Source organism: Nelusetta ayraudi, unplaced genomic scaffold, assembly GCF_046127955.1.
Source record: "Nelusetta ayraudi isolate G7.1 ecotype Tasmania unplaced genomic scaffold, CSIRO-AGI_Nayr_v1 ptg000134l, whole genome shotgun sequence".
Classification (NCBI taxonomy): Eukaryota; Metazoa; Chordata; class Actinopteri; order Tetraodontiformes; family Monacanthidae; genus Nelusetta; species Nelusetta ayraudi.
The window spans coordinates 370,001-580,000 of NW_027466184.1; the positions used below are offsets into that span (position 1 = coordinate 370,001).

At 47.9% G+C, this 210,000-nt stretch overlaps 24 protein-coding genes and 3 long non-coding RNA genes across 47 annotated transcripts in view; 12 read left to right on the forward strand and 15 right to left on the reverse strand.

The window, feature by feature from the left end:
• Positions 1 to 4,487: 4,487 nt before the first annotated feature.
• LOC142904938 (uncharacterized) lies at positions 4,488 to 18,025 on the forward strand. 8 transcript variants are annotated; one of them, XM_076051355.1, is made up of 24 exons: positions 4,488 to 4,624; positions 6,626 to 8,354; positions 9,731 to 9,792; positions 9,938 to 9,967; positions 10,071 to 10,261; positions 10,543 to 10,748; positions 10,901 to 11,119; positions 11,220 to 11,318; positions 11,413 to 11,447; positions 11,602 to 11,627; positions 11,777 to 11,805; positions 11,887 to 12,006; positions 12,667 to 12,798; positions 13,084 to 13,125; positions 13,542 to 13,679; positions 13,787 to 13,951; positions 14,632 to 15,072; positions 15,145 to 15,477; positions 16,123 to 16,310; positions 16,394 to 16,530; positions 16,609 to 17,181; positions 17,281 to 17,367; positions 17,458 to 17,579; positions 17,831 to 18,025. In XM_076051355.1, the coding sequence occupies exons 2-24, from the start codon at positions 6,993 to 6,995 to the stop codon at positions 17,864 to 17,866; spliced, it is 4,773 nt and encodes a 1,590-aa protein (XP_075907470.1). In that variant the 5' UTR covers positions 4,488 to 4,624; positions 6,626 to 6,992; the 3' UTR covers positions 17,867 to 18,025. The 8 variants fall into 8 exon arrangements, with proteins under 8 accessions (XP_075907470.1, XP_075907475.1, XP_075907472.1 ...); XM_076051360.1 differs by having other exon boundaries at positions 16,123 to 16,299; positions 16,389 to 16,530; XM_076051357.1 differs by having other exon boundaries at positions 16,126 to 16,310.
• A 791-nt stretch (positions 18,026 to 18,816) lies between these two features.
• On the forward strand, positions 18,817 to 27,793 carry LOC142904946 (E3 ubiquitin-protein ligase TRIM39-like). 5 transcript variants are annotated; one of them, XM_076051379.1, is made up of 12 exons: positions 18,817 to 18,987; positions 20,999 to 21,510; positions 22,087 to 22,276; positions 22,715 to 22,810; positions 23,588 to 23,677; positions 23,767 to 23,910; positions 24,495 to 24,642; positions 24,719 to 24,763; positions 24,843 to 24,869; positions 24,994 to 25,169; positions 25,540 to 25,916; positions 27,158 to 27,793. In XM_076051379.1, exons 2-11 carry the CDS (start codon positions 21,002 to 21,004, stop codon positions 25,906 to 25,908), a joined length of 1,794 nt encoding a protein of 597 aa, XP_075907494.1. In that variant the 5' UTR covers positions 18,817 to 18,987; positions 20,999 to 21,001; the 3' UTR covers positions 25,909 to 25,916; positions 27,158 to 27,793. The 5 variants fall into 5 exon arrangements, with proteins under 5 accessions (XP_075907494.1, XP_075907490.1, XP_075907493.1 ...); XM_076051375.1 differs by having other exon boundaries at positions 24,843 to 25,169; XM_076051378.1 differs by lacking the exon at positions 27,158 to 27,793 and having other exon boundaries at positions 25,540 to 26,324.
• LOC142904954 (adipose-secreted signaling protein-like) lies at positions 26,742 to 29,000 on the reverse strand. Of its 2 annotated transcripts, XM_076051392.1 has the most exons (6): positions 28,848 to 29,000; positions 28,159 to 28,224; positions 27,871 to 28,010; positions 27,392 to 27,545; positions 27,167 to 27,292; positions 26,742 to 26,881 (listed from the first exon to the last, which is right to left on the reverse strand). In XM_076051392.1, exons 2-6 carry the CDS (start codon positions 28,175 to 28,177, stop codon positions 26,778 to 26,780), a joined length of 543 nt encoding a protein of 180 aa, XP_075907507.1. In that variant the 5' UTR covers positions 28,178 to 28,224; positions 28,848 to 29,000; the 3' UTR covers positions 26,742 to 26,777. The 2 variants fall into 2 exon arrangements, with proteins under 2 accessions (XP_075907507.1, XP_075907506.1); XM_076051391.1 differs by lacking the exons at positions 28,159 to 28,224; positions 28,848 to 29,000 and having other exon boundaries at positions 27,871 to 28,098.
• A 2,315-nt stretch (positions 29,001 to 31,315) lies between these two features.
• On the reverse strand, positions 31,316 to 33,130 carry LOC142904951 (GTPase IMAP family member 4-like). The gene is made up of 2 exons (XM_076051387.1): positions 32,974 to 33,130; positions 31,316 to 32,654 (listed from the first exon to the last, which is right to left on the reverse strand). Exons 1-2 carry the CDS (start codon positions 33,014 to 33,016, stop codon positions 31,546 to 31,548), a joined length of 1,152 nt encoding a protein of 383 aa, XP_075907502.1. The 5' UTR covers positions 33,017 to 33,130; the 3' UTR covers positions 31,316 to 31,545.
• Positions 33,131 to 33,503: 373 nt separating this feature from the next.
• On the reverse strand, positions 33,504 to 35,294 carry LOC142904909 (GTPase IMAP family member 6-like). Its single transcript, XM_076051306.1, has 3 exons — positions 35,285 to 35,294; positions 34,272 to 34,749; positions 33,504 to 33,660 (listed from the first exon to the last, which is right to left on the reverse strand). Exons 1-3 carry the CDS (start codon positions 35,292 to 35,294, stop codon positions 33,513 to 33,515), a joined length of 636 nt encoding a protein of 211 aa, XP_075907421.1. The 3' UTR covers positions 33,504 to 33,512.
• Positions 35,295 to 36,255: 961 nt separating this feature from the next.
• LOC142904952 (GTPase IMAP family member 9-like) lies at positions 36,256 to 38,070 on the reverse strand. The gene is made up of 2 exons (XM_076051388.1): positions 37,933 to 38,070; positions 36,256 to 37,411 (listed from the first exon to the last, which is right to left on the reverse strand). Exons 1-2 carry the CDS (start codon positions 37,952 to 37,954, stop codon positions 36,396 to 36,398), a joined length of 1,038 nt encoding a protein of 345 aa, XP_075907503.1. The 5' UTR covers positions 37,955 to 38,070; the 3' UTR covers positions 36,256 to 36,395.
• Positions 38,071 to 42,036: 3,966 nt separating this feature from the next.
• Positions 42,037 to 50,843, reverse strand: tesk1a (testis associated actin remodelling kinase 1a). Its single transcript, XM_076051374.1, has 11 exons — positions 50,655 to 50,843; positions 48,718 to 49,938; positions 47,067 to 47,188; positions 45,678 to 45,726; positions 45,397 to 45,543; positions 44,954 to 45,036; positions 44,345 to 44,435; positions 44,099 to 44,182; positions 43,889 to 43,975; positions 43,687 to 43,792; positions 42,037 to 43,295 (listed from the first exon to the last, which is right to left on the reverse strand). The coding sequence occupies exons 2-11, from the start codon at positions 48,913 to 48,915 to the stop codon at positions 42,154 to 42,156; spliced, it is 2,109 nt and encodes a 702-aa protein (XP_075907489.1). The 5' UTR covers positions 48,916 to 49,938; positions 50,655 to 50,843; the 3' UTR covers positions 42,037 to 42,153.
• Positions 50,844 to 51,169: 326 nt separating this feature from the next.
• LOC142904962 (uncharacterized) lies at positions 51,170 to 53,641 on the reverse strand. The gene is made up of 4 exons (XR_012929480.1): positions 53,349 to 53,641; positions 52,467 to 52,574; positions 51,755 to 51,885; positions 51,170 to 51,470 (listed from the first exon to the last, which is right to left on the reverse strand). It is a non-coding gene; the product is annotated as an uncharacterized LOC142904962 (long non-coding RNA).
• Positions 53,642 to 56,588: 2,947 nt separating this feature from the next.
• LOC142904961 (uncharacterized) lies at positions 56,589 to 59,086 on the reverse strand. The gene is made up of 4 exons (XR_012929479.1): positions 58,822 to 59,086; positions 57,940 to 58,047; positions 57,228 to 57,358; positions 56,589 to 56,943 (listed from the first exon to the last, which is right to left on the reverse strand). It is a non-coding gene; the product is annotated as an uncharacterized LOC142904961 (long non-coding RNA).
• Positions 59,087 to 64,355: 5,269 nt separating this feature from the next.
• Positions 64,356 to 70,062, forward strand: tmx2b (thioredoxin-related transmembrane protein 2b). Its single transcript, XM_076051389.1, has 8 exons — positions 64,356 to 64,690; positions 65,524 to 65,584; positions 65,728 to 65,841; positions 65,938 to 66,014; positions 66,172 to 66,278; positions 66,730 to 66,795; positions 66,889 to 67,018; positions 69,319 to 70,062. Exons 1-8 carry the CDS (start codon positions 64,502 to 64,504, stop codon positions 69,493 to 69,495), a joined length of 921 nt encoding a protein of 306 aa, XP_075907504.1. The 5' UTR covers positions 64,356 to 64,501; the 3' UTR covers positions 69,496 to 70,062.
• Positions 70,063 to 71,053: 991 nt separating this feature from the next.
• Positions 71,054 to 85,448, reverse strand: zdhhc5a (zDHHC palmitoyltransferase 5a). The gene is made up of 12 exons (XM_076051372.1): positions 85,130 to 85,448; positions 81,482 to 82,455; positions 80,377 to 80,498; positions 80,024 to 80,181; positions 79,694 to 79,866; positions 79,309 to 79,411; positions 79,103 to 79,194; positions 77,424 to 77,550; positions 77,223 to 77,331; positions 76,743 to 76,852; positions 73,642 to 74,675; positions 71,054 to 72,358 (listed from the first exon to the last, which is right to left on the reverse strand). Exons 2-12 carry the CDS (start codon positions 81,643 to 81,645, stop codon positions 72,133 to 72,135), a joined length of 2,418 nt encoding a protein of 805 aa, XP_075907487.1. The 5' UTR covers positions 81,646 to 82,455; positions 85,130 to 85,448; the 3' UTR covers positions 71,054 to 72,132.
• A 1,209-nt stretch (positions 85,449 to 86,657) lies between these two features.
• Positions 86,658 to 98,402, reverse strand: slc43a1b (solute carrier family 43 member 1b). Of its 2 annotated transcripts, XR_012929478.1 has the most exons (16): positions 98,190 to 98,402; positions 96,593 to 96,753; positions 95,882 to 96,071; positions 95,737 to 95,792; positions 95,536 to 95,612; positions 91,763 to 91,855; positions 91,226 to 91,359; positions 90,818 to 90,957; positions 90,499 to 90,645; positions 90,357 to 90,392; positions 89,924 to 90,056; positions 89,667 to 89,796; positions 89,457 to 89,530; positions 88,681 to 88,804; positions 88,069 to 88,585; positions 86,658 to 86,857 (listed from the first exon to the last, which is right to left on the reverse strand). XR_012929478.1 is itself a non-coding variant. In XM_076051380.1 (15 exons), the coding sequence occupies exons 1-15, from the start codon at positions 98,378 to 98,380 to the stop codon at positions 88,379 to 88,381; spliced, it is 1,893 nt and encodes a 630-aa protein (XP_075907495.1). In that variant the 5' UTR covers positions 98,381 to 98,402; the 3' UTR covers positions 87,791 to 88,378. The 2 variants fall into 2 exon arrangements, 1 of the variants encoding a protein (XP_075907495.1); XM_076051380.1 differs by lacking the exon at positions 86,658 to 86,857 and having other exon boundaries at positions 87,791 to 88,585.
• Positions 98,403 to 100,190: 1,788 nt separating this feature from the next.
• Positions 100,191 to 101,975, reverse strand: LOC142904910 (B-cell receptor CD22-like; the record flags this gene model as incomplete). The annotated part of the gene is made up of 3 exons (XM_076051307.1): positions 100,191 to 100,462; positions 101,272 to 101,493; positions 101,621 to 101,975. Coding segments are annotated over 3 exons (849 nt in total), but the record flags the coding sequence as incomplete, so codon positions are not given.
• A 6,047-nt stretch (positions 101,976 to 108,022) lies between these two features.
• On the reverse strand, positions 108,023 to 124,765 carry LOC142904940 (sarcoplasmic/endoplasmic reticulum calcium ATPase 2). Of its 2 annotated transcripts, none has more exons than XM_076051363.1 (24): positions 124,083 to 124,765; positions 122,260 to 122,379; positions 122,140 to 122,157; positions 121,961 to 122,043; positions 121,658 to 121,762; positions 121,175 to 121,313; positions 119,066 to 119,232; positions 118,125 to 118,280; positions 117,872 to 118,013; positions 116,693 to 116,859; positions 116,322 to 116,410; positions 116,101 to 116,203; positions 115,857 to 115,988; positions 114,688 to 114,813; positions 114,381 to 114,602; positions 114,172 to 114,283; positions 113,040 to 113,278; positions 111,899 to 112,119; positions 110,921 to 111,123; positions 110,719 to 110,804; positions 110,483 to 110,616; positions 109,970 to 110,087; positions 109,079 to 109,213; positions 108,023 to 108,973 (listed from the first exon to the last, which is right to left on the reverse strand). In XM_076051363.1, the coding sequence occupies exons 2-24, from the start codon at positions 122,375 to 122,377 to the stop codon at positions 108,821 to 108,823; spliced, it is 3,168 nt and encodes a 1,055-aa protein (XP_075907478.1). In that variant the 5' UTR covers positions 122,378 to 122,379; positions 124,083 to 124,765; the 3' UTR covers positions 108,023 to 108,820. The 2 variants fall into 2 exon arrangements, with proteins under 2 accessions (XP_075907478.1, XP_075907480.1); XM_076051365.1 differs by having other exon boundaries at positions 122,260 to 122,425.
• Positions 124,766 to 125,002: 237 nt separating this feature from the next.
• pold4 (DNA polymerase delta 4, accessory subunit) lies at positions 125,003 to 127,573 on the reverse strand. Of its 2 annotated transcripts, none has more exons than XM_076051397.1 (5): positions 127,479 to 127,573; positions 126,539 to 126,666; positions 126,325 to 126,402; positions 126,075 to 126,186; positions 125,003 to 125,678 (listed from the first exon to the last, which is right to left on the reverse strand). In XM_076051397.1, the coding sequence occupies exons 2-5, from the start codon at positions 126,654 to 126,656 to the stop codon at positions 125,654 to 125,656; spliced, it is 333 nt and encodes a 110-aa protein (XP_075907512.1). In that variant the 5' UTR covers positions 126,657 to 126,666; positions 127,479 to 127,573; the 3' UTR covers positions 125,003 to 125,653. The 2 variants fall into 2 exon arrangements, with proteins under 2 accessions (XP_075907512.1, XP_075907511.1); XM_076051396.1 differs by having other exon boundaries at positions 127,475 to 127,563.
• Positions 127,574 to 129,996: 2,423 nt separating this feature from the next.
• On the forward strand, positions 129,997 to 134,767 carry p2rx3b (purinergic receptor P2X, ligand-gated ion channel, 3b). Its single transcript, XM_076051384.1, has 11 exons — positions 129,997 to 130,375; positions 131,321 to 131,456; positions 131,569 to 131,640; positions 132,108 to 132,174; positions 132,274 to 132,367; positions 132,844 to 132,921; positions 133,009 to 133,150; positions 133,561 to 133,697; positions 134,006 to 134,099; positions 134,203 to 134,268; positions 134,364 to 134,767. Exons 1-11 carry the CDS (start codon positions 130,254 to 130,256, stop codon positions 134,553 to 134,555), a joined length of 1,200 nt encoding a protein of 399 aa, XP_075907499.1. The 5' UTR covers positions 129,997 to 130,253; the 3' UTR covers positions 134,556 to 134,767.
• Positions 134,768 to 137,730: 2,963 nt separating this feature from the next.
• LOC142904911 (snaclec coagulation factor IX-binding protein subunit A-like) lies at positions 137,731 to 138,998 on the forward strand. Its single transcript, XM_076051310.1, has 7 exons — positions 137,731 to 137,791; positions 137,987 to 138,091; positions 138,195 to 138,245; positions 138,342 to 138,433; positions 138,506 to 138,631; positions 138,704 to 138,806; positions 138,882 to 138,998. The coding sequence occupies exons 1-7, from the start codon at positions 137,731 to 137,733 to the stop codon at positions 138,953 to 138,955; spliced, it is 612 nt and encodes a 203-aa protein (XP_075907425.1). The 3' UTR covers positions 138,956 to 138,998.
• A 4,062-nt stretch (positions 138,999 to 143,060) lies between these two features.
• On the forward strand, positions 143,061 to 144,521 carry LOC142904955 (snaclec coagulation factor IX-binding protein subunit A-like). Its single transcript, XM_076051393.1, has 7 exons — positions 143,061 to 143,242; positions 143,336 to 143,407; positions 143,512 to 143,562; positions 143,659 to 143,750; positions 143,824 to 143,949; positions 144,023 to 144,125; positions 144,217 to 144,521. The coding sequence occupies exons 1-7, from the start codon at positions 143,194 to 143,196 to the stop codon at positions 144,285 to 144,287; spliced, it is 564 nt and encodes a 187-aa protein (XP_075907508.1). The 5' UTR covers positions 143,061 to 143,193; the 3' UTR covers positions 144,288 to 144,521.
• Positions 144,522 to 146,826: 2,305 nt separating this feature from the next.
• On the forward strand, positions 146,827 to 148,346 carry LOC142904958 (snaclec agglucetin subunit alpha-1-like). The gene is made up of 7 exons (XM_076051395.1): positions 146,827 to 147,067; positions 147,161 to 147,232; positions 147,337 to 147,387; positions 147,484 to 147,575; positions 147,649 to 147,774; positions 147,848 to 147,950; positions 148,042 to 148,346. The coding sequence occupies exons 1-7, from the start codon at positions 147,019 to 147,021 to the stop codon at positions 148,110 to 148,112; spliced, it is 564 nt and encodes a 187-aa protein (XP_075907510.1). The 5' UTR covers positions 146,827 to 147,018; the 3' UTR covers positions 148,113 to 148,346.
• Positions 148,347 to 151,537: 3,191 nt separating this feature from the next.
• LOC142904956 (snaclec coagulation factor IX-binding protein subunit A-like) lies at positions 151,538 to 153,056 on the forward strand. The gene is made up of 7 exons (XM_076051394.1): positions 151,538 to 151,778; positions 151,872 to 151,943; positions 152,048 to 152,098; positions 152,195 to 152,286; positions 152,360 to 152,485; positions 152,558 to 152,660; positions 152,752 to 153,056. The coding sequence occupies exons 1-7, from the start codon at positions 151,730 to 151,732 to the stop codon at positions 152,820 to 152,822; spliced, it is 564 nt and encodes a 187-aa protein (XP_075907509.1). The 5' UTR covers positions 151,538 to 151,729; the 3' UTR covers positions 152,823 to 153,056.
• Positions 153,057 to 155,413: 2,357 nt separating this feature from the next.
• Positions 155,414 to 163,612, forward strand: LOC142904912 (C-type mannose receptor 2-like). Its single transcript, XM_076051311.1, has 14 exons — positions 155,414 to 155,600; positions 155,694 to 155,765; positions 155,870 to 155,920; positions 156,017 to 156,108; positions 156,182 to 156,307; positions 156,380 to 156,479; positions 156,571 to 156,636; positions 161,162 to 161,177; positions 162,006 to 162,151; positions 162,380 to 162,484; positions 162,561 to 162,652; positions 162,897 to 163,022; positions 163,204 to 163,303; positions 163,376 to 163,612. The coding sequence occupies exons 1-14, from the start codon at positions 155,552 to 155,554 to the stop codon at positions 163,447 to 163,449; spliced, it is 1,215 nt and encodes a 404-aa protein (XP_075907426.1). The 5' UTR covers positions 155,414 to 155,551; the 3' UTR covers positions 163,450 to 163,612.
• Positions 163,613 to 164,195: 583 nt separating this feature from the next.
• Positions 164,196 to 168,979, reverse strand: LOC142904950 (creatine kinase B-type). 2 transcript variants are annotated; one of them, XM_076051385.1, is made up of 9 exons: positions 168,916 to 168,979; positions 166,995 to 167,041; positions 166,621 to 166,819; positions 166,198 to 166,364; positions 165,954 to 166,086; positions 165,574 to 165,733; positions 165,311 to 165,434; positions 164,647 to 164,836; positions 164,196 to 164,545 (listed from the first exon to the last, which is right to left on the reverse strand). In XM_076051385.1, exons 1-9 carry the CDS (start codon positions 168,929 to 168,931, stop codon positions 164,385 to 164,387), a joined length of 1,197 nt encoding a protein of 398 aa, XP_075907500.1. In that variant the 5' UTR covers positions 168,932 to 168,979; the 3' UTR covers positions 164,196 to 164,384. The 2 variants fall into 2 exon arrangements, with proteins under 2 accessions (XP_075907500.1, XP_075907501.1); XM_076051386.1 differs by having other exon boundaries at positions 167,014 to 167,041; positions 168,916 to 168,973.
• A 588-nt stretch (positions 168,980 to 169,567) lies between these two features.
• On the forward strand, positions 169,568 to 175,075 carry LOC142904942 (protein NLRC3-like). 3 transcript variants are annotated; one of them, XM_076051368.1, is made up of 7 exons: positions 169,571 to 169,885; positions 170,838 to 171,100; positions 171,211 to 173,044; positions 173,137 to 173,310; positions 173,396 to 173,563; positions 173,918 to 173,964; positions 174,314 to 175,075. In XM_076051368.1, the coding sequence occupies exons 2-7, from the start codon at positions 170,839 to 170,841 to the stop codon at positions 174,832 to 174,834; spliced, it is 3,006 nt and encodes a 1,001-aa protein (XP_075907483.1). In that variant the 5' UTR covers positions 169,571 to 169,885; position 170,838; the 3' UTR covers positions 174,835 to 175,075. The 3 variants fall into 3 exon arrangements, with proteins under 3 accessions (XP_075907485.1, XP_075907483.1, XP_075907484.1); XM_076051370.1 differs by lacking the exon at positions 173,918 to 173,964 and having other exon boundaries at positions 169,568 to 169,885; positions 174,314 to 174,563; XM_076051369.1 differs by lacking the exon at positions 169,571 to 169,885 and having other exon boundaries at positions 170,481 to 171,100.
• Positions 175,076 to 176,229: 1,154 nt separating this feature from the next.
• Positions 176,230 to 182,411, reverse strand: rcor3 (REST corepressor 3). Of its 2 annotated transcripts, XM_076051383.1 has the most exons (13): positions 182,269 to 182,411; positions 181,666 to 182,170; positions 181,516 to 181,572; positions 180,606 to 180,683; positions 180,455 to 180,507; positions 180,197 to 180,358; positions 179,947 to 180,071; positions 179,665 to 179,743; positions 179,193 to 179,414; positions 178,904 to 178,981; positions 178,724 to 178,781; positions 177,880 to 178,124; positions 176,230 to 177,270 (listed from the first exon to the last, which is right to left on the reverse strand). In XM_076051383.1, the coding sequence occupies exons 2-13, from the start codon at positions 181,787 to 181,789 to the stop codon at positions 176,842 to 176,844; spliced, it is 1,710 nt and encodes a 569-aa protein (XP_075907498.1). In that variant the 5' UTR covers positions 181,790 to 182,170; positions 182,269 to 182,411; the 3' UTR covers positions 176,230 to 176,841. The 2 variants fall into 2 exon arrangements, with proteins under 2 accessions (XP_075907498.1, XP_075907496.1); XM_076051381.1 differs by having other exon boundaries at positions 181,666 to 182,334.
• A 2,266-nt stretch (positions 182,412 to 184,677) lies between these two features.
• Positions 184,678 to 200,498, forward strand: LOC142904943 (voltage-gated delayed rectifier potassium channel KCNH1-like). The gene is made up of 11 exons (XM_076051371.1): positions 184,678 to 184,832; positions 185,882 to 186,005; positions 186,084 to 186,190; positions 186,318 to 186,446; positions 186,970 to 187,088; positions 188,955 to 189,347; positions 193,635 to 194,064; positions 194,836 to 195,035; positions 195,600 to 195,852; positions 197,581 to 197,777; positions 199,207 to 200,498. Exons 1-11 carry the CDS (start codon positions 184,760 to 184,762, stop codon positions 200,104 to 200,106), a joined length of 2,925 nt encoding a protein of 974 aa, XP_075907486.1. The 5' UTR covers positions 184,678 to 184,759; the 3' UTR covers positions 200,107 to 200,498.
• A 1,849-nt stretch (positions 200,499 to 202,347) lies between these two features.
• LOC142904963 (uncharacterized) lies at positions 202,348 to 205,614 on the forward strand. Its single transcript, XR_012929481.1, has 3 exons — positions 202,348 to 202,487; positions 203,789 to 203,936; positions 204,456 to 205,614. It is a non-coding gene; the product is annotated as an uncharacterized LOC142904963 (long non-coding RNA).
• Positions 205,615 to 206,428: 814 nt separating this feature from the next.
• The window catches only part of pex6 (peroxisomal biogenesis factor 6), a 7,702-nt gene continuing 4,130 nt past the window's right edge, over positions 206,429 to 210,000 (reverse strand). For both annotated transcript variants that reach the window (XM_076051367.1, XM_076051366.1), the window contains exons 12-18: positions 209,754 to 209,959; positions 209,439 to 209,500; positions 209,019 to 209,127; positions 208,821 to 208,946; positions 207,447 to 207,524; positions 207,192 to 207,331; positions 206,429 to 206,725 (exon numbers count right to left, since the gene is read on the reverse strand). In XM_076051367.1, coding sequence (XP_075907482.1) covers positions 206,589 to 206,725; positions 207,192 to 207,331; positions 207,447 to 207,524; positions 208,821 to 208,946; positions 209,019 to 209,127; positions 209,439 to 209,500; positions 209,754 to 209,959 — 858 coding nt within the window. In that variant the 3' untranslated portion in view covers positions 206,429 to 206,588. The remainder of the gene's footprint in view (positions 206,726 to 207,191; positions 207,332 to 207,446; positions 207,525 to 208,820; positions 208,947 to 209,018; positions 209,128 to 209,438; positions 209,501 to 209,753; positions 209,960 to 210,000) is intronic.

Consider the following 210,000-nt stretch of genomic DNA (forward strand, 5'->3'; position numbering starts at 1 on the left):
TATATATATATATATATACATATATATATATATATATATATATATATATATATAATTTTTAATTTTCAACTTTTCTAAATACTTTTTCATACACATGTTCCTAAACTTGAATTGTGTTGTATGAACGTATATTTTCCCAATTTTTCCCAACTACTTTTTTTTTTCTTTTTTTTTTTTAAGCATATTTACATCTTTCACAGTCTTTCTATCAAGACACTTCCATATGTTGCTTATTAGTGGGAATGATATAGTGGACAGAGGGTTCATTGGAGGACACTCCAGCTCTCTCTGGAGCTGTGATTGGCCAAGGCAGACAGACTCCCACAACAGCCCATAATGCACGATGGGGATGTTTGTCGTTGCGGTCTGACACATAAAGGTGAAGGTTCGCTGTGGCAACTCCCCCCATCCTCTCTCTCTCTCTCTCTCTCTCTCTCTCTCTCTCTCTCTCTCTCTCTCCTTCTCCCTCTCTCTTCCTCTCTCTCTCTCTCTCTCTCTCTCTCTCTCTCTCTCTCTCTCTCTCTCTTTCTCCCTCTCTCTTCCTCTCTCTCTCTCTCGCCCCCTCCTCCAGGAAGCACACTGTTGTCAACATGATCTTATCAGCTGCCTTCGCGGCGTGCCAGTCACAAGGTGGGTCAGGGATACTCTGAGCTCCATCAGATCTTGTCTAGCCTCAGAAGTGTTAACGTTTATCGTCGATCAGCTGAGAAAACACACACACACACACACACACACACATACACACACACACACACACACACACACACCTTCAGCTTCCAATTCCATAAATGCTGATGCTGCCGAGGATGGTGGCAGTGTCCAGTCCCAGTGTGAGTGTAGGCGAAGCAGCAGGGAGTAAAATGTTGATGATTGTTCAGTGAAGGTTCAAATCAGGCCAGTGAATGTCTGTGAGACATGGTCTGTGCGTGTCTGTGCGTGTGCGTGTGTGTGTGTGTGTGTGTAAATGACGCAGCAGATGGCAGTAGTAGTACCAGCATCCGAAGTGAATATTGTTGAAAAAAAAAATTTGCTTTACATCTTCATTTTTTATTTATTTTTTAAATCCTGGTGATTGTCTTGTTTTGATCAACCCCCGATGATGTGAAAGTGAAAATCAGGTGCCCAATCAGACACGACGACCGCACACTAAACAAGCCTCGGCTTTACAGCCAGGAAATGCGACTGCGTCGTGGTGGCATTGACAGCGCTGGCCCGCCGTCCGATGGTGGAAACGTCCTCAGGACCATCCAAGATGTCTCTCAGGGAACAGTTTGTCTTCTGCGCTGGTCGCCCTCTAATCTCTGTTGACAGCAGGTTAAAGCTCTTGAGAGAAAACAAACACGCACACGCCAACCCGATGAATTTATTGCATCTTTTTCTAGTCTTGAACCCGAATTTGACTCAACACAACACAACACACGGGGAGGGAGACGTGGGAAGGCGGGGGGGGGGGGGGGGGGTCAGAAACCTACACCTCCACCCTGTGGTCCATTAATCTGAAAGACGTGCTGATAACTTTGTCCAAAGACCTTTGACCTGCTCCGATCTTCCAGTATCCAGAGTATTTTAAAGGTCATCATTTTTGGCGTTGCTGTTGCGTTCAAGAGTTCCCTTTAAGTCGTAGTAGAGTCTTAAAATAGTTGCCGGAGGCTGACACGGCGCACCAGCTGTTCCAATAAAGTTCCAGCTAATGCTGCTTCTTGGACGAGAAACAAACCAGTGATAAACCAGGCCGCCCGACGTGAGCTATTCAGGCCAGTCGGGGTAATAAACCCATCACATCAGGCACTTATTTGGACGCCTGTGGATTTCAGAAGGTGCAGCTGTGTGGGGCCGTAGTTGGTTGTGTTCTTGGCAGCGCTGGAGTTTGGCATTGACAGGCACAATCGGCCGCAGGGTGAAAGTTTGGAAAGGTGCAAGACGGGAGAGGGAAGACAGAGCTCAGCTCCCTGCATCGAGCAACATCCACACTGCAGAGCTGTTTTCCCACAATTTTGATTTCACTAATATTGACTCATATACTATTATGTCTCCACTAAAGTTCAATGAACACCTGCAAAAACGTTCACTTCAATACAAAACTGACCACCTTCAGGCGTTGAAATCCTCAGACTTCCTGCTCCGATGGCCAACTTCACCCTCAAAATGCTGCATGAACACTTTGACCTTTTTGGTCTAACCTGCTTCCTCTCTGTCTCTCGTCCACGAGAGGAGAGAGAGGGAGAGAGACACCTGACCGTGGAGGGAATGCCGAGGTACCGTCCAGAAGAACACCTGATCTAGATGATCTAATTGAGACTGGGTGCTGGAATGCCGTCTGGGTGCAGAAAGCCATATCGAGTGAAGTGGAAATATGAGAGGCTGTCCGCTGGCAGTGCAGACGCTGGATGGGATGCGGGATGTCTTTGCATTAAAAGACACGCTGGAGTCTCTGGTGTGAATAACGTCCAGAATTAGTAAGTAAAGAGAGACTCGGCTGAGTGGTGCTGAGGGACACGGGCTCATACAGGCAACAATATCAATTCTGAGAGTTTTTTTTTATGAGAAAGTTTTGCATGGTTGTCGACTGATGTCACATTTGAACGATCCAAGTCACTGTCACTTTATGTAAAGACTCGGCTTAAATGATTTGGGCCAAAACTGGACTGGCTGAGGTGCCGTTCGACAAGTGTGCAGCTGTCAGCAGAAAATCATAACAATCCTAAATTAATTTCTCAACACTATGGGCACACTTTACAAAGATAAAACAGATGCAATAAAACAACAGATAAAAGCTACACACAGTAAAATAATAAGTAATAATATTCAAATAGCGTACAAATCAATAAATCAATAAATAAATAAAATGGAACAAAGCAGTTTGGAGAAAGTAGGCCTATCTTGAACTAATGAGTTTTGAGTCTGGATTTGAACATAGGGAGAGAGTCGATATTACGGATGTCTGAGTTCCAGGGTTGGTGCTGAGAAGGAGGAAGACCTGAGGTTGCAAGAGGGGCTGGCAATGCAGAGGAGATCAGAGAGATGGGGGTTGTGGAGAGGACAGGGGTGATGTGGTGAAAGGAGGGGGTTCTGGAAATGATACGGGCTGCAGAGTTCTTGACCTGTTGGAGCTTGTCGGGGAATTTGTGAGGTGAGAAGGTGACAAGACTGAGATTTTTTTTTTATGTTTTCACAGATATTTTGCCAAATGAGACATTTCCCCACTTTTTTGCAAGGCTGAAATGTTGCATGACACAAATGTAAGAAGACTCATCAAATAGAATTTATCCACTTGACCATCTGATTGTCTAAAATAAGACACTGATGGCGTTCAAAGTTGTAAAATCAGTGTCAAATACAAGAAAAAGATAATGGTGATCAATGATGACTAAGTCAATTACTCAATAATCATTTCTCCTATTTTCTGTGCTGCTTGCAGCCTGCAAAGCCTCTGAAATAATACACGTTGTGCAGCAGTTTTTGCCGCTCCCTTCTGGCTGTTGGCTTGAAATATCAGCGGCAGGAACAGGAACACACATCATTTCTGCACCCGCCTGCCTCATTTTGTCACCTTGTTGCCTCTTCAGCTTCACAGCCAGTTAATCAGTCTATCCTTGCTGGCTTATGTTGGCACTGACAGGCTCACACACACACACATCCATGCTGCTGATATGTAAGACTGCAATAATCACCGGTTCACCACCTGCGGTGATGATGTTATTTGTCAGAACAGAAGGTAATTCAGACCTTTGGCTCCATTCGGGACTCGACTTGGCAACTCTCACACTCAGTTGCACCGACAACTTTATTACACACTCTGTGGTGTGAGTCTGTTAGAGGTGTGAATCCTGTGTGGGCGAAGGATCAACTCCGCTCCGCCATGTAAAAAAAAAGACAAACCCCCCTCCCACATACACACACACACATTAGTGTCCTGTTGACAGAGTTGATCGCCGTCTCAAACAACAAACAGTGGTGGAACATTAGAAGATTGCTCTAAAAATCATTTTAAGATTAACGGGGTCTAACGCCGACAACAACTTGGCTGCTATTTTAATATGATCTTGACCCGGCACCAGGCACATGTATCGTGTTTCTGGACACTGCCTGCTCAGCATATTCTCTGGCTCCTTGATAATATTTAAAGAGGGCCGGCAAATCATTTCAGCAAGCACAACAGCAACAGTGTTGCATCTGCGTACATGACATTTAAGGAAACAATGGAAACGTTTGTATTTTCTTTGAAAACATGGAAAGCGATCCAAGCTTATATTTGTGGCCTTCTTTGAGATGCAACTACAGTGCAACGAGGCCCTAAAAAAAAATCCGTCTAGCCGAACTATTCCTTTAAATGTTACAGCCGAGATAGCAGGTCGTCGACGTTGTTCATGCAAACTGCCTACGTTAGTTTTCAAAACGGTAAGATTGAGGTCTAAATCGTCGGAGTGCGTGTTTGAGGACGACAGGAGGCAGCATTCCGTGCTGTGCTCTCCGGTGCCACTGAGCGGAAGCACAGAAGAAGAAGGAGTAGGCGGACGGTCCTGATTCAATGGCGTACACCTTTTCTTCGCCGTATCTCAAAGCGTAAAGACTTCAGGCCGAGAGGGGAAACGACAGTACACTCCCGGTCAGCTCTCTGACACAGGTATTCATTTGCTTGCAGCACGGACTCGGAAATGTTCCGCGAATGTGACGCGGCGAAAGTGTTTCCTACATTCACGTAGCTAAAAAGCTAACGTTAGCCCCGGGGTTTGTGAAGGCAGCGAGAAATCGCCAGTTTTTGAGTGCGTTTCCCATCGCGGGAGCAAACTTTTAAGCCTTCCACTCTTTTACTCTGCCTTTTCTTTTTTGAACGGTTATGTTTGCATGTTAGTCGTCAGCTAACGCGATTGCTACGTGGTTCCGCCCGACGTGATGCTGTTCTGGCCTGGATTTCACCAGCATCCTTTCCATACGTAGCGATTCACATCACCAAAGATGCTTTTTTCTTCTCCCCAAGGCATACAGTACATTTAATACTGTGTGTGTGTGTGTGTGTGTGAGTGTGTGTGTGTGTGTGTGAGAGAGAGAGAGAGAGAGAGAGAGAGAGAGAGAGAGAGAGAGAGAGAGAGAGAGAATTTACAGGTCATACACTAATTGAATATACACATTTCCATGGATCACAAGAGCACAGAAACAACCCTTTTCGAGTTCGGGCTTATAATACATATCTTTATGTCACTCACACTTACTACAACTATATGGAATGCCACGCAAACGGGATGTGCAGAAGCTGCAGCGAATCCCAAAGTGCTGCTGTTCAGATGTGTTACGAGACTCAAATACTACATTTGCAAAGGTTGTTTTCCCTAAATGCATCATCAGTAACTTGCTCTGCCGCCCTGCACTACTGTCTATTGACTCAGATGTCATGGTTGGCTCTCAATATTGCTCATTTTGTTTTTGTTTTCCCAAAATCACAAACCACGTTGGTACATTTTTATGCAGATAAATACATGCAAGTCTGGGTTTTTATCGAATTTCAACTGTTGAGATCGATTGATTTTTTTTAATTTTTTATTAAAATTTTAATTTTAATAGTTATACTTTCACTCTGTTTGCATGCTCTGGTTCTTCATAGAGACTTGTGTCTTTTATTGCTTTGAAAGAAAAGAGAACATTTTTGACATCCTACATATGTTTTGGCAAGGCTGTGCGAAAACTAAAAGGATCAACAGGGATCTTTGTCTGAGTTGCTTAGGTGGCTAATTCATACTTGATGCTAGTGGCTGGAAACATTAAGAACAGTTGCACATTTGTATATTTCAACAAAGGTTTGTTACATGACGGCCTTGAGCGTAGAGTGCTATCACATTTAAGACGCATCTGTGTTGATTCTCTCAATTGAACCAATTGAATTCAATTGTCTGGCTGCCTACAACTCTGCACTGTCTGTGTTCCAGTGACAGTCAAATGTCCCCAAGCTGTAAGATTAGTTGCATAAATTAAACTTTGAAAAGCTGCCGTCGCTGGCTTCCTTCCACCTCGTGGAGAAGTCATTGACACTGGAGACCACGGTCGCTTTGTTGGTGGTGTTTGCTGTGTCAGCCTCAGCACTGACAATTCCACAAGTCCAGCTTGACTACAGCGTGTGAGGTTGTCTTTCGTTGCTCGACTTGGATGCGGATGAAAGAGGGTTCTCATCGGGGTTCTCATACTTTGCTCCTTTGTTTTTTCAAGGTCACTGTTGACTGAAGATGGCTTAAAATGAAACAATTTCCTCTTCTGTATTAATGCACAAGGTGTTTACAAAGGGCTTAGTAGCAAAGTGTGTTCAGAAGTCTCCTCTAGAGGAAGTTTAGGGGCGACATTTTAACAAGAAGTACTTACTGAATGTCCAGGTTACATTTTTCCAGATTAAATGTCCCGCTGCTTTTCATTAGTGTTAGTGTTAATGATTAGTGTTGCTTGTTTGTTTGTCGTAAAGGAAACATTCCTAAGCCCTGAGCACTATCATTGTTGCTTTAAGAACCTCGAGCGCAACAAGTGGTTTGCCAGGTTTTGGACCAGGTTTCATCTCAGGGCTGCGTGTGACCCAAGAATTATAAAAGCAAAAAGAAAGCGGTTGTAAATCTGTAACAGTATATTTCTGCTCTCCACCTCACAGCTTTGCTGTGCACAGAGACAGTATTTCACACCTCGCTCCTGCCCTTGTTCTGGAGCCGAGTGCATCGTTCTCTGTCGCAAACGGAACCAGAGGGACCCATTTCGCATTTGGATCCGTGGCTGGTGCTGCCGCTGCCGTCACAGCCCTTCGACTGGCTCAGATTGAGACTCAGGCTCAGATTGCCCTCCAGCAGCTTGTGACTCTTGCAACCATCGCAGCTGGCAACCAGTGTCACAACACAGCAACGCTTTTTCCTCCTCACCTGGCGCTCCTGGCTCTCAACAGACAGCGGCTGTCAGCTGTTGCATTTAATGTAGAAGCGCACTGCAAAACTTACAGAAATACCGAAGCGTGTCTCTCGGGTACCATGTACCATCATCGCCCCCAGCAGCAGGGGTCACAGCCCTTCGCTAATGGACCCAGACCACCTCACCACCAACATCAGAATCTCCCTGGTTCTGCTGTAATGTCACAGGGAATGGATTTTCCATTCCATCGTCCCACACAGCTCCCGGATGAACTGGAGTCTGCACTGGCCATCCGTGGTACTCGGGACATGGACCACCGCCTCGTGGAACAAATGAACCGGCCGACCCAACACCAGAACCAATGCTCGGTCTCTGGGAATGGTCAGCGTGGGAGCTTTGGCTCTGACCTGGTACTGCTCACCTCTGATAATCAGCCTGGTTTCCAGCAAGAAGTTGACTGGTCAAGTTACCAAAATGCAACAGAGCCATTTTCAAGTTCTCACCCCGGCACTGGCCACCAACCCCAGCGACTCCACGGGCCTCCACAGCAGTCCAAGGGTAGCCACGCTGGAACTCGCATCCCAAACTGGTCTGGCCCCGTCTCTGACTCGCCAGCCAGACATCTGCATGGTGGTGGAGGAGATGGGCAGGGTTCGTACACAGCAGAGAGCGCAGGGAGCATCTTGGCTAGTTTTGGACTCTCAAACGAGGACCTGGAAGTACTGAGTCACTACCCCGATGATCAGCTAACCCCCGATACTTTACCGTTCATTCTCCGTGACATTCAGATCAACAAGACAAACATCCAGAAGGTACCACCTAACGCACCTGCTCCTTCCTCTTCTTCTTCGTTCTCGCGCAATATTCCGGATTTGCAACTGCCTCCTTCCCGCTCATCACCCATGCCAAGTTCTCGGCCTCCAGAAATGGCAAGTTTTCTCACCGTCACGCAGACTGCAGGTAAAGTCATCGACTATGGTCACGCCAGCCGTGCGAAGGAGGAAAATAACACCAGAGAGACTTTCAAAAGAGAATCGCTCTCAGGCGAAAGGACGGTTAAAATGTACGCAAGTTCAACACCGCCCCCTCAGAACGTTCCAAGAGTGGACAAGGTTGAGCGGCACCAGCTTCCCTTGGCCCGCACCGAAGCAAGCAGGCATGGGGACCGGGACTATCGCAGAGCAAACGATGACCATCGCAAGACCCATCGCTCGCCGCCAAGAGAATTTTCGCCGTTGTCAAAACATCGCAATATTGACCGAGACTACAGGCGCGAAGGACCAAAACCGCGAATCTCGCCTGACACCGAGAGCGAGACCTCTTCAAGACGGTCTCTGTCCTCCTCATCTGGTTCAAAACAACTGCGCAGCTCCAGCAAGAAGTTGCCTACCGCCACCATGATAAGTGATTTCTCAGCTGCGGTTCCAAAGGTGTATCCCCATACCTGCTCCTTGTGCCACATAGAGTGTAATCAGGAAAAGGTGAGTGCCAACATGCCCCGGTATCGCTGTTTACAGGGAATACCTTTCCCGTGCTCAACTTAGACCATTTGTAAACCTTTTTCACCATCCAGTTGTCCAAGGTAGTGACCTAAATTCTAATAGTGTTGGCACATTCAAGCTGTAAACGGTTCACCCGTCCTGCTTTCGACAAAAACAAGTACGAAAACTAGTACTGTGCATTTCATTTAAATGTGGCATTAAGAGCAATATTCAATGAAGCATGTTTAAAAATAAAAAACAAACAAAAAAGTAGTATCTGCTTAATAGGCATCATGAAATGACAACTGTGGTAAAGAGAGATTGGACCAGTGATTTAAAAAAAAAAAAAAAAAAAAAAAGTCCCTGCTTTGCGAGAATTAAAAGGCCTCTGACTTATTTTTCCCACTTCATTACTGTGTGACTATATTGTCACTTTAACTTTTTATTTTGGTTTGTCTGATGCTGACTCATTGTGCTGGTGTCTGATCTAAGCCACCTGCCCAGTGCATCAGTGTCTGACTATCCAAAAACAATCCATTTGATGCTATTACACCCAGAGGTTTTGTGTGGGTTCCTAGTAATCAAGTTAAGTGGCAAATCTTTGGAGAATTGGCTGATAAAAGTAAACATAATATTTAAGGCAGTGTAAAATAAGCAGACATTCAACAATAAAAGTGTGTTGGATCATAAATGATTATACAGGGTGATTTTCAGAGAAGACCACTTCTTTGACCTTGTGAACAGGAAGTGATGTTGGTGTTGGTTTCTTTACAAAGTCAATGTAGGAATCTTGTGTATTTTCCTAAGGGTCACTATAATGGTGTTAAATTCTACTTAAAGGAGGTCGTGAGGAGCTAGTAACCAGTATGCCCTGCAACTGCAAGCTTCTACAAGGTTTATGGGTTCTTCCACCAGTGAACCTCTGTGATTTATGAAGATTAAGAACAGCCAAAATGGTAGTTGGATCAATTTAATTTTGATGAGGATAACAAGAAAGTCTTGGACTACAGGGTGTGAGAAGCGACTTGACCCTTGTGGTACATGTCTGAGAACTGAGCTGCATTTGTGACTGCAGCTGTACTGGCTACATATCTCATATTGGTAGATGCAGGTGATCTTATTCTTCAGATTTCTGACCATATGGTTTGAATGTAAATAAACTACGGTTAAATACACACTGTGTAGGAAGCAAAAAAATATATGTACTCCCTGTTGACTGTGCAGCCAAATGAGCTTCTCTCAGGGTACCTACTACTACATCCTTTCCTGGAGATAAAAGCTCCACTGTTGGAACTCTTCTTCCGTTACCATTTAGATGCGTCTGGCCTAATCTCATACCCTTTCTCTCCCATTTGTTTTTTTTTGTTTTTCTTCAGGACTGGGTTGACCACATTAACACCGTCAACCACACTGCCGCCTGCCGAGACTTGCGCAACAAGTAAGGAACCTCAATTCCCCCTCTAGATGTAACCAATTCCTTGCTTTCCATTCTTTAGACAGAAATAAAATAATGTAAGAATCCAATCTTTAACACAAAAGTTAAAGGGGAGGTGACGATCAAACGCTGCCGTGTGCTTCTGCAGGTACCCCGACTGGAAACCTGATCTGTCGAGGTCAGTTGGATAGTCTTTGAACACAGCTTTTCAGATGAATGCGGTGGTCCCTGGCTGCCGTTTCTCAGCCTGATTCTTCTTCTGTTTACCGACCTTGATCCAGTCGGAGTGGGCGATATGACACCCGGAGCCACTGGGACCCCAAGGATGGTTCTCCGTCCAAGCCTGCGTCTCGGCCCGTCTCCAGATCCCAGTCCCCGAGTCCTCCTCACGGCAGCCGCAGGCCAGAGCCCCACCCACGAGGGAGGCCTTATTCTCCACCACACCACCACCATTACTACCACCATCACAAAGGTGGGGATCACCCTCTCGCTCTCAATCCCACTACCAGCTCAGCGCTCTAGTGGTGGATTGTCCACCGTTGTGACTTGGAGGTTGTGTATTCGATTCCCAGCCGGGTCATACCCAAGACTACCATTGCCTTGGTACCCAATCGTACCCAATGGACAAATCTCAAATCTATAAATTTATCGACAAATCCAGGGATGCCCCCGACTCGGAAACGATAGGACGACCAGACCTGGTTTTAGTTAAACTAATTCATATCTGTGTTGCTCCGGTTTCTCGCCAAACAGGAAGTTCCTCTCGCGACACCGCCAAGCGTTCTTACGACCATTCGTCCAAGTCCTCTTCTGATGCGAGCCGACATCCGTCAAAGGCAAGTCATGGGTCCAAACCGGCGGCAGAGGCGCCTTCACAGACCCCCGCCAAACCGCCCAAGAGTGGGACGAAGCCTGGAGCCAAGGTGGCCAAGACTGGCAGCGCCAAAACTACAGAAGCAGTGGGTGACCTTTCAAACGCAGTTCAAACTGTAAAGATGGTTTAAAGATCAAAATCAATTCCGATCCGTTTAAGGGATTCAAATGTGTCGACACACATCGACAGTTGACCAGCTTGACTGTGAACTAACCCCACCGGCTGCCGGTTTTCCAGTCTGCCAAGCCTCCACCGGCCAAGAAGAAGAAGAAAGTCGTGCCCGTGGCCACACAGGACTCGTCGGCGTTTGCAGACCGCCTCGTGTATCTGACGGGAATCCCTACGGATGCGACGGAGCAGGAGGTCACAGCGCTGGCCGGGTCCTTCGGCAAAATCAACAACGTGATCCTCATCCCCTGCTCGGAGGCGGAGGACGGCAAGCAGGAGGGCCAGCAGGTGCGCGTTTCACAAGACTCTTGCGTTATTCTTATTGGTTTGACTGGTTGCAGGATACCGTGGCACAAACCACCGTCACAAACCAAGACTCTGTTTCCAGGCCTCTGTGTGCATGATGAGGACCGAAGACGCTCAGGCCCTGGCCAACTCCACCAGCCTGTCCATCAGAGAGTTGCCAATCACTGCCTCCGTAGCCAAGGTATGAAACCTTGGCTCTCACTTCCCATTCAAACCATTTGATAGACAAAAAACCTTTCAAAAGCCCAACAGTATTTTGTTTTTGTTTTTTTTAGCAGGAGGCGGGACCTTCGGCAGAGAATAACAGCAGGTGTGTGTCAATTTCTTCTCTTTTTAAAAAAAATAAATAAATGAAAGTAAAAGTGCTATTGGCTAACCAACCTGAATGTCCCAGTAACTGGACCACTGCCCCACCTGCTCTGACTGAATTCCCCATGTTGTCTTTCTCATTCTGCCCCCTGCAGCAAACCTGCAGCTGAAGAAGACACCGGTAGGACAACACGACAATATTACACTCTTCATTCTGTTTCCCCCCGCAGGTTAAATGTGTGTTTAATGTCTGGTCAGGCTGGAGCGTCCATGTTGTGCAAGTCTTCTAACTGTTCTGTCTTCTCTGTACTTTGTGTTCCTCTTCACCAGGGGCCACTGTACCTAAGACGCCTTCTAAGGTGCGTTCAGATTTTTCGATCCGGTTCAGTTAGTTTTTGTTGTTGTTACATCCAGTTTAATTCCTGAGTCTCTCCCTGCAGGAAGGCCTTGTGCTGGTCTCTGGGCTCCCTGAAAGCGGCTGGTCAGAGAGTGACATCGTCACTCTGGTGCAGCCCTTCGGGACGGCGTCTGCCGTCACCATGACAGCACAACTGGGAAAGGTAAGACCGTCCGGAAAACTAATGATGTCCATTCGAGATAAATGCTGTTGATGTTTTTTTTTATCTAGAAAAGAACATGTCATGATGGGACATCATATTTGCTCTCTAATAATAATTGTATGTTTTTGCTGTTTACAATAGGGATGGAAATTGTTGATTAATTCATTAATCGTTAGTTGATTGACCTTATTGATCGATTAACGATTAATTGACAAGTGGCAATTTTTCCCTGAGAACCTAAATTTCACAATGAAAAATGTGTAAGGAACACATTATTTAACCCATAAATAATGTTGAGGGTCCAATGTGACAAATTTTTACATTGGAGAACAGTAAACACACCCTAAACATTTATCCTCTGACTTTAAATTGACTTGTAATGGGTCACAGTTCAACTTTTTTTCTTTCTTTTTTTTAAGTTATTTAAAAGTAACTTGTTTGAGATTTACAGGTAATACACCACACCATTTAACAAAAAAAAACAAAAAACAGTGTAAAATCTTTTCAGTTAATTGCGACTAATTTAATTTGATCGATTAAATTCTTAGTTGACAATCAATCGATAATTGATTCGTTGTGAACATCCCTTGTTTATGCTGCATCTCGCACCTTGTCGTTCCTTCTGTTCACCTGTGTGTGGTGCCGTTTCCTGCCTCTCAGGTCCTGGTGACGGTGCCGGGCGTGGACATTGCTGAGGAGATGGTGAAGGTCAATAACTTCATGCCGTTGAAGATGGGAGACAAAGAGCTGTTGATGACGCAGGTCAAGCAGCCCGTCGGCCTCGGCACTCCGGTACGAGTCCACATCGTCCTCACCGCTCGAGTCCTTTACTGGGTTTCACTCTAGAGGGGAAACCGAGCTGAGTAAACTGCATTTAGAAACCTCATGACGCTGACATCATGAGCTGTAACTAAAAGCCACCAACCTGACTGTCTCATGTTACAAAGTTCAAGAAAATTCCAATTTTTCATTCACACAGCATTGGCAGCCTTGAGGCCGGACAAGTTTTTATTTCCGTTTTGTTGAATTGACGTCTTTGTTAATCCACGGATTAAAAGCGACAAACTCTCAACACAGGTGGCGCTCTACAACCTCCTGATGGGATCAGCCAATCTTCCAGTGAGTATTTATCTCTCTTGATGTGCTGTTTTGCACGCTTCTGACATTACGTTATAATGATGTTATACAGCTTGAGATGCTTATCCAGGAAATCAATTTCTGCTTCTTTTAATGAATTAATTTAATTGATTAATTTTTTTTTTTTATTTCTTTCATTTAGTTAAAACGAAACAATTCGACTCTCACACAAACATTCCAAACTCCTGAATGAAGGGGACCAGAAAGAAGAATAATCTTATATCATCTGCCCCCCCCTTTACTCAGAGAAATAAATTCTTTTAATGTCTTTTATGTCATCTGACATGTGATGGTTGGACTCTGTGGCGCCAGTTTACAGTTCTATCACTAAAATGTAAATTGTCTTCCAAGTGACCAAAGGCGTGTCTTCTTTCTCTCTTGAATTGCGCCCCCCACAGGAGAACTTCTCCCCGGTCAGCTGGAACACCCTGCTGGTCATCCAAAACGTTCCCGACACGCCGACCGGCTCCTCCGAGGTCCAGAAGCTGGTGGGCCGGTTTGGCACCGTCATCAAGACTTTGGTGCTCAGCGGCATGGTGAGACCCGCTCCTCTGATGCTCCGCGCCCCCCCCCCACCGGTGACCAACCTCCTGTCACTTCCTGTCCCTCGCCTTGACTGCCGCCGCCTTCACTTCCTGCGCAGGTCATCTGCGAGATGGCGACGGCGGCCATGGCTCTGTCCGTCCACAAGCGCTTCCAGACGTTTCCGTGCATCATCCACAACAACCCTCTGATCTTCTCGCGCAAGCCGGATCCCAAACCCAGCGCCCAGAGCAGAGTTGGGGCCGAGCACCAGGAGCCACCGGAGGTCGGTAGTGGACGCCTCTGAAAATGGCAGCATGATATACAGTAGTTAATTTGTTTTGGGCTGTGGGGGACAAAAGAGGCTTTCCTGACCAGTCTAGTCATGTGACTGTGCATAGAGCCAGTCTGAACAAGCTGCAAAAAAAAAAAAAATGAATGTAGAACAGCAGCATTTTGGGTAACCACTGCAAGACTAGCTCTTATTTTAACCTCAAAGTTCCACAATGACAAACTATTGCCTTAGCTATAAATGAACATTGAAGGGGCCAATTGTGCCGCTGGTTCTATTTTTAGCCAGCTGGAGTTCTTTTTTTTTTTAACATGTCATGTTGCATTGCTGGACCAGACAATGATGCCGTATCCTCAGTGGGTGAGAACAAGAGCCTGATTCCAGACTGGTCTTACATATTGAGCACATTTTCTGGTCATGGCAATACCTTGCCACATTCTTCCAGCAACACAATCAATATGGTCAGACCATGACAATTGCTCATCTTTTATAAAGCCAAGTAATCTAATTTTCCTGACCTTCTCTATGTGGATTCCAGCCTTAGATTTAAGCAAGAGTCCCTAGCGATCCTTCACCTGGTGCCAATAGCCATGCACTCAGTCTTGGTGATGTTCAACACTTATTTGTCGCTAACTTCTTGCTGCTCGATGTGTGTTGGCGTGCCGGGCTTCTAGGACCTCAACGCCACCAAGAGCAAAAGGTCGCCGGTCGCGGACAAAGACAAGATGACACAGGAGAGCATCTCCGAAGCTCCAGCTCAACATCTGGAACAAGACGGAGCAGGACAGGCGGAGGTCGCGTCCGACTCTGCAGCAGCTGCTGCTGCTGTTGCTGTGGTGGATGATCCAGCAGAGGAGGAAAACAAGGAGAGCGACTCCCAAAAACCAGCCGTTCTGCAAACCATGGAGAAGGAGGAGGAGGCGAAGGAGCAGGAGGAGGAGGAGGCGAAGGAGCAGGAGGAGGAGAAGGAGAAGGAGAAGGAGCAGGAGCAGGAGGAGCAACAGCAGCAGGAAGAGGAGGACCGCAAATCCAAAGAGGAGCCTGATGAGTCGTCGGCTGCTGGAGAGTTGAAGGTGTCAGACTCTGTCGAAGCGGCTGCATCTGATCCCCCACAGGTAAAACATCCGGAGGAATGTTGTCTGCAGCGCCCTCCGCAGGTCAGCTGAGGTGTGTGTCCTTTCCTTCAGCAGGGAAACAAGGAGGAAGTGAAAGAGGAGGAGACCAGCACACCGCCTGATCAGTGCCAGGCAGCCGAGGCGGAGCAGAGCAGCAGGACGGGTGAGAAGAACGCAGAGCTGACGGAGGAGCATCTCCAGAAGAAGGAGGGACAGGAGGAGAGAGAGAGGGACAGGAGGAGCAAGGAGCGGAGGGAGAAGGAGGAGAGAGCCAGGAGGGAGCGAGAGAGGAGGGAGCAGGAGAGGAAGGAGCGGGCCAGGAGGGAGAGGAAGAGGCCGTACGAGGAGGAGAGCCGCTCCGCCCGCAAGAAGAGCTCCAGGAGGGAGGAGCTCCAGAGCAGGAAGGTGAGTGGAGGACAGCTGGAGGAGGAGATGGTGGCAGTTCGGGCATTGAGTCGCTTTTAACAGTCGCTGGAAGCTGAGAGGGAGAGAAAAAAAATCTGCTGGAACCAGTGTGAATCCCAATTGGTTGAACTGATTAAAGGTTTAGTGTGTAGCAATATTTGGAGATTTTAAGAGGAAACGGCAACATCAAGTGGTTACAATTTAGATGGCAGCACTCATTTGCTCACTCTCCCTCTCCTGAGCTTACCAGTGAACTACGGTGGCCTGCACACACATACCTGGATACCTTGTCAACCTTTTTTTTTTTTTTTTATTAATTGAGGCGTGTGCATTCACCCTAAATACGAAACTCACTGTCAGGCAGCTGGATTGTCCACACCAGGCTTCCTTAGAAATGTGGCGGTTGCAAGATAGCAGCTAACTGGGGGCAAAACCCTTGATCTTTGCATGTTCTTGTATATCGTTCTATGGGTGTCGAAACCAAATGACTTTTATTGTACTGCAAGTATACACCTTTATTAATGTATTTATGGGCCGTATATTAAGCGTTTACCTATATAAAGTCATTATTCAGGCCATTTTTGACACCATTTTTGGACCTTTAATTGGTTATTGGTCACCTCATCTTTTTTTCTCCAAAAGAAGGAGGAGGAGGAGGAGGAGGAGCAGGAGGAGGAGGAGTTCCCCTTCAACATGAGTGACTTTGTGACAGTGGATGAGGTGGGAGATGTGACCGACCTCCCCGGCTCTCCTGGGCCTGCTGCCTCTCCGGTGCCACTGCAGGAGGCCACGCCCTCTCCTGACCTCAGCCACACCAGCAAGGTAGACGCCGACTTCCCCGTCTGGGTTCTTCTTCCACAAATTTTCCCAGCCATGGGCTGAGAGCACATCTTCCTGCTTCCTGCTTCTAGGACACTGGAGTGGGAGGGGCAGTGACTCCCTCTGAGTCTGGAGGCGGGGCGGCGCCACCCGCTGACACCCTGGAGGAGCTGCCGCCTGCAGATGCGATGGCCGCCGAGTCCAGCCACCCCCAGGAGGAAGCGCCGGAGACAGGTACTTCCTGTTGCCTGAACCTCCGTCTCCTCCGGTTTGGCTTCAAGTCTCATTGTTGTTTATGATTGTCATCCGCAGCTGCTCTGGAATCCAGAACGTCAGAGACCCAGCAGGCTCCTGATCCGGCTCCTGATCCAGCTCTTGTTTCAGTTCTTGATCCAGCTCTTGATTCAGTTCTTGGTCCAGCAGCTCATCCAGCAACAGATTCAGCTTTTGATTCGGTTCCTGAGCCGGCTCCTGATTCGGTCCGTGATCCAGCTCCTGTTCCGGCCCCTGGCCTGTCGCCCCCTAGTGAGGCCACTCGTGCAGCTCCAGAACAATCTGATGCAGCTTCTGGTGAAGTTCCCTGTGGAGCCCCTACTGCAGCTGCTGGACTTCCTGCTCGAGCCTCTGAAGGAGCTCCCGGTGCAGTTCCTGCCGGAGCCTCTAGTAGAGCTTCAGTCACAGCTCCATGCGGAGCCCCAGATGGACCTTGTCGGAAAGAACCATCCAGAGTTCCTAGTGAAGTCCCTGCCAGGGGTCCAGATGGAGCTACTGGTCAAGCTGCCAGTGAAGCTCCTGGTGCCACCTACTCTCACAGCGGTTCGTCATCAGAGCTGGAGAAGCCCTCTAGGGGGCGCCACCCGGCGGTAGCTCCCGCTCCAGAGACGGGTACGAATGGCTGCTAAAGGTCTGATGGTCGACACTTCCGGTTCGAGCTGATGGAGGTTTCTCTCTCTCTCTCTCTCTCTCTCTCTCTCTCTCTCTCAGTGAGGAAGGCGTCTGAGAAGGAGAAGGAGACCCCGGCAGAGACTCCCACCTGCTCCCTGCCCCCCTACGACCCTCGCAAACCCGTCGGTAAGACAGCCGACGTCTTCATCCAGTACCAGTCGACCACTGGTGTGACCGGTCCGCTGGCAAATAGCCTGAACTCTTTCCTTCACACAGGTTTGGACTTGTTGGTGCCAAAGACGGGTTTCTTCTGCAAGGCCTGCAACAGGTTCTTCTGTGGAGCCAAACAGGCTGAGATCAACCACTGCAAGACCCTCAAGCACTACGAAAGCCTCCAGGTACACACACACACACACACACACACACACACACACACACACACACAGTAGGGAACAAACCTCCTCAAATGGCGGCAATGGTCGTGGTTATGACAGCTTTAGGACGAGGATGAGGAGATTGAGAAAAATGTGACCTTTGACCTTGGCGCACTCGGTTGCAAACCACCGTGTTTGTCTCTACGTGTTTTTTATTTTTATCGTTTCCATCGAATCGGGGTCGATCCTAATCTAAGCTCCTCCCTCTCTTGCAGAAATACCTGCAGACGAGTACGGCGGAAGGCAGCTGAACGTGGCTCCGCCTCCTCCGGCGCCGCCTCATCCCTTTCGTGACAAAAAAGGTCCATATTTTCAAGATGATGTCCACCACTGTTCAACTTGTGTGTGTCGTGGATAATGTTGTAAGAAAAGTATTGCTGACAAGAAGTCAATAAAAACGTTTTTACTTAGTCATCCGTGTCATTCACACTTTTGTTCATGGCCAGCAGTCTGGGTCACATGACCTCAACTCCTCTAAATATTGAGAATATTGAGGACTTCAGATTTGTTTTAGATCAACGTGTTTCAGGGTTCTTGCACAAGAGGCGCTGCTTCAGAATCCTTATCACCTGTAATCTGCATAACTACCAGTAGGTGGCGACTTGGCACATTTTTTGTTTTTGTTTTTAAATGAACTTTTAAAATTGGTTTGAAGTTGGTTTGTCTAAAAGAAGCCAAATCACACAGTGTATTAATAAATTAAACAAATGAAAATAACCAAAAAAACAACTGGTAAAAAAAACATTTTGTGCGTTTTTGTTTTTTTGGTCTCCGCAAAGACACTGTGACTGGCTGTTAATGGTTCTGCTGGTTCATCTGGTCTGCTATCTGATGCTGTCGCTGTGGAAAACAACTGGAGGCCCCTCCCACTTGGTTCCCCTCCAGATGTTTATCAGCTCTGTGGCTAAATGGCGACACCTCATTCTCATCCGTTGCCAGAAATGAAAAAAAAAAAAAAAACAGACTGAGGTGAAGACCTTGTCCACGCTGACCAGACACTGGTCCTGAGCTTCGGACCTGCAGACCACTGACGTGCAAGAAGGTGTGTGTGTGTGTGTGTGTGTGTGTGTGTGTGTGTGTGTGTGTGTGTGTGTGTGTGTGTGTGTGTTTTTTTCCCTCCCCTGGAGGCAAACATGCGCAGCCTCACCTGTCGGGCAGGTTGGGCTGGATGGAGAGCAGAGCAGGAGGAGGAGGAGGGGGGTGAGGGTGGGATCAGAGGAGAGGAGAGGAAGGGAGGAAAAGCTGCCGGGTGGTGCAACCGGACGAGAGACGGCAGCGGCGGCGGTGGACGGACGGACGGAGGAGGTACACACACACACACACACACACACACACACACACTCAGGACCAGTCTATTCTCTGGAGTGACGAGGTGAGAATCTGCGCTGTGGCTGCATGCAGTTGGAAGAGTGTGAAGGGTGAGACTGACGGACAGACAGCAGGGCGGCTGCTGCTCCATCAGGAAGGAGAAAGTTTCCCTTTGTTTCTCTTACTTTTTTCAAGCTGCCAGGTTTTTAGGGGGTCGCGCGGTGGGGGAAGGGGGAGGGGCACAGCTGGTGTCAGGTGCCGTAAATCCTTGCAGACACGGTGGGGATTGTGTGTCACGGTGGCAGAGTCACAACACGTTGTCGTGCTTTATTACACACACGCACAAGTTAATCACCTCATGATGAGGAAGTGTGAAGGAGCCGCTGCTGACAGACGGAATGTGAACGCACCGCCCCGACCTGAACTACCTGATTGTGTAACAGACGCAGGCTGTGTGTGTGTGTGTGTGTGTGTGTGTGTGTGTGTGTGTGTGTGTGTGTGTGTGTGTGTGTGTGTGTGTGTGTGTGTGTGTGTTCTATTATACATGGCCCTGTGACGACATGGTGGCCAGATTCTCAACTTCCTGTCTGTCTTTATGAGCTGCATACAGAATGTAAAAATCAATGGAAGCCAATGTCGGTCCTCACAAAGACAGAGAGACAAGTGTGCGTGTGCGTGTGTGTGTGTGTGTGTGTGTGTGTGTGTGTGTGTGTGTGTGTGTGTGTGTGCATGTGTACACAGTCGCACATGTTCCTCCCGAGTGTTGTGTGATGTTTTAGGTTAATCAGGTTAATTTCACTCTTTTTTTTCTTATCTTTCTTTCTTTCTTTTTTTTTTATTAGTGTGAGTGATTTTTGAGGAGGACAGTTTGCCAAGTTGCCTCTGATGTGTTTGTCTCTCCAGCTGGAGAAGCAGTTTTATTTGACGTTGGCGTCTTATTGTTTTTTTTTTTATTGTTGAGACTTTGTAAACATTATTGTTTTTGACACAAGGTGGCTGCGGTTGGGAAAAGCACATATTGGGGAATAGGTGAGAGAAAGGGGAGGAGCACAGGAAGTGGGAGAGCACATAGTTTTCACCAGACCTGAAGCAGGAAGCTGGATTTTTGGACAAAGAGTTGGTTTTATTTTGCAGTCATCGGCTTGAGTCCCACAAAACAACAAGGGAGTGCGCCTCGTAAAATTTGACCCTGTCCGACAACAAGTCGGTGTAGGAATGTTTGTCGTAGCGGCGTATAGACCTGGCTTTAAAAGGTCGATTGTCCCAGTCAGATCAATAAACTGCTGTTTGGAATTTCTTAACCATCTGTCTATTGCGTCCCTGATGCTAACTGGCTAACCGGCCTTTTACGTGACCACATGCGGTCTAGTCTACTACTGACCATTGTCAAAACTGGTGCCCGAACAGGGACCAGTGACTTGATGTCACAGTTGAGTCCATTTTACAGATAAGACTGGAGGTGAACAGCATAAACATAAAGCACAAGTGTAACACAGTACAAAATAAGAAGGCGCCACCCTATGGCGCAATTTGGTAACGTGTTACTACATTGGCTGTTACAATATGGTGGGTGAGGGCTGCAAACACAGAAATTATGCAAATTCATGATGTGTGCGGTGCAGTGCAGTGGTTAGCGCTGCCGCCTCACAGCAAGAAGGTTGTGGGTTCGATTCCAGGCCTGCCTCTGTGTGGAGTTTGCATGTTCTCCCTGTGGCTACCTGGCTTCTCTCAGGGTTTTCCAGCTTCCTCCCACAGTCCAAAAACAAGCATGTGAGGTTTTAAAGTCCCAGTGATTGCAAAGTATGTCCTCCACATTTGACCCATCATCACAGTGGTGGGCAGCAGCGAATCATTGGGTGATTTAACCCCCCAATTCCAACCCCCAGTACTGAGTGCAAAGTGCATCTTGAAAATGGATGGATGGATGCTTTTACCAATAGAATAAAAACCTAAATGTAGCAATTTTGTACATTTGGTAATGTGTTACTATAGCCTGGCTGTAATGAAGGGTCTGTGTGCATGTGTGCGTTGACACTGACAAAGAGTCAACGTGTTGTCGTGGTGTCGTCCCCCAGAAGATGGCGCTAGCGGCCGCCTTCCTGTCCGAGGACCAGTTCACCTGCTCCATCTGCCTGGACGTGTTCAACAACCCGGTGTCGACGCCATGCGGCCACAGCTTTTGCCAGGGCTGCATCTCGTCCTACTGGGACAGCGGTGGGCCGCGGGGCGCCCACCGCGCCTTCCAGTGTCCCCTCTGCAAGGAGTCGTACCGCAAGCGGCCCGAGCTCCAGATCAACCGCACGCTGAAGGAAATCACCGAGCAGTTCAAGCAGATGGCCAAAGCTGCTCCGCCGGAGGTGGGAGGCGGAGGGGGAGGTGGTGGAGGAGGAGGAGGAGGAGGGGGAGGGGGAGGGGAGGAGGAGTACCCTTCCCAGTTCTTCCCTTCCACCGGCCCCCAGAGAACCGGGGACATGCCGGAGAGCGTCTTCGCCGAGATGATGACCCGCTTTCAGCAGCAGCAGCAGCCCGGCGACGCACAATCCAAGGTGCACGACGAGCCGCCTCCACCGTACTCACCTCACCGCAGGTACAATATGAGAGTGTTTGAGTGCTTGAACCACCTGGTGGTTCAAAGTTCAAACACCAGGTGGTGTTATATATAGACACACCCTATGAATTTAATGTCTTTTCTTTCATTGTCATGATTATTGACAATCCAGTTTCTCACTGAAGGCATCAAAACTACATATGAACACAAATGGAATTATGTAGGAAACAGTAAAAGTGTAAAATAAAACACGTTTTATATTTTAATTTTTCAAAATAGCCACCTTTCATTAAAAAAAAAAGCCTATTTAGAGATATTTAATGTTTTTTTTGTTGTTGTTTTTTTTTGCTGCATAATTACATATATCTTGCTCATATGTTTGATGTCTTCAGTATCTATCAGTGTAGAAAGTTGTCAAGATAAAAATCCATGAGGTGTGTCCAAACTTTTGAATGGTATAATTTTAACGGAATTGCATTTTTTTGGGGGGTGAGTGTTAAAGGAGTCGGGATTGTGGGAACCAAATTGTGGTTTAACACCACTGGAGCAGCAGCCAGAAAAAGCTGCAATACGACCAACCGGCTGAAGCATGTGAGTGATGTGTCTGATGAGCAGATACACTCTGAGTGGCCCCGGCGGGACCAGTAGCCCCGCCTCCAACCTGCCCCTGTGTCCCATCCACCTGAGGGGCCTGGAGGTGTTCTGTCGCACCGACAACACCTGCATCTGCAGCACCTGTGTGGAGATGGCAGAGCACCGCGGCCACAGCGTTACTCCCGCCCGCAGGGAGTGGCACATCAAGAAGGTGTGTGTGTGTGTGTGTGTGTGTGTGTGTGTGTGTGTGTGTGTGTGTGTGTGTGTGAAATGTTAGGACACCAGCAGATCGTTGATATAACATAATGAAGGACGGTCATCATCGTCACAACTCCCCCTGGTGGTGGTTAACAGCAGTACGGCTCATAAGCCCCTCCTACACCATGCACGTTGATTGGCAAAATATAATAAAACGAATCATCCTTCGGTTCAGTTCCATTACTCTGACGTTTGTCACAGTGTTTTTAAAGTTGGTTTCACCTGCAATCCATGAAAAAGAGGACTCATGCTTGACAGCTGACCACTCACGCACGGTCTGTGATTGGCCGGTTTGGTCTCTTGTTTGCTGAGCACAGACTCTAGTTCCAGACATGGAGCTGGGCCACAGTAGTCGGCTGCCGACAAATGTGTCTGTCCTGTTCACCCGCAGTCCCAGCTCAGTATCTCGGAGGTGGAACTCAAAGATCTCATCTGTGGGAAGGAGAGAAAAGTGGAGGAAATACAAAATTCCCTGAGGGAGATACAGGTGAGTCCGGGAGGGTTGCGGGTGGCGCTGTTACCACTGATCTAACCTTGAAATAAGACTAATTAATGCCCATCGATCAGTCGTATTACTGGGGGTCTACAAGAGTCTCACACCTTTTCCGTCAAAAGCAGCAACAGAAAGACACATTGGTGAACACACTTCCTGTTGTTTAAAAAAAGATCCTGTTTATTTGATAGGCGCACCGCCAGGAGTCGGGAGCGTCAGTAAATGCCACCTCAAGTTACTGCTGGCACTTTAATAAGGCACCAACGTGTTTCAAATTAAACTTGACAACCGTACAACCCAAGGCGACATAATCCAGTGTGACTGGAGGCTCTAGAAATAATTATTTGGTATTTTGCCTCCAGTGTGACTCAGAAGTTTTAGTCTCAGACAGAAAATTGCCAAGCATTTAATTGTGCTTGTCAGCAATGTAGCATCAGAGGCTTCAGGTACATCACAGGTCTAATCAAACTCCTGGGAACTCTCCTTGTCCTGGGACAAAAATGTCAACCTTGCAAGTTGAAGGTTCCTGGTTGTCGGTGAAGTTTCCTGGTTGTAGGTGAAGTTTCCTGGTTGTAGATGAACCTCTTGTGGTGGGAAAGAACCTGAGTGTGTTTCTTTTTGACCTTGACAAGAGAAGTCTCAGCTAGTTTGATTAGATTGGGGAGAAGACACCTGGCCGTTCAGGCCTTGCTGAGCTTCCTGTCACCTGTCCAGGTAGGAATGTCCTGCTTCAAAAGCCCTGACTCTGCCAACTGACCGTCTTACGTCCAGGTTGCAGCGGAGAAAGAAACAGAGGGAGCCGTCTGTGCCTTCACCAAGCTCATCTCCAGTGTGGAGCGCTGCCAAGCTGACATCCTGGAGGTAAAATCCACCCACTTCTGTCTGCCTCCGTGTGTGTCCCCATACTGGGTGATGTTGTTTACACGCAGTCCACACCGTTCTCATCCGAGGTGATCGAGATGAACCGGCGAGCAGCCGAGCACCAGGCCCAGAGTCTCCTGAAGGAGCTGGAGGAGGAGATCAGGGAGCTGAGGCGGAGGAGCGCCACTCTCACCCAGCTGGTCCTGTCCGAGGACTACCTTCACTTCCTGAAGGTACCGACCGAGGTGGTCCTGCCCCTTCGTCAACACACACACACACACACACACACACACACACACACACACACACACACACACACACACACACACACACACACACGTAACCACAGTTATAAGCTCCTGAAACCAGAGTTTTTTCTAACGGGAGTCCAGGTTGAGCTTTTTCGAGAAGTCCGGTTACAGCAATCGACTCGTGTGGACAGCAAACCGAGGAAAACTGCAATAATCTCTTGTCGGCATTGCCTAATGTCACAGTAAGTGAAGGTAAACAGTTACGGTGTCTTCACTGAGACCAGTGGACGTGACCAGCTGATGGAGTTGCCATCTTGGAGAGGTTAGCCTAAACACTGGCGCTATTTAGCAAATTATCAGCTTGCATGTCTCCGTACTTTGACTGACATCACTCTCAATCCACATTTTGTTGATTTTGTACTTGTGTTACAGTGAGCAGTAACTCCACTTCGCTGTAATCTGCCCTGCTTCAGTTCGCCAATTGTGATCAGAGGCCAAAAAAGTTTGGTTTCAAAAATACCCACGTTGGTATGGAACGGGCCTGAGATGTTTCTTACCTCCTACAGGTGTTTCCCACCATGTCTACCAACCCTCAGACCAAAGACTGGTCTGGCGTGTCCCTGGAGTCGGACCTGACCTCTGGTGGAATCCTCAGGACCGTCAGTCAGACGCTGGACCGCCTGCAGGAGGAGTTGCGCGTGCTGCCAGAAGCCTGTGAGTCTGGGTGAAAGACCTGAACGTTCAACAAGGGGTTAAATCATTTACAGCCCTGTTCTTTCTCTGTTGACAGGCCAGAGACCGTCTGTGGACAAACCTGTCACCCGACCAAACCCAAGTAAGAATCCTCTGCGTCATCTCTGTACCCAGTTTTGCAATTTCTGGTGAAAGCCTGAACGGTGTTGCTGTCCTTGCAGAGATCCGGAGGGTTCAGGAATATGCAGGTAAAGGTTTGTGCTCCCCTGAGTCCAGTCACTGTTCAACACTCTGGCCACCAGGCAACTCTCCCTCTCTCTCTCTCTCTCTCTCTCTCTCTTCCCCCACCATCTGTGTGTCCAACTGCTTCAGCCGACCTCACCCTGGACCCTCACACCGCCCACCCACGCCTCGTCATCTCCTTGGATGGGAAGCAGGTGCACTGTGGGGACCGACACCAGTCGGTGGCCGACAACCCGGAGCGTTTCGACCGAGTCGTCTGCGTTCTGGCCCGCGAGGGCTTCAGCTCCGGCCGCCATTACTGGGAGGTAGGCGGAGCCCCAGACCTCCAATCATGAGCTGATTTCCCCCACTGGCCATGTAGGTCACCCCAAGCTTAGGACTGACTGTGTGCGACTACCAGCTGTCCGACCGTCTTCTCCTTCGTGACTTTTCTGATGCATATTTTTTCCTGTCATTTCATCATAACCTTCAAGTCTCAGAACTGCTGGGTTGCCGGTTTGAGTCCCACTCCAGCTTTGTTGAAAACCCAAGCAAAAACCATTGTTTATCTCGTTTGTCTCGAAAGACACGTAAAACTTCCATCGTTTTATTAGCGTTAGAGGAGCAAAGCAAATTTCTGGCAAATCAATGAACAGTAACGAATGCCAGTTAACTGCGCATTGCTGCCCTCTACAGGTGGAGGTAGGAGAGAAGACAGACTGGGACCTGGGCGTGGCCAGCAGGTCGGTCAATCGCAAGGGGAAGATCACTGTCAGCCCCGCCCACGGCTACTGGTTCCTCAGCCTGCGCGACCAGAGCGACTACGCCTTCCGGACGGAGCCCTCCACCATCCTGACGGTCAGCGCCAAGCCATCCCGCATCGGCATCTACGTGGACTGCGACAAGGGAATTTTGTCCTTCTACAACGTGGACGGCAGGGTTCTCATCTACACCTTTACCAACGCCTTCCCCGACACCATCCATCCTTTCTTCAGCCCCTGCACCAACAAATCAGGGAGGAACGAGGGACCGTTGGTCATCTGCCCACTTGCGACCACAGAATGACCCCAGTCGTTTAGTCTTTTTTTTTTTTTTTCTAAAGAAACACTTGATCTGACCATTTTTTTCTGAGTGAACTAGAATTGTGATTTGAGTTTGAACTAGAATCTCAGACTGGCCAGACTGGACTGAAATCAAACTTCTACAACACGTCCTGCCGTTTTTCTGAACCAGTTGGACGTGAATGATGTCAAACTGTGTGGCATCAGGTGGGAAATCACTTCAGACAAAGCTCATCAGTGAAGATCTGCAATGTTTTGGCAGGGAAAAATCAATTCCTACAGTCCAAAGTTTTTTTTGTTTTTTTTTTTAGCTTTGATTTACCTGCTGGCCATGAGTACCAATTGCACTCTGAGATTTTCTGAGATTTAAATACAATTTTAGAATGTTTAAATGGAAATAAATGGAAATCATTATTATTATTATTATTATTATTATTATTATTATTACTACCAAAAGCTCTTTCACCAGACTTTCAGAAAGGAAAAGCATAAAAAGCAAAGGAAAATCAGGTTCAGTTACTGGATTATTTTAGTCTTTCTACTGTTGTGTCATCAAGCTGAGAGCGAAAGAGTGTGTGTGTGTGTGTGTGTGTGTGTGTGTGTGTGTGTGTGTGTGTGTGTGGACTGGTATATACCGTTATGTTATTCATCACTACGACGCACTGGAGCTCCGGACGGACTCCGGCGTAGTTTCCAAAGTTTGGAAAAATCTGTTTCGCAATGGGACACGCCAAGAATGACAACAACTCGTGATTTAGATACATGGTAGCATGTAATGGTCACATGGGTTTACATACATGAGTTTTAACAACGCCACAGTGCATGCACGCAACCACACGCACACACACACGCACACACATACACACACTCTATTCAGGCGTGTGTCTTCTTTCGATCGCCACCCTGCTTGGCTGCGTGTCCTCGGGCCCCAAGGCACCTCACGCCCTCCAGCAACACGGGGGTCCCATGACGGGGGTCTGGTCACAGGGAGGAGGAAACACATCATACGTTGTACCCTGAACGCAGAGGCTGTCGCATGATCTTCCGTCTGAATGAGCAAATCCTTTATTTTGCTTTGTGCTTAGTGAATGTGGTCCTTGACAGTTGAGAGTCGTAGGCAACTGGACTTGGCTCTTTGTTGTGTTCCCCCGACCTCAGCAGGACTGAAGAGGCCTGGAGTGTCTTCAAGGTGACAAGGACAAAGTCCAGTTACCTGCGAGTCAGCACACTAAAGCCCCTCTGGTGTGTTGCAGGAGACCCACCGATGACCTTGGCCTGGAGTCGGACCTTCAGACGGCTCTCCCTCCTGCCCCTGGTCACCAGAGTGATGTGTTCCTGCAGCAGCCCTTCGTGCTGGGTCCTGTACTCGCACGTGACCTTCACTCCTCCTGGGCAGCGGGGGCGACAGGATTGAGCAGTTTTTCAGGTGGAACATTGCAGACATTCTTTTGCGGCGCCTTCGCAAAATTCGTAGAGCTGGTACCAACCGTCCACCGTGGAGTTGATGCAACTGACCCGGACGCTGGTGGACTTGCGAGTTGGAGAGGAGGAAGGAAGAGTAGAGAGATCTTTGCCCAGAGTCGGGACATCGGGAAGGGTGAAGACGATCTCATAGCAGTGGTGGCTCTTGAGGAAGCCGGCCTGGGGAGAGACGATGAGCAGTCACACATCCTTTGGTGAACCAAGTGACGCTGATGTCGGATGCTGGATTTTCAGGAGGAATCATCCTTGGCGTCACTTCTTGTTGTGGGGTGAATCAGTTTCAATGACAAGTGTATTTGCTATAAGGTGAAGTTCGTCCATGTTTTTTTTTTCTTAACAAATCAACGTATTTTATTCCAGAGTTACATTGGGAACCCTCACTTATAAAATTGCTTGTGAAGGAAAAAGTGGCAACTGGTTCAGGTGCGTAAGGGTGAAAGCAGGCAAGGTTTCAGGGTTGTAGTGCGAGGCCACACGCACACACCTTGACGACGTAGCAGCCCTCTTTCTCCAGCACGGCGATGAGGCTGGACAAGTTGGACTGGTCGTCTCTGCGTGTAGGGGAGCCGGGAGGTCCCTCGTCGTCGTCAGGGAAATGAACCCCACCGGCCCTGGAGGTGGAGCCTGGTGATGGAGAGGAAACACGGGGGGGGGGTTCCCCCGAAAAACCAGGCAAGCAGACGAGGAAGACAAGGGACACCCGAGGTGTCATTGTCCCACCCGAAAAGACGAGGAGGGAAACCAGTGTGGTAATTGTTCAAACCAGACTCACCTTTTCTTCCTGTTGCCATCTCAGTGTGGTGGGGAGCAGGGCCGGTGTGATGTCATCACTGACCACCTGGGAACAGGTGACAGGTTACACGTTGTTGTTGTCTGCCAGCCTCAGCGTCTGCCAGCTTTCTATTGTATCATAATAAAATTATGCTCGAGGTAAAATGATGGGTTAAGTAAAAAAGATGGCAGGTTGAGTCGATAAAAAAGGCGAAAACAAAGCAAAGTTTTGCAAAAATAAAAAAAATAAAAAAAAGGTTACATAAGGCTAACTGGAAGATCAGTGCCGGCTAAATATAGCCAAGCACTCAGTGAGACTTAGAAAAACATATGTTGCACAATAAAATGCAATTCCTGAGTTCAACACAACTACACACAATTATTCGAAACTGTATCCTAAAACGGCGCCAGGCCATTTCTAAACTTATGCACGGCTTTAAAACGTTCTCCCAAATGCGCTGCATCACGTTGGGAGATAAACAACGACACGTTCCTCCTGCTCATCTCGGGTGTAAGAAACATTTTAGCAGGTATGTCCTTCCGTCCGGACCTTCCTGGGGGTTCTGGAACGCAGAACCTTCCCAGCATCACCGCAGCATCCCCCTGTCATCAGCCCAGTCGGCATCGTCCATCTTCCGTCACGCCCAGCGCCGCAGCGCCCGGGGAGGCCCGCAAACACGAATCACATACCGCAGAGCGACGATGTCCCGATTCCGGACCCGGACCGGTCCTGGACGATCCGGCTGGCCGTCGGCAGAGTCACCGTGCCGGGACACAGGGAGCAGGGAGAGAGAGAGAGAGAGAGAGAGAGAGAGAGAGAGAGAGAGAGAGAGAGAGAGAGAGAGAGAGAAATGGAGCGCGTGACAGATGAAAGAGAACGGCACGAGAGGCTCACGCACGCTGCACGCAAACAGCGAGGGCGTGTGTCTTGCGGCGGACTCGCGCAAGCTGTTCGCGCGGGCGGCGCAAATGGTTCGACGCGTCTCACGAAGCGGCGCATCAAAAAAATCTACTAAATATATAATGTGTGCCTTTCCTCTCAGTGACGTCACGGTCATGTCTTCTTTCTTTCTTTATAAAAAAAAAAAACGTATTTATGTAAATATAGCAATACGTATCTTTCATTGCATTATTATTATTATTATTATTATTATTATTATTATTATTATTATTATTATCATTATTATTATTATTATTATTATTATTATTATTACTACGTGTGTAGTGATGGGAACTCCGGCTCGTTTCAGAGAACCGGTTCTTTTGGCTCAGCACACTAAAAAGAGAGGCTCTTTTGGCTCCTTGGCGGCTACTTAGATTTTTTTGTTGCTTATATTATTTTACGGACAAATGATGTGCTAAAATTCAAGACAAATGTTTATGATATCAACTATATTAAATAGTATATTCAGTTTATGTATATGTATATATATATATACAGTTTGACCAGAAACCAATCTGTTTCTTAAGGGGTTTGACCATAAGGATTAGGTGAAACCAATGATAAATAAAGCTGTAAGTAGCATTCAAGGAACTGAGCCTACTGTGGCCTGTCGATGCCACAAAACCTCTGAATAAGTTTTCTGTGGCGTGTGACTGTATGAACTTTCAGTCCCACTGAGACGGACAAGTGACTTGTCTTTGCGCTGTAGAGCCTTATGTATTCATTCCTCGTGTTTGTGAAATGTTTCACCAGTCAGTTTATGCTCTGTTTCTAAACATAACACAAAAAAGAAAGGAAATTTGTCTTTGGTAGATTATTTCTTTGTTGTAACAATACTTCTTGGAAAAAAATCTTATATAGCTGAAAAGCCTGTTTATTCCCCTTTTGAATGGTGCCACACTTGTAAGGAACATGCATTTGTGGGGGTGAGTAGCAGAGCTAAGTATCTGGGTTGCGCCCATGAAAACGTGACAAATCTTCAGAGCCGAGTCAAACAGCTTATTCAGTCATTGACTCTTGTTTGGTGGATTGGATGATTGAAATTTGAAGAAACAAAACATATTGGCAAGTTAACAATTTATTCATTTAACAAACAGGAGCCTCAGTAGCGTGTGGAAGAACCATACACAGCCACAACAGCCTGGCATCTCCTCCTCATGACGGCCACCAGCCTGGTCACACACTGCTGTGGGATGGCATCCCAAATTTTCGGCCAGCAATCGTCGCAAGTCAGCCATCGTGGTTGTGTCAGCCACACTTCAAAAAAGAAGTAAAATCAGTCTCATTATATTAAAGGTAAACAGTGGCTGATGAGTTTAAAGGGGAAACTGCCCTTCTTTGCCCCACAGTATTTTACAGCATTGTTTAATATTTGAATCCTTGTGTTTTCACATAAGATTTACATTAAAAAACGTCCCTTACCTCAAACAGCAGGTGTATTTCTCTGCCCTCCTGCTTCTCCTGCTTCTCCACCCAACCCTCCTCCACCTCCTCCTGGCTTTGCTCTTCCTGCCCTGTCTCTCTTTCTGTGTGGAATGCTGCCACTGCCACCTGGAGTCCAAGTGGAATTACTATTTGAACATCAGTCTTAAAGTGAGTGATTATATCTGTTGTCTTGTTTTTCTCCATGTTGTCTAATCTACAAGACATCACAATTACAGGGGGTCTTTTATTGCGAACACTAAGAATTCTGTTTGTACTTGTACATATTTAATCTACTTTGTCCTTGCAAGGTTTTAATTCTTCTTACTTTTGTTTGTGATTATGATTTATCAACGTTGACATCCAGCAGTTTATGCTCCATTTCCAGTTTGCTAATATTTGCGCCCCCTCTGAACTCCACCATTGGCCAGTGCTGGACTCACTCAAGAGTGTAGTTTATGGACACCTTGTGTTGGGTTTAAAATTGGACAGAGGACAACCAGCAGAGTTCATGGGAGGGGCTGGGCTCTGGGAGGGCATGGAGCTGCGGTGGATAAGCTTTGGTTGTGGGCTCTACTATGTGTGCTCGAGACATTTTTTGAATAACATTGAAAGAATAGAGCCATAACATGGCCTGGTTTAATAAGTTCATATACTCCTTCATAGAATATGATTTTTTTTTCATGTTCTATGAAAATGACAGAAAACATCACATCACATGAAAGTAAATGTAGGCAGTTGAAATTGCAATAGAACCAAACTTCAACCAAAAACAGTCGAGGAGACCTCAAAATGTTGTCAATGGAAAATCTTTATTTCAAATATTGTTTACACACACTGGACACAATGCCTTTGTCTGAGCATAACAAAGAAAAAAGAATAACAAAGGAACTCGAGATGGCAGCATGACACTTTGGAACAGGTGATGTCTCACAAGAAAATGATATTGAATAGAGTAAATTTTAATGTTGCTCCACTGTATACTGGGAGGATCAGTGGCTTTTAAACTGGCCAACTTAACAATTACTTAAAAAATGATACGATTCCCTTTCCCACTGAAAATAGTCCCTTTCCCACTGATGTCACTGCCCCGACTAGTTGTCCTCCAGCATTAAGAAGGTGATTTAATGGATTAGACTCTTCAGCCTCCTGTCGGGCCTTTTCCTCTTGTCTGGCGTTGAACCTCTCCCTTTCATCGCTCAGCTTTCTCTCAAAATCTTCATTCATTTTATTCATTGTTTCTTTCATTTCTCTTTCTTTGTACTCTCTCTCCTTCCTTCTCTCTTCATTTCTTTCCACCATCTCTCTCTTTCTCTCCTCATTCATCTCCTCTCTCTCCCTCTTCCTTTCCTCCGCTCTCTCTTTCCTCTCCCTCTCTCTCTCAGCTTGAAGTTTCCTCTGTATTTCCTCCATGTCTTTCTGATATTTATTCTGAAGCTCCATCTCAATTTTCTCTCTTTCTCTTCGTATTTTTTCCTCCTTCTCCTTCAGAATGAGTTGTTTCTTCTCCTCTAGTGCCCTTTCGGCCTCCTGGAACATATCGCTAGTATAGTGGCCTCCACCGTTTTTCTGGCCAATATATCTGATCTTCTGGAGAAGCTCCTTGACCTGAGTGCGATCCTTGGACTTATTGTTGAATACATGGAACTGGCCATTACATCTGGTCACGAGCTCTTGAAGTTCCGGACTACCTCTCAAGAACTCCTCCATGGTGCATTCAAGCAGGTCACCACCAGTGAAGAGGACCATGCTGTATCTGTCTGCTGCCTGGCCAAAGATTTGTTGGATCTTCTGGACTGTCTGCTTCTCCTCATCAGTGAATCTTCCCAGCCTGATGACCACCAGGAATATGTGTGGTCCAGGGGAGGCGTAGGAGATGCACTGGGTGATATCTTTAGAGGTTTTGTCCATGCCAAACCTGGTGTCAAACAGACCTGGAGTGTCGATCACAACAACCTTTTGTCCGTCCACTGCAGCTCCGCCCTTGGCACAGTCGACAGTCATGGACTCGGCGGCAAACTTGGATTCAAAGCAGTGTCGTCCCAGAATGGTGTTCCCGGTGGCACTCTTCCCGATCCCAGTCTTCCCCACCATCACGATCCTCATCTCCTTGTTGTTTGTAATTGTGGATCCTGCAGAGAGGAATAGAAGATAGTGCATCAGTGGAAAATACTGGCTTGGGTCTGCTGTGAGTTTTGCCCTCTTCACAACTATAAAATACTCAGGAACTCAGTAGTTTCTGGATCTAAGACCACCTGGCTGTCCTATGTATTTTTCTCTCCTTGACTTTCTATTAAGGGCCTCCTACATAGTCTTTACAGAGATGCCCAGCTACTTGTCGCCCACTGCACCTGTCACTCTAAAATACGTCTTTGAAATAGAGCCATGGTTTTTATTCCACAAACTTAAATTTATTGTCCTTTAGAACAACTGTGAAGGTTTCAGACTTACCAAAGCTGTCAGCCATGTTCGGGATGTTAAAATTTGCCTCCATATTGATGTTGAAAGAGAGAGGGATCACGCAGACTGGAGCGCAAGTCAAAACAAGGATCCAGAGACACTCCTTCTCTTTTATGTGTTCTTGCAGCAAACCCCGCCTACTGGTGCAGCTGCAGCTTTTCCATAAATGGTAATCAACCATTGTACACTCAAACAGAAACTGCTTTCCTTTCTCTTTCTTTTTCCTTTAACTGCTGTGTGCTTACAGAATTTGTTCCCATTTCCAGGAAACCAGAATTCCCGGAATCGAAAATTCAACCACTGTACACTCAAACATTAACTGCCACACACACACACACACACACACACACACACACACACACACACACACGTGTGTTAAGTTTGGTTTTCCTAATATTTGCACCCCTCACCTCACCGATGAGCAGTGGCCGATTAACTCAAAAGTCTAGTTTATGGACAACTTGTGTTGAGTTTAAAATTAGACAGCGGACCACCAGCAGAGTTCATGGGATGGGATGGGCTCTGGGAGCTCATGACATTTCCTCCTTCTCCTTCAGAATGAGTTGTTTCTTCAACTCTCTTGCCCTCTCGGCCTCCTGGAACATGTTGTTGGTTCCACTGTTCTTCTGGGCAGTGGTTGAGTCTTCAAGCAGGTCACTTACATTCCCAGTTTGCAGTGTTTATGTGGCACTATGTTTTCCATTTAAAATGAAAACTTTGATGTATCAGATCAGCTGGAAACAAATCAAATTAAATTAAATTATATTAAATTAAAAACAAGGTTTAGAGAATGTGTCCACATTTACAGGAAACCACATGGACCTTACCTAACAGCATTAAATACTTTCAGTTTTCCTTTCATTATGAGTGGCTGTGGTCTCTTCCACATCTCATCATATCCAAGTGTGCTCACCTTGAATTAGCTGTTGAGCAGCTAATCCAACATTATTGTGCCAGATTGGTCTGTAATGTTACTAGTGCCATGATCAGTAGAAGTATATTTGAGTCGGTGAACGATGCATTTTGGTCAGTGTGCCCTCCTCACCCACCCAGTTTTCAGGGTTTTTTGTTTTGTTTTGTTTTTTAGCTAAGGCTAGTAAGAAAAAAAGACAGAAAGTGTTGTTTTGACATATTGGGTTTAACTTTATTTTTACTGCACAAACAAAGTTAAAGAGGAAGGAAGCAGCAGCAGCGCCGCATTTCTGAGTTGTAGCCCCCCAACCAAACAGGGAGCCGGTGGGAAGCAGTTTAACAGCCTGTGGTCCAACCTGGTTGGGAATCGAACTCACAACCTCAAAGTCCCAGGGCAGAGTGACACTCTAAAATAAAAAGAAAGATAATCATGCAGGAGCTCTTGAAGTTTCAGACTACCTTCCAAATACTCCTCCATAGTGCCATCAAGTTTGTCAACTGTCGTGAAGAGAACCATGCTGTATATGTCTGCTGTCTGGCCAAAGATTTCTTGGATCATCTGCACCGTCTGCTTCTCCTCATCAGTGAATCTTCCCAGTCTGATGACCTCCAGGAATACATGGGGTCCAGGAGAGGCAAAGGCAATGCACTGTTTCATATCATCAGAGGTTTTGTCCATACCAAATCTGGTGTCAATAACAGACATGTTTTGCCCATCGACCACAGCTCTGCCCTTGACACATTCTATTGTCATTGATTTTGTGCTGAACTTGGATTCAAAGCATTTCCCTCTCAGAATGCTGTTTCCGGTGGCACTCTTCCCGACCCCAGTCTTCCCACCATCACTACCCTCACCTCCTCATTGTTTGTTGAGGTGCATCCTGCAGAGAGGAGGGAAGAACAATTTAATCATATCAATTTTGAACAGAACAGAGTAACATAAGAATGCTCTTCTCCCTCATTAGTTCTATGATTGGCTCTTCACTGACTTCCGGGAGTTGGACATGGACTTCACTTCAAGGCTGATTTAGCCAAGATTACAGAAAGAAGTCATTTTTAAAAAAAATCAATGAAGACTTAATGAACTTTAAATAAAAGCTTTATTGACACTTTATTTTTAAATGGAGATGTTCGGACGGGTTTGTAGCATTTCTTGCACTTGGTTGGTTTCCCTCCTCTCAGATTCTGGATCATACGTGCATCAGTGTGTAAGAAGCTATTGCCAGAGAATTGTGGAAAAGTAACTCAGCAATGGTTCCAGAGCTAGCTGTTGTCACAGCGTGGTGACGTTTGTCTTGTCTTGTTGTTTTTTTTTACTCCTGTCATTTCCTCATTTCACTTATTTCACTTTGAAAAGAAACTAACTTTCCTCTCCTTTGAGAGCACTTGCCCTTCCTCATGTGTCACCTGTGTGTCTGCCCTGATTAAAAATTGTCTTCACCTGTTCCCCATTGCCCACCGTGTGCTTAAATAGTCTGCGTCATCCTTGTCTTGTGCCAGAATGTCTTTGTCTGTTGGTCAGTTCACCAGAGCCTGTGCTCAGCCCCTGACCACAGTCACAGTGATTGCTGCATGTAAGCCTTTGTTCTTCGAGACAATTTTTTTGGTTGGTAACTTGTGTAGCTTAGTTTATATTCCTTGCCTTAGTTTCTGTTCATAGCGGTTTTGTTTTCCTCTTCAAGAGTGATTTTGATTTTGCAATGACCTCTAAAATCTTTTTAGAGGTCATTGGTGAATATCATTTTTCCACACGAGGAAACAAAGTAAACAGACTGACATGCGTGCCGCCGCCCACAGCCTTGCAACACACACAGCACAGGGACGCACGTACACACTCACACGCTAGTACTGTTGTGCCTTCCCTGTCAACTGCGCGGTCCTAATGTCCTTTGCTTACAGCAGACAAACACCAAGGCAAGCAGACAGACGCACACTGCGTGGCGAACCAAACAAAAAAATATATGCATGTTCCCTTTACCCGGGAGGCCGAGACAAACAACGTCCCGTACGGGATGCCTCTTTTGCCTCAAATACGGGGCGTCCCGGCCAATACGGGACGGATGGCAACCCTAGTGCTGCATTCTCCAGTGAGACCGAAGGTGAAGTTGTATCTATCTTTTTTATGTCTGTGCGGTGGTGTTTTGAGCAAGTGATGATGTGGAAGTGGTTGAGGTTTGGATCGCCACCTCGCCTGCTCACAGAGGAAAAAGGCCCTGTTTAAGCATGAGAGGATGCATATATAGAAGGTTTGCTCATCTCCTGGAAATCTCCCTAAGAGTGCAGTTGTCACAGATCACATGGTTCAGTAATATTTTTTACCACCACAGAACCCAGAATTTTTCAATCAGAATTTCTGGAAGCTAAAGAAATTATTGAACAAAACAGCCAACAAAAAAATGACGGCCAGCAGAGGGCAGTTTGGAGCAAGAGAATGCTTTAATGGTTCAGTCTTGATCTGTGTTTAATGTTATACAACAATGAGACATGGAATTGAAAGGGACTCAGAGGATGGTACAGTCATCATTACTCTCTGCCTGCTGCTGCTCTTGACGTCTCTGCCGTTCTCTTTCCTCTTGGCGTTCTCTTTCTGCTTCACGTTCTCTCCTCTCTTCCTCCAAACGTCTCCTCATGTTTTCAAGGGCTTCAGCTCTCTCCTTCTCTTCTCTCCTCCTCTCCACATCTCTCCTCTCTTGCTCTCTCCTCCTCTCCGCCTCCCATATCATCCTTTCCTTCTCTCTTCTCCTGCTTTCCCTCCTCCTCTCCTCCTCCTCCTCTCTTCTCTCCCTCTCTCTCTCGGCCTCGAGATGTTCGGCGTGTTTCCTCAGCCTCTCCTTGTACGCCCTTTCCATTCTATCTCTCTCCCTCTGCATCTTTTCCTCCTTCTCCCTCTGGATTCGCTTTTGCTCTTCCTGTGTCGCCCTCTCTGCCTCCCAGAGCATCTTGTTGGTGTAGTGGTTTCCTCCGTTCTTCATGACAATATTTCTGATCTTCTGGAGAAGCTCTTTGACCTGAGTGCGATCCTTGGACTTATTGTTGAAGACGTGGAACTGGCCGTTGCATCTGGCCACGAGATCTTGAAGTTCCTGACTTTCTTCCAAGAACTCCTCCATGGTGCCTTCAAGCAGGTCACCACCTGTGAACAGGACCATGCTGTATCTGTCTGCTGCCTGGCCAAAGATTTCTTGGATCTTCTGCACCGTCCGCTTCTCCTCATCAGTGAATCTTCCCAGCCTGATGACCACCAGGAATATGTGTGGTCCAGGGGAGGCGAAGGAGATGCACTTGGTCATATCTTGGGAAGTTTTGTCCATGCCAAACCTGGTGTCAAACAGACCCGGGGTGTCGATAACAGACACCTTCTGTCCATCCACCACAGCTCTGCCCTTGGCACAGTCGACAGTCATGGACTTGGCAGCCAACTTGGATTCAAAGCAGTGTCGTTCCAGAATGGTGTTCCCAGTGGCACTCTTCCCGTTCCCAGTCCTCCCCAGCATCACGATCCTCAGCTCGAGTTTTCCTGTACAGAAGAAGAAAAATGAATGTAAAAGAATTAAATCCAACTGATTAACACTCCTCACTGGCTACCAGAGGATTTGTGTTTTGATGAATAACTTCCATCCATCCATCCATCCATCTTCAACCCCTTTACTCCTGCACTCAGGGTGGCGGGGGTCTGCTGGAGCCTCATCACAGGGCCACATAGAAAAACAAGCAAACATACACCCATCCACACTCACACACACTACGGACAATCTAGAGTTCCTACGTCTCACATGCATGTTTTTGGTGTGAGAGGAAGCCAGAACAACCAGAGAGAACCCACACAGACACAGGGAGAACATGCAAACTCCACACAGAAAGGCTCCAGGTGACCCCGCAACACACAGTACTTGCTGTGATGTGACAGCACTGACCACCGTTGCACTTGTTGAATAACTTCAATAATTTAATGTTGACGAGACAAATAATATTATCATAACATGATTCAAAGCACATTTTACCTCAATATTCTTTCTTTTTTTGACAGTTTTGTCTTACCGTAAATGTTGTCGCTGGTCATGTTTGGTCCCGGTCAAGGATTCTTCTGCCTCAACCTTTTGCTCACCTGCTTCAGTGCAACACTGGCATCAGAATGAAACTGAATTTCTAATTCTATGCCCTGTCATCCCCGCAGCTGCTCCTCCCTCTCTTCACTATTTACAAGAAATGGAAACTGGAACTCGTTGCCCCCTACTGGCGGCTGAAAAGTCCTGCAGTGGTGGCACACACACACACGAACACACACACACACACACACACACACACACACACACACACACACACACTAAATCCTCATGGATGAATCTTCCACTCACCTCATCTGACCTGCTCATGTAACTGAGAAGGAATTTGTCTTTTTGTATATATACGAACATGCACTTAATCATGGCATCTGTCAATATGTATATATATATATATTGACAGATGCCATGATTAAGTGCATGTTTGTGTATATATATATATATATATATATATATATATATATATATATATACAGTTGTGTTCATAATAATAGCAGTATGTTTAAAAAGGTGTTTAAAATGGTTTAAAAAGGTGAGTAAACTTCAAAATTCCTCAAATAAATTGTATTTAAAGAACACAAATGCATTGAGGACACTGCACATTCTATTTCAAAGCAAGAAAATTGGAAAAAGTCATTGAGTTTGATAATATTTTACAGAAAGTCAAGAAATATACTGTTCAAAAAAATAGCATTCTTTGATTAAGAAATGAATAAAAGAGGGGAAAACCTATAAAGAAGTGTAGAAAATCATAGGCTGTTCAGCTAAAATGATATCAAATGCTTTAAAATGGCAGCCAAAACCAGAAAGATGAGGAAGAAAAATAAAAAGGACTGTTCGAATGGATCGGAGAATAACCAAAATGGCAAAGGCTCAGCCAATGATCAGCTCCAGGAGAATCAAAGAAGATCCAAGATTGCCTGTGAGTACTGTGACAATCAGACAACGTCTATGTGAAGCCAAGCTACCAGCAAGAAGCCCCTACAAAGTCCCATTGTTAAAAAAAAAGACATGTGCTGAAGCGGTTACAATTCGTGAAAGAACGCATTGACTGGCCCAAAAAGAAATGGCGTAATATTTTGTGGACTGATGAGAGTAAGATGGTTCTTTTTGGATCCAAGGGCCACAGACAGTTTGTCAGACGTCCTGCAAACACTGAATTCAAGCCACAGTACACAGTGAAGACAGTGAAGCATGGTGGTGCAAGCATCATGGTATGGGGATGTTTCTCATACTATGGTGTTGGTCCTATTCATTGCATACCAGGGATCATGGATCAGTTTGAGTACATCAGAATACTGCAAGAAGTCATGTTGCAGTATGCTGGAGAGGAAATGCCCTTGAAATGGATGTTTCAACAAGACAACGACCCCAAACACACCAGCAAGCAAAATCCTGGTTCCAGACAAAGAGAACTGAAGTAATGGAGTGGCCAGCACAATCCCTGGACCTTAATCCCATCGAAGATTTATGTGGGCTGACATAAAAAATGCTGTTCATGAGGCATAACCAAGAAATGCAGAAGAATTGTGGAACGTGGTACAATTGTCCTGGGTTGCAATACCTATTGACCGGTGCCAGAAGTTGGTCGACTCTGTGTACCACAGATGTGAAGCAGTCATCAGAAACCGTGGTTATGCCACTAAATATTAGTTTGTTATTCTCAGGAAAGTTGAATCTTCAAGCATTTCTTAGTTTATACAGCACTCCTTGAGTTTGTAAAGAAAGATGTCAACACTGCTATTTTTTTGAACATTATATTTCTTGACTTTCTGTAAAATATTAGCAAATTCAATGACTTTTTCCAATGTTCTTGCTTTGAAATAGAATGTGCAGTGTCCTCAATGCATTTGTGTTCATTAAATACAATTTATTTGAGGAATTTTGAGGTTTACTCACCTTTTTAAACCTTTTTAAACACCTTTTTAAACATACTGCTATTATTATGAACACAACTGTATATATATACATATACGAACATGCACTTAATCATGCCATCTGTCAATGGGTTACTCCCAGACACAGAGAGCAACAATGTAAACTTAAAGGCAGAGGTTACTCCATGTCCTGTACACTACGCAATATGTTAAACATTTCTCATGCATGTTCTGTAAACCATCCCATCCTCCCTGGGACGGCCACTTGTACTCCCTTAAAAGGATATATGTGTATACATTAACATTCATGTGCATAAAACTGTGATGCTGGAGCTGTATCTTTGGACTTGTTCACATCCGACCACACGACCTCCCTCAGGCAGACCTGGGTGCCCGATCTGGTGATGACATTTTTACCTGGTATGCCATATATGAGGGATAAGTTAGGAAGATTCTAAGGGCCCGAGCCTGATAGGGGCCCCAAAACAATAGATGCAGGGGCCCCAAATGGTAGGTGACTGACTGTCCACCCCCGTATCTGCATGGAGTGGTTCAGTCCCATCAACAGCACAGCGCATGTGTCGCACTATGGGAGGGACGGTTTAAGATAGCTGCCACGAACGTCAGTTGCGTAACGCGGGGCCTGCTGCCTCGGCAACTGGCCCTATTGGTTCCCAGAGGCCCCTCAGCCGAGTGAGAGGTAATCTAAACGATAACACGTGACTGTGACTTCACTCTGAAAGTCTTAAGTCTCGCCAGCAAATGAAGACCAAATGAAGACAACGACCACAACATTTTTGCACAACCAAGATTTTATTTATTTCTTTTTTTAAATCGTCGTATTATTGCACTCACTCTCTACTTGTATCGAAGAAGAGGACAAAAAAAAAAAAAAACGACAACGAAGCGACAACATTGGCTCAGCATCGGAGACGATGGGATGAGAGTTTTCCTTCACGCTGCCGTAACGTTCACACACAGTGTGGAATGAGCTGCACAGTAAATGTCCACACCCTTCAACAGTGTCACATCACACCGCATATGTTAATACATAAAATACATGTGTCATAAAAGAAAATAACAGTTTCACATATTAAAAAAAAAAAAAAAAAAAAAAAACACCTGCAAAGTGCTCCAAACTGCAGTGCAAATAAATAAATAAATAGATAAAATAAATTAGACAGTAGGACACATCTCTCTCTCTCTCTCTGTCTCTCTCTGTCTCTCTCTCTCTCTCTCTCTCTCTCTCTCTCTCTCTCTCTGTCACACACACACACACACACACACACACACACACACACACACACACACACACACACACACACACAACCTACGGGTCAAGTGCTATAAAAATTGTAGAAATAAGTGAAATAAGTTTGCTTTATTTCATATCATTAGATCAGGTCTGTTAAGTTGTGGATCAATCTAAAACCCTGCAAGCTCTCTGTGTTTGCTCCCAGTAAACATGCCCCGTGTGTGTGTGTGTGTGTGTGTGTGTGTGTGTGTGTGTGTGTGTGTGTGTGTGTGTGTTGACACTTCCTCTCAAACAAATCAATTATTGCGATCATGGACTTTTTAACCTACGACCACAAAAGCCCGGGACATTAAACACTGCAATCAGTTAGTCAGTCCCCTGTGATCCTTTTACTGCTCAGCGCTGCAACATTGAGAGCCTTCTGCAGGAAAAAGAAAAACACCAAGTTTAGGTCAAAGATTAAAACCACAACTGTAGATGCGCTAAATTGGCCACACACACACACACACACACACACACACACACACTTGTTAATCCTCATGGATGAAATGTCCACCCCCGAAACCAGAGACCAGTTTATTTTTTCATCCATCCTTGTCAGTCAGACCAGCTGCTCTGTTTGGATGAATTATTTCACAGGGTTCACACCTGGTCATACCTGATCAGATTTGGTCACACCTGGTCACACCTAGTCTTCCCTGGTCTTGACCTGGTCACAATTGGTGTCGCCTGGCCACAACTGGTCTAACCTGATCTGACCTGGACACACTTGGTGTCACCATATCTGACCTGGTCACACCTGGTCTCTCACCAGGTCCCACCTGGTCTCACCTGATGTAATCTGATGTGATCTGACCTGGTCACTCCTGGTCACACCTGGTCTCACCTGATGTGATGTGATGTGATGTGATCTGGTCACACCTGATGTGATCTGACCGGGTCGCACCTGGTCTCACCCTCACTACGTTCAACCCCCTGCACAGAACCAACGGTGCTTTACACTGGAGCCCTTACTATTAGTCGGCAGAGCATTTTTCACTCGGTGCTGGTCGTGCGGGGTTCGGGGTTATGTCTGGGCCTCCGGCAGGGAGCGTCCAGGCTCGCACAGTACAGTGGGCGGAGCCAAGGCTAGGCCGTTTGCACTGCAACTCAGGAGAGCTTTGCCCGCTGCGGCGCTTGCCGCCGTTGTTGAGGTGGCGGAGGAGGAGGAGGAAGAGGAGGAGGAGGCACTGCCGCCGAATATGGGGCCGTTGAGGTTGCGGTAGGGCCGCTGCCTCGGCAGCGAAGGCCTGCGACACTGCGCAGGCATGGCCGAGGAACCGCGGAGGCACATTGAAGGGAGACTCAGACCTAGCAAACAGCAGCCTGGGCAGGAAATGACCTCATCCTGCTCAGAAGAGCCACCCTGGTCGGTGGAACGGACTCGGGCTTCGCCGTAGCCGTTAGCGAGTCCGCCCCCTCCACCCCACTGCTGGCCAATCACAAGGCCTGAGCCGTTGTTATTGTCCACGCGGGGCAGAGGGGGCAAGACGGGCGGCCCGTTGGAGACGGGTGGCCGCCATCCGTTGGTTCTCACGGGACAGGAGGGCGTCGGAGTGAGCATGGGCCTCCTCTCGGCCGCCTCTGGAGACTTACTGCAGTCCATGGGTTCGGTGCAGCCGACCCTGTCCTCTCCTTCCTCCTCCAGCCGCTCCAGGGACACTGCCTCCAGCTCCACAGAGCGACCGGGCTTGTCTTGCACCGCCACGGTGGCAGCGTCCGCCGAGTCCGCTTGTCGCTCCGCAGCGTCGGCCGTTCCCACCCGAAGCACCTTCTCACCGACCTCCTCGTCTTCCCTCGGCTCTGCGCCGGTCGACGCAGAGCCAGTCCGGCTCAGCTCAGGAGTACAGGGGAGGGACTGGCACCTCCTGGGGAGGGTCTGCGCCCCGGGACCCGTGTGCCTCCGGAGCGCCGGCAGGGTGAAGGTCAGGGAGATGACCGACTTGCTGGGCGTGTCGAGCAGCTTGCACCGCCCACCATTCAGGTCCTGCCGCAGGGTGAAGGGGTTGACCCGGGCAGGGGTCCCAAAGAGGGGCGGAGTCAGGGTGGCCGGGGCCAACATGTCTGACTGGCTCCTGGCCAGGCCCTGCCGCTGATGGCTGTGGTCGCAGAGGTGGCCGGGAGAGCTGCGGCGCCGGTGCGGGCTGACCTCCACCGCCGCCTTGGGCTCTGCGGAGGGACAGGAAATGGAGAGTCAGACGGGCGCAGACGCAGCGCAGTGACAGCGACGCGTAAAATATGACCTTCGTGCCGCCACCTTTTTTCTTTTTCTAAAAATAGAGACCAAAGTCTTGCAGAATTCAGTCGCAGCCAGTGCGCCAACATTGCAGCAAAGATTATTTACTGAATTCTATATTTCTTATATTTTTTTACAGATGTGGCCTTCTTCACGACGGTTTGTCAATTTGCTGAGACAAAAGTCAAAAGGTCAAAAGTTATTTTGTGGACCGTTTTTTTTTTTTTTTTGATGTGCCCAACTTCAAGTCACTGAACTCATCGGCAAGCAAACGGAGAGTCTGCAAAATGTAACGTGGTTGGTTCCCATGTTTTGTTTGCTCACCAAGTGCAATGTGCTCCTCTTCCTTCTCCTCCTCCCCCTCCTCCCTCTCCAGGCCCTCCAATGAGAGCACAATCTCGGCGAACGAAGGCCGCCTCTCGGCATTCATCTGAGAAACAAGACAAAATGGTAAAGCTGTGTGTGTGTGTGTGTGTGTGTGTGTCTGTGTGTGTGTGTGTGTGTGTGTGCGTGCGTGCGATCTTACATTGCAGCAGGTGACCGCCAGGCTGAAGAATGCAGGTGGACAATCGCCAACCATACTGTCAAACGCATCCACATCCAAACCGAAGTCCTGAACACACACGTGCAAACAAACAAACAAACAAACACACACACACACACACACAGTTATTTCCACAGAGGAAAAACTTGGCCTCTGCACTTGCTGGAGCTGGAACCAGGAGCTCAGTCGTACTTCAGTCCGGGGCAGGATGTCCGGGTCGGCTTCAATGCGGGCGATGATCTCACACAAAATGATGCCGTACGCAAACACGTCCACCTGAGGAGCATCGACACACACACACACACACACACACACGCACAAACACACCCACACACACTTTAGAAGTCTTTCGTTCACGCTCTGCCGGACGCAGTTTGAATCCATTTGAGAAATAAACCTTTCCGCTGCTCTTCTTCCCAGCAGTTTGTTTTCGTTTACCTTCTCATTGTAAAACTCTCCTCTGAGCACTTCGGGCGCCATCCAGTAGGGGGAGCCAACGATGGCCAGAGGCTGCTTCCCCACGCAGTCGCTGCAAAACAGAAAAACGTTCAATTAATCTTAAGGGCTCTGCAAGACAGCTGGCAGAATACCTCAGAAGACGGCTGGAAGGTTAATTGCGCCCTCATCTGGCATAACCACAACGGTACAGCTAAAACCAGGAAGAACGGGTCTTGTAGTGGCCATTTGTCCTCTTTGTTGATCAATACCTTAATATCAAAACGAAACAAACAAAATAAAATGAGTCCAAATCAAATCAAACGGCCACTGAGGCACCGAGGGATTGAATTTAGAGTCCAATGTCATGGTAAATAATTATGTTTTTGTTGATTTATTCCTCCATTGGCAAGTAAAGAAGGTAATCAAACTAAACTAAACTAAATTATAATTAAATGTAACAAAAATGACAAATAGCTCTAACTTGTCTCACTCCCCCTGATTCAACCAGCCCATCCATAACAACAAGGTGAGCAGCCGTCTTCTTCTTCTTCTTCTGTAGAAAATAGTGTTGCCCTGGTCTGAAGTGCAGCGCAGAGCGACTCCACTGACCTGTAATCTGGGATCTTCTCCGCCAGGCCAAAGTCTCCCACCACCGCTGTGAAAGTGCCGTTGTCGCAGCGCACCAGGCAGTTCTGCAAACACAAAGGCGGGTGGGGGGGGGTCATATGCTTTATCTTATGGCATCAACCTTTTAAGTGATGAGCTGCCACGTCCCAAAAAGGTCACTTATATATATAGATGCGAAGATTTATGAGCCATACTGTAATCGGCCAACAGGGGGCAGCCAACTGTTTTAACATGCAACCCTCACATCGGAGGTCTAGACTGACTGTGGTTGCATTAGAAGAACTAGATGCCAGACTGCCAAAATAGCGATTTTTTTTTCTTCCCCAGAGGCCACACGAGGTACTGCAGCAAAAAATCCCATCTGCCCTCAAAAGCACCCCCCCCCCCCCCCACAGACGACAATACAAAAAGCGCCCCAGCCTCACCTTGGAGGTGAGGTCTCGGTGGAAGATGCCTTTGCTGTGCAGGTACTGCAGCCCGCGGGCAATATCAAGAGACAGACGGACCCTGGCGCCCCACGACAGGTAGAGGTCGCTGTCCAGCAGCTGCTCCAGATTCCCTCCGTTGATGTACTGCAGACAGACGGAGAAACAAGCTCTTTAGTTGGTGGTGTTAAGAACTTTAACACGTATTGATGACATTGTGTGCTGACAAGACGAATGGATGGAGGGTTGGGGGCCGGAGGTGGGCTGTGATTGGGACTGACCTCTGTCAGAGCGTGGAGTTGACCTTCGTGCACGCACACTCCCAGAAACCTGTGAAGAAACCAGGAGGCGGAGTTCACTCTGTCGCTCTGCGGTTGTGGATCAGTTTGTAAACTTTGAAAATCAAATTTTATCAACGTTTCCTCCGTCCATCATGCGCACCCTCACAGGCGTTCCTCACTCTTGCTACTCGCTTAACAACGCGTTGGGTTGTTAAGCTAATTAAGTTGTCGCCAACACTCTCACTGTCTGCACTTTGTTCTCTTCTCCTCTGCGCCCCTTGTAACTTTCTCGGGGAAAAAAGGGCAGTGAGCCCAAATTTTTATTTCATGCAATTTCATTTACGTAGCAACGTTATTTATTGCACAGCCTGAGCTTGAGTAAATGCTACCTTTTGTCTTAGGTTTAGCAGCAGTAGTTTTGTTTCTATCATTGGAATGAGCTGACATAGCTTTCAAATTTAAAAGCCACATGCTGTACAAACTGTAAATTTTTTTGATGATGCCATAATTTGCCTAATTATTGATACACTGTGTGCATTGCATCAACTTTTGAATCGTGACTCATTAGAATCGAGAATCGTTTGAATTAAGAATTGTATCCTCAAGAATCGGAATCGAATCGTGAGACACGCAAAGATTCACATCACTAACTTCCACATTCCCATGATGCCAACTGTGCTTCCAACCCACCCCTCCCTCCAACCCCCCAATCAAATCAGCATTCCTCTCCAAAAAAAAAAAAAAAAGGAAGGCCGAAGTGAGACATTTTAACAAAAACTAAAGTGGCTCGTGGCTGTTGCACCCACCAGTTGTCCCCCAGAGTTCACCTTGAAGTCAATGGAACCGTACACACCGGCAGCGAATGTTCGCGGAACGAAAAAGCAACGGTTATTTTTTCGCTCTTGTGTCGAATTTCTTCGGAGGCGAAAAAAGGCGAAAGCTGGACCTCTGACCAATCAAAACGATGTTGGCTGGTCGATGATCGGTGGTGTTCTCCCCCTCTGCAAACGTGGAGCTAGTTGACGGAGCAGTCCTCCAAATTGTCCGAAGGACATTCTATTACTATACGAAAGCCATTCATTAAACGGCTGCATCACCACAAGGACAATATTGGGTGAACCCAAAAACTTCAACTTGTTTTTCTTTTTTTAATGCAACCATCACCAGAACATCATCAGTTGAGGATGTAGTCGATACCATTGTTTCTCCTTCGGTGCCTCAGAAAGAGCCCCAAACTTCATTATCTTAGCGGATTTTATATGCATATTCACGTCGCGCTTGGTGTGTACAGAAAAGAAATCGCTGGCGAAAAATTTTGCCTTTTGCCCTGTGTGCAAGGACCTTCAAACCTCCAGAGTTCACCCCCTGAGTTCACCTCCGTCGGCCTACCTGAGTATGTTGGGGTGGCACAGCCGGTTCATGAGCTGCACCTCGCGCAGCATGTTGGCTTTATTGCTGGCCAGCGTGTTCATCTTCAGCGCCATCACCTGGCCGGTGATGCGGTGTTGCACCTGGAACGAGAGGCACGCATTTCAAGTCTTTCTAAAACAAGAAGTCAAAGGTTCTGTGACAGGAGTTACTTTTACTTCCTGCACAGAAAAAGGATACAGTACATCAGAGGTAAATGAGTGAATAGTCCCAGCAGGTATATTCCGTTTGGTGCATTACGTTTTGGCTGAGATATGAGTAACTTGACCTTTATCCACCGGGAGAACAAAATAGTAAAAGTACAATTACTTTGTCACTGTACATAAGTACATTTTTTCAGGTATGTGTACTTAAGGGTTTTTTTTTTATGACTTTTAACTTTTAATCCCTACATTTGTACATAAATATCAGTCCTTTATAGTCCTTACATTGAAAAAATATGCATGTTACATTTGTGTGTGAAAGTGTTTAAAAGATAAAAATTCTGGTAAAAGTAATTCACTTATTGTTTTTCTTATAGTTGTAGTGGCTTGAAGTGGAGTTATTTGAACAATGCTTGATGTGTAGTTATTTGAACAATGCTTGATGTGTAGTTATTAAATAGACAGATGCATTACATTTTAGATTGAGTTCACTGTTCAGTACGTTCACAGTACAAAGAAGCGTAAACATCCAATAACGACTCATTTCCTCCTGAGCTCATGGTTGCAGTTGCAGGGGTCTACTGGAGCTTTTCCCAGCTGTCATAGGGCGAAGGCAGGGTGACACCCTGGACAAGTCGCCAGTGCATCACAGAAAGGCAAACAAACATTCGCACACACATACACACCTGTGCGCAATTGAGAGTTTCCAATTCCACGTGCATGTTTTTGGACCGTGTGAGGAAGCCAGAGAACCCACGCAGACACAGGTAGACAACAAGCAAACCCCAAAGGCCACTGTGAGGTGGCAGCGCTAACCACTGCACCACCATGTCGCAACTTTTTCATTTTTGCAAAATTATTAACAAAAATATTGTTCTATTAATGGCAAAAAAATACATGTAAAAACATTTTAGTTTTTACTTTATCATATTTCAGACCATGTGCTTTCTTACTTTGGCTTGAGTAAACGAGTTATATCAGTACTTTTACTTTTACCAGAGCATCCATACTTTTACTCAAGTACAGAACGTAAATACTTCTGCCACCTCTGCCAAGTCCTCATCTCGTTCACAACCTGATGTGACGTTTTTTTCAGGGGGCAGGCCAAAGTGGCTCTGGGCAGCTCGTGAAAACAGCTGGACACAGGTGCAGTCGGCCCGTGATTGGCTGCCACGTGTGTCTGCAGAGTTCAACCTGTGTCTCTGGACCCTTTGTGTGTCTGTGTCGGTCGAGTATTAATAGCCTAATAGCCTAATAGGCTTTTCTGGATTTTCCCATCACTCGTCCGATCGAAACAAATCCACCTCAGCAGCAACTGTACCGGTCAAAATCACCTGGTCATGATGCACCGTCACCACGGGGGGTGGGGGGGGGTGGGGGCGTTGTTGCAAATCACTTATTGCAATAATTAGGCCGAGTATTGAAACGGGTGGCAGACTGAAGCTTGATCTCCAGGCGCACTAACGTACCTTGAAGACCTCGGAGAAGAAGCCCGAGCCGATTTTCTCGCAGAAGAAGTCGTCGATGCGCGCCAGGCTGGACACGGCGCTCCTCAGCGCCCTGTACGAGGACGGCCGCATGCGGTTGGCGGCGTGGACGCCGTGCATGGGCAGCTCGTCCGGACCCTCCTCGGGGTCGCAGAAATAGCACTCCGCGTGGTAGTCCATGGTGCCCCACACGGTCCAGATGTTGGGTCCCGTTGCCCGCAGGAAGAGGCCTCCACTAGCGTGTCCTGGCGCACAAGGTGAGAGAGACTCCCACCATCATGCTGTGATGGAGGTCCGAGCGCCAACTACTCAAGTGATGGTGTGATGTGTTTCCCGTCCAGGTTCAGGGTTGCCGATCTCAGTAGGTAAATAGAAATTCACTCCTCCATTAGAAAAACCCTCCGAACCGCACCACCGAAGAACATGGGTCTTTTTCAAATCTAAGAGCAGCTGTTAATAAAAATAAATAATAAATTACAGATTACAAAATCCTGCAGTCCGTGAACGCGTCCCCGGCGTGAGCAACAGAGAGGGCTTGTGGCTCTCCGTCATGCCGTCATCCAGGGCAGAAATGACGGATGCTGCGCTGAAGGCCTGGCAGTTAGCGGTGTGTGTGGAAGAGACACGGCAAAAAAAAGTAAAAGAAAAGAAAAGCAAACTAAAAAATCAACCAAACGACACAACACTACCAGTAGCAGCCAGCGGAGTGACACCAGAAAATATCCCCGCTGAGATACGCATCCTCGGCGCACCAAGCCGTCGGAGAGAGTCCTCCTCCTCCGGGGCCCCGGAGCTGGACGGCAGCCTGACCACAACCAACCAACACCGCCCTCCCGCAGGGTTTAGAAGCACCAGCACCAGCAGGTCCGTTCGGCCGTAGATGCAATTTTAACACACAGTCTTTTTCACCGACGCGGAATTCAACATCCCCCCTGTCGCCGAGCTGCTGTCATTGAAGAGGGATCAGCCGGGCCACTGGAGGCGGTCCGCAGAGTTCCGAGCCCGCTCTCCGGTTTCCGGTCTTCGGGGGAACCGTCGACCTGCACCGAGCGTCGAACCGAGCGGCCAGAAATATCGCTCGACGGCCCGGCGGAGTCTACGGTTGATAATCCCGTCTGGAGACCTGCTTCATAAGCCGCTATCATACCGAGGAGGCTCCGGGGTAAAGCGAGCCGAAGGAATACGTCGAGTTTCCGGTGGGACCTGTCAAAATAAAGGCACGCGGGTTGACGCAGCCGTTTAACTGAAGTTCTTTCGTATACTTTTAAATTCACCTTTTATTGTTCTTAATCACAACGGCCTTGTGGGTTTGATTTTTTTTGTTTGTTTTTTTTGTTTTTTTTGTTTGTCTCTTCTCTCTTTGTCTGCCTGTGTTCTTACTAAGAGTTCTGGATCCAGAGTGCTGGACAGGCTGTAACCGAGTTTAGAATTGTGACTTTGTATTTCATCACCCCAAACACCCTCCCACCCGACAAGGAAAACTGGATCACTACTTGTCAAACTCTCGTCCACTCTGATCATAGCAAACCTTTGTTATTGTTTTTGTTTTGTTTTTTGTTTTTTATGTATATACATGTATTTCATAATCATTTTTTGTGTAGATGAGGGTTTTTTTTGTAGCAGAAACATACATAAACGATAAAGACATACAATACAACTTAAAGAGAGAGCGATCATTTGTAAATGTGTGTGTGTGTGTGTGTGTGTGTGTGTGTGTGTGTGTGTGTGTGTGTGTGTGTGTGTGTGCATTGAACTCAAAGATATACGATGTAAAGCGTATATCCACAGAAAATGTTTTAAAACAAAAACAAGTGTCACACTTAAATCAACTGTGGTACAGTAATGTGATGATTCCGATAATTTACCGTCATATTTTATTTATTTTTTTCTTACTGTGCTGAACCAAAACAGGCTCTTACTTTGTTGACAACCGTTTCCTCTCCGTTTTCCCGCTTAGCTTGTCTAGCTTTACTCGTTTTCTCCGTCCTGTGCACCTGACCCGCTGTCACCAGCAGCTGTTCTGGGATCCGTTTTCTCCACTTAGCAGCACAGGACCGGAAACAAAAGCCGGCTCCAGAGCAGCAGCTCCACCGGAAGTACAGCGTCGACACTGACCTACATTTTGATCTCGATCAGTTAGACGTGTTGTTTTTTTGTTTGTTTTTTGCACGTTAATTCAGGCAAATTGCATATAAAAATCTAGACAACGAGACCCAGTTTGGTTAAAGATGTTTAATAAAAACGTATTTAAAAAGACTTCCGGTGACACCCCCATTTGGGTTCCTCTGACGGTTTTCCTGCTGACGTTGGAGCAAGTGATGAGGGAAGTCGCTCCATCACTGCACTTCATGCGGTTTAAACAGTTCATACCCAATACATTTTTTTTTTTTTTTTTACCAATTGAAGCTGAACAACTGAATAAATTGCATATATATATATATATATATATATATATATATATATATATATATATATATATATATATATATATATATATATATATACATTTTCTTTCTCTCCTAAAGATAGCGAACTGGTGCTCCTAAAACACTATTAACACGCTTTGCAATGGCGAATTTCAAACGTGGAAAACTCCAACATTAACCCCAACCCTTTGCACATTTTTATTTCATGTTATCAATTTATTTATTTTTTCATCTTCCTTGATCAGAATTTGCCGATGTCAAAGCGGAGTTTCCTCAATGATGTCTGGAACCAGGAGGAGGCGCCATTTCCTGTGAGGTCGAGACAGATTTGATCAGGTTTTTTCTCCTCGCTGCAGTTTTTAGCGACTGAATGTTTGAAGATTAAGATTGATAATGATTGATGAAATACCGCCAGGTTGTATAGATTTTTTACTAATTGATATATTAATTTAGCAAATCTTTCATGTTTCTATGCCGCTCTAAATCTTCTGTGAAAAGTCTAAATGCAAGTGACAACTAGAAGCACAAAAAAATAAAAAATAATTAAATTTAAGAAAGCAGAAGGCAGCAGGGAAGTGAAGAATGACACTCACTGCCGGCCTGTTTTTGAGCCCCAGCCTCTGATTTACGGCTCAGAGTTTTTCCATGACTCTGAGGAGCAGCACAGGACAGCGGGAAGGAAGGTTCTGGTGACAGATCAGAGGTGGGTCCCAGGAGACCAAGCCTGTAGGAAGTGTCAGAGAGGAAGAAATTTTAGTGACACTGCGGTTGCGGCCAAAAAAATTAGAAATCACAGATCAGCTCGCAACATGCGCGGAAGATTTTTCTACGATAGTTTGGTGTGAAAAAAGGAGCGATAGAACACAAAATCTCAACATGTCCAAAAATTGGAAAGAAAAAGAAGCATGTACAAATAGAGTTACTTCTAAACCTTCTAAGCTCAAAAAAGGTCATACTATACGGTTTCTTTTCATTTTTTCGGGTGCCAAAATATTAAAAAAAAATTTACACATGAGCCCCAAATGTATAGGAAGTCACCTGAGGCAAGAATCAAACCTGGTTCAGCCACATGGCAGTAAGTGGTTCAACCCCCTAAGGCAATCCACTCCTCTTGTCAGATGACTGCAGAGGTATAGAAGTACCTGCACCTGTTGATGTAAGGCCTTCCATTTTATTTCAACTGAATATTTGTTCTTTTCTTAGATGTTGGCTGACTGCCCACTGCCCATCATAAGGTGACCACTTTAATATGTAGTCCTTAAAAAGGGTGGCGAATCTGTGTTTCTGTTCCAGACCAATGTTTACCCGTCCTTCTCGAAGTTCAGGCCAATCCCCTTCGACGAAGTTTTCCACTGTGGTCGCGACTTTTGGCTGCCGCGTCTTCTTACACTGGCCACCTGGTGGCGCGGCATCCTGGAAAGACAAAGGACATAGGTCAAAGTTCACTCGGGGTACACAGGCCCCTACCACAACTGTGGCCGGAGGCTCCACTGAACCGACCATAGCGACCAATCAGGTGGCACCAGAGTGTGAGCACACCCGTCACATCGGTATTGCTAAAGAGCCAATCAATCAATCAGTCAATCAATCAATCAATTTTTTTTTTTACTCTTATTGGTAACACAATGACATAAAGTTTTCCCGCCCAAAGCTCAAATCAAACTTTTATTGAGGAATAATTCTAGAAGAGTCCAGACTCAGAGATTCCCTCCAAAAAGAAACAGAAGCTGATCTGGTCTTGTGGCAGTGGAGCCAACCACTTCTGCTCCAGAGGGACTGAATGATAAAGGGGAAGAAAGTCAGTCTACAGAGACTTTTAGTGACAAACAAAATGTTTAGCGTGATTTCCCCCCAGTACCGCCCCCGCCCCCGCCCCCGTAACTTCCCGACACGATTCAGATTTGTCATGTGGCACTTTGCAAAAGATAATTGTCCACCCCTGCTTTACACACACACACACACACACACACACACACACACACACACACAGCAGGATTTAAAATTCCTGGATGAAAACAGTTTTTTTGTTTGTTTTTTTAGATTTTTAAGATAATTTAACTCAAGAATAAAACAATTTGTTTGACCTTCAAATGTCACACTAGAAAATTGATGATATTGTTTGCTTTTTCTTAAACTGATCAATAAATCCCATAAACAAGACAGTTGTCCAAATACCAAACGTCCCACCTGGTGTCTCTGCTGGCTTCTTGTCCAACTGCTGACTCTCCGCCGCTCGTCTTCGTTCTGCAGGAGGAAGTGACATCGGCAACAGTCTTGGCCGAACTGTTGACCTCAACCGACTTCCAATTGGACAGTCGGTGCTGGTGGGAGGAGCCCTACTGGTCACCTGAAGTTTTGCCTGTTCTGTTCAGGAGAGGTTCCAGGACCAGAACCAGAACCCCTAGATCCTGGTTCCAGCTGCCGGAAAACTACCTGGCAACAACCAGAGTGGCGGCCAGACCACTGGTCAGTCTGGCAGCCACTCAAGCAGCCTGAGAAGACGCAAACAAGAAGGAGGAAGCAGCAGAGACACACAGCTTCCTCCTCCTCCTTCTCCTTCTTCCCCTGAATGTTGCTGGTTTGTTGGACAGAAGTTGCACAAAGCAGAAGACAAAGATTCTGAAGTCACGGCACCAAAAGAACTGTTTTGTTTCTTATTGTAAAAACGGGAAAATGGGACGTAACCTATATGGAAGAAAAGTGCTCTTTACAAAATGTTAGTTATAAGACTTCTTTTTTAATTATTACAGATTTCGTTACAGGTAAATGTGTGAAAAGGAACCTCAAACGGAATAATTGAGGTAACGGAAAGAGCCACATTGACTCAGCAACAAACAAAATGCAGAAGGAAAGGGAACCAAATCTGATGCTAACAAGTAAAACCCCACTTCCCCTGCAGGAGAAATCCACCCAATTCAGCTGCTACTGATGTCATGTGATTAGCTGATTGCATACAGCTGAATAAGTGACTGTATGTCTGGACTGATGAATTCCAGGCAGCAGAAACATGGCACGTTGAATTTGTGAGTCTTGGTGGAAACGTTGAGATTCGACGGTGGCTTGAAAGAACTTCCTCACGCTTGAAAGTGTCATGCGAAAGAAACAGACATGTGGTCTCCAAATGTCACAAGTGTTTCATTGATAATCCAAGATTATCAAGGTTTTGCTGATGGTGGCGGTGGGGAGCACCTTCGATGCTTCATTTCTTCCATATTTTCAGGAGCTCCGTCGTCCAAGATCAGCATCCGATGACATCAATGTGTCATCTATGTGCTGGGAGGGGGCGCCACAACCTGTGCAGTCAAGTTGGATCGATCAGGTTTTTTCTCTTCACGCTTCAGCGGCAACCTGTCTGCACTATTTCCTTTTCGTTTTTCACTTTTACTTTGGTTGTTGAATATTAACTATTCATGACTGAAGTATGATTGGCTGCTGTAAACTGGGTGCAAAACACAATTTTTAACTAACTGAATGGGGTTCATTGTGTCTTCATGTTTTTCTTTTATAACAGACACATGGCTAACCACATTAGCCATGTGTATAAAAGAAAAACGCTGGTAATAATATATACTATTTGAAACCGTTCAATAAAATGCTTTCCATCCGTCCATCTTCTGTACCCGCTTCCTCCTACACCCAGGGTTGTGAGGGTCTGCTGGAGCCTCTCCCAGCTGTCATGGGTCAAAGGCAGGGTGACACCCAGGACAAGTCGCTTAGCTTATCACGGAGCCACGTAGACAGACAAAGACAAACAACATTTCACACACATACATACCGACAGAAAAATTAGAGTTCCCAATTCACCCATTGAATTGATGAGCTCCAGGAGGCTATAATCTTCTGCTGGCCAATAATAGTTGACTACTTTGATGTTGTAGATCCCATTGTAAGCATCTCTCAGTAGTCTGCAGAGAGAACGAGACAGGTTCACTGACAGCAGGAGATAGGGGGAAAGTTTAGCGACAGTTCAGTTGCAAGGAGGAAAGTTCACCTGGATCTGTTCTTGAAGTTCATTCCGGGAGCCATAGAATGGGCTGTGGTTTTGAATGAACTTAGAGTATCATTTCTTGTTCAAGCAGACACAGAGAAATGCCTGTGAAACACGTATTCTAGCTCAGTTGTACTTGCATTGTTTTTTAAGCAGTTAAACTGAGTCACAAACTCTGCAAAGAGACAAGCAACAGTAGCAACAAGGTCAAAGTTCATGCAGGATTGAGTCGACATCACAGAAATCTGGACATAAACATCCACTTCTTACACTCATCTACAGATCATTTCCATTTCATTCCAAACACTCGACCTTAGACAATGAGATCAGCAACAACCTTCCCAGCTGTTGGCTGCACCCAGACCGAATCACAGACACCGACACCGACTCCTGGGCTGTGCTTGGTCAAAAGCCCCCTGACACACAAACAGAGGAACTGCTCAACCTTCGACCCCAGGAAAAACGATCATCTTGAAAATAAACATAAACATGTTTTTGCTACAACAATGTCTTGTAAAAATTGGCTGTTGTTTTTTCCAGGAAACTGAGCTGATTCATTAAAAGGGCTAAATAAAAGCAAAGCCAACTGTTGGACCGTCCCTGAACTGGCACCACAACCAGAACCACATCCAGAATCTGTGGCACTGGAGTGCAGCTGGTGGAAGGAACTATTGCAGATTCCTGGAAGCACCTCTGCTGGTCCCGGTGACAGCAGGCAGCATGGAAGAAATACATCAGTTACTTTCACTTTGTCCCCATTGAAAACAAGGGAAGCAGCAGAAACTGAACCAGTGGGTTTCATTATTTATTTATTTTCTAGTGATTATTTTCATGACAGATTCCATAGAGTAGCTGCTGATTTATGGGTGAAATGTGTGAAGCAAATCCAGCAAGGTAAGATTTTGAGGTAACAGAAAGTATCAGAGACACAATGATCCAGCGCATACAATGTAAAAGGGACAAAAACCAAATCTGTTCCAAAATCAAGACGGACTTCTTCTCATTCAAACACAGAACCAGGGATTTTTCACGGATTTATGGACATCCTGATGCTTAGCAGTGTCTTGCATGACAATGGAAAAAAATGAGGCATAAAAAAATATGAAGTGTCTTGCATGACAATGGAATAAAATGAGGCATAAAAAAATATGAAACGGCAGTACATATCTATTATTTTTTTTAGACGAGATTTCATTGAAAAATTGGGCTGATGGTGGCGGTAGTGAGCTCCTTCATCAAGGCACCATCAGTCTCTTGATTGTGTCAAGGTGGGATTTTTCACAGCTACAACTTTTTCCTGACGAGGGCGCCGTAACCTGAGGGGTCAAGTGAGATTTGATCAGGGTTTTTCTCTTCACACTGCAACGAACAACCTGTTCACACTATTTGCTCTGTTTATCACTTTTACTTTATGTGGCAAGGTGCAGAGGGCCCGGGCGGGCTTCGAACCCCAGACTCCCGGGTAATAGCCATGCGCGCTTAACCATTCGGCCAAAGGGATATCCCTTTGGTCAAGTAGCCAGGGCGCATGATCAATTGGAGGCATAGTGACAGGACCGCCACTGTCACATTTAGTCACTGACTATTAATCATCTATGACTAAAGCATGATTGGCTGCTGTTTCAAAAAGATAATCGAATAAGACTAAGGACTCATTAAATCAAAATGTTGCACATGTTTAATCTGATCTTGTGCATCAATTTATTTATTTTTTCATCTTCCTTGATCAGAATTTGCCGATGTCAAAGCGGAGTTTCCTCAATGATGTCTGGAACCAGGAGGAGGCGCCATTTCCTGTGAGGTCGAGACAGATTTGATCAGGTTTTTTCTCCTCGCTGCAGTTTTTAGCGACTGAATGTTTGAAGATTAAGATTGATAATGATTGATGAAATACCGCCAGGTTGTATAGATTTTTTACTAATTGATATATTAATTTAGCAAATCTTTCATGTTTCTATGCCGCTCTAAATCTTCTGTGAAAAGTCTAAATGCAAGTGACAACTAGAAGCACAAAAAAATAAAAAATAATTAAATTTAAGAAAGCAGAAGGCAGCAGGGAAGTGAAGAATGACACTCACTGCCGGCCTGTTTTTGAGCCCCAGCCTCTGATTTACGGCTCAGAGTTTTTCCATGACTCTGAGGAGCAGCACAGGACAGCGGGAAGGAAGGTTCTGGTGACAGATCAGAGGCGGGTCCCAGGAGACCAAGCCTGTAGGAAGTGTCAGAGAGGAAGAAATTTTAGTGACACTGCGGTTGCGGCCAAAAAAATTAGAAATCACAGATCAGCTCGCAACATGCGCGGAAGATTTTTCTACGATAGTTTGGTGTGAAAAAAGGAGCGATAGAACACAAAATCTCAACATGTCCAAAAATTGGAAAGAAAAAGAAGCATGTACAAATAGAGTTACTTCTAAACCTTCTAAGCTCAAAAAAGGTCATACTATACGGTTTCTTTTCATTTTTTCGGGTGCCAAAATATTAAAAAAAAATTTACACATGAGCCCCAAATGTATAGGAAGTCACCTGAGGCAAGAATCAAACCTGGTTCAGCCACATGGCAGTAAGTGGTTCAACCCCCTAAGGCAATCCACTCCTCTTGTCAGATGACTGCAGAGGTATAGAAGTACCTGCACCTGTTGATGTAAGGCCTTCCATTTTATTTCAACTGAATATTTGTTCTTTTCTTAGATGTTGGCTGACTGCCCACTGCCCATCATAAGGTGACCACTTTAATATGTAGTCCTTAAAAAGGGTGGCGAATCTGTGTTTCTGTTCCAGACCAATGTTTACCCGTCCTTCTCGAAGTTCAGGCCAATCCCCTTCGACGAAGTTTTCCACTGTGGTCGCGACTTTTGGCTGCCGCGTCTTCTTACACTGGCCACCTGGTGGCGCGGCATCCTGGAAAGACAAAGGACATAGGTCAAAGTTCACTCGGGGTACACAGGCCCCTACCACAACTGTGGCCGGAGGCTCCACTGAACCGACCATAGCGACCAATCAGGTGGCACCAGAGTGTGAGCACACCCGTCACATCGGTATTGCTAAAGAGCCAATCAATCAATCAGTCAATCAATCAATCAATTTTTTTTTTTACTCTTATTGGTAACACAATGACATAAAGTTTTCCCGCCCAAAGCTCAAATCAAACTTTTATTGAGGAATAATTCTAGAAGAGTCCAGACTCAGAGATTCCCTCCAAAAAGAAACAGAAGCTGATCTGGTCTTGTGGCAGTGGAGCCAACCACTTCTGCTCCAGAGGGACTGAATGATAAAGGGGAAGAAAGTCAGTCTACAGAGACTTTTAGTGACAAACAAAATGTTTAGCGTGATTTCCCCCCAGTACCGCCCCCGCCCCCGCCCCCGTAACTTCCCGACACGATTCAGATTTGTCATGTGGCACTTTGCAAAAGATAATTGTCCACCCCTGCTTTACACACACACACACACACACACACACACACACACACACACACAGCAGGATTTAAAATTCCTGGATGAAAACAGTTTTTTTGTTTGTTTTTTTAGATTTTTAAGATAATTTAACTCAAGAATAAAACAATTTGTTTGACCTTCAAATGTCACACTAGAAAATTGATGATATTGTTTGCTTTTTCTTAAACTGATCAATAAATCCCATAAACAAGACAGTTGTCCAAATACCAAACGTCCCACCTGGTGTCTCTGCTGGCTTCTTGTCCAACTGCTGACTCTCCGCTGCTCGTCTTCGTTCTGCAGGAGGAAGTGACATCGGCAACAGTCTTGGCCGAACTGTTGACCTCAACCGACTTCCAATTGGACAGTCGGTGCTGGTGGGAGGAGCCCTACTGGTCACCTGAAGTTTTGCCTGTTCTGTTCAGGAGAGGTTCCAGGACCAGAACCAGAACCCCTAGATCCTGGTTCCAGCTGCCGGAAAACTACCTGGCAACAACCAGAGTGGCGGCCAGACCACTGGTCAGTCTGGCAGCCACTCAAGCAGCCTGAGAAGACGCAAACAAGAAGGAGGAAGCAGCAGAGACACACAGCTTCCTCCTCCTCCTTCTCCTTCTTCCCCTGAATGTTGCTGGTTTGTTGGACAGAAGTTGCACAAAGCAGAAGACAAAGATTCTGAAGTCACGGCACCAAAAGAACTGTTTTGTTTCTTATTGTAAAAACGGGAAAATGGGACGTAACCTATATGGAAGAAAAGTGCTCTTTACAAAATGTTAGTTATAAGACTTCTTTTTTAATTATTACAGATTTCGTTACAGGTAAATGTGTGAAAAGGAACCTCAAACGGAATAATTGAGGTAACGGAAAGAGCCACATTGACTCAGCAACAAACAAAATGCAGAAGGAAAGGGAACCAAATCTGATGCTAACAAGTAAAACCCCACTTCCCCTGCAGGAGAAATCCACCCAATTCAGCTGCTACTGATGTCATGTGATTAGCTGATTGCATACAGCTGAATAAGTGACTGTATGTCTGGACTGATGAATTCCAGGCAGCAGAAACATGGCACGTTGAATTTGTGAGTCTTGGTGGAAACGTTGAGATTCGACGGTGGCTTGAAAGAACTTCCTCACGCTTGAAAGTGTCATGCGAAAGAAACAGACATGTGGTCTCCAAATGTCACAAGTGTTTCATTGATAATCCAAGATTATCAAGGTTTTGCTGATGGTGGCGGTGGGGAGCACCTTCGATGCTTCATTTCTTCCATATTTTCAGGAGCTCCGTCGTCCAAGATCAGCATCCGATGACATCAATGTGTCATCTATGTGCTGGGAGGGGGCGCCACAACCTGTGCAGTCAAGTTGGATCGATCAGGTTTTTTCTCTTCACGCTTCAGCGGCAACCTGTCTGCACTATTTCCTTTTCGTTTTTCACTTTTACTTTGGTTGTTGAATATTAACTATTCATGACTGAAGTATGATTGGCTGCTGTAAACTGGGTGCAAAACACAATTTTTAACTAACTGAATGGGGTTCATTGTGTCTTCATGTTTTTCTTTTATAACAGACACATGGCTAACCACATTAGCCATGTGTATAAAAGAAAAACGCTGGTAATAATATATACTATTTGAAACCGTTCAATAAAATGCTTTCCATCCGTCCATCTTCTGTACCCGCTTCCTCCTACACCCAGGGTTGTGAGGGTCTGCTGGAGCCTCTCCCAGCTGTCATGGGTCAAAGGCAGGGTGACACCCAGGACAAGTCGCTTAGCTTATCACGGAGCCACGTAGACAGACAAAGACAAACAACATTTCACACACATACATACCGACAGAAAAATTAGAGTTCCCAATTCACCCATTGAATTGATGAGCTCCAGGAGGCTATAATCTTCTGCTGGCCAATAATAGTTGACTACTTTGATGTTGTAGATCCCATTGTAAGCATCTCTCAGTAGTCTGCAGAGAGAACGAGACAGGTTCACTGACAGCAGGAGATAGGGGGAAAGTTTAGCGACAGTTCAGTTGCAAGGAGGAAAGTTCACCTGGATCTGTTCTTGAAGTTCATTCCGGGAGCCATAGAATGGGCTGTGGTTTTGAATGAACTTAGAGTATCATTTCTTGTTCAAGCAGACACAGAGAAATGCCTGTGAAACACGTATTCTAGCTCAGTTGTACTTGCATTGTTTTTTAAGCAGTTAAACTGAGTCACAAACTCTGCAAAGAGACAAGCAACAGTAGCAACAAGGTCAAAGTTCATGCAGGATTGAGTCGACATCACAGAAATCTGGACATAAACATCCACTTCTTACACTCATCTACAGATCATTTCCATTTCATTCCAAACACTCGACCTTAGACAATGAGATCAGCAACAACCTTCCCAGCTGTTGGCTGCACCCAGACCGAATCACAGACACCGACACCGACTCCTGGGCTGTGCTTGGTCAAAAGCCCCCTGACACACAAACAGAGGAACTGCTCAACCTTCGACCCCAGGAAAAACGATCATCTTGAAAATAAACATAAACATGTTTTTGCTACAACAATGTCTTGTAAAAATTGGCTGTTGTTTTTTCCAGGAAACTGAGCTGATTCATTAAAAGGGCTAAATAAAAGCAAAGCCAACTGTTGGACCGTCCCTGAACTGGCACCACAACCAGAACCACATCCAGAATCTGTGGCACTGGAGTGCAGCTGGTGGAAGGAACTATTGCAGATTCCTGGAAGCACCTCTGCTGGTCCCGGTGACAGCAGGCAGCATGGAAGAAATACATCAGTTACTTTCACTTTGTCCCCATTGAAAACAAGGGAAGCAGCAGAAACTGAACCAGTGGGTTTCATTATTTATTTATTTTCTAGTGATTATTTTCATGACAGATTCCATAGAGTAGCTGCTGATTTATGGGTGAAATGTGTGAAGCAAATCCTGCAAGGTAAGATTTTGAGGTAACAGAAAGTATCAGAGACACAATGATCCAGCGCATACAATGTAAAAGGGACAAAAACCAAATCTGTTCCAAAATCAAGACGGACTTCTTCTCATTCAAACACAGAACCAGGGATTTTTCACGGATTTATGGACATCCTGATGCTTAGCAGTGTCTTGCATGACAATGGAAAAAAATGAGGCATAAAAAAATATGAAGTGTCTTGCATGACAATGGAATAAAATGAGGCATAAAAAAATATGAAACGGCAGTACATATCTATTATTTTTTTTAGACGAGATTTCATTGAAAAATTGGGCTGATGGTGGCGGTAGTGAGCTCCTTCATCAAGGCACCATCAGTCTCTTGATTGTGTCAAGGTGGGATTTTTCACAGCTAGAACTTTTTCCTGACGAGGGCGCCGTAACCTGAGGGGTCAAGTGAGATTTGATCAGGGTTTTTCTCTTCACACTGCAACGAACAACCTGTTCACACTATTTGCTCTGTTTATCACTTTTACTTTATGTGGCAAGGTGCAGAGGGCCCGGGCGGGCTTCGAACCCCAGACTCCCGGGTAATAGCCATGCGCGCTTAACCATTCGGCCAAAGGGATATCCCTTTGGCCAAGTAACCAGGGCGCATGATCAATTGGAGGCATAGTGACAGGACCGCCACTGTCACATTTAGTCACTGACTATTAATCATCTATGACTAAAGCATGATTGGCTGCTGTTTCAAAAAGATAATCGAATAAGACTAAGGACTCATTAAATCAAAATGTTGCACATGTTTAATCTGATCTTGTGCATCTGTGCACAGGTTAGTTGGGGGGGGGGAGGTGACTTTCAGATTGCAGTGGTTGTTTTTCATGTCAAACGTTATGACTCTAGACTGCAACTTTTTGCTTTTGTACAACTTCTCCCTTCTTTCCATGTCTGTACAAAAACCTTTTTACAGTGGGTTAAGTCTTCAGTCCTTCACGTAATATCGGTCAAATCCATAAAGTTGCATGCCATAAAAGAGGAATGACATTTTGTGTTTTCATTGCTACGAATCATAAAAGAGAATCAATAACATCTCGTGGTCAAAGTCCTTCCTGCCTCGGTTACCTTTCATCTCCTGCCCCGGTTTCTCAGCCACATTCAGAGCTTTGAATTGTGGGCCAGGGGTAGGAGCCCATGGGATCCGAATTTCTATGGGCTGATCAGAGGTGGATCCTTCGGTGTAGTAGATCCCATTAGAGGAGCTGTTTGGACTGCACCCACAGAAAGAGAGAGGGGGGTGGGGGGGTGGAAGGAGGGAGTGCTTCACTGACTGCAGCAGACCAGGTCGAGGGCAGCAACAGTGTGGTTGCAGAGAGGGAGGATCACCTGTTGTTCTTGAATTCCGTGGCGGAATCCATTGATGAGCCTCTCCACGCTAGTGGTGTCTGTGGACCCTCAGGAGGTTCTCTGGTACCAGCTATTGTGTGACGCCGCCTCTCCATCCTAAACAGAGACAACCAGGTACACACACACACACACACACACACCCACGGTGGAAAACCGACCAGCAAAGTGTGCATAGACCCATCACATCAACAAACCTTACTAAGTAAAATGATAGAGGTACACACACACTCACACTCACACTCACACACACACGCACGCACGCACACAGAATCAACTCACCATGGATCCATGTTGGCCATCCAGCTTCCAAAACAATTGACTACAGTGACAGCAACAGCCTTCCTCAACAGTCGGCTGCACCCAGATTAAACAACACGGACCTCTGATAAAATAATCAGGTCGAGGGGGCGGCTCGTTGCTGGCTGCAGCCTTCCAATTGGTTGAACCTTCTACTGTGTCAAAAAAAAAAACCTCCCAGTCTCTAGCCCCGCCCTCTGGTGGACAGACAGAGGAGCCACTCCACCTTCAACCCAGGAAACACGATCAGCTTGAGAATCTTTAACATTAAGAAGTTTTCTTTTATGATTCCCAACTCCAAAAACACAGATGCACAAATTTCACTACAATGATGTGTCATAAAAATAGTCAATTGTTTCCCCCTCCCTCCAGAATTCATTAAAAGCCTGATTGAAAGCAAAATAAACCACAGACACTCAGAACCACTGCCACAACAGGATATGTGTGTTACCGGGATCCAGCCGGTGGGAAACTAATGCAGATGAGGCACTAGAAGCGCCTAGAAGAGATGGATCATTGACTTTGACTTTTGTCGTCTTTGAAAACAATGGAAACGGCGGAGAGACAGGAGTGACTGAGCGGTGAGAAACTCAATGGGTTTCCAGGCAGGTAAAACATGTTAACTGCGTGTGTGTATAAAGATGAGCAATGAATGGACCGTGGGTGCAGCGTGTGCGCCGCACATGAGTTGATAAAAAATAAAGAAATTTGACAGCCTTTTCAATCAACCTCCTCATGTAAATCCAGCTGACAAATGAACCAACCGCCGGGGGTTTCCGGCCGCTCTCCTCCACAGGGACCAATCAGCGCTTGTCGTCCTCACTGTCCTCCGGCCGCCCCTTTAAATCGCGACTCCATCAATGTTGCCCCACTGCAAACCGCAGGAGTTCGCCAAGCACCCAGTGCTTAGACATTTTCACACCGGAAATAGAATCTTACACAGCACATCCAAAGCAGGCACGCGCTGAAATTGACCCCAGATAAATGCCAATATTTCTGAAAAACAAATCACAGACATACAAAGATACCTTTTGAAATCTTTAATCTTGATGAAAGAGCCCTAACACGCGTTTAAATTCAGAAAAAAACGATGGTCGTGCTTTTATTTTATACGTCCAGACAGGAAATTGTGTCCCTTGCGTCCATAGCGACGACCAACAAGCTCCAGTCGGTCCCGGAGTGAAGCAGCTAACGGCTCCATCACTGCTCCGCCTCGAACACTTGGGGCTGGTTTTATGCCATATCTGCAGTCGCGGCTCAGCTGAAAATAACAAAGTAAAATAGTAATAATAATAAACCAACCATGGCCCTACTGACGCCTTTATTCGCCTTCCTCTACCACCTGCCGCAGGTGTACAAATGGCTACTTAAGCCTTACTACGTCGCCTCGCTCTTCATGTCCATCGCCTTCCTGGCCGTCCGCAAGACGCCCGGCATCTGCGACCATCTATCCACACAGCGAGAGGACGGGAACTCCTGCGACTTCGACTGGGTCTGTGGGCATTATCATCAACAACAACTACAGCTACTCAACAACTGTCAGCTAGCACCGGCTAAAACTGCGGCGTCGGCTAGCGCGATGACTGGCCGGTTAACGGCTTGTGCAGCTGGTGGTGCTGCTAGCTAGCTAGAGAGCTGTTGCGGTCGACCATACTGCGGTCATCGAAAACGAAATGCATCATTTTCACCCCTAGGTCGAGCTGGTCGAGCCTGTAAACGCCTCGAATGAATTACGATGGTTAAATTAAGCGGGTATTTTTTTTTTTTTTTTTTTTTTTATTGTGTTCGGCCAAGAAGATGCCAAAAATAATCGTACAGAAAAGCGTATAACGGTACGTTTAGGACCCTGCTCTTCTTTACCCGTAACTACTTGCGAAGTACGGTCCAAATAGACGTAATTTCAGACAATTAAGACTTTATTTTCGACATATACTTTCCAAGTTATTCTATAAATAATACAATTTGCTTTTATTGCATACGGCTCATTCATTCTGAAGAAACTCAATACATTTTAACACCAAAATAATATAATATAAAATAAACTGTATGTCGAGTAAGCTAGGAAGCTAATTGGTAGTCACCTTTAAAAAAATCAAAAAAAAAAATCAAATGAAGTATGTAACGTAATTACACGTAATTCTGGAGAACTGTCAATATGTATCTATCGAAGTAAATAAATTACTATACCCCTGATGGATATTCTTTCGTCCGGGAGGCGGCGCTGCTGCGCTCTTGACCCTAAAGTCACTGCAGTGTAGAGGAAAACTTCTATTCTAGAATGTCGTCGTACCTGGATGAACAACGGTGTCGATTGTGTGTCCACAGAGGGAGGTGGAGATCCTCATGTTCCTCAGTGCCATCGTCATGATGAAGAACCGACGAGCCAGTGAGTCGCAGTTCACCCATAAGAACCTGGTTTTAAAAATGAATTTAAAAAAAAGTTGAAGTGATGCATTTAACTCTTAAATTGCGTCTGAATTCCCCCCCCCCCCCCTCTCTCTCCCTCCTTCTCTGTGTTTGTCTCTGCAGTCACTGTGGAGCAACACGTGGGGAACATCATCCTGTTCAGCAAGGTGGCCAACGTCATCCTGTTCTTCAGACTGGACATCCGGATGGGACTGCTTTACCTGACGCTCTGCATTGGTCAGAACACACACACACACACACACACACACACACGCTGATCCGGGCCTAGACCCTGGTTCCTGATGTTCTCCTGCTTCGTCTGTCTTCCTCCAGTGTTCCTGATGACCTGTAAGCCTCCGATGTACATGGGACCCGAGTACATCAAGTACTTCAGCGACAAAACCATAGACGTGAGTGAGCTCGCCTACAGCCGTGTGTGTGTGTGTGTGTGTGTGTGTGTGTGTGTGTGTGTGTGTGTGTGTGTGTGTGTGTGTGTGTGTGTGTGTGTGTGTGAGTGCGTGTCGCCTCCGCAGGTCCTCAGCCGTTGCTGTGTGTTTGTGTCTCCAGGATGAGTTGGAGCGGGACGGCCGCGTCACCTGGATCGTTGAGTTCTTCGCCAACTGGTCTCCAGAGTGTCAGTCCTTTGCCTCCGTCTACGCCGACCTCTCGCTGAAGTAAGACTCACCCCCCTCATTCCCCCACCCAGTGCGATACCTGCGGTGTAGCACAGGGGTGGGCAAACTTTTTGACCCGCGGGCCACAGTTGATTCTAAAATTTGAACGGATGGAGCAGATGGATGGAGTGTTTTGGTGGCCCACCTCTTTGGTGAAAAATATATATCATGGGATATGTAGAAAACATGTGATTTAATGTCACAACAGAATATGTGTCTTTGAAGCCTCACGGTATTTAGCTCTATCTTGAAATGACTCCTAAAACACTGAAGAAAATGGATGAAATACAGCTACTTTTTATTTACTAACTATTAATATAATTTCCTCAAGTTTGGCGGACCGGAATAAGAAGCTCAACAGGTCGCACATGGCCCCCGGGCCGTAGTTTGTCCATGCCTGGTATAGCGCTCTCAGCAATGCCTCCCAACTGAGCACCTCTCTGTGTTGCAGGTACAACTGCGCCGGCCTCAAGTTTGGCAAAGTGGACATCGGCCGCTACGGGGAGGTCTCCAAGAAGTGAGAGCCGGAGCTCCTCCTCCGTCCTGCGACCGTTGCCAACGTCGGCTTTTTCCGGTGGAAAGATGCTAAAGTGTTTTGTGTCCCTCGCAGGTACAAGGTGTCGGCGTCGCCGCTGTCCAAGCAGATGCCGTCCCTGGTCTTGTTCCAGGGAGGGAAGGAGGTGATGCGGCGCCCCCAGGTGGACAAGAAGGGCCGAGCCGTGTCCTGGACCTTCACGGAGGTCAGACCTGGGACTCTTTCAGGATGTGTCGTTGATTAGCGACTTCAAAGGTCCAGCATGTGCAGATTTTGAGATTTTGAGGAAGAAACGGCGACATCAAGTGGTTGCGTTGTAGATTGCGGCGCTCAACCTGTCACCCTCCCACCTTCCGGAGCTTGTCAGTGAACTTGTTGACTTGCTTAAGGTAGTCCGTCGTGATCGACGAGGACTTCTGCTGCTTTTTGTGGGTGCTTTGATGACTATATAGTCCAGTAACAAGAATAAATCTGACCCAGTGGCACACGGGCAGTCTTGGCCAATGATTGTGCACTTCTTCAGGGTGGCTTTCAGGCGCTCCTTGAGCTTCTTCCTCTGCCTGGTCTCTAGGTGGTCTCTAGGTGCTCTCTAGGTGCCCTCGAGGTGCTCTCTTGGTGGTCTCTAGGTGCTCTCTAGGTGCTCTCTAGGTGCTCTCTTGGTGGTCTCTAGGTGCTCTCTAGGTGCTCTCTAGGTGCTCTCGAGGTGCTCTCGAGGTGCTCTCTAGGTGCTCTCGAGGTGCTCTCTTGGTGGTCTCTAGGCGCTCTCTAGGTGCTCTCGAGGTGCTCTCTAGGTGCTCTCTAGGTGCTCTCTTGGTGGTCTCTAGGTGCTCTCTAGGTGCTCTCGAGGTGCTCTCGAGGTGCTCTCTAGGTGCTCTCTAGGTGCTCTCTTGGTGGTCTCTAGGTGCTCTCTAGGTGCTCTCTTGGTGGTCTCTAGGTGCTCTCTAGGTGCTCTCGAGGTGCTCTCGAGGTGCTCTCTAGGTGCTCTCTAGGTGGTCTCTAGGTGGTCTCTAGGTGCTCTCGAGGTGCTCTCGAGGTGCTCTCTTGGTGGTCTCTAGGTGCTCTCTAGGTGCTCTCTAGGTGCTCTCGAGGTGCTCTCTAGGTGCTCTCTAGGTGCCCTCGAGGTGCTCTCTTGGTGGTCTCTAGGTGCTCTCTAGGTGCTCTCTAGGTGCTCTCGAGGTGCTCTCTAGGTGCTCTCGAGGTGCTCTCTAGGTGGTCTCTAGGTGCTCTCTAGGTGCTCTCTAGGTGCTCTCTAGGTGCTCTCGAGGTGCTCTCTAGGTGCTCTCTAGGTGCTCTCGAGGTGCTCTCGAGGTGCTCTCGAGGTGCTCTCGAGGCTGCTGCATCCGGCTCTCAGGATGACAGAGTGCCGCACGCAGTCTCGCCAAGTTACTTTGAGGATGCATTGAAGGCATTAGACGTGGAATGCCTCAAGCGTCTTCAGATGGAGGGCATAAGTGGTCCATGTCTCACAGCCATAGAGAAGGGTGGAAAAAGGCATATTGGCCTGTGCACTGCAGTTTTTGTGTGTAGAAGGAGGCCATTGCCTGAATACCCTTTTTCTTAGCCGGCCGAAGGAGGCTGAGGCTTCATCATATGTTGTATGTCTTTATCAATGCAGCAGCCTTCTGATAGGATGCTTCTGGAGGTGTAACGGTATGAAAGTTTCACATCACGGTTATTGTCACCAAAATTATCACGATGATCATTATTATCACGGCATTGTTGAAATGTGCTCAAAATGCTTAAAAGAAGAAAAAAAAAAGTACTCATGCGCACACTGAAAACATTTAAGCAAGTTTTATTTTGAAAACACAAATAAAAGAAGAAGCAATTCCTCCAGGTCGGCAATAAATAAGTAGCAGCGACCGCACCGGGGCACAAGATGCTGTTTTGCTGCTAAATGAGACCTGCAGACGCGACCTGCTAATTGCACCAATAATATGTTGTAATTTTACAGGTGTAACGTTAGGTAATATGTAAAAAAAAACATACGTTTTTACTTTATTGACAAGCAGTTCCCCCTCAGCGTCCTCGTAATAGCCAAAATACGCCCAGACTTCGGACTTTGCCTTTTTTGACGGTGAAAAAAACTTTGAAACCTCTCCACCTTCTTCTTCTTCTTCTTCGTTGGTTTATTCGAGGACGCCAGCGTTCACCCTAATTATGAAACTTGCTGTCAGGCAGCTGGATTGACCACACCAGGCTTCCTTAGAAATATGGCGCTAAGATGGCAAGATGGCAGCTAACTGGGACCAAGACCTTTGGCTTCATGTATTTTCTCATATATATATATAAATAAGATGCATTTATGGGCAGAACATTAAGCTTTTATCAATTTAAAAAAAAAGATAAATCAGGCCAAATATTACACACTGGACCTTTAAAGTCATTACGTCATTCTGCGGAAGAAGACCGTATTTTCACTGGTGTGTGTGTGTGTGCGTGCGTGCGTGCGTGCGTGCGTGCGTGCGTGCGTGCGTGCGTGCGTGTTCTGCCTCTCGCCACCAGGAGAACATCATCCGGGAGTTCAACCTGAACGAGCTCTACCAGAAGTCCAAGAAGCTCACCAAGACCAAAGGAGACAACAAGCTGGGCCTGTCCCAGTTCCCCCCGGTGCCCGAGGAGGAGGAGCCCGAGCAGGTGGGAGGAGAGGGGGAGGAGCCAGAATCCAAGAAGGACAAATAAGAGATGTTTGGGGACCCCCGCCGTGGTTGGAGCTGGATGCTCCTCCGCCTCCCTCCCTCCTTCCCTCCCCCCGACGCTGACCTCCTGACCTGCTGCTGGAAGACGTCACAGTCGCCCCCCTCTTCCCCCCCACACCATGCTAGCGCCCAGTTTTAGTCTTCGTTCTGTTGTTGTGGTGCGGATGTTGCTTCGGTCTCGAAACATCATCCACTGAACAGTTGTTTTTTTTTAAGGTGGGTGGGGGTCTCTGGGGTCCGAGTTGGATTACTAACGAGCAGCGAATGTAGATTTCTAAACACGGCAAGTGGCCTCGTCCTGTATATCGGTGTGAACTAAATAAGATAGAAACTGTGAATTAATCTGCTGTGACGAGCAGGAAGCAGCCTGGGAGCGCTCCTTTTTCTCCACCTGTGCATGAGGCGGGCCGGGCGGGCGGAGCCTCAACTCCTGTTGCCAGTCGCTGAACAAGTGTTCCTCCTCCCTGCTGGTTTTCTCTTCCCCGCCACTTTCAGTGTTACGCTGGATTCTGTTACCTGTCCATGAATGTCATGAATGGCGTTGCTCACCGGTGGGGAAGGAGGAGGAGGGGGGCGGGGGGAGAGGGTCAAGCTGTGGCAGCCATCTTTGTTTGGGTCAGTCTTTTTTTACCCTCCACCCGCTTGAATGCTGTTGTCCTCCAGCGCCACCATCAGGTCAAACCATCTTCCCGTCAGCTTCCGCCTGAAAACAGACGCACTCTGCGAACAAATGTCTGCTTCCCGTTTTACCTCTTCATCCTCTTACTGTCCGGCACTGTGTTGTTGTTGTTTTTCTCCCTCTTTTTTCTATATTTAACATTCCTAATTTTATTATATTTCCTTTTTCATTATTTTGTTACTAAAAAAAAAATGTGTTAACATATTGTACACTTATTTTGAAGTGGATGTGACGTCTGACTTCATGTGGCCAGTCTGTATATTAGCTGTGCATAAATGGTGAAGCCAATAAACACGTTGACATCCTTTTGGACTTTTAATGCTCTGCATGTTTTTGTCGTCTCGTTTTGGTTTGTTTTCATTTTGTCCTTGTTGCTAAACCTGCAGAACAACTGGACATACTACTGTATAACAATCCAGTTAATGGACGACTGCGTTCCACTGTTTGCACTGGAAAACAGCTGTTGGTTTGAATTAATTCTTCTTCTTCTTCTGACAACAATAAAATATTAGTTTTTTAAAAATAAATTTGTTATAGGTATTTCAATAACCTAAAAAAGAAAAGAAAACTTCAACCCTAAATTTACATTTAGCAGTGGCTGCTCCAGTGAGGAAACGGGAGCGGTAGAACGTTTCAGTGGGATTGATGAGTCACTCACTCCGTGGCACTAGCACCTCCGTGTGGTCAGATCAGAAAGTGCACAGCGGGTCACCGAGTCACTCACCTGCCGGCTGAGCTGCGTCACTGTCAAGATGCCTGGATTGAAATGATCGACAGCAGACAAGTCCGGAGCATATGGGGTGGTCATGTGACCGTCATGTGACCAACACACACAGGTACGGAAGAAACTGGGAGGGTCATGTGACATCACAACATGTTTGTTTATTTTTCTCTTCCATCTATCGAGTCACACCACAAGAGGGAAACGCCTGCTCACAACTTCACTCATTTTGAGGCCAGATTCAAAAATTCTAATTCGTTCTTGTTCATTTCCATTTCGAAAAACAAACAAAAACTAAATCAACAGCGGAACAAACACTGTTTGAAGTCTCACAACCAGGATAGTGTTTCCCCGTTTCATCCTTGACGCCGTCCAATCGGATCCCAGCAGCAGGTTCACATCTAAAAACAACAGCTGTAATTCCATAGAAATTCATATAAAACAACGTTAAAAATTAAATAGGTAATATTTAAAAAAAACAAAAAAACAACAAAACAAAAAAAAACATTTTTTCAAGGCAATTCATTTTTTATATATATGAATATATATATATATAAAATGTCTCCTTGTTTGCGTTCATCACTGCCCGTTTGTCGGATGGCTTGTTTCTGGAAGGGTTGTGCATGCGGTGCATTAAACAATCACATCATCCAGCACAAACACGGAATCAGACTCACATCCAGGAACGAATCAACAACCAACCGACCGACCGACGGTTCCGTTCAGTTCGGTTTTGTGTGCGAGCGTCACTTTTTGCTCGACAAAGTAAAAAGGGGCAACATCAGTTTCTGTTTCCTGCCCTGGGTGGGTGTTGGGATGGGAAGGGGGGGTCACATGACCAGCAGAGATCGTCTGTCCACAGGGGGGGCTTCCGTCATCGGGAGCACGGAAGGTCGGAGCGACGGCGGAGAATTCCAACTGGACCACAAGTGAGCCGGGACTGAGGAACGGTTCGGTTCCGTCAGGTGGAGTCCAGTACATCAGACTGTACAAGTCAAAGAGATCGTCGGATCGCCGAAATCCACGACCGCACCATGTAAAAAAAATACAAATAAAATAAAACGATTGTTTGATGAGGACAGGCCTCCAGCTGAAGGTGCCGTGACGAGAGCTGGAGGTCCAGGTCGGAGGACCAGGACCCAGTTCCAGGTCGGAGGTCCAGGTCCCGGTTCCAGTCAGTCAGTCAGTCAGCGGTCAGCTGATCCAGCCGGTCCATCCGCTCACACAGAGATCTCGTAGGTGGTGCCGCCGACGCCCGTCACCTTCTTCACCCCGCCGCCGCCGCCGTGGGGCTTGTGGGCGGGGCTCTGCGCCAGTGCCGAGCTGGGATAGGCCACTCTGGAACGGCCGGGCGCACCGAGCAGGTGGGAGGGGGAGGAAGGGGCGGAGCAGGAGGAGGCGGAGGAGAAGGGCTGGCACAGGGGCTTCATCTGGACCATTTCATCCCTGTGGGCCGAGACACACACACACACACACACACACAGTGAGCGGCAGTGGGACAGGAAGTGACAGGAAGTGGATCGACCGGGCAGCATGCAGCAGGACTGAAAACACCCAGATGGAGCTCAAGCAGTCGATGGGTTGGGAAGTTGAGAATTATAAAAATCAACGTCCCTTTGTTGGAAGACATTGTTCGAGGAGAAGAGTCGGGACGTGGCTCAAACCTCCACCTGCTCACTGCTTTAAAGGTCCAGTGTGTAATATTTAGCTTGATTTATGATTTTTATATTGGTAAAGCTTAATATACTGTCCATATATACACATACGCATATATTTATTTTAGGGCTGTCAGTCGATTCAAATTTTAATCGCGATTAATTGCATGAGCGTCCTGAGTTAACGCACGATTAATTGCAAATCAATTGCAAATTTTTTTTACCCTGCTCTATATGTAACTTAACAAGATATATATAAATATATACACATATTTACACACACGGGTCAAGGGTTTTGCTTCCGGGTAGCTGCCATCTTGCACCACCATATTTCTAAGGAAGCCTGGTGTGGACAATCCGGCTGCCTGAGAGCGAGCTTCGTATTTCGGGTGACGACGAGGTATCCGGGTTTGGGTGCACAGGCCACCGTAGTTCACTGGCAAGCTGAGTGAACTTCTTCAAAATCTCCAAATATTACACACTGGACCTTCAAGGAGGAGGAGGAGGAGGAGCCCTGTTTCTGTGTCTGACCACATTCTTCTGCAGCAGTTCAGAGGAGAAACCTGGAACTGCAGCCCTGGTTGAGTTGGTTTTTCTCTGATTGTACAAAGTGCTTTGAGACGCCTTTGGACATGATTGCGCGCTGTGCAAATAAAAGTTGATTGATTGATTGATTGAAACGTACAATGGACACACACAGACATGCATGCACACACACAAACGGGTCGGCAAGCAGGAGGAGAGAAAAAAGGAGGAACTCACAGGAAATCTGTCAGGAGGAGCAGGAGGAGGAGATGGGGTTGAGAGGAGGAGGAAGAGGAGTCAGGAGAAGAGGAGGAGGAGACGAGGGAAAAGAGGAGGAGTCAGGGGAGGAGTAGGAGGAGTCACGAAAGGAGGAGACGGGGAGAGGGGGAGGAGTCAGGGGAGAAGGAGAAGAGGGAAGAGGGGAGGAGGGGGGAGGAGTAGGAGGAGTCAGGGAAGGAGGAGACGGGGAAGAGGGGGAGGAGTCAGTCTGATTGGCAGGTGTAGGGTAAGCAGCAAACCCGGTGCACTGAAACAGGAAGTCATACTCACTTTGGTGCCTGGGCTCCTCCCCCTCCCCCCCCTCCTCCACCCCCTCCTCCACCGACTCCTGCTGCGTTGGCTCCGGCCGACGCAGAGGCCTTGCGCACCAGCTGGTACTGCAGCTCGGCGGCGGCGGCGCTGGAGTAGGACAGCGACTTGCCCAGCGGCGGCGGGTGTGGCGAGCGGGGCGGGTGGGTGGTGGAGGGGGCGGAGCCTAGCGGGGCATCGGTGGAGCGCGTGCGGTAGGGGTAGGCGTGGCTGACGGCGAAGCGGGGAGGGCGGGAGGAGGAGGAGGAGGAGGAGGTGGAGGAGGTGGCAGAGGGGTGGTGGTGGGAGGAGTGGTGGTGGTGGTGGTGATGATGGTGGTGGTGGTGATGCGGGGGGGGCGGGGCAGAGGAAAGGGGCGGGGCTTGGGGCTCGCCCAGCAGGCGCTCCCTCTCCAGGAGGGGAGGGGGGGAGGAGGAGGAGGTGGCGGAGGAGGAGCGGTGGAGGAAGGGCTGCTGCTGCTGCTGCTGCTGGTGGTGGTGGTGGTGGTGGTGGTGGAGGGGCGACTGGGAGGACTGGGCCGACAGGAAGGGGGGGGGTCTCCCAGAGGAACCATCGGGGGGCGCCACGCCCTGCTCCGAGTCCCCGCCCCCCGCCAGCAGGCTGTCGTAGGACAGGCTGCCGTTGCGGGACGGTTGTTGGTGGTGGTGGTGGTGGTGGTGGTGAGGCGGCGGCTGCGGCTGCGGCGTCTGATTGGCTGAGGTCTCGGCCGCGTGGGCGGAGCCGGAGCAGCGGGATGACAGCGCAGTGGCGTCGGAGAAGGAGGGGTAGGAGCGGCCGCCTAGCGTGTAGCCAGGGATGCCCCCTCCCCCTCCCCCACTTCCTCCACCTCCCTCCCTCCTGTCCCCGCCCCCAGCCCCGCCCACCCGCTCGGCGACGCCGTCCCTGCGGTCCAGGCTGGGCTGAGAGCGAAAGCCCGGCTGCTGGCTGGACTGGAGGAGCGAGGAGGTGGAGGAGGAGGAGTCCCGGGCGCTGCCCACACTCTCCCCTCGGCTCAACTGGAGGAGAAGGGGGAGAGGAAGGAGGAGGAGGAGGAGGAGGAGGAGGAGGTAAAAGAGTAGTAAGAAGAGGAGAAGGGAGAAGAAGAGGGGGGTGGAGGGGTGGACGGGAGGAGTCGGGAAATGTCGGTGGCGTAGTGGTTAGGGAGGGTGGCGGAGGAGGAGGAAGAGGAGGAAAGAAGGAAGAAGAGGAAGAGGAGGAGGAGGAAGAGGAAGAAAGAAGGAAGAAGAGGAGGAGGAGGATGAGGAAGAAAGAAGAGGAAGAAAGAAGGAAGAAGAGGAGGAGGAAGACCGAAGGAAGAAGAGGAAGAGGAAGAGGAGGAGGAAGAGGAAGAAAGAAGGAAGAAGAGCAAGAGGAGGAGGAGGAAAGAAGGAAGAAGAGGAGAAAGACCGAAGGAAGAAGAGGAGGAGGAGGAAGAGGAGGAGGAAGGCAGAAGAAAAAGGAAGTGAGTTTGCGGCCAAAGTCTCAGGAGCCGTTTACACAAATACGGTTTTCTCTGAAAACGCGCAAATATTTATGCAGTTCAGTCTTGCGTGTACACGAAGTCGGCGTGTTCACCGAAACCGCATTTCTCCTCGCGGTGGATTGTTTTTGAAAACGCCGCCTGCCCGGATGCGTGTAAACGCTGAAACCAATCGTTTTTGGAAACTGTCACAGCTCTAAACCCCGGCCCCCCCGCCCTGCAACCTGAGCGGCCGTGAGGTGCAGACGACCACTCATAACTCCTACAACCACGTCGGGCAGCGGACTTGTTACCGCAAACAATAGTGAACAATAACGCACGGTGCTCATGGATCCATCTTGGATTGTGTGCAAAGTGAAAATAAACTTTTTCTTGATTTTTCTTGAGACCTAAACGATAAAAATGTCATCAAACTTTTATCTGGCACGACTCCCAGTCAACCTTAACATGAACTTTTTAAGGCTTTGTGTTCTAAAGGAACTCGAAGCAGAAGTTCCACTCTGTTGTTTATCCCCACCGTCTTTTCACGAGCGATCTTTCTTTCTGTTGTGCTAATGTTGTTAGCGAGCTCCTGCTTCTTTAAACTCGGCGTGCTCCAGGTGTTCTTCTTCTTCTTCTCCCGCCTTCTGGGAGTAAACTTACGGCGCCACACCAGGCCGGGCATAGGTATTACATTGTTGTTGTTTTTTTAGCCGTTCCCAGCTTAGCCGTGTAAACGTAATTATATTGAATACGGCTTTGTGTAAACGCGTTTTTTTTTCGAGTGCGGTTTCAAAAACATCTGACTCAAGCGGGACCAGGAGAAGATCTTAGGGAGGCCAGAGAGCAGCTGCCCACATGACCAATCACATGACTGCTCTCACACCAAAACAAGGTCCACGCGGCAAATATCAACACCCTCTGGCTTCAACACTTTGGTTTCCAACACACAGACCAACCACCAGTGAACCAGTGAGTAACCAGTGAATAATCAGCCAGTGGTGGTGACATACAGTATAATCAGCTGGTTTGATTGGCTGGCAGCTCATTCTGCTCTGGGTTTCTGTCGACGGGCAAAAAAAAAAAAAAAAAATGACATTTCATCTTTCAGTCAATTCAAACGTCACAGTAAGTGTAGAGAAGATATCACTACCAACTACTGGAATGAATGTTCAGACTGAGGGAACAACGAGGAAGTAGTCGACATCCACACACACACTCTCACACACTCTCTCTCACACACACACACACACACACACACACACACACACACACTCACACACTCACACACTCACACACACACACACACACACACACACACACACACACACACACACACACACACACACACACACACACACACAACCAGGTAGTGTCCGAGTTGGAAACTAGGGGAAAAAAACCAAAACTAACAACTACTGTGTGAGGGCAGAGTGGAGGGACGGACGGGAAGGGAGGAGGGACAAAAAGGCTTTGGTAGCTTCACTTACTGATACGGATCAACAGAAAGCCACTGAAAACACAGAGCAAGATGGCCGACAGGAAGTCAGAAAAACAAGAGAGGTGATTGAGCGGATTCACAGCCCGCCTGTGTGTGTGTGTGTGTGTGTGCCTTGTGTGTTACCTGGTTGGCGTACGCGTGTGTGAGCGCGGTGTGGTTCTTGCCGGGGCTGTAGGTGGGCCGGTACTTGTACATGGTGGGGGTGGGCGGGGTCTTGTTTAGCAGGCTGCACTCTGTGGGCGGGGCAGAGAGGGAGAGAGAGAGAGAGAGAGAGAGGGAGAGGGAGAGAGAGAGAGAGGGAGAGAGGGGGAGAGAGAGTGAGAGAGGGAGAGAGACAGAGGGGGAGAGAGAGGGAGAGAGAGAGAGTGTGAGGGGGAGAGAGAGTGAGAGAGGGAGAGAGGGAGAGGGAGAGAGAGGGAGGACGAGAGAGAGAGAGAGAGGGAGAGAGAGTGGGAGTGTGAGAGGGAGAGAGAGAGGGAGGGAGAGAGAGAGAGAGAGAGAGAGAGAGAGAGAGAGAGGGAGAGAGAGAGAGAGAGGGAGAGAGTCGTCAGGCAGGAGGTTTCCCAGCAGCAGGTGGCGCTGGCGAGGCCGAGCTGTGCTCACCCTCCACGGTGCCCCTGCTGATGCCGGGGTAGCGCAGCTCCGGCTTGGGGGGCGGCGGCGGCTCGGCATCACATGACTGCGACTCCATCATCTCCAGGCTGGACTTGGACTGGGCGGGGAGACAGACAGACAGACGGGGTTCAGGCGGGGGTCCAGAAGGGCAGGTTCCGGGCGGGGCAGGGGTCCGGCGCCGCTGCTCACCCGGTGCAGGTCCCCCTGGATGCCGTTGTCCAGGATCTTGGCGGCCAGCTGGGCCTCCGTCAGCTGCGGCCGCAGGAAGGGCGGCTGCACACACACACTCTGCACACACTTCTTCCTGCCCAGGTACCTGCAATCACACACACACACACACACACACACACACACACACACACACACACACACACACACACACACACACACACACACACACACACACACACACACACACACACACAGGTCACTCTAGTTCATAGGTGTCAAACTCCGGCCTGTGGGGTCAAATCACTACTATATATGTGTATATATAGGAGGAGGAGGAGTAGGCAAAAGAGTGGGCATGCAGATATATATACTGTATACATATACATACATAAATATAACCTGTAGCGCCAATACTATAAATCCCAGAATGATGCACTGCTGGTATTTTGGCGTTGTCAATCAGGACAGGACGTTCATTGAAGGACATTAATGTGACTTCATTTGTTCATTGTTGTTTCTATTCTATTTTCAAATGTATTATCAGCACGTGGAAAAAGGTCACCGTTGAAATTTAACTCAAAAGGCTGCAAATAAAAAAAAAAAAAAAAAGAGTTGTACGATTTGTATTTACATTTGATTTATTTTCATGAGAAGATTTTTTAATTTCAAATTCGATTTTGCATTGTGCAATATGAAGTTTATTCTATAGTATTAAGCTTTGTTGTTCCATATTCAGGTTGAAGCAAAACTTGTTTGGAGTCCATAATCAAAAAGGTTCACTGTTCTATCTGGAGGATTTTTTTTTCCTTAAATAATTATCAATGTTGGTGACTTTGACCAAATTTTACATGTTGGCCCAACTGTGTATTAGAGTTTGACACCCGCTGTTCTAGTTCCACCTCAGGAACCCTCATCAAGGAACCGATAGTTCCAGCGTAGCACCGCCTCCTTACCCCCACCAGGGGGAGGTAGGGTTGGTTGAGAATATTGCAACCAGAACCAACCAGTCTGAACCAGTTCACTGTTGATACGAGGCGAGCCGCTGAAAGGGAATACAGACTGAACCCACACTGAAACCCATCTCATGATGGGTCTGGTGCGAGCTAGGCTAGGCTAAGACGCTAGCAGCCCTGTCTTCAAGCCTGTCTTCAAGGCAACATAAGCAGATCTGAGGATTAAACTGACAGACTGCGGGGCAGAGCTGCGCTTTCATAACCGAGACCAAACGCCAGCGACAGGCTAAATTTTTAAAGGAAGCCCGGCCTGGCAGCACGTTTGGTGTTCAGGGGTTCTAGGACAAGACCCTTATTGATCGATGTATATTTGTCTATATATGGGAACTAGGGATGTTAACAATTAATAAATTATAGATTAATTAAAACGATTGCATTAAATTAGTCGCATACAAATTAATCGATCAATAAGGTCAATCAACTAACGAATAACGACTTAATCAATAATTTGCATCCCTGAGAACCCTTCCGATTGTTAGCTACATGTATACACTTCTATTAATGAGTTTATGGGCTATATGTTAAGCTTTTACCAATATAAAATCAGCAATAAAAGTCAACTTCTTCTATTTTTTTTCTTTTTTTAAATCGTTGACAGTGATGCTCTGTGCTCATCCACAGGGCTGCTGCTGTATAACATCACACTGGACGGAGCGACAGAAACAGGAAGGGGCGGAGCTGCACCTGGGCGCCTGCGAGCTGCACAGGACGTGGGAGACGTTCTTCCAGCAGCCGTTGGTGAACGGGTTGACGCCTCCTCTGAACTTCCCCGTGACCTGGAGGGGAGACGAGCATAGACCACAGTGAGCGCTCCCAGTGGGCGGGGCTTACAGGACGGACACGCGTGACTCAATCACTTTCTGTAAGCTGGAAGCGGTTCAGTTTCTCACCTGCTCGTTGGTGGTTCTGCCTCTGGCCACCAGAACAATGTGGAAACCAGTGAGTCCAGCCACTGGGATGAAGAACAGGCCGGCCACGCACATGACAGCCAGTCTGAGGAGCCACGGTCAAGGGGACGACTCCAGCAGAAGCAGAAGCAGAACTACAACCTGAACCTGAACTAAAAACCTGAACCAAAACTTAAGCCTGAACCTGAAGCTGAACCAAAACTAAAACCTGAACCTTAACATGAACCTTACCCTGAACGGGAACCTGAATCTGAACCAGAACCTGAAACACTAAAACCTGAACCTGCAGCAGAACCTGAACAGGAGGCTGAACCTGAACCAGAACCTGAACTTGAACCTGACCCTCAGCGGAGGACGTGAAGGATACGTGACGATGGCGTGCAGCCGGTCGATGTTCCGCTGGTGGTAGAGGATGAAGAGGAGGCCGAAGCCGAACACGGCCATGATGTGGGCCGTCAGGGAGAGCAGGAAGAGGAAGAAGTAGCGGTAGTTCCTGCGGCCGATGCAGTTGTTGACCCATGGACAGTGGTGGTCAAAGTCCTGCGGAGGTCAGAGGTCAGGGGTCGGGGTCAGACACTGGGGAATGTGACATTAGAGTGCCCGCTGGTGCTTCAGAGTGAGGCGCTTGAAAACATGACTCATATTTGAAGGTGGAGGGAGGGAGTACTGAGTCATGTGACCTGTGTGTGCGCCTTACCTCCACGCAGTTGTCGCAGACGGAGCAGTGGGAGCAGCGCGGCGGCCGGTAGAAGCGGCAGGTCGAGCACCACTTCATCCTCACCTGGATCCCTCGGATCTCCACCGTCTTGTACAGAGGAGCGCGGAAGTCGTCCTCCTTGTCCTCGTCTTCCTCGGCTGCACGGGCACACACACACACACACACACACACACACACACACACACACACACACACACACACACACACACACACACACACACACACACACACACACACACACACGCACTGAGCATCTCAAAGACAGAGACTGAGGCGCTGAGAGGAGCCCCTGGTGACATCACACAGGGGCACGCGCGGGCTGGCTGGCCTACCTCTGGGGAAGATGCCGGGGTCCATGAAGGTGGCCATGCAGAAGTTGGCCAGCACAAACAGGAAGATGACTCCGTTGTAGATGGGCACGGCCACGGAGAAACGCTCCGACAGCCACGGGCACCTGGAACGCACACACACACACACACGCACACACGCACACGCACGCACGCACGCACGCACGCACGCACGCATGCATGCACGCACACACACACACACACACACACCTTGACGTAAAGTGCCAGCAGCACCTGCTTAGGGTGAAAAATGTTACAGCTCCCCCTGGTGGTGATATAACAAGCTGGATTGGGGGCTTTAAATCAATCAAGCTCACAGGTGTTTTAGGCCTCACCAGCTGAGAGGTGAGCAACAAATGAACAGTTGTTGTTTTGTTTTCTTTTTCCCTCAACAAACGCTTTATTTCTGCACAACGGAGCTAAAAGTCTGTTTTTCTCTGGAACGACCGACGACTCGACCAACAACCAAGAAACGACAGCAGATTTAATCAGAATCCGGTCTTTTCAAAAACAACAAAAAACACACAAACAAGGAACAATGGGAGGAGATGTTGTTTTTACAACACACACACACACACAGGCGAGATGATGAGCTTGCGTCGGGGTGACAGATGTTGGCCTATTTTCTCCTCACTAATCCCACGCACAAAGCCCCCCCACCCCCCACACACGCGCACACACACACACACACACGCACACACACACACACTTTCAAACACAGACTAACACGTTGGGATTTTCTCACATTAAGACACACACACACACACACACACACACACACACACACACACACACACACACACACACACACACACACACACACACAGCAGACACACAGATGTGTGTAGGCGAGGTTCTGCTGGTTCTCTCACACACGGACCCCTCGGACACACGTGGCGAACAGCGCGAAAACGAGCTGCTCGAACGCTACACCGGGCTGCAGGTGTTGCTTGCATCACCACGTCCAAACACAGGGGGGCGCTGTTCCGCTCACAACAGACTACAGCCCCTCTGGTTGATTCCTTGCTGATCAAATGCTTCGTTTCAAAATGCTCAAGTGTGTGTGTGTGTTGGGTGGGCCGGCACTCACGTGAAGCAGAAGAAGAGCGTGGTGGAGCCCACCAGGAAGAAGGTGGCGGCCGACACCGGCACGTAGCGGGAGGGCCGCAGCGGCCGGGTGGGCGGGGCCACGGCGTGGGGGAGGGGCGAAGAGGATGGACCCCGCCCTCCGCTCTTAGTGCTGCTGCCTGGCATCACTTCCTCTGCGGGTGTGTGTGTGTGTGTGTGTGTGTGTGTGTGTGTGTGTGTTGGTGATTCAGAGTTTGTTCAGGTGAAATTAATGGGAGAAAATCAAAGAGCGGTCACGGCTCTCAGTCCAGGACTGGGGGGACGAGCAGCGGTCTGCGGGAGGGCCAGTGGAGCAGCCTGCTTCTCCTGAGCCGGGGCATCCCTGACGCCCCCTGGTGGCCTGCTCACACCACCTCACCTGGCCGCCGCTGTGGGGAGGCGGCAGGCCGACGGAGGGCAGACGGCGAGGTGCCAGCGGGGGAGCGAGGAGCAGGAGGAGGAGAAGCCACAGCGTCCATCAGACTCCATCGTGAAGGTCAGCAGGGGGCGCCGCTATCTCCCGCCAGCCGGCCACGGCATCGCAAGAGAGGAGCCCCCCACCCCCACCCCACCCGCCAGTCAGCGCCACGGGGGGGGGCGTTACGCAAGCGCCGGCCCCTCCGGCCGCTTCCTCCAGAGGCCCCGCCCCCCTAGGGACCACACCGCTGTGCCTCCGCTGCGGCGAGACAATCCAGCCTCTGGGGGGAGCTGGAGCTGGAGCTGGAGCAGGAGCTGGAGCAGGAGCAGGAGCAGGAGCAGGAGCCGCTAAAGGAGACGACCTCTCACTCTGTGCGAGTGGCCAAGTGCGAAAATCCTCAGGCCATCGTCCTCGAGCTTCCAGTTTTCAAGTTCTCCACCCGGACGACAGGACTCAAACTGAGTAGCATCCTCCTGTGTGTGTGAATGTGTGTGTGCGTGTTCCCACTGGGAGAAGCAGAGGGCCAACGTCTGCAGCACCTACGGAAGAAGGAGAGGAGATTCAGTTATTTGCAGAATAAGAACACAACTACACAATGACTATGATGCAGAAATAATGAACTGGCAATGTAGAAAAAAATACCCCCCGACCCCCCTTCCCAACCAGCTTAGTTTACATTCAAAATGGAAACACTACATTCGTCCTGCTGTTGATGTTTTTGTTCAGGGCTTCAGGCAACCGGCCAATCAGAACGGCCCGCAGGCCTGATCCAAGACAAAACAGCCGAGATTAACGTATTTTCATTTCAAATTCTTCCTGTTGTTTTCTTTTGATTCTTTAATCAGATCGACTCCACCCGTGACGTTTGCCCTACTGGCCCCGCCTGCGACTTCCTGCTTGACCCACAACAGCGCACAGCATGAAAATGATGTCACCAGGTCACGTGATTGTCGTCACTTGGTTACTAAAAAGAAAAAAGAAAAAATAAAGAAAGTCCCATATTTTAGCCCCTTTTCAGAGCTTCGTGTTTCAGCAGTGAGGCAGCAACTCCAAGGCCTAGCATCCAAGAAAAAAAACAGGCACCTGCTGACACTGAAGGTGGTGTGAGTGGGCAGAGCCAACACCTGGCTGGCAGCCTGTCACTGACCTCGAAGTCGGTCAACGTGGGTTCTTTTAGGCTTTAAATAAATAAATGAATGTAGAATCTCGCACCTCCATAAATCACACAGTTACACTGGATCAGGCGTGGGCAAACTACGGCCCATTAAAGCACTTTTTTTCCCCCTACACATCCCATGATGTACAATTTTTTTTATCCTATGACCACCAAAACACGCCATCCGTCTGCTGCCGCTGCCCCCCTCTGTCACAACAAGGCCCCCGGGTCAAAAGCTTTGGCCAGCCCTTGTACTGCGTGGAGTCTCTGAGGTCTGCGGGGGTTCAGACGGGCTCACCTGGTTGCGCAGCTTCACTTCGTACGCTAAAAAATGACTCGAGCGACGCGTGACGAGCAACGCACCTGTCTGAACATGAAGTGCACCGGCTCACACCTGCCGGTCCCACCGCTGGGTGCGCCGCCGTCGAGTCACGCTAAACTGGCCCAACATTTGACACTCGCAGAGTTCATTTTCAGCTCTTTGCCAGGTGCAGCGAAAAACACACTCGACTGTCTGTTCGTTCAGCTGGACACACACACACACACACACACACACACACACACACACACACACACACACACACACACACACACACACCCTGACAAAGTCCAGCAACGATCCGCTCGGCTGTGCGTCTCCGCTGTCAAAATTACCCAGCATCCATCTCTTCGACGTCGATTGCTCTTCCCTGCACTTCAGCAGCTTCAAGGCGAGCGCAACTCAACTGGGTGCGTGTGTTCTTCTGCTGCTGCTGCTGCTGCTGCTGCTCCCAACACCACCATCACTACCACTACCACCACCTGACACCCCCTCGTTACTGCGCCAAAGCCGCAAACCGCTCCAGTGGCCTGAGAAATCCCGGCCGGCCCCACGGTGAACGACTTGAGGGCTGATTTAGAGCTCAGCGCCCAACCGCGTTAGAAAGCCTCGCTCATCCAGCGAGGCGGCTGCGGTGAGAGCTTGTCCCCCGCTTCGAGCGCACGCCATCCCCGCCGCGCTCCGCCCAGCAGCGGCCGCCTTGTGGCTGTCAGTGGGCGGAGGGATCCGTGCCGACTAACCATGCAGGGAGGCCGGGATGGCGGTATTTTATTTATCTATTTTCATTTTTATTTTTTGGGAGGATCATAAGCTGGTAGGACGGGGGCGTGAAAACTGACTGTGACAAGACGCTCCGTGCACAGCGGTACAATAAATCCAGCAGCCGCCCCCCTCCCTGGACTGATGCTTCAGCCGAAGGCAGGGCGGGGACGCGCGGGGCCGCTGCTGCACATCCTGGATGTGCACAATTAAATAAAAAATAAATAAATATTAAAGGGAAAAAAAGGGGGGGGGGGAAGCTAACGCAGCACTCTACACTGCAATCGTCGTTAGCTTGTTATAACACAGACCACAGCGGGTTCTTCATGGTGATATGAAAAACAGGGTGGAGACACGCCAGTGATTCACAGCGGGGCCGTCCGTGGTGGTGGTGGCGGTTGTGGCAGCAGCGACCAAACGGGATGCACGGGGGGGGGGAGAAGAGAATCACATCTACCGCAGAGAATGTTGGTCTGCTGCTGCTGCTGCAAGACGTGGAGTGTCAGACTTCTTGTCTTGAGCCGCATTCATTCGCCAAACGCTGCCTTGAAACGAGCCCTTTGACTGCTAGCCCCTTTTGCAGGATCTTCATTGGTTAACCTTGGCTAATCGCAGGGCTACCTAACACTGCGCCTTTACCTGCGCCGAGGCTTCATGGTGGAGTGGAGGGGAGGAGGGTATACAGGAAGTGTACCGCTTTCTTTCGCTTTTACAACAAACGACAACAACAAGGCGCCCAAGCCGTCGCTTCGCCGTCATCCGTGGCTAGGCCGTTGGCCACGGGGAGCTAATTTGACGATTAGCGTTGAGTGGTTTGGTTGCTTGGTTGTGCTAGCAAGCGAGCGACCGTTAGCGTCTTTAGATGATCTCCACTAGCAGTGCAGGGCACCGAGCGTTAGCTGCTGGAACGTAGGCTGCTACCAGAGGCGCTGTTGTCGTTTTAAAAAAAACAACAAAGAAAGAAACTTAAAATACGTACGTTCTGTCAGCGAGCCGTCCCGGAAGTAAGGAGCTGAGGAACAAAAAGACTGCGCTGGTGTAATTCCCACAATATTGACGAGCTCCGGGCATAGAACTATTCCACTGGCGATTCCCAGCGGCCGACAGACATGTTTGCGTGCCGCACACAGGACTGCGCCGCCCGGCGGGTCCACGGGCAGCGCTTCGCGACGACGCTTAGGGAATCATTGCGCTGATTGGGCGGAAGGGTTGTCTGTCAAGTTAAACCCGCGTCCTATTGGGCCGCCCGGCCAGCCGAGAACCCGCCTCCCCCGTACAGTCACTGAGTGAGTACACGGGGGGAACTGGTATTAAATCGTGATTAAAGTGTGTTCTTCCGCCGCGCACGAGCAGCAGCAGCAGCGCCGGGCCGTTCACACTAGGCGACACGGGCCGGAAAATAAAGCCGCGATGGTTTATTGCATTGTTTCCTGAAGCACGTTGGCTATAATCTGTGTGTGTGGCACGAGGTTTTAATCCGCTCATGTGACACACTGACACAGTAACGTATGTTTGCCTGTGTGGGGTGAGGTGGGGCGGCGGAGCTTACAGTATTCACACACACACACACACACACACACACACACACACACACACACACTGAAATTGAAATGACAGCAGGGGCCATGAGGATCAAGACCCAACCAAGCCCTTCATCTCTCTCGCTCTCTCTCTCTCTCTCTCTGTCACACACACACACACACACACACACACACACACACACAGTCTCAAATTTGCATAATTTCCTGTGGGTCTTTAGTGCGTGTCCATAAGGCTCTTACACTCAAAGGTCAATCAATTGCATTTAACAAAACAATGTGACTTTTTGAAGACCCATTTCTCACTGGGCTTACTAATAATAATAATTAAAAAAAAAAAATCCCCTTTCAACAATTTTTTCTTTGTACGGTGACAAAATTGATTTTAAAAAAAGCTGCCTTGTATGCGTTGAACTCCGACTCAATAGGGGGCAGTGCAGATGTCTGCGTCGTGATAATGAATACCATGATGAAAGAGCACCGAAAGACATGTTTTGAAATAAAATCACACTCTCACACAATTTTGTTTTATTTATATCAAGATTAGTCTCACTTTATTCGGTCGGCTAACCAATGTGGGATCAGACGTCACTGTGCTCCTCTTCTTCGTTGTTCTACCATGTTCTTCCTGAATTTTTTGCTGTGTCTGAAAAGTCTGAAGACAGGTGTGAAAGCACCTTGACGCAGCAAAATTTCCGAGAACATTTTGGAAAGCTCGGAAACAAACCTGTGAAACCAGTTCCTAGAGGCAAATCTTCTGGAAAAACAACTGTTGTCGAAACTCGTCTCACATCTGCTGTTGAACTCTCCTTATTCAGGCGCCTGTTTTTTGTTTTTTTTTAAACGTGAAGCTGAAAATACTTCCGCTTCACAGAGTTACCGCCATCTACTGGCTCGGCAGAGAATCCACAGCACATTATTTGGCGTTTCTGTGGATATTATTGGAAAAATGAGGAACAGGAAGGCATGTTTTTACTCAAACTGTTTAATGGTTTGTACCTTTTCTTGTGCAACACCACAAAAAAAAGCAAAAAAATCAAAGCAACTTTTACAACCAAACTGCTCGCCTGACATCAGTCACTCACACCCGTTTTGATCCAAACTCTGGGGTCTTAATCACCCACCTGGCCTCCATTAAACACAAAGCAGCCACGATGACAATCGCACACCTGTACAAGACAACGCAATTCCGTTTCGAATTAACAGTTTCCCAGACAGTCTAGCCACTTTTACCAGAACCGGGCAGATTCTACCACACTCTGTGATAACTCTGCACATTTTTTTTTTTTTTTTTTTTTTTTTCCAAGGGGCGGTCTTTCAGTTTTTCAACCTGGGCCTCATGTTTATTTAACTGGATGACTGAATGACTCACCAACGTTTTGGAGTTGGTCTCTTAAATAAGTACTTTGTACTCGAGTAAAGTAAGGTTAAGAAGAAGAAGAAGAAGAAGAAGAAGAAGAAGAAGAAGAAGAAGAAGAAGAAGAAGAAGAACTGAGAAAGTTGGCTCTGAATCCTAAAAATCTTTTAGGACTGAAGGTGTAGAGGTCTGTGGGAGACCGGCTCCCCCTGGTGGATGGGTTGTGTAACATCCATCCCCATGTCAAGGAAGTGTGGTCAATGGCCGTGTTTAGTCTCTGTGTTCAGAAATCTTTGACACAGTTTGTCCTGTCAGAAAAAATCCTCTAGTCGACGAGTCACAGCCACTAGCTAAGACTTTATACTGAACCCTGACCGTAACCCATGAAGAGTTATTATATCTCTGAGTCACTGAATCATCCGAGTACGTAAACATGCCCTCCAGGTCAAGGGAACCCCGACCTTCGCTATGGAATCACAGGAGCGCCAAAATTAAAAGTAAATAAATGAATGTATAACTAGAAGTACAGGGGTTTATTTTGTCATTGCGTTTCCCTTTTGCCATTGTAAAACACAAATGGAAAAAACAATGACAACATTTTTTGCCTTTGCCTTTGGCCTTTTTCTTTTGCCTTTGCCTTTTCCTTTTGCAAACGGAAAAGGCAAAGGCAAAAGCAAAGTCCTTTTCCTTTTGCCTTTGCGTTTACCGAATGGACTGGGTTGTCAATTGCCAAAAGGGAAAAGCAATGACAAAATAAACCCTTGTACTTCTATTTCTGCATTTATTTATCTATTTTTAATTTCGGCACTCCTGTGATTCCAGACTTCGCTCTGTAACACTCAAAATAAGTATCCGAAACATCTGTACAGAAAATTTTATTCAATTGCAGTGCTTCCAAAAATGAAGCAGACGTATTTTCATCACTCAGCTCAGTCTATCTTCACCCTTTGTTGCATCTCGCACATTAAAATCTGAGCCACTCCCCCACATCTTTCCAAATTTTAATTTCTGCTCTAAACTCACCTGTGCCTGCACAGATTCTCAGAGAAGCTCCAGAATGTGGAGATGACAGCAAAGTTTTGCTTATCGAACCTCGCCTCCTCCTCTGTCTTTTCCTCATCAGAGGGGTCACTGGCCTTAAAGAGCACGGTGATTGGCTGAAACCTCAAAACATAAATTTTGTATCAAACCTGCAGGTAAAATACTAAAGGCACAATAGAACTTTTAAAGTCCACTTAGGTTCTGGCACCTCCTTGTTTAACGCTAACATTATTGTAGGGGTATAAGAGGTTTTCTCATTTTTAAAAAAATCTATTCTGCTGTTTCTTTCCCTTCACTGGTCTCCAGCCGTGTAACCGTTTGGTGTGAATCCATTTGCGCCACCATCTGGCTGGGACAGTGCCATGCTCTCTTTCTCTGCCATGCTGGCAGCCTGCCGGTATCGTGCTCCCTTGGCCCTGCTCAGGTTCCTGCGGTGGTAGAGGAGGTATCCGGGCAGCAGGAAGCCGCTGGCGGAGAGGATGAGGAGGCTAACGTTGATCTGTTTGGAATGAAAAAAAAGAACACGTGTCAGAGTCCGGACACGACCCCCCCCCCCTAGCCGAGCTTGACATCCCCCGGTGGAGAGTTCAGTACCCAGTAAGGGTCTCCAGCCAGGGGTCCCACCATCAGGATGAAGAGCGGCTGCTGCAGGAGGGCAAAGGCTGCACTGATCATGGACTGCATGCCAGTCAGAGTCCCAAAGTGGTTGGCGGGAAACCTGAGGAGGGCACCCATACCATATATGGTCAATGATGATGACGACGATGATGATATGGTGATGATGATGATGATGATGATGATGATGATGATGATGATGATGATTGTGGCAATAATATGGTGATGATGACAATGCCGATGATGATGATGATGATGATGATGCTGATGATGATGATGATTATGATGGTTATATTTACGTTCATAATATCGTGATGATAGTGATGATGATGATGATGATGATGATGATGATGATTATATGGTAATAATAGTGATGATGATAATGATGATGATGATGATGATGATGATGATGATGATGATATGGTGATGATAGTGATGGTAAAGATAATGATGATGATGGTTATTGTGACGATCATAATATGGTGATGATAGTGATGATGATGATGATGATGATGATGATGATGATGATATGGTAATAATAGTGATGATGATGATGATGATGATGATGATGATGATGATGATTATATGGTGATGATAGTGATGATGATGATGATGATGATGATGATGATGATGATGATGATGATTATATGGTGATGATGGTGATGATGACGATGATGATGATGATGATGATGATGATGATGATATGGTAATAATAGTGATGATGATGATGATGATGATGATGATGAGTTACTCACACAGCAGCGTACAGCCCTCCACAGCATGAGTGGATGAATCCTCTCACAACGGTGTGCAGAACAAACGACACCATCTGGAAGCGAGCAAAACAAAAGGCACATGAACTGACGGTGCCCGAGCGCTAGCGCCACCATGTGTCTCCTGATCGCTGTCTGTCCACATGTAGCAGCAAACATGGGAAAGTTGACACGGCTCCATGGGTGTCTAACCTGTACGGGCAGGTTGTCAATCAAGGAAATAATTCCGAAGGTGACCAACAGGAAGTTGGTGAAGATGAAAGCTCGCATGGCATTGGTCAGTTTCTGGATCTTTCTGTCTCTCTTTGGGGGATCTGATTGGCTGAAGGGGACACATGTGATGAGGCTAACCAGGACATTGGGACCGCACAGATGCAGGACAGTGTGAAGACCCTGGACTCTGTCCCACTCCAACAAAACGTGTCTGGGACCGACAACTGCCTGCCTACCTTTTGGCTGGTTGTGCGCTCGTGCTCTCCTCCTCACAATCCTTCATCCTCCAGTCCATGATGTAGCCAATCAGAGGGCAGGTCAGCAGACACAGCAGCTGCATCGTGCCAAAGATGGATGAGTAGAAGCCAACTGTTGGGGGGTGGAGGTGGAGGAGGGGGCTGGGGGTTAGATTGAGGTTCAAAACCGCCAAAAACTCTCTGGTCCAATCACATCTCCATATCACTAAGCCCCTCCAATCAGCTAGCTGTCCAGGGTGTGCTGACTCTTACACAGGTGAGGGTGTGAAGTGTTTGTTACATTTTGTGATATGATAGCCGTCCAATCACTTGGTGGCTTCCAAAGCTAATGCTTCATGTCTAGCTAGCGCTCACTTTAGCTGATCTTACAGTTACATCCTAGCTTTGAACCTCGGCGCGTCTCGACTCTTACCCTGTTCCTCCGCCATCTGCAGCATCTCCGGCGTGGCTGAAAGAAGCAACAGCAGCGGGTCAGCGATCAAAAGTGATGTGGTGCTATGGTTGATTGGTCGGTTATGTTGCTGTTTGTGTTTGTGAGAGACGGCATTCCTCACGGTTGGGGTCGCCGTGAGTGACCAGGAACTCCAGCATCTTGTTCATGGCGCCCATGAAGAAGATGAGCCTCAGCTGCGTCATTGGCATGGTGATGAGGGTCCACAGGAAGATGGGCGAACACATGGAGTGGCAGAGGGACACCGAGCCTGAGGACAGAAGCCAAGAGGCTCTTGGTACGAGAGGAGGAGAAGAGCAGCAACTCCACCAGCAGGAAGAATTTCAAACTCTGTCTGTTTTATTTTTACAAGATACTTTGTGGTAATGTGCCAGAAAGCCTGGTCTCTCTGGTAAACGTTTCATGCGTGGGTTGTTTCTCACTCTGGGGGGCGCTGTGGGATGTCTGCTGGACCATCGGCTGCTGGGCTCCCACTGTTTCTTCAATGACAGTCACATGGGTGACGTATTGCTCCCCCGTCACCTGGTCCTCCGTCATCAGCCCACTCAGCTTCACCTTTTTACTGAGAGACCACAGGGGAGGGGGTGGGGGATGAAGAAAGCGAGCTGAGCTGGAAAAACGGGTGTGAAAGAATCGACACACCTGGACTCACACACTGTGTCACACTGGAGCCACTTACATGTATTGGAACAGGGATTTAACACAAACTCTGACTCTTTTCTTGGTGACTGGCGAAGTGTGGTAGTCGGATACTGTTGTATTGTGTTGTGTTGTGTTGTGTTGTGTTGTGTTGGGTTGCGTTGTGCTGTGCTGTTTTGTCTGTCAGCTACCTGTATCGGATGTCCTCCGGTGCAGGGAAGGACTCGCCCGGCCAGTTGAGGAAGCAGTTGAGGAAGACCAGGGTGGCCATCCCTGACCACACCCACATGATGACACGGAAGGACACGCCCAGGTCGTAGATCACCTGAGGACGGGCAGGCAGATGAGCGGACCGATGGACAGACATACGGACACACAGACCGACGGACCGACGGCAGAGTTTAAGAAACCACACACAGGGCTCCTTTTGGGGGTGAAATAACAGTTTCTACTGTGTGTGTGTGTATGTGTGTGTGTGTGTGTGTGTGTGTGAGTACTGGTTTTTGAACCTAGTCGGGACAGATAGTCTGAAAAAGTTATCTGAGGACTTTGGAATAAATAGGTTACACTAACAAATAAGAAAAAATGACCTTTGAAGGTTTAGCACACACGAGTGATGCAATACCAAACAGTGACCTTTAACCAGGGTCAGCGTCAGAGGTTAGGGATCACATTAAATCGTGTGTTTGTGTGTGTATGTGTGTGTGTGTCTGTCTGTCTGTAAGCACCTTTACTCCTGGGAAGGTGACGGCGGAGGAGGCGTAGGAGCCAATCATCAGGGAGAGAATTGTCGACCGCACGTTGCCAAACATGTTTGGCAGCTAGATGGCGAGAGTGAGACAGGAAGAAAAATGGGAAAGATTTCTCAGATTGCAAGTGCAACAAAGTCGTGTGGCTAAAATGAAAGACTGGAAAGGCGACCAGTTACTGTTAGTGAGACCGAGGCACTTTAAACTTCAACCTACAGATGGCACCAATGCAATGTGATGCTCAGACGGTGATAGTCATGGCACAATAATATATTAACTACTGTATAATTAACACAAGATCAGCAAAGACGTTCTCAGCCAGTTTATTTTTCATGAGTTGATGCCCCCAGTTTGTTCGTAGCCTTCACTTCCCCACACAGTGTGTGTGTGTCGGGGGTTGGGGGACAGTTGGAGCAGATGAGTGTCAGAGTTTCTGTCTTGCTGCTTGTGACTGTCGCTCCACAAAGTTATCAGGGACTTCAAACAAAAAAAAAAGATCAAGCACATGCGTGTGACAGTGTGGGAGAGCACAGATGGCGGGCAGTGGCGCGTGGCTGTGGGGGTAACTTTAGATTCTCACGCTACACGTGGCTGCGTTTCCACTTTGAGCCTGAATCACATTCCATGGACGCCGGCGTGTTGCTATTCCTGAGCGTCACCGGTCACTTCTTAAAGAGTAGCGCAGTGAGCGCCTGCTACTGGTGTCGCTCACGCACAACCAGACCACAGAATTCTCGACACAATGCACATGTTTAATATTTCACGTAGAGCCTCAACATCGTGAGGACAGACCTTCCATATCCAAAACATTGGCCATTCATCGTTGTTGGAAAAACAAACAAACCCGGACGGCTTTAATGCTGCATAAGACTTTCTTGATCCACTAAGCTGCCACCTGGAGAAGTTGGTTGGGATCGAAAGCTCTACTCCGGTTCTGGTTCTGTGTTAAAAAGCTGGGGCTGCTTGTCCAGGTGCTGCCTTGGGCAGGAGTTCAAGAACCTCACAGTCTTTGTGGTGTCGTACAGGAGCATCACCAGGTTCCAGGTGAGATATCAGGTGCACGTGGCTGGAACGGGGTTCAGAGGGAGCAGTGATGATACTCTGGACTCCTCCCTTTACAGTTCTTAGATGATTCTGCCCCAGTCTAAGAACCTTCAAGAAGGTTTCCTCATCCCCTCATGTCAGGGGACATCCCGGGTCCTCCAGGGAAAGGAGGAAGGGGTTCGGACAGGCACGGGCAAACTACGGCCCAGTTAAGCTTCTTAATCTGCACATTTCTACATACGATGATATATTTCTTTTCTCCTATGAAGTGGGTCACCAAAACATTCCATCCATCTGCTCCTGCTCCTTCTCCGGCCCCTCGGTCAAATTTTAGAACCCATTATGGCTCACGGCTCAAAGAGTTTGCCCACCCCTAGGTTAGGACCACCTGAAATATTGTGCTGCAGCTGCTACTGCTGCCACACACACCACCATCTCCAGATTATCCAGGATCTGGCTAATTGTTTAGTCTTTCCAACTTAATGGAGTAGGGGGAAAGTTTCAAAACACGTCCCGCACATTCTCAGCTTCTGGGCCGACAACCAGGCCCGGGCAGAAGTGCTGAAGCAGTTTCAGCCGCTTTTCAGTGGTTCCATCGAAGAGCTAACATTGTCGGTACAAAAGGTTTTCGGAGAGCAGTTTATAAAATGGAAAGCTTCATAAAATACCATCTTCATATCATTGTAGCCAACAACAGCAGCAGAACAGAAGCTCTGAATTTGTTCCAGTCTCTTGAAGACCTTTTTAACTGATCGCAGCAGCAGCAGCAGCAGCAGCAGCAGCAGCAGCAGCAGCAGCAGCAGCAGCAGCAGCAGCAGCAGCAAAAAAAAAAAAAAAAAGAAGCAGCAACCTCACAGGCTGCAGTGCAAGAGTCCAGTGCTTCTTCTGATTAAACGTGTTTGGGATCTGTTGGCAAATCAACAAACCAATCTCTCGTTTCCACCATAGTTGCCCGGCACTCTCGCACCTCAGCCGTCTTTCCATGTGTTGTTCCCACGTGTTTTTCCATTCTTATCTGGCACCCGGCACCCCGCCTCTAAGTATTTCCGTGACACTCTGCAGCCGTGTCCAAGCACATCCCACCCCTGTAGTCCAGTTTGTTGGACCGAACGCTTATTTTCCACCCTGCAAGCAGCACGACGAGAAGAGGAGAATAACTTTGGCACCTAACGCTCTGGGGCTAATGCTAATGCCACCGTTTCTCCCCGAGGTTCCTTCACAACAAAACGAGACAACAGCCTCACAGTCCGTGAAGTGACAGTCACATCAGTCACATTCTCCACTGTGCTGCAACCTTGTGTCAAAAACACAACTATACTTTTTTCATATAAAACATGTTGTGGCGATGCATAGAAGGCCACTGTGCATAAATGTGAATTCTGGCCAGCAGGGGGCTCTGGCACAGTATGGAACAATCAACCAGGTGGGAGCCACAGCGAGTGAGAACCTACTCATTACCTGGACAGATGATTTTAAACTTTCGCTTCACCATCATGACGCAGCTTAAATAGAAACATGCATCTCTGGATCCTCCGACAGAACAGAGATAAAATCCAAAATTTCACAGATATAAACACTGCCCTTGACTTGGGAGGGCTACTAGGGGACCCTCAAGGCGTCTCTTTCCAGACGGTGTGAAGTTTACTTGTTTTTATTTACAGTCAATAAAATTGCTGCCTCCCTGACAGCTATGGGACCAAATTGACCAGGTCAAACGTCAGGTTCAGGGTTGGGTGGGCGAGAAGACAGAGTGGTGAGAGAGGGGATGGGGCTAGGCTGTGCGAGGGCGTGTGGACCGCCCCTTCATTTTCATTGGTTGCGAGGTAGCAGCAGAATTTAGAACTGAGGAACAGCATGTGCAGCTTTCCAAAATACACACACTCACGCTTGCACACAGACACACACACACACACACACACACACACAGCCAGTGTGATGGCAGTATGACCTCTGCTGCTGCTGCTGCTGCTACTGGTGGTCATTCTGCTCTCAGGACCTTCAAACCTGTTTACAACCTGTCTTAGATCCTATTACAGTTTGTAAACAATGGCCACGTAAGTGTGGATGCGCGTGCATATTGGCAACAGAAGTGTGACTTAGTTTCTGTGCTTGTCCAGCTGTGCGAGGTGATTGCCGGCAGACGATTCCGATAAACTACTTAAGAAAATGAAGCTTTGGCGAATGGCCACCAACGTCCAGATCCGTGTGGTATTACCAGGTGGGTGGACAGCGTTCCCCAGTGGTCAATATCCAATTCTAAGTATATTTTTGGTGGAGAAACCTAGCGTATACTTTAGAGAGAAGACAACTTTCCTATCTTCTCTTTCTTCTCAATCCGTCTGAATGGAAGGGTACGGTATTGCACTTCACGCACATGATGACACATTTGATGATGTAGCCCATAAAAGGTTCTCCTGGCGAACACATGGCGGTCAGAGATCTTCCTGTCTGTGTATGTCACACCACCTCTGTTGTGTGGAGAGATAAAGGTAACTGCAGAGAGTGTCATTTGAAAGAAGAGGAACTTGAAGACTTGAATGGACTGAAATCGAGCAGCAGAAACGACCAGTTGGCCTTCGCAGGTTGACCACCAGGTGGTTTCTGTCACGGGCGGAAACAATAAATCGGTCGGGGACCGATTCTGCTGCTCATTCAGCCTTTGTGAGTGTGTGTTTGTGTGTCTGCGTGTGTGTGCGCTAGTGTAGTACCGTGAGCGATGTGAAGGTCAGACAGATTCCTCCGAAGCCGTTGAAGGACACAGCGAGGAGGATGAGCGGCGACAGCACTGACGGAACCCGTGAAGAAGAACGGCAGTGAGTCAGTGAGAACCAACGGTCCACACTTTAGTGTGAGTCAGAGGAGAATACACCGCCCTCTCTCTTTGTATGTGTGTGCGCGAGTGTGTGTACCTTGAGGGTTGTAACCTGCGGCAGCTATCATGGCACAGGAAGCTGCGAAACATGAGCTGCAGTATTTGGAAAAAAGAGGAAAAGAGATGTCAGTCTGCGAGGTGGACCTGAGAAGATCCGGGAAGTGAGGGACCGTCAGTCTCACCTGCCGACGAGCCTCAGTGGGCGTGGCCCGTACTTGTCCATCAGGAGGCCCAAAGGCAGCGTGGCCGCGCTGAGCAGGAAAGAGCCAATGGTGAAGCCCAGATTGAGCATCTCTTCCTGCTCCACACAGCTGGGCCAGGCGCCGCTTGACTCCGCCACCACCGACTGGTTTGTGTCAACTGTCTCATTAACTGCAACAGGTCAGAGAAGGGGGGAAAAAAAAACTCCAACAGCTGCTAGGGAACAAATCCAACATATAATCCACGTGTTTCTACAGATTTCTTTAAAATGCTAAAAATCAAAATGCTTTCCCTCTCAACTGAGGCTAGTTGACGCATTATGATAGCAGTTCCAGTCAGTTGGGTGACTCCAAGAAGCAGCTTCCAACTGGATCCAACTGGCCTTCACGTCGGTAGATTGTTGAGATTTTCACTGTTAGAATCAATATCAAATAAAGGCTCATCGGAAAGATCAGTGTCCAGTTTGCTTCAACAGTGACTGTCTGACGTAAGCTAGCTATCTGAGTGATCTGATTGGCTACTGGCTGGTGATTATTGAACGTACGGATGATGCAACATCTCCCAGATCCCAGGAGACACAGATATTGTACACAAAGACACTCCGACTTGACTTTAAGAGGTACGTAGAGATCAGATTCTCTGTGAACTGGGGTGGCTCGTTGGTGGTGGCCCTCGGTGGACGGAGGTCTTACCGACACAGAGGTGTGAGTAGAAGCCTTCATTCTTCAGCATGATGAGCAGCGAGCCCCACCCCAGCAGCACGGCAGAGAAAAGCAGGTTCTCCACAATGGCTGTGATGGCCATCCACCACCGCCTCCTGTAGGCCTGGGCAAGACTGGGAGCCATGGGAAGACTGGAGACACAACACCGAGACACACCTTCAGTATGAATGTGTGCATGTGTGTGCGTGTGTGAAGTTTTCCCGGACGAATTAACTTGCCAATGTGACACAAATTTCAAAGCAGGCAGGAACTCGACTGAGGGAGTGTCTCCTTCTACGACAGACCCCTCACCTGGACCTCCATTGATTCGCCCCTCAAACCTTCAGCCAGTTTAAACCTTCTCCACAAAGCGTCCACCTTTAACTTCAGCACCTCACCTGGTCACAATATTGTCCTCATTCAACAACGACGTCCTCGCTGACTCACACTGGTCACACACACACACACACACACACACACACGTGAAGTTGAGTCACATATCAGTGGACCTGGAGTTCCTCCCAGCTGAAAGTGTGTAAATATTTGATTGACTGTGTGTGTGTGTGTGTGTGTGTGTGTGTGTGTGTGTCTGTAATGATTGTCTGGGGAGTACAGAGTCATCACTACACCAACCAAACAAACCACCAGACAACCCAGTGATGTGACCCAGTCCACTGTCGGCCGCCAGCAAACACAGCTGAACCTCACTGGTTCCCTGACTGATTCCTGCACAGGTTTCTTCACTGGTGCCCTCACTGGTACAGTCACTGGTGCCCTCACTGTTTCCCTGACTTCCAGACAAGGAAACCTCGTCTAGAGCCCAGCCACGGTTTTCCCTCAAAACTGCCTCCTCCGCCTGGAGCTCACGCACCATCAATCCAAAATTATTCCCTTTCAACTTCCTGTCTAGCAACCGACACTCAGCTAACACAAACCATGTGACCACCACTCAGGTTTCCACTGCTGCACACCAGCATCGTCGCTGACACACGTGCAGAAGATTCCAGCCGGCTACGTTGGCCCGACTGGGACAAACTGCAGAGTTGTTGCCGTTTAAAATACGTATATAGAAATAAAATGACTCATTTACAAAACAATGCTTTAACACACTTCGCACTGTTTCCTGGGCCGAAACAGAGCCAAAGTGTGTGCGGGAGACGCAAACTTGACAACAAATTCAACTTCATTCACAACTGAACAATTCTTCTTGGGATTTAATCCAGTTCCAGGATCTGGTCATTGTGGATCTTGTCTAGTTCCAGATAAAAACATGGAATTTCAAATGTGGGTTTGTTTTGTCCAGGTCGTGTGGCCGTAGCTAGCTAGAGTTGTTGTTTTCTTTCAGCAACAAAATGTCCTGTGTTTGCATTAGCATGAAGTGCTATGTCTATCGTTGCGACATTAGCATTAAAGGCAGAGCGAAACATCTTCGCTGACGAATCCATGTGATAAAGTGGAAACGTTGTGGGGCCTCAAACATTCTCAAAACTGCTCCATTGAGGATGCTTTCAAGCAGGATCAGAAGCAAAGCACAGGCAGTGGAGGACAGGACAGATTCAGGCAGCTGCTGCCTCAGCAGGCGACTCACGTTGGACAATGAGGTGCTCGATGTTCCTCTGGGTTGAAGGTCAGTCCTTCACTTTGAGATGGTTCCAACACAGAGACCCGCTGGACACACTTCTTTCTCTTCTTCTTTCTTTCTCTCTTTGTCCGTCTGTCTGTCTGTCTGTCTGTAGATTCTGACTCGCCACAGTGTGGCAGCTGAATTCTGCAGCACATGTGCTCTCTCACTGGAACCCCCAACGCCCCCTCTCTGTATGTCTATAAATGGAGCTCAAATCTCACTTGCCCAGCCCACCAAAACACACACACACACACACACACACACACACACACACACGCACACACACGCACACACGCACAAACGTCTCGGTCACCTCAGAATAATGCCAATGGTTTTTACCTCTGACCAGCTGCCTGGTCACGCCACCTGGAGATTTGTTTTCAACTTAGAGTAAATACATTTAGTATATACAATATATATATACAATATAGTTTAGTATTAGTTTAGTATTCAATTAGTTTTTTGTTAGTTAACTTTTTTCAAAGAATTTCGCAAAGCCGGTGTTTTTGTTCATGGAGGGTGCTGTCGCAGCAGCGTCACAAACTACTGTGCTACAGAGCAAAACTAAACTACCGGTTTGAATTGTACTGGTTTAATTGAAGATTTGGAGAAATTATTTATTATGACATGCAGTTGCTTTGGTCCTCGGGAGGGCACAGGCATCAACCGTCAGCTGTTGCTGTGCCACACTGCTATTTTGCCTTCTGGCTCCATCAATTGGCCAGTGTTGACAATGAAAGAGCCGCCAAAAGGATTCCGATTCTGATTTTGTCCTTGAGTGTGAGCAGTGACGTGCAGTCAGGGGGTGGGGGGGGGGGGGCAGGTGAGGCACAGCCTCACCTGACAATCTTGGAAAGAAAAAAAATGTAAAGTGAAAAGAAAATAATTAAATGGTTATATTTATGCAGTGATTTGCACTTTGAAGGTATTTTTCAGTGAACTTTGCCAGTTTCAGATTGTTTTTTATTTAATGGATTTTCACATTTACTGTTCAAATATTGAGAAGAGACGTGTGGTGAGGCAGCAGCCTTCTCTGCAGTGAGACCTGATTCTCTTGTTTTACACATTAATTATTGATAATTAAACAGTTGCTGTCCGGCAAGGGAGACACTGAACCTGGAGGGGGAAAAAAAAAATCAGTTTTTGCTCCACAAGAGTCAATAGTGTTTCATTTTTTCACACTGACCTCTAGTGGTAGGATGAAGCAAAAAAACAAACAAACAAAAAAAAAAACACACACACACTTTACTTGATGGACCTTAACCACCAGCAAAAGGCCTCTCAGCGCCTCAGTCTCTGTCTTTGAGATGCTCAGTGTGTGTGTGTGTGTGTGTGTGTGTGTGTGTATACATATATATATATATATATATACATACATATATTCTGGCTGATTATACTGTATTAAACTGATTCTGTGGTGTTTGTTGGTCTTGAATCCTGCCTGTGTGTGTCTATTTGTGTCTGTGTGAATTCCTTTGTTCGGACCCTTTCAGGTCACCATATGTTGGGCCTCACTGTCGACGGCTGGCTGCACTTCTGGGCTGCAGTTTGGACTTTCCGTGTTCCTGTCGTCCAACCAAACACACATGCGGATTCATTCAGTTAATCCATAACAACAACTACAACAAACAAGCTAAAACAAGGACAAAAAAGAAAAAAAGAAAAAAACCTGCATGATGGCTCGTTGTTTGTCCTGTACCACAGGATGAGGAGGAACGGCAGCGGAAGCAGCAACAGAGGAAGAGTCAAGCTAATGATGTTCACAATTAGGATGTGTTGTTTATGCTGCTGCTGTTGTGCTGCTGTGTCTGCTGACACACACACACACACAAACACACACACACACACACACACAAACACACACACACACACACACACACACACACACATAAACGTCAGACAAGCATGGGAACATGAGATTCAAGTTTGTGATGTGTGTGTGTGTGTGTGTGTGTGTGTGTGTGTGCAGGTGACCTGACCTTCCACATTGAGGCTCAGTGACCGGGATGTGGCGCTCCCCAGGCCGTTGCGCACTTGACACCTATAGTGTCCGTTGTACAGAGCGCTGAAGTGGCTGATGGAGAAGGTCTGTCTCAGTGCTTTTACGCCTCCAGTGGTCTTGTACCAGATGTAGCTAACCGCAGGGTTAGCATCGCTACTGCAGTTCAGAGTCACTGTGTCGCCCTCCAGCAACCCAGCAAGTGGACTCACTGACACACGGGCAAACCGCGGAGCATCTGGACACACACACACACACGCGCGCGCGCGTGCGTCCGCGCACACGCAAACACATACATGCATTAGTATTAGCCATTTTCTTTAATTTAAAGAGAAGGCAGAGGTCCCTCTGTGCTCGATTAAGAACTACCTGTACTTGTACCTCACCTCTGGCTGTAAAAGTGGGTCCAATTAAAAGTACACCTGAACATTTACATGTGTGTGTCTCCAGGTGGTGTAAGATGAATTTCATTTTGTTTTTTACTGGCCTTTATAATGTGAATTCTCTTTTTGAATCAATTCAGTTAAAAACAAAACCTGATATATTCTGGAAATCTGAAGGAGAGACTCTTTGCTGGTTGTTTAAATATGATGTTTTTGCTTCGGCAAAATTTTTCAGAATTGGCCTGGTATCACCATCAATCCATCTTTTATCCTATATCACAAACCATATTCATTTGTATGTGTCCCTATTTTCATAGATTTTGCTACATTTTGCTTTGTTCTGTGGTATGTCACGTGGCTATTGTTCTTGGTCATTGGTCATTGTGGAAACATTGTCTATTAGATGTATTGATCAGTGTCTAATAAGCCCATAAGGGCTCTGCACCAATCGCGGTGTTTGACACTTAAACAGATCAATCAGTCAATCCATCAATCAATTACAACTCAGAATCATATTTTATAAGATCAACAACTGCCAACTGGAAACAACGGCAAATGGTTTTGTTCCTGTTCAGGCGGAAATGTGGAGGAGATCCAAGTGAATTTGGTTTTTAAAAAACCCGCCCACGGCAACACCTCAGTCAGCAAGGAGACTTGGACTCACACACTGCAGGAGAGTGAACGCGAAACCCTGACAACCCGCAACTGAATCGGTCGGCTGCCTTGATGCGCTGCAGGTAGAGGATTTGTCCACCACCGGCTTTCTGTCCGTTCCTGTACCAGGTGTAAGCTGGCTGGCCAGTCACATGACACGTGGATTCACATGACAGCCTCAAAGGACCACGGTCACCGGCTGGTCTGCTCACACGGATCTGGGGACGAGGATCTGTGATCAGCAACAGCCGTGTTACTGTAGGCTCTGATGATGTGATGCTGACGATATTGTGATATTGAGGACGCAATACTGATAGTGTTGTGGTGATGCTGTTTTTGTGATGTTGTGATGATCTCACCTGTTACGCTCAGAGTGACTCCAGGGACACTGGTGGTGACATACTTTCCTCTGTTTGTGATGAAGCTGAGCCAGTACTGGGCAGCGTCGCTCTCTCTCAGGTCCTCAATGGTCAGAATGCAGTTTCTGTTGTCGCAGGATTCTGTCCCACGACTTGAATTTTCCGGGACCAACCAGTTTGTCTCCTGCACTGTTGCCCAGTCTGGGTGCCAGTAGGTGGCGCTGATATTAACTGTTGATCCTTTCACGGCACAGATGTGACGATGATGGTAGTCTATGCCCCAGCTGTCCTGAGTCCGCACCACTGTTGGACAAAGCCAATCACAAGCCAGACAGGTCAGTGGGCCCCCAGAAGGACAAACGTATGAAATAAAGTATTATAATAATAATAATAATAATGATAATAATAATAATAATAATAATAATGATAGTAATTATTATTATTATTATAATAATTATAATAATAATCATCATCATCATCATACATTTAATTTATATAGCGCTATTTAGAACTCGGAGACGCTTAACAAGCAGAGATACATAAAATACAAGAGCCCGTCTCACTCCCGTTGGCCACCGCGTCGGTGTTCCATCGCATCCGAATTAGGCTGAACAAACCTCCAACATTTTCTCTGTTCGTTCCACTCCGACCGTTGTCGTCCTTGGTGCTTCGGTAGTCGCTCGGCATTTTTATTTTTTTATTTCTCCGGACACTGTTTCGCTGTACAGTGACGGCCACCGGCTGCGAAACCAGGAAGGCTTTTCATTGCGCGTCGCTCCGTCCGTCCAGCTCTCTATGAGCTTTTTCTTCGGCCACAGACAACAGAAACGTCTGTAGTTCTACGTTCACCCATGGTACAGTTTCATAATCTTTTCAGTTTTTAATACGTGAAACTGTAAAAATCCACAGGCGCGGCATTTTAAAAATGGCGGTCTTGGTCTTTCGTGAGAGACTGCCTTTGGCTTTCGTCAAAACTTTTACCCAATCAGTGCCCTGCACGTTGCTACGTCACCCATACGGTGTCAGCTCTGCTCGCTTCGAACCCCAAGGAGGCAGGTACCAAAATCGTAACCCCTGGGACCGTGCTGGGGCTCGTGGAAATGCCTGAATACCGACCCGTACCGTACCGAGATGTTACCTAGGGCGCCTGTGGGTAAACGCCCTCAGTTGAGTTTTGAGTGGTGACGAAAGCTTCACAGTTGCCTCCCTACCAACCTCTCTATCTCTTACACACACCCTTAGGCCTTGGTTTCCTCACTCAGATCCCACATGCAAGATTCAAGACCACCAAACACCATTTGGCCTAGGGTCAGTTAGTTAAAGTCCAACTGACCACATCACTGAAGGATGGAAAATGTGTCCTTGGCATTTGATCCCTCCCCTCAGGTCCCTGCGCTCGAGAATCATTGGCACATTTAAAAATGTCATAAATGAGAAGAAAACGATGAGAACTTATTTAGATGTAAATCAAGTAAAGTCCTGATTTTTTTTCTTCGGGCTTTCACGTCCGTGAAGCCAAACGAGCTTCAAGTCCAAGAGGACTGTTCTGGTAATTCAAGGGTAAGAATTTAGCCCCACAGTCAAACACGTCTTAACTTCCTCTTGCTCTCAGACAAGCGTGAAGGTACCTTCAGACAGTAAATGAACATTACCTGGTGGCGAGAGAAGGAGAAGCAGGAGAAATCTAGCAGCTCCTGCTGCTACTGTTATTAAACTCATTGCTGCTCCACTAACTCTGCGTCGCACTGCAAAGGAAAGGACAAGTGGCAGCAGGAAACTGATTGACGCTGTTATCAAACAGAGGATCAGTGACATGGTGAAGACAGGAAGGAGGTTTTGCAGTTTCTTAAAGATAATCTTTAACATGTGTAGCTGGATACTCTGAACTTGGACTGAATTTGGCAAGAGACAGAAGTGTTTATGGTGCTTCAGCAAATACAAAATACACCTTCCACCAAATTCTTACAGCCAAGGGCCAGGAATCATGCAGCAAGGTTAGGAACTGTGCAGGAGGGATTAGGAACCATGCTGGAAAGGTGAGGACCCATGTAGGATGGATTAGGAACCATACAGGAATGATCAGGAACTCTGCAGGAAGGGTTAGGAACTATGCGGGAAGAATTAGAAACTGTGCAGGAAGGGTTAGGACCCGCGTAACATGGATTAGGAACTGTGCAGGAAGGATCAGGAACTGTGCAGGACGGGTTCGGAGCCATGCATGATTTTTTTAGGAACCACGTTGGAAGGCTAAATAACCATGCAGGAATGTTAGGAACCATGCATGTTGGCAGGCAGGGATAGGGAGTGGAAAGCAGGGGTATAGGGTGTGGTGGGGTGTGCTGGGAACAGAGCACCAATGACATGAAATCAGGGAATTGGTCACTGGTATCAGAGCACTGGGGGATGAGGGGTAAGCTACTTGTTGTCAGTGGGCTGGCAGGAGCTCCCGAGAGACTCTAATTTTCCAGTAGGTCTGGACTGATTCCATCTTTGACGGTGAGGACTGGGTGCCCGCTGGCCAGTCAGCAGACATAGGTTGCTGGCCATCAGTGGTGTTTTTGTCCATACCAACTTTACTCATTTCATGACCTACACAATTAATATTCTGGGACGTACACTAAAACGTCTTCTTGCTCGAGTTGTGCCTCTCTTGGTGTTGCGCATTGATCTGCAGTTTCCACTCACAGCGATGTGTGGGTCAAGTCTCAGTGTTTTGAATTTATACCGGAGTGTCAAACACGTTCACCTCAGACCAGAAATGGTCGTGAGCTGCATCTCTGCACTCCATAATGTGGTAGACACAGAAATAATTATATCAGACACTAACAGAGAACAGACCAGCAACAATGGAGACTGCGGTCACAGCGGTCGACTCGTGGCGTTACGTGAAGCAGTAGCAGAAGCTGCAACAGACGTTTTCATTTGCTGTGCTTATATATAAACTGAAGCCGACCCCAAAAAACCCAACAGATGGGGGAAGTGGAAGTTGAAGTGAGCTGCTCCCCACTGTGCAGAATCCCCTGAGTCTGTGTCTGTTCCCAGGCTGAGCAGCAGCAACAGCAGTAGGATGACTTGGGCTGCAGATGCCACTGGACGGACCGTCCTGCTGCTGCTGTGCTTGTCAGGTGAGACCTTGGCCATGCCCACTTCACTCTAGGCAACTTCAGTATTGCCTGGTATATGTGTCAGTTTGAATATTATTAAGGATCCGACAAACACTTGGATTAATCTTTCACTATCAACATGATCCCACTGATTTGAATGTTTCTGTATATAACAATAATAATAAACTTTTATTTGTACAGCGCTAAATCACAACCAAAGGCGTCTCAAAGCGCTTTATACAATCAGAGAGAACCAACCGGGCCCCCGGAGCAAGCAAGATGCGACAATGGCTGGGAAAAACTCCCCTGTGGGAAGAAACCTAGGGCAGAACCAGACTCCAGAGGGCCATCATCTGCCTATGAGTAGTTGGGGTGAAATACAAAAATAGAGGAGAGACAGAGAAAGAGAGAAAGGAGCAGAGTGAGCCAGGGTGGCAGACAGGACAGAGTGAAAAACAGATACACCAACCAGGCAAAACGGATATAAACACAAAGAATAGGAAATAATTCAAGGCTGCTGTCCATGTGGAATGTAAGTGTAAGTGTCCATGCTTTGGAAGGCAAGAGCCTAGCTCGATGGACAATCTGCCGATAGGACTAGTCCAGGTCCTAGGCCTGGTGGTGGGATGAAGCGATGACACCAAGACCCCCAGGACAGCACAATCCAGCTCCTGGCGCAGTGGTCATCACCTGCTGGGGACACAGAGACTGCGGCAGCATCATGCATATCGAGCATACTATACAGAGCATAATGAGAGCTAGTTTGGACAGAGTAGATAGAGTAAAAGATTGATTGGGAGAGGAGAGTGATAGAGGCTCCGCCTGCACAGAGCAACGATCCCTGTAACGAGAGCGAAAGAAATTTTTGGGATAACTAAAAGACCTGAATCCTCAGAGCGAAGGGCTCTTGGAGGATGATAAAGTTCAATAAGTTCCCTAATATAAGAAGGAGCCTGAGAATGAAGAGCTTTGTAAGTTAAAACTAGAATCTTAAATTCAATTCTAAATTTGACTGGCAGCCAATGCAAGGAAGCTAAGATTGGAGTAATATGCTGCCTCCTTCTAGTTCCGGTTAACAATCGTGCCGCAGAGTTTTGGATTATATCTTGTATATATGTCAACAGTATCTTGCTGCAGTCCTGTTTTCAATTTCCTGCAACTGTTCACTGTGTCATATAAGAAAATAAAATATGTGACACAGTCGACTGTGTGTAAATCCTCTCACAGGTCAATCTAATTCACACAAACAACGCTCAAATTTTTAGATGATGTATGATCTGTGGATGGTCTGACCTGATCCTGCATCAAGTGTTCAATCAGCTTGCAGAAAGAACCAGCTGAGCCTCATTGGAGTCTCTGGGGTCTCTCTTGAAATCTCTCTGGAACCACTCGAGTCTCTGGCGTTCTTCTGGAGTCTCTTTGGAACCGTTGGATTCTTTGGAGTCTATCTGAAGCCTCAGAAGCCTCTCTGGAGCCTCTAAAGCCTCTCTGGAACCGCAGGAGTCTCTCTGGAACCTCAGGAGTCTCTCCAGAACCGCTGGATTCTCGAGGGTCTATCTGGAGCCTCGGTAGTCTCTCTGGAGTCTCTGGAGACTCTGAAGATGCTCTGGCACAGGTCAACCCGTGAATTCCAGTTGGTGAAAATTTCTCCTGACTGTGGTGTTTGTCTTTGCAGTGGTGTCTTTCCAGCAAGACTGGGGGGTCGTCTACCCAGAACCTTCTTACTGCAGCCTCACAGGATCAACCATCAACATCAGCTGCACAAACCTCCCCAAAATCCATATCTTTCAGATATCAGCTAAATTTTGGTGCACTTCACGCCATGACAATGGCAATGACAATTGGGTTTTTCAAATGTGAAGGTTAAACAGCAACTTGTGTAGAAACAGTCCCCGACTGTCCAATGAAGCAGTGTTCAAAGTGTGAACAGCGAGTGTCTTCTCTTTCCAGGTCACAACTTTCACTCAGAACCATCCAGAAGAATCCACAGCACAGGAGAACATGCATAGAATCCAGTTAGACTGCTGGTGCCCCCCCCTCTGCAGGACCTGACCCGCTGGGGGGCGACTGTGTCAGAGGTGGTCAAACCTTTTGACCCGTGAGCCACAATGGCTTCTAAAATTTGTGGGGGCCGGATCAGGAGCAGATGGATGGAGTGTTTTGGTGACACATCTCATAGGAGAAAAAATATATCACGTATCAAGTTCGGTGAGCAGGATTAAGAAGTTTAACTGGCCGCACATGGGCCCCGGGCCGTAGTTTGCCCATGCCTGTGTTAAGATCGCGGCTCTGGGTGGCTTCTTGGTTGTTTTGCAGCGGGTTCTGCTGATGCCGCTGGGAGGCTGCGCGGAGCCGCACCGTTATGGCTCTCACATTCAGCGCAAAAGTGCGACACCTAGTGGTGATTTTGTGCAAAACTCTTGGAGCCGCGGCTGGTGGAAAAAGTTGAGAGGAAATTTTGAAAAGCAAGAAGTTTGAAGAGATAAAAGAGAAGACAGCAGAAGACGGTGATTTTGAACCATCAGATTATTTATTGTGGCTCTCTAATCAACAAAGCTCAGCTGGAATGAAGGCGGGAAAGACAAAACATCCCCCCAAAAATAACAAGACAAATAATTATAAACATTAAAAAACAAAACAAAGAAAACCACCGTCGGGAAACATAAATTCTCATCCATGACTAATTAAATACTAGTGAGGTCCACGTACGGGTGTTAAAGACCGAAATGTTGTTTTGCAACAAAAAGATCAAGTCAAACTTCTCTTCTAGTTAAAAAAAAAAGAAAAAAAGAAAAGAGGAGCGAAATAAAAATGAGAGATCTTTTGGTTCGATGGCTGAAGGAGGCGCAGAGATCCGTCGTGTTCACGCCGAGCAGTGTTGCAGTCCGCTGAAGGTGCACTTCAAATCAAATCCGTCTTCCATTAATTACGGTGGCGAGCAGGAGGGAGACAAGGGTTTAAAATCTGCTTTGGAATGAGAAGAAGCTCCGGTCCCACAATTTAAGTCCCAGATAAAAAACTAAAACTAAAACAAAACAGAATTAAATTAAAAGCCACCACGAAATTACACATCTGAAGAAGTAAAATAACAAAGTCAAAACAATTATTAAGATTACTTTAATTTTACAGCAGAAATACAAGATGTAAAAATAAAGGCGACTTCTTAATAAAATGTTTCATGTTAAATTTAAATGAAAAAGGTAAAACGTGTCCAGCAGGATGCCTGATTGGGACGGAAGCTCTTTCCCACTCTGATAAACCTTTTAACCGTATGTTGAAATGTCACTAATATATGAATTATAATATAAAAATTTAATTATTTAATTATTATTACTAAATATCTCCTTTTATTCCCCCCCTTTCAAATGTTAATTTAACAAAAAAGACAACAACAACGTACGAAAATAATAAGAATTGAAAAAAAAAATCTCACTCCACCACTGCAAACGACTTCAATAAATTAAAACGAGGAGCGGCCTCACATAGAAACAAAAGAATAGTCACAAAAGGATGTAAACACAGAGAGAGAGAAAGATTTAAAAAAAAAAAAAGAAAAGGAAAAAAAGAAATGAGAACAATATTTAACAGATGTTGCCTTGTTTAGGTTTGTGAGTCAGACTCTCACAGTTTCCCTCGAGTGCTGCTGATTCTCCTGCGAGTCGCGTCTCAACTTTTAGTCTGAATGAGCCCAGAACCCAGCGAGTTGTCGAAGGTGCTGCGGGTGAAAAGAACCTGACGTGTTTTACAGTGCGTGTGTCTAGAAAAACTCAAAGGGTAAAACTTACAGATAATAGCATGCTAACATGCTAACCGTGGGGCCGTGACTACTTTGGGAGGGGTTAGCATGCTACGTTAGCGTTAGCCTACAGGTATTCGGGGGGTGGGGGCGTGTCGTGTGTGTGTGTGTGTGTGTGTGTGTGTGTGTGGGGGGGGTCACAGACGGACTCGTAGCACCTCAGATGTTTGCGGGGACCTCGGCTGGATCCTGTTCGCGATTGTCTCCACGGGAAGGGGGGTAAGGGGGGGTCTCTCCACACCGTCCACTCCATCTCCCACAATCCTCAGCGGGCCCTCCTCCCCATCCCCGCCCGCTTCATCACCCCCAGAAAACATTGGTGATGTCGGAGTCCAGGCTGAAGATCCAGGCGACGAGCGGCGCCGAGATCAGGACGAAGGTCCAGGACACGCCCTTCAGGGCCTGGCGGAGGCTGCTGGCCACGCCCCCTGCCCTCAGCTCCTCCACCTCCTCCTTCAAGCGAGACAAGAGAGGAGGTTCACACATCGCTGCGCGCACAGACACTCCCACCTACCGGCTCCCCACTCTCTCCCCCTGCTGGCAGGAGCCGGCACTGACCTCCAGCTGGTTCCCCGGCTCGATGTAGTTGCGCGCCAGGAACTTGAGCAGCTCGTCCACGAGGATGACAGGGATGGACATCTTGAGGACCACCACCCACTGGGGCCACGACAGGGGCCGGATCTGGAAAATCATCTGAAGGGAGGAGAGCGCCCCCTGTCAGTCAACATGTGGAGGCTGACACACTGCGGGTCGGACCCACGTTGATGATGGCAGGGGCGGGCAAACGTTTTGACCACAAGGGCTTCTAAAATTTGACCGAGGGTGGGGGGGCTCCTGCATCTGCAGGAGCAGATGGATGGAGTGTTTTGATGAGCTACCTCATAGGAGGAAAAAAAAAATATCATGGGATATGTGGAAACCACTGTGTCTTTGCAGCTCCAGAGTATTTAGCTCTTTATGGAAACGACTCTTAAAACACTGAGGAAAATTGCTGAAATTTGTCTCCTTTTTATTTACTTACTATCAATATAATTTCCTCAAGTTCAGCGGGCCAGATAAAAATGCTTAACAAGGCCGCACATGGTCCCCGGGCCATAGTTTGGTCATGCCTGCTATGGTGATTGGGTGATTAGCGGGCAGCAAACGGCGCCCCCCTGTTGTCGGGGGAACTCCTGAAACTTGCAGAGACCAAATGAATCCACACTTTCACTCACGTGGAATAGAACGTGTGAAGCTGGTGGACAGAGAGAGTGTAGGCTGCACTACCAAATCTGACCAACGGGTGACAAGAACTCGAATCGGTTCACCACGTTCAGAACAACGCAGCCAGCAAAACCCAGAAGCACGACTTCGTGAAGCCGAGCAGGAAGTGGCGCCACCCGCAGGCGGCTTCACGCCCAAAAAATGGCGGCGGTGGCGGGCGGCTGGAGCCGGTGGGCGGAGTCTTACCGGCAGCGGGTCCACATACAGGATGAGGAAGTGCAGTGCCATGGAGAGACAGATGGCGCCCACCAGCCAGGGGTTGGACCACGGCGGCATCTTCAGCAGAGACTGGTTCTCTGACAGGCTGGAGGAGAGGAAGAAGAGGAAGAGGAGCAGAGGTGAGCCCGAGGAAGAGGAGAACAAAAGGAGGAGGAGCAGGAGGACAGGGAGGAGGAAGAAGAAAAGGAAGAGGTGGAAGGGAGGAGGAGGAGGAGGAGGAAGAAGAGGAGGATGAGGAGAAAGAGGAGGAGAGGAGAAGGAAGAACAAGAAGAGGAGGTGGGTGGGAGAGGAAGAGGAGGAGGAAAAAGAGTAGGAGGTAGGTGGGTGGGAGAGGGTAAGAGAGGAGGAAGAGGAGGAAAAAGAGTAGGAGGTAATTGGGTGGGAGAGGGAAGAATAGGAGGAAGAAGAGGAGGAGGAGGGAGTTCCAGGGAGAAGAAGAAGAAGGAGCAGCTAAGAAGGGGGCAGTTCCTGGTTCCCACCTGTTGAGGGCGTTGCACATCTCGATGGTGACCAGGACGGACAGCGCCATGGTCATGGGGAACGGCGAGCCGAAGACCGAGCACTCGACGCCGGCGAAGTGGGCGTGGCCCTCGGAGCACTGCAGGTAGTGGGACTGCAGGGGAGGGAGGAGGGTCAGTCCCACTACTGCCCCCTACTGGTGGTGACATCTGTGTGTGTGTGTGTGTGTGTGTGTGTGTGTGTGTGTGTGTGTTACCAGCTGGTAGTAGGACAGTTTGGGTCCGTCGTGCGCCGCCATGAACCACCAGGCGGCGGCGCCCACTGTCGCCGCCCCCACGTAACCTGCAACACACACACACACGCACAGAGCGTCAGGGGTCATGTGACCACCAGAAGATCCCGGGGCACGCACACACACACATGCGCGCGCGCGCACGCGCGCTCGCTCTGGGCCTCACAGCCGATGATGAGGTAGCGGCAGAAGAGCCAGCCGGAGATGAGCGGCTCCTTGGGGGAGCGCGGCGGCCGGGACATGATGTCCAGGTCGGGGGGGTTGAAGCCCAGCGCCGTGGCCGGGAAGCCGTCCGTCACCAGGTTCACCCACAGCAGCTGCACCGGGATCAGGGCCTCGGGCATGCCCAGCGCCGCCGTCAGGAAGATGCTGAGGAAGGGGAGGGGAGGGGTCAAAGGTCAGCAAGGGGAAGCTGTCAGGGTTTTTTTTTTTGTGTGTGTGTGCAGGTTTGGGAGGCTTTGCGGCTTTGTTTTCAATCATCATTAATAAGGATATTCTTCTTCTGTTGTGTGTTTCTTTGTATTTCGTCACCCTATCAAAATAATGGCCTAAGTCATTTTTTTCAAGTTTTTGGGAAAACACAAAAAGAGACGGCCAGCATGATCAAGAGATGATTCAAGACAAAAACCTTCATCAAAAAATGACTTAGGCCATTATTTTAATAGAGTGACGATTTTATACCTTGTGTCATAGCTGAACTTTGTTTTACACTCACTTTGGCATTCGCGCTACTCTGGCATAGTTTGAATTTTTTCATCACTCTTACTTCTATACATTTGTTTATATGTCTAAACAATACGACCATCAGCCAGTAGGGGCAGTGTGGGACACACGACGAATTCGACCGGTTCCTTCGGGATTCAAAGCTAGCATGTCGGGTTGGGTTTAAAAAAAAAAAAAAAAAAAAAAGTCACACCGTTTGTAAATTGTGTCACGCTACAAACAAAGTCCATACATGAATCGTGATAAATCGCGATTCTCGATTAATCGCGATTAATTGCATCGTAACCCTCTGAACGGGAATCGCATTGAATCGTCAGGTAGTTTGCTGTGACACTTTATCACCACTCCCAGGTAAGCGTGCGTGCGCGTGCGCGAGTGTGTGTGTGTGCGCGCGCAAGCGTGCGTGCGTGCGTGCACTGACCAGACCACCTCCCCGATGTTGGAGGAGATGAGGTATCGTATGAACTGCTTCATGTTGTTGTAGATGGCCCGGCCCTCCTCCACCGCCGCCACGATGGTGGAGAAGTTGTCGTCGGCCAGGATCATCTCCGAGGCCGACTTGGCCACCGCCGTGCCGCTGCCCATGGCGATGCCGATCTCAGCCTTCTTCAGCGCCGGCGCGTCGTTCACGCCGTCGCCTGTCTGGAAGGAGGGGTGGGAGGAGGAGGCGGAGGAGAAGGGGGAGATCCGGAATAACTCGCACCTGCACGGCATTGCACCATAACCTCCATAATCACGCGATTCCATACGTAGTTACTATATTATTAGCAGGCGACGCTGCCTCCTTAATCTACGGTGGCTGACGGCTGCAAGCAGAAAAGCTGCGAGAGAGAAAAGAAATGCTCAACCACAGTACTGCCCCCTACTGGGCGGGGAGTTAGTTTTGATTCAGGAGACACAGCTACGCTAACAATTTATGAAAGGAGAGAGAGAGAGAGAGAGAGAGAGAGAGAGAGAGGGAGAGAGAGACAGAGAGAGAGTATAGTATAGTATCTAAAGTATTCAATGGGTAAAGTAGAACTGCATTACTAAAAAGAGACTGAAGAAGACATATCATTAGCTTTTCTCTTAGAAAAAAAAAAAAAAGAGACCCATGACTATTCTGAGAAGTTACTTTCGGACCTCGACACATTTCGACGGTTGCTTCCGTCTTCCTCGGACGGCCACCTCAACCTCATGCAGAGACTGAAACCACTGAGGTCCCTCCGTCCCCCGCTGACCTGCTGCAGCCTCACACTCAGGGGGTGGGGGGAGGGGTTCTGTGCCTCCTCTATTGCTCTAAACTGCATTTAATGTATTTGTTTGTATTTTTTTTGGAAGTATTTTCTAAGTATTTTCTTTCAATTGCAAATTTTCAACCTTACATCTGTAAAGTGTCTTTTGAGGGCTTTCGAAAAAGCGCTCTATAAATGAAAGTTTATTATAAAACACAATGTTTGATGTTGATGACTAAGACTGCACTAAAATGTCTGGACGAAAATGAACGAAAAATATTAATGAAATCAGACTAAAATGCAAAGATTTTGAGTTGAAAAATGAATGGAGGGGGGGCGTCCGCTCACCATGGCCGTGATGTCACTCAGGCTCTGCAGATACTCCACGATGCGACTCTTGTGCGTGGGCTCCACCCGGGCGAAGCAGCGCACCGTCTGGCAGGCCTGCCGCTGCAGCCGGTGCGGCAGCTCGTCGAACTCGCGGCCCGTCAGGCCGCCGCCAGCGGCGCCGCCCTCCCGCTGCTCCTCCTGCTCCGTGATGATGCCCACCCGGCGGCAGATAGACAGCGCCGTGCCCTTGTTGTCGCCTGCGGGAGGGAGAACAAACGTCATGGTAAATGGACTGCACTTATAAAGCGCTTTACAAAGGCCTCTCATTCACCCATTCGCACACCCATTCATACACCAATGGGTCATGGAAATTATTTGTGAATAATCCAACTGTCAATATACACCAATTTTTATTTTTTATTTTTAATTCATACTATTTTTTTTCTTCATCATTCTATTCTATTCTCAGCCTCAATGCGTGCTGATCATGTGCGTTGCTGCAGCGCCCCCCGCTGGATAGTCCCTCAACAGCTTATACATATGGTTCAAAGTTGGACATCTGGGTAATACACACACCTATTTTTTTTTTTTTTTTTAAAGTTCAAAGATATTAAAAAAGTATTAAAATGTTGGCAGATAATGTTTTTGGTTCAAAATCAAACACTGACAACAAACATTCAAAAAATGTTTAGTTTACAAATGGAAAGCATCATTTATGAGATTCCTTTTATTTTGAAATTCCACGTATCTAAACTATGAAAAACAAACTTTTTCTTCACCTGTTTCTGTTTCAGGAGTGAAACTGCAAAAATTTGATAAGAAGTCCAAATATAAAACAGTTTAAGAAAATATATAGTAGGTTGATAGTTCTCAGGCACAGTCATGACCCTCACTGATGTGTTGCTTCTTCAGTTACTTAACTTAAAACCATTTTTTTTTTGTTTATGTTTAACTTCCTTTTTACTTTTTGCATTTTGTGCCAAATTCTCATTTAATTCTTATTCATGCTTTCATGGTGTCTTCTTTTGTTGCCTTTGTCAATTCTGTTGACAAGTTCAAAATCAAAAACTAACTAGTTAACTAACTCACTAACTAGCTAACTAACTAACTGACTAGCTAGCTAGCTAGCTGCAGCAGGTGACTTTGCTACCTGTGATCATGATGACTCTGATGCCCGCCTGCCGACACATCCGCACGGCCGCCAGAACCTCCTTCCTGGGCGGGTCCAGCATGCCCACGCAGCCCACGAAGGTCAGGTCCGACTGTAGGGGAGGTCGGGGAGGGGGGAGGAGCCAGAGGACTAGTCAGCCGTCTGCCTGCCAGTCAGCAAACACACACGCTCACGGCGGTGGTCGTCACCTCGTAGGCGGCGAAGCCACTCGACTTCTCCAGGTTGAGGCCGGCGATGTCGGGCGGCGTGTCCCTAGTGGCCATGGCGAGGCAGCGCAGCGTGTCCCGCCCCGAGCCCCACTCCCGCACCGTGGCCAGCAGCTGCTCCCGCAGCGCCGGGCTCAGCGGCACGCGGGTCGAGCCGCTCAGCCGGATGTAGTTGCAGCGCTCCAGCACACTCTCGGGCGCCCCCTGGTGGTGGTGAGGGGGACACGGTGACCGTCAGTCTGTCTGTCCGTCTGGCTCAGCACCCAGTCGTGCTCCACGGTAAACTCACCTTGATGAACATCTTGGCTCCGGAGGACGAGGGGCTGAGTTTGTTGAACACGCAAAAGACGGACATGGACTTCCTGTCCCGGGAGAACTCCAGGGTCAGCTCCTTCCTCATCAGCTGTTTGATGACCTGACGACACCACAGAGGAAGAAAACTCATCATCATCATCATCTTCTTAATCACCAGCAGCAGCAGCAGCAGCAGCACAATCATCATCATCATCATCTCTAATTCTCTACAGCAGCGTTTCTCAACTGGTGGCTTTTGGGTCGCAGAGCCATTTTTTGATTGGATCGCAGCTTCGGGGACAGTTTCCCCTTTTTTTAAGAAAGAAAAAAAAAAAAAAGAATTTCAAAATATATATATAGAGAGAAATGATTTTATTTTGCAGGAGGCACAATTCAATTCAGTCATTTCAATTAATTATTTTACCAGACATGATAGAACAGTGGGCTAGTGGCCTTTTTATTTTTGTGGAATAAATGTGATAAAATGTGGGTCCTGACGCTCCAGCAGTTGAGAACCACTTGCTGTTGACGAGGTTCTTCAGCACCGGCGTTGTCAGTTGACCCCAGAACCCCCAGAATCCAAGATGGCGGCTCATACATTTCAATGGAGTTGCTCACACAGGGCAGACGCCAGAGAAGTTTTTGACTTCCGCATTAATGGGCCCATAGAGGATGCACATAGCGTCACTTCCCATCATGCCCGTGTAAGTCACATGATCTATTTGGCCAATCAGAACGATCCTGGAGAACGTAATAATAAAAAAAAAACTTCATTTTTTTCTTAAATGCCCATAACTGAAAATTCTACAATACAAAAATTTGCTATGAATCGCATTTCAGGTCACTGTCGTCCTGTCAGCCGTTTTAAAGGCGTTTATTTTTTTATTGCAGTCTGTGGGGAAAAATGCTTTTTGTCCTCGCTGCAGTACCTTGAGTGGCCACTGGGAAAAATCAGCGTGCCTTCAAAATGCCAGTCTGGTATCCAGTTCTTATATAATACATTCATGGATGAACCAAACTGAGCTCCACTAGAGGGAGCCCTGCTAATCAGCAGCAAAACGATGGAGACGCTTGAGACTTTACCAGGAGGATTTCTGCTGTGATCAGTCGCCCAGCCGGTCAGAACACACACATACTCGCTCACACACACACACACACACTTACAGAGCAGCAGGCTGTGGCTCTCTCTACAGGACTCAGTCCTCTCAGGTCCGTGTTGAACACGTTCATTTTCTCCACCAGACAGCAGAGGGCGGTCTCGGTCGCCTCCCCGACCTTCTCGTACACACCTTTAGCCTGAAAAACACACACACACACACACGCAGAGACACACACATGAACACTCCCTGTGTCTGAGACTCAGTCAACCCCCCCCCCCCGGCGACTCGCTGCTGCCGAGCGTCGTCACCTCGTTGTAGTCGAGCGACGAGTCGTTGCACAGCGCGCAGATGGACGCCAGCTCCACCAGACTCTCGTACTGGCTGCACTTGACTGCTGCACCGTCCTTGAACCTGGCGCACATGCACACACACAGCCAGAGAGAGAGAGAGTAAGAGAGAGAGGCGGTGGTGAGACAGGAGGGGGGCAAGGAGTGCTGGGAAAACTTCAGTGATGCTGCAGGACACTCACACTTCCCCTTCAGGGGCGTAGGTCGATCCTGTGACGGAGAACTCAGACAGTCTGCAGCGCTGCCCCGACACATTATCCACCACAAACATCTGCACACACACACACACACACACACACACACACACACACACACACACACACACACACACACACACACACACACACACACACACTGTTAACTGGTAGTGCTCGTCATCCAGCTTCTTATTTTCACCAGTTTACCATTTCTAGATGCTTTTATTGTGAAAATTTTGAAAAAAAGTGAGCAGCAGTGAGCCATTAATCACACAGAACAGCTGTTCATCAAAAAAGGAAAATTGAGTGAATCCACCCTGGTGGTGATTTGAGTGCCCCTTCACCCCCGGCCTCACCCTGCACACAGACATCTGATTGGTCGTCAGCGTCCCCGTCTTGTCGGAGCAGATGACCGAGGTGCAGCCCAGCGTCTCCACCGAGGGCAGGCTGCGCACGATGGCGTTCTTGCGGGCCATCCGCCGCGTGCCGAGGGCCAGGCAGGTGGTGATGACGGCCGGCAGGCCTGCAGACACAGCGGGGGAACGAGCGGCAGAGCAGCATTAGAATTAGGATTGGAGGACAACATTGTCATTGTACATTGCACAATGAAATTTCAAGACAATATGAAGACAACTAAAAAAAAACTCAACCATCTGTAGATGATTATCTACTCTGCTACTCTGTAGATATCTGATATCTACAGCTATTAAAATATCTGCTCTGTATACAGTATAGATAGATATCTATTCTGCAGATATCTACTCTTATCTATTAATAGATATTGATTCTGCAGATATTGACTCGATAGATGGATGGACATCTACTCTACCTCCCTATAGATGAACAGAGTTGATACCTATAGCTATTTAAGACATGTACTCTGTGGACAGTGTAGATATCGATATATAGCTATTCTGCAGATACCTACGGATAGATATCTACTCTACTACGGTATAGATAACAGCAGAGTCGATATCTGCAGCTGTATAGATACCTACTCTGTAGATAGAGTAGACATCTATGGATAATCTACTCTACTCAGTTTAGTGACAGAGATACCGAAATATCTACAGATATTTAGATATCTACTCTACTTTACTCTACAGATATCTACTCTACTCTAGATATCTATCTATCTATATACATATACAGATATCTACTCTACTCTAGATATCTATCTATCTATATACATATACAGTGTAAAGAAGACATATTAAGATATTAGTAAAGTAGAGTAGATATCTATAGATAGATACTGTAGATATCTAAAAAGCAGATATCTATAGATGTATATCAACTGTATAGTAGATATCTATGAATATGTACTATACACATATCTAAATATATCTTCCTTACAATCTATAGTTTACACACAACAGTGATTTCCTGTATCCATCCTGTCAAGCTGGTGCAACCTTCACAGATGTATAATTACGTCCCAACACACAGTAAAAGCCTTTCGAGATCACTGAAATGAGCAAAGCTCTTATTGTGAAGTCTGCAGGCTCAGCCAGCAGGAGGGGGGTCGGACCGACCTTCGGGTATGGCGGCCACAGCGAGCGCCACGGCGATCTTGAAGTAGTAGACGGCGCCTCGCAGCCAGCTGCCACCGTGCACGGGGTCGCTGAAGTGGCCCACGTTGATGGCCCACACCGCCACGCAGATCACGCTGATCACCTGCATGGCCGCAACAGCAGGGGGCGTCAGTCACCGCCGGGAACATGTGAGCAGAGGCAGAGGCAGCAGCAGCAGTAGCAGCAGCAGCAGCAGCAGCAGCAGCTGCCTCACCTTGGACAGCTGCTCCCCAAACTGGTCCAGTTTCTGCTGCAGCGGCGTTCGCTCGGCGTCCGTCGCCACCATCTCGTCCCGGATCTTCCCGATCTCCGTCTGCACCCCCGTCGCCACCACCACACCGATGGCCCGGCCCGCCGCGATGTTGGTGCCCTAAGGAGGCCACGTGGAGGGGTGGGAGGGAATGGGAGGGGGTGAAGGTGTAGTCAGTCAGAGTCCAAACCAAACACCTCTGTGTGTGCGTGTGTGTGTGTGTGTGTGTGTGTGCGTGCATGCGTCTGTGTTCAGGGATTATTTTTGTTGTCGATTAATCTATAGGTTTCTTTTCGATTAGTCACGATTATCTTCTTTATTTTCACCGCCTATTTTGGACTTCTGTTTAACCTCACTTGCTTAAATCTTCACGCCTGTGTTATACTGTTTTAAAATAAATACAGTATTGACAGGGGCTGTAATTTGCTAATTAATGCCATAAAGTAGCATTTACCTCAGTGCAGCATCGTTCGCTTAGCTAGCTTGTTCCATGATTCTCCGACGTGCGAAAAAACCTATTATGCACTTGCGTCACAGGCTAATGATTAATTAATGTGTTTGCGTATTGTCGTAGTGCTACCCTGGAACGCTAGGTGAGCTTCACAGAGTTTGCACGTGTTTCGCTGCTTCGTTTTCTACAAAATACTCCAAAACTTTACAAACTTTGGGTCGGAGTTTTCGAGCCTTTTCAGAGAAGAAGTCGTTCTTCTTCACGTTTTTTTTTAAATTTTTTATTAGGATGTAAACAACGAGCGACACTGCCACCCTCAGCGCTCAGCACTGCACTGCAGGTACAAATGAGGATGTAGCGGCCGGAGTGTGATTTTATCAATTAGCGATTTACAATAACAAAAACACGACTTTTTTCTGGTTGACAAATTTATGTTGTCGACGTAATTGATTACCGAGAACAGCATGTTCTTCTTGTCCTGGTTGACGGCCCGCGGGTCGGGCACTGGGTCAGTGTGCTTGAGGACGGACACCGACTCCCCGGTCAGGATGGACTGGTCCACCCGCAGCGTGGTGGAGCGGATGGACGTCAACCGGATGTCGGCGGGAACCTTGTCGCCCACTGAAACGGAGACGACACAGCAGAGTTCCACGAGTTCGACCCTCACATTCTTAAATGTTTTTCCAGTTTTAATGTTGCCGTTGTTACGGCTACGACAGTGGGGAACCATAAAATTCTACTCAATTCCAATTACTGGTCAAAAAAAAAATTAGCTGGAGAATTTTGTTTTTGTGTTTCGGAGGGTTTGGCCGCGGCATCAGACACGCTAACAAATGGGAACTGTTTCGCTGCTTACAGTTAATAAAGGCATTTCTCACAGTTCTTGTGTTGCAACAAACGGACCAAGTCATCTTGGTAAGTGCAGCACGTGGCTCAATGCCGGTGACTGTGCAAAAATAAACGGTCGTTTATAGTGCAACACAGTATGTGACGAATACAAAAAGGTGTACAAAAACTTTTTTCCCCCACCGCTGTACATTACAGCCACGGTCAGACTGCCAGCCAAAAGCCAGTGGAGGAAACTCATCAGTCTGTGGGGAGATACAGTAGCTCCATTCTGGCCAAGTTCCAGGGCCATTTGGACAAGGTGAGGACAGTTAGCGGATTTGAGAAGGAATCTGATTTGAATCAGATTCGCCTGCAGTCTGAACGCAGCCTACGGCAGTCTGGGAGTTTGGCGCCCTTCTCTGGTGACGACACGCGGCTGCACAAAACTTGCAGAAGAAACGTGGAGGTTAATAAAAACGTTGAGGGTGAAAGGCGGCAAACGGGCAACTCGTCGTCTTCAGACGGCCACAACTACGGCTGGTAGTTGACCAACTCCCTTGCGGTTCGTTGGGTCACATGACCAGAGCCGGCAGCAGCGGGTCACGCGGTTCCCACACACACTCTGACCCGGTTTCCTGCTTTAAAATAGCACCGAAGGATCCACCAGAATCACACTGGGTCAACATCTAGTGCGTGTGTGTGTGTGTGTGTGTGTGGTCTTTGATGTTTGATGATTACACTCAGATGATGACGATGAGATCAATTTCCATCCGCCGACTTCTCCTCCGAGATTCCCGACACTTAGAAACTCCCATGACGGCGATCAGAGGGTTAAACTGAGATCAAACCAGCGCCACCAACAGGCTGCGGATCAAAACCCGACCATCCCGCTCACTTCCTGTCGGCAGGCTTTCAAGGGCGGTGGGCGCCAAGCGCATGAGACTCTACTCCTCTAAACTATTTCTAACCGTCCCCGCGTGAAGGTTGTGATGGATCGCAGCTGGAATGTCAACCAGCTGAAGAAGCGCAGAGCTCGCAGCTCATTTCCAAGCATGCCACAGTTTGGATCGTGGACGGCTGCAGCGTCCTCCTCCTCCTCCTCCTTCTTTGAAACATTTAGGAAAAAAAACATGTGGCTGAGGCAGGCATGGGCAAACTACGGCCCGGGGGCCACATACGGCCCACCAAACTTATATTAATAGGTTAATTAATGGTTTCATTTCATCAATTTTGTCAGTGTTTTTGAGAGTCATTTCAATAAAGAGCTAAATACTGTGAGGCTTCAAAGACATGTTTTGTTGTAACTTTGCTTTTGTTCATTTTCATTTGCCATTAAAGCAACATGTTTCCTACGCATCACATGACATATTTTTTCCTCCAATGAGGTGCCTCCCCAACACACTCCATCCATCTGCTGCTGCTCCGGCCCCCTCTGTCAAATTTTACAACCCATTGCGGCCCCACCGGTCAAAAAAATTGAGCCGAGGGAACTTCCTGTACACACACAGGCCACGCCCACAGCGGTATAGACATTTCTCCCCTCTGCGTTTGTAACCGCGAGCGCGACCCAGACACCGACTTTTCAGATCAGACCCGCAGACGGACGTCGTAAAAGTTATAAAAAGATGAACTGAACGAGAAAAAAAAAAAACAAGACAACGGACGAGTGGGCGGAGCCGACGCCGAGAGAGCTGCCACGAGAACAAAGGAAGGACTCAGGAAGCGGGCGACTGACCGGCCACCTCCACGATGTCTCCGGGGACGATGTCGCGGGCTCGAACCCTCTGCACGCTCTTCTTGTCCTGCCGGTAAACTTTGCCCATCTCCGGCTCGTACTCCTTCAGCGCCTCGATGGCGTTCTCCGCGTTGCGCTCCTGTACACACACACACACAGACACACAGACACACACACAAACACACAAACAGTTCATCAACACCCACGTTTAGGGATTTCTGCTACAAAACCATTAAAAGGAGACTAATGTTCTCTGTAAATTCAAGTGAACATGTGGCTCCGCCCCCCCGAGAAGACTGCTGTGTTTGTCGCCTGGCAGAGGGCTCAACACGCTGCCGTCTGTTTTTCTTTAAAAAAAGATTTATGAAAAAACATTGTTCCAGAGAGCTCGACCGAAGTCTGGGATGAAAATGAGGAGTTTGACAGAAACGGGCGTTCAGCATCAGCATCGGCATCAGCGCACACGCATGCACGCACACCTACCTGCCACACTCCTACAATGGCATTAGCGATGAGGATGAGGAGGATGACGAAGGGCTCGACGAAGGCCGTGATGGTGCCCTCCCCCTCCTCGAACCAGGCCAGAGTCTGGGACGGACGGACGGACAGACAGACAGAGGCGGCGTTAACGCTTCAGTTGGATCATTACCAAAAAAACAAAAAAACAAAAAACCTCTGGGCTCGTCTGCGAGGCCCTGAAGGTATGTAAACTCGGCGGGCAGGAGCTCCTTTTAAGCCGATTGTTTAGACGCGGCCGGGGCCTGTTTGTGCGAGCGACAGTCTTACGAAGGAGATGCAGGCGGCCAGCAGCAGGATCCGCACCAGCAGGTCCTCGAACTGCTCCAGCACCAGCGTCCACAGAGACTTTCCTGGAAGACAGGAGGGAGGGAAGGGAGGGAGGGTGAGTGAAGAGGAGGGGTGGCGAGGAGGACACGGTGGGAGGGGAGCAGCGGGACTCGTCTCACCTTCTTCAGCCGGCAGCTCTGACGGGAGAGACGAGCGAATAGAAAGAGGAGAAGGTGTCAGACGGCCCACAGGCTGAAGGTGCTCAATGCAAAGCAAAAAGGCCGGTTCGGCTACGTTACCGTTGGGGCCCCATCGCTCCCGGTTCTTCTTCAGCTGCTCGCAGCTCAGACCCGTCGACTCGTTGACGCCGAAGAAGCCCAGGACCTCCTCCACCGTCTTGGTGTGAGCGTTGTCCATCGCTGGGACGAGAGGCAGAGAAACGCCCAGGTCGAGTTTTTAACACGGCTGGGAGTCGAGGAAATGAGTCTCAAGCGCAGGCGTGGGCAAACTACGGCCCGGGGGCCACGTGCGGCCCGTTGAGTTTTTCCAATCGGGCCCTTTGAACTACAACTGTTTTATGAAAGTCATGAAACAGTTGTAGTTCATCTATTTCAATTAAAGCATTTAATGTCATATTTAGATTTGATTTCAATAAAGAGCAAAATACCGTCGGGCTTCAAAGACGCATATCTTGTTGTCACGCTTTTGTTCATTTTCAATAGAGCAACATGTTTTCTACATATCCCAACGTGGATCATCAAAACCCTCCATCCATCTGCCGCTGCTCCGCTCACCCCCTCGGTCACATTCAGAACCCACTGTGGCCCCCACCAGTCAAAAACTTTGTCGACACCTGGACCAGCGTCACACACACACACAAACACACACACACACACACACACACACACACACACACACACACCATGAAACCATGGCACTCAGCTCCACACCCAGCCAGAGGTCAGTGAATGCACCACACAGGGGGGGTGATAAAAAAAAAGCCATAAAGACAAAGAACGGCCGAGTGATACGATGTTGCCCCAGTTCTAAAGTCACGCTGTTAGATGTTGCTCCGTTGCTTCGTTTTGAAATAAAATTTGGATTTTTTTTTTTTCCCCCCACCAGAGGTCACGACCCCAGCAGCATGGGCGCGACTCAGTAGAGCCACAGCCACATTGATTATATATGCATTGAAAGGTGTCTCTGTTTTGTAGCCTTTGCATCCTCATTCTTTATTTGCAAAACTCTGACATGGTTTTATTCATTTTTAAACCTCTTTTTACTCTTTTGTACCCGCATATTGTCCTTACACCGCTGAGTAGCGGAATTTCAACGCTCTGTATATGTCACAGATATTGTAGTATTGACAATAAAACTACCTTGTACCATGCGCCCTGTACCTCCCCCTCCATCTAACCCTGACCCTCTGCCTGTATCCTCTCCTCTCGCACCAACCATTCTGCAGGAAAAGGTCACTTGAGGGGAACAAACACACACACACACACACACACACACACACACACACACACACACACACACACACACAGTTGGTAACGCTGGTAATTTGGGTCACACAAGAGCTGAATGATTCCCTGTTAAACTGTGACAGGCCCAAAATGATGGATGGATGGATGGATGGATGGATGGATGGATGGTCGTCTCATTCGTGCCACAGGTAGCAGCTCACAGCAACAAACTGGACATTAGCTCGAGAGATTTATTTTTATTTTTATTTTTTGCTAATGATGGAAACTGACTGGCCAATGAAAACCAAACAATTTCATGTTTTCATGGCACCTTAAGCACGGCCACGGCGGGGTAGAGCGCCAACATGAACTGGGGACACGACGATGACACCTGTTTTTGCCCTCCATCCATCCCTCTATTCATCCATCCATCCATCGACAATATGCTAATGAACCATCCGTCAGTCAGTCGACCGACAGGTGGACAGCATCAAACTCACGCCCCCCGTTGCAAGCCGCCCGACAGGCAGCTAGGCGGTAAATCGCCGCGTTAAATGTCCGCGGAGGGAGCCAGAGGAGCTAGGTGGCTAGCCTAGCCACCTAGCTCCTCATGATACAGCGCTAATCCACGGCGCGGAGATGAACAGGTTGCTTACCGGGAGCAGGTGCGACCGTGCCTCGTCTCCGTCTGTCCGTCGTCTGTTATCCCCTCAGCGTCACGGCCAAACACGACAAATCACAACCCCATGGCAAGATTACTAAGAGTCGGAAAAGAGGTGGGGGAAAAGATGTCTAAAAAAAAAAAAAATATGGCTCGGAGAAGGACCGACAGGGAGCCGCTCACAGGCGGAGGAGCATCAAAGCAACAGACATACTTCTGTTGACCGCGATTTCAAAACAGGGAGTGGAGGGGAAGAGCGCAAAAAGGCAAGAGGTTTGATTTAAAAACAGATATACATTAAAAAAAAAAAAAGAAAAAAAAATATTTATATATTTAAATGCTAAATAGCGCGGTCACTGCCGTTTTATTAGTATCGAGCATTAAATCAGGAGGAAGTGTTAATGTCCAGCCAACGGGCTCCCGCAGCTAATGAGAGCAAGGAGCGACTTCGTGAATTTCCACGTCACTTCCGCCGTGGACCCTTCAAAGCAATGGTCACGGTTTGGAGCGAATGCGGACATATGGACGTTTTTTATGTTTATGTCCTTCAGTGCTCGCGCTAATCCACTAATACTTTTTTTATACCGTGGCTAGATGTAATTAACAACTTTATTTTCCCTGAAATCTCGCCAGGTTTCTTACAACTTCCGGTGCTGCCGCGGAGTAACTGCGTCCACCTTGACACCGTCGCGCTCACATAACTGTGATCAACGGACTCGGCCGACGCAGAAGCCTAAAAAAAAACACGACGACGCGACGCTGACGTAACGGTCTCGACCAATCAGCGTTTAAAACCCTCGCTGCGTTCCCGCCCACTCCCCGACAGCACTAATCTCGCCTAACAAGTCTCGAACCAATCAGTGGGCAGTGCGTCTGCTGCGTTCTCCGGGGAAAAAAAGAGAGATCCAATCAGCGTTGAACTTTTCGTGTCCGTCAAGCACAGCTTTATTTCTCTTCACATCATCTGCGTTTCAAACATACCCAAGTATGGAAACATGTAGTGTCTTACGGTCAAATGGGAAGCGGCCGTTTCTGATGACTTCAAAAAGAAACACATCAAAGTAAAATAATTATGGTGTTACAAATGTGTGTGCTATGGTTTAAATGTAAGCTTTACATTGAAAGTGTTTATAGGAACATCATAATATAAGAGTAATATAAAAAAATAATGAACACGAACGTCTCAGAACACAACACCAGGTGGCAGCAAAACACTTGACAATTGTACTCTTTTCCAAGGATGTTTTTTTTTTCTTCTTGGCGTTTTCTGCATCAGCGGTGTATACCTGCTCGTCTCTCTTTCATGTATCACGGGCTAGTGTTGGCATTTCAATGAACACAAATTTTTAGACAGTAAAAATACGAAAAAATACAAAGTAAGTGAGTAAAAAATGCAAAAAGTATGTAAAACAACATTCTAGGAATCTGAGGCATGTTGATGTTTCATTCTTCTGTCTTCTCTCTCTCCTCTTTTTGATTACGTCTTCCAGGGTTTTCTGCAATCAGAAAAGGTTTTTTTGTCCTTTGTACGCATAAGTCCTCCTCATTCTCCTCTTCTACTCTTCCTCACAGCGGATAGTCACTCCACAGGCTGAAAGACAAAGGCAACAAGGCTGAAAACATTTAACCCCATAACAGTGCATGGAAATAGAATATTGAAAATGCTCTACAATACTGGTTCTCAACTGGTGGAGTCCGAGGACCCACATTTTTTTCCTTCTCATAAAGTTGCCACCCAAATTTATTACACAGCAATCAAATTTATTCCACAAAAAAAAACTGCTAGCCCCACCCCACTTTCTATCATGTGCAGTAAATAAATTATTGAATTGAATTGTGTATCCTGCAACATAAATGCCCAACATTTTCTCTATAAATACATATATCCTATAATCCCTTTGAAAAAGGGGGTGGGGGACTGCCCACGACACCGCAACCCAATTGTGTGTGTGTGTGTGTGTGTGTGTGTGTGTGTGTGTGTATGTACTTGAGCCCGTGCTTGTCCTGTGTGTGTGCTTGCAGCAGCAGCTCTCTGACGTCCTCGGGGGGGTTCAGGCCGTGCAGCTGGGCTCTCTCCCACCTCTGCAGACGAGTGATTCCTGCAGAGCACCAGACAGAAGCTCCCATCGTACCAGCACAAAATATCTCTGTAAACGTTGACTTTGATAATAATAATAAAGAAAAACAACAACAACAAAAAAGTCCACTGGGACCGCTGGCACGACCAGGTATGGTACCTGTGCAGGGGCCGAACCTCCAGTCCAGGTCAAACTGTCTCAGCTTCTCAAGCTCCGCCTCCACGAGCGCCTCAGTGCCTGTTTCCATAGCAACATCCAGTCACCTTCACCATCGTCACGTCACAAGCAATTCAAATATGGCAACACGAAAGCAGACAATCTAACAAACACGTTTTTTAACCGCATTTCATTAATTAATAAACAATGACGTCACCATTCTGCTGCTGGACGGGGGAGGGAGGGGTCGGAGGTCTCTTCTCTCTCTTGCTCCCCCTCCTGGCCTTCTTCACTACCTTGAAGGAATCGGTGATCAGCCCGTGTTTCGTCGTCATGACGTCACTCCTACGACACACACGCACGCACGCACACACACACACACACACACACACACACACACACACACACACTGTTTACTGTAACATCTGTAAGTTAACATTTATTTCTCTACTATTTCAAACTTTTGACTGCCGTAGTACTGGGAACAGCTTCCTCGTTGGAAACGAGTAAATATAGAGGAAAAAGGTGTAAACAAACAACAACAACAAAAACTGAAATAAAAGTAATGTAAATTTAGATTAAAAGACTTTAAATGAGCACAAACTCAAAGGAAACAAGCAGCTTTATATTTACTGTCTTCTTGTTGAGCTGCTGTATTTTGGCAGTACCCTGTTCGACTTGTCTGGGCAAACACCCGGTGCGACTTTCACAATAAATAAATAAAAAAAAAGAAATCAACTTTAGCCGAGATACGCAGTTTACACAGAGGCGAACTAAGACGGTGCAACATCCTTTCAATGCCCGTTTCATTGACGCTTTTGTGTTTGGAAAAGCTCATTTAGCGAGTTTCAGACGTAACAAAAGCGGAAGTCCCATTGCTACAGATTAATTGACCGAGACTACGACCACGTAATCTGATTTTTGGCCATTTAAACATCGCGCCGGTTGAACGAATAGAAAAGCAATTATTAGAAAAGAATTAGAAAAGCATCAATCGATCACTAATATGTAATTGATCACCATAGGGGACTAATTATTAAAAACTGCAAGACAAGAAACATTATCAACCAGAAAGCATTTATGCAAAACAACGTTTTCTTCTCTCATCATCAAATTAAGCGTTGAGGGTTTAAAGTTACTGAATCCGCCGAACTTACTTGTTTTTTCAAACGTTTAAAAGCCTAGATCAAGTATTTCCGTCCGGTCAGAAGATAAAACACAGGCAGGAACAACCTATGGGAACAACAACATTGCCGTCTTCTTCTGCCGCTGCTGCTACACCACGGGTCTCTACTGCCACACAGTGGCGGCTTCTCACATTACACCTCAGAGACTGCAAGAGTCAGGTTTTTCTCGAAGGGTTTTGACGTACTCCATACAGGCGCAGGTTTCTCTTCACTAAAATATTGTGAATTAAAAATGTTATGAATCAATCACTAAAAATTAAAATATCCCCCAAAAAATTACAGCAATTCTTTGAGAAACGTGGACAATTCTGTGGGCCAAGCTGTCACTGGGCCCACAGAGGATGCCGACATTTACGTTTGGTCTTTTCATTCAAGCTTTTTAGAAATGTGTTAAAAGCATACCACGTGTTCAGATAGCGAAATAATTTGTTCCAAGAATATCTGAAAGTAAAAGGTTTTCAGCTAATAAAAACAAAGATGCAGAAGAGGCTGAATTGTGCCGCTGGTGATCGCGATCACACAACACAGCAGTGAAGTTCAGGGTGAGATTATTCCCTCACAGCAGCTGCAGACGCGTTGCATCGATTGAAATCTCTGTCCCTTCAGACAGCAGGGTTTCCCAGCGGCAGGTCAGTATCCTGGAGGAACCGATTCATTACTTCAACCTCTGCCGTCATTTAAGTACTTCAATGCTATCGACTCACCGGGGGACTGTGTGGCCGGTCAGTCATGCGATAAATGTGTTATCACCATCATAGCTGCACTGTGTCCATCATGTCAGCGGCTGACCACAGAGCAGCTGCACGGCAGTGGAGACCACAGGAGATCTTCTCTGATTCAATCAGCGGCCTCCACTACCCAGCAGCCACTCTTCCCTGCTCCATTATGGGCCATGGGAAGGAGCGGCGGGGGTTGGGGTTCATTATTCCCCTTTCACCACCTCACTCTGACAGGGAAGGAAAGGTTCAGGTTGACAGTGTAGCTGCAGGGAGCAGAGGAACAGATGAGGGTGTTTTATGAAGCAGCTGGGCAGGTCAGCCCCGCCCACAATAGCGACTGCCCAGTAGTACATTATTGGTTTGAATGAATTAAAACTCATGAGAAAATAAATCAATCTTAGTGTCCATTGGAGTTCCTCCATGTTGAGTTGCAAACTTCAACACGAGCTGTGGGGGAGGTGCTCTGCTGTTTCTGAAGGAACAATAAAATATTGCTTTTGTGTGTGAACACGTTGGCCTCCTTGGTTGGTGTGATAGGTCTTTTCCTGGGGCAAGGCGCTCCGTCCAGCTTGGTTTTAGCCCAGACGGGACATTTCTGACTGTCGCCAGTGAAAAAGGGGCATTAAAAAGTAAAGGACGAAGAGGAAACAGCCTGTTTATGAAGGTCCCGTGACGCCAGGAGGGCTGGCGCGCATGCAAATGCATGCACACACATGCACGCACACACACACAGACATGCACGCTACAGTTAAATGTAACAAGCGTAACATCAATCATTGTCACTGTCAAAAAAAGCTCCACCCAGTCTAACAACTTTACAGAAAGACAAGTTCTCTCTGACGTTAACACACACACACACACACACACACACACACACACACACACACACACACACACACACACCTTATATTGCATTATGGTGTAAGTGATCTCCAGCTGGAGAGACAGAAGGAAAACTAGAGGAAGAAGCAGCAACAGACTTGTATTGATTTCACATCTGAGAGAGAGAGACAGAGAGAGAGAGGGAGAGAGAGAGAGAGAGAGAGAGAGAGAGAGAGACAGAGAGGGAGAGAGGGTGAGAGAGAAGGAGAGAAAGAGAAAGAGGGGGGGTAGTGGAGGCTCTGCTTTCTTCCTGCCACCATCACCACTATCTGGTCATTATTAGGCTAAGGAATCTATCTGTCCTAATGTTGGAGCATTAGCCACAGAAATACTGACACAGAGAAGCTCTCCGGGGGGCATCTGGGGTCGTGCTGCCACTTGGGGCCCCTCACGGGCCACTGCCACCCCGCTGGCGATCATAACGATCCTCATCTTGCTATCCAGCGACAGGAAGTGCTTCCTGGGGAGCCGCTTTTTGTCTGGTTCGCCCTGCTGCTCTGGCCAGTTTCCAGACGTCAGTGTCCTGAAGCAACTGGTCAGTCAACTTGTGTCCAGCTGGCTAAGAAAAAAATGTGTGTTTTAAATGTGTGGGTTTTTTTTAAAGGCAAGAAATCCATCAACTGAATATTTCCACACAGTGATTTTGGTTTCTAGACAGAGTTCCTGTCTGTTTGTGCGTCACTGAACCTTCAACCTGCGCAGCCTCTGTCATGATGGGAGGATGATTTGCACTATTTTCCTGATTTGTTGGATGGATGGAGTGAGTGTGAACTCATGATGAGAGAAAAACACTCCGGACTGGCGCAGAAGGGGAGGAGCCACGGTGATGGGGGGCGGGGACGCACAAGGACGAGGAGACGGAGAGATGTTGATGTTCACAAGAGTCACTCATACGGGAAGTTGGAAATTGAGAGAGCAGTAGGGAGAGAGAGAGAGAGAGAGAGGGAGAGGGAGAAATCATCTGGAGACACCTGGTTTAGAAGACGAAGAAGAAGAAGTGAAGAAGATCTGTGACTCTACTCTCTGCCAGTCACTCGTAAGTTTCTCTCACAAAGTGCCGACGAGGACGAGGAGTCGACAGTGAAACCCAATCCCGACTTCGATCTCGACCTCGACCCACTATCCGTCTCTCGTGCTCGCCAACATGTGGTCCTGCATCACCGACTTCTTCACCTACGAGACCACCAAGTCTGTGGTGGTGAAGAGCTGGACCATCGGCATCATCAACCGCATCGTGCAGCTCCTCATCATCACCTACTTCATCGGGTGAGTTCAGGCTGACAGCAGGACCAGTGGGACCAGTAGGACTTACAACGGGACCAGTGTGACCAGTAGGACTGAGACCAGGATCAGTAGGACCAATAGGACTGAGACTAAGAATAGTGTGACCAGTAGGACTGTGACCAGAACCAGTGTGACCAGTAGGACTGTGACCAGTAGGACTGTGACCAGGACCAGTGTGATCAGTAGGACTTAGACCAGGACCAGGACCAGTGGGACCAGTAGGACTGAGACCAGGATCAGTAGGACCAATAGGACTGAGACTAAGACTAGTGTGACCTGTAAGATTGTGACCAGGACCAGCAGGACCATTAGGACTGAGACTAGGACCAATAGGACCAGTGGGACTGTGGAAAAGATTTTTCTGACTAGGTATGATGATTTATGATTTATGATTAATTCTTTATGACAGGGTAAAAAAAAAAAAAACACAAAATAAAACAAAACTGCAGTATTAGTTGACAATGAAAATGGTAACAATGCTTGATGTGATACTGTTTTTTTTCGTTTTTTTTGTTTTTTTTGTTGACCAGTCAGATTCTTTTATGGATAAGGAGGCGAGAGGTACCGCACTGAAAGACCTCTGCCCTTTGAAAAGAACCCACAGAAGACACATTCAGCCAAATGCATTTGGCTGCGGGTAAAGGCATTAGCGAGAATGTAGCTACAGCGACGGCTTTGTCAGCCAAAGTTTTATATTACCAACTATAAGTTAAAGTTGCTGTGAAGATGTACGGAACTTGGGTCCAAAAACCCCAAAACTTTACAAAAAGTTGAAAAAATATTTCTAAAAAGCTCAAAACATGTTAAATAAAAATGTGAGTGTTTGAGGAAAAACATATCTGTTCCAGAAGTAGTGTCTTCAACCAGTTTGTGTGTATGTGTGTGTGTGTGTGTGTGTGTGTGTGTGTTTGTGTGTGTGTGCCACAGCTGGGTGTTTGTCCATGAGAAGGCCTACCAGGTGAGAGACACGGCCATCGAGTCCTCGGTCATGACCAAGGTCAAGGGCTTCGGCATCTACAACCACAAGGTGATGGACGTGGCCGACTATGTCACGCCCACACAGGTAGGCGGGGGAGGGAGGGTGTGTGGCAATGTTGGGGGGAGTTTGCGAGAGTGAGAGGCAGCTGAGATGATTGACAGGAGGGTCATCAGAATGTTCTCCGTGTTCCTTGAAGGGAGGCTCCGTCTTCTGCATCATCACCAAAATGATCACGACCGAGAACCAAGTCCAGGGATACTGTCCTGAGGTCAGTCACCACCACCAGCAGCACTCACCGACCACACATCCAGCACGTCAGTGTCGTCTGGTTTGAACCTGAGGTGCATCCGGTTCAAACCGGACTGTAGGGGAAGAGAGAGAGCAAGAGAGAGACAGAGACGCTTTAGAAAGAACATTAAAAAGTAAAGAACAGGAGAGGAAACGGCGAGTTTAGGAAGGTCCACAGACGCCAAGAGGGCTGGTACACACGCACACACGCACGCACACATGCACACGCACGTGCGCACACACGCACGATCACCTTAGATTGCATTAAGGTGTAAGTGATCTCCGGCTGGACAGGCAGAGACAAGAAGGAAGCAGCAGGAAGGTCAAGAAGAAAAAACGTGCACAAAATACCCACAATTCCCTTGCTTGTGAAAGTTTGATTTGAATCGGCTTCCCGAACTTCAAAAACACAAGGAGTGATGCGTCGCTGTTGTTTACCTTCCACAGAGCGAGAAGAAATTCAACTGCAGCCAGGACAGCGACTGCACACGGCCGAACAAAGCAGGAAGTTACGGTGAAACACACACTCACACTCACTCGTGCACACACACACACACACACACACACACGCACAGCTGAGCTCAGCTGACCACTTTTCTTCTCTGGTGTCCAGGGATTCTTACAGGAAGATGCGTTCCAGCCAAAGGCTCCGGCAAGATGTGCGAGATTAAGGGCTGGTGTCCCGCGGAGAACGACACCATCAAGATGTAAGATGAGACCTTAACCAGGAAGGAAGGAATTCTGTTGCTGCTCCTGCTTCTATTGGCGTGACATCTGCTGAGGAGCTACAGCGTCAGGCTGAGGTTCCACCTTCTCAGCTGAAACTCCATAGAAATAAGGGTTGAAGGAGTAGGAGGAGCAGGAAAAGAAGGAGGAGGAGGAGGACGAGCAGCAGGAGGAGCAGGAGTATTAGGAGGGAGAGGAGGAGGGAGAGGAACAGGAGGTGGAGGACAAGGAGGAGGAGGAAGAGCATCAGGAGGAGGAGAAGGAGGAGCTCAGAAACCTTCAGGTCCTGTAGACGCTCCTGCTTCAGTCTCTCCCGCTCTGTTGTCTAAACTTGTTATAGATTAAGTTTTCCCTCAGGCTTCCATCCCGTCGCTGCTCTATGCTGCCACCACATGGAGATGCTTGGTACTGCTTATCCTTATGCGCTTCGACCCACCGTTTCGTTGTTACTCGCCAGGACGCCAATGATGGAGGTGGAGAACTTCACCATTTTTATCAAGAACAGCATCCGCTTCCCCCTCTTCAACTACACCAAGTGAGGCAGCGCTGATCTCAACAGCCCGGTGGCGCCGGTGGGACGGGTGTGAACATCACCATGTGACTGTGTGTGTGTGCACTGCAGGGGGAACTTCCTGTCCACCATCACTGACAACTACATCCAGAAGTGCAACTTCGACATGGTCAACAACACCTACTGCCCCATCTTCAGGGTGGGAGATGTGGTCCGCTACGCTCAGCAGGACTTCAGCAGGCTGGCAGACAAGGTGGGACCAGGCAGTGGCGGGCCGTCAGGGCCAGCAAGGCCTTCTCTGCTGGCCCGAACTTACTTAGAAAAGTACATTTTCCCATAAATATGATAAGGAAGTTATTCTCCATAGTCTATTCTTTTCACATCATCTAATATAAACTTGATTACATTGCTTCCATTGTTGTGTATTACGGTAGCGTTTTTATCCAACCGAGTAATAATTTAGAGTGGACGAAATATGGCCTCACTAATGGTTTAAGCGTGAAATGCACGGGCACCACTGGGACCAGGAGGTCAGGAGATCCTGCCTCGGGCCAGAAGACTTCAAGGGTTCAACCAGACCTGGCGAAGGTCAGCAGGTTGACACGGGGAAGGTCAGTGTCTGTTGACACGGGGGTGCTCTGCTCTGTCTTCCCAATGTTTCAGGGCGGAGTCATTGGGATCAAGATCGGCTGGGTGTGCGACCTGGACCGAGCAGATGACCAGTGTAACCCATCCTACTCCTTCACACGCCTAGATGCTATGTCGCAGAAGAACGCCGTCTCGCCAGGATACAATTTCAGGTCTCCGCTTCAAAATTCTTCTTCACAGCAACGTGTTTATGTCTCTGTTTGTGTTGTTTGATTGGATCCCAATGAGTCTCATCACTGAGTCTCAGTTCTGAGTATCGCCACTGAGTGCCATCACTAGGTCTTTTCACTGAGTCTTTTTAATAAGTCTCATCACTGAGTCTTGTCACTGAGTCTCTTCACTGAGTCTCTCCACTGAGTCCTTCCCAGTGTTGCTGACTGCAGAAATCACCCGCCAGCGGATTCAAAGAGTGAAGTGCTTGAGCTCAGACTGAGAAAATCCTACACTTACTGACCTCCAGGTTTGCCAAGTACTACAAGACGGAGAACGGGACTGACTACCGCACGCTGATCAAAGCCTATGCCATCCGCTTCGATGTCCTCGTCAATGGAAACGTAAGTTGCTGGTCCCACCTGAATTTTGATCCAATTAACTTCACTTTCCGCCACTTTAATCGTCATTATAGCAGCATAACAACCCTCCTCTATGCTCTGGCAGGCCGGGAAGTTCAACATGATCCCTACATTAATCAACATGGTGGCGGCATTCACCTCAGTGGGCGTGGTCAGTCTCAGCGTGCACGGCGTCACTCACAGCTGCCACCGGTGGACAGACTAAGGAACTGTTTTCTCCGCTGTTTTTTGGTTTGGTTTTTGCAGGGAACGGTGCTGTGTGACATCATCCTGCTAAACTTCCTGAAAGGGGCGGAGCAATACAAGGCCAAGAAGTTTGAGGAGGTGTCGGACCGGCCGCTCGACTCGCAGACCAATGGCTTCTACCGCTCACAGCTGTCGCTGCGGCACAGCGACAGCGGCATGAAGTCCAGCGACTCCATCCAGAACTACGCCTGAGTCCCAGTTCAGGGGGAGACCCAACCTGATGTGACTCCTCCATATGTATATATATATATATGTATACATATATATATATATATATATATATATATATATATATATATATATATATATATGTATGTGTGTGGACATATAAATAATATTAATAATAATGCATGGCGGTCCCTGCACGTTGAAATTATGTTTTTTTTTACTTCCTGTTTGCAGAAATGCAGCTACGTTTATAAATGCTGCAGTATCCAGGAACATAAACAGAACTGTCAATACAAACTGGCGTGGTCTTTTTTTTTTTTTTTGCTTTTTGCTTTTTGCTCTAATTAAATCGCAGCAGTGCGCATTAATCCTAATGCAGTGAGTCTCTCATGCCTGTTTCTGACTTTGTTCACACGCGGTCCGATAGATAGAGCATTAGCATTAGCCCGTATCCTCTCGGTGGACTTGAAGACAAGGCTCAAACCGTCGTCTTGAGCTCTGGACCAGGTCAGTATCACTGACGCGTCCAGAGGATTCACGGAGATGATCCATGAAAATCATCCAAAATCATCATCATCATCAGCAGCAGCAGCAGCAGAAGCTACAGAAGAAGCAAAACTCAGCATGAGGTACTCTGCTGAGATAACAGACAGTCGTTTTCCTTAAAATGCATCATTTACATTTTTGGTTTTCATGCAGCAACATTTACTTGAACAAGTTGACAAGTGATGTGTCCAGAGCCACCTTTAAAAAAAAGAAAAAAAAGATCATGACTATGTAAACGCAGCGGCAGTGCTTTAAGAGGAGCACTCAGCTTGTTTAACAGTGGTTGTGGTTTGGTTCTCGGCAGGATGGTGGCCTTGCAGCCTCACTCTGCTGCCGCTGCGTCACGATCGCTTCCTGAATAAATTACAACACACAAAGAACTTCCACAGAATTCATTTGTATTGATCTACAGATCCAGAAGCTGGAGGCTGATCCTCAAAGAAAATCCGCAAAAAAACAAACAAAAAACAAACTCCAAATGAATGGCCAACAGTTACACTGCAATTTGTTTCTTACCAGGATAAAAGAAAAGACAATGAATGACAGGGGAAAATATCAGATGAATCAAAAGAATTGAATCTTTTTTCCTGCTGCACGACATGGAAAAAACAGTTAAAAGTGGAATCATACCGGTGATGACTGCTGCAAATTCATAGCGCTAAGGACGCCATGATGCTGTCTGAGGCTGTGACTTCAGTGGTAGAGGAGCAGGAGACCAGAGGACCACTGACTGGCTGAGTTAATGACCTGCAGATGACACAGAAAAAGACTCTCTAGTGAAAATCACATTTGCAGTTCTTCAGTTGGTATTTACACACACACACACACACACACACACACACACACACACACACACACACACACACACACACACACACACACACACACCTGCTTTCTTTGCACCATGTCTGGGCACCATCACTGTACAAACCTGGGAAGGCAGTTAAAAACACACTCACATGTTGTTTTGTGGCTTTGATCGTCAAAGAAGGTAATGGAGGACCATATATGTTCCATATACGTCACTGATAATCAATCAACTTAGGCCCTGTTTGCACTTGGTCATTTCATGCGTTTTTCGTATTCCGATCGGCAAAAAACACATTAAGTAACCAAGTGCAAACAGTCCAAATCCGTTTTGTCATCCGAATAAAAACGCATCGCACGGACGTGCGAACAGAATGCGACTTCAGTCCACATTAACGACCGCCTACTCCACTCACCTCTCCCGTGTACGTACTTGGTCGGCGCCCCACCTCCCGGCGTCGTCATTATAAAGTTACAAACAAGAAGCGAAAACAAATCATTTTTGTTAGACTCGTTTATTAGCATGCTAATAAATTTCATTCCGGATTAGCGTATTTTGTCAGTGGAGCAGCGGTCGCAGTTTCCCCCCATATGAGATTAAATGTGCGACGTTGCATCCGAAAATTTTGCCAGCCACCGTTGATCCGAAAATAAAGTCGTCACCACTCTGTCCCACCAGTCGTTACTCCTCGTTCGGATCCATACGAGCTGCAGTAGAATTAAAACGAGTGACTGTCCGCAAACAGGAAGTTGATTCTTATTCGCTGTCATGTAAAACTCGCCGTGGTTTTGCGCTTTACTGCCCCCAGTCGTTAGAAACGGAAATGATGCATGTTGCATTTGCATATTAATGCTACGAGCGAACAGATGCTTCGAGATCCGTTCTCGTGATCCAATTCCACAAAACAGTTACAAGTGACCAAGTGCAAACAGGGCCTTAAAGGGTTTGGAAGAAGTTCAGAGGTCGTAAAAGTCTACAATTCAGGTCAGGCCTGCGTCCCCATTCACGATAAAATCACAGTCATTAGTCTTGTTATCGGCATTAAGAATGTATATGACTGACAGGAAGTGGTTTCAGAGCAGCTGAGAGGTCATCCAGGCATGAACAATATGAAGACCAGGTTCTTCAGCTGGATGGACCCTCCAAATGCTTGTAGACCACCAAGACTGCTGGAGCCCCATCATCAATAAAAGGATGTCCTCGTGGGTGGGTCCATAGTTCAGTCTGCATCAGTGAGTGGCAGGCTGCAGATAATCAGCTCTGACTGCACCTTCTGCACCTTCTGCACGTTGCACGCTTCACCGTTTTATCTTATCAGAGCCATATCAGCGAATACTCCAGGCATTGCTGCCTCCGTTTTGGTGCCCACCTTTGGTTTATGAGCCTTTCATGGCCATGAGTTTATAAAAACAATCTTTGAGACCACCCCCCCACACACACACACACACACACACACACACACACAGAGTAACGCGCAAGAGTTATCGTCATTCATACATCTTATCTCTGGCTTCTAGTTAGCGAATGGCAATGTCGTGATGAAGGAACAAAACAACAGCCTCTTTCTCTCCAATTCAAACAATACACAGTACAACATAAAACATAAAAACGTAATAAAAAAAAAAAAACACCAGCTACTAGCTAACCCATTCAGCAAAATTTAACTGAGGATTTGACATGGATGGCAACGTGCAGGTTTACGGGTGCCATGTGCACCCATAAAAACTATTTGACAACACCTACGTTTCACCACAACCACACAACACAGCAAATGGATAACAACCAAACGCTCACATGCTCACGTGAAGAACCAGTCACCTGCACTTTCACGCTTCGCAGCGCCTGATGGCCACGCCCACAGAGATCAGGACACGCCCCTTGGCAAGCAGGACTGGCTGTGGTCCAGGTGTGTTTATAAAGAGCAGTATCACTGAGTCACTCAGGATAAACCACTAAACTTCAGCATCTCCATTCCCTCCTCCAGAGACTCCAAAGTCCTACTGCTCACCATGAAGTCCATCCTGGTCCTCAGTCTTCTCCTCTGCGCTGCAACTGCAGGTCTCCAACACTCAATCTCTATCTCTTGCCTGCCACTGTTCAGGAAGAGAAACTGATGAACTGACTGTGTCTGCTGCTCCAGCTGAAGTCCAGGAACAGGCTCCAGAGGCAGTGGAAGCCGTTCCTGAAGGTCTGGCTGCTGCACCAGGTAATGTTACCATGGCAACGACTCCAAAGCTGGCTACAAAAGCATCAAAAATCTTCTCTGAAAGTTGTGACTCTTGGCTGAAAACGTTCTGATGTTTTTTCAGTGCCCGAAAGCAGGGCAGTGGCAAAAGCTGAGGAGGCGCCTGCTCCTCAAGGTGAGAATCATCATCCTGGATGAGTTTGACTGATTCCACAGCTGGACCTTCTACAGATTCCAGCAGATTCACCTCAGCTCTCTCTTCCCTCTGTAGCTCGTTTCAACTTCTGTCCAAATGGCTGGGCGGCCTACAACCTCCGCTGCTACAAGTTCAGCACCACTGCCATGACCTGGCTCAACGCTGAGGTTTGTCAGGGATGTTCTCACTGTGCATCTGCTGCCTGATCCGTCCTTGTAATACCCTCTTGTGTCCAACAGTGGTACTGCAACAGCCAGGGAGGCCACCTGGCCTCGGTGTCGGACCCCGGAGTGTACAACTTCCTGCAGCAGATGACCCAGAGTGCCGGTCAGAGCGTGGCCTGGCTGGGAGGCTTCTACCTGCAGGTTTGAACTTGTGAAGGTCCACATCAGCTCCAGGAACGATTTCAGAGCTCTCACTGCTGCTCTTGTCTTCAGGGTTCCTGGCTGTGGATCGACCGTGCAGGTTTCTACTACACCAACTGGTACTCACCCAGCTCCTCCTACACCAGCTACTCCTGCATATACCTCCGCAGCACCAGTGAGTCAATCTTTCCATACTTGATCTTTGAAAATACAGCCGGTGGTTAATGTTCTGGTTCTTCTCTTGTTTCAGATGGATGGGCGAACTTGAACTGCAACTCTGCTGTTCAATTCATATGCTCCAAGATCCCCTCAGGGTGCAATTAGCCACACTAGCGTTCTTCTTGAAAACTGTTGAATTTAATCCTTAGGACCCAAAGTTGTTGTTGTTGTTACTTATTATTCTGACTGATTAACTTTTGTAAGTAGCTGTTTTGTTTTGTTTTGTTGTTGTTTTTTAATTAAAGAGGCTTCAAACGTTCTTGATGTCTGTCATCTGTGTCTCGTTGTCAGTGCTGCACTTGATTGTTCTCACCTATGCTCCCCTGGCCAAGTGTATAAATATAGGTGCTGGTCATATAATTAGAATATCATGAAAAAGTTTATTTATTTCTTTAATACGATTCAAAAAGTGAAATTTGTATATTATATCCATTCATTACACACAGATTGAAATATTTCAAGTGTTTATGTCTTTTAATTGTGTTGATTATAACTGACAAATAATGAAAAACACAAATTTAATACCTCAGATAATTAGAATATTGTGGAAAGGTTCAATATTGAAGACCCCTGGTGCCACACTCTAATCAGCTAATTAATTCAAAACACCTGCAAAGGCCTTTGAATGGTCTCTCAGTCTAGTTCTGTAGGCTACACAATCATGGGGAAGACTGCTGACCTGACCTGAGTTGCCCAAAATATGAGCATTGACACCTTGCACAAGGAGGGCAAGACACAAAAGGTCATTGCTAAAGATGCTGGCTGTTCACAGAGCTCTGTGTCCAAGCACATTAATAGAGAGGCGAAGGGAAGGAGAAGATGTGGTAGAAAAAAGTGTACAAGCAATAGGGATAACCGCACCCTGTGTAGAGGATTGTCAAACAAAAGCCATTCAGAAATGTGGAGGAGATTCACAAAGAGTGGACTGTAGCTGGAGTCAGTGCTCCAAGAACCACCACGCACACACGTATGCAAGACGTGGGTTTCAGCTGTTGCATTCCTTGTGTCAAGCCACTCTTGAACAAGAGACGGTGTCAGAAGCGTCTCGCCTGGGCTAAAGACAAAAAGGACTGGACTGCTGCTGAGTGGTCCAAAGTTATGTTCTCTGATGAAAGTAAATTTTCCTTGTCCTTTGGAAATCAAGGTCCCAGAGTCTGGAGGAAGAGAGGAGAGGCACAGAATCCACGTTGCTTGAGGTCGAGTGTAAAGTTTTCACAGTCAGTGATGGTTTGGGGTGCCATGTCCTCTGTTGGTGTTGATCCACTGTGTTTTCTCAGGTCCAAGGTCAACACAGCCGTCTACCAGGAAGTTTTCGAACACTTCATGCTTCCTGCTGCTGACCAACTTTATGGAAATGCAGATTTCATTTTCCAACAGGACTTGGCACCTGCACAGTGCCAAAGCTACCAGTACCTGGTTTTATGGACCATGGTATCCCTGTTCTTAATTGGCCAGCAAACTCGCCTGACCTTAACCCTATAGAAAATCTATGGGCTACTGTGAAGAGGAAAATGCGATACGCCAGACCCAACAATGCAGAAGAGCTGAAGGCCACTATCAGAGCAACCTGGGCTCTCATGACACCTGAGCAGTGCCAAAGACTGACCCACTCCATGCCACGCCGCAGTGCTGCAGTAATTCAAGCCAAAGGAGCCCCAACTAAGTATTGAGTGCTGTACATGCTCATACTTTTCATGTTCATACCTTTCAGTTGGCCAACATTTCTAGAAATCTTTTTTTTTTGTATGAGTCTTATAAGTAATATTCTAATTTTCTGAGATACTGAATCTGGGTTTTTGATTAGTTGTCAGTTGTAATCATCAAAATTAAAAGAAATAAACACTTGAAATATATAATTCTGTGTGTAATGAATGAATATAATATACAAATTTCACTTTTTGAACGGAATTACTGAAATAAATCAACTTTTTCATGACATTCTAATTATATGACCAGCACCTGTAGTCCTTGTCTCCTTTTGTCTTTGTTGAATCATTGTTTCGGTCGGGGTTTGTGCCATGCTGTTCCTGTTCTCGCCATATTATTCAGTTGCTTTCAGGTCTGGGTTCATGTTTTTTTTTCATTGTTGCTTCTTCTTTTTTGTTTCTCTTTTGTACTCCCCTTGTCTGCTTTTCTGTTCCTGTAGTGGGTACGATCCCAGTACCAGTCTTCTGTGTGGAGTTCGGATGTTCTCCGTGTAGCTGCGTGGGTTCTCTTTCGGAACACCAGCCTCTCCCACAGTACAAAAACATGCATTTGAGACCAATTGGGAACTCTAAATGGTCCTCTAAACTTATTTGACATTGTCATTATTGGGTGTTGTCTGTAGAACTTTGAGTTTTTTGTTTTTTTTTACTGTAGTTCTTTATGTTTTCACAAGTCAAGCAGCGTCTGGTTTAGACCAGTTCTACTCAACTCAACTCAACTTTAAAACAACCACAGCTGACACAAAGTGTTGTACATAAAAACATAAAACAAACAGTAAAACAATAAAACATAAGGAAATAAAATAATGGTCTGTCGTGGTGAAGAAGGAGCTAAGCCGAAAGGCGAAGCTCTCAATTTACCGGTCGATCTACGTTCCCACCCTCACCTATGGTCACGAGCTTTGGGTAGTGACAGAAAGAACAAGATCGCGAATACAAGCGGCCGAAATGAGTTTCCTCCGCAGGGTGGCTGGGCGTATCCTGAGGGACAGGGTGGGAAGCTCGGCCACCCGGGAGGAGCTTGGAGTAGAGCCGCTGCTCCTCCACATCGAGAGGGGCCAGCTGAGGTGGCTTGGGCATCTGTTCCGGATGCCTCCTGGACGCCTCACTGGGCAGGTGTTCCGGGCATGTCCCACCAGGAGGAGGCCTCGGGGAAGACCCAGGACACGCTGGAGGGACTCTGTCTCCCGGCTGGCCTGGGAACGCCCTGGGGTCCCACCGGATGAGCTGGAGGAGGTGACTGGGGCCAGGGAGGTCTGGGCATCTCTGCTTAGGCTGCTGCCCCCACGACCGACCCCAGATAATGCGGCAGAAGAAGAAGAAGTAGAAATAAAACAAATACGGTGTCATGCTGGGTCAAAAGCCAAGGCATAAAAGTGGGTTTTTAGACGGGCTTTAAAGATCGACAGTGAGGGGGTTTGTCTGATGTGGAGAGGTAAGTCGTTCCACAAAGAAGGAGCAGCAACAGTTCTAAGTGTAAGTTCGAAGCCAAATCTTATAAGTTGGCACTTCTCCACATCATCAAATAATTTCCACATTTATTTCATTGTTTGCATCAGTCTATTTTTTAATAACACAGTTTCTATTAAGTAATCAGTTAATGTCTGTTGATACAGTTCATTTAAAACTCTGCAGTTACAAGAGCAGATGAACCAGATATGGTCTGGTGTGTGAGTCATTGTCTCAATGTCCAAATAAGTCACTGATTCATTATTTGGAAAAAATAATGAAAAAGACCTTCTAAAGGGGTTGGCGGCAGATCAGAGGTCATAAATTATAAACCAGCATGAAAAAAGGATTCCCAACCTGGGTGGGTCCACAGTCCAGCCTGCATCGTGACCAGTGAGTGGCAGGCTGCAGCAGCCAGAACTGTCTGCAGCTCCTGCACGTTTCTCGCTTCACGTTATGTTTTATCTTATCTGAGCCAAATTGGCAATTGGTGCCAACAAGCTTCTACAGAACTGGGCAAAGTACGGCCCGCGGGCCACATCCAGTAGCGATAGTGTTAGTAATAGCAATAGCGATAGCGCCCTCTCCCCGACCCCCCATCAACGAAAGTATGACGGGGGGTCTTGACTTGACCGACACGAATCAAGTCTGTCAGGTGGCCCATTGCAAAAAATAATTGCCCACCCCCGTTCTGGCATCACTGTCTCTGTTTCTGTGCCCTCATGTTGTTTATGAGCCTGTTCATAAACTGAAATCATTGCTTAACATCTCGTGTGTTGTTCGGTTCTGTCTTCACACTTGTCTTCACCACAAGCACATACTTCTCCACATTTGTTTGCGCGTCTCTCTCCATATCTGTCTTTACAACAGTCTTCACACCTGTTTCCACGTGACATAGACAGCGCTGGAGCAACAATCAATTGCTCACGTGTTTACGTCATGAACAAGGTCACCTGCTCCCATCCCACCTCATGATCACACCCACACAAACAAGGACCCTCCCAGCAGCAGGACTGGCTGTGGTTCAGGTGTGTTTATAAGGAGCAGCATCACTGCATTGCTCAGAATAAACTGCTCACAGGTACCAGGACAGGTGAGACCTTCCACTGGATCCTTGAACCGACTGCTTCTCTTCACTTCCACAGCTGCCTTCCCTCCTCCAGAGACTCCAGAGTCCTGCTGCTCACCATGAAGTCCATTCTTATCCTCAGTCTTCTCCTCTGCGCTGCAACTGCAGGTCTCTGACTCTCAATCTCTACCTCACGCCTGACACTGTTACTGTTTAGAAAGAGAAACTGAGAAACTGACCGTGTTGTCTTCTTGATTGCAGCTCCAGCTGAAGTCCAGGAACAGGCTCCAGAGGCAGTGGAAGTCGTTCCTGAAGGTCTGGCTGCTGCACCAGGTAATGTTACCATGGCAACAACTCCAAAGCTGGCTACAAAAAATATCAAACACCTTCTCTGAAAATTGTGACTCTTGGCTGAAAATGATCTGATGTTGTTTCAGCGCCTGAAAGCAGGGAAGTGGCACAGGCTGAGGAGGCGCCTGCTCCTCAAGGTGAGAATCATCATCCTGGATGAGTTTGACTGATTCCACAGCTGGACCTTCTACAGATTCCAGCAGATTCACCTCAGCTCTCTCTTCCCTCTGTAGCTCGTTTCGACTTCTGTCCAACCGGCTGGTTCACCTACAACTTCCGCTGCTACAAGTTCAGCACCACTGCCATGACCTGGTTCAAAGCTGAGGTTTGTCAGGCGATGTTCTCACTGTGCATCTGCTGCCTGATCCGTCCTTGTAATACCCTCTTGTGTCCAACAGGAGTACTGCAACAGCCAGGGAGGCCACCTGGCCTCGGTGTCGGACCCCGGAGTGTACAACTTCCTGCAGCAGATGACCCAGAGTGCCGGTCAGAGCGTGGCCTGGCTGGGAGGCTTCTACCTGCAGGTTTGAACTTGTGAAGGTCCACATCAGCTCCAGGAACGATTTCAGAGCTCTCACTGCTGCTTTTGTCTGTCAGGGTTCCTGGCTATGGATCGACCGCGCAGGTTTCTACTACACCAACTGGTACTCACCCAGCTCCTCCTACACCAGCTACTCCTGCATATACCTCCGCAGCAGCTGTAAGTTGACCTTTTCACATTTGATCCTCATTTTGATGAAGCTGGAATTTGTGGAATGGTGGTTAATGCTCTGGTTCTCCTCACCTTTCAGATGGATGGGGCAACTTGCAGTGCACCAGTGCTTATCGCTTCATCTGCTCCAAGAACCCCTTTGACTGTTAGCTATAGCATCTCTCCTGAAAACTGTTGAATTTAATCCTCAGGACCCAATGTTGCTGTTGTTGTTTCTGATTAATCTGATTGATTAATTTGTCTGAAAGTTGAGCGCCTGAGTGGAGGCTTTTGCTACTGGTAGTAATCACTGCAAAACACAACACTTTTCTAACATTTGTAAATAGCTGTTTAATTGTTCTTGTTCCTTTTTTTGTTTTTTAAATAAAAGTCATCAACTCACAACTTTGAAATTATGTTTTTATTCCGCTACAACACTGAAAAGCTCATTTTACAGTCAGTCTTGACAGACTGGACGTAGCTTTGGCGTAAGGCCGCCCCCCACAGTCTGAAGACGTAACTGCACTTAAGGAGTGTCCCATTTCTAAGCCCTTACACTTGTTTTTGAGGGCCAAGATTGAGGGCCAAAGATTGAGGGTTAAGGGCGAGGGTTGAGATTGAGGAGTTAAGGGAGGAATTGGAATTGGCCCTTTATGTACACCTGAGCTGAAAACCTGCTACTGAAAACACAGAGAGGGGGCGGGGGTGTACAATAATCAGTATTTAAAACAGCATTTGTCAGGATTCCTTTCATTTTCTTCCCCTCGTGCAGCCGATACCAAGCTCGGGTGGACTGAGCATGAAAAGATCAGTGAAGACAGAAGGGGGCGCTGCAGCACTGCATCATCTGCTCCAAGATCCCCGCCGGCCGGGTGCAATTAGCCACACTAGCGTTCTTCTTGAAAACTCTTGAATGTAATCCTTAAGACCCAAAGTTGTTGTTGTTGTTGTTGTTGTTGTTGTTGTTATGATGTTGCTGTTTATTATTCTGACTGATTCATTTGTCTTCCAGTTGAGCGTCTGTTGAGTTGGTGCTCCCAATTATTGAATGTTTCGTTGTTATTTGGATTTTATGTTTATGATGGTTCAACTTAATGTTATGTTATGATGTTATGTTTATTGACTGAGTTAACTGATTGCTTGATTGACAGGCCAGCTGTCTTATATGGGCGTGTCTAATAAAAGCCTTGCACCCACACCCGCAGCCGTGTTCAGTTGTGTGCAGGTGAGGTGCAGAAACTGCAGAGCGTTTCCCGTTCGTGGTTTTATTTCGGTGCTTATCCTTTTCCTCTCTCTGGATTCACAATGCAAAGCCGCTGTATAGCTGCACTCTGCTAACAGCGTCTTTTCTCACTTTTGTAAATAGCTGGGGTTTTTTTTGTTGTTGTTTTTTAATTAAAGAGACTTCAAACGTTCTTGATGTCTGTCATCTGTGTCTCGTTGTCAGCGCTGCACTTGATTGTGCTCACCTGTGCTCCCCTGGCCCAGTGTATAAATTCAGGTGCTGTTCATATAATTAGAATATCATGAAAAAGCTGATTTATATTCATTCATTACACACTGATTGATATATTTCAAGTGTTTATTTCTTTTAATTTTGTTGATTATAACTGACAAATAATGAAAAACACAAATTCACCATCTCAGAAAATTAGAATATTGTGGAAAGGGTCAATATTGAAGACCCCTGGTGCCACACTCTAATCAGCTAATTAACTCAAAACACTTGCAAAGACCTTTAAATGGTCTCTCAGTCTAGTTCTGTAGGCTACACAATCATGGGGAAGACTGCTGACCTGACCTGAGTTGCCCAAAAGATGAGCATTGACACCTTGCACAAGGAGGGCAAGACACAAAAGGTCATTGCTAAAGATGCTGGCTGTTCACAGAGCTCTGAGTCCAAGCACATTAATAGAGAGGCGAAGGGAAGGAGAAGATGTGGTAGAAAAAAGTGTACAAGTGTTCATTTAAAACTCTGCAGTTACAAGAGCTGATGAACCAGATATGGTCTGGTGTGTGAGTCATTGTCTCAATGTCCAAATAAGTCACTGATTCATTACTTGGAAAAAATAATGAAAAAGACTTTCTGAAGGGGTTGGCGGCAGATCAGAGGTCATAAATTATAAACCAGCATGAAAAAAGGATTCCCAACCTGGGTGGGTCCACAGTCCAGCCTGCATCGTGACCAGTGAGTGGCAGGCTGCAGCAGCCAGAACTGTCTGCAGCTTCTGCACGTTTCTCGCTTCACGTTATGTTTTATCTTATCTGAGCCAAATTGGCAATTGGTGCCAACAAGCTTCTACAGAACTGGGCAAAGTACGGCCCGCGGGCCACATCCAGTAGCGATAGCGTTAGTAATAGCAATAGCGATAGCGCCCTCTCCCCGACCCCCCATCAACGAAAGTATGACGGGGGGTCTTGATTTGACCGACACGAATCAAGTCTGTCAGGTGGCCCATTGCAAAAAATAATTGCCCACCCCCGTTCTGGCATCACTGTCTCTGTTTCTGTGCCCTCATGTTGTTTATGAGCCTGTTCATGAACTGAAATCATTGCTTTACATCTTGTGTGTGGTTCAGTTCTGTCTTCACACTTGTCTTCACGTGACATAGACAGCGCTGGAGCAACAATCAATTGCTCACGTGTTTACGTCATGAACAAGGTCACCTGCTCCCATCCCACCTCATGATCACACCCACACAAACAAGGACCCTCCCAGCAGCAGGACTGGCTGTGGTTCAGGTGTGTTTATAAGGAGCAGCATCACTGCATTGCTCAGAATAAACTGCTCACAGGTACCAGGACAGGTGAGACCTTCCACTGGATCCTTGAACCGACTGCTTCTCTTCACTTCCACAGCTGCCTTCCCTCCTCCAGAGACTCCAGAGTCCTGCTGCTCACCATGAAGTCCATTCTTATCCTCAGTCTTCTCCTCTGCGCTGCAACTGCAGGTCTCTGACTCTCAATCTCTACCTCACGCCTGACACTGTTACTGTTTAGAAAGAGAAACTGAGAAACTGACCGTGTTGTCTTCTTGATTGCAGCTCCAGCTGAAGTCCAGGAACAGGCTCCAGAGGCAGTGGAAGTCGTTCCTGAAGGTCTGGCTGCTGCACCAGGTAATGTTACCATGGCAACGATTCCAAAGCTGGCTACAAAAAATATCAAACACCTTCTCTGAAAATTGTGACTCTTGGCTGAAAATGATCTGATGTTGTTTCAGCGCCCGAAAGCAGGGAAGTGGCACAGGCTGAGGAGGCGCCTGCTCCTCAAGGTGAGAATCATCATCCTGGATGAGTTTGACTGATTCCACAGCTGGACCTTCTACAGATTCCAGCAGATTCACCTCAGCTCTCTCTTCCCTCTGTAGCTCGTTTCAACTTCTGTCCAAATGGCTGGGCGGCCTACAACCTCCGCTGCTACAAGTTCAGCACCACTGCCATGACCTGGTTCAACGCTGAGGTTTGTCAGGCGATGTTCTCACTGTGCATCTGCTGCCTGATCCGTCCTTGTAATACCCTCTTGTGTCCAACAGTGGTACTGCAACAGCCAGGGAGGCCACCTGGCCTCGGTGTCGGACCCCGGAGTGTACAACTTCCTGCAGCAGATGACCCAGAGTGCCGGTCAGAGCGTGGCCTGGCTGGGAGGCTTCTATCTGCAGGTTTGAACTTGTGAAGGTCCACATCAGCTCCAGGAACGATTTCAGAGCTCTCACTGCTGCTTTTGTCTGTCAGGGTTCCTGGCTGTGGATCGACCGCTCAGGTTTCTACTACACCAACTGGTACTCACCCAGCTCCTCCTACACCAGCTACTCCTGCATATACCTCCGCAGCAGCTGTGAGTTGACCTTTTCACACTTGATCTTCATTTTAATGAAGCTGGAATTTGTGGAATGGTGGTTAATGTTCTGGTTCTCCTCACCTTTCAGATGGATGGGGCAACTTGCAGTGCACCAGGGCTTATCGCTTCATCTGCTCCAAGAAGCCCTTCGACTGTTAGCTATAGCATCTCTCCTGAAAACTGTTGAATTTAATCCTCAGGACCCAATGTTGCTGTTGTTGTTTCTGATTAATCTGATTGATTAATTTGTCTGAAAGTTGAGCGCCTGAGTGGAGGCTTTTGCTACTGGTAGTAATCACTGCAAAACACAACACTTTTCTAACATTTGTAAATAGCTGTTTAATTGTTCTTGTTCCTTTTTTTGTTTTTTAAATAAAAGTCATCAACTCACAACTTTGAAATTATGTTTTTATTCCGCTACAACACTGAAAAGCTCATTTTACCTGGTTGACAAATCATGTGGGGCGGTCATCCGTCTGACTTTAGGCCGGACAGTCCGGCTGACGTTCAGGCTTACAAGAGATTGACAAAAAGGCACCGATTGGCTGAAGACGTCAAATAAATATCTGATCATCTCATTGGTTGGTCCACCTGAAAAACAGTCAACGCTGACACTTGGAGGTTGTGGGTTCTATTCTCCACTAGATCAGACCACACAATGTAAAAGTGGGAGCCGCTGTCGGGGAAAAATCGGCCAACAGCTTATTTAGCATCCAAAATAAATCACAAGCAAACAAAGCTGAAATTCCTCATGCAGCAGTTTTCTCTCCATCTTGCAGCCCAACTGCCATCAGACTGGAGTTGGAACCCACTCAAAACTAATGGTGAATTCCAATTCCTCCCTCACCCTCAATCTCAACCCTCAATCTCAAAAATGCGCACTCCCGCGAGGTGCAAGTGCTGTCCCGATTCTAAGAACGTCAAGTTGAGGGACGAGTTTAAGGGCTGTATCGCCCTCAATATTGAGATTCTCCGGCACCACCCTTGGGAGTAAGGGCTACCCAGAAGGCATTGTTTATTTTCGCCAAGACATCTTCGAAAAAGATGGCGATGAAAAAAGTGAGCTACAAATGGAAGTATTTTCTTAGTTAATAAAGATATAAATATTACAAAACCATTTTATTGTCTTAGTGTAAGACTTTTTTATGCATTATTGACATTGTTGTTGCATAACATTTATTTTTTTTTTTTACTTTTCGATGTTTATCAGCCGGACCGGCGGTCCCGGCTTCACGTAACTTGGATACCGCGTTGTGTAGCGACGAAGGACTTCTTCTTTTTCGTCGTCTTCTTCTTCTTCTTCTCCTTCTTCTTCGTCGTCGTCGTCTTCTTGACAGACTGGACGTAGCTTTGGCGTAAGGCTGCCCCCCACAGTCTGAAGACGTAACTGCACTTAAGGAGTGTCCCATTTCTAAGCCCTTACACTTGTTTTTGAGGGCCAAGATTGAGGGCCAAAGATTGAGGGTTAAGGGCGAGGGTTGAGATTGAGGAGTTAAGGGAGGAATTGGAATTGGCCCTTTATGTATACCTGAGCTGAAAACCTGCTACTGAAAACACAGAGAGGGGGCGGGGGGGGTACAATAATCAGTATTTAAAACAGCATTTGTCAGGATTCCTTTCATTTTCTTCCCCTCGTGCAGCCGATACCAAGCTCAGGTGGACTGAGCATGAAAAGATCAGTGAAGACAGAAGGGGGCGCTGCAGCACTGCATCATCTGCTCCAAGATCCCCGCCGGCCGGGTGCAATTAGCCACACTAGCGTTCTTCTTGAAAACTCTTGAATGTAATCCTTAAAACCCAAAGTTGTTGTTGTTGTTGTTGTTGTTGTTGTTGTTGTTGTCATGATGTTGCTGCTTATTATTCTGACTGATTCATTTGTCTTCCAGTTGAGCGTCTGTTGAGTTGGTGCTCCCAATTATTGAATGTTTCGTTGTTATTTGGATTTTATGTTTATGATGGTTCAACTTAATGTTATGTTATGATGTTATGTTTATTGACTGAGTTAACTGATTGCTTGATTGACAGGCCAGCTGTCTTATATGGGCGTGTCTAATAAAAGCCTTGCACCCACACCCGCAGCCGTGTTCAGTTGTGTGCAGGTGAGGTGCAGAAACTGCAGAGCGTTTCCCGTTCGTGGTTTTATTTCGGTGCTTATCCTTTTCCTCTCTCTGGATTCACAATGCAAAGCCGCTGTATAGCTGCACTCTGCTAACAGCGTCTTTTCTCACTTTTGTAAATAGCTGGGGGTTTTTTTGTTGTTGTTTTTTAATTAAAGAGACTTCAAACGTTCTTGATGTCTGTCATCTGTGTCTCGTTGTCAGCGCTGCACTTGATTGTTCTCACTTGTGCTCCCCTGGCCCAGTGTATAAATTCAGGTGCTGTTCATATAATTAGAATATCATGAAAAAGCTGATTTATATTCATTCATTACACACTGATTGATATATTTCAAGTGTTTATTTCTTTTAATTGTGTTGATTATAACTGACAAATAATGAAAAACACAAATTCACCATCTCAGAAAATTAGAATATTGTGGAAAGGGTCAATATTGAAGACCCCCGGTGCCACACTCTAATCAGCTAATTAACTCAAAACACTTGCAAAGACCTTTAAATGGTCTCTCAGTCTAGTTCTGCAGGCTACACAATCATGGGGAAGACTGCTGACCTGACCTGAGTTGCCCAAAAGATGAGCACTGACACCTTGCACAAGGAGGGCAAGACACAAAAGGTCATTGCTAAAGATGCTGGCTGTTCACAGAGCTCTGAGTCCAAGCACATTAATAGAGAGGCGAAGGGAAGGAGAAGATGTGGTAGAAAAAAGTGTACAAGTGTTCATTTAAAACTCTGCAGTTACAAGAGCTGATGAACCAGATATGGTCTGGTGTGTGAGTCATTGTCTCAATGTCCAAATAAGTCACTGATTCATTACTTGGAAAAAATAATGAAAAAGACCTTCTGAAGGGGTTGGCGGCAGATCAGAGGTCATAAATTATAAACCAGCATGAAAAAAGGATTCCCAACCTGGGTGGGTCCACAGTCCAGCCTGCATCGTGACCAGTGAGTGGCAGGCTGCAGCAGCCAGAACTGTCTGCAGCTTCTGCATGTTTCTCGCTTCACGTTATGTTTTATCTTATCTGAGCCAAATTGGCAATTGGTGCCAACAAGCTTCTACAGAACTGGGCAAAGTACGGCCCGCGGGCCACATCCAGTAGCGATAGCGTTAGTAATAGCAATAGCGATAGCGCCCTCTCCCCGACCCCCCATCAACGAAAGTATGACGGGGGGTCTTGATTTGACCGACACGAATCAAGTCTGTCAGGTGGCCCATTGCAAAAAATAATTGCCCACCCCCGTTCTGGCATCACTGTCTCTGTTTCTGTGCCCTCATGTTGTTTATGAGCCTGTTCATAAACTGAAATCATTGCTTTACATCTTGTGTGTGGTTCGGTTCTGTCTTCACACTTGTCTTCACGTGACATAGACAGCGCTGGAGCAACAATCAATTGCTCACGTGTTTACGTCATGAACAAGGTCACCTGCTCCCATCCCACCTCATGATCACACCCACACAAACAAGGACCCTCCCAGCAGCAGGACTGGCTGTGGTTCAGGTGTGTTTATAAGGAGCAGCATCACTGCATTGCTCAGAATAAACTGCTCACAGGTACCAGGACAGGTGAGACCTTCCACTGGATCCTTGAACCGACTGCTTCTCTTCACTTCCACAGCTGCCTTCCCTCCTCCAGAGACTCCAGAGTCCTGCTGCTCACCATGAAGTCCATTCTTATCCTCAGTCTTCTCCTCTGCGCTGCAACTGCAGGTCTCTGACTCTCAATCTCTACCTCACGCCTGACACTGTTATTGTTTAGAAAGAGAAACTGAGAAACTGACCGTGTTGTCTTCTTGATTGCAGCTCCAGCTGAAGTCCAGGAACAGGCTCCAGAGGCAGTGGAAGCCGTTCCTGAAGGTCTGGCTGCTGCACCAGGTAATGTTACCATGGCAACAACTCCAAAGCTGGCTACAAAAAATATCAAACACCTTCTCTGAAAATTGTGACTCTTGGCTGAAAATGATCTGATGTTGTTTCAGCGCCCGAAAGCAGGGCAGTGGCACAGGCTGAGGAGGCGCCTGCTCCTCAAGGTGAGAATTATCATCCTGGATGAGTTTGACTGATTCCACAGCTGGACCTTCTACAGATTCCAGCAGATTCACCCCAGCTCTCTCTTCCCTATGTAGCTCGTTTCGACTTCTGTCCAACCGGCTGGTTCACCTACAACTTCCGCTGCTACAAGTTCAGCACCACTGCCATGACCTGGTTCAAAGCTGAGGTTTGTCAGGCGATGTTCTCACTGTGCATCTGCTGCCTGATCCGTCCTTGTAATACCCTCTTGTGTCCAACAGGAGTACTGCAACAGCCAGGGAGGCCACCTGGCCTCGGTGTCGGACCCCGGAGTGTACAACTTCCTGCAGCAGATGACCCAGAGTGCCGGTCAGAGCATGGCCTGGCTGGGAGGCTTCTACCTGCAGGTTTGAACTTGTGAAGGTCCACATCAGCTCCAGGAACGATTTCAGAGCTCTCACTGCTGCTCTTGTCTTCAGGGTTCCTGGCTATGGATCGACCGCTCAGGTTTCTACTACACCAACTGGTACTCACTCAGCTCCTCCTACACCAGCTACTCCTGCATATACCTCCGCAGCAGCTGTGAGTTGACCTTTTCACATTTGATCCTCATTTTGATGAAGCTGGAATTTGTGGAATGGTGGTTAATGTTCTGGTTCTCCTCACCTTTCAGATGGATGGGGCAACTTGCAGTGCACCAGTGCTTATCGCTTCATCTGCTCCAAGAACCCCTTTGACTGTTAGCTATAGCATCTCTCCTGAAAACTGTTGAATTTAATCCTCAGGACCCAATGTTGCTGTTGTTGTTTCTGATTAATCTGATTGATTAATTTGTCTGAAAGTTGAGCGCCTGAGTGGAGGCTTTTGCTACTGGTAGTAATCACTGCAAAACACAACACTTTTCTAACATTTGTAAATAGCTGTTTAATTGTTCTTGTTCCTTTTTTTGTTTTTTAAATAAAAGTCATCAACTCACAACTTTGAAATTATGTTTTTATTCCGCTACAACACTGAAAAGCTCATTTTACAGTCAGTCTTGACAGACTGGACGTAGCTTTGGCGTAAGGCCGCCCCCCACAGTCTGAAGACGTAACTGCACTTAAGGAGTGTCCCATTTCTAAGCCCTTACACTTGTTTTTGAGGGCCAAGATTGAGGGCCAAAGATTGAGGGTTAAGGGCGAGGGTTGAGATTGAGGAGTTAAGGGAGGAATTGGAATTGGCCCTTTATGTACACCTGAGCTGAAAACCTGCTACTGAAAACACAGAGAGGGGGCGGGGGTGTACAATAATCAGTATTTAAAACAGCATTTGTCAGGATTCCTTTCATTTTCTTCCCCTCGTGCAGCCGATACCAAGCTCGGGTGGACTGAGCATGAAAAGATCAGTGAAGACAGAAGGGGGCGCTGCAGCACTGCATCATCTGCTCCAAGATCCCCGCCGGCCGGGTGCAATTAGCCACACTAGCGTTCTTCTTGAAAACTCTTGAATGTAATCCTTAAGACCCAAAGTTGTTGTTGTTGTTGTTGTTGTTGTTGTTATGATGTTGCTGTTTATTATTCTGACTGATTCATTTGTCTTCCAGTTGAGCGTCTGTTGAGTTGGTGCTCCCAATTATTGAATGTTTCGTTGTTATTTGGATTTTATGTTTATGATGGTTCAACTTAATGTTATGTTATGATGTTATGTTTATTGACTGAGTTAACTGATTGCTTGATTGACAGGCCAGCTGTCTTATATGGGCGTGTCTAATAAAAGCCTTGCACCCACACCCGCAGCCGTGTTCAGTTGTGTGCAGGTGAGGTGCAGAAACTGCAGAGCGTTTCCCGTTCGTGGTTTTATTTCGGTGCTTATCCTTTTCCTCTCTCTGGATTCACAATGCAAAGCCGCTGTATAGCTGCACTCTGCTAACAGCGTCTTTTCTCACTTTTGTAAATAGCTGGGGTTTTTTTTGTTGTTGTTTTTTAATTAAAGAGACTTCAAACGTTCTTGATGTCTGTCATCTGTGTCTCGTTGTCAGCGCTGCACTTGATTGTTCTCACTTGTGCTCCCCTGGCCCAGTGTATAAATTCAGGTGCTGTTCATATAATTAGAATATCATGAAAAAGCTGATTTATATTCATTCATTACACACTGATTGATACATTTCAAGTGTTTATTTCTTTTAATTGTGTTGATTATAACTGACAAATAATGAAAAACACAAATTCACCATCTCAGAAAATTAGAATATTGTGGAAAGGGTCAATATTGAAGACCCCTGGTGCCACACTCTAATCAGCTAATTAACTCAAAACACTTGCAAAGACCTTTAAATGGTCTCTCAGTCTAGTTCTGCAGGCTACACAATCATGGGGAAGACTGCTGACCTGACCTGAGTTGCCCAAAAGATGAGCATTGACACCTTGCACAAGGAGGGCAAGACACAAAAGGTCATTGCTAAAGATGCTGGCTGTTCACAGAGCTCTGAGTCCAAGCACATTAATAGAGAGGCGAAGGGAAGGAGAAGATGTGGTAGAAAAAAGTGTACAAGTGTTCATTTAAAACTCTGCAGTTACAAGAGCTGATGAACCAGATATGGTCTGGTGTGTGAGTCATTGTCTCAATGTCCAAATAAGTCACTGATTCATTACTTGGAAAAAATAATGAAAAAGACCTTCTGAAGGGGTTGGCGGCAGATCAGAGGTCATAAATTATAAACCAGCATGAAAAAAGGATTCCCAACCTGGGTGGGTCCACAGTCCTTGCCTGCATCGTGACCAGTGAGTGGCAGGCTGCAGCAGCCAGAACTGTCTGCAGCTTCTGCACGTTTCTCGCTTCACGTTATGTTTTATCTTATCTGAGCCAAATTGGCAATTGGTGCCAACAAGCTTCTACAGAACTGGGCAAAGTACGGCCCGCGGGCCACATCCAGTAGCGATAGTGTTAGTAATAGCAATAGCGATAGCGCCCTCTCCCCGACCCCCCATCAACGAAAGTATGACGGGGGGTCTTGACTTGACCGACACGAATCAAGTCTGTCAGGTGGCCCATTGCAAAAAATAATTGCCCACCCCCGTTCTGGCATCACTGTCTCTGTTTCTGTGCCCTCATGTTGTTTATGAGCCTGTTCATGAACTGAAATCATTGCTTTACATCTTGTGTGTGGTTCGGTTCTGTCTTCACACTTGTCTTCACGTGACATAGACAGCGCTGGAGCAACAATCAATTGCTCACGTGTTTACGTCATGAACAAGGTCACCTGCTCCCATCCCACCTCATGATCACACCTACACAAACAAGGACCCTCCCAGCAGCAGGACTGGCTGTGGTTCAGGTGTGTTTATAAGGAGCAGCATCACTGCATTGCTCAGAATAAACTGCTCACAGGTACCAGGACAGGTGAGACCTTCCACTGGATCCTTGAACCGACTGCTTCTCTTCACTTCCACAGCTGCCTTCCCTCCTCCAGAGACTCCAGAGTCCTGCTGCTCACCATGAAGTCCATTCTTATCCTCAGTCTTCTCCTCTGCGCTGCAACTGCAGGTCTCTGACTCTCAATCTCTACCTCACGCCTGACACTGTTACTGTTTAGAAAGAGAAACTGAGAAACTGACCGTGTTGTCTTCTTGACTGCAGCTCCAGCTGAAGTCCAGGAACAGGCTCCAGAGGCAGTGGAAGTCGTTCCTGAAGGTCTGGCTGCTGCACCAGGTAATGTTACCATGGCAACAACTCCAAAGCTGGCTACAAAAAATATCAAACACCTTCTCTGAAAATTGTGACTCTTGGCTGAAAATGATCTGATGTTGTTTCAGCGCCCGAAAGCAGGGAAGTGGCACAGGCTGAGGAGGCGCCTGCTCCTCAAGGTGAGAATCATCATCCTGGATGAGTTTGACTGATTCCACAGCTGGACCTTCTACAGATTCCAGCAGATTCACCTCAGCTCTCTCTTCCCTATGTAGCTCGTTTCGACTTCTGTCCAACCGGCTGGTTCACCTACAACTTCCGCTGCTACAAGTTCAGCACCACTGCCATGACCTGGTTCAAAGCTGAGGTTTGTCAGGCGATGTTCTCACTGTGCATCTGCTGCCTGATCCGTCCTTGTAATACCCTCTTGTGTCCAACAGGAGTACTGCAACAGCCAGGGAGGCCACCTGGCCTCGGTGTCGGACCCCGGAGTGTACAACTTCCTGCAGCAGATGACCCAGAGTGCCGGTCAGAGCGTGGCCTGGCTGGGAGGCTTCTACCTGCAGGTTTGAACTTGTGAAGGTCCACATCAGCTCCAGGAACGATTTCAGAGCTCTCACTGCTGCTCTTGTCTTCAGGGTTCCTGGCTGTGGATCGACCGCTCAGGTTTCTACTACACCAACTGGTACTCACCCAACTCCTACACCAGCTACTCTTGCCTATTGCTCCGCAGCAGCTGTGAGTTGACCTTTTCACACTTGATCTTCATTTTGATGAAGCTGGAATTTGTGGAATGGTGGTTAATGTTCTGGTTCTCCTCACCTTTCAGATGGATGGGGCAACTTGCAGTGCACCAGTGCTTATCGCTTTATCTGCTCCAAGAACCCCTTTGACTGTTAGCTATAGCATCTCTCCTGAAAACTGTTGAATTTAATCCTCAGGACCCAATGTTGCTGTTGTTGTTTCTGATTAATCTGATTGATTAATTTGTCTGAAAGTTGAGCGCCTGAGTGGAGGCTTTTGCTACTGGTAGTAATCACTGCAAAACACAACACTTTTCTAACATTTGTAAATAGCTGTTTAATTGTTCTTGTTCCTTTTTTTGTTTTTTAAATAAAAGTCATCAACTCACAACTTTGAAATTATGTTTTTATTCCGCTACAACACTGAAAAGCTCATTTTACCTGGTTGACAAATCATGTGGGGCGGTCATCCGTCTGACTTTAGGCCGGACAGTCCGGCTGACGTTCAGGCTTACAAGAGATTGACAAAAAGGCACCGATTGGCTGAAGACGTCAAATAAATATCTCAACTAGGTCAGACCACACAATATAGAAGTGGGAGCCGCTGTAGGCTGCAGGTTATTTCGCATCCAAAATAAATCACAAGCAAACAAAGCTGAAATTCCTCATGCAGCAGTTTTCTCTTCATCTTGCAGCCCAACTTCCATCAGACTGGAGATGGAACGCACTCAAAACTAAATGTACATGTTACGGGTCCCCAGGATTGAGGACCACGATAGCAAATACTGTACCTGTGTGAAGCAGGTTACACGGAGAAACAAAGACACAGTTGGTGCTGTGGATCGTTCCAGAATGCATCTGATTTATTCACTTACATATATTATATCAACATCACCGTCACATAAACACAATACCTTGCTGGTTCCAATGCTATTTAGCACAGTTCCACATACTCCTCTGATCAGTTCTCTCCCATTCACATTTACTTCAATCTCCACAGTTCACAAACAAATACACATACTTTAATACATTACAATAAATGACCGTTTTCTATATACACAGACCCTTTAAACACTATAAACAGTTTACTATATAGTTTTCCCATATATTATCAATGGTGTTTCACGCACCTCAGCATGTAATGGATACGTACTTAATCGTATAAAATGTCAGACTAGTAAAGTGATTCTGTTTTGTGTGACCCTAAGCTATTAACAAAATATAAAACAACAACAATAATGACGCTTTAACTTAGCGAACAACACTGACTCTTGCTCTGCCGAGCGTGACTGCTGCTCCGCCGGACACAAGATGGCGACCTCGCGGTGAAACTTGTCGCGGTCATTTTAACATAAATAAAGTCTTTAACATAAATTAAATTCTCAAACAAACACTTTTGGTAGTACATAATTACTCATACATGTGACTTTATGGTGTTTTGTACTTTTTACCGACCTGTGTGAAGCAGGTTACACGGAGAAACAAAGACACAGTTGGTGCTGTGGATCGTTCCAGAATGCATCTGAGGACACGGGGAAGGCACCGCCCCCTTTACCTGTCCCCAGCGCAACTCGCCCCAACACATCAGTCCCCCCCCCCTCTGTACTTCACACCTAAATGCCACCAAAACATTCAAATAATGTGTATAAAATAAAACAAATAAATAAATGAAAATAAACAAAACAATTTAACATATTCCCATTGTTTAGGCATTAATTGTGGTTGAACTATTTTTGGGAGTACCACATACACCTGACCTGAAAACATGCTACTGAAAACAAAGAGAGGGGGAACAAATAATCAGTATTTAAAAGAAAATTAACAGCATTTGTCGGGATTCCTTTCATTTTCTTCCCCTCGTGCAGCCGATACCAAGCTCAGGGGGGACTGAGCATGAAAAGATCAGTGAAGACAGAAGGGGGCGCTGCAGCACTGCATCATCTGCTCCAAGATCCCCGCCGACCGGGTGCAATTAGTCACACTAGCGTTCTTCTTGAAAACTCTTGAATGTAATCCTTAAGACCCAAAGTTGTTGTTGTTGTTGTTGTTGTTGTTGTTGTTGTTGTTGTTGTTGTTGTTATGATGTTGCTGCTTATTATTCTGACTGATTCATTTTTCTTCCAGTTGAGCGTCTGTTGAGTTGGTGCTCCCAATTATTGAATGTTTCGTTGTTATTTGGATTTTATGTTTATGATGGTTCAACTTAATGTTATGTTATGATGTTATGTTTATTGACTGAGTTAACTGATTGCTTGATTGACAGGCCAGCTGTCTTATATGGGCGTGTCTAATAAAAGCCTTGCACCCACACCCGCAGCCGTGTTCAGTTGTGTGCAGGTGAGGTGCAGAAACTGCAGAGCGTTTCCCGTTCGTGGTTTTATTTCGGTGCTTATCCTTTCCCTCTCTCTGGATTCACAATGCAAAGCCGCTGTATAGCTGCACTCTGCTAACAGCGTCTTTTCTCACTTTTGTAAATAGCTGAGTTTTTTTGTTGTTGTTTTTTAATTAAAGAGACTTCAAACTTTCTTGATGTCTGTGTGTCGTTGTCAGCGCTGCACTTGATTGTTCTCACCTTTGCTCCCCTGGCCAAGTGTATAAATACAGGTGCTGTTCATATAATTAGAATATCATCAAAGCTAGATGCTGAGATTGACAGGTTACTCAGAGAACATATCACTCCAGTGAAGTTCTCTGATTGGGCTGCCCCTGTTGTCCCCTTGATCAAGCCTGATGGTAACTGCAGACTTTGTGGAGATTATAAACTAACAGTGAACAGTCTCTCCTTTCAAGCATTATCCTTTACCCAAAGTGGAAGATTTAATGGCTGTGTTGGCTGGTGGCAAACAGTTCACCAAACTTGATATGGGCCATGCATATCAACAAATACAAATGGATGAGCAATCTAAAAAAAATACCTCACAGTCAACACGCATCGTGGCGTGTCCCTGACTTCAATAGACCCTAGGCAGAAAGAAAAATGGCAGCAATGTTTATTTAATATATATATAGAAATTTTTTTTAAATAACTATTCTATTTTCAGTGTGCTACAGTCTTAACATGGGGGGGAGGATGTAGTACAGGGGTGTCCAAACTACGGCCTGCTTGACAACTGCGGGCCACAGTCCATTTTTAATTGGCCCGGAAGACATTTTATAAATAGAATAGAATATGGCCCGCACTTCAACTTTTGCCTGAGTGTATTGCACTTCTTAGTTTTAACACCAGGGGGAGCTGCTCCCACTGAGTGCAATGCCGTTCCCACTTTAAGTGAGTAAAAGATGTATTCCACAGTACCCGTGTGTTAATAAGCATGCATGTGCAGGTACACACGTGACAAATATCAATAATGCGCATCGATTCTGTCACTACCCTGCTTTTGCGCACCACTTTCGTATATGCGTTTTTCTTGTTAACACACTGAGTGCACACCCCTGTGCACAGCGTACACACAAAGTCAGCTGATCTCATCTGATGCCGATTTGCTCCTTGATCAAGTGACATTTGTCCGGATTTTTGACACGAGTGGCGTCGGATCAGCGCCGCAGCTGGATGGCCCGGTTTACACACCCAGAGTAGCTGATACTGAGCAGAATAATTTACTCCTCTTATTAAGTCCAGTTCAGTCTGTTAATGTTGACAACCGTTTCAAACGAACGTTAATGGCTGTGTTGCTAAGCCTAATAACTTAAATAACAAGCTTGAAATTTACCCGTCCCATTTTCCCCTTTATTGTTTTTTCTCTGTACTGTAAATCTTCTGTCTGAGAAGAAATCTGAGGCAGCTGTTCTGAGAATGAGCTACCAAAGCTTTTCCTGAATAAATCAATAAAGATCCATTTATGGAAAGCTGTGATGAAAGCAGTTTTGTCTTTAATTATATTCAACAGTTTAACATATTTGACCACTTTTAATTGATTTTTCTAACTTTAATACACTAAAGTTGAGGCTATATACCTAATTTCTAGTAAGTGGCCCAGCCCCTCCTATATTTTTATGCATGTGGCCCTCAGTGAAAAAAGTTTGGACGCGCCTGATGTAGTATCTTTGCTTTCGTGTTTTTACCGGTAGTTCCGGTTTTATACCATGAGGTGGTGGTCTAGGTTGCCCCATTGTGTTCACCTGTGCAGGTAGCCTATAAAAGGAAGTTCTTTTGTTTGGTGTATGTCTCATGCTGCCATGTTCAAGTAAAGCTGCTGAATGCTACGTCCTGAATCCTGTGTCCTTATTTAGATCCTGTGTTTCCAGTTAATATGCAGCCTGAGGATGGATTATTGGCTGACTGGCCAGTAAAAGATTGTTCTGATTGCGGTTGTAAAACAAAACTGACCTATTTAATTGACCCGACTGACAGAGTGATTGATATTTCTGGTCACCTAACATGTTGTCGAAGTTACCCGGAAAGAGGAGAGGCCGCTCCTCTCCTTATCGTAACTCATGTGCAAACGTAAAGAAACTGCAGTAAACTTTGTCCCTGATTATGTCCAAAGAATGTTTCCTTGTACGGTTACTGGTAGCCAGTTATTTATTTACCTGCTGGCTGTTTAGCTATTTCATTTAATTTTAACTTAAAAAACAAAACAAAAAACAAAACAGATAACCTCAGTCTGTCTTCCAGAACAATGTTGACGGCGATTAAAAATTGTGTAACAAATATGCCTTATGCCTCCTGTTTCTCAGGTGACAGCGACGGATTGTGTTGTTTTTGTTTTTTTTCCCAGAAAGAAGTCTGAGTCACTTGAGTCATACAAGAGGATTCAAGTCAGTCTCGCTACATCCATCATCTCAGACGTAAGACGGATTGCTGTCGCACAAAAATAAAAGAAAAAGGAAAAATGTCAGTGACAAATGATGGGACGATTGAACCCGTTCAACAACCCAAAGCTTTATTTGAACTTACATAAGACAGACTTGCTTGAACTGAGAGCAGCACAATCGGCTGGGTCACATCACTTGTTTTAGGTCAGACTGTTTTTCTGTCGACTAACCAGCTTCGAGCTCACCTCTGGCTCACCTGTCACCTGTCACCTGTCCACATTCTACCGTGATACAGAGAGCGGCAAAAATACGATGTGTTCATCCCATCATCAAAAATATCTAATGTTACAATTAATGAAATTAAATATTCCTGGTGAATATGAAATGTCAGTCATCGGGAATATTTAATAGATTACATTATTTAATCACAGCATCATTCTTGACTCACTTCCTTAGTGAATTTATTGCCCTGCTGTTGGCTCAGCTGACGCACTGAAAAAACAACTTTGTGAGGTTCCTGGTGCCGCTCTCTGTTCCTTGTCACTGATTCTACACACGTACGCATAGATACATTCACACACACACACACACACACACACCTCAATGAGAGAGAGAAAAGGATTTTCTTCCTGCAGTGAGGAAGGTGCAGGTAAATTCCCAGGGTGTGACTGGAGGAGGAGGAAGAGGTGATGGCAGCAGATAAAAGAGCAGCAACTCTGAAGGCAGAGGAACATTTCAGCTCTTCCTGCCCATCCAGTAGCTGAAGATCACCTTGGTCCTGGCTCTGTCTTGGTAGAGCGTTTGTCTTCCTCTCCGCACGTCTCGTCATCGTCATTGATCACCTGACCATGAGGGCTCTGCTGGTCTCCTCTCTTCTCCTATGTGTGGCGCTGTCTGTCACCGCTGCTGCAGGTTAGCCATTTTCAAAGACACTCATGAGAGCTTGGTGTGGAGCCCTCAGACCGCGGCCCAGGTTTAGTCCACCTGGCACAGTGTAAGGAAGAGTTTTCCATATGAAACATCATCAAGTTCCTGACGCAGCCGTCCCTGAAGGTTCCACGGCTGTTGAGGAGATTCTCCATTAGGAGTTCCACATCTCCATCAGCTGGTTTTCTAACTCTCAGCTATTCTCTCCCTCAGCTGTTCCATCTGAAGCTCCAGCAGGTGAGGACGCAGTAACTGCAGGTGTTGCTCCTCGGGATGCTGTCGTTGCCAATGCAAAAAGAGGCGCTGCTCCGCGTCAAGGTCTGAACCTCCTCCAGCGACTCAGGACGCCACCAGTCCCACATGGACAACCGTAACGCTCTCTTTGTGTCTTCAGCTCGTTTCAGCTTCTGCCTGAGTGACTGGTCGGGTTTCCGTGGAAGTTGCTACTACCTGGGGAACAACCCTGATACCTGGGCCAACGCAGAGGTGAGGACAAGGGGTTAGGGCGTTAGGTGGATGGACAGATAGTCAGGGGACCAAGTGGATAGGTGGTTAGGTGGATGGATGGGTGGTCAGGTGACCAGCTGACCAGGTGGATGGGTGGTCAGGGGATTGGACAGGTGATCAAGAGATCAGGTGATCGGACGGGTGGTTAGGTGATCAGTCGGATGGGTGATCAGGTAATTGATCAGGTGGTCAGCATTTCACACAGCGTCTCCGTCTCCTGCAGAGGTTCTGCGCCAGCTTTGGCGGCAGCCTGGCTTCAGTCCACGACATCTGGGAGTACAACTTCCTGCAGCGAATGGTTCGGTCCGCCGGTCACACCTTCGCCTGGATCGGAGGTTACCACTTCGAGGTGAGTTCAGCGGCCAGTTGATTCTGGATTCACTCGGCTGCAGTAGAAGAGTGGAACGCATGTCACCTCCTGGTCAGATAGCTGAAGAGATGAAGGCGAAAGTCTGCCTTTGCGCAGGGCTTTTTCTTGCCCCCTAACTCTCGAGTGTGACAGGAGGTGCAATTTGCTTGTCTGCCTGCAGGACGAGTGGAGATGGGAGGATGGGTCAGTGTTCAACTATCAAAACTGGTACACAGCAGCCCCTGCTGACCAGTACCAGTGTCTGCAGCTCAACTCTCAAGGTAGGAACAATCATCAGGACCAATGAGCCTGATGTGGTCTGACGGCAGCTGACCACCGCTGTGTTGTTGCAGAGAACGTCGGCTGGACCAACAACGGCTGCGGAAACTTCCTGCCCTTCGTGTGTCAAGTGAAGCCGGGCTGTTAGCGACACCTGCTGGCTGGGTTAGGTGCTGCTACTCCCTCTGCTGTGGTCACAAATCTGGATTTTCCACGTGACTCTTCAGTGTTGCTGTTGCTATTTCTGTGTGTTCTCTGTTACTGTCACATCAGTGGAAAAAAAATTAAAAAAATATTTTTACACTAAAAAATACCAGTGTGTGACTTGCGTTTGTGCAAATAAAATAAAATAAAAATAATTAGCATCTTGTCTCAGGATATCAGCAGCTTTTAAACTCGATCAGCTTCGGTGTGCTGAACTGAAATATAAACATGCAGCAAACAACAACTAGGGAAAAAGTGACATGACAAGCCTGCACCAACATCACTGGTAACTCCAGGGAAGTTTTTGAATCCATGTCACCGACTCCGCAATGAAACATAAAGATGTGAAAATGAGGAAAACAAGGGAACAGAAATCTGATCCAAAACACACATGGTCGTGTCTCCCTTTCCTGTCTTCTCCCAGATGGCCACCAGAGGGCTCAGTTTAATTTAGTTTGAATGGCAGTCTCCATGTCTTCTCCTGAGGGCCCGACTCTCAGGTGGTGAACTGAGTTGACCAGGGTCCTCCTGAAGTCGCGCCATCTGAATTCTGTCTCCCTTTAAATGTGGGAAGAGTGGAAAGCAGAGATTGCTAAGCATCAGATTCTAGATGCTCACTTTTATTATTGTGTTTCCACTCAACAACACGTCACAAAACAAAGCTGTGCTTCCTGCTGAGTTTTAAAAAAAAAATCACGGCAACTGGAAGCCACTACAAACAAACAGAAACACATTAACACCAGCAGATGAAATCTGCAGGTGGATCCACCGTTAGCAGCGTTAGCAGCATTTGCTGCATTTGCAGATGGTACTACTACTTATAGTACTACTACTGGACCCCTGCCAGCTCCTCTGTGATTGGCCCGCCAGCCACCACGTCTATTTCTGGGTGGGGACGAGATGGTTGATGTCTCCGCCCGCCTCCAGCCGCTTCTCCATGGCGATGATCAGCTTGACGCCGTCCACCACCAGCTGGGCCACGCCTACCTCGCTCATCCCAAAGGTCGCCACGTTGCACACGCAGAACAGTGCCGGGCATTCTGGGAAAATGGTGCCACAAGAGAAGATCCACGCGCTGAGCATTCTCGTCTTCGCGTTCTCTCGCGCTCCTGGTCCGAAGGACATCGATCTTTCTAGTCACCTGTTTTCTCCATGTGAAGGCGGAGCCTGGCGATGACATCCTCCGCTCTGCGGTGCTCGGGGAGGAGCTTCAGCCGCAGCGTGACCCGGACCCTCAGGCCAGTCCCTACGTCAGCCGGGGAGCTGCTCAGCCATCCCAGCTGCTGCTGCCAGGCGAAGGAGTGTCTGAGGCGTTGGTAGGAGGCCTCCAGCTGGCAGCAGCAGCAGCAGCAGCAGCAGCAGCAGCAGCAGCAGCAGAGGTACACAAAACCATGGTCAGGCTCCGCCCACAGTGACCACATCAACGCATTCACATCAAGCTCCGTTCTGCCACATTCTGCCAACACCAAACTTTTAAGGAAACCCATCTGACAGTGCGTTTTATATACATATACATATACATATATATACATATATATATATGTATATGTATACATATATATGTAAATATATATATATACACACATATATATATATACATATTTGAGGACTCTTTTAAGGGTAGGGAAAACAAATTGCTTTTATTGTACTGCAATTATGCACTTTTATTAATGTATTTATGGGCAGTATGTTAAGCTTTTACCAATTTAAAATCATAAATCAATCCAAATTTTACACACTGGATCTTTAAAGCTGCCATAACCCCACCTCCGCACTCAATCACACACACACACACACTAGTGCACCTTTTCCAGGGTATTGCAGAGACGTCTGAAGGCTTCAGGGATGTTGCCGTCTGCTCGATGGGTCACGACCTTCAGGTGGTCCTCAAGGTTGACCCAGACCAGCAGGCTGCCGTCTGTGCTCACCCTGTACAGCAAAGACTCATGGGAGGTGGCACGGTTAGTCACAATAATTATTAAGGTTTGCATATTGTCACATTGAAAGTCAACACTCGGTGGTTCTTGGGGCTCAAGTGAGACAGACGCACACACACACACAAACTGACCACACCCCGCGGGCATCGGGCCAGTCCCGGGCCACGCCACAGCGATGCAGCAAGGCCGATGGGAGCTGCAGGTTGAGCGTCCTCTGCTGGTCTGCGGTGAGCTCGTCCACCAGGAGGAAGCACCCCGGCAGACCGTCATCCTCCTCCAGCAGAGGCAGGGCTGGTGGTGCACAGAGGAGAAGTGTCTGCTCAAAGCCTGGACCGGCCCAGACTGTAGCAGCGGCGGGGGAGAGTTCCGGCTGCAGTTCACCAGAGGTCCGCTAGGTGGCGCCTATCAAGCTGATGGCTAAATTTACTGTTTTTGCTGCTTCCGTGTGGAAAACAAGGAGAGGCCAGGACAGGGCCAGGAGGCCGTGTTGATGTTGATGTGTGTGCAGTACCTCTCTGGGCCAGTAGGAGGAGCCGCCTGCGCTCCCCTCGGCTGCAGTGAGTCGGGAAGCAGAAGTCGTCGATGGCTCGGACGGCACTCAGCTCACAGTGCACAACATATGATTGGTCAATGTCGGCAGTGCCCTGCAGGACGGACACACACACACACACACACACACACACACACACACACACACACACTTTAGTCCTTATTGGAGCAGCGCTCCGACTCCTCTAGGCAGCAGGCGGCGCCACCTTTAGGTTCTCACTGTTGAAGTCACTTTTGGGGGTGTGGCCAGAAAGCAGGCGTCCGTGGTAGGCTTCAATGATTCGGTCGAAGAAGTCGCAGAACAGGGTGTAGGACTGGGCGTCGCCGGCAGCACATCCCACAGACGCAGGAGTGGACCAATCGGCTGCACAGCCTGAAAGGACAGGAAGGCATATATTGTTCTTTGAAGCAAAGACTGCCCTCTACTGGAGACCCCCGGCCATAGCACCATAGCTTCTTCTTCCTCTGTGGATGCCGATTGGCCTGGCCCAGTCTGGCAGGCTGGAAAATGATTCGGTTCAGAGCTGGAAGCTTGAGGTCTTCATGGAGACACAATTTTTGGTTTTTGAAGTCAAATGTGGAAGCGTATCGAGCGATGCGTGACTGTCGTGAGTGTGTGACATCATCACCTGGCGCCTCCAGGCCCGGGCGGATGATGTCGTCAAAGATGACACCGCTGTTGGTGCAGCGGTGGAACTGTCGCTGGTACATGGCCGGCGTCAGGACCCGGGCCATCCAGGTAAAGTTCCCGCAAAGGTTGGGAAACTCCTGGTCCGGAGATGCCCTCTTCAGGTGGAGGCGGGTCATTGGGTCGGGTGGAACCAAACCCTGGAGGCCCAGTGTTGGTGCAGTCAGGGGGAAGATACATGAAAGTGATCTTAATGAATCCCGGCAGTTTTTTAGAGGAACGCTGGGTTGATTCAATTCTGCATGTTCGCAAACCTTGTTGTTCGATAAGATAATATGCACTCAAACAAGCTGAAGCTTTCTGACTGCGTAATACCTGTATAATAGAGCGGTACCTGGTCTCCAGGGGGGAAACTGCTGCTGCTGCAAAAGAGACAGGAGGTTATTAGTTTACTACCACCACCATCATCACTGTCAAAATCATCATCATCAACATCATTATCATCCTCACCCTCATTATCATCTTCATCCTTACTATCATCCTCACCATCATCATAGTCCTCATTATCATCATCATCGCCATCATCATAATACTCACCATCACGCTCATCGCCATCCTCATATCCTCATCATCACCACTACCACCGTCATCCTCATCATCTTCATCATTCTCACTCTGATCATCATCATCATCATCATCATCATCATCATCATCACCACCCTCATTATCATCTTCATCCTTACTATCATCCTCACCATCATCATAGTCCTCATTATCATCATCATCGTCATCATCATAATACTCACCATCACGCTCATCGCCATCCTCATATCCTCATCATCACCACTACCACCGTTATCCTCATCATCATCACCATTCTCACAACATCATCACCATCACCTTCATCATCACCTCGACAATCACATCCTCATCATCACCACCACCACCATCCTCATCATCATCGTCATTCTCACATCATCACCATTACCTTCATCATCACCTCGACAATCACATCCTCATCATCACCACCACCACCACCACCACCATCATCATCATCATCATCATCACCATCATCATCATCATCATCATCATCATCATCATCACGACAGGGCTCAGACAAAACAGAGGAACAAACATCGCGGTGGATGTTTCTGAACAATTGTATCACAAAGTTTCTTTGCCTAAACTTTACAATTCCAAAGTCCTGTACCTTGCTCTGACTTTCCAGCAGGGGGCAGACCTTAGCAAGTATGTCATCCAACTAGATTTTGCTGGCTTTCCTTGCAGGATATTGCTACCACATACTACACAGCGAGACCAATGCAGGTGTGGATGAAGGACCAGCAGGTCAAGACCCCGTCATGACATATCATGGTTACAATGTTGATTTTTTGGGAAGAAAAAAACTGCAAGAAACAAGTCGACATTGTGGAATATTTCAGGTGAAATGCTTGTGCAGGTTTTTTACCAGAAAACCTGCAAAAGTTATTTGTGTTTATTTCAGAAGATGAAAATCAAAGAAGATTTGATTTTAAGCACGCAGTTGCTCGGACCACCTTCAAGCAAGTGTGTGTTTTGGTTGTTGGGGTAAAAAAATTGAGTTCCCAACTACAGATTTTAAAAGGTTGCACAGATAATCATCAATATAAAAAATGTACAAAAGCAGGAAAAAAATGTCAATATGTACTCGAAACTTAAACTGGATGGTATTGATCAATGTTTTTTTTTGAGCTCAAAAACATGTCCGCGTGTGTTTTGTTTGTTTTTTGTTTTGTTTGTTTTTGTTGTTACATTGGAAGTCTTCGTGCAGGCTACTGAAAATCAACTGGATGTGATATCAGAACATCTTTTGTTTTGTTTTTTTGTTTGTTTTAATTCATTGTTCAAATGGGGGCAGACAAATGTAAGAAATGTTTGCTTCTTGCTGCTTCTTTCCAATCATGGAGGTGTTGATTTGAAGATGTAGAGTACGTATGTACAAATTATGCTGTCCACCTTCATGAAAGGAATAAATAAATAAATAAATAAATAAATGAAATGAAATGAAATGAAATGAAATGAAATGATCGCAGCTGGTCACATGATTCGCAGAGGACGGTGGCCTTGTATGGCGAAGGCTGTTAGTGGATGGAGCATGGCGGCAGAGGACGTCGTCCGGCTGCTGTGTCAGAGTGGGATAACCCATCCAGGGTGACAAGTTAGTCTCTTTCACACACACATGCAAACACACACACACACACACACACACGCACATATAGACACACACATCACGGCGGCGGTGGCGACAACGACTTACGTCTGGCCTTCCACATGGCAAACAACTAAAGGCTCCAGGAATAGCAGCGGCAGAGGACAGCGGCTCCCCCTGCTGGTGTCCGGTTACACCCCCAAAACAATGGGCACCCTTTTTAAGAGCAGATGGACCACAGAGCGCACCCCTGTGGCCAGACCGATGTCCGTTGTACCAGGACCTGAAGAGTTCTTCTTACATCAGATCTGTCCGGTGGTGGCCTCTCCGGCTATGATGTCACTTCCTGCCACTCTGCTAATACATCAACCCCTCTTCCCCAGGCTCCCCACCACCACCCCGTCCCTCCTCTTCATCCTCCATCTCTGCCCAAAACCTTTCTGGACACAGTAGTGCAACAGCAGGATTTTCTCTTTCGATGGCACAATCTGTGAATGTGATTTAGCACTTTATCAATAACTGATTAAATTTGATGCTGAAGTACCAGAAAAAAGGCCTTTTCCAAGTGCTTTCTGTGGGCTTCTTTCCCCCATAGAACAGGTGACAGAATGTATAACGTTCATTTCTTACTGACTTCACCCCTCTCTGATGTTCCAGCATTCAACACTGAAAGCACTCAGGCCTTTTTTTTCTCATTTGATTCTCCCGCACTACTTTCACCACCAGGGGAATCAGCAAGTTTGGCAGGACACACTGAACAAGACCCTGACATACTTGAACTCCTCCACCTGAGGCAGGGTCTCTCCACTGACCCAGAGAGGTCGAGGAGAAATTCACAAAGATGAGTATATATCTACGCAAGTAATAACTATAGCTTTACTTTGAAGGACAAAAATCTGCATCCTACTTCCTTTGGCGGGAAAAAAACAACGTCATCAGAGGCGCCTAGGACTGCAATTGTGTGTTCGGTCTGTTGTGCTGAGTTCGGTCGGCTTTTCCCCCAAAGGTCTGTTTCAACACGTCTGACTTGATCGGAGTTACAGCTTCAACATTGACTGACTGATCAGTGGCAGCACAGGTAGGAACTATTTCACAGCACGTGTCAGAAAAATGCTTTTGTTGGCAGTTTTGTTGGCAGCAGACACAGCAAATGTTTCTTTTGAAACGAAAGTGAAAGTCCAGAGCCTCCGAGTGAACAGGTACGCAGAGAGTTTATCAACCTTGTTTTTTACTTCCTCATTCACATCGTCCAAAGTGAGTATTTAGTATACTAGCCAGACCGGTTATTAGTTGGTTGGCGAACTTGGCCCACATCTGTGATTTTTTTTCTTTTCTTTTCTTAGTGCAGCCTATGCACACTCCTTAACAGTAGGTGGTGGTATTGCACTGCAACTACATTGTAAAAACCAGCGAGCGTCCATCCATTTTCAAGGCCTGTTTCTTCCTGAGCTCAGGGTCACGGGGGTCTGCTGGAGCCAGGGTACACCCTGGGCCACATAGAGACAAACAACATTCGCGCTCACATACACACCTATGGACAATTTAGAATTTCCAATTCAACTTACATGTACGTTTTCGGACTGTGGAATAAAGCTGGAGAACCCGGAGAGAACCCACACAAACACAGGGAGAACATACAAACTCAACACAGAAAGGTCCCAGGACCGGAATCGGACCCACAACCTTCTTACACTAACCACTGCGCCACTGTGTCGCCCCACCAGCGAACATTAATATTCTAAATTTAACCAAGCAGGAGTCAGAGTTCAAGCCACTTTCAATGTGTTTTCTTTGGGGACTTTCAAAGACAAACATTAAATTTGTCAATTATCCATCTGGTTTGTCAGGTCAGGTTACTTCAGGACATCTTTCACACTGATCTTGAAGTCAGCCACCACATTTCTCACTCAAACTTTGCGCCTTAGTCAAAGTCTGTTTTTCCTTTTGTCTTGAGATTACAACCTCTTCATCTTCTCATGTGTTGAGCTGCTGCATACACCACGGTTTTGCTGTGCATCTTCTCTCCTCAGGATGATGGCAGCTGGAAAGAGCATGACGCTGAAAATTCAGAGCATTCTGCTCGATCTGAACGATGACGAATTTGAGAGGTTTAAGTGGACGCTGCGAAACCTGAATGACCAGATTGTCATCCCAAAGTCCGCACTGGAGAAGGCATCAAGGGAGCGCACAGTGGATGTGCTCGTCGACAGATACCCCAGTAAATATTGCAACATCACCAGGACGGTTCTAGAGAAGTGTCGTCACAACGATCTGGCAAACCGACTGTTGAACTGTGAGTGTTTTGTTGGCGCCGAGGGTTCGGGTTCAGGTTCGGGTGTCTTCTGTGTTCTCTTCAAGCACACACTTCTTTCAACAAGTCAATGTTGTCCTCGTGTCGCACAGGTGAGGCAGTTCAATCGTCCCAACCTCTGAATATCACATTCTACCAAGAGACGCTGCAGTCTAACCTACAGGACAGGTTCAAGTGCGTGCAGGAGGGCTTTGTCAAGAAATGTGACAAGCAGCTACTGAACGACATCTACACCGAGCTCCATGTCACAGCAGGGTTCCCCTTGCACATCGACACTCAGCACGAGGCGCAAGCCAACAGAGAAAAGGAAGTGGACACAGAGGAACCGATCAGACCCTCCCAGGTGTTCCAGGCACCAGCCGGCAGGCCTGTCAGAACAGTGCTGACCAGCGGAAACGCAGGAATTGGCAAAACGTTCTTCGTGCGGAAGTTTGTGCTGGACTGGGCCAAAGGACAAACCAATAAGGATGTCCACCTGGTCTTCCCCTTCACCTTCCGCAAGCTGAACCTGTGGAGGACAAAAGAGATGTCCCTGTCAGAGCTCATACACAGCTGTGTCAGGGAGAGCATCCACATCCCAAAGGAGGAGCTAGACAGTATCTTCCAGACTCTGCAGTTATCTGGAAACACCAACTTCGACAAGAGTTCCTTCAAGCTTCTGTTCATACTGGACGGACTGGATGAGAGCCAGTTGAAGCTGCAGTGCTCCACCAGCAGAGACCTACAGACGGACCTGGACGTGACAGAATCCACCTCGGTGGAGCAGCTGGTGTCCAGGCTCATAAACAGAGCCCTTCTTCCCTCGGCCCGCCTCTGGATCACCACGAGGCCTGCCACTGCCGGCCAAATCCACCCTGACCTGATCGATGTGGTGACAGAGGTCAGAGGATTCACAGACCAGCAGAAGGAGGAGTACTTCACCAACAAGAAGAAAATAAATGATGGAAAGCAGGCCAAAATCATCATGTCCCACATTAAGGCCTCTAGGAGCCTTCACGCCATGTGCCACATCCCAGTCTTCTGCTGGATCACCGCCACTGTTCTCAAGAACCTGCTGAAGACTATGGTTGAAGAAGATCTGCCCACCGGCCTGACAGAGATGTACATCCACTTCATGGTGATTCGGGCCAAACTCAACCGTGAAAAGTCAGGAGCTAGGAGTAACACAGGAGCTGAGATCCAGTCTCTGGGGACACTGGCTTTTGAGCAGCTGCAGAATGGAAACCTGATCTTCACCGGACCAGACCTGAAGGCGCGTGGCATCACCATGGGAATGGCTACGGATTCAGGGCTGATAACGCAACTCATCAAAGAGGAGAGGGGACTGTACCAGGACAAGGTCTACTGCTTTGTCCACCTGAGTGTCCAGGAATTCCTGGCAGCCCTTCATGTTCATCTGACGTTCTTCAACAAGGGAGTCAATCTCTTGTCAGACGCAAAAGCTAAACGAGTTGGCAGACAAATAATTGATGCCAGCCGTTTCTACAAGACTGCCATTAAGAAAGCCCTCAGCACTCCAAACCTGGATCTGTTCCTGCGCTTCCTCCTGGGTTTGTCTCTCCAGAGCAATCAGGAATTCTTACAGCGTCTCATGCCCTATCAAGAAAGAAGCTCTCTGCCCTGCGATGATGTGGTTAGTTATTTGAAGAAGAAGATTGGAGAAGATCGGTCTCCAGAGGGGATCATCAACCTGTTCCACTGCCTGAATGAGCTAAATGACCGCTATCTGGTAGAGGACATCCAGAAGAACCTCAGAACAGGAAATCTCCCCATCAACAAGATGTCTCCTTCTCAATGGTCTGCCGTGGGTTTCATCCTGCTCTCCTCAGGTGAAGATCAGGATGTGTTTGACCTGAAGAGATACTGTCCTTCCGAGGAGGTTCTCCTGAGGCTGATGCCTCTTGTCAAAGCCTCCGAAGAAGCACTGTGAGTAGATCCACTCAGCTCATTCACACCGACCAGGCCAGAATAGAAGAAAAAAAAATCAACAACAACATCATTGGAACTGCTTCTTTCAGGTTGGATGGCTGTAACCTGTCTGAGAGAAGCTGCACCGCTCTGTTGTCAACGCTTAGCTCAGCATCCTGCAGCCTCACCAAACTAGACCTCAGCAACAACTGCCTGCAGGACTCAGGAGTGAAGCTGCTCTGTGAAGGACTCCAGAGTCCTAACTGTATGCTGAAGAGTCTCAGGTCAGGACTGGAAACCCTCAGGACAGCACACACAGGTCACTGTTTAAGAGCAGCTTCTGATGACTGTGTGTGTGTGTGTGTGTAGGCTGTCCGACTGCCTGATCACCACTGACGGCTGCTCTTCTCTGGCCTCGGCTCTGAGCTCCAGACAGTCCAGGGTCAGGGACCTGGACGTGAGCTACAACCATCCAGGAAACAATGGAGCGAAGCAGCTGAAGGCTTGGCAGAATGCCGGCCCCCAAAGGAGTTGCAGGTGGGCTTCCGGGAACTTCACACTGTTTTTTTGTGCAACACAACATGCAGCCATTAGCAGGGATGTTTTCCTTAGCACCAAATTGCTTTCCACATCAGATGCACAGGTGAACAGGTGCTAGTCAGACTTTTTTGTTTTGCACCAATCTAGATTTGTTTTTATCTTCACAGCAGAAATAAAATGTATCTGAAAGGCAAACTTTCTGTTTTCCTTTGCAAATTGCAATATCTAACTTCAACCTCAGATTCTGTGAAGTCTGGAGAATCTAAATATGATTACTCAAGGAATTCTTTTGAGTGAATCACGTAGTAATTCCTGTCATTTCACATTCACTTTGATTGTTTCCTTTTCCAGACTTGAACCTTGTGGGCAGCAGTGGCTGAAACGTGGTCTGAGAAAGTGTAAGTAGGGTTTGATTCACAGAGAAAAGCCACCAGAGGGGGCGCTCAAGACAAAAGCTTTTAAATTCAACCAAGCGCGTATAACTTTAAGTCAGTTGGGTTTCTTTAGAAGTCAGTCTGAGCTTGGAATGACGTCATGTCATGCCCTTCACAGAAGTATGAGGCCATTAGCACTGTTAGCCCAGATGTCAGCACGGTCAGCCCAGACAACTAGCTTTGTCTCGGCTGATAAGGTAGACGATGGAGTCAGGAGGTTGTGGGGCCGTTTTAGCTCAGACATTCTTCAGTGAATCTTGGCTGAAGGTCTGAGTGTCCTCCAGGTAAAGCCCCGGTGCTCTGTTTCCTGCAGACTGGGTCGAACTCTCCGTGGACAAAGACACCATCAACAGGTTCCTGGCGCTGAGCGACGACAACAAGTTGTCTTGGGAGCTGCAGGACCCTTATGCGGACAACTCCAAACGTTTTGACCGGTGGCCACAAGCGCTGTGTGGGACTGGTTTGACTGGTCGCTGCTACTGGGAGGTGGTGTGGAGCGGAGAGGTCTACATATCGGTGGCGTCCGAGGAAATGCTGAGACGGGGCCACACTGCTGCCAGCTGGTTTGGACGGAATGGAGAGTCATGGAGTCTGAGGTGCGCTGAAGATTACTGCATCTACCACGGCAAGACGAAGACGAGGGTCGCGTCACCCGACAGCACCTCAAACCGCGTGGGCGTGTACCTGGACTATCCAGCTGGAACTTTGTCCTTCTACTGTGTCTCTGGAGACAAAGAGCTCCACCTCCACACCTTCAGGACCACCTTCTCCAAACCTCTGTGTGCTGGCTTCGGCCTTTGCTGGCCACTGTGGTCCTATGTGAAGCTATGCTAGCTGGACAAGGGGCAGATACACGCCAAATTGCAAATCGTTGGTAAAACAGTGCTTTTCACACAGTAGATGTTTTTCTCACCAGATTCACTGTTCTACATCGTGGGCATTGTTTCATTGTCATTTGCTGAGTGAGAAAACAGAGGCCCTTATTTTCATGCAGTTGATGTCCTGAAATGTTCGAAAAGGTTTACACATTTAATAAAATAAATATCTTAGTACTGTACATTTAAAAGTTTTGATTTCATGGACTTTGACGCACACACACTCACACACACACACATTTAGAAATCAATGCCTTCACCGCCATCTAGTGGCATTTCAGTGATGCAGCAGGTGCTTTTTAAAAAATATAGCCTATTAAGGGTTCATCACACAAGTGTAATTAGATTAGATTACTGATATTGTCATTTTACAGCATGCTGATACAGGTTAGGATGAAGTTACATTGCCACTCACTCCACATACATATGAAGATAAACATAGCAAAGGACAAATAGTCATACATCTGCAGCATTTACAGCTGAATGCTGCGGCTACGCAAGAATTTGCCACTGCATTCATGAGACTTTGCTGTCTGCATCACAACACGTAGCATTTCAGAGTTATCGTTGTTAAAACAGTGGTTCTCTACTGACCTGCAACCCAAATTCAGGAAAATACAATTTCTTAAGTATATTTAATAAAATAACATCAATCAATTAATAACAATAACACTGACATAGTCAGAACATTTCAGCAGCACCAATTAAAATTAGAATTGGTTGGTTATTTCATAAATAAATTTAAAAAAAACAAGAAGAAGAAAGAAAATCCCTACCTTGTGTGGTTGGTGTTGAACGTTTTACCATACAGTTCTTCTTCATCACCATTATCTTCTCTTTGGATGACGGGTTGCAATGTCTTTTGATGTGCGTAACTTTACTACCTGCGCTTGGCTCAATTAGCATAATGAAACACAATTTGCGGTGCTCTTCTACGCAGAAAAACCTCAGGACAGGGTAAATAGATGTTAGGGGGGGGGGGAATACATACGCTACTCAAAACATGAGAAGATCAACGCAAAAATACACTTTTAAAAAAAGCTTATATTAGCTTACTGTAGCAGATGCTATCCAGTAGTGGCAGTTGTGTGCTCGAGGAAGCACATAAGCTAGCAAGCGGTCTGAATCTATCTGCCAACCCACCCTTTTTCTTCCCAGCTGTGCTAATTCTATCAACCAGTAGCGCTAGCTAGCTAGTTAGCGAGGGTATGATATTCACTGGCGGGATTTATGTTGTTTGCTTGAAGTCAGCGCCGTTTCCAGCGAAGATGGGAAGATGGGACGGTTCCATCAATATCAGAGTCTCCAGTGCTGCTAGCACAAACTCAGGTGCAGGCAAACAGCGACAGAGAGCCACTGTAAAACAGAAGAGTTTATTGAGAATCTGGAGAACTTCTCAGTAGCTTCACGGTTACAGCAGGAAGTTCTATCGACAGTGAGTGAAGGTTATTCCAGTTGATGTCCAGAAGCTGTAAGAGCACTTTCACAGTGGCTTTATTTACACCATCAACAAAGTGGCAGCACCAGGAAGAATAAATAACATGGAGAGGAACCAAAAGACATACATCGCAGAACCAATCAACAGTAAGGGGTTGGTTTCAACTGAACACAACACCCGCCCCCCAGGAAGGACGTCAGTGGGACACTGAAGTGCTTTCAGAATGAATCATATTGAAATGCACACACAGACGTCTAATGCTAAGCTACACAACAGCGAGGATTCACGTTACCCACTCGAGTTTTAGCTGGACACCTGCGCGCAGACACGGCGGTTGGGTGTTTGACCTGTGAAGACCTCCGGGTCTCCAGATGTCATGGTCTAAAGTTCTGCAGGAGCCTGGTGACACAGACCCGCCCCCCTACCCACGACTCACTGCCATTTGAAGAAACTGACAAGAAAGAAAAGGGTGACCACATGATCTGCCGACTTCAGGACAACCTGTCAGACTTTTTCCCACAGCACCCTCTAGTGCAGGGAAGAAGACGACGCCAATTCTGAGTGGTGCATGGCCAGGGCGGACGGCTGCTGGGCGGAGCTTGGACCGGACGAGCCCGAGTTGCCACAGAGGCTCATGGGAGCAGACGGGCGTGGGTTGAGGCGGGGTGGTGGCGGGTTGCTGGGGCGGATGAGCGGCGGTGGCTGCTGCAGGGAGGGGCGCGGCTGCAGGAAGCGGGCCTGCTGCTGCAGCGGTGGGGGCTGGCGGTGCAGGGAGGGCGTGGCCGGCAGGGAGGGTCGCAGGAGTGGCGGGGGCTGGTGGAGAGAGGAGGAGGAGGCGGAGGCGGAGGCGGAGGCGGAGGAGGAGGAGGAGGAGGAGGAAGAGCCGGCGTTGGAAGCCACAGGAGCCGAGGACGAAGACGATGACGAGGTGGCGGCGGCAGATGAGGTCATCTGACCCTGCAGAGAGAAGAGGGCAGAGCTACGGTCACCTCATAGCAATAGTCCTGCACGGGTCCAAATTCTCAAGATCCGCCCCGATCCAGGGACGTACAAAGCCGCACCCAAACCGCAAACCAGCGCGTCAGGACAATTAGCAGCGCAATCCGATCCGACCTGTTGAAACACGGCCGTAACCATAACCCGATTCAATGTCATCATTTTGACTCCTGTTGGCTGAATATTGAACAGCATATGGCCACAGTGAAGGTGCCAGTGGGTAAATAAGGCTTCACCTGAATGAGGCAGCTCGTCCAATAAAAAACTGACTTCAGCTCCATCATCAACCCTCTTTCTTCTTCTCCTATACCAGTGGAAAAGCATCACTTTTAATCTGCGTTAATCTGTTTATTTTCAAACCTCAGAGGAAATAACGACCAAGATAGCAATCTGTGTTTATTTAAAACCCAGTGATCCAATGTTAGTTGTGATGTTATTTTTCGCACCAAGAGTCAAACCTGGGGGAATTTTTTTTTTTTTAATTTTTTTTTTTTTGAAAAACCACCCACAAATCAACTGTTTTTGCAGCTACTAGACCCACTGCAAGGGGCGGGTGGGGGTCGCTTTTACCTCCTCGTCCTCCTCGTCAGTGCTCTTCCCCGACGGTGTGGTAGAGCTGTTCTTTCCCTCCTCCCCAGAGGTGGCGCTGTCTCCCGTGGCCGCTGGCGTTCCCTGCTCCGCCTCCCACTCCTGCAGAACCTCGTCCAGGTTGAAGCGCCGCCGGTAGTTGACGAAGAAGTTCTTGACCTGGCCCACCGTCTTGTTGCCGATGACGTCGGCGATGGCCTGGAAGTCTTTGCCGTACTTCCTCACGCCTGCAGGGTTCGCACACAGGAAGTACACACCCACTCTCAGTCACGGGACAGGAAGTGTTTGTATTAACACATTTTCAGCACATCTCGCAAGAGGTTCATACTGTGGGGGCACCAACGCAGGACCCAGTGGGGGACTAATCCACTGTCAGTACCGCTCGTCTCCTGCATGTGGAGCTATGGCTGAGCGACTAGTCCAGGCCCGGGGGGCTATATGCGGCCCATAAAAACTTTTTAATGAGGCCCACCGAACTTGAAGGCATTATATTAATAGTACGTAAGTAATAAAATAGCTGTATTTCATCTATTTTTTTCAGTGTTTCAAGAGTCACTTCAATAAAGAGCTAAATACCGTGGCGTTTCAAAAACACTTTTGTTAATTTTCAATAGACATTAAAGCACAATTGCTTTTACATATCCCACGATATATATTTTCTTCTCCTATGAGGTGGGTCACCAAACAATCCATCCATCTGCTCCTGCTCTGGCCCCTCAAATTTCAGATCCCACTGCGGCCCACGAGTCAAAAGGTTTGCCCACCTCTGGACCAGTCTGACACATGCAACAGAATCAGACCTGTGCCTGGCAGGGACGGTGCTCACCTTGGACAGCCAGAAGCTGCTCGTCGGAGGTCCAGCGGGCGTTCACCTTCTGGTTACACTGCAAAGCAGACACAGCACTGTCCTCTAGTAGGGAACTACACACACATCTGAACAAACGGCGTTGACAAAGGCGAGACATGCAAAGCGGAGGAGAAGCGCGCCCCCTTGTGGAGTCCATACCTCTGGCAGTCTCAAGTCTTCAATGCCCGACTCCAGCACGTGTTTCAGGCCGCTGTTCATCTGTTTGGCATTCTGGACCTGCAAGCCAACGCAGAACTTCCCCTCAGCTCTGCTTCTTCTGCGCAAACTAGCGTTAGCACACCTGCTAACTCTCTTGACGAATCAGTCGCAGCTGACATTAAAACGTCACAAGGTTCAAGTGGATTCAGCTCACATTAGGGATGTAACCAAAGGCAAATCCTTTGCTACCGCCTTAGAAAAAGAGTGCGGAGGTAGTAGCGCCCCCTACCTGTCTCTTCAGGGACACCAGCTCCATGTCCAACTGGCGGAGGAGGGTGTTGGCAGCCGAGGCGCTGCAGGACACGGCCACCACGTCCTCCTGGGTCAGGTACATGCCTTTAGGGGGCCGGCAGCGCGAGCGCTGGTGGTGGCGGTGCTGCAGGGTCTGGTGCTCCCGCCGACCCAGCAGAGCCATCTTAGAACCTGGTACCACCGGTTCCACCTGGTTCGGCTGGAGAGGAGACCGAGAGGAGGAAGCATTAGCGGACAGCTTTCCTGAGTGACATGGTTTCTGTCTTACTTTACAGGATTTTGCCAGCACATTATGCTACAATGCCAGTTTCTGGTGGTGCAATGTGGTATTACCATGCAGGCAATGCAGAACCAAGGTGATTAGCAGGCTAACTCCCTCAGTGTGCTAACTCCAGTCGAGGCTCCCTTCACTCATGCAAGAACCTCACAGCATCTTTGTGTGTTCTCACCTCTTTCTTTGCGTCCTTGGTTGGGTCGTAGTCGCTGTCGTTGGCCTCGATGGGATTGGCCTCCTCCATCTCCTCGTCGCTACAGCAACAACAGGAGAAAAAAAAAATCAAAATCCATCAAGACCCTTAAGCTGCATCTATGTGGACCAAAAGAAAAACATACATTTTATCTGTATTGGACTCCCTGCAAAGATTATTGGAGGCCAGTACGGGACGTGTTGTCCACTTACAATACTAACTGTCATGGTAATTGTTGAGCGCTGGCCTCGGCCAGGCCCTTACCTGTCATCCTGGTTGCTCCTGGTGGCCAGTTTCCGGGCCTGTCGATCCATCAGACTGGTTCTGGAACGAGTCTTTTTCCACGAGTAGTAGTACTTGACCAGACTGGAGATGGACTTGTCCGGCAGCTGCAGAGAAGCAGCAGAAGACAGGCACGGCAGTGAGTGTAGCAGTGGGAACGACGTGGACACACACACACACACACGGTGTGCTCGTTGCCGGACGCTCAGCCCGCAGCAGGATCAGGTTTTACCATCTGCTGGATGCGGTGGAAGCTCTTCCCATGGAAACTGAAGGCCTGTTCGAACAGAACCTTGTCCTCCACCGTCCACTCGTCTGGGAACGGCGTGAAGTTCGGTAGGTCGGCCAGAGACTTCTCGATGTTGTGTTTGTGCCAGAAGAGCATGCCCAGCGCCTGCACGCACACACACACACACACACACAAGGTTGCTTTCCAAGACGTATTTCAGTCTCAAAAAAAGGGTTAAAGGCCAATGAAACTCGGGCGAACCTGCTCCACGTTGTAACCATGCTTCTCCTTGGCGATAGAGATGTATTCATCCACTGAGGAGAAGACGAAGGAAGATGAGGAGGGAGAGGAGAGCACAGGTCAGCTGACAGTTCACGGCTTGCTGCGAGCAGGAGACGGGAAGCAGACTTACGTTTGGAGTCCACGATGGTGTGATACGGGGACCAGACCAGCATTCCTCCACTCTCCTTCTCCGAGTACTTGGTGGAACCTGCAAGAAGGTGACAGGGCATCAGCAACGGATGAAGTAGTCCTCCTCCCGAGCTGCCGCCGACCAAGTGTCTGCGTGTGTGTGTGTGTGATGGAAAATAACACACACACACACACAGACGGGAGGAACTGGCCCTGTTGAAGCTTCAGTATTCCAGATCTTTATTGTCCATCCTGGACTGGAGTGGAGCTGCTTCACACCAGAAGCGATCCAGCAGGAAGCAGCATATTTAACCCTTTGTTTACAGCCTCCTACTAAAAGTGACACTGTGCTGAACTTTCATCGTGTTTGGCAAGAGAGAAAAACACAAAGTGTTCTCAGAGGGTGGAGTCAACACCTCGTGGGCGTGTTGGAGGGGGGGGGGGGGCTCACTAACCCGAGATAGGCAGAAGTGCCCTTTCGTGATGTCACAGAGGGCTGAATTCCACAGCTGAGAGTTTTAGCACACAGAGGGAGTATAGTGTGGTTCTTTGGTACCACTGATGCGACACTGATGCTGCAGGAAGGACAATACTTGAAATTACACAACGTCATATAAGTTCTACGGATTGTCAACAATTTCAGTAACAACAACAACAACAGCAGCAGCAGCAGCAGCGATCCAAGTGAAAAGGTGTTTGTTAATCACTTAAAAGGAAGATGTAGATTTATGCCGCTCACTCTGTTGGTCCACTGACCACCAGGTTTGACCACCGTGTGGCGTTCACGGACATCTAGTAAACGAACGCTGCCGAGGCGTTCAGGTAGCCTCGGTCTAAGCGGCCGACGCTATGGCGACTGCACGGTGATCGAGGCTACCACCGTCAGCCAGCCAAGCAAGCCTAACACTCACCGGGCTCGAAGTCTGGTATGTTGGCCTGGTAGTCGGCTCCGACCCGCATCCCCACATCTGGAAGACAGCGGTACAACACACTTTAATTTAACGCCGCGTCCGCGAATTGACTGCAGAGCGCGCAGAGCGGCTGTTCGAGGCTATACTCGCCGTGCTCGTCGTCGCTGCCGCTCTCGTCCGAAAAATGTCCGTTGGACGCGTTGGACGGACTTTTGGTGCCGTTCGAACGCCCCTTGCCCAGGTAGTCCGAGCCTTTCTCCATCATCCCCGGCATTTCCTCGCAAGACTCCGCCGATTTGCAGCTGACGCGTCCCGGACACAGTCTGTCAGGCCGATCTGGAGCTGCCTCAGTGCCGCCGCCGCTGTTCGCCCGTTGGCCGCCGTGGCGCTGTGCCGCTCCGCACGACGCTGCCGCCGTCGAGCCGTGAGCGCCAAATTCCGGGTCGGGCACCGGACCCCACCGCCCCACACCTCTGCGTTGCTTCCCAATGGTTTAATATTTGAACGAATATCGGCCTTTTGGCGCTTTGATGCGAGGTTTCGGGTGGGATCTAGTTAAGGCGGCGGAAGATTTTTTTCCCTCAGCCTGTGTTGGTGGTGACTCGCTTGATGCGGCACGTTGGCTCAGATCCCTCCGCCGTCAACAACCAATAAACTGAAGAAAAAAAAAAATGGGAATCGATAGAAAATCAACAAACAAAGTTCACCGGCCACATAGTCGAAATAAATACAGTCCGGGACGAGTAAATCAACCGGAAATCGTGTAACCAGCACAGGAAACTGGTCACACTGGCGTCGTCCTCGCACTGAGTCTGCCGCTCCAGCAGCGGCCAGTCACGCGGGTTATCGATATCTTGTATTGACGTAAACTGGTCGATAGTGCGGAGGATTCAACCTCCTCCCTGGTTTGTCGCCTTGTGTGTCTGACAGAGCCCCCTGCACTGACACCACGTGACCAGCAGAGGGAGCCTTCGGCCGGCAGAACAACAACAACAACAACTACTACTACTACACATAGGAAGTGCAGACGCCTCCTCAGACTCCAAGTTCAAGTTTCAAAATAAAGTTCTCCCCTTCGAAACATAGACTTGAATTAAAGAAGGGCAAAGTGACTGTTATTATTATTATTATTATTATTATTATTATTATTATTATTATTATTATTATTATTATTATTATTACAACAAAGCTCATATAATATAGAGATGTGGATATATACATTAATAATTCAAATATAGAAATATAGAAGGGCACACAAGTATGCCATGCAGTATATAAATACTGCATAAACATGTAGATGTATATAAGTACATGTTATTGTGTAGTTAGACATTGAATTGTTATAAATTTAAATAGACCTAAATGTACAGTAGTGAGCTGCTTTCATGATGGCCCATGAATCGCCATTAAATCAAGTCCCGGTGTCGCGGTCCTCACCTGCTGGGGACACACAGAGACTGTGGCAGTACCATGCATATGATTGATAAAACAGTGAGAGAGGACAAAGTGACAGGAGCTCCACCTGCACAGAGGGAAAACTCCTCATCCTTTAACAGGAGAGAAAGATCTCCCTCAGCAGTCTGGGCCTAAAACTGACAGTGAGTTGATTCTAACTGGAAGCTTTATGGAGGAGGAAGGTCGTAGGTCTACTGTTAAATGTGTGTGTGTGTGTGTGTGTGTGTGTGTGTGTGTGTGTGTGTCTGTCTGTGTGTGTGTGTGACATTGTGAGGCCTTCCAATTCAAACGAACACCAACAGTGAGGACATCTCGGTTCTTTTTTAAAATTGTGACCTCATTTCCACCACTAGATGTCGTGGTTTTCACTGCAGGCCCACCTCATCCCGCCGGCTCCCCGCAGCCTCTCTGCGGCCGCGGCAGCAGCAGCAGCAGCGAACCTCCAGTGCAACAGCAGGCAGTAGGAGATGAACGAGATGGATGGTCTCCGTCGGCAGCAAACTGCTGCATCACCCTGTTGATTCACCGTCACCTCCAGTGTCGGGTCGACTCTCTCTCTCTCTCTCTCTCTCTCTCTCTCTCTCTCTCGTTCTGACAAGCAGTGAAATTAGCCAGCATTGAATGTTGACTGACTGACTGCTGTGAGCGGTTTATTGACATGATGCTGGGTGTGGGTGGGGCAGAGAGGGAGAGGGGCGCCACACAACACTGTCAAACACTGAGTGCAGGAGGACGACGACCCACACACACACACACACACACACACACACACACACACACACACTGATGTCACTTGTTTTGCGATAATACAAATCTCAACCCGCCTCGGGTTGTAATCTGGTGTCTTGATATGTCAGAGATAAGATGTTCTTTGACATGCACAGGCCCTTCCAAATGAAATTAGTCATAAAATAAAAATAAAAATAAAATAAAACAATACTTCCTGCTGAAGAGGCCGCCAGTTCTGCACGAACACTGCACCGCATCTGGACACATGAGCTGGATATCGCGCCTCTTTAAGGTCACTGGTTTGCTGCGGACACAGAGGTGTTGTTGTCAGTGTTATCAGGAGTGGGCGGGGCTTAGGAAGAACTGGGAGTCCATGGAAGAAGGAGCAGCAGCAGCAGCAGATGTGCAGAGACGAGCACGTGTGCGCGTTCCGCTGCTGCTGCTACTACTGCCGCTTCTTTAAAATGACGTCATGATGTCCATCGGTCGCCTCCCTCATTGTCGGCAGGTCTCCCCCCCGCCCCCCCAACCCTCCATCTCTCCATCAGCATCTTCCCTACCTGCAGGTCTCTCTCTCTCTCTCTCTCTCTCTCTCTCTCTCCACCAGCATCCTCCCTCCCTGCAGGTCTCTCTCTCTCTCTCTCTCTCTCTCTCTCTCTCTCTCTCTCCACCAGCATCCTCCCTCCCTGCAGGTCTCTCTCTCTCCCGGTCCCGCAGTGTCTCCCATGCTCTCTCTCTCTCTCTCTCTCTCTCTCTCTCTCTCTCTCTCTCTCTCTCTCTCTCTCTCTCTCCCGGTTTCTCTCCCTCTCTCCCCCTCCCTGTCTTTCTCTACCACGATCTCTCACCCGCAGCGCGTGCTGCAGCCGTCTGCCAATCACGAGAAGCGGAGGTAGGGCGAGTGGCGGAGTGAGGCAGTCAAGCAGAAAGAGAGAGAGAGAAGTGTGTGTGTGTGTGTGGGGGGGGGGGGGGGGGGGGGGGTGGAGAGAGGAGAGGCGCGTGCTGCTCGTGCGGCTCAGATGTGTGAGTGGCGGGAAGCGGCGGTTCCTCGCGCTGCTGCAGGATGGCGGGAGGACGGCGGGGTCTCGTGGCGCCCCAGAACACCTTCCTGGAGAACATCGTCCGCAGGTCCAACGGTAAGGTCCGGTCCGCTCCGGTTCGGTTCGGTCCGGCACTGACCGGGCTCGGTGGGGTGGGTAAGGAGGGCTGTCTGTTACCTTCAGGTTAAGCTAGTCTCCTTCACTTCAGGCTAACAGCTTTACGGCACCGTCAATGACTGAGTGATGAAATGATAAAGTAAAAAAAATAATAATAATTAACGAGCCAGTTCACTGTCGACACCTGCTTGTCTGTGAAAATTATTCTGATTGGGATGCAGTGTAGCGGAGAAACAATTTGACTAATGTAGAGCACTGTGAAGCATTTTTCCCGTGTCGCTAGTTTCAATTCTTTTTAGTCTCGGTGAGTCGACAGTGGCCAGACAGTAGTCTGAGATTGGACTGATGATTCTGAACTGTGTGTTTGTAGGACTATCATGAGGTAAAGCTGGCAACCTTTCAGTCCTTTTCTACCAACTGTGGCTCGGTTATTTCAGGAGGAAGGAAGGGATTATCAAAATGTCGTGTTGCACTTCATGTCTTGGTCAGTGTTTCAGTCAGTCTGCTGTCAGAACTTCCTGCTGGTCCTCCATTCTCTACATTTAAGGGACAAATGAAGGAGTCCAAAGTCCAGAGGAACCGGATGTCTTCATTCTTGATGTCATTTGTAATCAAATATTGCGTTTTGCCTCATGAAATGCCTCATTAGTCGTGTGCTTTCATGTTTGCATGTGATCAATGATGTCAGCAAGCTGGCTTATAGAATCCTCTCGGCCTCTTTGCTCAGTTTTGATTGGAGACGGCAAAGACGGCGTCTTTTATCAATATTTGCTCACAAACACGCACAGACTGTCTCAGTGCGATGTTTTATGTCTGCTGTTGTTGTCACAAACGGTCTGAAAGTCATCTTGACCTCAGTTTCAAACCACTGGAGCTCCCTCTTGTGGACGAACCAGGGCGCTAACCACCTGCTAGCCCCCAGAGTGGGCGGCCATTGGTTGGTAGACTGCTAGTCGGTTATGTAGTGGGTTGGTTGACTGGTTGATTGTATCTCTTTTGGGTTTTAATGGACTGGTTCCTGTGGCCAGACACCAACTTCGTGCTGGGGAACGCCCAGATCGTGGACTGGCCTATCGTCTACAGCAACGACGGCTTCTGCAAACTGTCTGGCTACCACCGGGCCGAGGTCATGCAGAAGAGCAGCACTTGCAGGTACCCCGCACACACGCGCACACACACACACACACACACACACTCCAGTCAGTCAGAACTTTGTCGTGTCACCTGCAGCTTCATGTATGGAGAGCTGACAGACAAGGAGATGAGTGAAAAGGTTCAACAGACCTTCGAGAACTACGAGATAAACTCCTTCGAGATCCTGATGTACAAGAAGAACCGTAAGTAACCCGCAAGTTCCTGAACATCCCAGCAGTGCGAGGGAATCCCGTCACTGGCGCGCTTCGCTCCGGCCTCGCCGTGCGTTCGGGCTGATTGGTCATGTGACCGCTGTCCTCTCTGCCGCAGGGTTGCCCGTGTGGTTCTTTGTGAAGATCGCTCCAATCAGGAACGAGCAGGACAAAGTCGTCCTCTTCCTCTGCACCTTCAGTGACATCACCGCCTTCAAGCAGCCAATCGAGGATGAGACGTCTAAAGGTGGGCGGAGCCTTTCGCTGACTGAATTGGGGTCCAAACAGCTAATTGTCTTTAGGAAGCTCAGTCAGGTTGTCAAAGTGCTTCGTGGGTGTGAGTTTAAGTTCTGCAAAGGATTTGGTCAAAATTTCTGACTTGGTCCCACTAGTCTCAGTCAAAGGTACTTGACGGCTGACCTGAGTGCGTGTGAAGGTCAAGTCAAAGGTCGAGTCAATAATTGCTTGATTTGAATGTTACGTCAACCAGGTTTGTGAAAATTCACATCAAAGTCTCTGGAGTTCCCCGACTGCTTTCGGTTCTGGGTGTTCTGCACAATAGAGTAGAATAGAATCGAGTAGAGTAGAGTGCACTTGTCCCCGTCGGGGAAATTTATCACAGACTAAAACTTCCCCTAAAGGGGTCAATTAAATATAGTAACATGGTAAGTCAGTAAGTAATCACCCCTCGGTGGAGATGCCTCAGCTGCTCTTCCAGTTAGCACGCCAGTCGTCAGCTGGTGGTGAAGTTCTTGTGTCCTGCTGTCCAGGTTGGGGTAAACTGGCCCGTCTGACCCGCGCGTTGACCAGCAGCCGAGGTGTTCTGCAGCAGCTCGCCCCAGCCGTCCACAAGGGGGAGAACATCCACAAGCACTCACGGCTGGCGGAGGTGAGCGCTTCGCAAAAACTCACTCTTCCAGTCCCACCTCCAAGAAGGGGCGGGGTCATAGTAACGTGCAGGCGACCACAGGTGGTGCTAGGCCTTCTTTCAGCTCGCATTCAGCCTGTTGGAAGGCGCATCAAAACGGTTAGCTAGCTATCTGCTGCCGTGTGCAGTGACTCGACAGCAGCTGGGCCCGACTGCTGTGTGCTGCACAGGGCCGACGGGTAGGGTGGGGATAGGGGGTTGGGGGGGTGAGAGGGAGGAGGGCCTGCAGTGTTATTGTTCCAGTCAGGAGATCCGTCAGCGTGATGTGAAACAGAGGCAGAGGCTCACATCCTTTCCTTCCGCTAGCAGCCTGTTAGCATTCACGCTGATGGACTTGTTTCCTCAGTCTCGGATGTTCCAAGTTGTCCTCAGCTGCAGCTCAGCACAGCTGAGCAGAAAAACCAGACCAGGGCCACAGCAGATCAGAATCAGCTCCTCGGGTTGTTGGTGGGACCATCACTATTACGCTGTAGGCCACGCCTCCAGGAGTTGCTGGGGGTTAGTGGGGTGGGGTGATGTCAACTCAAATCAAACCCCTAAAATCACAGGTTCGTTGTGCACTCTTCACACCAGTGCATTTTCCTGTTTGGTCCATCGCTGCAGGTTTTCCTGAGAGCTGCAGGCTCCGTGCACACAGTCAGTCAGTCAGCTGACCTTCACGCTGCTGGAACACCTGTAACATTTGTTTGCTGAAGGTCTATTTTCAACAGGACGGCTGACAGGAAGTTCACTTCTCCTCTGCGTGCTGACACGGTTCCCTGAGCTCCACCGCCACTCCTACTGCTGCTGCTCCTGCTCGTCCCAGGCTCCCTGCCTGGTTGAGACACTGAGGTGAACCCAGCAGGGAACTGAAACGTCAGCTGAGCCAGTCAGCTGTTTGGCGGCAACATGATACCGTGTCACTCTGCAAAAAAACACAAGCTGGCAGCACAGGCTGTGGCAGTGGTGGCGGTCCTCGTCCTCGTGTGGAACCTTGTCTGCCACTTCTGTGTCCAGTCCACCCACCCCCTCCCACCCCCACCCACTCCCGTCAGCCGCTGACTGTGAAAACTCTCCAGCGCCACCTTCCTTCCCAGTGGCTTTCATAGTCATATGCTGTAAAAAAAAAAAAAAAAAAAGCATGTCACCAAGTCTGCTATTTATTTTATTTTAGAAAGATTAAAAGTTCATGGCTTGAAAAAATGTACAATAGGAAGTTTTAATGTGAACCAGTTGACGTTAGCTAGCTAGCTAGCTAGCGAGTTTTTCCAGGCAAAACGTTTTTTGTCTTCCGGATTACTTCCGCTTCACTCAGCCCCCCTACAGAGCATGTAGCTGTAGGGCCACTTCCCATCATGCTTCTGTAACTTACGTGACGCATCAGGACGCAGCAGCCAATCAGAAGGAGCCAAGACGCAGATCGTAGGAATGTGGGAACAAAGTCTTTTCTGGGGATTTTCTGGCCTTTAGAAAGTTAAATTAAGTTAAGTCCACAACTTAAAAAGGGTATAATTGTATAATTGAAAGATTTGATATGAACCAAGATTCAAGTCTATTTTACAGACAGAAAATGCTTTTCGGGCAGCATGGGATTTTTGGCTGCAATACCTCAAGTAGCCACTGGATGAAAATATTTGCCATGCCACAACCACATCACAAGTCTGGTATCCAGTTCTTATCTAAGAAGTGACCCACTGCATCGCTACCACTTCCTGGTTTTGTCCCAAGATGTGATGCTGATTGGCTGTGCTTGATGTAGATCCAGTGCCTGGAGGCCTAGAGTCTCTGGACCCCCTTGCGGGTCGTGGCTCTGACCTCTGACCTCTGCCCCTCTCCGCCCTCTCTCAGGTCCTCCAGCTGGGCTCGGACATCCTCCCGCAGTACAAGCAGGAGACGCCCAAGACCCCCCCGCACATCATCCTGCACTACTGCCTGTTCAAGACCACGTGGGACTGGGTCATCCTCATCCTCACCTTCTACACCGCCATTATGGTGCCCTACAACGTGTCCTTCAAGACCAAGCAGAACAACGTCACCTGGCTGGTGGTGGACAGCATCGTGGATGTCATCTTCCTGGTTGACATCGTCCTCAACTTCCACACCACCTTTGTGGGGCCGGCCGGCGAGGTCATCTCCGACCCCAAGCTCATCCGCATGAACTATGTCAAGACCTGGTTCGTCATCGACCTGCTGTCCTGCCTGCCCTACGACGTCATCAACGCCTTCGAGAACGTCGACGAGGTCGGTAGTCCCGCCCTGCTGCTGCTGACGTTGTGAAGCTGCGGTGCAGTGCAGTGCAGTGCATCGGCGTAATATAGGGAATCAGTGTGGTGCAGTGAATCAGTGTTGTGCAGTGAATCAGTGTAGTGCATCGGTCCAGTGCATCAGTGCAATGCAGTGAATCAGTACAGTGAATAAATGCAGTGAATCAGTGTGGTGCAGTGAATCAGTGTAGTGCATCAGTGTAGTGCAGTGGATCAAAGCAGTGCAGTGGATCAAAGCAGTGCAGTGAATCAGGGAAGTAAATCGCTGCAGTACATCAGAGTGGGACAGTGGATCAGTAGAGGGCATCACTGTAGTTCAGTGAATATGTACAGTGAATCAGTTCAGTGCAACGCATCATTTCAGTGAACCAGTGTAGTGAAGTAGTGCAGTGAATCAGCGCTGTGAATCAGTGATGCAAATCAATACAGTGCAGTGAACCGATGTAGTACAGTGAATCAATGCAGAGAAGTGAATCAGTGCAGCATATTGAACCGGTGCAGGAAATCTGTGTGGCGCATTAGTGCAGTGCAGTGGATCAGAGCAGTACGTGCAGTTAATCTGTGCAGTGAATCCGTGAAGTGCAGTCAATCAGTGCAGCGCAGTAAATCAGTGTTTGTAAAATAGTGCAGTGCATTGAATCAGACCAGTGCAGTGAATCAGTGGAGTTCAGCAGTGCAGTGCATCAGTGCAGTACAGTGCATCATTCCAGTAAATCAGTGCAGTGAACCAGTGTAGTGCAATGGATCAGTGCAGTGCAGTGAATAAGTGCACTGAATCTGTGTAGATCGATGCAGCGAACCAGTGAATCAGTGCAGTGAACCAGTGAATCAGTGCAGTGAACCAGTGAATCAGTGAATTGGTTCAGTCTACTCTAAACACAGAATATTGCACAACTGCTTGTTGACTGAAATACTGAGGAAGGTTTATCTGGTTGGGACCACCGGTGTGTCATAAGACAAACCCCTGCCCCCACCCTCTCCCCCCTCCCCCCCAACCATCAAAATTGTAAGGAGAAAAAAAAGCAGCCAATCAGCAAATAAAACCCCACAAAAACAAACAGGAAAACCAACCAGGTCACGCCCGCCTCAAATTTAAGAGCGGCTTCCGAGTGTCAGCTGTTGGTCTGTGCAGGTTGCAGGTGTGTGTTTCAGGGCGAGGCGATCAGTCAGTGAACGCACCGCCGCTCAGCGTGTTGCCAGCGGCTTGCTGGCTCAGCGAAGGCGGCGCCGAGCCTGTTTAACATTCAGCCGGTGGCGCGGTGGCGCCAAGGAGGAGGCACCTCAAGTCACGTGCCAGCGCCAGCAGAGCAGACGGCCTGCGAACGCACCGCCGGCTGGAGCTCTGCGCCTCCTCTCCACACGAGCACCAGCTTGTAAAGCATTGTCGGGGCAGTTACCGTGCAAGGGAAGGTGGGTGGGTGGGTGGGTGGGGGTGTTGAGGGACGACAGGATGGAGCTCCCGCTGGAGAGTAAACTGGAATATTCCTTACATAGGGAGGAATATTCTGTTTGGGTGTTTTGCCGGAATAAATTGCAGCAGCGGGAGAGACAGGAGGAGGAGGTTGGGGAGGAGAAGAGGAGGACGGGGAGGGGAGGGGGAGAAGGAGGAGGAGGAGGAGGAGGAGGAGGAGGTGGAGCGGGAGCCACCAGCAGCGGTAGGCGCTGGTCCCAGAAAGGGAAACATACCCTTTTACACTCAATTAGCTGCTTCTCAAATGAACCAAACGAGCGACTTTGAGCTTCATGTGGCTGCTGCTTGATGACCAGCATCACTGAGCTCAAACTGAGCAGCCCTGTAGTGACAGTATGAAGTCAGTAACCAGCCTGAAGGCACAGTCAGGCAAACAAAGACCAGCTCCCTCTTCTTCTTCTTCTTCTTCTTCTTCTTCTTCTTCTTCACATTTGATATTTAGGGAGAAGAAGAGTCGAGCGCATTGGAGTGGGAAGTGGGAAAAGACTCGGAAGGCTAAAGTGAGGAGGACAGTGAAGAGCGGAAGGAAAGAATCAGTGGTGCTGGTGACAGTTCACCTGTGGAGGTGTGGAAGAGTCTGTAGGAGAAGTGGAGAGGAGAAGCAGCAGCTGCTGCTGCTGCTGCTGCTGCTTCTTAACAACAAGGGACGAGGGATAAATAAATGAAACTGATGACACAGAAGAGCGAATTAGCGAGAGCTGCAGCAGCAGAGCGGCGAGGTGGAAAAGGAGAGGAGGGCGGTGGGAACAGCCGTGTTGTCTGGTCCAGAGGCACTGTGGGGGAAGAGGAGCAGGAGGAGGAGAAGCAGGAGGAGGAGGAGAAGCAGGAGGAGGAGGAGGAGGAGGAAGAGATGAACACGTTCCTTCACCAACAAATCAACTCGACAGACAGCAACTGAGTCTATTAATCAAACAGCGAATCAATAACCCAATCTACCAGCCAATGACACCGTCCATCAGATAGGGGGCGGCAGTGAGCAGCCCCACAGGCTACACGCAGCTCCTACCAGGGAAATACCTCCAACCCCACTTCTTTTTCTATTTTGGCGGGAGATCAAGCGCTGATGCGTGTCATTAATGTGACGCGGCAGGCTCGCGGGCAGCGGCCCGATCAATACAAGCATTTACAAAATAAGAGCGTCGATAATAGTTTCCATTGCGGGCAGCCACTAGTGCAGCAGGGCCCAGTCGGATCAGAAGGGGATGGCCCTGAACTGGACCGGCACCACGCTGGGGTGCACGATGGTGCCTTCACACGCTAGGCTAGTGTGGAGCTAAAATGTGCCAGATGCTAGCCAGGGAAGCCTGTGCTAGCTAGCTAGCGAGCAAGTTTTTCACGGCAAAAAGTTTTTGTCACTTCCCATCGTGCCCCTGTGACTCGTGTGACACATCGGGATGCGTGTTATGCATTGATGTATTATAAGAGCTGGATACCGCACTGGCAATATGGTGGCGTGGCGATGCTTTGCCAGTGGCCACTCGAGGTACTGCAGCCAAAACCCCAGCTGACCCAAAAAGCATTTTTTTTCCCATAGACCACAAAATAAAAAAATAAAAAATAAAAAAATGCTTGTAAAACTGCTGACAGGGCAACTTTGGCCTGAAACACAGAAATCTTTCTATTGCAGATTTTTCAGTCATGGTCTTCTAGTCATTCAAAAAAATGTACAAAAGCCAGAAAATCACCAGAAAATAGTTTTATCTTCGCAGAGCGACGTCACACACGTCGTACGTGCTCCTGTGCCTCGGCTCGTTCTGATTGGCTGACACGTCCTGATGCATTATGGGGGAGTTAGAGCGGCATGACGTGAAGTGCTACATGCTCTATGGGCCACAAAGGGTGGAAGTCAGAAACTCTTTCGGCGTCTGCGCTGAAAGGAACGGGTCGCCATACTGGATCCTGGGGACTTGAGTCTATGGGTTAAAATGGTTCTTGGGCAGTATGGGAGTTTTATGGCGCAGTACCACCATCGGGGGAAAAGAAATGTGCCTATGATACAGCTATGGTTCGACCAGGGTCTTATAAGAACTGGCCTGTCGGCATCACAACCACTTCCTGGTTCTGTCCCAGGAGGATGCTGATTGGCTGTGCCAGATGCAGATCCGGTGCCAGCTGCTAGTGTGTTGGTACTAATTTGGAAAATTGTACAAAAAAAATTGTAAAAATTGTAAAAAAAATAAATAAATAAAAAAAGTTATTTTTGCAATTTATAGAGAACAAAATTTGAATATTATTACTAAAGGATCAACTTATGAAAAAAAAGGCATATTAATGGCATGTAATGTTGTGTGTTGCATAACTTTTCAGTAGCAATTGAAAGATTGTCTAAATTTTGACAGAGGGGCCGGGAAAGGAGCAGATGGATACTGGAGTTGTTTTGATGAGCCACCTCATAGGAGGAAAAAAAACATATCGTGGGATATGTAGAAAACATGTGGAAAACATCGGCTTTGATGTCAATTGAAAATCAACAAAATATCTGTTTTTAAAATGACTCTTAAATTTATTGATTGAGTGACTTACTTTAATACCAATAGAATTTCTTCAAGTTTTAGTGGCCGGATTAAAAAGCTCAACAGGTCGCATATGATCCCCGGGCCGTAGTTTGCCCGCCCCTGAGTTAGGGTGCTGCCGTTCGTTGGGAAGAGAAGCCGGGACGACCGCTTGAGAGAAAAACTACAAAATAAATCCACAGTTCGCTCGCTTTGTTTGGAGATTTATCACGGTGCCGGACTTGGACTCGACCTCTCACCTCTAACCCCCCCCCCCTCCCTCCCTCCCCCACCACTGCAGGGCATCAGCAGCCTCTTCAGCTCCCTGAAGGTGGTGCGCCTGCTGCGTCTGGGTCGCGTGGCCCGCAAGCTGGACCACTACATCGAGTACGGCGCTGCCGTGCTGGTGCTGCTGGTGTGCGTGTTCGGCCTGGCGGCGCACTGGCTGGCCTGCATCTGGTACAGCATCGGCGACTACGAGGTGATCGACAAGCGCAGCAACCGCGTGCGCGCCGACAGCTGGCTCTGCCTGCTGGCCGAGACGGCCGGCTCGCCCTACCGCTACAACGCCTCGGGCTCGGGCCGCTGGGAGGGCGGACCCGCCAAGGACTCGGTCTACATCACCTCGCTCTACTTCACCATGACCAGCCTGACCAGCATCGGCTTCGGCAACATCGCGCCCAACACGGACGGCGAGAAGATCTTCGCCGTGGCCATGATGATGATCGGCTGTGAGTGTTGTGAGGGGGTGGAGGGGGGTGGGGGTTGGGGGGTGGGGGGGGGGGAGGATATAAAAGCGCTGAATCACAACCGAAAGGCGTCTTGAGGCGCTTTGCTCGATCAAAGAAGGGAAGGAATGAAGGACGGCTGAGCCCTGCAGAGCAAACCAGGAGCAAATTTACCGAAAATGTTTCCTTTCTTCCTCCCTTCCTTCCCTCTTTCCTTCCTTCTTTCCGTCCCTTTTTCTTCCCTCCATCCTCCCTCCTCTACTTCCTTCCCTCTTTCTCTCCTTCCTCCCTTCCCTCTTTCCTTCCTTCCTTTTTTGTTTCTCCCCTCCTTTCTTTGTTCCTTCCTTTCCTCCTTCCCTCTTTCCTTTCATTCCTACCTTCCTTCCTTCCTTCCTTCATTTGGTCCATACTTCACTCCTTTCCTTCCTCTGTTCCTTCCTTTCCTCCTTCCTTCCTTATTTCCTTTCCTCTTCCCTTTCTTCTTCCCCTCCTTCCTCTCTTATTTCCTTTCCCCCTCCCTACCTTCCTTCCTTTCCTCCTTCCTTTATTCCTTTTTTTATGTTTCTTCCCTCCTTTCTTTGTTCCTTACTGTCCTCCTTCCCTCTTCCCTTTCCTTCCTACCTTCCTTGCTTCCTTCATTTGGTCCATAATTTACTCCTTTCCTTCCTTTCCTCCTTCCTCCCTTATTTCCTTTGCCCCTCCCTACCTTCCTTCCTTTCCTCCCTCTCCCACTTCTCCCCTTCCTCCCCCCCCGCACCCCCACCCGCCCCACAGCGCTGCTCTATGCCACCATCTTCGGCAACGTCACCACCATCTTCCAGCAGATGTACGCCAACACCAACCGCTACCACGAGATGCTCAACAGCGTGCGCGACTTCCTCAAACTCTACCAGGTCCCCAAGGGCCTGAGCGAGCGCGTCATGGACTACATCGTGTCCACCTGGTCCATGACCCGCGGCATCGACACCGACAAGGTCAGACCACACACACACACACACACACACACCAAACCCCTCCCCCTTTTATTTGTCTTGCGCTCATATGATGTGAAGTGGAACGTTAAGAGTGGCAATGCAACAACAACAGCAAAAAAACGGCATTCCCAGTACAGAAAGAGCACCAGGAACAACCGAGATCAGGCGTGGGCAAACTACGGCCCTGGGGCCAGGTGCGGCCCTTTAAGCTTTTCAATCCGGCCCTTAAAGCTGAACTTGAAGAAATGATATACATAGTGCGAATCATCAGTCATAAAATAGGATAAAATATTTTCCCTCCGTTTTTCAGTGTTTTCAGAGTCATTTCAATAAAGAGCCAAATACCGCGGGGCTTCAAAGACGCAGATTTGGTTGCAACTTTGTTTCTTTTGTTCATTTTCACTTGACAAGAAGCACATGATTTCTGCTTATCCCACAACATATATTTCCTCCTATGAGGTGGCTCACCAAAACACCCCATCCATCTGCTGCTGCTCCGGCCCCTCTGTCACATTTTACAACCCATTGTGGCCCCACCAGTCAAACTCTCCTCCGTCTGGCCAGGTGCTGGAGATCTGCCCCAAGGACATGCGGGCCGACATCTGCGTGCACCTCAACAGGAAGGTGTTCAAGGAGCACCCGGCCTTCCGGCTGGCCAGCGACGGCTGCCTGCGGGCGCTGGCCATGGAGTTCCAGACGGTGCACAGCGCGCCGGGAGACCTCATCTTCCACGCCGGCGAGAGCATCGACAGCCTGTGCTTCGTGGTGTCGGGCTCGCTGGAGGTCATCCAGGACGACGAGGTCGTGGCCATACTGGGTAGGTGACAGAGCACCAGGGCAGGGGGGTGAACCGACGGGAGTGAAGTGGGCCGAAAGGGTTGAGACGTTGTTCAGTGAGACGACCCGAGAGGCTCGGAAGTGCAGCACAATAAGAGCGAGAAGAATGAAAATGACTTTATGGATCCTGCGTTGGGGAAATTTGCATTATTAAACCTGTTTGCTGTTTCTGTTGAAGAGCAGAAGCTCACCAGCGTTCAAACACTGCAGGAAGTGGTGATCAGGCTGTACAACTGCACCTAAAAAAAGACAATCTCAATCACTAACATTTCATTCAAGGTGTAATAAAACACAAACACAAATAATTGAAAAAAAAAATCCATACAGATGTAATTGGAACTTGATTCTTACTTTATTTTTATTAATATTATTTCTATTAATTTATTTCTTTTCAATTCATTTTGTTTCCTCTCTATTGCACTACATATTGCTGTAATTATTTCCCCAATGTGAGATAAATGAAGGCATTCTAATTCTAATTCTGCACCAAACACTGGACAGTCTGTGTGTTCACGCTGAGCAGCGCAGTGCAGTGAAAATGCAGAATGATGTCTTTGTGATACACCTAAAACCATGTAATGGTAAATTAGTATTAGGTCACGTTAACCTATGTGAATGTTCTCCCAGCAACGTTCTAATCAGACACAACCACTGTGGTTGCTGCGTTTTGATTCTGTGGCAAACGCATCATCTTCAACATCTGGGACTCAATTAAAAGAAGAAGAAGAAGAAGAAGAAGAAGAAGAAGATTTGATTTTTGAAAAATAACATTTATTTGCCGCTCTCATTTCCATTAATCAATCACACTAAATGAAGAAGAAGAAGAAGAAGAAGAAGAAGAAGAAGAAGAAGAAGAAGAAGAAGTGAGGTCATTGAAAAAAAAAAAACTTGGTCTCTTCCTGTAAGTGCAAACACTAAACGACAACACAGCTATTAGCTCAGGTATAGTACAATAAGAGTATCATGCTAGCATGCTAACCATGCTATCCGGCTCACATCATACCTTTTATACGTCGTGACCTTGGTCTCGGATGGTGAATCGTGGTTGGTGAGCCACCTTGAACCTGCAAGCTGCTGCTGTTTCACTTCCTGGTGTCGACCTGCACTTCTTCCTGCTTTCTCTCCGGGGAAGGTCGTAAATTTAGACTTTTTCAGCTCTCACTCTCGCTTTCACATCCACTCCGCAAGGGGTTCCGCATCACCCCCCCACCTCCCAGCCTCCCCCGAGTCGAGCGAGATTCTAGCGAGGCCTCTAATTATCCGCCATCATGTCCTGTCACATGACAGAAAAGACTGAAAAAACAAATGAAAATGAAAAAAATGTAATGAATGCAAATGAAAAGCGACTCTTCATGTCCAGGTGTCGTGCGACATAACACGCTAAGCTATGCTAAATGCAGTGTTTTTCAACCTTTTTTCACTTCCTGGCCAACTTTTAACATTAAGAAACATCCATGTCACACCACCAAAGGATTTGTGCGCCAAAATACCAGCAGAGCATTTTGGGATTTTTAGTATTAGCGCTACATGTGCTGTATAACAGTGGCGGACCAGCCCTATTAGTCATTTTTTATTGACCTGCGGGCCAAATATAATTAGACTGGGGGCCAGAGTTTGACACCTATGCGGCTACGCTAACCCGCTGTGAGTGAGTTGTGAGCTCTCACGTCCCTTCTCTCCACCTCCCCCGTCTCGTGCGCTGCCGCAGGTAAAGGCGACGTGTTTGGCGACGTGTTCTGGAAGGAGATGACGCTAGCCCAGTCGTGCGCCAACGTGCGAGCGCTGACCTACTGCGACCTTCACATCATCAAGCGCGACGAGCTGCAGAAGGTGCTGGAGTTCTACGCCGCCTTCGCCAACCACTTTGCCCGCAACCTGCTGCTGACCTACAACCTGAGGAAGAGGGTGAGTGATTGTGATCCCAACACACACACACATATATATATATATGTGTATATATATGTTTATGTACATATAAATAAATAAATATATATATATATGTGTGTGTGCTGGTGTGTGTATATACATATATATACAAATATATACATATATTTCAGGGAATCTCATGGGTTAATGGGGGGGAGGACCCCCCCCCCCGGACTCCCCCCCACCCCTCCAAGACACGGCTGTCGTCAGCGGCGCTTTGTTTTTCTCGGCTGCAGCAGCAGCAGCTGCGGTGTGACTGAGCTGCCAGTGTGTGTGTGTGTGTGTGTGTGTGTGTGTGTGTGGGCGGGGTGACGGCAAACTGCTGAGCACATACACACACACGCACACACACTCAGGTTTAAATTCAGCCCACTCATGCCGAAAACAGCCGCTCACCTTCACGTCCGTCTGGACAAAGTCAGAGAGGTCGTCCACCGTCCCGCTAGCGTCAGCTAACGTAGCATAGCTAGCATAGCACAGCTAACACATAGCGGCAGCCGGTGGCACGTTGATCGGAATCGAGCGTGAGCGATGCCGGCAGCGGGCTGCTAACAGCAGGCTAACAGGCTCCCGGCTACCAGTAGAGAGCCCCCTGGTGGTGGTGGTGGTGGGAAAGCGCAGTGCCTCACTTTCACGACTTGCGTGGCATGAAGGAGAGAAAGCTGAGAATTTGATCTTTTTTATGGACAATTTGGAGAAAGTTTGAAAAGAAACGTGTTGCTTGAGAGCAGCACCGACTGCTCGCTGACAACAGGAACAGCTGATCGGAACGATACGCGCTGTCACGTCGCTCTTCAAAACACCAGAAAAGTCTCCAACAACACCAGGAAAAGTCGCTGGATTTGTCACTAGTCGGCACGGGGAGTTGGAAAGTCACCACGTCGGCAACACTGCTCTGCATCAACTTTGTCTGTTTCGACAGAGACATTTTGGGGCGATGAAGGTAGCCAATAGTAGACGTGAGTGGCTGTACCTGTGCCGACTTGCTCAGCTTGTTTGCTTGTGAAGCAGAAACAATATTGCGACACCAAGTGGACACATTTAGAACAGCACTTTCTTTCATTGAAACGTTGCAGTTTTTATACTTTGCAAAATCATCTCGCGGGCCGGGGAAAAAAACGGTTTTGCGGGCCTGGTCCGGCCCGCGGGCCGTATGTTTGACACCCCTGGGTTAGCCTAGTGACCAGAAGGTGGGTGGGGTCTGGGTAAGACAGACTCCTCCCCCTCCTCTGACAGACGTTAGCTAGCGCTGCTCACAGCTCCGACCTCTAACATCGACAGGTCGACCTTGAACCAAAAGTGTGAGTCAGCCAGTTTGGGAGCTGCTCCCGGTCGGTCGGTCGGAGCCTCAGTGTTGTGTGGTGTGCGTAATTGCTTGCCGTCCTCTCGGACCTCTAACCCCTTGCAGATCATCTTCCGGAAGATCAGCGACGTGAAGCGCGAGGAGGAGGAGCTGCTGAGGAGGAAGAACGAGGCTCCTCTGGACCTGCCGCCCGACCACCCGGTGCGACGCCTCTTCCAGCGCTTCCGCCAGCAGCGGGAGGCCCGACTGGCGTCCCAGCGGCTCAACCAGGGGGTCACCCAGGGGACGACCCCCGGTGATGTGGAGAAGGGAGCCACCTCCACCTCCACCTCCACCACCTCCACCTCCACCTCCTCCTCCTCCTCTCACCAGGTCCTGGCCTCCACCAGCATCGTCATGGTGACCGAGAGCTTGGCCACTCCCAAATCCTCCCTCTCCTCCTCCTCCTCCTCCTCCTCCAGCCAACCCCCGACCACCTCCACCCCTGCCCCTCCCGCCTCCGCCCCCCCGCCGGCAGGCTGCCAGTCGGCCGAGCCGCCCCGGCCCCGGGGTTGGGGCCGCCTGCGGGAGGCCGGGTCCTGGAGCAGCGTCTCCAAGGCCGAGTCCATGGAGGCGCTGGCAGGCCGCAGCAGGTCCCAGGACCACCAGGGGGGGGCGCCGCTGAGGAAGACCGACTCGTGCGATAGCGGCATCACCAAGAGCGACCTGCGGCTGGACAGCGTGGGCGGAGCCAGGACGCCGCAGGAGCACAGCCCCGTCCAGTCGGAGGCCAAGAGGCCGTTCGGGGGTCCCATCCCCGAGCAGGGCGGCCACGCCCCCGCGCCCCTCGCACACCACCACCACCCCCACACCTCCTCCTGCTGCTGCTCCTCCTCCTCCTGGCAGGAGCTCCGAGGAGACATCGGGGCGCTGGGCAGCCGCATGGCGGCGCTGGAGGCCCAGCTGGCCGAGGTGCTGCAGCTCCTCAGGAGGCCTCAGGACTCCGACAGAGACACTTTCTCCTAAAGAGGAGCAGGTGGGGGGGGGGAGTCAGGGAGGACCTCCTCCTCCTGCTGGGACTCAGCAATAATTGGATGCAGCGAGTCCAGAGTGTGGGAGGACCTGGACGAGCTGCAGGTGGAGGTGAAGTGAGTGAAGGACGAATCGAGGACGTGGAGGCGGAGCTTCCTCCTCTTCTTCTGCTCCCTCAATCATCCAAACATCCAAAGACTCCAAACAGCTGCAGACAGCAGCAGCCAATCACCACCTCCTGACCCCACCCTGCCCCACTCCTAGCCTGACCCCACCCACATGTCCCTCCCCCACCCTGGCCCAATCCCCACCCTGACTCCACCCACCACCTCCTGACCCCACCCACATGTCCCTCCCCCACCCTGACTCCACCCACCACCTCCTGGCCCGCCCACATGTCCCTGCACCACTCCAAGCCTGACCCCACCCAGATGTCCCTCCCCCACCCTGACTCCACCCACCACCTCCTGGCCCCACCCACATGTCCCTGCCCCACTCCTAGCCTGACCCCACCCACATGTCCCTCCCCCACCCTGACTCCACCCACCACCTCCTGACAACACCCACCTTTACGCTCACTGACTCCACCCCCCCACCGTACCCCCGCCAACACAAGTTGACACCTGTCCATCTTGCGTCTCTGTGTAGCTAATCTTTGGTCATATTATGCAACCGGCTGCTGATTGGTTACCCACACTGTTGCACTTTTTTCTGTGAGGCTGGAACTTGTTTTAGAGGCGGAGCTAACTGGGCTTGAATGTCTGTGCATGGAGAGGAGCGCCCCCTCATGGTTTGGAGAGATGCTCGGGAAGAATATTATTAACTTTTTTTTTTTTTTTTTTCTGTCTTCCTGTTCTTCACGTATCAGAATGCACAAAATATTTACGTGGGGTGGGGGGAGGAGTGGGGGGGGGGGGGGATCTAAAATAAATAATTTTATACTTTGTGTCTGTCTGTGGTTCCGGTTCTGTTCGGGTTCAGACTGTAGTCTTCCTGCCGGACACAGGAAGGAGCGGAGCCTGGCTCACTTCTTGTGGACTGAAGGAACGCAGAGAGCCAATCAGACGGCCGATGCCGGCGGGGAGGGGGAGGACAAAAGCAGGCTGATGAATGATGATTGACAGCTGAGTTCTGCTCCTGATTGGTCAGCTGGCAGATGGGCCAAGCACACACACACACACACACACACTGCTAGTTCATCTGCATTGCAGTCCTCCTCTCTGCAGCACGGCTCCCGTGTTCTGACACCACACCGCCCTCTGCTGGACAGACCGCGACACTGCAGGCGCTGCAGCTCATTTTCAGCCCTGAACCCCCGCTGACGTCATCTGAAATGATAATAATGATTAAAAAAAAGAAAGACTTGAAGGCTTTAACGGGTGACGGACAACAACACACATTAGACTCCTCCCCCTGAGTTTCTGTGTGGTGTGTGTTGGTTTGGGGACAGCATCACCGTTCCTCCCAACAGCTGGTCAAAAAAAAAAAAATATATGCACACACACAGCGTTCAAACACACACTCTCTCTCTCTCTCTCTCTCTCTCTCTCTCTCTCTCTCTCTATCACTCGGGAGTCACGCCTTCTTTTGGCCCAAAGTCGGGACGTCCCGAGTGACCATGATTGGAGCAGCGAGAACCAGAACACTCACTTGGCCCAGCAATGAGATACTGCTGTAGTGTAGCGCTGATAGTCAAAGTTTACTCAAAGATTTCAATGTATTTTGAAAATAGTTTTTTTTTTTTCATTACTTTTATCACTTTCAAAATAAAAAAAAGAAAAAAACCCAGGAGGTGAAGCCAGGATGTTTTTCTCACCCTGTGCTCTTGCACCTCGCCATCTGCTGTTTGTCAACAAGTGTTTGACCTTTGACCCCGAGGGTTAGGTCGCGGATGAGACATGAGAACCAGTTTTGACAGAAGCCAGATTAACATTCAAAACTTGACTTAAATCTGAGTTTAGTCGGGATTTGGGATGACTAGAGACCCACCAGGAAGTGATTCGAACCGAGCGACTCGTGAACCACCAGTCAACACCAAGCGACTTGGAGGTAAAAATAGGGTAAAAAAAAATTGTAAAACAATTATGAAAAAAAACACACACAAAAAAACGACTCTGGTTCAGTGGCCCCACCCACCCGCTCCACCCCGATTGGCTGCGTGTGCTGGGACCAGTGAGAAGTGCTGACTGCCCCCCCTCCCCCTCCCGCTCTCTCCCCCTCTAACTGGGAGAGGGGTGGGGGGGGGGGGGCATGGCCTCCTTTTATGCGGCTGGTTTGTTTTAGCTGAAGCTTCTAGTGGCGAGCGAGTCCACTGTATATGTGTGCCTCTGCAGGGACGCCGGGGGCATAACCTAACAAATGTGTGGGGTCAACTGGTAAGGAGCTTTGTGTGCTGTGTGCTGTGGAGCAAATGTAGCTAGGTTGCTAACGCTAACGTCCTCCCACACCCAGAAACTCTTCACTTGGAGCTCGGTTCTCCCGTGTGTAAGGGTTCTGGACGGGTGGAGGGGTGGAGGGGGGGCGGCCGCGAAGGTGGGGTGGCGACGGAAGGGGGGGGGGGGGGTTGCTGGTGGGGAAGGGGTGGGGAGGAGGGGGTCCGGATGAGCTGGACCCTCCTAGAGGTGCTTCCGATGGTGATGATGGTGTATTTGTGGTACGTGTTTTCGGGGGAAGAAGGGGAGGAAAGATGGGGAGGGGGGGGGGGGTCTCCTGGACCGACCCAGGGTCCCGCTTGTAGCCACTTCCAGGGATTAGACACCACACTGGTGTCACAGGGCTTCCCGGCCCCAGGGACGAGCAGCGAGGGTCTCAACAAGGTGGAGGAGTTTCTTTCTGAGGGGGAAAAGAAACTCTGAAGGTGTGTGGGGGGGGGGGGCGATTGAGGGGGGTGAGGAGATTTGGGGAGGGGGGGGGGGTCCTGGAGCCTCCAGAACTCAGCTTCCAGGAGGAGGAGGAGGAGGAGGTCGTCGGGACCTCCAGGGCCTTGGGGGTGGGAGGGGCTCGATAGGGGGGTAGCGGTGGTGGTGGTGGTTGGGAGGGGCTCGGTGGTAGGGGGGGTGGGGGGTGGGGGGGGGGGACGAAGAGGGGGGGTCACGATGGGGTCACGGTCAGCTGCACAAACAGGCTTTTTTTCTCCCGGCTGCATCAAACACCGAGCGTCAGCACAGAAGCTCCACGCGGTGCTGGATCTCTCTCTGCCGCTCCAAACAATCGCCTGTTTTCTCTTCGCCGCCACAAAAGGCCACAAGGTTCCAGCGAGCTGCCGCCGGAGGAGCTGGAGCTGCCGCCGCCACTGCTCCGCGCCCAAAATCTCTACAAACCCCCCCCCTCCGCCCCCCTTCCCGGGAAGGTCGTGGTCGTTTCCGCTTAGCTCAGAAAAAGAAAAAAACGCGTCGCTTTGGTTGCTTTGCAAAATAACGATCTGAGTCAGAAGGAGGTCTCGGTGGTCTCGGTCACGTGACTTAGCAACTTTTTTTTTTTTTTTCCCTGCGCCTTCACCTGTAAAAATCGCTGACTCGTACACTCGCTGGCATTTTTCCAGATCCAACCCGAAAATTTCACTCACCTCTGTCACGCAATTCACTCAAGTTTTTTCCTTGTCACGCAACGGGAAGTAGTTACACTTAAAGACGCAACGACACAAAATGCCTTCACACTGACTGTCGCTCCCCCGCAGGTTTCCCAAGGGGACGCTACTGAGAAGCTGGCTCACCAAGTCGCGGCCCAGGTTGCTGCTGCTGATCGCCGGGTTGAAGAGGCCTCAGGTGACCCTCATGAGGAGGAAAAGGATGAAGCGCACAAAAGTAGCAAAGGCCACGTAAGCGGTAAATATGGCTTATGTTGCACGAGCGCCGGGGCGGCTGAGAGCCCGCGAGCGGAAGAGAAACCTCGAGCGGGTTAAACAGGAAGTAAGCGGGCGGAAAGCAGGTGAAAGCCACCCCGAGTGGAACCCCTGGAACCCGACGAGCGGTGCGGCTATTGGCAGAAACGCTAGCGAGGCCCCCGTTTAGCCTTTCACTTAGCGCTGTCTTGCTTGCTACATATCGCTGTCTGTCTGTTTTTTTTTTTTTCCTTTTCTTTTTTAAAATGCGGTTTGAGTGAACGGTCCTGGCAGTAACTCATCCAGGGGTGGGCAAACCTTTTTGACCGGTGGTCCACAATGGGTTCTAAAATCCCAGCCGGCTAGCTAGCGCTAAGAGTGCCGAGCAGACTGTGTGATAGGGGGCAGTAGGAGCTTGACAAGGTCTTGTCTGCTGATTTTTTTTGTTTGTTTGTTTGTTTCAAAAGCTACTTCGCTTTCCCAGCCGCTGTCTGATTGAAATGTGACCTCGGTTCTCTTGCAGAACCTGCAGCCGGATGCCCCACTTCACCTGAGCGCCGCCCGTCAGCCATGGAAACCCGAGACAAGCGGCCAGTCGTCGCCTCTGAAAGCCCCCGAGCGAAGCCCAAGGACCACCCACAGAAACTGAAGCCTCCAGACTAATCCGGTTTACTGCACCTGCACCGGGACTAGCTGCCTCTCTAACATCAGTGTTTCGTGTCACGTGAGCATCGCGACTGTCCGTCACGTCCCCCCGACCGACTGACCGACTGAAGGAAGGAACCCGACAATCCGGCTGTGTTTGAGTCCCGACCGGCTGCTGATTAAACTCTGACGGACGCCCTAATCCCGCCTCAGTCTTCTGTCAGAGCACAACACAACGCTTCGCTTCGCACCACATGACAAAGACTGCTGAGCACAACAATCTGAGCAGTAAAGAAAAAAAAACAAACAACGGGCGGCTAATCGAGCTAAGACAGCAACATGGAGCCGGAATTCACTGAACAACTGGAACCAGAAAAAAATTCCCTTCAAAATGTCCAGATCAGTTTTTTGTGCGGATTATTTGGACCCACGCTCAATGGTTCACTTTATTAGGAGTGCTTTGTCAGTGCAGACCTATTTTTGCTGAGTCACTTTGCTAACCTTCAGCAACATTAGCGCACACTAGCTAAGCAGCAGCGCCAGCAAAGAATGAGCGTTAGAAGGCCACAGCAGGCCACGCTAGTCTTCCTGAGCTGAGCTAAGCTAAGCTAAGCTAAGCTAAGCTAAGCTAAACCTGTTCACGTGACCTCGGTTCGTGTCAAGTCAAGTGTGTGTGTTTGTGTAGATGTTGTCATCACGTCAGAACAAAGAAGTGTTGATAAGGTCACACTTTATATTAAGTTCTCCTTTCTGTCGAGTCACTTTTCTGTCATTTAACGTTAAAAAGGACCAACACTTGGTGAGTCTTTAAATTTGCCCTCGGCGCATCGCAACAAAAAAAACACAAAACCAACCAACCTCTGTCATCATCATTTGGACTTGCTGTAAAAAAAAAAAGAAGAAAAAAAAGTGATGTCATGGAAATAAAATACTGACTTAATATAAAGTGTCGCCAGATCTTTGTTCTGATTAACAGGCTGTTGAAATGAACACAGCTGCTTGGTGTCGTTGTTGTGGTCGTCATCGTTGTGTTGCTGCCACTTATCGACAGTCCAAACAGGGTGTCTCGCTGCTACGATTTTAGAATGAAGAGAGAAACTGAACCTGTAAATGTAAATGTGCCAGTTAGCTTTTGGCTAAATCACAGATCTCATCCCAGAAAGAAATAAAATGTCATTCTCAGTTCTTCAACTAGCAACTCGCTCGAGTGATGACATCACTTCAAGGTTTAGCACTTTAGCACAACCGCCGCCACTCAAAGATGGTTTGATGTTTTTTTTTTTTACATTTCTCATCTTCTGATGTGATTAAACTTTGACAAGCAAGTGATCTTAAGTGGACTTTTCCTGTGTTAAGAGATAAAAAAACCCAGGCAGCAACCTGGTGTTTAGCATGTTTAGCCATGTGACTAGCGGAGCTTAGCGTTCATCGTCAAGAAGTAGGGAAGGTTCTCAAATGGCTGCATTATTGAAGTTTTCACTAAGGTTTGGGTGACTGGATGAATTAGCGTAGCAGTTGACAAGCTAACTTTGAGTCTCTCTGTACATACTAATAATCACTGCTTTTATTTTATTTATTTTTTTGCTGATTTCTGAAGTGCTTTTGCTAAAGCGGTTTTATTAAAAGAGTTTTATTTTGACATGATTTTCAGACTGACTGTTTTTTTTTTTTCTTATCTCTGTTTCCATTGTGATAAACTGTGAAATAACGATGGGCTGTTTCTGAACTTTGCTAATAAACCGGACCGACTGAGTTGTGTGTTTATATATGTATGTATAATATTTTATACACTTGAATGGGTTATTTAAGCCATTAGTGCACTGCTAAAGCTAAGAGTCAAAAACAAAGAAAAGCAGACAATTATTATTTTTTTTTTTATTTGATTCCAGTTTTCCTAAAATTTCAAAATAAATTACCTTCCTGTTTTACATATTTACAGCAGCGAGGGAGAGGCTTGCTCTCATTGGCCGGTGGCAGTGAAGGGGGGCGGGGCCCTTAGCCCCTGTCCACCTCACTTGGCTGCCAGTTGGCTCTGAATGTTCCGGTAGCGCTGCAGCTCGACCTCCGACACGGACGGCTGGAAGCCGTCCACCGCTGCTGAGAAGTCGCAGGCCGAGATCTGCAGCGGAGAATCCTGCGAGTCGAGACCTGAGGAGGCGGCGGAATAAATAAATAAATAAATAAATAAATAAATAAATAAATGAATAATTCCATGTGTCTTTGAAGCCCCACAGTATTTAACACTGAGAAAGTGATGAGATCCAGCTACTTTATGACTTACTTGCTATTAATATATTTTCTTCGAGTTCAGCGGGCCGGATTAAAAAGCTTAGCGGGCAACATATGGCCCGTGGACCGTAGTTTGTCCACGCCTGAGCTAAAGGCTGTTTCCAATCCACGTTGCGACTGTCAGCCGTCCATCCGGCGGGACCCCGAGGCGCTCCCAGACCAGACGAGAGACCCGGTCCCGCCAGCGCATAGGTGTCAAACTCAGGCCCGCGGGTCAAACTCAGGCCCGCGGGTCAAACTTGGCCCACGAACTCTTATAACACTGCTATATTAAATGCGACGACGTGCAAAAGTGACACGACAAAGAGCCCTGGGGTTCCCCCACCGTCCTCGATGAGCGCGACCTTCCTCTTGATGGCGGCCATCATGGCGTCCGAGCAGAGGGCGTACAGGTCGGCGCCTGTCAGGTGGGCGGGGCATTGGCCCAGCACTTCCTGCAGGTCCACGTTGGAGTCCAGCTGGAACCTGGAGCACAGAACAGAAACGCACTCTGATCCGTCATCTGGTTCCGGTTCCGTCCGTCAAGCAATCTAAATCACACAGCCGCCGGCAGGTGGCCAGCAGGGTGCGCTGTTCTTACTTCCTGAGGATGGCCTGGAGGACCTGCAGCTGGGAGGGCCGGTCCTCGTTGATCCCCACGTAGACGAGTTTATCCAGCCTGGAGACGATATGAGTTACTGCACGAGTCACCACAGGGGGGCAGCGTAGAGGCAGTAACTAAGCACTTCAAAGTTCCAGTGTGTAATACTGTATGTGGCTTTATTTAAGATTTTTATACTGGTAAATACTTGCTGCTGATGTATGTTTTTGCTGCCTATACATACATTACATACATACATGCATACACACACACACACACACACACACACATATATATATACATATATATATGTATGTGTATATATATGTGTATATATGCATGTATATACACATATATACATACATACATACATACATACATGTGTATATATATATATACATATACACATATATATATATATACATATACACATACATATATATATACATATACACATACATATACACATATATATATATACACACACATATATACACATATAGACACAGATATAGATATATACATACATATATGTATATATACATGTATACACATACATATATATACATGTACACGTATACACATACACATATATATATCTACACGTATACACATACACATATATATATCTACACGTATACATATACACACATATATATATATATATATATATATATATATATATATATATATATATATATATATATATATATATATATATGTTTATGTCCCGTTTTTCCAACGGGACAATGCTGCAGTTCACAATGCCCGCCTGACAAAGGACTTCTTCCAGGAGAATAACGTCACTCTTTTGGACGATCCTGTGTGTTCCCCGGATTTAAATCCAATTGAGAATTTGAAACGGATGGCGAGGGAAGTTCACAAACATTGACATGAGTTCCCGACAGTGGATGCGCTTCGTGAAGCCATCTTCACCACTTGGCGCAACCTCCCCACCAGCCTTCTAGACACACTCACATCAAGCATTCGGAAACACATTTTGAAGTGATCAACGAGAATGCTGGAGCTACTTATTAGTAGCTCTAGTATTAGTAGTGGAGTAGTGGAGTAGCACTGCCTGAGAGCACGTTTGGAATTGAGGGTGAACGCCCGCGTCCTTTAATAAAGCAACAAAGAAGAAGGTGGACGAGGTATCCAGGTTTGGGTGCGCAGGCCACCAAAGCTCACTGGCAAGTTCAGGAGAGGGAGGGAGAGCAAAAGAGGCTGCAATCTCAAATGTAACCACTTGATGGCGCTGTTTCAACATCTCTAAATATGTCACACTGGACTTTTAAGGTGAAGAAGTGAGTAAATGAGTCTTATTCGTTAGAGTGACATTACCGAAATTAAAAGTGTGTGTGTGTGTACACCGACCTGCCCGGCCTGAGCAGTGATTGGTCCAGCAGGTCGGGCCGGTTGGTGGCGGCGATGACAAAGACACTGGCGGTGGCGGCGGCGGCGCTCAGGCCATCGAGCTCAGTCAGCAGCTGAGAGACGACCCTGAAGGGCGAAATGGAGGTGAAAAACAAACACACTCCTTTGACCTTCGACCACCATGGGAGACACACCCACCTGTCCATCACGCCACCCGAGTCCCCAGAGCGCCCCCTGCTGGGAGCCAGAGAGTCCAGCTCGTCAAAGAAGATGATGCAGGGAGCTGCTGAGCGCGCTCTGCTGAACACTGCGCACACACACACACACACACACACACGGTGTGTGTCAGTGGGGACTACAGCTTGTTTCCTGAACATGCATTATCAACGCTAATTGCTAACAGACGCAAAACTCAAAGTCGCCACCGGAGCAGACCAAGCTAACAATGCTACCTGATGCTAATTGTTTTTTTGTTTTTTTTAGCGAAAGCTAAAAGATACAAATCATGAAAAACATGCTCGTAACCCGTGCTAATGTTAGCCATTCTAACTCACTCTGTTGACTTGGTGCTAATAATGCTAACTGACAATCATGCTAATAAAGGAACCGGTCACAGACCTTCTCTGATGTTCTCCTCACTCTGACCCACGTACATGTTCAGGAGTTCCGGACCCTTCACACTGAAACACACACACACACACACACACACACACACACACACACACACACACACACACACACACACACACACACACACACACACACACACACACACACGCAGCGGTGTTAGTGTATCCCAGTTAAGGGCTGATGATGTCAACAGGTGCACTAGAAGTTTCCCCAGACAACCAGGAAGTCATGTGTTTTGGGGGCAAAGCTGAATTCATAAAACACTGGCGTCCGCGACCTCCAACGACCTTGGCGGGGCCTCACCTGAGGAAGGTCATGCCGCACTCAGTGGCCACGGCTTTGGCCAGCAGGGTCTTGCCGGTGCCGGGGGGGCCGTAGAGCAGCAGGCCAGTGCGGGCCAAACCCAGAGCGGCCAGCTGGGGGCGCTGCAGGGGCAGCTGCACTGTGTCCAGGACGTCCTGCTTCACCTGCTGCAGACCGCCCACGTCCTCCCAGCGCACCGCTGGGATCTACACACACACACACACACAGGGTGAGCTATCAGAGTCTG

What these genes read in the sequence shown, in the direction of transcription:
- LOC142904938 (XM_076051355.1), top strand. Translation starts at nt 6,993, where the DNA reads ATGTACCATCATCGCCCCCAGCAGCAGGGGTCACAGCCCTTCGCTAAT. An exon ending in TCACTGCCTCCGTAGCCAAG is followed by an intron (nt 11,319 to 11,412) that starts GTATGAAACCTT and finishes TGTTTTTTTTAG; the next exon opens with CAGGAGGCGGGACCTTCGGC. An exon ending in AGCACTACGAAAGCCTCCAG is followed by an intron (nt 17,580 to 17,830) that starts GTACACACACAC and finishes CCTCTCTTGCAG; the next exon opens with AAATACCTGCAGACGAGTAC.
- LOC142904946 (XM_076051375.1), top strand. Translation starts at nt 21,002, where the DNA reads ATGGCGCTAGCGGCCGCCTTCCTGTCCGAGGACCAGTTCACCTGCTCC. An exon ending in ACTACCTTCACTTCCTGAAG is followed by an intron (nt 23,911 to 24,494) that starts GTACCGACCGAG and finishes TACCTCCTACAG; the next exon opens with GTGTTTCCCACCATGTCTAC. An exon ending in GCGCGTGCTGCCAGAAGCCT is followed by an intron (nt 24,643 to 24,718) that starts GTGAGTCTGGGT and finishes CTCTGTTGACAG; the next exon opens with GCCAGAGACCGTCTGTGGAC.
- LOC142904954 (XM_076051391.1), bottom strand. Translation starts at nt 28,098, where the DNA reads ATGACACCTCGGGTGTCCCTTGTCTTCCTCGTCTGCTTGCCTGGTTTT. An exon ending in AGGGCTGCTACGTCGTCAAG is followed by an intron (nt 27,546 to 27,870) that starts GTGTGTGCGTGT and finishes GTCTCTCCCCAG; the next exon opens with GCCGGCTTCCTCAAGAGCCA. An exon ending in CATCAACTCCACGGTGGACG is followed by an intron (nt 27,293 to 27,391) that starts GTTGGTACCAGC and finishes CCCGCTGCCCAG; the next exon opens with GAGGAGTGAAGGTCACGTGC.
- LOC142904951 (XM_076051387.1), bottom strand. Translation starts at nt 33,016, where the DNA reads ATGGAGGCAAATTTTAACATCCCGAACATGGCTGACAGCTTTG. An exon ending in GAACATGGCTGACAGCTTTG is followed by an intron (nt 32,655 to 32,973) that starts GTAAGTCTGAAA and finishes TCCTCTCTGCAG; the next exon opens with GATCCACAATTACAAACAAC.
- LOC142904909 (XM_076051306.1), bottom strand. An exon ending in TGCCCTGGGACTTTGAGGTT is followed by an intron (nt 33,661 to 34,271) that starts GTGAGTTCGATT and finishes TGCCACATAAAC; the next exon opens with ACTGCAAACTGGGAATGTAA.
- LOC142904952 (XM_076051388.1), bottom strand. Translation starts at nt 37,954, where the DNA reads ATGACCAGCGACAACATTTACG. An exon ending in GACCAGCGACAACATTTACG is followed by an intron (nt 37,412 to 37,932) that starts GTAAGACAAAAC and finishes TCTTCTGTACAG; the next exon opens with GAAAACTCGAGCTGAGGATC.
- tesk1a (XM_076051374.1), bottom strand. Translation starts at nt 48,915, where the DNA reads ATGGACTACCACGCGGAGTGCTATTTCTGCGACCCCGAGGAGGGTCCG. An exon ending in GAGAAGATCCCAGATTACAG is followed by an intron (nt 44,436 to 44,953) that starts GTCAGTGGAGTC and finishes TCTGTTTTGCAG; the next exon opens with CGACTGCGTGGGGAAGCAGC. An exon ending in GAGAGTTTTACAATGAGAAG is followed by an intron (nt 44,183 to 44,344) that starts GTAAACGAAAAC and finishes GATGCTCCTCAG; the next exon opens with GTGGACGTGTTTGCGTACGG.
- tmx2b (XM_076051389.1), top strand. Translation starts at nt 64,502, where the DNA reads ATGGCCCTACTGACGCCTTTATTCGCCTTCCTCTACCACCTGCCGCAG. An exon ending in TTACCTGACGCTCTGCATTG is followed by an intron (nt 65,842 to 65,937) that starts GTCAGAACACAC and finishes GTCTTCCTCCAG; the next exon opens with TGTTCCTGATGACCTGTAAG. An exon ending in TACGCCGACCTCTCGCTGAA is followed by an intron (nt 66,279 to 66,729) that starts GTAAGACTCACC and finishes TCTGTGTTGCAG; the next exon opens with GTACAACTGCGCCGGCCTCA.
- zdhhc5a (XM_076051372.1), bottom strand. Translation starts at nt 81,645, where the DNA reads ATGCCAGGCAGCAGCACTAAGAGCGGAGGGCGGGGTCCATCCTCTTCG. An exon ending in CACACGCGTACGCCAACCAG is followed by an intron (nt 74,676 to 76,742) that starts GTAACACACAAG and finishes CTTCTCCTCCAG; the next exon opens with TTGAGCCGAGGGGAGAGTGT. An exon ending in GGAGGAGCCCAGGCACCAAA is followed by an intron (nt 72,359 to 73,641) that starts GTGAGTATGACT and finishes CTCGGCCCACAG; the next exon opens with GGATGAAATGGTCCAGATGA.
- slc43a1b (XM_076051380.1), bottom strand. Translation starts at nt 98,380, where the DNA reads ATGTGCTGCAGAATTCAGCTGCCACACTGTGGCGAGTCAGAATCTACA. An exon ending in TGACCTTCACATCGCTCACG is followed by an intron (nt 91,856 to 95,535) that starts GTACTACACTAG and finishes CTCGCCATCTAG; the next exon opens with CTGCCAAACATGTTTGGCAA. An exon ending in TCACCTTCCCAGGAGTAAAG is followed by an intron (nt 91,360 to 91,762) that starts GTGCTTACAGAC and finishes GCCCGTCCTCAG; the next exon opens with GTGATCTACGACCTGGGCGT.
- LOC142904940 (XM_076051363.1), bottom strand. Translation starts at nt 122,377, where the DNA reads ATGGACAACGCTCACACCAAGACGGTGGAGGAGGTCCTGGGCTTCTTC. An exon ending in GAGCCACAGCCTGCTGCTCT is followed by an intron (nt 114,814 to 115,856) that starts GTAAGTGTGTGT and finishes TGGTGTCGTCAG; the next exon opens with GTCATCAAACAGCTGATGAG. An exon ending in GAGCCAAGATGTTCATCAAG is followed by an intron (nt 114,603 to 114,687) that starts GTGAGTTTACCG and finishes CACCACCACCAG; the next exon opens with GGGGCGCCCGAGAGTGTGCT.
- pold4 (XM_076051397.1), bottom strand. Translation starts at nt 126,656, where the DNA reads ATGACGACGAAACACGGGCTGATCACCGATTCCTTCAAGGTAGTGAAG. An exon ending in GAGGTTCGGCCCCTGCACAG is followed by an intron (nt 126,187 to 126,324) that starts GTACCATACCTG and finishes GGTGCTCTGCAG; the next exon opens with GAATCACTCGTCTGCAGAGG. An exon ending in CAGGACAAGCACGGGCTCAA is followed by an intron (nt 125,679 to 126,074) that starts GTACATACACAC and finishes TTTGTCTTTCAG; the next exon opens with CCTGTGGAGTGACTATCCGC.
- p2rx3b (XM_076051384.1), top strand. Translation starts at nt 130,254, where the DNA reads ATGTGGTCCTGCATCACCGACTTCTTCACCTACGAGACCACCAAGTCT. An exon ending in ACTATGTCACGCCCACACAG is followed by an intron (nt 131,457 to 131,568) that starts GTAGGCGGGGGA and finishes TGTTCCTTGAAG; the next exon opens with GGAGGCTCCGTCTTCTGCAT. An exon ending in ATGTCCTCGTCAATGGAAAC is followed by an intron (nt 134,100 to 134,202) that starts GTAAGTTGCTGG and finishes ATGCTCTGGCAG; the next exon opens with GCCGGGAAGTTCAACATGAT.
- LOC142904911 (XM_076051310.1), top strand. Translation starts at nt 137,731, where the DNA reads ATGGCCACGCCCACAGAGATCAGGACACGCCCCTTGGCAAGCAGGACT. An exon ending in TGACCTGGCTCAACGCTGAG is followed by an intron (nt 138,434 to 138,505) that starts GTTTGTCAGGGA and finishes TGTGTCCAACAG; the next exon opens with TGGTACTGCAACAGCCAGGG. An exon ending in CATATACCTCCGCAGCACCA is followed by an intron (nt 138,807 to 138,881) that starts GTGAGTCAATCT and finishes CTCTTGTTTCAG; the next exon opens with ATGGATGGGCGAACTTGAAC.
- LOC142904955 (XM_076051393.1), top strand. Translation starts at nt 143,194, where the DNA reads ATGAAGTCCATTCTTATCCTCAGTCTTCTCCTCTGCGCTGCAACTGCA. An exon ending in GGAGGCGCCTGCTCCTCAAG is followed by an intron (nt 143,563 to 143,658) that starts GTGAGAATCATC and finishes TTCCCTCTGTAG; the next exon opens with CTCGTTTCGACTTCTGTCCA. An exon ending in CATATACCTCCGCAGCAGCT is followed by an intron (nt 144,126 to 144,216) that starts GTAAGTTGACCT and finishes CTCACCTTTCAG; the next exon opens with ATGGATGGGGCAACTTGCAG.
- LOC142904958 (XM_076051395.1), top strand. Translation starts at nt 147,019, where the DNA reads ATGAAGTCCATTCTTATCCTCAGTCTTCTCCTCTGCGCTGCAACTGCA. An exon ending in CCTCTGCGCTGCAACTGCAG is followed by an intron (nt 147,068 to 147,160) that starts GTCTCTGACTCT and finishes TCTTGATTGCAG; the next exon opens with CTCCAGCTGAAGTCCAGGAA. An exon ending in GGAGGCGCCTGCTCCTCAAG is followed by an intron (nt 147,388 to 147,483) that starts GTGAGAATCATC and finishes TTCCCTCTGTAG; the next exon opens with CTCGTTTCAACTTCTGTCCA.
- LOC142904956 (XM_076051394.1), top strand. Translation starts at nt 151,730, where the DNA reads ATGAAGTCCATTCTTATCCTCAGTCTTCTCCTCTGCGCTGCAACTGCA. An exon ending in GGAGGCGCCTGCTCCTCAAG is followed by an intron (nt 152,099 to 152,194) that starts GTGAGAATTATC and finishes TTCCCTATGTAG; the next exon opens with CTCGTTTCGACTTCTGTCCA. An exon ending in TGACCTGGTTCAAAGCTGAG is followed by an intron (nt 152,287 to 152,359) that starts GTTTGTCAGGCG and finishes TGTGTCCAACAG; the next exon opens with GAGTACTGCAACAGCCAGGG.
- LOC142904912 (XM_076051311.1), top strand. Translation starts at nt 155,552, where the DNA reads ATGAAGTCCATTCTTATCCTCAGTCTTCTCCTCTGCGCTGCAACTGCA. An exon ending in TGACCTGGTTCAAAGCTGAG is followed by an intron (nt 156,109 to 156,181) that starts GTTTGTCAGGCG and finishes TGTGTCCAACAG; the next exon opens with GAGTACTGCAACAGCCAGGG. An exon ending in AGGCGCTGCTCCGCGTCAAG is followed by an intron (nt 162,485 to 162,560) that starts GTCTGAACCTCC and finishes TTGTGTCTTCAG; the next exon opens with CTCGTTTCAGCTTCTGCCTG.
- LOC142904950 (XM_076051385.1), bottom strand. An exon ending in GGTACCGCTCTATTATACAG is followed by an intron (nt 166,820 to 166,994) that starts GTATTACGCAGT and finishes CTGGGCCTCCAG; the next exon opens with GGTTTGGTTCCACCCGACCC. An exon ending in CCCGATGCCCGCGGGGTGTG is followed by an intron (nt 165,435 to 165,573) that starts GTCAGTTTGTGT and finishes TTTGCTGTACAG; the next exon opens with GGTGAGCACAGACGGCAGCC.
- LOC142904942 (XM_076051368.1), top strand. Translation starts at nt 170,839, where the DNA reads ATGATGGCAGCTGGAAAGAGCATGACGCTGAAAATTCAGAGCATTCTG. An exon ending in AAAGCCTCCGAAGAAGCACT is followed by an intron (nt 173,045 to 173,136) that starts GTGAGTAGATCC and finishes TGCTTCTTTCAG; the next exon opens with GTTGGATGGCTGTAACCTGT. An exon ending in GAAACGTGGTCTGAGAAAGT is followed by an intron (nt 173,965 to 174,313) that starts GTAAGTAGGGTT and finishes TGTTTCCTGCAG; the next exon opens with ACTGGGTCGAACTCTCCGTG.
- rcor3 (XM_076051383.1), bottom strand. Translation starts at nt 181,789, where the DNA reads ATGCCGGGGATGATGGAGAAAGGCTCGGACTACCTGGGCAAGGGGCGT. An exon ending in CCAAGGACGCAAAGAAAGAG is followed by an intron (nt 179,415 to 179,664) that starts GTGAGAACACAC and finishes TCTCCTCTCCAG; the next exon opens with CCGAACCAGGTGGAACCGGT. An exon ending in GCAGCTTCTGGCTGTCCAAG is followed by an intron (nt 178,125 to 178,723) that starts GTGAGCACCGTC and finishes CGAACCCTGCAG; the next exon opens with GCGTGAGGAAGTACGGCAAA.
- LOC142904943 (XM_076051371.1), top strand. Translation starts at nt 184,760, where the DNA reads ATGGCGGGAGGACGGCGGGGTCTCGTGGCGCCCCAGAACACCTTCCTG. An exon ending in CGAGGATGAGACGTCTAAAG is followed by an intron (nt 186,447 to 186,969) that starts GTGGGCGGAGCC and finishes CCTGCTGTCCAG; the next exon opens with GTTGGGGTAAACTGGCCCGT. An exon ending in CCTTCGAGAACGTCGACGAG is followed by an intron (nt 189,348 to 193,634) that starts GTCGGTAGTCCC and finishes CCACCACTGCAG; the next exon opens with GGCATCAGCAGCCTCTTCAG.